At 32.0% G+C, this 286,742-nt stretch overlaps 8 protein-coding genes and 1 pseudogene across 26 annotated transcripts; 4 read left to right on the top strand and 5 right to left on the bottom strand.

Annotated features, from left to right (window-relative positions):
- Nucleotides 1-33,542: 33,542 nt before the first annotated feature.
- LOC130893627 (endoplasmic reticulum metallopeptidase 1-like) lies at nt 33,543-61,236 on the bottom strand. 2 transcript variants are annotated; one of them, XM_057799865.1, is made up of 11 exons: nt 60,982-61,236; nt 49,030-49,558; nt 48,029-48,198; nt 43,720-43,930; nt 41,934-42,242; nt 41,650-41,879; nt 39,783-39,966; nt 37,364-37,704; nt 35,657-35,975; nt 35,379-35,554; nt 33,543-34,337 (listed from the first exon to the last, which is right to left on the bottom strand). In XM_057799865.1, exons 1-11 carry the CDS (start codon nt 60,988-60,990, stop codon nt 34,173-34,175), a joined length of 2,643 nt encoding a protein of 880 aa, XP_057655848.1. In that variant the 5' UTR covers nt 60,991-61,236; the 3' UTR covers nt 33,543-34,172. The 2 variants fall into 2 exon arrangements, with proteins under 2 accessions (XP_057655848.1, XP_057655849.1); XM_057799866.1 differs by lacking the exon at nt 60,982-61,236 and adding an exon at nt 54,022-54,430.
- An 18,159-nt stretch (nt 61,237-79,395) lies between these two features.
- Nucleotides 79,396-140,424, bottom strand: LOC130893941 (uncharacterized). Its single transcript, XM_057800402.1, has 3 exons — nt 140,196-140,424; nt 86,488-86,873; nt 79,396-85,876 (listed from the first exon to the last, which is right to left on the bottom strand). The coding sequence occupies exons 1-3, from the start codon at nt 140,211-140,213 to the stop codon at nt 85,228-85,230; spliced, it is 1,053 nt and encodes a 350-aa protein (XP_057656385.1). The 5' UTR covers nt 140,214-140,424; the 3' UTR covers nt 79,396-85,227.
- A 10,718-nt stretch (nt 140,425-151,142) lies between these two features.
- Nucleotides 151,143-153,299, top strand: LOC130894536 (cullin-4A-like; annotated as a pseudogene).
- Nucleotides 153,300-184,440: 31,141 nt separating this feature from the next.
- LOC130894073 (synaptic vesicle 2-related protein) lies at nt 184,441-199,173 on the bottom strand. The gene is made up of 11 exons (XM_057800639.1): nt 198,936-199,173; nt 198,613-198,772; nt 198,410-198,506; nt 198,209-198,333; nt 196,921-196,984; nt 196,730-196,855; nt 196,418-196,632; nt 195,522-195,709; nt 193,563-193,674; nt 193,328-193,502; nt 184,441-191,265 (listed from the first exon to the last, which is right to left on the bottom strand). The coding sequence occupies exons 1-11, from the start codon at nt 199,057-199,059 to the stop codon at nt 191,107-191,109; spliced, it is 1,545 nt and encodes a 514-aa protein (XP_057656622.1). The 5' UTR covers nt 199,060-199,173; the 3' UTR covers nt 184,441-191,106.
- Nucleotides 199,174-200,057: 884 nt separating this feature from the next.
- On the top strand, nt 200,058-236,227 carry LOC130893796 (WD repeat-containing protein 7). 16 transcript variants are annotated; one of them, XM_057800172.1, is made up of 28 exons: nt 200,058-200,170; nt 200,458-200,605; nt 200,866-201,076; nt 202,558-202,701; nt 202,802-203,030; nt 204,468-204,600; nt 206,623-206,652; nt 213,509-213,599; nt 216,325-216,604; nt 216,660-216,800; nt 216,873-217,093; nt 218,926-219,245; nt 219,310-219,470; nt 219,573-219,755; nt 222,178-222,246; nt 223,885-223,971; nt 224,208-224,377; nt 224,606-224,913; nt 225,411-225,540; nt 226,495-226,619; nt 226,708-226,861; nt 226,916-227,114; nt 227,345-227,521; nt 227,598-227,724; nt 228,864-229,050; nt 229,108-229,234; nt 230,519-230,689; nt 230,755-236,227. In XM_057800172.1, exons 2-28 carry the CDS (start codon nt 200,469-200,471, stop codon nt 230,925-230,927), a joined length of 4,485 nt encoding a protein of 1,494 aa, XP_057656155.1. In that variant the 5' UTR covers nt 200,058-200,170; nt 200,458-200,468; the 3' UTR covers nt 230,928-236,227. The 16 variants fall into 16 exon arrangements, with proteins under 16 accessions (XP_057656155.1, XP_057656159.1, XP_057656158.1 ...); XM_057800173.1 differs by having other exon boundaries at nt 200,065-200,170; nt 224,211-224,377; XM_057800176.1 differs by lacking the exon at nt 206,623-206,652 and having other exon boundaries at nt 213,512-213,599.
- Nucleotides 236,228-237,332: 1,105 nt separating this feature from the next.
- LOC130893797 (probable chitinase 2) lies at nt 237,333-255,937 on the bottom strand. The gene is made up of 7 exons (XM_057800189.1): nt 254,403-255,937; nt 245,110-245,274; nt 244,807-245,002; nt 241,906-242,002; nt 241,635-241,841; nt 238,940-239,140; nt 237,333-237,763 (listed from the first exon to the last, which is right to left on the bottom strand). The coding sequence occupies exons 1-7, from the start codon at nt 254,464-254,466 to the stop codon at nt 237,374-237,376; spliced, it is 1,320 nt and encodes a 439-aa protein (XP_057656172.1). The 5' UTR covers nt 254,467-255,937; the 3' UTR covers nt 237,333-237,373.
- A 2,032-nt stretch (nt 255,938-257,969) lies between these two features.
- LOC130893798 (E3 ubiquitin-protein ligase RNF113A) lies at nt 257,970-261,755 on the bottom strand. Of its 2 annotated transcripts, XR_009059248.1 has the most exons (6): nt 261,416-261,739; nt 261,140-261,363; nt 260,841-261,006; nt 259,131-259,437; nt 258,606-258,847; nt 257,970-258,085 (listed from the first exon to the last, which is right to left on the bottom strand). XR_009059248.1 is itself a non-coding variant. In XM_057800190.1 (5 exons), exons 1-5 carry the CDS (start codon nt 261,513-261,515, stop codon nt 258,676-258,678), a joined length of 969 nt encoding a protein of 322 aa, XP_057656173.1. In that variant the 5' UTR covers nt 261,516-261,755; the 3' UTR covers nt 257,970-258,675. The 2 variants fall into 2 exon arrangements, 1 of the variants encoding a protein (XP_057656173.1); XM_057800190.1 differs by having other exon boundaries at nt 257,970-258,847; nt 261,416-261,755.
- A 489-nt stretch (nt 261,756-262,244) lies between these two features.
- Nucleotides 262,245-267,007, top strand: LOC130894245 (cyclin-Q). Of its 2 annotated transcripts, none has more exons than XM_057800914.1 (4): nt 262,245-262,464; nt 262,909-263,130; nt 266,198-266,448; nt 266,519-267,007. In XM_057800914.1, exons 2-4 carry the CDS (start codon nt 262,909-262,911, stop codon nt 266,799-266,801), a joined length of 756 nt encoding a protein of 251 aa, XP_057656897.1. In that variant the 5' UTR covers nt 262,245-262,464; the 3' UTR covers nt 266,802-267,007. The 2 variants fall into 2 exon arrangements, with proteins under 2 accessions (XP_057656897.1, XP_057656896.1); XM_057800913.1 differs by having other exon boundaries at nt 262,282-262,518.
- A 3,580-nt stretch (nt 267,008-270,587) lies between these two features.
- Nucleotides 270,588-280,990, top strand: LOC130894246 (ornithine decarboxylase antizyme 1). Its single transcript, XM_057800915.1, is given in 4 exon segments — nt 270,588-270,781; nt 276,391-276,484; nt 276,486-276,692; nt 280,149-280,990. Coding segments are annotated over 4 exon segments (537 nt in total). The 5' UTR covers nt 270,588-270,689; the 3' UTR covers nt 280,293-280,990.
- The last annotated feature ends 5,752 nt before the right edge of the window (nt 280,991-286,742 follow it).

The raw sequence follows: 286,742 nt of genomic DNA, 5'->3' as shown, positions 1-286,742 counted from the left end.
ACAAACTTAGTTCACAACATAATGTAAGGTTTTTGTTTATTATATTTAATTTACTATGTACTATGTTTTTTTATATAAATTGTCTTGATGCAACATATCAAAAACTTGGTAATTCTAACCAATTTCGATTTTTATGAAAAAATCTGTTAAAGAAAACAATTTAAAGTGAAAAAAACCCATAAACGAGACTATTTATAGTTTGTAATATTTTTTAATAAAAAATCTCTCTCCTATATAAATAAAATATACAAAAAATTGTTTGGTATTAATGTAAACTCGGTATACTAACAGTGATCTTACTGAGAAACACTTTCAGCTCCCTCGTATTTTTCTGGGTTTATTGTGTGTCACAGAAAATTATGATCCGCTATCTACTTCCTGTAATAAAACAATATTAAATTATTACAAAATTCCATTTAGGTTCTTGTATGAAGTTCTGGTTGTGCCCAATGAATAACATATTGTTATTTATACAGGTATTTATATATACTGTGTGACTCAATTAAATCAGAAAATCAAATAAAAAGTTACGTTCCGATTTACCATATCACAGTTCTTGTTTTCGATATAATATATATTTATAAATTTTTTCAATTTCTTATTTCTTAGAAAAATTATTATTAAAAGAACCAATTTTAAAATAGAAGAGACGTAAAATCAAGAACACTTAGATGCATTTATAAATTTTTATTGTTCTCATGAACAAATGTTAATTTGAATAATCGTGTCCGTGTAGTTTTTATTATTTTAATTCATAACGTATTCCCAATTTTTCATCTATTTTTGTTTACTTTTAGAGTCATTCGTTAAAAAGCTGACGGCGTTGAATTTAATATTAATTGTTCACCCCATCGAAGTACCAAGTATTTAAATACTTCAACTGAGGCGGAATACCATTACCTGAGAAAGAATATCCAGCCAGGAAAGTAAAGCTACAAAGTGTTGAGGGTGGTTTTAATGGAGTGGTCCACCAGGTGGTTCCTCGGTTGCAGCTTCAACTTCAACGTAGCTGTAGAACAACGATATAAGAAAGAATATCACCACAAATTTACTAAAATTTACGTTGATTTCGAGGTTATAGAATGTAGGTAGAGGACGTTTTAGAATCAACACGGAGATTTTATTAAATTTTTCTCATATAGTGCGAGGACGACAATAAATTAATTTCTTCAAAACTTGAGCGTTATAATCAAAACAAAAGTGAATACGGGGCTGCAATAAGTACTGAGGAAGAATCAAAACATTTGAAAAAAAACGTAACAGACCGAATGGACTTTATTTTATCCTTGCAATTGTATTAGTAAAATGTAGTGATCAAAATTTTGATGTTCTATTTATTGTTTAATTGTAAAATCAAATTGCAAAAAGATAGACTCTATTTGATCATGTCTTGTCTGGCATTTGTCACCGGTTTGAGAATGATATTCACAATCTTGATTCGATCGATTCCCACGCTGTTCATGTGTTTGAGCAGCTCTAGATTGCAACATGGCTACTCTAGCTTGTTCAAGTCGCGTCTTAGGTTTTTCTTTAGCTCTAATTCGAGACACGTATTTCGCATATTTTCGATGCGTACTTCTTTTTGCTCATTGTTTTCTTAACTAATTTCCAGTTTCCAATTGTTTTTTTCGTTGTGTAGCGGTTTCAGTTTTTGTTGATTTGTTTATTTGTTTTGTGTTTGCTTCATTTTTTGTTTCCACGAGTATGGTGGTCGATTCTCCCAGTGAAACCATAGAAAAAAACGAGGCTCTTATACAACAGGATGTGTCCGATGCTTTAGAGGTGTGCGTTAGCGACATATCACCTCTACCTACCCTAATGCTGTTCACTCCTTGGTACGTATCTCACCATATTCGACTTAGGTACCGCAATAACATTTTTTTTAATTTAAATTTAGGAGAATTTATATTGGAATCACGAACATTGACGTTTGAAAACTTAAAACGGTCGAATTAGGATTTGAACCGAAGAAATGAAGTATAAATATCCATAACGCCAACTACTCATTCATTAAGAACTTAATTTTACTAAATTTTCACTCGGCAAAATTCTTATTTAAATTATAATAATTAATCTTACCTGTTCGATAGCTAATTTCACTGGAATTGGTATTATAATTGTCAATATGAATAGCGGCATCTATTGGTGAAATCATGAATAAATTCTAAATATAAAATATTAACTTAATTAATTACCACTAATTGGTGAATTATTTCTTGATTTTTTAAATTGATTCATGTGTTGTCTTCAAATTTCAAGTTGATTTGTTAACGAGATGTTATTTGAATATTGATTACACAATTTGTACTCTATAAACAGACAAACAATGTGATTGATCCTATAGAAGTGGATTAAAGTACTTTAAAAAACAAACTATGCATCTACTTTACGAGGATGGCCCCAGAAGTGCTTGGCCTAACCTAAAGATGACGGTAGCTGCTTGTAAAATACCACTGTATTAGAAAGTACACAATCTATACAGCATATGTTTCAAGTTTGAAGACCTCACATTGTTTAGTATTTTATTCACAATGCCTTATCCCAATCAATATAAAAGCTAATCAAGATTCTACTCTGGGTGATACTGCTCCTTCGTTATCAACAGTGGAATATTGGATAGCAGAGTTTAAACGATGCCGCACGACCTGCGAAGACCAGCATCGCCGTGGTCGACCAAATGAGGTGACGACTCCAGAAATGTTGAAGAAAATCAACGAAGCGGTACTGGATGATCTTTGACTGAAAGTGCACGAGTTAGCAGACATAGTAATGTCTGATGTGGGTAATGATGGGTAACGCATTTGCTTACAATGGAACAGCGTCATGAAGATGTTTCCGTCCAGTGTTTGGTAATGTTTAACAGAAATAAAGCCGAATTTTTTCGCGCAGTTTCATAACCATGGATGACACGAAGGATCATCACTTCACTCCCGAAACAAAAGAACAATCAAAACGATGGATTGAAAAGGGAAAACCGGCTCCAAAGAAGGCAAAGACCATTTCATCTGAAGGCAAGGTCATGGGGTCGGTTTTTTGGGATGCGCAAGGGATAATTTTCATTGACTATCTTGAAAAAGAAAAAACTATCAATTGCGAGTATTATCAAGCAAAAACGGCTAATAAGAAAGTGTTGTTTCTTCAAGACAATGCACCATTATTGCAATGGCAAAAAATGAATGAATTAAAGTTTGAGCTGCAACCTCATGCACCCTATTTACGAGATTTAGCTCCCTCGGATTATTTTCTGTTCACAGACTTGCAAAAATGGCTCGGTGGTCGAAGATTTTCCAACAAAGGAGGGGTGATGTCTGCAGTTAATGAGGAGCTTGACGATACTTATTATAAAAAGGGTATCTAACTTATTTAACATCGCTGAAAAAATGTATGGAGCTAAAAGAAGATTACGTTGAAAAATAAATACATTTTTCAACAAAATTTTTAGGCTTTCTTCGTTGGTACTTCTGGGACTATCCTCGTAAGTACGGTTGATTGAAAGTAAACGTCAGTTTGTCTATTGTAATACTACTTTAAAATGGGACGCCATGAAGTATCATTATTTTTTCCTTCCGCAGAATTTCTTTCTTCTTCAAGTAAGAATGGAAATTCATTTTCATCTACTAAAACACTGGATTAAAAATTTGAAATTTAAATATGTCACACTGTATATACTAACTACTTCTCCAAACAATTGATTTCTGCTGGAACATACGGGTATCAATGTAGATTATTCATTTAATGTAGGTAAATACGGGACTCCGTTGTTTTACTGAAAAAGAAACCGTTAGAAGTTACGATTAGTGTAAACAGTGAAATTTTTGTAGTAGCTAATCAGTTGAAAAGAAAAAAAAAATGATATGGTATAATTATTTTACATATGGTAGATATTGAGAAAGTTTTTCCATCGTGAATATACATATTCATATTCATTAATTTATCGGTTGATACAAAACTGTAATGTTGACTTTATACGGTAGATAAAGTAGAAAAAACGCGTTGGAAAATATTGTATGAATGTTTTAATAGTTATTTATTGTATAATTGTTTGAAATAGAATTTTATTCGGGTCACAATCTCCAAACTAAATAAAGTATCGGAATAATCGACAATCAACAAATGCCTGAAATGATAGGGATGCTGCATCTTCCCAACAATTTTCAAAATATATATTTCAAAAGTTCTAACTTGGAAGAAGAAATACCAAAGAATACAGATACAAATCGACGAAGACACTTGATTATACACCTTCCAATTTGCAAATGATCAGTTAATATGTGCAAACGATAGAGATAACTCGAAATACATGGCACCCAAAACTAAAGAAATAATATGGAAGATGGAGGTTGTAGATGAACGTAAAAAAGACACAGTACTTGGATATAGGAGAGGACACAACCGACATACAACTAGAAAACAACAAAATTATAACGAGATGTGAAAACTATAAATATATAGGAGTTATTTTTGACAAAGAACACACAACTAAGCTGGAATTTCTGGAACCGTTGGCACAATTACACTGACTGAGGCACGTTTCGACGAGACTGAAGACTGTTTACACCATCACTATACCAACACTCACAATTACACTGTCTGACGCGCGTTTCGATAACCAAGTTATCTGAAGGTGTTTATCTTCAGTCTCTGTAACAGTATTCAGAAAGGAGATGCATTAATAAAATGTGCAATAAACATAGCAATAACACCATGGCAGACAATGCAGTACCAAATATTAGCTAACAACATCACTCAAAGCGAAAATTGGCGGTTTTCACATTTTAATGTCATTGGATGGAGCTAGTCATTGCGCGTCGAACCATTGATAACAAAATATAGGTTTCAGCCAATCAGAAGCTGTAATTAGGAGAGTAGTGACAGCGCGTAAGCCGGTTCGCTTCTCAACAACGCACAAGACGTTAGTCTGTCATATTTTGAAAACGAGAAACTGACCAAACTATTGCTCAGTCCGAAGCTTGCCAAGTATTCATACAGGATGTTGAATCAGTAAAATTTTCCTGGTATCTTCAAGCTACTACAATTTATTAGAAAGGTGAATGTTGCGTACATAATTTTACATTATACAATTTAGTAAGTAAGGTTCGATGAGTCAACTAGCACGCTTGAAGCCTCTGTTCTTGCTCCATGCTCAGTAGACCATCTAGAAAATATTTTTAGTCAAATATTATTGCCTGTTATTTTATATTCCGATAGCTGTTGTGCTCAAAATTGCAATGCAAATTTGAATAATGCTTTATTACCTTTAGCAATAATAAAAAAAAATTCTTCATTACACAAAATCACCTGGAGAAAGGTCACACTCACATGGTATGTGATTCCGTACACACTACATAGAAAGTAAACTAAAAGACAAAGAAATTTACCTTCCACAGCAATATGTGACCGTAACTTAAACTGCTAGGATTGCCTATGCTAGAAAGTCCTTTTTAACGACTTTTGGAAAAAATTTATTCATAAATATATCCGGTCTGGTAGAAAAGCAGGTGACCCAGCCGACACAGCTTTACGCATGTGTTAAATAATTTGATTCAAAACTTTGGAAAAACTATTTATTAACATAAAATATAAATAAATGAAGTGGTTTCAATAATCAAACTCTCGTTGTATGTCAAGACTATTAAGAAAGCACTACACTGGTAATTACACTTTTAAATACTAATCCTATTGTGTACAAAAGCTATAATTCATTATATTTAGGATCGTCAGAGTCACATCAATACAAAAATAAGGATAACTAACATATGGAACCGCTTAAGTAAGACATTAAGTACGGTCAATAAATCTACAATAGTAGGTAGAAGTTAAATAGCTAAATTTATCATTCTTCACAGTCACTTTAATATAAGTGAGCATACTTTTTAATTTCTAAGAACAGAAAAAGTCGCGAAAACAAATATAGAAATTACGGAGATGCGGAAACAATTGGAAGTCTAATTCTTGCAATTTTGCTATCGTGCGTTGTCTTAATAAAACAGCAACTTCTTCTTCTTCTTCAAATAGGGCCGTTTTTCGATTTCTTCACTCAAACGATCCAATAACGATAGTTAATAGTCGCTGTTTATGGTTTTTCTCTTTTTAAGATATCCTATGAATATTATATCATGTATAACCCAAAATACTAATGCCAGCCGATTTTAGCGTCTTTCCATGTCTTTTCCGAGTGCAGTCCACTAGATTGACTATGGATTGGATATGATAGAGGCATGCTCCATCCATTGTAATATATCGATGTGTAAATTCTAATTTATTCCGATTGAACAGCTCCAAAGACTGCTCAGAATCATCAATTTTGTTTTTGCTGAGATGTAAAAGTTATTTCTCCACACATATAACTGTGAAGGTTGCGATAAAACTTTGGTTCCATATTTACGATGTAACAAAAGTAAATTCGGATCGTTGGAAGTGTTCCATCACGTGACTTATAATTCGGCACCAGTATTCATCTGAGCCAAATCATAATTTCTGCGTACTCAGTAGAAATAATCGTTATGACTAATATTCCAAAGGTCGAATTGGTAATTTATTAGGTATTTAACTTTTAAATTGTTTGTATTTTATACCTGGCAAAACTCTTTTAATAAAAATATTAATATACAGGGTGAATAAATTTTAAAATCAAAAATTTCATAAACTGATTTATATTAGAAGTTTTAATAGCTTCACACTAATGTAACGTTGATAGCAGGATACTTGATTAAGACGGTGGAATTTCAGCAGAAAATCTTGCTTTAGCTCGCTTCACCAATATTTATTATTATTGGCTCAATTCAATATTTTCCAAATTTCGATCTCGAGTAAACCAGTCTTCAATTATTTTTTGTGTCTAACACAATTATCCCAAACATTTGCACTTCACTTTTCCACATACTCAAGACCCTTCCATCAATATACTTAGTATAATATATCTTTCAGTTGGCAAATCAATGGCATTAAATTCGAAATTGTAGAGTAGTAGCCGGAACAATATATCGTCAAATGAACTCGAGTGAACGTGTTCATACGTTTCATTTTTCGATTTTTCGTTCATTCGGAGTGCGAGTGATTGATGCCGAATGCCGAAATCAAACATCACTTGATTGGTTGACTAATAAATTCATTTAACACTTTTGATTCGTTTAATGCCTAAACGTTTCATTCTTAATGAAAGATGCTGAACGAAAGTTAGAAATTAATAAAAAGTGAACCGTCTGATATCACCTTAATAGTTCAGGTCTCGAACCGGGCTAACATTGTTTACTTTAAAACAAGTGATAATGCGAATTAAGGTGATTTCAGACGGTTCACTTTTCGGTTCATTCGAATGAATGATCTCTCAAGTAAATGTTCTCTTTTTTTTCATTCCACGCTCTCAAGACATACACAAAATGACAAAAAATGAACTTTATTCGCTCATTTCCTCGAATATATCGTCAAACGAACTCGAGTGAACGTTCTCTTCGTGTTCATACGTTTAATTTTTGAATTTTTCGTTCATTCGGAGTGCGAGTGATTGATGCCGAATGCCGAAATCAAACATCGCTTGATTGGTTCACTAATAAATTCATTTAACACTTTTGATTCGTTTAATGCCTAGACGTTTCATTCTTAATGAAAGATACTAAATGAAAGACAAAAATTAATGAAAAGTAAACCGTCTGATATCACCTTTTAGATGTTTTCCAGCCATTTTTTGAAAATAATTATTGATTAATATACCGTTACAAGTATAATCAGACACTTGTTTGACGCAATTTTGAAAATTCTACAGAGCTTTACGAATTGTTCACAATTATAAACACTATTTACCACTTATTAGGTATTATAAAATATCTAAAGTTAACGAGTTGATGAGGTATTATATTTGTACTTAACGATGTAAAATTAAATAAAAATTCAAATTATTACTGATTTTATCAATAAATACACATTGATTCCAATAATTCCCAAAAAACAACACAGTTAATAAAGCTTGCGTCCACTTTTAGTACGGTCAATTTAAAGAAAATATTAGGTATGTCTTGTAGTTAATCTTTTGAAAAAGGCAATCGATGTTATTCAAATAAAGAGATCAGAAATAAATACGTAACAGTAATAAAAAACTGGACGTCATTGAAACAAAATTCTTATATATCCTCAAGAGATTACACCAACTTAAATAATCATCACAAAGTTCGTATGACATAAAAAGTATTTAGTGTTATTGGTGTATTCAATACTCTTTCAAGGTTTGTAAATCTGATGTCAATGCTCCATCAGTAGAATTAATTGTGTATATATCACATACCGAACTATATTACATGTTCATTTCCCCTCGTAATAGTTCCGCGGGTGGTACCTCTAAATCTGGCCTATCCTACCGCGTATCTAACGCAAAGCACGTGCTACTGAGTAACGTCACCTGAAAGAGGAAACGTTATACGACTTCCAAGTATGATGATGGCCCACCATCATCAGGTTTCCTCCGATATCGACCGCAAAAAGAAAAAAACAGTCTGCGACGCGACACCAATAGGAACGGAGGCTTCTTCTTCAAATTTTTTTTCCCTCCAACTCGAGAAAAGTGTCGGACATGTCATAATTTAATCGACAAACATGTGATAATGCGTGTGTAACGTAGAAGAGTTGAAGGTATATTCATTTAGTAAACATTGTCTCGAGGTTGTGCATTACGAAATGAATACAGGGTATTCCAACAATCACAATATTCTCAGGTGAGTATTAATTTATTTTTTTAGTATACAAATTTTGAAAAAACTTATTAATACTAGATTTTAATCTATAAAAGATCATTTTGCTTATTTGATATATGTATACTTGCTGTAAAAACCTCCCGAAATTGGTTTTTTATAGGCAAATTTTTTCCAGAAAAATCGTCATGTGGCTTTTGAAAAAACTTTAATAATTAATAAGTCCTCTGGTGAAGAAAACGTAAGTGATAAAATAATTAAAGCTCTTTCTATGAATTAAGTAAGCAACTAACTTTTTTGATTAATATATATTACTAATATTAAGCATTGTAAAAATATTTATATTGTTACTAAAAACACGTTTGATTCAACTTTCGATTGATATAACTTCCAATTTGAATCCAGTCAAAATAGAAGCGTAGAAAATAAAATAACTTCTTTTACAGAAGGAATCTATACAAATTTAGATCATGACATTGAAAATTTCTGCCTTTCTTAACTTCGCGGTGTACCATATTCAATTGGGTTGCTTAATTAATTTAAAAAGTATAGTTGTAAACTTGAAGCTTATAATCTCAGGAAACTGTGTCCCGTTCACTATCTGACATGGGCCTAGATAGTAAATCTGACAGAATTTTCGATAATTGATGTGATAAAGATGTTCCAAAAATCGATCTGCTATTAAATTCCAGCGAAAAATAAATTACCTATAAATCTTCCCCCAATGTTTTTCACCCATTAATTTTTTGGGAGTGTTTGGTGTGTTATTTCTGAATCTAGTGGGGATTCTTTCGAGTTAAGTAGCGACAATTCTACACTCTTTGTATTTTCATTACAATGCCTCATGAAGATTTTACAAAATTCCAAACGTTTGGATCGTCTCCTGAGCGTTCATGAACAAGATAAATTTTGTATGTGTGCAGTTTTCTTTCTTCAAAAACTTCACTACTAATGACTAGCATGTTATTGTGAAGCAATTTCTATTGTAGTTGCGTCAGGGTAATCTTCTAATGATAAAAAAATATCTAGCTTTAAATCATTGCTTAATACTGGTCTTTCAGATTTAAAAGCAACCCTCACGCTTCCTATTTCATTAAATTCTGCTTCTTCGTGACTTTAGAATCTAGCGCCGTAATCTACCACCATAAGAATTTCTATGCTTTGTTTTTCGGTTACAGAATAATATTCGTTGTTGCACCAAAACAATCAAAAAATGGCATAAAAACAGTTGCTCTTACTACGTAACTTCAAGTTTTAATTTTCTTAATTATGTTATTGTTTTTTATAAATTCGAAATCATGATTCTTTGGTTGCTTAATTCTCTCAGTTTTTTGTGTTACTCAGATGGGGTGAGTTAGAGAGTGAGTCTATCTAATATTTATTTCAATATCCTCAATGAAATTTACCAATAGATCTCAAATATATTTCTATTATCTATGCTTAAAAGATGAGTGCCGTCTAAAATAAATTGTTTGTTTTGTGAATGTATTTGCTGCTTGCAAAGGAAATTTGATTAAGATCAGCTAAATGATTATCATCGCAGGTATAAGCTAATGATTGTATGAACTCAGATGGGATGGAAAATCTTAACGAAGCAAAATTTATAAATAGAAATGAAGCTGCAAGCAGAAATTAACTTCACTTATTTTGGAAAACAAGAAAAATAATAACAAAAGCAACCAAGACAAACGATAAACTATAAAGAAAACAAAAATAGAAAACGAAGAGCAGTCCACCTCAAAAAAATGTTTTAAAGCGCTATAAACGATTGCCATAATCCAATGGATTGAAAGGCTTGATGATGATAATGATAAGGAGCACTGAACAAAATTTTCCGGATAAATTTCTCAAAACAATGAAGAATGTTTCACCGAACACATTTTTGACCTTACCACTACCAATACCCACAATTTCACTGTCTGAACCACGTTTCGATAACTAAGTTATGTTCTTCAGAGCCTGTTTACATTTATTATCGCTTTGTTTATGTAGAATGCCCCATCTTTTTTTGCCCCTAACCGGATTTTCCTTTATGAGCTGATTCCATAAATGTATCATACTTCAAATCGATGAATACATAACTCAATTTATTTATAAAATAAAAGAATAAATGATTATTCCTAAAACAGACCATATTTCACATATCTCTATTTGCTTTATCCAATCCATTTTAATGATGTTTCTTGTCTCCATTTTTTTTTCAATAATATTTTCATTCCTACCTATCTTTTTGATTTTTCCATTATCGATTTTTGTTTTCGACTCTTCTTTTATATTCTAATGAACATGGTCTATGTATGTAGCCCCATCTTTTTTTAAATTACCGAATTTAACTTTATGAGCTGATTCCAAATATGTGTCGTACTTCGAATTGATTCTTAAAAGTAAGGAATACATAACTTTTAATTTATTTATTAAAAAATAAATAAATAACCTCAGCCCCTATCTTTTCGTTCTAAAGCTTTTTCTCTTTTTGCGTCTTTATTTGCTTTATCTAATTCATTTCAATGATGTTCCTTGTTTCCATTTTTCTCTCTAAAATATTCTTATTCCTACCTATCTTTTTGAGATTTTCCATTATCGATTTTTGTTTGCCACTCTCTTTTTGATTTTTTCCCTTATAGATTTTTATTTTCCACTCTATTTTTGAGTTTTTCCATTATCTATTTTTGTTTTCCACTTTCTTTTTTATTATTTCCATAATTGCTTTTTATTTTCCACTCTCTTTTTTATATTTTCCATTATTGATTTTTATTTTCCACTATCTTTTTGATTTTTTCCATAGTTGATTTTTGTTTTCCACTTTCTTTTTTATTATTTCCATAATTGCTTTTTATTTTCCACTCTCTTTTTTATATTTTCCATTATTGATTTTTATTTTCCACTATCTTTTTGATTTTTTCCATAGTTGATTTTTGTTTTCCACTCTCTTTTTAACTTTTTTCCTTATAGATTTTTGTTTTCCACTCTCTTTTTGAGTTTTTCCATTATTGATTCTTATTTTCCACTCTCTTTTTTATATTTTCCATTATTGATTTTTATTTTCCACTATCTTTTTGATTTTTTCCATAGTTGATTTTTGTTTTCCACTCTCTTTTTAACTTTTTTCCTTATAGATTTTTGTTTTCCACTCTCTTTTTGAGTTTTTCCATTATTGATTTTTGTTTTCCACTATCTTTTTGATTTTTTCCATAGTTGATTTTTGTTTTCCACTCTCTTTTTAACTTTTTTCCTTATAGATTTTTGTTTTCCACTCTCTTTTTGAGTTTTTCCATTATTGATTTTTGTTTTCCACTCTCTTTTTGATTTTTTCACTTATAGATTTTTGTTTTCCACTCTATTTTTGAGTTTTTCCATTATCTATTTTTGTTTTCCACTTTCTTTTTTATTATTTCCATAATTGCTTTTTATTTTCCACTCTCTTTTTTATATTTTCCATTATTGATTTTTATTTTCCACTATCTTTTTGATTTTTTCCATAGTTGATTTTTGTTTTCCACTCTCTTTTTAACTTTTTTCCTTATAGATTTTTGTTTTCCACTCTCTTTTTGAGTTTTTCCATTATTGATTTTTGTTTTCCACTCTCTTTTTGATTTTTTCCCTTATAGATTTTTGTTTTCCACTCTATTTTTGAGTTTTTCCATTATCTATTTTTGTTTTCCACTTTCTTTTTTATTATTTCCAAAATTGATTTTTGTTTTCCACTCTCTTTTCAATTTTTTCCCTTATAGATTTTTGTTTCCACTCTCTTTTTGATTTTTTCCATAATTGATTTTTGTTTTCCACTCTCTTTTTAACTGTTTCCCTTATAGATTTTTGTTTTCCACTCTCTTTTAGAGTTTTTCCATTGTTGATTTTTGTTTTCCACTCCCTTTTTGATTTTTTCCCTTATAGGTTTTTGTTTTCCACTCTATTATTGATATTTTCCATTATTGATTTTTGTTTTCCACTATCTTTTTGATTTTTTCCATAATTGATTTTTGTTTTCCACTCTCTTTTTAACTTTTTTCATTATTAATTTTTGTTTTCCACTATCTTTTTGATTTTTTCCCTTATAGATTGTTGTTTTCCACTCTATTTTTGAGTTTTTCCATTATTTATTTTTATTTTGCACTTTCTTTTTGATTTTTTCCAAAATTGATTTTTGTTTTCCACTCTCTTTTCAATTTTTTCCCTTATAGATTTTTGTTTCCACTCTCTTTTTGATTTTTTCCATAATTGATTTTTGTTTTCAATTCTTCATATCGCTTATTTTCTAATTTGAGGCGTATTCAACTGACATATTAAAAAAAAGAAACTTTTAAGAAATTTATTTTCATATTCTGCTGAGCAAGATGTATATATGTATGTAACGCCCCATTATTTTCTAATTACCGAATTTCTTTTGCTGAAACGATTTCAAAAAAGTATAACTTGTTGGCTGAAATTGATATTTTGTAGGTATGAATACAAAATATTAAATGTACTCATTAAATAATAAGAAACACATTAAATGAAATTATTTTTTCAATTAACAACTATTTGGAAACACCCTCGTATAATTTTTAACGGTTTCGATCAGCTTTTATTAGTTATAAAAGTTCTCAACTATACCGCTTGTTTTTATTTTTTGTAAGTATTTTTTGCTAGCTCTGTCATTCGACGTGAAAATATTTAAGTACAATAACGATTTAAAAGAAAGTTTAAGTAAAAACGATTTATACAATTTGTCACATCATATTTCGCTGTTTTTATAAAATTAAAGTGATAAGAATGTAATATTAATGATGATTATTAGTGGCAGTAGAATGCGGATTCCAAACGAGGTAAGCATAATATTCCATGAATTGCACCCAGATCGTAATTCTAAGAAAAACACTTTTTTTTGAAAAAATCGATTTTATTCATCGATGTAATCTCCTTTAAAAGTAATACAATAATTCCAACGCTTTTCTAACTTCTCGATGCCGTGCTAGTAGAAGGATTTGTCTCAAAATGGGCTTTAGTTTCAGAAATTGCTTCTTCATAGTAACTGAATTTCTTAACGGTGAGTATTTTTTTGAGATTTGCAATAAGCCAGTACTCTGGAGGTCAGATCTGGACTATACAGTGGATGAAGAAGCAATTCGAAGTGTAATTCGTTCAATTTTATTATCGTTACCATTATCCAGTCGCTGTGTAGGTTAACCGTCGAAACTTCTGTTGCAGCTTGATCTGCAATGGAACACCAGAGCTTGCAAGACGGTCAATGGAGTCATGAATATTCTGAATTATAGAGTGTGCTGGACATATTTGTCTAATGGATTAAGAAGTTAACTGAGATGCTAACGGAAGAAGATTGAAATGGTAGTAAGTTTGTAATTATTTCACTTGTTCGGGTTTAACTTGTACCCGTTTCCTTTACTGCATTTTGTCCGTTCTTATCAGTGTTACAAATATTCTGTGGTTTTCCCGAGACATTTTTTTTAGTTTTAGTTTATTTTATTCTTTTCTCAAATTACAAATATAATTCCAAACTAGGACGTATTGAGCAAGCGCTACATCCCAAGAAATTGCATCAACCCCAATCTTGCAGAGATTTTTTTTAAATTATGGCCTAATCCCACATACAAATATCCTATCTCCCTCAATCAAATTATAACAACAAGCTTCTCTCTCTCTTTCCACTTTTTGTCTTTAGCTTTAAAGGTTTTTCATGTCGCCTCTATTTGGTTCATATATTGTATTCTTGTTTTTGTGTTTTATTGATGTTTTGTGTCACACAACGCAAAGGGCATTGCTCTCGTAGTAACGTGGGGATTCAATTCTATGCTAAGACATTAACACTTTGTTCAGTACAGAAATCTAGAGCTGCCTGTATAAAGCAAAATTTTCGCATTGCATAAACGTCAATTTAGATATCGATTTCTATACACCTTCTGAGACAATAACATATTTTTAAGACACAAAAAATAGATCGCAACATTATTAATAGATTTATCATTTGTAAGAAGCTTTTTAAAAGTTTAAAGACTTGCTTAGAGTACTCGTGACAGAACATTTCGTTAAACAAAGTGTCCCTGGATGTACAAGAACCCACACAAGCTTGACATAGTTATTCATGGACAGCTTTGAAAGTATTCAAAACAGTTTTATACCACCTTATAGATGATAATAACCGCACCAAGTGATGCTAAAGCTTGTCAGCATAGCAGCAGCAGGAATTGGATGAAAAGATTATGGCTAAAGGAGATGGGACTTGAGTTTTCTCCTTTCTGGTACTGTCACGACAAAAAGCTGCTCTTGCTACTAGTTGTATTTTGAGACAATCTGTAGTTTCCTTTATAAATATGATCCTGACTGATTCAATAAAAGTATCTGCAGAATTTTTTTGTTTGTTTTTAAATTCCAAAACTTCTTTGGGAGTATTTTCGAGATTGTTTGAAAGTTCTCGATATAACAAAAGAATATGTCTTCTATAATCATTTTGGTTACTTAGCTTAGTTGCCTCTTAAATCTACCTTCCCCTTGACGTTGGCGATCAGCGTGACAAAACTCTCTCTATCTTGAGCTAGTCTAAATAACTGTCCTGCTTCTCTTATCCCTGTCCATTTTCTAATATTCTTCAACCAAGAGGCTTGTTTCCTTCCAATTCCTCTACGACCTTCAATTTTACCCGTCATAATCAACTGGAGGATACTAAACCGGCTACCACGCATTATGTGTCCCAAATAAACTATTTCCCTGCATTTAATGTTATCCACGGTATCTATATAACCACATTTCAAAAGCCTCTAAGCGAGTAATGGTAGATATTTAAGTCCATGCTTCGACACCGAGTTTTAAATTATCATTAAAGAAGAGGGATCTTATTTTAAAAAATGTTGTACGAGCTATCCAGTTGTTCAGTTAAGTAGGAACCAAGATATTTGAAGCTAGACACTATTTGAATCATTTGTCCTTTTATCTGTAGCTGGGTATCATGATACGGCAAGCGACTAAATACAAGTCGTCACACAGTACAACTGTATCGTCTGCGTATCTGATTGTATTTATGTCGTGGATCAATAGACAAGTTGGAATTTTAGCTAATATCCCAGGATAATAGGCAGTTGGCTGATGGCGCGCCACGCATGCCTATTCTCCCGGAATGTTAGATAAATGCATGACAATAGATTATTCGTCGAAAAAATGACCAAGCGTTTGTCTATTCTCCTGGGAACAATTCTTTCAGCTCCTTTTCAAAATTTTCACGATCAACAATGATCTTCTCCATTCTAAAGAGTTTTTGCAAATGACTTTTCAAGTTCACGTATCGACTAAACTGGCTAATAATATACAAAACTGGACAAGACACTGTATGTTCGACAAAAGCGACAGCACGACTGATGAATCTGGAGACAATGAGAGAGAGAAAGAGAGAGGAAAATACGGAAGGTCAAGAAAGTGCCAGTGCGAACCTCACTGTGAACTCAAAAATAAAAATAAACATCGAAATTGGCTTGGATATTGGCCAGGAAAATAGACAAACGTTTGGTCATTTTTCGACGAATAATCTATTGTCCTGCATTTATCTAACATTCCGGGAGAATAGGCATGCGTGGCGCGCCATCAGCCAACCGCCTATTGTCCTGAGATATTAGCTAAAATTCCAACTTGTCTATTGAACTAAGATATTTATAAGTTTACCGTTAATAGTTACTCCGTATGATAAGTTGTGTCTAGCTTGTTTAAAGATCTCATCTGAATACAAATTTAACAGAAGTGGTGAGAGTATGCAGCCTTTTCTGACTCCTTTTAAAATTTTGCATTCTTCTATCGATTTTCCGTTAATTCCAACGCCCGCTCTTTGGCGCCAATATAATTTTTCGATTATTCTTACGTCGGAACTATCAACTCCTTTTTCTATTTTCTACTCGATCGAATGCCTTTTAGTAATCGATAAAGACTGCAAATACAACTTTCTGTAATATATTCGGTGCAAAAAGTGCTTCTCGTGCTCCCAACCCATTTCTGAGGGCGAATTGAGTTTCGTCTTGATCTTCTTCTCACTTATTTCTGATTCTAGCGTCGATGATTCTTTAGAATATTTTTATAGTGTGACTTATAAGACTTATCAGCCTATAATAGCTACAGTGCTTTCGACGATGTTTTTTTTTTGGTTATTAATTCGGATTTTAACCAGCCTTCTGGAATTTCAGCGTTTGAATAAACACGATTGAGGAATTTGCCTAATATTCCTACGTTTTCTTTTTTTATAAGCTTTAGCAACTCTGTTGGAATGTTGTCAGATCCCACAGCTTTCTTGTTTTTTGCCAAAATTATAGCATGTATAACTTCTGATTTTAGTATTTCTGGTCCTTCGACTTCATCAAATGCCATTTGCTCTTCTGATAATTATTTGATAGACACATGTGATACTTTACTGTTATTGATTTATGAAGTTTTGCTCGAACCGCGTCAATTAAACCTGGGGATTGTTCATTCGAATACGTTATTGATCCAAACTGGGTCTTTTTGATATGTCGATAGCCTCTTCTATCTTTCTAACCTTAATCCAACAGCCGGCTGTTGGCTACTGGTTGTAGCAGTTTTTGGCCGTCCTGAATACTCCGTAAAATATTTATTGATAGCTAGATACTCAATTTTTCTCTTTTTTAGAAAAATCTTCATAATGATTCACTTGTGCAAACTAAACGTCTAAAATGGCTAAAACCAACCGATCTTTCGTAATCGCAACTCATTTTAATTAATTTTTGGATTTTAGTTGATTGTTTCAAGTTAATAATACAATTTAAAATAAGAATTCTCCTTGTAACATAAAGCGTCTTGTTATTTTACAATGCTCATATTGCTCATATACATGATAATGAATACTGTCAATAGTCCAACATTTTATTATCGCCTTACCAAGCTGAAATTGAATAAAATTATCACATATTACTTTAACACAATGAAAAATGTTTTAGTTTGAAAATTGTGAAGCATATCCGACTCTTGTTACTGGAGTGTTATTTTCACTTCATTTTATACAAGGTTTTTACGAATAAAAACAAAATATGAGTTTGCCAATGAAAATAGATCACAATTTAAGAGATTAATTAAACGTACCTGAATATATGGATAAAAATATATACATCGAAATTATAAACTTCGTCGTGCGAGTTGAGATCTCGGCGTACGAGATCTGATCGCTTCACCAATAAATTTCTCCACAATTCCAATCACCTCGTGTAATCCATGGTTATGAAACGGCCCAAAAATTTGGTTTTATTTCTGTGAAACATTGCCAAACACTCGATGGAAACATCTTCACGACTCGGCACCCATCTGGCGAACAGCTTTCTCATGTCCCAATCTTCAGTTAGTATGTGACGTACAGTCACGTTTGTGTCCGTTTTATCACCAGAAATAGCTTCATTTGAATGGGGAATATTTGTAACAGTCAAATTTGTTTCTTAACTCTCATATGATATAGAAAGTTTATTTTTAAAAAAATGCTGTTATTAATTCGTTGTAAAATTCGAGAGGACTGCTCGGATTGCAGTGGATATCCATCCTCTAAGTTTCGTTGAAGAATGTCTCCATTGTATCCATGACCTGTATATTCTTCTAGATGGGGTAAACTCAAATATTGCAGAATCCGTCTCAGACTAGCATATTTTTTATGAAAATTTCCCCTTCATAGGACTCGAACCCTTCTGTGGTATAGGCTACAGAACAATGGAAAAAGTACTGGAAAAGAAGGTAGATAAGAGCAATAAATTTTTTGGACAAACTACAGGGTTGTGCCAAAATGTGGAACACTAAGATCACTATACCTAGGTGCTTATATAGAAGAAATAGAACACGAAGATCCCTGGTAATTGAAATTGATGTAAACACTGGGTTCTCCAGTATCGCAGCAAGAAATGAGGACACAATAGATCCTTTGGGTCGCAGTGTATACGAGACCCCAAATCCAATACATACATACAGGTAAATGTATTAAATTCATATTTGAACTGGTTTATCCATCCAATAACTATAAATCGCCGATTTGTATGCGCTTTTAAATCTGGAATCGTGATGAGGAGAAACTCTCCCTTATTTTCAATGACATCAATTTCCATTTTCTTCTTTTCGACCTTTCACGTGAAACATTATAATATTTGTCATTTAGAGCATTCAATGAAAACTTGTTTGTTTTCTCTCTTGAGAATGTATTAGATTTTCAGGTTTGTACCCAAGTTAAATCTACATCACCATTTATAATTAAGGTTGCTTTTAGTTTCGAATAGCTGGAGCATAGTGTAGAGGACTTGATTTTTTAGACCTTTCTTCAAAATAAACTGTAAAGCTGTGAATATTATTCTGGTTTCGCTACTCCATAAAAGTGATTAAAGTCAGTTCATATGCTATCATGTCAAAATCAAAGATGACTTGAGTTATATATAGAAAAATCTAGAATATTCTTAAAATTAAGACCTAAAAAAATTATATTTCATAAACATGTATCAGCATTTATTTTAATATAAAATAAGATTATGGTAAACAACCTTTTAATGAATATTAGTTAGTTCGCTTGTGAGATTAATTGTATTCATTCAATTTCATAAAATTATTGTAATTTTGTGTAAAATAAATTTTAAATAAATTATAATTGGCGCAGTCATTCGTATTAGTGCGGTCGAGATTTTTCACGCATAGTGCGGTAAAAAGTTCGACTACGTATTTTAATACAGAAGCACTAAATCTACGTTCTACGAGGGACAGAACTTCAAATCATTTATAAAGGAAAATTTTTAAGAAAACAAAAAATTGAAGAAAAGAAGAAACTGAATTTGAAGAAAGAAAAGGAACCGAAGAACAAGATCTGAAAAATACCTCCGTTATTTTTCATTCCTAGGGATGGGGGAGTTATATAAAGAAAAATCTAGAATATTCTCAAAATTAAAACGTAATAAGATTATATTTTGTAAACATGTATCAGCATTTATTTTATTATAAAATAGGATTATGGTAAACAATCTTTTAATGATTATTAGTTAGTTCGCTTATGAGATTAATTGTATTTATTCAACTTCATAAAATTATTGTAATTTTGTTAAAAATAAATTTTTAAAAATAATTTTCGAGTACCGAAAATTATAATTTTTGTAATTTTTTGTAATAATTGCACTAATAAACTGTGTTAGCTCTTGGAAAGGGTGAATTAAATTTAACGTTATGGCACTTTTTCATGCGCTTTTTTACTTTTTATCGCTCTAACCATAAACAACCGCTTTAAGCACTACAAATCAGTCAAATACAAGGTACTTTAAAGATAGGGCGTACAAAAAGTATTTTAATTGGAAAATCAATTTAAAGACATGGTTTTGGAGGATTTCAGAGAAAAGCGCTTCGAGCGAAATGAAAATCTAGATGTGTAGCTCTGACAACTGAAGTAATCAGCAAGACTATGATGAAAACTCACTTATAAAAAAAAGTTCTACTAAATATTTGCCGTCCAGTTCGCGTAGTGTGACCATTTCTATTCTACTAATATTTAATGATTAAATTTTAGATAGAATAAAACGAATCGGTTCAATATCTATTTAAGAACAAGTACAATAAAGTACATTTAACTATTTTCTAAACAATCGACAACGCAATGTTTTATATCTGATAATGATATTATGAGTATATTGCGGTTAAGTAGCGTTTTAACCATCCTGTGTAACGTCAAATAAATCTTTGTTTGTATAGGTAAAGTTTATGTCTATATGAACACGACTGTAAACAGTTATTCAAGAATAGATTATTCCGTATACCATGATTTCAATTCCTTAATTTTGATATTTTACGTAATTTAAACAATAGAATCATGTTAAAACGGCAAAAAATATTGTATCCAAACGTTTATAGCGTTATATATATTTGGGATAGTGGGATTGTAGCAAAATTCATCATCTGGGACTGAAATTATGGTCAAAAATATGTATGAAAGACTGAAAATAATGAAAATTACTCACATCAACTAGTTAAAAATTGCGGTGTGATAAACTTTGTAATATATTTTTAAAAAATATTAGATTCATCAACTTCAAAATTCAATATTGAACTTGACGCTTGATAGAAATATTAAGCGTATTGATTCTAGTTAGATTATGAATGACGTTGAATTTTCATAGTTAGGTTGTTGTGAATGATGTTCAGTTTTGATTAGTTATTCTATTCAACATCATTCACAACAATCTAAACTATGAAAATTTCACTTATTCATTCATAACCTAACCAATGCAAATTAATAAAGATTTCTATAGTTACTAGAATCAATATGCTTAATATTTCTATGAAAATATTTTGATAAAGACCGTAATTATATTTTATTTGTGTCTTATTTTAGTTATTTGTATATTTCTTAGTTTTTTACAAGCTTTTGTCTACAAATTGTAAAAAAACTTTTGTTAATTAAGCATTTCTCTTTAAGAATATATATAAAATGTGTCTGTGGAAACAGATAACTTGAAGAAAACCGTTATGGAATTTTCAATAAGAAGCTCTGCGGACATTGATTGAAAATAATCCTCCGAGATAAAACTCAAATAACAAACTAACTTTGCGTTTTGTAACCAATAGATCCGGATACTGTCAAAATGTTTTTTCCGATTACTGAAAAGTATTCAGTGAGTAGGACTTCCCTTTCCATTATTCCTCACTCCATTTTCTTAATAAGCTCTAAATAACTCTCCACGGTACGATGCACGGTAGTTTTTCTCGGTGGGTCTCTTATTTAGATAACTGAAGTAGATTTTCCCAAGAAGGACGAATGTGGGCCTTGTAGAGGATTAGAAGCTCTTGCGGAGTATAAAGCTGTTTGGTCTTGAAGAGACCTCCAAGTTTTTGTCAAGCTACCTTAGCTAATTCAGCTACGTTATTATGCCAGAACATATTACTCCCAACCTCGACACCCAACAAGTAAATTTGCGGTGATGGTGATAATTTATGTACAAGTAGGACCAAATTCAAATTCTTTATAAAATACAGCAGCCTGGGTCTTTGCTGCATTGAACTCTTCCTTCCTTCCCACTATAGAATGTTTTCAAGATCGGTATTGATGGTAGTGATCAGTTGATGCCTACTTGGGAGTTATTGGGAGTTGGTTGGTAGTTGGGAGTAGATTATTGATGTATAGAAGAATAAGTGACAAGAGCATCCCTGAGGAACAACAGCGTTGACCTCAATAGCGACCTGGATGAATCGGTCTTTGAGAAAATTCCTAAGCCAGTTTATGAGTGAAAATGACAAATGTCCATACGTTGGTAACGTAGGCCAGGGGATCTCCAGTTGACCTATATTCACAAAAGCCATATTGATGGTCACTGATGATGTTAGCAGACTAAAGATATCTTAAGTTTTGCTGGTAAACGACTTTGGAAAAGACAGTTATTGGGAACTGTCTTATTTCCTTTTTTTGATATGGGTTGAAACCAAACAAGTTTCCAATCTGTGGGAAAAAGTCGTCTTCTATATGATAAAGAAAAGAGTTTTCATCGAAACAAGCAAAATCTAGGACCTAAAACAATAAAGAGTGCTATGCAGTCTGCACGAGAAGATCCACGACTGTCTATTTTCAAAAGATCGTCAGTTTTACAGTAATCGAGATGAAGTTTTTAACAGAGTTTGAACTTCATTCTTAATCTGCATCCATAAAAGCTGCGATCAACACAAGAATTCGAAGAATGTGACTTAGGTTGTGTTTGAAAACTCTTTTCCCAGTTTCTCAGAAGAAAGTTAGCGAGTAAAAATACATTTAGAACCGTTGATTTCAGTTTTAACGTCGAAGTTCTGTGATATTTTTTATAGACTTGCAAGTAAAAATAAATACACTTAATAATATGTATATGCTATGAAAATTATTGATCACACCTCGTATTTAAGAATTTGTTACAATTAATTACAACAATGTTTGTGTATCTTTTATTCATCTAGGTTTCAAGACACCCTGTAATAGCGATAGTAGATAATCATACATCATACGTCTGTTATAGGTTTCCTTTCTTTGATGAATATGTTAAGGAATTCGAAGTTGCCGCACCCATATAATCATCATTTATTTATTATTCTTCTCATATACTCACGCTACTTGTATTTATGATTCACAGTTCATAAAAATTTGTCTTTTAAACATTTAGAAGTGGACAAAAAACTGTAATAAGTGGGTTTTTATTCCAACAATTTATTTAATGAGATTTATTTAATATAAACGACATATTTCATTATTATTTTTTTTTGTTTTTATCAATTCACAATGTAATTTGACATAAATAATATGGAATAACTTACTTTTATACTAATTTATTCAAACTAATGAAATTATTATAATATATGATTGCCAAAATCTTGTTTTTCCCTTGTTATAAAAAATTACAGCAGCAACTAGATCTCTAGACGAACTGCTAGTTCTCTCACATGGCGTGGGGTGGCGTGGTGTGTTCCTTCGACCTAAGTACTTCAAAAGGTTCGGCTATACTATTTATCGTTAGCAAAAGAATATATTGTGGAGGGAACTAATAAGAAATTAAGATATTATAACAAAAATTAAATACGGTGTAATGTAATATGTCTATTATATAATATAATCATTCATTCCCTTAGCAAAATAATGACTTAATAAAAATACATTAAACTGCTGAAAAGTTTTTTAGACGGCATTTTGTTAAGCCTAAATTCAATTAAATATCTCAATACATTGAATTATCCAGTTGTGGTATCTTCGATGATGAACTAATTCCGAAGAAATTACTTATATCAGATAAACATCAAAAGTAATTTCAGTTCCTATAAACACCGCACTGAATATTTATTTTGCCCACAGCAAGTTTACGTTGTACTTTTTTGTAGTTTTATCTAAGATAATATATTTACCTACTTTAACACACAAACTCTAATTAACTTACATTTGTTTATAATTTCAGGTTGTTGCTACTATAATTCAAACAACAAAAAATTTAGAACCAACTGAATTCTTATATGTTTCGAACTTTCAAGTAGGCAAGATGTCGGCATAGCTGATTATTATTGAACTCGGCTGTGTCTCATCAAGCCAATTTGTACTTCGATCTCATCGATAACAAATATCAAATTACTGGCAAAAATTAAACGTAGACCTCAGAGCAGGGTTGCAATTATGGAATATTGCAGCTCTACAAAAAGAATAACTATGGGAATGTAGCCTAAAATGGCTTACTAGGGTAAAAAGGCATATTAGCGATTCAAAGTTCCCGCTCGAATTTCTGGAACAGTTGGCGATATTCATACTGAATACACTCTTTACACCAACATTCACAATTACACTTTCCGACGTGCGTTTCGATAACCAAGTAATCGCCTTCAGAGGCTGAAGGTCTGCAGTCTCTAAAGACGATAACTTGTAGTTGTACGTGAGGCTCCATTGTTGAACTTTGCCTTCCTGAACTATTTTATTGGTGTGTCGTTTTTCAACAGAATTGTAGGTGAGTACTTAACAATGGATCACATTCGATGTCTTTTGTTTGTTCACTTTACTTCTTTCTTTAGATACGGTTGGAAAATACGTGATGAAAACCAATCGCCAACTGTGGGATTCACAAGGCATGGCAAATGCTATTACAACTATTCAAAATGGGATAGCCGAGGGCCTCTAAAGCATTCAAAGTACCGTTTACGTAGAAAAGGCGGCAATTCAAAGAAAATGACTAATAAGATTTGTTACCACTTTCATTCCTGAACAAGAAAAATTAGTTAATCATCTAAAACAAATCGAACAGCGCTTATTTGGAATCAATTGAAAGAAATTGCGTTTACCTATTTACGACTGGCCATAAATAAACAAATTTCCCCATCAGTTTAACAAAAGAGAAAAATTTGTTGATTTAGATTGGATTAGATGATTTTGAAGTAGAAACCATGACTTTCAATAAACCGAACATTGAAAAATTTTTTAAGACAGCAAAAAATCATTGACAAATATAAGTCAGGAAGCAATCTGCATTGTCGATGAAAGTGTTGTCGAAAATTTTCCGAAAATATCCAAACCAATTGCAGGTTGATACGATTGCCCGTGCTGAAACATTTGTTTTTTACACTAATCCGCTGAAGGATTTTCAACCTGCGGCCTTTATTTTCTCGAGGAAAAGCTGGTAGTTATAAGGAGGAAAAATTTTCCAGCAATGAATGAAATATTTAAAAAAATACAAGTGTTGGATATGGCTTTATAGTTTTTCAAAATATTCTCCATTAAGATCAATACACGTTTACGTTTGAACCAATATCCATTCCGATTGAGGTACCTCTAAAACATGATTTGAACCCATCAACCGCTTCAGGTGTAGAAAAACGTTGACCTCGCAAATTTTTTGAACAGCAGGAATAATAAGAAATCATTGGTTGCCAAACAAGGACTGTGAGGCGGATAACCCATCGCCTGTCACGATCTTTTGAAGCACCGCGATTGAATTTTTTCAGTATTTTTTTGCACCAAACGACATGAACCTTTGATGAATGCGAGTGGAACTAATACCCAAGTATGCTAATCTTACAGTTTGTCACATTACGATCTCGCAGTATCAGTTTACATAATTCATCTCCACAACGCTGTTGGTTTAATCCAGGTCGAAAGTTATAGAAAATCATCGCACGAAAATGTTCTGAAAACGTTCACCATTAAAACTGTCAAACTTTATGACGGCAACGACAGATTTGACATATTCAAAACAGTGTTGTCATACCTCAAAACTTAAATAGCAACTCCCGTTCAGTAATCCATCTAGAGATTCGCCAGTACTACTAATTTTGGACGGGCATGAAAGCAATAAAAGTTGGGGTATAACTACTCAAAACAGAATTGCATCTGTTTAAAAAATTTTTGAATTTTTATGAGTTATAATCTATCAAGGATTCCCTTTTTTAAATATGTTGCACATTAACAATAGGTTACTGACAACAAGCAATAACTTTCCATTAAAGTCAACAGTCTCATTTTAATTTGCGATTAGGCTCAACTTTGAACCACTCCTCAACTAACTTACTTTTGCTGCTACTCTCACTGTAATCTTTGAAAAGTTACTTATTATACTAGTTCCAATATTTCAACTCGATCCAAAGACCAAGTGCCACCTAAATAGGATGATTCTTAGGACACACTGCCAAAAAAACTCTAAAGAGAAAGTCTAAAAAATAGCCTAAGGAGCATTGGAGCAAATCTATCGAGAGTTTGACCAAAAGAAGATATCCATATCATGGAGAAAATCACCAGAACATTTAAAGCAGCAGAGGGATCTATTTCGACATCCAACTGAGTGAGCTGACGGACTACAATTATCCAAGTTCGAGAAACCATTTTTACCACGACCAGCAGCGAAGCAAAATATAAGAAAATACAAGAAAAAAGAAGAGAACCACCTATTAGAGATTCTGCCAATCCCTGGATGAGAAATATCACTATTAGGGACTCAAGGTCAGTTTTATTTATAGTAAGTCGCCCCTTCTTGAAAGTGCGAAAACACAAACTCAACCAATCAATGCTAGAATCGAAGGAAGAAAAAAAAGGAGAAAGGGTTCATGAAACTGGATATTGAATAAAAGGTTTGAATGAAACAAAAACGTTAAATCAAATTTTATTGACTATAACAATGGTAATAGTTTTTAATAAAGCTAACAAATGGTGTGCGGACTATCACCGAACATTCAAAAATACAAAATATAAAAAATTTGGTGTTTACTTTATCACTTCATACTAAAACTACTAAGTACCTACCTACTGTAATTATAATAATGAATCATCTACATTTTTCAAGCTTTCACCAATCTAATAGTTGACAATATTAGGAACAATAAGTTTATAAGATTCTGTATCTTATAGAATTATTGTTATCGAATATTCTGGAAAATTCCAGAGTGTTCTGAACTAAGATAATATTTGAATTAACTATTAAAGCGGTTTACGAAGGAAGGGGAGAAGTTTAAAAAAACTGTCAACATTTATCGACCTAATAGTTGTCAATATTAGGTATAATAAGTTCAAAAGGTACAAAGTACTACCATTACTTGTGAGCAGATATTTCTAGAATTCATTTCAATATGAGACAAAAAAAATATGTCAATACGTAAGGAAAATACAAGAATATCATCATACTCAATTAAATAAATATAATTATGAACAGTTTGTGAAATACAGGGTTTGATATGATATTTAATCAGAAATTTTGTATTTATTTTTCAAAATAGAATTATATCTAATGTTCTGAAAATATTGTGATTATCCTTTCCTCTGTATCTTGTTCTTTGTCTATATGACCAAGCAGATATCTAATATTCTGCATCGTTCCAGTATGTTCTGTATTTGAACCAACGAAGAGATTATTCAATAGAAGGTAAGAGGTGAATATAAGTTAACAGATGATATTAAAAAAAAACTTCAAAATTTCAAGCAGAAAGATTTTTGTGTAATAAATATTTTGGTGTCGCATTTTTATGTTAATATAAAATGGCGACACCACATTTCATTTGAAAGATTTCATTACAGAAAAATGGTTTTAATCAGTTTATTGAAATGAAGATGAATTAAATGATATGTACCACAATTAGTGATAATTATATACATTTGTACCTAAAAAACTTTTATTGGTACATGTAGGTACCAATCAGCACCATATGGAAAACCTTTTATTGTCTAATTATTTCGTTTAATTCTAAATATCTTTCGCTGAAAGAACAAATTAATACGTTATCACGCAAAAGTTAATAAAGCCACCCTTATTATAAAGAGTTGTATTTGAGAATAAACTCCTCAATTTTTATAAATTGAAAAATCTTTCTTTTTATAGCTTTTTTTGACGGAAGAGGGCTATGGGGACAATCTCGTGCGCATGTCTTTAAATGGTTCAAGCGTTTTAGTGAAGGCCGAGAGAACACTGAAGATAACCACCGCCCAGGTCACCCTATAACTGTTTCAACTCCAGAAACAGTGACCAAAATCAACCAAATTATGCGTGCAGATCATAGAATGAGCATCCGGATGATTGCCGAGGCTGTAAACGCCGATAAAAAAACGGTTAGAAAAATTTTACACGAGGAATTACACATGACAAAAGTCTGTGCGAATTGGTGCCAAAAAATCTGACTCGTAACCGAAAGCTCTTGCGTCAACGAGTTTGCCCAGATTTCCTTGACAGGTTACAGAAAGATCTGCTTTGAAAGGCACTCGATTTGAGTCGATGGAAGCGGTAAAACAAAAAATGCTTCGATCAATGGAAAGATGCGTGGCGAGGGGAGGGGAATATATTGAAGGGGAGCATCCCTTTTTCGTAACCACTCTCGTTATTTAATAGCCAGACCTCGTATACACCACCAGATTTTAATCCCTCAAATAGTACCCCAATTATATAAATTTTGTTATTTTGGCTTTATCATAACCCCTTGAGGAAAAAAATGGAAATTGGCGAAATATCAAAGCTTCGTTGGGAAATAAAAAGAGTTCAATTAGTAAAGATGATGACTTTAACTTACATGATACTTTTGGAGAATTCTTAAGATCCCGTGGATAGCACACACAAGAACTGTCCAACAACCATTCTGTATGAAAAATTGAAAATTTTTATAACCACACACAAATTTATGAAATCTTTGTTTGACTAAATAAATTATTTAAAAATAAAAATTTTTTTGATAGAATAGACACCATAGAGGACTACTCTCACAATATCAATTAATTTTTTTATCAAACTTTTATGTATGGGTTTTGCATATGGGCTAAAAATTATATCTTATTCTGACGATATGTCTGTCTATTGTATATATTTCAGAATAATAAGCAATTAATCGAGAATCGTTTATTATACCGTACTATAAAAATTTAATAAAATAAAATATGAAGTTGCATTTATATTATAAAAAGTTTCTTTTTAATAGATTGTTTTTAAATACACATGTAAAAAGATATATCCAGTATGCTCTGATCGTGTATGGAATTCATAAAAACATTTTATAAATATAATATAATTTAATGTTATAATTTCAAATTATTTTACCAATTCATCACCCTGTATATAAATGCAGATACTTTTGTAAAAGTACATTTATTGCTACATCTTGGCTCTTCCTCAATTTAGTACCACTTGTCGATTTTATTAATTCGATTTTAACATTTTTTAGTCTTTTTTGTCCTCTTGGAAGAAGTAAAATTTTCATCAAGTATAACTGTAGCGAGTTACTTTCTTGATGGCCCTCGTATAATGAAACGTTAAATTTTTAAGTATATATTCAGTACAAAAATAAACAAAATCATTGTTTTAAACTGGATTTAATAATTTTTTTTTCCTGTTGGTTAAATTAAAAATAATTGGTCCGTTTTTTAAATACAGGGTGATACAAAGAGAATTTTCTAGACTAATTTTAAAACCACATGTGAAGAGCGTCCGAAATGCTTATAATTAGTTATTTTACTATTCAGACACATATTTGATGAAGATTTTTATAGTTTTGAATCATGACTTTTCAGATTTTTTTTTTTTTTTATAAAATTGTCATTCTGACTGTAAAATAGCAAAGTATTGAATCTGAAGAAAATTAATGTAAATGTAACAATTGACGTGCTTAAATGGACCTGTCGAATTAATCGAGAAGTTGAATTCGTAAATTTGCGTTATTAGAATAACAAAAAAAATAATTTTTTTAAACCCTTATATCTTTTTCAAAAATTATACCTCTGTAAATACCCAACCCTTGCTACTTCACATGTGGCTTTAGAGTAAAACAATAAAATTTCTGTCCGTCCTATATAAAATAATACAATATTGAAAGAAAATAAACTACCAATAATTTAAAATAAAATTTTTTTATCAATAAAAAGATTTGATAAATTTTTAATTAGATCGATTATTTTGTCGGTAAGTATATAAATTATTATTTTTTTTACTACAAATGAAATCCAAAATATTTCCTTAACTAATTTCTTGAGGGGGGTAACTTTGCAAAATTGAAAAATCACAGAATAAGATGTATACAAATCTAATTGTTATACTATAGATAAATACTTATTACAATATGTTTGACTCTTCATTAGTTCTAAGGCACAAATAATAAAATATATCAAAGATTAAAAATTGCGAAATAAAAAAATTAAAGGACAAAAAAAATTATTTTAAAATATCTAAGAAGCGAAAGATAAAAAAGTATAGCTTATCTTGTTGACATCTACGGTTAAAAAAAGGCATATAAATAGGGTCTAATAATAATAAATGTGTTTCAATATAGTTTCAAAATTATTTAAATGAGAGATAAATATTTATATATAAGCGTTTTCGTAGTGGGATTGTGGCAAAATTGATCACCAAAGTGTACTAATTTTAATATATTTCCGAGCTTTCGAATATTGTACTCATTAATTAATAAGTTAAGAATTACGCTGTAATGTATTTTTAAAAAAACATCACATTAATCAACATCAAAATTCAATATTCAAATTGTCGCTTGATAGAAATATTTCTATTGATATAAATAGTAATATTTCTATCATACATAAGTCTTCGAAAACTCGGATATACATTAAAATTAGTACACTTAGTAGTTTTTTGTTTTGCCAAATTTCCTCTATTTATTCCTATATGAGCTAGATGCTTCGCTTCTTTCCAATTCATTCCTTTTCATTCAATATTCCTGTTTTAACTTTTAACTAAGGGTTGAACTGTAAATTGCCTCTTTTTGTTGTTGATTAATTCATTCAAAACCATCTTTCGAAACTTTTGGTTCTTATCATTACAAATAGTTTTTAAAAACTTTATTTATGGATTTCTAACCAATTTAAGCGATCACTAAAAATGACATTAATTATTATTAGATCAAATTCCTTTAATTTTTTTTTAATGTGAAAATTAAGAGTTTCAAGTTTGACTGATTTGAACAAACACTGTTTTCCTATCAAGATTGTTCTCAATAGATAAAAATACTATAGTATCATGTTATTACCTAATCCTAATAAATACAGTGTGTCGCATTTGAGATTAAAACACTTTATTGATATTTAAATTTTCACACGGTCATTTTAAACTATACGAGACAAATGAAATTTATTTTTAATTTATTCTTATACAAAAAAAATGTATCAATAAAGAACGTATACATACGTACGAACACTACACACAAACTGTAAATTCTGTTTACATCACCACTACACCAACATTAATAATTAAACTATCTGACACGATAACTTGTATCTGAAGATGATAACTTCGTTATCGAAACTAGTATCAGACAGTGTAGCTGTGAGTGTTGGTGTAGTGGTAGTGTAAACAGTGTATTCGGTATTAATATCACCGATAAGAAATCCCAGATGACTTATACACAAAAATTGATAAACAAGAAGTGCTTCTTGAAACATGAATGGAAATAACTAACTACCGAGGTAAATGTTAGGGTGAAGGTGAAAATTTTCTTCTGGGAGTTGAAACACACCATGACCACTACTCCAACATTCATAATTAAACTATCTGACACGATAACTTGTGTATGAAAATAACTTGGTTATCGAAACGAGTATCGGACAGTGTAAGTGTGAGTGTTGGTGCAGTGGTACTGTAAACAGTGTATTCGGTATTAATATCACCGATAAGAAATCCCAGATAACTTATACACAAAAATTGATATCCCGGAAGAGCTTCTTGAAAACATGAAAGAAAATAACTAACTAACTACTGAAGTATATGTCAGTGTGAAGTCTTGGAAAGCTGAAAATTTTCTTCTGAATGTTGAAAAACACTCTACCAACAGGATATGATAAAAAAAGGATTTTTTTCCGAAAAATAACACTAGATAAATTTATAGTATCGTTGATTATTTCATAAAAAAATAAATCAGCTTCATCGTGATCATACAAAACGAGTTTAGAAGTTATGAAACAAAATTTCAGATTTTTCTAAAAATACGAAAAAATTTATTTAAGTTAAAATTATGTAGAAAATGGTATCATGATACGAGGAGTTCGAAAACGTTTTTAAAAAAGTTTACGGGGAAAGTGCAAGTGTAAATCTTGCACCTTGCAATGGACAAGCGAAAAACTGATGGGTTGAGATTAGGAGCTTGAAAACATCTTCAATGCAGATGAAACAATGATAAATGTTCTGGTGGAAAGCAAAGTAAGGCACGTTTAACAATTTTACTCGCTGGAAACACATGACAGGTACAGAAAAACTCTTTCACTTATCAAAGAAACCTCGCTGTTTCTCAAAAAGTAAATCGCTGGCATTAAAATATGAAGCGAATACTTAAGCATGAATGACTTCTGGAAACTACTAAGCTGACCCATAAGAAAGCGACTAAAGAAATATCTTATTATTCATTTATAATAGAGCATTGGGAAATATCGGACATCCTAATATATAATCCCATGTTCGACGCTGGTATTACTGAAATTCTTAAATACATAACACTTTTAAATTGTTAAAAAGAACTAATTTCCTGTATAGATCCAAATAACCCTATATGATTGCGTAAAAATCTCCATATTAAATGCGACACACTGTATAAACAAAATACTTGTTCCTTAATATTAGTACAATCAGTATTGAACTTTCAAGGGATGCGTACCACAAAATTCAATTACAAGCTTAATGATCAAAATAAACATGCCGTAAAGAAGTTAGATACATTATCCAATTGGTTAGGTTGTTATTCTTTTCCCCCTAACTTTACCAATATATTTGCGCAGGTATCGAATATCCTGAAGTATTCTATAAATGTTCTTGAATAGAATTATGGGGGTTAAACGACAAGTTCTATTATATCTTTGATTTCTGTGAGATTATTGTATGTTTTATTATTTTTTTTATACACTTGCTGTATAATTTACTAACCGTGATAAATAAAAAAAAAGGAAAAAATATCCTAGAAGATAAGAAGTTGTAAAAGCAACTTGTGAATTCCTAGATAACAGCTGCATATCATAGATCCAGCAAAAATTAATGTAAACTATTTTATTCAAGTGAAGATGTACTATCTTCGCTTGCCTTCCAATTCTGGGTATCTTTCCTGATTTTAATGAGGCTAGATTCTCACTCATATAAAGTTTTGTGTAGAAAAAATTTTTTCCGGGGTATTCTAGGTCTAGGTGAGTCAAAGTTTCATACTGCTCTCCCTAGAATCCACATCTAATCCTTAACAAATGCTTCCTGAGCAGATGTAGCAGTTTCACAGTTCCAAAACAACATTTTGAGTGATCTAGAATGGAAAGGCGCCAGTACTTCTCCATTAGTTTCTTTTACATGAAAATTTTCTTAATTCATTCCTACTGCACAATATATCGACTGAAATAAATTACAGGTAAGAAATAGAAGTTACCAGAACAAGTTCTAATCAATTACCTGGTCTGAGTTATAAAAGCTGTTTTATAATAAAGATAGAAAAATAATTAAAAGGCAATGAAAAATATATGAATAATATATACAATTTTTTTATGAAAAAATTTAAATTTATTGAACTTTTTAGAAGCAAATAACTCGATAACCGATTGAATTACACGAATCAAAGAAGAGTAACTTTTTTTTGTAGAATTTAACGCTTTTTAATATTTTTTTATTATTTTAGTTGTAAGTTTAGGCCAAAAAAAGTTTACTTTCATTTAATTAACACAAACAAGTGTAACTAGCGCCCTCTATTAGCAATGTTGAATTAGAGTGCAAATTATAATTCCTTATGCCAAAAAACGTAAAATTGCCAATTTTCAAAGAGAAATCATGGAAACTAGCAATATTTGCATAAGGCATGTTGAGCATAATCATCATATTTTGAGAATCTACAGTTCAGAGATTGGACATTTTTAATGAATCACCCTGTATAAGTTTTTATTATAGCAGGCAATTTATTTACATTTTTTATTTTGAATAATTTCTAGGAAGGTCTATTCATTCGTTTGTTTTGTTTCTTTGTTTTTAAAATTCTTTTGGGATATATAAAGAGCTGTGTAGTGCAGTTCAGTTAATTTATAATAAATAGTCGTAGTGAACAGACCGAAATAGAAAGTAATCTAAGAATTTAAATTAGTTAAGTGATAGTGATAAGTGAATTATATAAGTGTAAAGTATTTACATAAATTAAGAACGTAAGAGAGTGTTTATTAATTCACCCCAGGAATAGAAATCGTATAAATAAAAAAGAAAATAAATATAATCGTTTCTATTTGAAAAAAAATCTGTAAAAATGACAACAAACAAAAAAAATTGGCATCTGTATCGATGCTATAGATCTCCTTCGAGAGGGAGAATATTTATTGCCTTTGGATAATTATTATTCACTATACACTGGTTTGATTTATATCTGGGATGATTTTCATGGTACAATCAAAACATTCACTAAAGTGTCATGTTGTCGAACACTTTTTAACCAAAAAATACTGCAAATATGAATTAATTAATAGCGGCAGTGTTGTAATTAATTGCAATATACAGATTGATGTTGCATAATAGTCAAAACAAGATCATAGTCGAACAGAATCGATAAACTTGAGGTTCCATACTGATTGTTAATATACATAATTTATTTCTAAACTATCCACGATTCGTACGACGCCGTCCAATAATTAATTGCCGTCCACGACGGAAATTGATTAATGAGTTGTTTAAATTCCTTTGAGGCCTTACCCGGACCGAACAAGTAGTGGGAAGTTATAGCCAAATCCATTATAGGCTCTTTATGATTTTTCGGAGTCTAAAAAAGATAATCCTAGTTTAGAATAAATCTACTCTAGTAGCATCGTTAATCGTTTTATGTAAACATGTATCACACTAAAGCAGGAGATCCCAAACTTTTTTCCCTCATAAACCTCTTTCAAAATACTTATAATCAGTTTTAGTTGATACGTTTACACCACATTACTAACCCGTCAAAAAGTCAGATCTAACAAGGGGGCGCACATGAACCACTTTGGGAATTACTTCACTAAAGCTATTGTAATCAAAAGATTTTATTATGATATCAAAATTCTAGCTACTTTTATTGGTACCGATGGCATAAGAAATGATATTGTTACGAACTCGTCCACGACGTGGGCCGTGAAGTCGGTCCTGTTTGATGATGGAAGTATCATAATAGAATTCAGTGTAGACGAAATTTGTGGGGTAATTAATTTTAAAGATATTGATATATTGCGAGATTTTCATATTTCATGAATTTTAAATAACTGTTTGCAGGTCTACGTAGGATATCCAAGTAAGAAATGTATTAAAATATCAAAGTCTATTGGGGGTTCATAAGAAAAGAAAAAGTTAATTGGAAGGTTTATTATTATATAACAGTTGTCACAAATATTTATGCGCCAGGTACAAATTTCGTGCAAATGAAGGGGAAACTTTTAATATTATTTTTTATGACTTAGTTGGTGATTAAGGATTCTAATTTTCACCAATTTTTGTTATCATTTTCACAATACTATGAGGAAAAAAGACTCTAATTTTCGAAATTCGTTTTTTGTTATCATTTTCGGAATACTGTTCATAAAACAAAAGCATTATTTGTTTAGTTCCACAATATATTTAACAAGTATCCTTAAACGGATCAACCAACCACAGCTGGTAGTTAAGTATATTTAAAAAGGATGCACTGGAACAATAAAAATTGATTTTAATCCTTAATTTTGTTATATTTTTTCAAATATCTAGAAAAAAAATTATATTTAGTACTTTAGATCATCATTAAGTGTGTGTTTCTGTTATTTTACTAATTTGATATTGTTGAAACGAATTATCTTACTTTGAAATTTATTGAAAATACCAACGGAACAGGTTCCAAACCATAGGCGTAATAAATAAAATATGTTTTCCTTCCATTCCACAATGGACCGGCTAATGGTTCGTTTGTAGGTAAACTCCAACTTTCAATTTCCACCCCGGACACCGGAGATATCATAACACCAATATGTGTAGGACCTAAATTCAAAAATGACTCTAATGTATCGTACTTTCTGGCACACATGGAAATAGAAAATGTGGTAACATGCATATCCTCAACTTTCGAATGTAATAACTTACCATCTACCTTGATGGTAATTTTCTCTCCGACGGTGGTGATCGTTCTATTCAAAATTTTCATAGAAACTGGTTTCAAAATAACTGGAGGCGGACCGGGTAGCCAATGAGTTTTCCATATCATTGTTAATACTGGTACGAGGTATGGTAGCCCGCAATATAGGTAACTTTCACAATCTTTGTTAACTAATTCTGCATTTTTCATATCCGGAACGTGTCTATCAACTGAATGCGGACTATTAGGGTCCATATCAGCGAACCAATAGCCAGTTGATTCGTTCACAACTTTTCCTGATATGTCATGGAATGTTCTATGCGTGTGCTGAAAAACTATCAATTAATTTTGTGTCTAATTTCATGGAAAACTTTCGAGATATAAAAAAATATAAAATATAATATAATATAAAATAACACTGTAACACTTCATGGGTTAGAATTTGAAGGAATTTGACAATAGAAGTAGGAAATAAGTGAAAAAGAATACATTAGATACAGAAGAAGGGGAAAATATGAGATTCATTATATAAGAAGATAAAAAATTAGAGTAAATACACGAAAGAAGGACAGAAAAACAGTTGTTAAAACAAAAATAGAATTAAAGCACAAGTTTATAAAAAAGTAGATAGTAGATATGTCCAAGAAGAGCTTAGAGAAACGCGAGGAGTAGATGTGAATAGCTGGACGGTCAGAAGAAGAACCTTGATTTAAAATGGCCACCTACTGGCCCCAAATTAACCGCTGTCCACCGACCTGGAGACACAGATTCGCATAATGTTACATAAAAAAAACTTGGATGGTTTGGGTGGGTAATTCAATGGAAGCAAAAAACGTGTTGGTTTTTATTGAAACTGGCGGGATTAATGATGAACCGATTTTAGGGAATCACGTCGTTCCCTTCACCAGTTTCATTGTCGAAAACTGCATCCTAATGCAGGACACAAACTATAGGTTTCGTATGGCAGTTTTTACAGGCTATGGGGGGTTATGACCAGCACAGACTTAAACCCTATTTATGGGAAGAACTTAAGATAAAAGTTTGGGCTAGAAATCCTACACCAGTCACGAAATCGGACCTCAAAACGGAGCTCACCATAAAATGGGATAGTATCAAAAAAGAAAATTATTTGATCCATGAAAAAGCGATTGGAAGCTATTATTAGAGCTAAGGGATTAATATTTTTCACTGTTAATTACAACCCTTTTTATTTGATATTTTTTATACCAAAACAAAAATAGCTCAATAACATAATAGATCACTCATTATAAAGCTAAGACTAACGGCTTTGAGATGATTAAATGAGAGCACCAAATTTTTTGCTACAGATTTTTCACCACACAAATGTTTATTATACGCGACCAGAAAGTTGCTCTAACGTGAGGGAAATCCAATTTTCTGACTTTGAGTCATACTATGTTAATGAAAAGTAGAATTCAGTTAATTATAACCCGATTTATTACAATAAATGTCAAAAATGAAATTTTAAGATTAATAAAAATGAAGGGGTAAAACAGGAACACAATATGAATCAGCTACTAAAAGACTTGTAACTGATAAAAAGGGCGCATGAAATGAATCTATCATTAGGGTCTTTAATCATAAAATGTATAGTGGTATTTTTGAGATAATTCAGAAATACAACCAATCAAAACATGAAAAATAAAATCAAACAAAATAGAAAAACGTTAATTGTAAATTTAAAATATCATTACCGCTATCATAAATCTCTGTGGAGCCAACGCTCCAGTTTCTCCCGAATACGGAAATCCCAATGGAGTCAATATTATAATAGCCAGAGATAGAAGAAACAGTCCTGTCAACAGGCTAAAAATTCTTTCGATACCTCTAACTAATATCGCCAATGGTACGACGAAAGTAAATAAATTCGCAAATATTGAAGTGACGAAAATCGAAAGGAGAAATTCGGCGTGACTACCGGATCCTGCTCGACCCATTATCGGTATGAAGAGGTAGAGGGCTCCTATGATTAAGTAGAAGCATTGCACGAAAGGCAATCCGAATACGGATATGTGAAGGAGAAGCCACTTTGAATCTGCAAAAAATAAATGATAATATAAAATTTGAATAAAAAAATCCCAGTAAGTAGAAAAATATAACAGACAATTAAAAAAAATTAAGGAAACAAAAATACTTTGAAGAAAATATTAACGAAATAGGAAAAATTAGAAATCTTATGAATAGTGGTAGGAAGAGACATTGGAGGTTGTAAATAGGAAACAGATTTGGAAAATTTGAAAGTGGGACAGTGGAAAATCAATACTAAAAAATATAAAATTAATTTTTTCAATTTTTTTTATAATTTAGTTTCTTCATATTATGTAAAATTAAAATCAGAAACATGGAAAAAATTCAAAATACAAAGTAAAGAAAAGTAATTTCTAAGAAAAATAGAGAATAAAGCAGGAAACTACAAAAGCGAAGAAATAGTCCAGTCATCATTGGCCAAATTGAGTGAATCTCCGCCAAATAACAGTCCATCTATGGTCTAACGTTCTACAGGCTCTTCAACAGTGTCAGACTGAATGGGTATTTGCAAAGGTACTTCAAGGAGCTAAATATAACAAGATTAAGAGAGGCATAATGGTTAACTTTCAAATGTTCTGACTTCGATTACTTCAGCAGTAAGACCACAAAAGTCGAGGTAAAATGACGAAGTTTCCGTTCAATACGACTAAAAAAGCAAGAAGAGTCGACCACTGAGTAAGAAGAGGATCGATTCTTCTTCTTTTCGGAACATAATACACACAATACAATAAATAAAATATTGTTGGAAAAATCTTCACAATAAATACATTTTAGCACTTGTAATGAATATAACTAAAAGCAGTTTAACACTGGATTTAGTACCCAGAAAATAGAGAAGGGCTAAAATCACCTTCATACCAAAAGTAGGTAAGAAAAATGTAACCAAACCCTGTTCCTCCAGACTTGACAAGTTCAGCTTTGTTCTTGCTTAGAACCATAAAAACAATAGTAAGTAAGAATCGTCCAGAGCTTTATTAAAAGCAAAGAGATCGTAAGGTGTATCAACACAACAAGTAAGGCCATTTTACAAATATTTAACAAGTACATCTCATCATTGCTTCTGTCCAATAATGAAATGATCAAGAAAATAAACATGATAAAGGTTTCCCCCATGGTGTTAAGTAGAAGAAATATTGGTAAAGGGGACCTACCACCCAAAGTTTCAAAGAAAATAACATCAAATGATATACAGATGATTAACACACCATACGAGGGGCTGTAATATACAAGATTGACATCAACTGCTACCTTTTCAAATGAAAATACTTTTCACTAAAAAATGTGTGGAAATTAACCTCAAAGAATCGTACCACTATAAAAGTTAAAATGAAAGTATTGAGATAACATGTAATCCGTTCTAACCTCATCAGGAAATACAGTTGGTTACAATTCTTGGGAATCAAGGTAAACGAATCAGTAAAGCTTTTAACTGTCTCCAAACCTTTATATGATATAGGAAAATACTTAAATAATCAAGAGTATAAGGAAAAACAAGATTCTGAAAAAGGATTACTCTGGCTGATTGAAAAAAATTCATTCTTGAACTCTGATATTGCAAAATTTATTATCGAAAGTACCTGATGTGGATTAGAATTGACGAGTGCAAGTTCTATGGGGAGGAGAATGAAACTAACAGAAAATGCTTAGAATGAGAAAATTGTAGGAGTGAGATTGTAACCTTGAACCCATTGAACCTGATATTGGAATTTATTAGAACTAGGGAACTAGAAAGCGAGCTTAGATTATTCAAATGAAAGAACAGTTTTTATTGGAGGTCAAATAAACCCTATTGGTGGAACTACTTTTTTAGCTCTCACTGTTTTATAGGGAATAGAGTTTATGTAGAGATTATGTTTGTTATTTCAAATAAGTTTCACTATGTAAACTACAAGTCCGTAGAAAACAATTCGTAATCAGCTTAAAAAATTATTTTTAGTCCCTGGCACTTTCGGTTATAAAAACTTTACAGTGAATGCGCCTCTCTGAATTTGCTAGTGTATATTCTTCCCTATTTTTTTTGAAAATGTGTATTCTTTCTTAGATTCTCTTTTGTTTTGCAAATTTGATATTTATTGAGTTACTTACCTCTCCATTTACCGAATAATGTAGACTTTAATACATTTCCTAATGCGGCGGAGAAAACCCAAAGAAGTGGTATGAAACTTGAACGTAATCTTAAAACTACTCCTAATAATAATACTATAGTCCAAAGTAGTTGATATGCATCGTAATATAGTTGAAATAATGTCCAGGGTGAAGTTTCAATATCCTGAAATAAATTAATTTCTAACAGACATTTATTTTAAAGAACAAATTATTCAGAATCTATTAATCAAACATTGGCCTGAATATATTTCACTATAACCTTATAAATATGCCCAAATGCTGCACTAGAAAAAATTATAAGTCTTCCACCTCTCAATAAATTATTGGAAAATATGGAGGGATAAGCCTCTCTCAGAATGTTCAAAAAGAAGTCACCAAGGATAAATCGAAACCTCTCTCAAAAAATGATCAAATCTGGTACCGAAAAAGTTCAACTTTGAGAAAAAATTAACCTCAAAACTAAGCTGTAGTAATACCAAAACACCACACGAGAAATGAAAAGAAATGGTATACCACAACCCCCAAATAAGTTATAAAATTCTTCTCTTCTCACGATCCTGTCAAGGATTCTTATCTTAACAATCGTGCAAACTTTTGAATTTATCTATGGTTCAAACAGGGCCAAATCCTGAGCTGCCGTTGCAAATACAGCCTCCTGGGTCTTTGCTGCATTAAATTCAATCAGATTACTTCCGCCCCACTCGAGAATGTTGATTATGGTGATCTGTTGCTGACTACGAATTTGGTTAGTACCAGATTTTATTGAGGCGGTTGAGTTGAACGACGACACTAGTACAGGAGATAAAGAGTAAGAGTAACGTCGCCTCAATGGACATCTTAAGATGCTAAACTTAGCAGATAATGAGACGTGTAGACTTTGTTCCTCAGAGGACGACATACATATTTCAAATATATTTATAGTGTAATTTCTATCTAAAAATATGCTTGATAATCGTATATTGGGAAGTAGGGAAAGTAACATCGTTTCTGTACTTGTCGATACTTTATTGTCATTCTTCGACTCATTGTGTATATCTAAGTTGTGTCAAAGATGTTCCAATGTTATTACGGCTTGTTCATTTTTTAATATTTGTATTGATCAGGAAGACCAACAACATTAGATATGCCAAATTCAAAAGTCAAACAATGTCAAACCCGCAAATTGGTATAATAAGAATAACAAATGTATAGATCTCTCTCTCTCGTAGTGTGACACACTACAGATTTCCATAGCACTACACCTACATTGTGGACTATCTAAAAGTAATGGGATTAACAGGTCAGCTGTAAACACTGGATTCCCTAGAAAGGGGGATACAATAGATCCTTTGGATCACAGTGTATATGACACCCCAATATGTACATACATAAACGTCTTCTTCAGTATATCACTCGAATCTTCTTAGTAGTCATCTCCATCGTCTCGTATATGATCATAGTATGCAGTAGGGATACAAGAAGGGTGAAACATTTTTTGACAGTCATTACATAGTAGATCATCATTTTTTATAATGTTTGAACATTTTTTACATAGATCTGTTCCGTTTTATTTATTTTTCGCATGTACTTGCTGAAAAAACTGCCCCGCTTTCTCAATTATAACAGATTTTTAAAAAAAGATTTATCCAATAACTATTTAGTGTCCAAGTACCATGCAGTTTACCCCAAATTAAAAATTTTTTGTCGTAATTAAGGCTAACTGAAACAATATCGATTTTAATCAGCTGAAAACTTTCGATTTTGAAAAAAGATGATGGAAACTATATCGAAATTTGTACTATTTTTTATATATGGAGAAAAGTCAATATCGAAGCTGTCAATTATATTCAAGAGATAGCACACATACCTTGTTAAACATTTTGGCGTGCAGAAGTAAAGTTAGCATGGATATGACTAGAGTAGGTATCACATATAGAAAGAAAATCCAGAAAGGTCGGGCGTACCAGCTCATAGTACGACCTAAACAAGTCAATAGTGCTGCTATACCAAGTGTCGATATAACTGATATTATCCAAGCCATAAAAACAATTATCATACAACCCACAAGCTTTCTTGAGTACCGTTCGTTGTTTAAACCTAAAAATAATCGAAATTAATGATTGTTATCTAAATTGTTACATAGATTAGTACCGTCGGTAATTTTAGCACTCTTGAAGTTTCCGTACAAAGAATATAAAGAAAATATCACTGACGATAGATTAACAATGTCGGCTATTAACATAGGCCATCGGATAACGAAAGCCCCCAAGAAATCGAAAAATACCAAATGTCCCGGTTGATATTTTTCGATGTCGGAAATTTGATGACCCTGTGACATGCCTTTAGCTAAAGCTAGGATGTTATCTCCCGTTCTTTGAAGCGATCCGAGCGGTACTTGTTCCACTGAATCGAATTTAGTGTGGTATACATATCCATTCGCCGACCAAGCGAAATCTAATCCTGAAAAGACATTTATAAAATAACTATGATATAAAAACCGTATGACATTGCAAAAAGCAATAAATTGTTATCAAGATTGGTTCATACAAGAATTATGGTACGTATTGTGTAGACAAATTTTGAAATGAAAATGGTTGTTTTAGAAAAAAACGAGCTTTTAAAAATACCAGCTAGCTTGAAATTCTTGAAACTTGATCTATTTATGTAAGCTGACAATGTTTGTCATTGATTATTCGTCAGAATCACATAATTGATTTAAATCAAGAAGTTGTATTGAAGATCATATCTTCACGATACAAAAACTAGAAGAAAAGAGACATCTGGAAAATAAAATTAAACATCTAGATCTTGGAAAAATATTTGTTCTAGTTCATAGAAAAATAGTATGAAAAGAATTGAGAAATAAAGTAGTAAAGAATAAAATTATAAAAAATAAAGAAGAATTAATCGAATAACCTGAAATCAGAAAGACTTCAAACCACTACAATATTATGAAAAGAAGGGGGACTCAACACAATATTAATCAAGGTATATATAGACAAGAAAATAAAAAAAAAGTGAATTGGCAATAAAAAGAATGTTTGTTTGACATCAGATTGTTTCAAATTGAATTTTTGGTTTTGGACTAGATGCAATAAAATGTTATGATTATAAAGAGTCTCTCACTAGCACTGGGAATGGAACATGTCTTGTCTACTTGAAGTAAAATTTCAAAATAATGAAAAATGGCACTAATAATCCCCATAAAATAGGATGGAGATCAAAAACAGTGGTAAAAATCATATATTGTGAAAATATATGAGCAAATTTTAAATTAAAATGTCAGGGGCACACAAAGAACTGGAAGATGAAGAATGGGGGATGAAATTGAAATTATACAAAATATAGAAGAATTAATCGAATAACCAGAAATCAGCAAGACTTCAAACCACCACAATATTATAAAAAGTCTAAATACAACAGTGTTCAACATACATATGGACAACAAAATCAATAAAAGTGAATAAAAAATATAAAGATTGTTTGTTTTAGACATGAAATTGTTTCAATTTGAATTTTTTGGTTTTGGACTATATGCAATTGAATGTTATGATTATAAGAAGTCTCTTACTAGCACTGGAAATAGAATATGTGTTGTCTAGCTAAGGTAAAATTCCACAATAATTAGAAATAGCACTAATAATTCTTATAAAATAAAAAGGAGACAAAAACAGTGCGAGAATTAGAGAGGAATCTTCAATAGTGAAAATATTTTAGCAAATTATAAATTAAAATTTCAGATGCACACAATAGATTTAAATCAAAAAGTAGTACTCAAGATTAAATCTTCACGATACAATAACTAGAAGAACCATCTGGTAAATAAAATTAAACATCTAGATCTTGAAAAAACGTTTCTTAATAATCTGTAGTGATAGTTTAAATAGTGTATTCAGTACGAATTTCCAGAAATTCCAATTTAGTCGCGTGAATTTACCTGAGAGATTTCCAAAATCTCGAAAAATTCTGTAATCGGTATCACCTGGAATAATACCACTCTGAAAAATTTCTTGAGCTAAAGATGAAGCGTAAGGATAAGGTACTTCTTCGGAATAAGTTTCCAATATCCACGGATGATTTGGACCTGCTTGGAACAGTACTTCTCTACCTCCCGCTCCGCATGCTTCCAAATTAATAAATGCACGAACCTAAATGAAAATCATATATTGTACAACTAGCACGGAGAATGGAATTTATACGAGATTTGCTACTCAATACTTGAGTAGCAAATCTGACATTGCAATAATAAAGTTTGACAATTTTAATGGGGAACGTACTCAGAACGTGTTGTCATACGAGTGATATTTGAGTTGTCTACAAATAATTGAAACATTAATCTTGGTAAAAAAATGTATTCAAATCGCGAAGATTTTCGTGCGATAATTTCCTATAACTTTCGACGTGGATTAAACCAACAGCAAGGTGACGATCAACTCGCTTTGACTTTTGGTGATAAAGCACCATCTAGATCCACTTCTATCAGTGGTCACTAAGGTCCTCAAAGTGCCTTGACCTCGTCCACCACATTCCTCCAGTTGTCACGGTCCAACGCTCTGTATCTCTACTCCCTCATACCTAGCTCCCGAAGATCTTCGTCATCATCCAGCCATCGTTTGCGCAGTCCATGGCTCTCGGGCTTCTGCCGGTACGCTTTGCGCAACTTCCGCTCCTCAGACATACGCTCCAAGTGGCCTAGCCATCCAAGTCTGGCCTTCTCGACGTCTGTCACCAGGCTGGGGTCTTCATAGAGCCGGTAGAGCTCGATGTTTGTACGGCTGCGCAACACGCTCTGCTCGCACGATAGTCCATATATTTGTCATAAGATCTTTCGCTCCCACACACATGGCAACCGAACGTAGAATTGTGCGATAGATCTGCTTTTTCGTCCTCAAATTAAGTAGACGTGACTTTAGTAGTTGTTGGGGACTTAAGTATGATCTATTCATTTTCGAACTTATATCGGCCTACTTCGAAAGCCTCTAGGAGATATTATATTCCTTAACATAACCATGTATTTTTTTTGTACTCGTTAATGGTGAGCACCGTTCTACAGGATTCCTCCTGCAGCTGCTCAAAGCTCTCCTTTAGATCACGCTCCCTTCGACTGAGTAGATCAATATCATCAGCGTAGGCCAGGTACTGAACTATTCTGATGAGCAGAGTTCCTCCACTATTAACTTCGATATTTCCAGTTCCAGGTTGATGAGGGTAAAGAAGGCGTCTCCTTGCCAAAAAAAAACGATGCTGTGTGTAAACTGATATTGTAAGATCGTCATGTGATAAACCTTGAAATTGAGGCATACTTGGACATTACTTCCACTCGCATACATTCAATATTGCATGAAGATTTGGTTGTCGAAGATATGGATACCGCATAATTTGACAATCGCTCAAAAAAACACCTTGTCGGTTAGAGCAAAGAAATGTTCAAAAAATTCAATCGCAGTGCTTCAAAAGACAAAGCACTGCGAAGCAAACGGTCCCTGTTTTTTGGAATAAGTAGACATGTCGCCATCGTTCCATTAAAGCAACATAGAATGGTCAATTCTGAATGGTACACTAGCATTTGTTTGCCAGAAGTGTTCGAAAAAATTATTTCTTCTTATTCCCGCAGAAGAAAGTAATTGCGAGGTGAATGTTTTTCTATACCTGAAGGAGCAGTTGATGCGTTAGAATGACATGTTTGGGAGGTACCTCAATCGAAATGGAAAAATGGTTCAAATGCATTCAAAAATGTATTGCGTCTTAATGGAGAATATTTTGAAAAACAAAAAAGCCGTATCTATATATGGGTGATTCCGTTCTAACTGTGATTTTTTGTATTCAAAATTTCAAGATTTTAAAATTTAACTTTTCTAACTTTTTTATGCATATTATTCATCTATTTTACTGTAAAAATAAAACTCTAAGAGGAATTTACTACAACTTCAAAGTATCACGAGCAAGACACAAATGTCGGATTTTGAGTTCCACGGTACTGACTCATTTATCCACGGTACTGACATGGTAACTTAAGATATTAAACAACAAGTGCATCAATTTTCCTCAGTTTGATCATAAACATTAGAATTTATAAGGTAATTAGTTTAAATCATTTGTTACGACAAAAAAAATTAATAATTTATCGGTAAATTCTAGGAATGGACATGACACGGTACTGACATTCAAGTGATGTAGTATAAGTTTTCTTTAAGTGGCAAGTTATATTGTATAAAAATAATGTTTAAATATCTTAAGAATTATTCAATTAACACAAAATTTTTATTAATTGATTATTAATTAATGACTAGTACAAAAAAACAATACAGGACATTGAATATCACAGTTATATATGGAATCACCCATATATATATATATATATATATATATATATATATATATATATATATATATATATATATATGATTTTTTTTTAACTATCTCAAAACTTAAATAGCAAGCATCGTATTAACCCGAAGTGTAAAACTAATAAAATAATTTGTGGCAGCTCTTCAAAATGTCACAAAAAGGGAGGCAAAATTTTTTTAGAAAATTCAAAAATGTGATTGTAAAATTGAGGATTTCAATTTCTTTGTCAAGTAGCTATAATTTTAGATTATTACCTCAGTTGATGTGAAATTTTTTTCTATTTATACATTTTTCATAGTCAGACAGGAGACAAAATTTTTTAAATGAAAATTTCGAAAAACGTTTTTTGGTTTACCGTTTTTCTAACAAATGACAATTAACTAAGTGTTTAGTTTGGTACCCTTGTGTGAATATGAATCAATTCATTTTTGTATGAGAATTTTTTTGCATATTTTCATGATTTTTACGCACATTTCGACTAAATGATTTACATATTTATGCGCGTAATTTCATTTTTCGATTTATATATTTCCCAACAACAAACAATTCGGTTTAAGAAGTCTACATCGTTTTCAAATCGAGCACAGATCGAACGCGATGCTTCTACCTTTGCACACTTTTGGTCGACAATCAAACATTTGGGGATCCATTTTTCAGCAATTTTTCTCATGTCCAAATTGACGTGAACTATATGATGAACGCGTTCGTATGAAATATTAAGTGCTTCAGATATTCGTTTTAGCCCAATTCGACGGTCTGATAAAATCATGTCATGAACTGCATCGATATTTTCGGGGACTGACACAGAAACTGGCCCTCCCGATCGATCATCATCTTCAATGGAAAATTCACCTCTTTTGAAGCTTGCAGTCCAATTTTTCACGGTCGCATACGAAGGACATTGATCACCAAGGGTATTAAGCATATCTTCGTAAATCTGCTTACCTCTTAAGCCTTTTAAATACAATTTCGGTAGACATCTTTTTTCTTTTAATTTATTGCGTAACTCTGGTTTACTTTACGCAATATTTTGTTTATGCATGGAACTGGTCTAGGCTAACTAGATATCAATAGATCTTCGTAGCTATTTAACGGTATTCCCTTTCTGATGTAACTCTGGAGCGACCCGTGACCGGTCTTCGCGTTTCACCATTTCGCCAATATTCGCTTCACCAAAGTTCGTGAGATATTCAGACGAAGGGCAATGTGGTGCTTAGATAAACCTTCTTGATTCTTGCTCGACAAACTCAGAAATCATATTACCCGGTATTTTTAACAAAATTTAAATGAACTCGCTGTCAAGTTAAATCGTTAAATCTGATGGGCTCTATACATTGGCAAACTTAAGATTTTACAAGGTGGGCCAAAACTTTTGGATTTATTTGTATATTTTCACTGTATGTGATAAGAAAAATTGTCATATCACCAAAAAGCTTTGATACGCGCTCAACTCCAGTAATGAGGTTCAACGCCTTTTAGTTTTTAGTAATTTTATAGTCAGTAATATCTCATTCTGAAACCTGTTTTCTATTTATTTAATTTGTGCTCTAAGGTATCGATATTAACTCGCATGCATAGAAATCGGCCCACTGTAAAGTTATGACTTTTTTTTCAAATTATTCATTTTTATCAAAAAAAAGAAATATGCTGTTTGAAAGACAATTTAATATGCTTTAATGTGAGTAGACTGTTTAGTTTAGAAAATTAACCACGAGTAAAGAATATTAAAAAATGTTTGGAGAAAAAGAGGTAGGATATAAAAAATTGTTGAAGTTTTGTAATTAATGATTTAGTGATCATTTTAATTTTCAATTATAGAAAAAGAGGGAAACTTCTTATAAATATAACAACGTAATAACAAAGTTGGTGAAGTTACTACAAAATAATAATCAACTCACTTCTTTAGCCCATTTATGTTGCGTAATAAACCCATGTGAGGCCGGCATAAAGTTTTCTTCTCCTCCATTAAACAGAAATATTATATTATGTCTCAACATTTTAGTGGATTTTGATAAAACTCTTAAGATCTCGAGCATAACCGCACAACTGGCTCCATCGTCGCTGGCGCCTAAAACATTTAGTATTTTACCAATGACGGAGCTAGACCACACGTGGACGTCGGCGAGATCAAGTTTGTCAGACCTCTTCTGTTAAAAAAAAAATATTTTCGCGCCCTCTAGTGGCGAAAATATGCGTTATTCAGAAAAAAGTTTCGAACAAAAGTTGTCGGAAATTATGTATACTTATATATACTTTTGTATACTATTTACTATTTTCCCCGGAAAAGCATAGTTTTCCAGAAAATGCAAGAAATGAGTTTTGACATCTTCTGCGCGCCATCTAGCGACTTAACTATGCAACGTACGACAAAACGTTCGATGGCAAAGTTGGAGGAAATTTAGTTATCTACAACTCGTCGGGTTTAAGTTTTTCGCTGGGACGCATAGTTTTCTCGTTAAATAGTGAAATAAGTGCAAAAACAGCGTTTTTTGGTATATATATATATATATATATATATATATATATATATATATATATATATATATATATATATATGTATATCAATATCTTCCTCCCCCCCTCCATTGCGGTAACTCGAATTCGGTTTCAGACGGCCAAAATACATCGGGATTGACTGGTCTCGTTACTGTGGGGAAAATTTCTCCGAAACAGCGATTTTTCGTCTAATTTGAGTTGTAAATTTGTTTTTGAACCTTTGCACATCTCCTACATCAACATGTTTTTTTCCATATTGACAATTGCGACATCAAAAAGGAATTTTCTGTCTTTTATTTTAATCAAATGCTTACCATAATCAATCATTTCGTTTTTTAACGCTTTGTCTTGTCCTAATTTACGATACAGTGAATACCATGATGTGTATGGTTATCAAACTTACCTGGACTATCAACAACCGAATCGAAATGACAATTGATGAGCAGACTGTGCGGTGAATTTATTCTAGATCCTATTTTGACAATTACGTTTTGTACATCTTGATAAACGTTGGTCATACCGTCGAGAAATTCCAAATTGAAAGCGCCAGATGCTTTTTGAATGTCTAATTGTATCACATGATTTTCATTGGCATCTTTCATTATATTATCTATTTCGCTTTTGAGAACCTGAACGGCATATACTTCGTTTTCGTAACTACCGGCTATTCGAGGACCGATTTTAGTTAAATTTTTTAATACGTTGTACGCCCTTTCCGCTATAAACGTTTCGGGGTGTTTGTTTTCGTCTTCTATCTTAAGAGCAGCTGGTAATTGTTTTTCTATGAAAATTACTAATGAAAATACGATAAGGATTAAGCAGAGTAAACCTAAAAAATGGACGTGAGGCATGGGTCTATGAAATTTTGATTTTTCGTATTTGTCGTCTTTGAAAAGATCCCATCCATTTTCGGTCCTCCTTTTAAACGAATTCTGAAAATGAGAAAACTAAATTTAATGCATTATATGAGAAAATCGTATCTGAAATACAGAATTCAGACGAGAAAGTCCTAAAATCTAATTTCTAATGCAAGACAGAATAATTTAAATCAGAGGTTCCCAAACTTTTTTAACCCTCGGCTCCCTTTCAGTACGAACTTGGCTTGGCAGCGCACCTAGAGTAATTTACCTATTTTGCATTGAATTACATTATATTTTTAATTTCTTTCATACTTAATTGTCAATATATTCTTAAATAAGATTTTACTATTGTTACAACAACACACAATTCTATATTCTAAACTTTTCTCACAGATTGGACAGTTGCTGAGAAAGTTTACCAGGTTTACCTTGTTCTTGTTCAACAGTTGTATAGTTCTTCCAATATCAATTGCAGAAGACAGTTACGCGAGGAACAATCAATATTTCATAAATACGCAATAACGTTTACTCCCCGTATAAAATTCGATAAACATCGAACAAGCCGTCAATCCACATGGACTCATCATCTCCAATGTTTGCCAATGAAAACATCGAATAGTAAACATAAATGCATTTCTATTGGCCGAAGCTGTCGGAAGGCGTATATACACAAGTTCTTCGAAATATTCCTGCCAGAAAGTCTGTGATAAGCATTGGCGTGGCTTGGTGAGAGTAATTTAATTCTGACTACCATGATTATTTATAAAGATATTTTGGAACTGAAATGTTTTATTTGCAAACAATTTAATTTCCTTCGTGGTTTTTGCTTTGAAATTGGAAATATAAAGGAGTTTGTTTATTGGAGTTAGTTTAGTTTGTAATTAAAAGTCATAATGAAGGAAACGACATAGAAAAGTAACCATCAGTGAAATCAAATAAATAAATCTAGTGTAAGTATTTAAATAAATTAAATAAGTAAGAGACAGTGTTTATAAATTCACCCTACCGATAGAAATAAGTTGAACATAAATCCGGACTAAAACGCGGAATATCTAAAATCGTTCGTATCGTAATTTTTAGCTTCTGTATTGGACACTAGATGTCGACATCATACAAAACGATAACATGAAGAATATGTTTATAAAGTATTTAATATTTTTATTATTGTTATATAAATGTGGTTTTGTGCAGTATTAAACGCGATTTTATTATATTTTATGCATACCCCTCCCTCTGTTTACATTATTATGTAATGCGATATTATTTCTCGTTAGCGCGATAGAAGGCGCCACCATAAATGCATTCAAATGTTCGTATGACCTAAAATACGGAAAAACACAAAACCCAAGGCGAATCCTTATCCCAGATTTACGATTTTGTACTGTAGTATAATGGAATATGGAAAACCTGACAATTTCAAAATCGATCGTACTGTTTTTATTTGTTGTGAATAACATAAACTATAGGATGGGCAAAAACATTTGACCGGTAGTATATATAGGAAAAATGTATTAACCTTAATCTATATTATATTGTAAAATAAAAATGTTTATACGTCAGGGGAAGAACAAAGGGATTAGCCCTCGTAAGAGGGCGATCATTCATTACGTGAAGCGTTTTTAGACATTTTTTTTAAATATTGAAATATTAAATGAAGAACTTAACCTCAATGTATCAATATTCATTAATGTATGAGTTGCTAGGACGTCGCCAAGGGAGGGCCAATTGCCCCATCCTCTAGAGATCAAATGTAGTTAGCCGCAAAGCGACCAAAGTCCTAAGGCCGTGCGAACAATTGACTTCCTTACCTATTAATAAATTCCGCATCGCAATTAAAGTTTAATGTATAATGTAGAAAGTATTGAAATACTCGGAATAACATTAAGATTTTGATATCCGTTTTTAATTAATTTCACCAGTATTTACGTTAGTTTTGTATAATTTGTGTGCGGCATACATAAAGTAGATGTTATTTTTACAAATATACAATTTTAATTGGTTTCGTGGACAATGTCATCTGTAAGTGTTCATAAGAAACACCTATAGACAGTTGAATGAATGTGAATATAAATAAATGCGTTGGTTTTGGTTTTGATGGTTGTTCAACGATGTCAGGAAAAGAAGGAGTACACCAGAAAAAGTACACCAAATCCCTCTACTTTCATTGCTCGTCCCACAAACTGAATCTAGTTATCAATGATCTAAATTCACTTCCTGAAATTAGAAATGCCATGGGAACCACCAAAGATACTATAAACTTTTTTCGGGAAATAGTTTTGAGGAGCAAATTGATACCTAATATTTCCAGCCTTTGCCTTACAAACATTATCTCAGAAACGAAATAGTGCAACTCGAAAAAGTGCCTTCCAACTGCATGCGGCATACTTCAAGAATTTCTTTCATTCTCGGGATTATATTGGTAGCCAAATACTCGGCATTGATTGAACCCTTTGTCAACGTACTCCTGTAGCTTTGGACGTGGTCAAAGCCTCGGAATACGTTAAAAAGATTTTACTTTTAATGAAAATCCGGAAAAAGTGTTAGACGAAATTATAAAGAAAGTTGCTGTTGTTGCTGAGAAAGTCATAGAAGCAATCATCTAGCAGAAAGCCCTTCAAAATACTGGAAGATGTCTTTAGTAATACCATACTTGGATTCAATTATCACCTCCTTTGAAGTACATTTTGCTGAAGAAAACACGCATTATCTAAGTTACACCCGGCGCAGATGCAAAAGATGACAACTTATTTACTGAACTTAAAAAGTGAACTTTGGCAGCAATTGTAGTACGATAGTTTTAATGTAACAAATCTAAAAGTTGTTGATGTCCTGTAAGAAATAAATTCCTTCTTTCCCGAAACGGAAAAAACATTAAAAATTTTGATCGCTTTACCATTCACGACCTGTACAGTAGAGCTATTCTTTAGCAGTCTCAGAAGACTAAAAAATGGCTAAGAAGCACCATGGCAGAAGATCGCCTTAATGGTCTGGCCATGATGAGTGTACACAGAGTTATGATAAATAAAAACCTAAATAATTTTTATGATAAAGTGGTCGCAAAAATCCACGCAGGTTATTTTTACTAAACTAAATAATTATTACTGTATTTAAAACTTTGAAATCGAAATCGAAGTCTGAAATCGAAAATTCCATGTTGAAATTCAAACAGAAACTATGAAAATAAAGCTTTAAATTCACACACAAAAATTCAAAATTCAAATCTACAACAGTACGCGTACAGTATCCGTAGAAAACTGACTTTAGTACAGGGATGGGTAGTAAACGCTTGGGATTAATGATTATAATGTATTATAATATTGGTTTTTCGGGTAGTACGATTTCCGTGGCGCCGCGATTTGGCTTAATTGGGCCAAAATAAATCGAAAATGAAGAATGAAATTTTTGATATCTCGCTTCGTTTTCAAGATATCGATACTTAAAGTTATAATCAAACATTAGTTCAAAATTCGTTTTATTGAACAGATGGCGTTTAATACTTCGTTTCAAATGAATATTTTATCATTTCAAATTCAATATGAATCTTGTAATTCAATAAACAAAAGATTTTTTATTTATTTTTTATATTAATCACCCTGATACTCCAAAATTATATTGAAAAAAACAGATTTTTATAGCAAAATAAGCCATTTCTGATTACTTTCATCACTCTGTGATGAATATAACTTAACATATGATAAATACATGAATAATTTGATGTTTTTCATAAAAAATTGTCGGTTTTTTTCCATTATTTATAAAATAAAAAACAATATTTAATGATAGTTTGAAGGTTTAATTAGTAATTTAATGTAAAAAAAATCCTCTTTCGAGCAAGTACGTTCTGAATGCTTTCAAAAATTATTTATTTTCATTTGTTTTCTAATTGAATAGTCAGACTACTGTATTATTTCACAATTATCCTGAAAAAGTTCTCTAGCAATTATTTTTGCATCATTTATCCTATTTTTTAACGACAAAATCAACCAAATAATAAAAATGACTGTAAAAAATCGTTCCAAATCTACCCGCTCCGAATTTATCTGCCCTCAATCTCCCCTCACGAAACTCACCCGTTCCTCGCGGCCTGGCCTTTTGGGCACACCAGGGTCCGAGGTGCAGAGGCGGAGCCCCTGGTGGGAGCGAAGCCCCCCATAAGAAAAAATAATAATAATAAAATAAAACTAAAATATTCTTCACGCGAAGAAAACTTTGTTTAGACAAATTTGACTTTTTACACTCAAAGTGCACCACGAGAAGGTTAAGTTAGGTTGATATATACAAATATTAAATAAAAATAAATTTTTCCAACTTCAAGTATCGATATCTCGAAAACGAAGCGAGATATCAAAAAATTTTATTCTTCATTTTCGACTTATTTTGGTTAGGATAGGCTTTCTTTGCTAGTTTTTTGTCGATTTATTGCCAGGTATAAGACCTTTCTGCCACAGTGAGCGACGCCCTTGATGAGTCGAAAATTTAGAGTTTAATTATTCAAAAAAAAACTATTGAGTTTAAGAGAAAAAACAACACTTAACCATAAGTTCGTCGTCTTTCGATGGTTATAAAGTTTCAGGATGTACAGTTTCAAAGTCAATAAGATGGTAATAACCTCAATCCGCCGTTATAAAATCTTTCAACTAACTGATATTTGGTAAAGTTCAATTTAAACTTTTATTTGAGAACAATTTAAAATCGTGACACTTCACTTAAATGTTTCTTATTAGTAATTTCACGTTGTACGGTGACGAGATTTGCCAGCGCTAACTGGAGCGTTACGCGGCGAACAGCCAGTATAACGTGTTACCGAATAGCTTAGTTCATTTGATAAATCAACTCATTTAACACTATGAGGTATTAAGGTGATTTATCCGCAATTGAGATGCCAAGAAAATGCACGCATTATCTCTGAATCTTAAACACGTGCCATATAAATGAGAATAAACACGAAATACGTGTTCAAAAATTTGAGTTTGTTTATAATGAAAAAAAATTATTCATAATACAATCTACAAAGCGTTCCATACGTATGGAATGAATTCAATTTTACCGTTATTATGTACTATAAAAAAAACTGAAACAAGTCGATTTTTATTTAAAATTGACAATTTACAGTATTAATATCCTCCGATGAATTATAAGTCGTGTGGCACCTTATTGGAAAGGGATTTTAGAAGATTTTGGAATAATCGTACACCATTTTGTATGACCTCGGGGGTTATTTTGTTAATTTCTTCCGTTATCCTAACTTTTAAATCAGCAATCAAGTATTTCCGTATCAGGAAAAAACCTTTGAAGATACTAGTCAAATAAACAATTGATATGAATCTAGTAGGCTGCTAAAGTTACTAAAAGATGACAGTATATTTGTGCGCGTATTAAATTTAATTATGGCTCATCCCATGTAGGAGCCCCCAGTCTTGAACGACGGGGCTTAGCTTCGGCCAACGCTGGGAAACCCGGCCTTGGCAAATCAATAATGGTCCAAGCCTGATTGAAGTCTGGGTAATTTAGCCCCGGCCAATCTATAGTCTGCCAAGCCTTGCTGAACACTACGTAACCTTACCTCGGCCGTTCCATATTCACCCAAGCCTGGCTGAACTCTGGGTAACCCAACTTCAGCCATCCTATAGTCAGCCAGGTTTGGCAGAATTCTGACTAACCCGACCTCGGCCATCCTATAGTCACCCAAGCCTGGCTGAACTCTGGGTAAACTGACCTCGACCATCCCCTAGTCCATATATCCTATAAACTTGGCGGAACTCTGAATAACTATATAAAGTTATGTCCATAATAAATATCTTAACATTAAAAATAATAATTGTTTATAAATATCATTCTTTTATACATAAAAGACAATAAAAAATAAAATAATAAAAAATATTATCATTTCTTTATATGTTTAATGATTTAACTAATATTTTAATGTTCATTAATTATAGTGTATTAATAGAAATTTGGCATAAAACTAATTTTATCAAAAATATATTAAAAATCTATTTTTATAAGCAACAAGTTTGGCCCAGAGTCGCAGACTGGATTTATCTAGGCAACCAGGCCTGGTCCAGGCTTGCAAACCAAGTCTGGGCTAATACGGATTCAAGCTAGGGCCAGAGTTGTACATACTTGGCCCAAGTCTGGGCCTATACTGGACCCATCGTAAAATCCTAAATGGGATTTGATATTGGATAAGTTTCGCGAAACTGGACATGTAAAAAATATTGAAGAACCAGGTAGAAATATTCAATTTACTGATGAAAAAATTTGGATGTACTTCTAGATATTGAGGAAAATCCACGTAAGACAACACGAGAACTTTACAATTATGTAAATGAACAATCTATTTTGAGAGTTTTGCGTAAAGAAAAATACCATCCTTACAAAGTTCAGTTGGTTCAAGAGTTTAATAAAGATGATCCTGATAGAAGTCAAGAATTCTGTGAATCGATGGTGGACAGAATGAACGCAGATTTGCAATTCATAAAAAAAATATTTTTTCTTATGAAGCGACTTTTCATTTAAACAGGACGGTTAACAAACAGAACTGTAGATCTTGGAGCAGAGGAAATCCTCACTCGATGTGTGAGGCCCATATTCGATATACTAAAAAAATGAACGTTTGGGCTGGTATCATTAACAATAAAATTATTGGCCCTTATTTTTTTGTGGGCACAGTTAAATATCTAGATTTTTTGATTAACTTCTTAGTGCCTACATTACAGAGACTTTTTCCTGATATTAATCATATAGATCGATCTGTTTACTACCAACAATACGGAACTCCACCGCATTTTGCACGTACAGTTAGAAATTATTTAAACGAGGTTTTTCCCAATAGGTGGATTGGAAGACGTGGAACGATCGAATGGCCGACTAGATCCTTCGATTTGACTCCTCTCGATTATTTCTTATGGGGTTATTTAAAATCTAAGGAATATTTTGATAGACCAGACAATATTTCTGATTTGAAACTTAGGATAACGGGAGAAATTAACAAAATAGAAATACGAAATGTTCTAAGAAAATTCCAAAATCACCTCGGTTATCGTTAAGAAGTGAATGGTGGTTATTTTGAACATTTAATTGTAAAGTAAAATTTTGTGATAGAGATATCATCAAAGTTTTACAACTTAAAAATTAATTTTCTCAGTTATGATTGCACCAAATTATATTGCTGAATGAAAAACCCCTTTTTTAAGAAAAAATTTCGCATAATTAAGAGGGGGTGCTGTAGGGGGATAATATTTTCACACTGTAAATTGTCAATTTAAGGATAAAAATCGACCTTTTCAGGTTTTTAATAACGCTAAAATTGATTTTATTCCGTACAATTGACCGCATTGTATGTTTTTTTATTTTCGTATAATATTATTGTTTAATTAAAAATTACTGATATATCGTAATGTTTTTCCTCGCAATAGGGATGTTGACACAATTTACAAATTCATCTAAAGTTATGTTCATATAATATAAAATTTTATTTTTTATTAGAATTTCTAAAATTTTTTTTTGATGAAATTTTTGAACTAATTGACAATATCAGTAAATGAGTCATCGAGTCTAATAATATCTAGTAATATTATGCGTCAAGATAGCATTCAACGGGCGTATAGTCCAGGAGCTATCGATCTAAAAAGTGCCCTCATACCGATTTTTTTTATGAAAATTGATAGTTCAAAACTATAGGAATTGAAAACGCGTGGATTTGCGTGGATTTGAAAAACCTGAAAAATGTTTTAAAAAAAATCGATATATATTTCTCTCTCATGGTATGAAATGGTTTGCCTGAAGTGTATTCGATAGAAAATTTCATTCTCTTTCAGAAAAAATTTACGCAAACCAATTTCGCTGGGAGAGTCGGGCAAGCCTTTTTTTAAAGTGTGGGATGAGGGAGGAAATTTTTCTCTCATTACGTAACATAATTTTTTTATTTTGTTCGTTTTATCATTATGTGATACAATACTTTTATTTGAAAGGTATTAGCTCAACCAATATAAAAGCTGGACTAGATTCTACTTTGGGCGAGACTTCTCCTTCATTATCAACAGTAAAATATTGGCTATCAAAGTTTCGACGAGACCGTACGATCTGCGAAGACCAGAATCGCAGTGGTCGATCAAATGAGGTGACGACTCAAGAAATGTTGAAGAAAATCCACAAAACGCTGCTGGATGATCGTCGACTGAAAGTGCGCCAAATAGCAGACATAGTAAGCATTTCAAAAAGTGCGATACATCGCATATTAACTTCACTTCACACCCAAAACAAAGAACAATAAAAACAATGGACTGAAAAGGGAGAACCGACTCCAAAGAAGGCAAAGACTGTTCCATCTGCGGGCAAGGTCAAGGCGTCAGTTTTTTGGGATGCGCGTTCGATAATTTTCATTGATAATCTTGAAAAAGGAAAAACTATCAACGGCGAGTAATATGCAAACTTATTGCAACGTTTGAGCTAAGAGATAAAGCAAAAAAATGTGTTTTTTCATCAAGATAATGATGCGCCCTATTTGCCAGATTTAGCTTTCTCGAATTATTTGTAGACTCTGGTCAAAGATCAAAGATTTTCCAACAATGAAGAAATCAGTTAATGGCTATTTTGAGGAGCATGATGATTATTATTATAAAAAGTGTATCGCACTTATTGAACATCGCTGGAAAAGTGTATGGAGCTAAGAAGAGATATATTTTGTGTTTTCTTTATTGGGACAGGTACATCTGGAATCATCCTCGTATTAGTACAAGGTTTGTGTGTTAGCTTAGGAAGTCGTTAAACTTTGAGTGATCATAACTTTGTTAATAATAAAAATTTTTTATATGAATCTTTGGTGATAGTTATTTGGAAGCATTCTGAATCCAGTTTATAAACAATTTGCTGATAATAATTCGATATTTTCGATGACAAAAAAGTACTTGTGATACTTTTATTCTTCTTCTCATCACATCTTGTGAAAAGAACGTTTTTAACGTAATTTTTTAGAATGATAATTCTCAAAAACTGTATAAAAACATAATTATAAGATAAATACAAGATTGTTTACAGTTACCGTTTGTTTACAAACAATTTACATTTTTTGTAAACATCCAACACTAAACTATGATGTAAATAAGCAAATATTTATGCAACTTACAACTAATACAATTTTGTTTATGGTAGATTTACACTATAATATAAATATTAGTATTGAAACATCATTCTATTTTTTACTACAGGAACACCTAGGTGAATCCTTATTTTTCTCGTGTACTTGACTATAAATTTTTACCTTATTGCAATTTACATGCTGTTGTCTAATGACAAAACATATCGATATGGGTACAGCAGCCAACACCAATATTTAGTGGTGTAATTTAGACAAAATGAAAAGAATGATACAAATTTTATTTTTCCGAAAATTTCTAATCCATTTCAGAGCCATACTTTTTGCTACACCTCCATTGGAGATGTTTGAATAACATTGCTAATATAATGATTTGTCAATCTTAATAGGCCGTGCAAAAATTCCAGGACAAATGCCCAAAATACAAAAAAACCCAGAAATTTATGTATTTTAGAGAAAATATTGATTTATTATCAAACAAGCACTCATTAATGATACTTATTGACAAATCTGGTTTAATGACCACCATTGATCAAATTTTCTGTAAAATCTTTGCATATTTGGTCTAATGAACTAATTTTTTTATGTGTCTATTTTAATCTTGTGTGATGTCTGAAAGTTTATTGAGGTAGATGTAGATATTTGACAGTTAAAACTTTCAATAAAACACCAATAATGCAAAAAAACAAATTATCAATTGTTTTGGATTGATTAAAAAAAATATGCAATGCTTTTTCAAAATATTTTCGTTTTGTTATAGATAACATATATTAGGCCAGATCCCAGGCCATCTGGATGGAGTGTAAGTAGTAAATTTGTTACAAAGCTTCATTTACTTTCATCGTTATTCTCTCAGAGGAGTCAAGTGGCTCAGATTCAGATTCATCCGATTCTGATTCCTCAAAAATGTGTTTAATGTTCTCTCAGTTGCAGCAGATGTTACTGGTGCCCCAAAAATTTTTATTGCAACTTCCTCTAATTCACAAATTCCTGTTAATCCTCGCCACCACAGGAAAGGATTTATATGATATGTCTTTCCAGTATTTCCCACACAAACTGTCTGAACCAAATTCCTTGTTTGTCTCTGAAATCAGCCAAGATTTCTTTCACTTGAAGTACATCTAAACTTGGGTACTAAGCTGTTTCACACATGAAGCTGCTTATTGCCTCAAGCATCTCAACAGAATTTAATTCACAACCTTGTACTTCTGGATCAAGATTAGCTGCTAAGCTTCACAAAGAAAATTGCTTCCAGGTCATTGAACTTTGTGGTTTTTGTATGAATTTGGGGCTCATTAAACCACCCAGAAAACATCATCATTGAGAATCCTATTATTTATTACCTGCTTAAGGTGTTGTTGAGCTTACTTAAGATAGAAAAACATTTTTTTATAATTGAATGCCTAAATATTGGGTGCTTAAAACTGCTTGGGGCATAGTCTTGGTCATTTGATCATTTTATAAGTGTCAAGCCCATTGGGCATTTGCCCAGCCCACATCACTACTCTATTGCTATTAAGTCACTAGATAATGGTTTTAAATATATAGCTAATTTTTTTTTCATGTTTATTTTATTCATAAAAGTGAAATTTGATATCATTTCATAATAATTTTTTAATTCGCGTACCTTAAACCTATCAATTGAATAAAATATCAATCTCAATCTTGTTTATTTATTGCTAAAAATGTTTTTTTCTAACATTCACCTTACTTTCTATGCCATAGAACCAAAAACTGTTAAATTTAATAAATTTCTTTTTCAATTTTTAAAAATTTTTCTTAAAAATACAGAATACCTTCACATTTTAAAAAGTTTCATGAATTCAAGTTTATTTTCAGCAGAAATAATCCACAGTTAAGATATGTCATTCTTCGGCATATCTCAATTTAAATAATTAAAATCTAACATTGATAAAACTATAATAACAGTTAAAAAATGATCATGCATTTATATATTTGAAATATTCATCATTTTTATAAAATTTCAAATATATAGCTATTTTTTGCATATTTCTATTTTATTCATATAATAAAATTTTCTATAAATTGTATACTTGTAATGATTCATAATTGTATTATCTAAATGGGGAAACAAAGAAACTAACTATCTAATAATACTGTGTCTATTTCGTTGATAAGCCAAAAAACAACCATATTATATTTAAAAAATAAAACCATTTCATTGTTTGGATAAAAATAACAATGACAATAGATTTTATAAAAAATATAAGTATAATGGTGTTGCTTTGTTAGATTGAAATTAATTTTATACATGAAGCTAAACAACAATAAATAGCAAACATAAAATCAAGGACTTTATAGAAAAACATATACGAAATTGTTGTAATACAACATTCCTATATATCACTCAATATTAACAAAAAAATTACAGACTTACTCTGGACATTTTGCAACTCTAAACTGTACACTAAAAATTTTATAATTTCTGAATGAACTTTATCACTTATCTTGATAACATTATAATTTAACTTCCTTTTATAGTTAAATGATTGGTTGCAAACAACACATTTATCTATCAAATCTCAATATACACTTATAAACATTTTTACTATCAGATTTTGACTGCATTAAACTTGCTACTTGAACAATGACATTTACCCTCGAAAATATATCGGCGCAAAACATATGATTCGCTCACTTAGTAGCGGAACCGAGTTTGGTTCTGTGTCAGTCACGAAACAATTTATAAGAATGGTAAAGTTAGTTTTATAGCTAGTAGATTTGAAAACAATTGGAGTAACATTGTTATCAATCAAATTTCGATATATTCATAAATATTCTCACAATAGTATTTGGATTGCATTAAATTGCGTCCTGAATATGTCAATTGACAACAAAAATATCACAACAGCACAAAACAGATAATTCGCTCAATCAGTAGCGGAACAAGTTTTGTTCTGCGTCAGTCACAAAACAAATTGTAACAAGGTTAAAGCTGGTTTTATAACTAGTAAATTTGAAAATGTGGGATCACATTTATCCATAAAATTTCGATATATTCATAAATATTTCCACAATAATATTTGGATTGCATTAAATTGCGTCTTATATAATGCCAATTGGCAACAAAAATATCACATCGATATATGATTCGCTCACTAAGACGCAATACTCCTACTTAGGGTAAAACCGGAGATTAAACTGAAGCTTAAGCCATAGATGAAACTCGAGATAAGACCGCTAATTAGCAACGGTGTTTTATTTTACAGTGCACAGTTGAACTCATATTTTTTTGTCAGTTGTCATCCTCACGAAAATATAACCCAACCTTTCCGAGAAAAAAAAATCCGCTTGGTTGGTTCCAAATTTTAATTTAGTATGAATTAAAAACAAAACAACTTCTGTGACGATGAGATACTGCTATTGGTCAACATCTCGACGAATCATCAAACTCGAGGTTATATCGAAAATACGTGAAAAATTTAAAAATGCTAGGCTGGAATTATCAATTTCATGTTTAACTAGAGCTTAAGCTACCCCCCGGCAACGTTTAAGTTGAAGTTTGCCGGTAAATACTATTTATAAAACGTGGAAAGTCGTTAACTGTGGTATAAACTGACGTTTGAGGTTTAAACATTACTTGTAAAATTGTGCGTTAATAAAGGAAACAGGTTTTGTTCTGTGTCAGTCACAAAACAAATTATACGAATGATAAAGTTGGTTTTATAACTAGTAGATTTAAAAAGAATGTGGTAATATATTTATTTACCAAATCTCAATATAAATTAGTTACAAAAATATTGAGTGAATTCATATGATTTGCGCATTTAATAACAGAAACTTTTATTCGTCAATTCGGATGAATGGTAAAGTTGGTTGTATAACTAATAGACATAAGTGTGATACTTTGGGAATTTTTATTTTAATATTACACTCTTTGGCTTAACTTTCTGACATTTAATGTGAATAAAGTCTAAATAAATATCTTGTACCGACAGTTGTCACAATGTAAAATCATACAATGTTATTTAAATAACCTCCAATGAATTCCCTAAACAGATATGCCCTATAGGCGGCATTCCCAAAAGGCCACCATATCAAGTATGGGAACTTCGTTAGTTGTAGGAGCAATTTTAGTAATAGCAGGAACAGTCGATTGGAAAACGATAATTTTAGAAGAAGTTTTGGCAGTTACTAAACAGTGGTTTCAAATTTTAGGAATATTCATGTTAATCGCAAATATAGTTGGTCTAGTTTCGGTCAAATTCATTAACAAAGCTTTACTTTGGACTTTTTTAGCTAGTACGTTAATAATTGCAATTGTCTTAATTTCACATGCATATTATGACCTAGTAAATCTTGACAACACTGTAGAAAGAACGGACAAGATATTGAGAGAAAGTTACATACATTATAATACAAATTCGTACAAAACTAAAATTGATAATTTTCAAAATCTACGAAGATGTTGTGGTTATAACGGAACGAGTGACGTCCATGTACAAACACCAGATGGACTAATTAAGAGTTGTTGCCATAAAAAAGTTAAAAAGTGTACAGTTAAATCCGCTTATAAAGAAAGTTGTTCGGCTAAAAAGATTTACATATACAAATTAACAATAATGTGCGCGGTTTTAGGACTCGTAGCAGCCACAACGGAACTTTTAAGTATATGTTTTATTGCATACGGATGGATCAAGCATTTGATGGAAGTAGCTAAAGAACAAACCAGGAGGATGTCACATCCAATAAGATCTAGAGCTTCGTCACACACGTCCCATATAACAACATCGACGCGTATATCCTACGATCTGAGTACAGTAACGTTACACTGATAAAGGACTAGGTAAAATACTAAATTTTCATTCAAATAATGGAGACTAGATTTAGTAAATGGAACTATGATTTAATTTCGTAATAAAAATATGTATTTATTTAACTGTTATTATTTCCAAGAAGTTGTTATTATAATACGAGGCGATAGTCAAAAGTAACCGGAATAGCATTGCCCTGGGTGGAGCTTTTGTAGTACTGATTTCTGCCACGCGGGCCGTTGACCTGCCACGTTCTATTCGTGACTAGTGACCACTTTTGATAGTGCTGTTTCACTGCTGCTTCGTTTTTTTATGATGGCAAATTTAAGTGAACAACGTGCCGATGTGAAATTTTGTTTTCTACTCGGTAAAAATGCTGCTGAAACTGTTTTAATGTTGAAAACTGCTTACAAAGATGATGCTATGGGGAAACCTTAAGTGTATGTAATAAGAATTCGAGAACTTGTGCGCACAGACCGTCGACAGACATTGGCACAAACACCTATCTTCAAATCATACATTTCAAGGTTATACAAGGATGGTTTCAGAAGATATGATGAGAATCGTCAAGCTCCTCCAAATAGCCATTAACTACCGAAATCACCTCTTCATTGTTAGAAAACCTTTGACCACCGAGCCATTTCTCTCAAATCTGAGAAAATAATCCCAAGGGGCTAAATCTGTCGAATTTGTTTCATGATGTAGCAATTCGAATTTTGATTCATTAACACTTGACACATATATGTGAGGCATAGTTTTTCTCGGAAAGTACAGTCACATATGTGTGCCATAGACTTATTGCGTTTGGATGCACATTATTTCCTGACGGTCCAGAGGCGAGGGACGTGATTTGTGTCACACGGTTTCGGAATCGGACGGACCATAACCTTTAAAATAAACGTGGCGGTTATTGTTGATATTGACTAACAGAAAAGGAAATCAATCCTCCAACAGTTGTATCTACAAAACTAAAGAAGGGTAATCTTATCTGGAAAAGAAAGGGACAGATAAAAGTTTTAAAATGGCACGATAAGCAAGATGTTCTTATGATTTCAAGTAAATATAAGTCAGAGATGATAGAAGTAACTTTACAAAATGGAGTAAAGAAATTTAAACGTAGAAATGGTAGCTGAGTATAACAGGTATATGTCCGGTGTTGACACAGCACACCAAATGACTTTGTACTACTGCACACTAAGAAAAAGTATTATATGGTACATGAAAGTGTTCTTTTGCACATAAAGAAGGAAAAAGAAAAAGGTGTAGATTATGCAACTAACAAAGAAAAAGAAGCATGACCTGGTATTCCTATTTGGCATGTAAGGACTATAAAAATAGTCCTATAGGATTATGTTCGTCTCCATGCTTTGGAATATGGAACAAAGATGTAAAATAGGACCTATTGAAAAAATCAATGTTTTATTCGTTCTCATATGTTTCTAGTTTTTTATTTGAGTACTTTTCTAAAAAATTATGAGTATTTTTAATAATATATACAATCAAAAAACATATGTTGTCTTTAATTTTAAGCCTAAAATCCTAAAATGTGTAGTATTTTCTTCAAAATATTAAGTCACATTATTGTGACATGTGATTTATTTAAATAATATTTTACCTTAAACCAACGACACAAAGTCGTGACCTTGCATAATAACACAAAAAAAATTAAAAATAACACCAAAAACTAAAAAAACCAAAAATATTTTTGTCTAAAGTTATTTTACACGAGAAAAAAGTAGTTAGTTTATAGCATCGCCAAATTTTGAAACAGCGGTCTTGAACGTGTTAATTTTGGCCATTGCAATAACGGATTTGTAAGCTGGTACATTATCTTGATGAAACAACACTTTCTTCTTAGCTAAATGCAGTCGTTTTGGCTCGATTTCATCGCTCAAACATTGAAATAAGTTCGCCGTTGAATGTTTCTCCTTTTTCCTGATAATCAATGAACATTATCCCACGCGCATACAAAAAAACCGACAACATGATCTTACCTGCAGATAGAACGGTATTTGCCTTATTTGGAGCCGATTTTCCTATGTGAGTCCATTGTTTTGATTGTTTTTTTGAGGCGGGCGTGAAGGGATGGACCTACGTTTCATCTATGGTTATTAAACGGTGCAAAAAATCGTCTTTATTTCTGTAAAACATTGTCAAATACTAGATGGAAACATCATCATGATGCTGTTTTAGTTCCATTGTGAGCGGCACCCATCTTGCGCACAGCTTTCTCATGTCCAAAATTTCAGTTAATATGCGATGTACCGCACTTTTTCAAATGCCTAGTATGTCTGCTATTTGACGCACTTTCAGTTGACGATTATCCAGTACCGCTTTATGGATTTTTTTCAATATTTCTGGAGTCGTCACCTCATTTGATCGACCACTGACTCTTTTAAACTCTACTACCCAATATTTCAGTGTTAATAACGAAGGAACAGTTTCACCCAGAGTAGAATCTAGTTCACCTTTCATATTGGTTGGATCTTTTAAATAAAAGTATTATACATAACGATGATCAATCTTTTCTATGTTTACAAATTCACTTTTCGTTATTTTATTCGATTTTTTGCTGCATAAACCCAGAATAAGCCTCCCTAATAATCATTTTTGACGATACATATATCCAATACAAACTTAGAAGTCATTAGGAAACTCGAAACTATCCTCAATTTGCTCCAATATGTTGATAATTGTTTTGTTTTAAGGTCTGAACCTTATAGCAAAGATAAATTTCCCATATTTGTAAAATGGTCTATTATAAACTTTCGGTAAATCCTATACCTACAATCTTTATAAAATCAAGATTATCTTCATATATTTGTTAAATTCTTCTAAAACCAAAAGAATGTCTTGTTACTTATGATAGCAGAGACAATAGTGTAATACCTATAACGATCATTATTGTTTCTGCTGTGCTTTTCAACACAAAATTATAGGTTAGAAATTGTTTAATTAAAGATTAAATCAGCTCAATTCCCCGACTTTGAGTGTTTTGTTTAATTATAGTTTAACAATTATATATTCAATATAATATAATATATTCAATATAAACTCCATGCATAAGGCAACATTCAAAAGGGAGTGAAGAGAAATAGAGAATAGTAAACCGATGCTCTTCGGCTCTCTTCCAATAGTACAATTCCACTCACATGGCGCTCTATCTATCTTTAATATTAACTCTATGATTAGGGCTAATCTTAACTAGTGAGGATTTTCTGTTCCTGTTCTGTTCCTGAAATCGGCAATTTAGGAAATAATAGATCTGATTCTTCTGAAATAAATAAATTTTTGTCAATTTTTGTAAAAGAATCGAAAACCATTTTCAAACCATAAATCGCTTTTTTATACGACGCCGTCTGAAAGTTGTTCGTTCTGTATTCATTTACATATCGAAAGTTGTGTTTTGAGTGTTCCATGTAGTGAAGGTGGCAGTTCCGTACTGCAAAACACTTTCAGGACGCTCTGGAGTAGACAACTTTAACTTCCTTAAATGTGACTCTAGCCACTTCAATGTTGACATTTGACAGTTTCACTTCGATCTACAAATTGTATCGAAATTACAAACAAATCTACAGAGATTCCATCAACATCTAGTAGAGATATACATATTCCATCTGCATCCAATCCAATAAATATTAATAATTGTCCTGGAAGTATAATCAACATTCTTTTTTGCAAATAATTAATAAATTGATATTGACATTGCAAGTATCATTAAGTACATTATATTGTTCTATAAATAAAATGTTTATAATTCTCTATTATTTATTTTTTTTTCCTCAGTGTAGTTGAAAAAGTTTTGGATCTTATGTGTCGTCTAAAAAATGTTGTATACGCCGCGGTTGAAATACTACTTTGTTGGACTAGTCTGTAGCTCGCCACGCATCGCTGGTCTCGCAATTTTCAGACTTGTCCAACAAAGTAGCACTTTCAATACTTGGCATAGAAATAACTATTAGATTTTTTTGGTGTCATTGAAAGCAGCTAAAATTGCAATTCCATGTCAAAACCAAACAATTTTCAGCTTTTTTAATCGGATATTATAGCAAGAAACCTTAACCTGTATTATCAGCTGTTTAATAGTGTGCAAAAGAAGTGCAAACAACAAAGAGGTAAAAATTTCATAGAATGTAACGCGTTCATTAATATTTAATAACCGACAATTTATGTTTAACGCACATTTTATGTTTATACGTTAACAGACTATTGACAGAAATGGTGAATTTGTGTTTTGTCCAGCTTCACGTTCTTATTGACATTGAATTATACCACGTGACTTCATTTGATGCTCCAAGCCAACGTCGGAGGTCAACCTGAAATTGTACCTTAAGAGTACAGTAGAAATTAAGCCGTAAGCAACACGCTACGCCACCCCACGCTATCCGACATCGGTTCACGTGGTACATTGTTGTGTACATATTTGTAAGACGTCACGTGATGACATGCTCATTTCATTCTATAATTTTAAACAGAAATATTTTCTGTAGCTTTGAGTACGTTATGGAAAGCACTAGTAGTTCGTCTAGTGACCTAGAGTTTTATAAGAATGTGCTGCTGAGGTTGTGGATTTGCACAGCAAGAAAAAAAAAAGATTTTGGGTCCATAAAAGCAGCAAAAATCGTGAGACATTCACACGAACACGCGTCGGTTACATCTGAGAATTTTGAATCGTCCCACGTGGGATGGCGTGACGTGTGGTGGGCTGATTGTGTACGCAGACAATTGAATTAAATGAAAAAACATATGCACACATATTCGACACGTGGCGTGGGGTGGCGCGGCGTGTATTCCTTACTAAAATTGATTTGTATTGAAACCTCGCTTTCTACGTCAGACTCATTCATAGAGTCAATATCAAGTTTAAAAAGGGCAGCAAATGGAATTGTACAATTAGAAGGTATAAAAAGAGCATCAACGTACCACTATCTCTCTCTACTTGCTATTCATTTTTGTTATTGAGATTCTATCACAACAAAGTAGAGAGAGATCGTGGTACACCGATATTCTTTCTCTCTCTAACAACAGTTCGGACCCTCTTCTTTGATTTTAACTCTATTAACTCAGCCTAACACTGTGGAACGTAATGAATTTCATTTTTGCAAATATTTCTTAAAAATTCACGGTGAAGTTACAGTTTTAAAAGTATATTTTCGGCAAAAATAATCCACAACATTAATCAATTTAGCTAGTTAAAATTTAATATTAGTAATACTTGTTTAAACGTGTTAATTGATATATAAATAAATTAAACTATAAATTATACTACCGATTAGATATATTTAAAAATATCTCGACCCGTGTTGATAAAACAGTAAAGATTATTTTTAGGCCGTTCGTTTTGGGCTCACACCGTGTTTTTGGAAACTTATTTCAGTATAACGTTAAAAATAAATTTCTTCAAAGCTACCGAACGATTTTGTTCCAATATACGAGATTTAAGACAGACATCATCTAACTTTAACATATATATAATGGGTATGATAAAGGAAGTCGTTTTTATTTTTAATTCTAAGTTAGAAACCAAAAAAAAACTATTCAGGAACGTTAACTTTCTCAGAAAAACATTGTGTGAATGAGTTCAGAAATATTAACGTAATGTACACAATTCATTGAGAAAAATAAATATTTTCTTATTTAAATTATATGATTATATATTGTTTAGACGAAATCAAAATGTCGTATCCCTTTGGTTAGTAGCTCTCTCGTAATTTATTCCACTCAGAAATATAATTAGATTTATAAAATATCATGTTAAATAACTAGAAACTATAATATTATCTATCTACGACCACAATTAAAATTAACCATTTAAAAACTATAAATACGTAAAATTACTCATTGTACAAACGTTTATTTAAATACTATACTTCTTCTTCCGTTACTTTTCTTTCATTACGTTCACTATGATTATTTATTATAAACTTAACTAAATTGCGCTAAACTAACTCGTTTATATATCCAAACGAAGTTTTCAAAAATTCTAGAAAATATAAAAAACAAATAAATAAACCTTCCTAGCAATTAGTTCAAAAGAAACAATATAAATAGCAAGTCACCTACTATGATAAAAAACAAATATCAAACGAATTCTGGGTATATCAAACGCCTTCGCCGGATTTCAGAATACCGGACAGGACCGGCTCCAAGACCCACATCGCGGACCTGTTCGTAAAAATACTTTTTAAATGGGATAATTGTTGTAACATTTTTTTTTCATATGCATATTTATCAAGTTACCTTACATAATTTTATGTTGTGTATTCTGTCGAAGGTTCTGTAATTATAATAACTTTGTACTGTTATTAACAAGTGTTAAATGTCGTTATCATTTTGTAAATATTTTTCAAATTTTCATTGATAGAACACTGATTGTTAATTATATGGCGTTCTTTTCACTACAACTATTGATTTAAAACTAACTTACTGCGCTAAATAAACTTGTTTATATACCACAAATAAAATTCTACAAAGTTCTAGAACAAAAAGGAATAAATAAATAGACATTCCTAGAAATTATTTTGAAGAAATACTATAAATAAACCGCTTTATATAATAAAAAACGTCCATCAAATGCACGTCCGCCATTTATAAAAAACAAATCAAAGGTGCCGAGCTAATTCGACGAATTTTAAAATTCCATTCTAGCTGGACTTGGCCGGCTTAAGGACCCATTCCGCGAGCTAATTCGTAACAATGACTTGGCAACTAAGTTAATGTTCCCTAAAATGTTCTTTTAGTGTTAGATTATTATTTGGTTCTTAGTATCCTATATCTTTTCAGTAAATATCTTTGGAACTATATCACGTTTTCAATCCAAAATTAGTTTTCTTGTGCTAGTTTTAATAACAGCTCGATGTCACAACTAACTTTAAATCAAATATATTAGAGGTAAGTTCTAGTTTTAACAAATGCCTTAAGTAAAAACTATTTTTTACTAGAGAAATCGAGTTCTAACCAAAAATGTGTTTTAACTGTAACATATATATATATATATATATATATATATATATATATATATATATATATATATATATATATATATATATATATATATATATATATATATATATATATATATATATATATATATATATATATATATATATATATATATATATATATATATATATATATATATATATATATATATATATATATATATATATATATATATATATATATATATATATATATATAGTAATGTTTAGGTATGTTTTTAATTAGAAAAACGGTGGGATGAATTTATACACGGTGTACATTAATTATGTAATTTAATTATATTTATGGACACACTAATTTACAGTAAACTTGTCACTATCTCAATGTATGCACTAAATCAAATTATTAACTGACTCCCGGCTGCTAGACTATCGCATTATATATACAAAAACATATTCTAGAGAGACTTCTGGAAACCTCAGGTTTGCCGTAAATAAACAAAAAAGGTCTTATTAGAAATTGTCTTTATATAAATACTCATCATGCTTATTAGGAACACAATACTAATATCAATCAAAGATTAGACCTATTGTAAGAAAATTACAGTTTTTTTTCATTATTTATTAGCACAAATTTGACGGATATAACTTATATCCTCCAAGAAGTTGCTCATCAGCTGATCTAACCATAAACAAAAGAAAAACAACAAATAACATTTTATAAATATATTTTAAAAAGTAAATATCTAAAATAATTATAAGTCTTTTAGTTTATTTAATATTCCTCATCCTTAATTCGTGCAAAAGAAAAGCTTTCATATTAGGATCGTTTACTCTTTTATCAATTTCTTCTAAAGCTTTTACACCACCATCGTCAAAGTATTTCTTTAAATTCTCTGCAAATTCAATCCAAACACAATTTGCACAGCCTGACATACAACAAGTTGTGGGTTCTTCGGGATACTGCTTTACTTTACACTTTTCATTTATAGATACAGCTTTGGAAGTATTACTTTCAATTTTACTTATGTTTGAATAAAAAAATATGTTTTTTATTATACTATTGTGTCTCAAAAATTTAGTTGTATTTATTACCATTTTCTGCAAAATATATAATTGTATGTAATAAGTTGTACAAAGAAATTTTGGATAATAATTCCACAAAAAAACCAATTCGACTTTAATAGTTATTAAAAGAAAATGTTGAATATTTGTGTGATGTGGAAATAGTCTTAAAAATATTATAATAAAATAATGTTTGTATGTTTTAATAAATAAGTCACTACCGTTTCCCCACAATATTAAAATGTAAGTTATTTCATTAAGTAATCAAGTAATTTATAAAGATTGAATTGAAATGTTGTTTTTCATATTTATTCTTTCAAAAAACAATTTACAATAACATGCAATTTACTCGCACAAATTCTATTTTACTTACGCATTCATTTCAAAAATTTTTAGCATAAACAATATACTCCTACAAAAAATTTATTAATTACATAATACCTATATTAATTCGTCCTAAAAATATATGCTACAAAAACCATTTCATATTTGTTAAAAACGTACAATAGGAATATAAACTCATTATTGTTACAAATATATATATATCAAATAAAAATATATTTTTGCCTGAATTTCAGTTTTCATAAATAAAGTGTAGATTAAGGTTATGTTTTGGTTTAGTTCTGCGCTATGTCCACAGCTGTAACATAGTTTTAGATTTGAAGCATTTATACTGCGTGTCGAAATTTTTATGAAGATACATTATGAAGATTCGACCATTGTTATTCTAGATATAAAAAGTAGGAGAATGGAGGATAAGAAATTACAGAAAATATAAAAAAGAACAAATAAAATATTACTTGAAAGTTGTGTTTGGTTTTAATGTAATTTTAGTTGCCTATACTTCTGAATACATACACAATATGGGTGCATTCCACTAAGCGCTTACTACGCCTAAGATACTCTTGTTCGTTCTACATAGCTACTACGATCGTTGTGGCCGCAGAACGTCACTCACGACGTCATGACTAACATTCTCGGAAGACATGTAAATATGTCGTCGGAAAACTCGGACTCTGCTACAGAGAAAACGTCTGCCATAGCTTTTACGCTACTGTTGATGACCTAAGAAAGAAATAGAAAAAAGAATCGCGTGTACTTTATGTAATTTTTCAGGTGAGTTTTCCGATCACCTTTTTTCACGTCTGTCGGAGACTTAAGGACAGAAAAAACGTCTGCCAATGGTGTGCCGCTGATACTTTCGACTGAAATAACGTTAAGAAGAAAGAATCTTGCGTATACTTTTTTTTTATTTCTTTCTTTATTTAAAAAAAAAGGCCGTGAACACTTAAATGGCCGATGAATTTTTCGGAGCAAGTTTGACCTTTCTAATCCACTGTTTTAACTGTTATTTCGTTTCAAGAGTGTATTGGTGGAGATAGGTTTTACCTAGAGTTATGAATCGATGCAAAAAATTTGTCGTTTTTTGCTTAAACCGAGTCAATAAGGCCTGGGAAATGTTTATTCGAATGCACTTTTAATCCAAAGCGAGCAAACCAACACGCGGACAGTTTAGGCTTTCATTATTCTTCAATCATTAAATGGAAAATTTCGTTTTTTTGATACGCCAACAGCCTCTTCTATCTCTCTAACCTCAATCCGACAGGTGTTCAGTAACATTTGATGAACTTTTTCGATGATATCGCTGTTTTTCGCAGTTTTTGGTCGTCCAGAACGCTTGTTGTTAATCAAACTGATAATTGAATTCAGCTACCCAAAATTTTACGGTCATAAATAATGGTACAGAGTCTCCATTCAATGTTTAACTACTCTTTCCTTTACGCAGACTTATTAACTTTCAAAAACAAATATTTAGTGACAGCTCGATACACAAACTCTTCCATTATCAGAAAAGGCTTCTCAACTACTTATCCGATTATCGAATAGGAGCTAAGCGTTTAAAATGGCTGAAATTTTCATGAAGTCTCTCAACGCATGCGCAAATATACTAACATCTTTAGAATGAAATTGGAAACTTTTCAGACATCTCTCGTATATTGGAATGTTAAGCAATAGCTTGTAAACATTTTTGATGTTTTCCTTGTATTTAATTTTAGGAAGTGGGAGAAGAGGTAATTATAAATTAAATACCAGTATCTTTACTCATTTCATTATATTAAAACATAAAAATATAAAACAATAAATGAGGTAATATGTATATATACCGATTTATTTTTAACACTAACATATTACATGATATCACATGTTACTTGCACACATTTAAGTGTTGTACGTAAAATTTATTGACATTACGTCGATGTGGGACGACATGAATTCTACTATAAGACCCTTGAAATGTGGTAACTACATCAGTTATAATTTTTGTTACCTAACTCGTTCTTAACGTAAAGAAATTTCTTTAACGTTCTGCTACGTATCCTGCATGTTAGATTTAATATATTTTGAAATAAATCGTCAAAATCATCGAAATAGAATCGAAAATACAAATTATATTTTAATGTAAAGAACTAAAAATGAAATTAATCAGCTACTTTATCTTTCAATAGAAAAAGTACACCAGTTTCCATGGACTGAATAAAATATTTTAAAGAGTTTTGTTTTTAGTTTGAAATATTTTTTGGGTCAATCTCAGGTTAGAGGAGGGGGGATCCAGACAAATCTCACTAAATTTCACCCAAAGGGGGGAGTCTAAACTGATCGAAAAATTGCTCACGTAACGGATAATCTTTTAGAAAATAAACTATTTCCATCAACTATTTCCATCAACTTGTAGTACCTCATATAAAGCATAGTTTACACGAGGCCATCGCTGGTTACGAATCTCACCGGCAGCTTTGTGCTTGCTTGGTTTTTCCTTGTGTAAACACTTCTTCAAGCCAAGCCAGCGCTGGCTGACCTCCGCCTGCACTCTTCTCTATCCGCCACACCTCGTTGCAGACGCGTTTAGATGCATCACGCCAGTCACTGACGAATGTCCGTACGGTATGCGTGTCTTTGTTCGTGTTTGGAATTTTTGCGACAAAATGCCGAGAAAATTCGACGAAGAGAATACTTGGAAATTCGTACAACTTTATAGAGAGTACGAAAGCTTGTAGGATAAGCATTGTGATGTATACAGATATAAAGACATGCGCGCTTCGACACTAGAAACTCTATTGCCTAACTATTTTCTGATCCTAATTGTTTCTTTTAAATATATTAATGAAGTCTTCTCTTAATAGTGCCGAGATGTTCTTTACACATTTCCTTTTCAACAGAATTGCAGCGAAGGCATTATTTTTTAACTTCTAAACAACAAGGGCTTGTTTGCACGACTGGTGCCGGCACTATTGCCTTCATATAAACTCTGCTTAAGATACCTGCTGAGGTGCAAATAATCAAAAAGCCGAAACGCAACAATGGCTACGTGGGCTACAATGTGATATTTGAAAAAAGTAGACTTGGAGCGTTTGCTACGTACTGCAATATATGAAATTGCCTAATTATCATGAAATAATGCTATAAACCAAATTCTAAAAGAGAAAAGTTGCATGAGGGACTTAAATTTTGCAGTGAATACGATGATTAAATCAAATATTGTTAGTGAATCTAAGAAAATAGGTCTTTAAATGCGATTTCTGGAGTTTCTAAATTTCTGATATAGTTGTTCGAAATAAATCTGTGAAGAATTTTTGGATTATCCCCCGGGTAGGAATGGAAAAATTAAGTTTTTTTTGTAATTTTGGAAAAACGATAATGGGAAAGAGAACTAAGTCGTTTAATTTAAACTTGAGGGATGAGAAACAATCGTATATATTACAAAAATTTTAATTGGTGACTTTTTGTCATCAATTTTTGTCTGAAATACGCTATAAACTGCTTTAAAACAATAAAAATTTTCTTTTACCTGTTATTTCTAAAATTTTTTTTGTATAATTTAGAAAACAGTAGAAAAACATTTGTCTATTCATCACAGTGATTAAAAATAATATTTTATATAGTTATAAACAATAAAAAAAATTATCTTTAACTGAAATTAGTAATATGCATGAGTTTTTTTGAAAAATCTCAATTTTTTTTACGAATTATAATTTTTTTAAAGTAATAATTCTCACCCCCTAAGCTCTAGTCACCCTATCTCTATCAATATCAGTGATAGGGTGAAACTTAGAATTACCTTTTTTTTGTAAAATGAGAAATCTAGAATTTTGATCTAAACTTTTCTTATTTTACTATCGCCGTTTTTCCAAAATGTAAAAGAACCATTTGTATTTAATTTTTTTACTCCTACTTAGAGGATAATTTCAAAAAATTCACAAGAAATCTATTTCGGACACTTTGAAAATGACATTAAAAGTTCATGACCTAACCACAGAAGCTAAATCTTATAGTCTGAATTACTGTACCAGATAAATTTTATATTTTTCAAATATCAAACTTAGTAGTGCTCTATATACAAAAAAAAATATTATAAATAATTTAATTCCATTGCCAACAGGAGTTTGAGTGTTTTTTTGCCGATGGTGTAGATGACTAATTTCATTTTTAGTTTGTTAGACTATAGATTTAAAAAATACCAATTTCAAGAGTCTTTGTTTATTTATTCCGTTTATATTATTGCAACTTTTACCAAAATATTTAAAATTTCTGTGCACATATTTTTTTTATTTAGAATTAGACACAGCTATTTTATGTATTATATAAAAACAGTAAAATATTGATTGCCTTATGATTCTCATAAAATTCAACTATTTGGTGGAATAAACTTAATATCTGTACCACAACAATCTTATTTAGTAAATTTTCTATAACATTTTTTTATTTGTGCCCTTTACATTGCATTTACCATAAACATAACTTTTAAATACAAGTAAAACTTATGTTTATAGTACATCATAACGTCTTTGCCTTAAAATCTTATTCATACGAAATTAAAAAATCCATTCTTTGAACGCAACTTAAACTACAAAAGTGCAAAGACGTGATAATACAACTTTAATTATTAAAAATACGCACAGAATGTATTGAAATGTTTAAAACATATATGTAATACTCCTATATGAACAGTTTCTATAACGAAGACAATATGACAACGATTTTTCTATCCTCCGAGGTTCCAACTCGCTTCTGCGCATTATCAAACATGCGCAATATAGAGAAAATACTATATCGTCGGCACCCGTTTAAACTGTTCATATAGGAGTATTACATGTATGGTTTAAAATAATTATGTCATGGCAAGAAACTGACAGATGAAATGATTTTAATAAAATAAAAAATCATAGTTTTTAACAGAAAAAACTTATTGGACAAAATTTTATATGAACGACTATAAAATGGTGTAATTTAAAAAATCAATTCATTTTATCGTTTCTGTTTTGATTAATAAAATAACTTCACGATAATTTAATCAATTAAATAGACCAAAAACGGAAGAAGAGATTAGCTAAAAAACATAGTAAACGCAATAGAAGGTAATAAAATGAAACTCATATATGTAATACTCCTATAAGGACAGTTCCTATAAGAGGAAGGTGTTCCGACTAAGTGAAACAAATATTGTATCGTTCTTTCTCTCCTCTGAGCGTTCAGTTAGTTCTGCGCGTCTTATACACGCATGAAGCATGCGCAGTATAGATAAAGTGTCTCAAACGAGAGAGAAAATGAATATTGTCGGCACCGTAACGTTTTTTCCCATACCAACTGTCCTTATAGGAGTATTACATATATGATGAAACTACATAAACAGGTTATGAAAAGTTGAAAAATAAATATCGATCAAGACTGAATAACGTTTATTAAATTATACAAAGTAGCTGAATGATTAGGATAGAATATAACTCAAACAAAGTGACAACAAAATTTTATCCATTATTTTCTGAAGATCTACATGAAATAATTATTGTTTTAACCTATGAATTAGGTTATTTAGAAAATATAGTGTACAACACGTTTGTATCAAACTCATATAGCTGCACAATATATTATACTTGATAACAGATAGATCTTAAGGTCCGATGTAGACCATCAAAATGTTGTTTGGATCATATTACTATATGTTAAATCTTGGATATTGAAAGCTGGTGTCTTGAAAATAATCGAATCGTGTAAAATGATGTTATATAAAAGGATATTTAAAAAATGTCCATAAAAATAGAAATTTCTTTCTACGGTAAATAAAACAAAAAGATGCTTAGAGAAAAAAAGCTGTGTTGGTTAAAAAACCTAAGAATAGAGAAGCATTAGAGATGGTTGAGTTAAAATTTTAAAAACTTTGATGATATTCGCCATTACACCAACAATTACAGTTAATGTGACAAGCGTTTCGATCATCTTAAAGTACCGAAGCTTGTCAAATTCTGTAATAAGGGCTTTTATTACATGATCAACAGTTAGCGCTATTGGTGAAAGAGTCTCAACGAATTTTTGGGACCGTTGGTGATATTCATACTGAACACACTACGCCAACAATCACAATTACACTGTCTGAGGAGCGTTTCGATAACCAAGTTATTGTTTCCATTGTCAGTGACTGGAAACAATAACTTGGTTATCGAAACGCTCTTCAGACAGTGTAATTGTGATTGTTGGGATAGTGGTAGTATAAACAGTGTGTTCAGTATGATATATACTTGGCAAAATTAGCTTGAATAATAAATATAAAGCTTCATTTTGTTTGAAAAAAAGACAAAATTCTCTGAAAGCTCTGGATAGTAGTATTGGAGGTTTAGGTCGAAGTAAAATACTAGAGTGCGTTTACAAAAGTCTTTAGTTGGTTCAAATTGAGCGTTCTAAGACATAATATATCTCACACATACACTACAGCGTTCCTGGAAATCACAGAGAACGACCAAGGTTCCCGTTAGTTATAGGGGAAAACGTTTAGAGGTAAAGTGACTACTTGAACCATACGGTCTCGTGGAATGCTACTTTGATTGAAAAAGTAGCAAAATATCTAAAAGGACTAAAGTCCAAACGGTATTGCGCAATTATACATCTTCTTATGATGTTTTTAATGGTTCCAAAAAGAATCTAAAGTCGTTTTTATACTTTTCGATTATTTTACAAGAGCTGACAACACTTTTACTGATTTTCACTGGTTGCCATTAGTCCTAATAGATATTTTACCTTTCCTTCTATCGGAGAGAATAGGAGCAATAACTGTTTGGTTAAAGAGTCACCGGTAACCTGTAGGTTAAGGTTATCAACAATTTTTTTTGTTTGATATTATTATTGATGTGAAATAAACAGAATTTCAATGTCTACATCAAATAGAGGCCTAATAATTAGTAGGGAGCGCCCTAATAGTTCAATTCAGTATTTTCTTATAAGTCTACAAGAATAAGAAGAAAGTTCTATTAAGGACTTACTTAAAAGGGAAAGTTAAAACAGTTTAAGAAGGTTGAGATTAAAACAAATACTATAATTTCAACATACAGTGATTTAAAAGGGGACCTATACCCCTATCAGGGTGATTCATGTTTTTTCGGTGCTAAAGCAAAATATTAATCTAAATATAGGAAAAAAATTCTCACCAAGTTTGAGTTTTTAATATCAATTTTAAGTACTTTTAATTTAAATAAGAAGATTTATAATTTTTTTACAATAATGCTAATAGTTTGATGGACCTTGTGGGGAAATTTATGCTCTTCGAAAGTCCTAAAGCGATTTTGAAGAGCATAACATTCCCCACAAGGTCCATCAAACTGATTTGCATTATTGTAAAAATAGTGATAAAACTTTTTATTTAAATTGTAAGTACTTAAAATTAATATTGGGAGCTCAAACTTGGCAATAATTTTTTTTCTTTATGCAGAATCATACTTTGCTTGTGCAAAAAAAACGAATCACCCTAACCCTTATACAACATCTTTTCAACCCTGGTACTAAAGCCACTAAACCAGCTGACATTTGACATCCTATTCGGGCGACCTTACTTCACACCAGTGAGGTAGCCGTTATTGGGATTGTTGGTGTAATGGTGGTAAACAGTGTGATCAATTTGGTAAAGGGATGGCATGAAAATAAATAAGCATTTCACTTACTTTTTTACCGGTAAATATAGGAAAATATTTAAAAAAATAAAATAAATTTATGTATAAATACGGTTTAATTTGTTAATTTACAAATAATAACAAAAAATTTGATACTTTAAAGAATATATGGGTATAGCAAAAAATTTTTTTGTTAAAAAGAATTGTTTCAATTGCAAACCGCATAAACCGGACGCTATTTCATTTAAGAAAACAAATACACCACTTAATCCATATTTTGTGGCAATTTAAGTACACTTTTAAAAAATTATTCTATTTCGGACTATGCCAATAGCGTAATTCTTCTTCTGTTAAAATCTATAGATTCTGATAGTAGGCCAACAAACATTAGAAGTTTGAATCAGGCTTCAATTAACTATATAAATAACATGGTATACATCTAAGGATAATTTTTTTTTTTCATATTTGCCATTGTTCAAGAAGTTTGTGAGGACGGTTTTTCGAAAGATGTTTTAAATAAATTTCAACTAATTTCAAAATTATTTCCAAGTCTGCTAATACTGGCTTTTACTTTCTTGAATAATGGCCGAGTAAACGACTAGAATTCCACTTCCGAGCTTCAGTGATTCGTGATAATTGGAAAAAAAATGCAGAAAAATAAAATTTAGTTTCGAATTATCAAGTAGTTTCTAATATTTTATAAACAGTAGCGTAGTTGGGGGGTGGGAACTTGCATTTAAAGAATGATTAATAAAATTATAAATGTATTTTGGAAAATAAAGAAGAGGGCCTCGTTGATACAGGCTCGTCCACTTTATACCTTTATTAATAAATCGAAAGAAAAGAGGAAAAAATGGATGCAAGCCCTTTTGCGATACCTGAGATAAAATAAAAAGAGAAGAAAAAGAATAAAAAAATCTACTTATATATATTATTAAATACAAATAGATATTTAAGAAATTTCAGAAGAAATTAAATTTTCAAAATTATAACAATGATTTTTATCACAAAGAAACTTTATTTTGTGACAGAAAAATTTCGGAATAAACTTTATATTCCGAACAAGAAATTTCAGAAAAATTTTCATTTTCTATGAAGGAATTTTAGAAAAAACTAATTCCTAACGAAGAAATACAAAATAATTTTCATTTCCTTCAGAGAAAAATTATTTTTCAATGAAGCAATTTCTGAAGAAACTTCATTCATGCCTGAGGATGAAATTAAAGAAAAAATTTATTATCTGAAAAAACTTCATAGTCTAAATAATTTGAAAAGAAACTTTTTGTTCTAATGAAGAGATATCAGAAGAAACAGTTTGTAATGAAGAGATATAGGATAATTCTCATTTTCTTTTGAGGAAAGCTTCCTTTTTGAACAAACAAAGAAATTTCTCAAAAAACTTCATTGTCAAAAGAAGACATTTCAGAAGAAATTTCATGTTCTAAAGAAGAAAATTCAGAAAAAAATTTATTTTGTTACAGAAACATCCTACAAAGCAACTTTATTTTGGAATGTAAAAAATTCTGAAGAAACTTCATTTCTTTGTATGAGGATGAAATTAAAAAAAAAATTGTCTAAAGTCAAAGTTTGAGATTTTTCAAAACATTTCGTAGTCTAAAGAAGATATTTAAGAAGAAACTTTATGTTCTAACGAATAGATGTCAGAAGAAACTCCATTCCTATCAAGAAAAATGAGAAAATTTAATTGTTAATGAATAAATTTCAGAGAAAACTTTTATTCCATTGCCTGAAGATGAAATTAAATAAAAACTTTATTATCTGATAAGCTGCATTTTTCAACAAACAAAGACATTTCTGAAAAAACGTCATTGCCTAAAGAAAACGTTTAAGAAGAAACTTAATTTTCTCAAAAAGTATGAAAAAAAATTCCTAGTGAAGAAATAATGGATTAAAATTCATTTCCTAAAAAAGTTTGAGAAGAAAATTCATTTCCAAACGAAAAATTTTTGAGGAATCTACATTTTATAAAAAAAATTCCTGTACAGAAAAAGAAGAAAATTTATTTGCTAGTGAAAAAATTTCGGAAGAAATTAATTCCTAACGAAAAAATTATAATACTAAAAGAAGAATATATTAGTTGTCTAATTAAATTACAAGTAATATTTTGAATTGATGAAATAAGAACTTTGACGATAAGAACTTTTCGATTTATTTGTATAGTTTTTTAACATAAATGAGAAGTTCTGTTGGTAGGATTTTATACCTTAAGACACATTTCGGAGAAAACTCGAGTCCCAGACAAAGTTATTTGTGAATGAAGGAAAATTTTCTATAAAGAAACTCTATTTTCCAATGCAGACATTTCAGAAAAAATTCCATAATCTAAGAAGAAATTTGATAAGAGCATAAAGCTCTGAAGAAGAAATTTCAGAAGAAACTTACGTCCAGCCTTAGGAAGAAAACCAGAAGAGGCTACCTGGAAACCTTCCGTAACATGAAAAAACAGTTGATTATCCACCTTTGAAAAAATGATACACACATCAACAGTACACAAGATAATAATGAATAAGAAGAGTATATTAGTTGCCTCATAAACTTCAAATAACGTTTTGAATAGAAGAAATAAGATTCAATAAGAACTTTTCGATTTGTTTCTATAATGTTTTAAACATAAATGAAAGGTTCCTTGGTAGGATTTTAGATCTTAAGAAGGAGGACCATATAGTAAGAGTACTGAAAGCATACTTTCGAATAAGATCAAATTTAATTTCTGCACTTTTTATTGAAAAAAAAATCTCACAGCATTGAAAATATTCTAAAAAACATGCTCGGAAGTTAATTTGAATAATGTAGAACCATATTGCCAATTTTTTTTCTGGATAAAATTATTTTTACACAATCTTTAAAGTATGTAATAACATATATATTAAGTATTTACAAATATAGACCTAATTAGAATATAATTCCTCTTATGTACAATATGCACAGTTTTGTTCTTTTTTTCACAATTCCAATATTTACAAAGGAATGCCCTTCTACGGGACCGTTTCGTTATAAATAAAAAATAAATCTAAATTTTTTGAGCCCCACAGCATAGTACTTCATCGATTTTAGTCTAATCTAACACATTTTGTTCACTTGATTATTAATTTTTTTAAAAAATATTTTCAATAAAGTTTCTAAATTATGTAACTAATTAAAAAAAAAAAGTAGAAGAAAAATTGAAAAATTTGGAGGACGATTCAAATATTGGAAACAAGAAGAAATTGATTTAAGAGAAACCGATATCCTCATCCGATTCCTGAAAAATTAAAATATTTTTTTTTATTGACATAAAACGAAAATTTCTATGACCAAATACGAATTTTAAAATAATTTTTTACTTTATAAAGTCATTTCGTTTCAATATATTTTCTGCCACAAACAAAACCATTTTTCCATATATTTCCATTTTTTTTTTCTTTGGAAAATATTAAATTAGATAATTAATATTCAATACGAATGAGCAAACTAAATAGTAATAAATCATAATACCCCTAGCAAATTATACCGTCTTTAAAAGCGTCCCACCCAGTCCGGGCCTGCTGTTTCGACTATAAGTAGCTGGTTCACAACAGTATCTTTTTGAAGGACAAGTACGGACCTGCTGTTTAGAACTGTTACAAGTAGCTAGCTCACAACGGTATCATTCCTCCGAGCCAGTCCGGGCCTGCTGTTTCGAACTGTTATATGTAGCAGATTCACAACGTCGTATTTTCTCCGAGTCAGTCCATTGAGAATTAAAACACTTATAATTCCATACAATTTCAGCTTTCAACTCTTTTAAAACCTTAAGGTATTTATTTCATTCGTTTTCAACCTGTGTTCACCTCAATAGAAATAATATCACAAGAAACTTCATTTTTGGAAGAAGAAAGTTGAAAACAAACTTCATTTTCTAATTGTATATCGAAATATCTAGAGTATTTCACTTGACGGGTGCACTGGACAATGTCACAAAAACGACAGGACCGGAATGGTTAGAATGTTTCTCAGAATAAAGGATAGGATTTTCAATACACTAAGAAAAATGTTTCTATTCGTATACATGTAAGAATATCATTTCTTCATTTTTAATGGCAAATTTATAAACATCAGGGCCGGATTATAATAAGAACTTTATTTTCTAAAGATATTTTCTAATATTTAATGGCATCTTGAAACTATCAGTGTACGTTACTTGGCAATAATCAGGAAGAGACTTACACGGACAATATTTTCACTAGAAAGATGTAAACAAAAGAAAAATGACAATCTACTGATGAAAAAATTTTTTGGTACCGATGACCCAAAAGAGTAGACTAAGAACTGTTTTCTATACAGACATATGAGAGATAATACGAGAAATTTTATTTTCCAAAGTAGAAAGAAACTTCATATCGGAATTTCTAATGCACGTTATAGCAGGGCCGGACTTGCGCGGATAACTTTTTCATATGGAAGTTGTTTTTAGGGCAATAAAATTTTAAGGAGACAATTAGTACATGGATACAAATTTTTTATATTTGAAATTTTTAGACTTAAAAAACATCGGACTATCTTATGAAACTTTATTTTCATAAGATTGAGAAATTTTCATTTTTTAATAGCAGTTCGAAATTTGATACTTGACGAACAGCAGAGCCGGACTGGCGAGGATACCATTTTCATACGAAGTTGTTTCCAGGGCAATAAAATTTTATGGAGAGAATGAGTACACTGAGACAAATTTTCAATATATGAAATTTTTAGATTATGGTACTTGAGAAACATCAGGGCCGGACTATCTTATGTAACTTTATTTTCTAAAAAAAGAAAATTTAATTTTTTGATTGCATTTTGAAACTTGTTACATAACATGACATGATAGAGATGGAAGAAGCTGAAGAAAACCATGAGGAAAGCACCTAGTGAATGGACTTTGGAAACTGTTGGCAAACCTACAAAATTACAGAGATTTGGACTATTACATAAAATACAAAATGTTAAAGACAGTTCCGATTAAAAATTTAAAAAAAGAAGTCGAAGCCAAATATACAAAATTAGAGAGATTGTAACTATCACTGAAATACAAAATGTTAAGACAGTTCCCAAAAAAAAATTAGAAACAAGATGTTGAAGAAGCCACAGAAAATCACAAGAAAAGCACCTGGTGAATGGACATTGGAATTTATTGGCAAATTCACAAAATTACAGAAACTTTGACTCTATCAACTGTTATTAGTTAAAGAACAAGTTTTTAAGTTTTTTGAAAATAAAATGTAGGAAAAAATGTGTATTAGATGAAATACGAGACTTCAAGAAAGATCCCAATTGAAAACTTAGGAAAAAAGAAGTCGAAGAAGCTACAGAAAACCATAAGGAAAGTACCTGGTGATTGGACTTGAAAGAAAATGATCGTAATGAAAATCGCATGCAATCCTGAAATTATAATTTCATTGTTGTTCAAATAATTATCATAATTTAGTTCAAAATTTAATTGAAATAATCAATACACATTCTTCGATAGTTTTCCTATGCTGTGTTTAATAAATTGAGCGTTTTTTTGCATAAATATCAACCAAAAGAAAATAATTTTTATAGCATATCATATTTGTGAGTTTAAGAGAGAAAATAAACTTATATTGTATTCAAAGTGGTCAAAAATAAACTATTATTGGTACTCGTATTTTCTTTTGGTTAATATACTGTTGAAAAGAGATCCGATAAACCAAAAGAAATAAAGATTGTTAAGTATCCTGTTTAATAGGCTTCCGTACTCCTTGTTCGTCCTTTCTATACAATGTAAAATATCATTTTAGCTGCACATTCTCACACGCACCATTCTTCATTTGCTTTCTAACTATTAAAATCACAACCTGAGTAAGGTAGGCCAGTACATGAAAAATATCATTCTGGATTTTTTTTTGGAAAAATCATCTGACCTTTAATACTAAGTAGCTACTTAATGCTACGTACTTCCAACTAAAACATGCATAAATCCGTCCCATTCGGTCTCAGTCCGTACACTTTCTTTCCATTCACTATTTTCACTATTGGTAAGTCCGAGTTCTGCATAAAGTTCATTGTTGTTGAGCGATTCCAAGTCGGTTTGACTTGTTAGACTCAAAACGGATCCCCAATTGATCGGTCTCGTTGTTTCGTCATCTCCTAAACCAGAATCTGTATCTGGCGGGTTGGATGGGAATGGAGTCGCTCTTCCCGAACAGTTCATGTCTCTAAGACTTTGTTCGTAATTTGTTTCCGGTATATTGATCGGAGATAGAGCTGGTAACGATGGATAACTAGGTTCCGGCGGTTCAGACTCCATTTCTCTTTCCAATCTCCTCAAGGTGTTACATATCAGTACCGATCTACGCAGAGACGGATCCGAACATTGTCTATACCTGGCTAATTTGCACATTGAAAGATTTAAAACTGCTAAACGTCTTTGTCGATAACATGGTACGTGACACCACCTCGTCCTACCGTCACAACAACGCGTCCTAGCCGGAGGAGAAGCACCTAACTCGAGATAACTTTTGCCGTTTTCTTCGCACCTTATTGTTTGTTGTTGTGGAGGTTGGTAGTACTGCCAGTAGTCTGTTTGGGTTTGAAACCTGAAAGTAGAATAAATAATTAAAACATATTAGATATCACTAGCTCTAGTGAAAAACGGCATAACTCGAAAACGATACTTTAAAATAAAATAGTCTATTATTTGTTACGAGGGTTGCTACTTAAGATTCGAGATATGGCAACACTGATGTGGATATGTCAAATCACATGTCTTGGAGGTACCTCAATCGAAGTGGAAAAAGTGTTTTGAAAATTAGTTCAAACGCATGCAAAAGTGAATTGATATTAATGGAGAATATTTTGAAAAGCTATCTCAAAACTTAAGTAGTAATTCTCATTCTACAGGTGTTTACTAAAATCAAAACGAAATACCTTAGAACCAACGTTACTTCAACTTGAAGATTGACTTTCGAAACATCCTAATCGTTAGTTTAAACAGTTTGGAGTAAAAGTTTGTTCGTTGTTTAGTTAATTTCGGCGAATTAAGTAAAGTGGGAAACTAATTAAAATGCATTGAACTGGAGAAAGATCGTCTTGAACTTTCATATCTTTTATAAAACTTTTGATTGAGTTCATCAAGTTGTCACATAAAATTTATATAAAATAACACTTTTTTGTTAATATTTAGTAAAATTTTATTATGGATACTTACCTACTATACTGGTACGGGCTAAATCTGGCTGGTTCAGGCACGGCATTGCTACTTCCACATTTTTCATCGTCCGATAATTCATCGTCGAATTCCTCGTCGTCGAAGTCGTCGTCTAGCGTCGTAGTGACGGCCTCCACGCCAGTCGATGAAGTAGTGAGTAGGGAGGCGGCTAACGAAGGCGTCGGTGTCCTCCAAGCGTCCGCTGTAGGGACCGCCACAGCTTGGAGACGTGCTATACAATCGTCCGCTTCCCAACGTCCTGTCTTTGCCGGAGGCGTCGACGAGTCCGCCGGAGCGGTTGCTGCCTCTAATTTTCTCTTACATCCCGATCCACCACCGCCTGCTGCTACTCCTGTCGTTGTCTGCAAACCCATCATGGCACAGTTCTAAAAACAAAATTTCGTATTATTTCAATAATTCAACATCAATTTATTTCGAAATTTATTATTATTTCAATTTATATTATCTACACAAATATCAAAAGTAAAATGTCTTAACTTATTCTTAAATTATAATAAAAAACTTTGGTATATATAAGGTCCAAATGAATAAGAAGCGAAAAATGGAATATTTCGAATTTTTAGCTTATGTTTTCTGACGTCACTTCGAGTTCCTAATTATTTTGTTTCCTTCAGTTTCAGTTCGCGCTTTTTATTTTGATATTCATTGCTTCTTGTCATATTTTTTCGTATTTACTATCTATATTAGATATTAATCATTTTTTAAGTAATTGAATTCGTTTCTTCTAAACTGTCTTCTCTGTTGATGAACTTTTTGTCCCCAAACTTGAGAAAAAATAGCTTGTAGGACAACGTCTCAGACAAATATTTTGAGAAAACTTTTTAGATGGATTGAAATTGTTGGAAAATCCCTGGGATTATGTTGAAAAATCAAAAAAATATTTTTTACTGTGAAGTTATTCAAACCACCCTCGTATATTTAACTCGTCGAGTCCAATTGATATTATTTTCAACTTGACCCTTTATATTATTGAATTATACAGATAAACGTTTCAGATTCTAATACTATGCAATTTATTCGCAAAAATTTCAACTCAAAGCGAAATTGGTTGAAAAAAATCTAATTATTTTACAATTTTCAAATGGAAATCAGTAAAAGTAATCGTGTAAAAGTGTTTTTTAATTTTTTTCTATCGAAAATTATTCAACAAAGGATTCGCAGAAATTTCAAAAACATAACCTAAAAATATGAAATTGTTTAACGGTGATTGCGCTTTGTTCATTTTTATTAATCCAAGCTAAAAAATTGAATGTTATTAAACAAAATAGAGTAGCAGACTTGCGTATGCTACTCATCGTTCTTCGGTGAGAAGCTGGTTGCATATATAGTTAAAATCAAATAACTAAAATTATATAAATTCTGCATCTAATAAAAAAACATTTTCACAAAAACTAAATTTAGCAATTCTAATCAATAACATTTAGAAGTAACAACATTTTGACGTAATATCAAAGTCGTTCTGGCAAATGAAAAATAATGAGATAAATATAAACATAATATTTTTTATAGAGAAAGTAACAGCCAAATGAAGATTTTGTTTCCACAAAGTGTCTACGTAAGCAGCATTAAAGGTTTTTTGTATTACTGACATTACGTAAAATAAAAAGTTCTGTAATGTTTGAAACCTGAAACGTCAATAGTATACGACGTAGGCTACTCATCATTCAACGTTGCAATACTGGTGGCATACATAGTTGAAATCAACTAGAATTATATTTTGTGTCTTAGGAAAACAATTTTTAAAAAAGGAAATTCTGGTGACAACTAGAAGATGAGGAAAGTTTCGAAATATCAACAATTTGACATCAAACCTGTTACATTTCAAAAATGTTCTAGAAAAGGGAAAAAACTAAGATGATCATCAACTGAATAAACAAAAAGTGAATATTGAAAAACATGTACCGGGTGAGCAACAAAAAGCGATCATCGGTAATTTCTCGGGACCAATTGTTATAATTTTTTCCCCTGAAGATGTATTAAAATCCGTCTTTGAGATATGGCCGATGACCGTTCTTAGTTGCCTACCCGGTACCTTTTATGAGAGGTCTAAATGGACATAAATATTGATTTTTACACGAAAAAAAAGTTATTCTTTACATAATGTTCTGTATTGTGTGTAACCTAAAACTCAGGTGTCAGTAGTATACGAGCCATTTTGAAACTTATGAATTGTACTCAAAAATCTTTATTTCTTTTAATACCGAAGATTGTTATCAAGAAAACTTATTTAATATTGTAAAATAGCACCTAATAATCAATTGATTTAAATTTTCCAACTTACATGTTGATGTTTTAAAATGAATAATTGACACGAAGAAAATGTTAAGTAATGATTATGCAATGTTAACGATAATTACAAAAAAAAATAGTACGTAATAGCTTTCTTATAAAATCACTAGTGGCCCAAAGTACTCACCTAGTCTCTAAAAACAAGTTTTTGGTTCTACAATGAAAATTTTTTCAAACAAATTTTTAAATAATGTTACATTTTGAGTAATCCTCGTTTGTATATATATTTTATTTTATATAAGTCCAAAATACATAATTTAACCTAGTTGAATTTGGTCAGAAAAGTTTAATTATTTATATATTAATTTAAATACTTCTTTATTTTCAATGTACTGTGATATTTTGCACATACTACTGGTACTATACAGGTTGTCGCTGTCATGTAATGGTGGGTCCTTAAGAAAAAAATTGACTTAACAAATTAGATTGAAAAATTTTTATTTTTTTTTGAGAAATAACTTTTTTTCGTAATATTATTAAATAAGAAGACATATTGTATAAACGGAAGTAGTAGCTATTTGCTACTCATCATACATAGTTGTAATACTGGTTGCCTATACATATTGAATCTAGTTTTCTAAAATTATATCTGGTGAAAAAGTATAAAAAAAATTAAGGAATAAGAATAATACTCTTATTATTTTATTACCGTTTTTTTTAATTTTCTTAAAGTAATGAGTATAATTTCTCGACTAGGATCGTAACGAGAATTGGAGAAACTCGCGTTCTTTTATACAAGAAACGGTTACGTCAGCAAAGTGAACGGCACATGGTAGATGCATTACCGGGAAGATAAAATAATGTTAATTTACTCTTTATAATAACTGTTTATATACAGGATGGTTTATACAAATCGTTACAGCTAAAGATTACGGTACACCAGGAAGAATATTATGGTTTATAGTTAGAGAAAATGTAAATTGAGGTTGATAAGTTTTATTCAATAATTCGCGGGTTAAACGACCTAAACTTCTAAGTTGTTTTCCACAGAATTTCGAGTCGGCGTTCCAGGAAATAATTGATTGTTTGATATGTCCTAACACGCTTTCATTATTCCACTCACTTAATAATAATTTTTAGTTTTTGTTTGTTATTCAATTATAATTTTTTTTTCACCAATTATTATAAAATTTAAAATATTCCGGAAAGTAAATTCGGTATAGAAATTTTTTAGCCCATCGTATATACAGATGTTGATCGATGGTTTTGAAACTTAGACAATATTCGTGAACTTACCACGCAAAATAAATCATCTATGTATTAGTTTTTCATATGTAGAGTGTTCATTTCGTAACGATTTCGATATAAAAAAAGTGTCATATGTTTTTAAATACCTTGTATAATTTGACAAAATTATACATTGTGAGAATAAGAATTGCATAAGAAATGTAAATACCAGGGAAATATACAGGATGCCGTATTTAAAATAAGATATAGGTTTCGTTCTGAAAAGATGAACCGATTTTGCCAAGGGTTGTCTTTGATTAAAGAAGATATTCCTTAAAAGTATTTTCACCGGCAAAAATTCGTTTTCCCTTCAACTCCCTCCAAAGTTATAATAATTTTACTAAATATCTCCGCAAATATTAATTTTAGGGAGAAAATTTTGAAACGAAATCAAACTGTCATTAGTCTTTAACGATTTACGAAAATAAGCCATTAATTGTATTTAGAGACGGTCTTTTACAAAAATGAAACCGTCTATTGTCTTCAAAGGCTGTCTTGTAAAAAAGCCAAGCCGTTAATTGTGGCTACAGACTATCGGTTACAAAAATAAACTGTCATTTGTCTTTACCGACTGTCTTTTACAAAAACCAAACCATTAATTGTCTTTAGACACAGTCTTTTACAGAAACGAAGACGTCTATTGTCTTTACAGACTGTCTTTTATAAAACCCAAGCCATTAATTGTCTTAAGAAACTGTGTTTCACAAAAATAAACCGTCTGTTGTCTTCAGAGACAGTCATTTGAAAAATCCAAACCGTTAATTTTCACTACAGACTATCTGTCACATAAACAAACTGTCATTTGTTTTTAACGACTGTCTTTTACAAAAACCATATCATTAATTGTCTTTAGAGACAATCTTTCAAAGAAATAAACCGGCTATTATCTCTTTAGAGACTTTTTTAACAAAAAACAGTAATTGTCTTTAAAGATGGTTTCTTACAAAATAAAAGCGTCAATGACGTTAGAGAGTATCGGTTACAAGAACAAATTGTTATTTGTCTTGAAAAAATGGTGTTAATTGTCTTTAGAGACAGTCTTTTAGAAAAAAGAACCGTCTATTGTCTTTAGAGACAATCTTTTACAGAAACGAAGACGTCTAATGTCTTTAAAGACTGTCTTTTACAAAAATAAACCGTCTATTATCTCTTTGAGACTTTTTTGACAAAAACAAAACAATAATTGTCTTTTAAATATTGTCTTTTACAAAATAAAAGCGTCAATGTCGTTAGAGACTGTCAGTTACAAAAATAAACTGACATTAGTCTTTAACGACAGTCTTTTACTAAAACCAAACCATTAATTGTCTTTAGACACAGTCTTTTACAGAAACGAAGACGTCTATTGTCTTTAAAGACTGTCTTTTACAAAAATAAACCGTCTATTATCTCTTTGAGACTTTTTTGACAAAAACAAAACGTTAATTGTCTTTAAAGATGATCTTTTACAAAGTAAAAGCGTCAATTGTCGTTGGAGACTATAGGTTACAAAAACAAACAACAAACTGTCGTTTATCTTGAACAACTAACTGCCTTTTACAAAAACCAAATCATCAATTGTCTTTAGAGATAGTCTTTTACAAAAAAAAAACCGCTAATTATCTTTAGAAACTGTCTTAAAGATAAAAGTTGGTATGTGTTTGTAAAAGACAGCTTTGTAAGCCATATAATAGTTTATGGTTTTACACCTTCTTATTTTAGTAACATTCGCACTGGATCTAATGTTAATTGAAAATTAAATTAAAAAAATTACATCGTTCATCTGTTTAATTCTTTTCTTTGCTTCTTTATCTGTTTGTTTGAGAGTTAATCCGCAATCTCACGAGACAATTTCGATTTGAAACGTTTTCAAACTCAAAATACTCAAACTAGATGTATTTATTGTTCCTGACATTCAATAGCCACAATAACTAATTAAAATAATCATTAATTAAAGTTTTTTCATGCTGTCAGTTTCTGCTTTAAATGTAAATATTATCGAATTATTATTAAATTCAGTTTTTCTATTTTGTAGCCATAACATAGTACGATACGTGAATGGGTGTCGTACTGAGCTCCAGTACGATACGCAAAATTTGAAGTTTTAATGTTGGCAATGACTATTATTTATTTATTTAAACACAAACGGACATGAAACTTATATATCTCAATTCTAACCATAAAGCTAATCTACACGCGGAAGCCCCCGCCACTTGTCACATTGTCTTCTTCATTTTTATTAATCTGTTATTTTAGCGACTTTCACAACAATGACGACTTGTCACTGTTAAATGCCAAAAGATCGAGGTTTGAAAGAAATAATCGATAGAGGAAACTTCCATTGTGACGCTATAAAGGAAAATCTTGGAATTATTTTCCAAGTTCAAAGAAATATCCTCCGTAAACTCTTTTAAAGTGTGTAAAAGTGCAAGATGCGAACTTCGAACATCTATTATAGTTTTTATTTGATAAGTTGTAGGGTAAATAATTACAATTTATGATAATTTTTACCAGAATGTCTCTTTATGGCGAATGGCTCCCTTGGCATGTACAACGATCTAAAAATCTACATATCTGCCAAACCATAAATTTGATCGAGGTAAACTCGAGTACTTTTTGTTAAAAAATCGATAGGAAAATTCATTTTCGCTATGTTTAAATTATATAGGTTGTCTCTGTAAAAGTTACGGATTGTTTACTATTGCGCATAAGCCGCCCCTGGCCTTCAGATAGTGGTGTCACAATATATGGACATACGTAATCATCCATTAAAAATTCATAATGTTCGAATGTAAAATTTAGAAAATATACTTAAATATAAGTTCTAATTTCGCAACTTTGAAGGCCTATAATTCAGAAACGAGGGGTCGTATGAGAAAAATTCATGTACTCATTCCTAAATTTTTTGCAACAAGTCCCTGTATATTGAACAAAAATGTATAAATATTTAGAATTGCATAATTTCAATGCGTCTAACTGAAATATTTATTTTTTCACGGAAGATTAAATATTTTTAAATAAAAGTTTTAATCAATTTTCGTTTTAGTTTACCGTTTTTTTTTACTCGCGAGGGGATGAAAATCTTTCTTCCGTCTTACACGGTGCAGGTATAGTTAAAATCATACAAAAAAGACCCTTATCATTAGATACCCCTCGTACACGTAAAGATACAGTCAAAAAAACCGATATAAAGGGATCCCGTCTACCTGAAAACATCCCAGACACTTCAACAACTGGTGCTTTGGGTTTCCTGTAAAAATACCTGCGGAGAAGGTAGTTTGGTTAACGATGGTCGCATTTTTCGTCCCTTATATACAGCGTTGGATTTAGAAGTAGTGGGGCTAAAATCGATCCGATGCCCACAGAAGAAAATAAAAAAAAGCTCGAACTTGTACGTAATATATTAGTTTTAAACAAAAATAAATTATAATACATACAAATATTTTATAAAGTATATAAAGTTTCTATTCAAAAAACTTTTTTCTCGATTTAGTTGTGGCAAAATTTTCATTATCTTATAAAAATTCATATTTTGTAATATTTCGTTTACAATTCACAGTCGTGATAATAGATTCAATATTGGTTTATCATAAATGATCAAGTTAATCAATTTGCGGGGCCCCTACCTGCTTGGGGCCGGTGGCTTCTGCCCCCATAGACCCGTCCTAAATCCAACGCTGCTTATACAGTGACTGTATTTTTTTAATATATTACAACATTTACGATGCGAGATTGGTGGGATTTTATTTAGTAAATTATTTATTTATTTTTAAAAGATAATTTTAAAGAAATATTTAATGAAACTTGAAATTTATTTGCCATAATTGAGGGGCGTAATTTACTGCGAAAATCTCTCAAAAATTTATCGCCCTAAAGCCCCGATCAAAACCCCCTAAAATCTCCACAATTACTACGGATTCCCCCTAAAAATTTTTAATATTCATAAAACAAACAATTAATTTCAAACAATCAATAAATAATTTCATTCAGCAACATCTTTTTTTTTTAAATTCTTTATTCATAAATTATCGAAAACTCAAGTAACAAATCTTTTTCTTCAGATTCTGATTTTTTTTTAAAATGATACATATAGACATTGAATAATTCACTACTCCGTTGCAGTATGGATCGAACCATAATCATATTTTGTAATATTTCAATCGATATTTTGTACCGCAAGTTACTTATAATAATCACTAAAAATATCCCTAAACATATAACGCCCCTAAAAACATCCAATCCCACATTTTTCTGCCTAAGGTTGGAGGGGAAATCCCTGAGTTGGGAACTGAGGCTTATTTGGAAACCTAGCGCTGCTTATAGTTTCGGGGACTCCACGAGTTGAAATAAAATAACGCTAAACTGAAACAGCTTTAAGCGAGGTCTTACTATATACAAACCAGCTGACCCTGCAAACGTTGTTTTCAGGATGACTGTATAATATCCAGCATCAGGCTCATACTTGAATGTTAGTCGAAGAAATAAATATAATTCGCGTATTTTTCTAAAAATTCTACGCCCTTATTTTTTCTCATTTACGCCTTGCCACCGTCTACCATACAGGGTGTCCCACGACGAGTCAAAACTATCTGTATATGGCAAAATACTTATAGTAAAATCATGAAAATTTCTACGTTTGGGACACGATCTTTTTTACTAAAATATTTTTAAAGATGGACTGTAACTTTGTTATTTTAAATGGAACACTCTGTATATTAAAACATTTTTTGAATTTATTTAAAATTTTAGTACACTATTGTCTAAAAACTTTTTTCGAAAAATGCATACTTTTTGAGTTATTAATTTGTTTGTAAAAAATTTGACTGTTGTAAACCCCTATAAATTATTTTTTTACTAGAATACTCTTAAAGATATGAAAATTGTTACTGTTCGGTTGATTTTAGCAAGGTTAGACGTATTTGAATCTATGTTGAAAAATGTTTCATTTTATACGGGGTGTGTATGAAAAATGTTAAAAATTTAACGTCATGAATATCAAATTTCCCTATTTTTTTAAAAGAACCACCCGGTTTTTTCTATTTTAATGCATTCAGTGGTAAAAAAAAGAGTTAAATTCATGTATACTTTCCTATACCTAAAATTTACCGTTATCCAGATATTAAATGTTTTCTGTACATTTTTAAAGATGCAGGTGTGGTCTAAATTTTATTTTGACCCGTTGATTCAAGCACTTAGAAATAAAAAAGTATTTTTCTTTATCTTGTTAAGGTCTGTAAAATAAATCAAGTCAAATAAAACAAAGACAGTGTTATGAAGACAATGGACCAGCTCACAAATCCGTTATTGCAATGGCAATTAATGAAATTAAGTTTGAATTGCTAACTCATCCACCCTATTCGCCAGATTTAACCCCTGGCTATTTTGATGAGCTTGACGATTCTCGACTCTTATTATAAAAAGGGTATCGAACTTATTGAACATCGCTGGAGCTAAAAGGAGATTACGTTGAAGAATAAATATATTTTTTTCCAAAATTTTTTATTGGTACTTCTGGAACCATTCTCGTACTCTACCAATCTATCCAATTTGAAGAAAAATAATGAAATTTATTCCAGGTGCTCTATTTTGTGGTTATGTGAACTTACTACGTGTCAACGAAATATAGTTTTGATGAGGACTAACAATTTTAACTTTCATTTTTTTTAAATTTCATTTTACGCTTTAAAATTTTTTCGTATTGACTAAAATTGTTAAAAATAAACTTCTGTGTAAATAAATCTCGTCCGGTTTGTGTAAGCTGCTAAGGTATAAGCAATACAATCAAATCGAGAAAACATGAAGGCCGATTACTACTAGTTTATGTCATGAGAAACTACACGACTCAAGGCTGTTTGGTTTTCGTCGCTCGTACAGACATCACTTATTACAAATATTATAACATTCAAATTAAATAAAACAACGTTGGGGTTCCAATTCATGTAGACAAATAACGAAAGAAAACAATATTTGAAATATTCCAAAAATAGGTTACGGAATGATGAAAAAAATCAGATATAGAAGAATCATAACAAAGTATAAAGGAATTTAACATATTTTTCGAAAACATCAAGTCATTTATTTTTATGACATGTAGATCCTAGTAGGAAAGAATTGAGACGTGAATAATATCTATAAGTATCTGAAAATACGTGTTCAATTCTATAGATGTTCCAATATAAATTACTCCCCGTATAAAATTCGGTAAACATCTAACAAACCGTCAGTCCACGTGGACTCATCATCTCCAATGAAAACATCGAATCGTAAGCATAAATTTATTTCTATTGGTCGAAGCTGTCGGAAGACGTATGTACACAAGTTCTTCGAAATATTCCTGCCAGAAAGTCTGCGATAAGCATTGGCGTGGCTTGGTGAGATTAATTTAATTCATAAATTTCTTTAAATAAATAGAAATATGACGTTATTTAGAGCATGGGCGAATGAAAACAATGAAATAAGGACTGAATGGGTATGAATTTAATAATAAAGATTTGGATATACAAACACAGGAAGTTATTTTAAATATATTCGAAAGTTTAAAAAAAGGAAATATTCAGTAATTTGATAATGAAATCATAATAAGAATTGCTGAATTAACCAGAATAAATAAATTTTCCATTTATCGATTAATCACGGGAGGGGTTGCTGTGGATCAATCACCGAAGCGAAAAAACATGTGAAGAAAAACTGAAATCAGTTGACAAAGCTACTTAAGATTTTATACTAGTGGCTATTACACATCGATTGTATCGGTATCGAGAATCGACTTTTTACGTATCGGTATCGAAAATCGAATAATTTTGGTATCGACACATCTGTACAAAAAAGTGAATAAACGGATAGCAATAACCGAACCGTCAAGGATTATTATAAATTATTTGCGTCAAATAAAAGACTACCGTAGTTCTAATAGACGAATGGGGATAAAAAGGGATCAGATCACGTCTGATATCCTGTTTAAACCAAACTCCCTTTCAGGCAGGTACATTTTACTCGTCTATTTACATTTTATAATTTAATATTTACTAAGTTCCAAGCTTCCATGTAGGACTTTATCATTTGGCAACAAGATTTCGCGTAAGATCTTTGATTATTTTCACGGCAAAGAATTCTATGAATGGATAACTTTCAACACTATTGAAGACCTAAATAATATGATTGAAAAGAGATAAAGCGTTTAGCTTTTCTCAACTTAAAGTCGATCTTTTCAAACAAGAAAACTTCTCTCATAAGACCAATTAGTTGCTGATGTATACACAGCAAAATGAAATGCTTTATCAAAACTTGGAATTTTTTTTTAAATTCTGTTTCCGTAGAAATGAAGACAGGCCATTAGTTTTTGTAAAAATTTCAACACTCGTCTTCTCCCTGTGTAAAACACATCAATTTCAAAAATAGGACTACCAAAATTGAGGTGTCTGGGGGGACTGTCCCTTAAGCATAATCCCTATAGTCGACCATTGGTAATCATCTTTTACACCACCCTGTATTAACCTGAGTAGTGTGTTAATTTGTATAATTGCACAGTTGGAAAGCGTTCGAATGAATGAAAAGGAAAATCATCATCTGAACAGATTGTCGGTAGTAGATGATGCAAATAAACGACTACAGTAGTTACACAATTTATTCATCAAACGGTTATCTGATCTTCGTTGCAGCGTTTGAAGTGTGCGATATCGACTTCGAGGCATCACCAATTGAATAATTCGTATTTCCAACACCTAATCGAATGAATCGGTATCGAGATGAATGAAAAGGTAACTCAAGTTAATCGTTCAAATACATTCCACTCCATTTACCAATTAATCAATTGTAATCGTTGTTAAATACAATCTATAATTATTAAAATGTGTTAAATAATCATCTAAGGATAATGTTTTATTATTATGTAAGTTTTATTGGAGAATACGTAATTAAAAAAAATTATTATAGAGGTTATTGAACTTTTAGTGGTATCCTCGCCTTCCGGAATTTGTTTATGTAGATTTTATTATGAAGAAGTGTACAAGATTGAGGAAACGTAATATCAACATCAAACTAATGAATTTATTTTTTATATTGGAAGGTTTATTATTAAAAAAAATTTCAACACGCTTTATCCAAATTTTTGTCGTAAATTTGAGATGCTGATGATGACATATCTAGGAAAATATATTGCGAACATATAAGTAGAGAAATATAAATGAACTACGAGGGTGGTTCAAATATAAACCAGAATTTTGCTATAAAAATTTCATCAAGTTACAGAGCTGAAATTATACAAACTTTTGGCACCCCTCCAAAAGCTTTCGCATACTTTATTCGTAAAAGTAACTATTCGCACAAGAAAAATTCTGCTTTCGAATCACAGACCACCAAGTGCCTCTTTCAATGGACTAAATAAATACTAGTCGCTTGGCAACAAATCGGGACTATAAGGGGGGTGTTTCAGTGTTTCCCAACCCATTTCGATCAACGTTCCCATCTTGAGCCAAGTTGTATGCGTTGTCTAGATACGGATTGGAATATCGCGTCGTTTTGATCTGTAGATAGGTTTCACCATGATTTTTAGGTTCCTAAGGACATTTCTTAATTTAATTAAATTATTTTTCAACACACTATACTTAAAGAGCTTTATTATTTAAAATTTATTCAAATTCACCACTTATTTTCTATTTCACCATAATTTTTCATTAAAAACTAACTCTAACTGATAAGCAGACTAGTTTATACACCCAAAACGAATTTCTCAAAAATTCTAGAAAATAAACAAACAACCAGACCTTCCTAGAAGTTGTATCTAGAAAAACAATGTAAACAACTCATCGCTGTAATAAAAATTTGTAAACATGGCAATATCAATGACGCCGCTGCTACGAACCAGCATTTTTCGCCAAATTTAATATTTTCATCATGACCGAACAGGACCTGCTTCGCGGTCCATGTCGTGGACGAGTTCGTAACAATTTTATACTGCGCCTTCAAAGTTCGTTATTCGGTGAGAGAATCAACTGCAATTACTCCTCTCGAGTTCCAAAACACGCTGACAGTGTAACCTTCGATTTAACTAGCTTTCGTCTAGTCTGTGGTGAAATAGTCGGTGGAATTGCCGATAATGGACTATTTTTCAGCCATAACGCGCAGGTCTTTCGAAATGTGTTTTTCTACAGAGTTGACGTCGCGGAGAGACACCCTTTCTTTCTTTCAATTAATTTCCACGGATTTCACATTATCTTGTATCAAAAAACGAATAATGATGCTTGGCGTAATAGACATTGGTACATCCTTTTGCTCATGGCTATAAGTACACTAAAAAGGGAGGTTAACTGTTCTCTGCGCTTCGTTACAGACCAGTCTAACATCCAATCCAATAACTTTAACGATACCAAAGTTTTTTACGCGTTTATTCAAAAACTCAGGTTTGAACCACCATCGTATTACTTGGTTAAAAAATCCTCTATCGAGCTAAGTTGAAATTTATTGTCGTTTAGAGTGAAGATGATTGAATGAGGTGAGGATGAATTTGGAAAGAATGGGGGTGAGAAATGGCTATGGATAAGCAAAAAAAGAAAAGGCTAGTAAACAAGCTGAAGAAGTAGGAAGATAAAATCTAAGACTTCGTTGGTAAAGGACTCAATAAAGAGGGCAACTCTTATTTGCGTGAAGTTACAGCATCGCTGGAGCAAATTAAAAGAATAAGAGAAATGTTTTGTTTCTTTTTTAGATAGGATACTTCAGCCGACCCTTGTATACTAACTTTGAGAACGTCTTTCATCCTCAAAAACAGTTAAATTGTTTATTAAACTATATGATTGGAATAATGGCATGTTTAAGAAACAACGTGCAAAGGAAGAGTTGGAAAAATCTCAACTGAAACTTATAACATATTGAAATAAGTATGAATGTGAATTGCGTACGCATGTTTTTGAATTGTCTTAAATATTTTTAAATTAACGAAGATGTTCTAAATAATTTTCACTGGGATAGCGCTTCCACGTCAAAATTGAATGACAATTTGGTTCGATCGGACCATCAATATCAATTTAACTTGATTCAATTTTCTTTACATTTAATCACAGATCTGAGTTCATAAGCAGCAGGATTTTCAATTGAGGCTGATATCCGGAAGAAGCAGTACAAAGATCACCTCGGCTTCAGCGGTTTGAAAAAGGCGTACATTTCTTTTGTACATGCGAGGAGAGGTCTCGACCAGTGTTTCTGAAACTCGACGCTATAGACTTTTAATTAGTTTGCTTCAAACTATCGTTCAAAGCTTCAGACAACTGGTTAAAACCAATTTTCTTTCTCCCAGGGTTCCTTCAAATACTTCAGGAGTAGTTTTGACGGGGTTTGGGGGTTTCGTGTCCATTGAGACTTTTAATCATCTTGCTTCAAACGATAATTGCACCAAGTTTCAGCAAAATTGGCCTGAACCGAATTAACGTAAGGATCGAGTGGCATTTTTTGTTCTAAATTCATTTTTTGCCAAAACAAATATAGGCTTCTAATGATTCACATTTTTGTTGTAATAAATATTTTTCAGATTAAAGGTGACTTTGAAAGTGTATGCATTCCTGAACTAAGTGTGCTTATAAATCGTTAGGGTACATTTTTTCCAGGAAACTAAATTTTCCGTTAGAACTGATTCATTCAATTTTGTGAATTTCTCGCTAAAACTGTTGAGTCTCTTTATGACAACGAGAAACGTGTTAGTTAGCCATTCCAATATCTTCATCAGGTGTCAAATCTTCTTTATTTATTTTTTTACGCTATTTCCATTCTTTGAAATTCTCTTTTAAGAAAACTTACTTACATAATTCATAAAGATTGGCAATGGTGATAAAATCTCATCAAAACAGCCTCCGCATTCTGCTGCTAAATCCACCACTGCTGATACCAATAGAAACAAAACTTACATTTTGTGTGTACCTCGTATATCGAAGGTGATGGATGTCTAACTTAAAAATTTTGTTATTCTTTTTGATGTGTGTATTCCTTTTTGTTTTGGTGATGTTTTTGTGTTTTTGTTCGTAATCTAGTATTAATGAACAATATTATGGGAAATAACGAAGAGTTTTTTCCATTGAGATGTGATTTATTCTTTTCTCCTGCTAAGTTGTTACGAACGGCCAACGAGAAAAGACCAGGGAGACGTCAAACGCAACTTTGAATGGTCTTATCCATATTCTTAATTTTGTAACAAACGTCAACTACAAACCGAAAGTCAACATTATGAAACGGCTATTAGTTGAAACACAATTACTCATAGCATCAATTTTGTAGAAGAATTTTACATCAACACCATTTATTGTGTAGAGTGTATATTTTTTTTCCAAAAATTGAAAAACAGCTTCGAAAAATTTGTTAAACTTATAAAATCCTCTTGCCTCTCTTAATATACACTTTGGGTATTTATCTTCTATTTTCTCAAAATGTCGAACGTCTAATTTACATCTATATCGTTGTAATCCTATTATTCCTTATCTTTTCCCCAAAGTGACAAGAATCCTTCCTCTCCCACGCACCTAGAGGCACGGGATCGACAAAAAAACCTCCGCTCCTCTCCCACATTAATCCCTCGGGAGAGAAATGATTCAAACGCAATGACGTCACTTGTAAAAGGAGATTACGTCAGTGAAAATTTTTCAATAGAAACATATGATTTTATTAATTTGTCACTAAAAGAAAAACCAAAATTTTCAAATTTATAAAACTATAAAAGATTTTTTGAAAAATGTGTTCAATTTTTGTCAGTACTTCCCTGTAGATTATATCCAAAGAACTATAAGGAATAAAGTGAGAGAAAGCAAAGTTATACAGGGTAATTCATAAATAAAAAGCCCAATTGGTGACTAAAAATTTAAATGGAAAAAATAACAAATGGTTCAAGAGTGTTTCTTAGTGAGTTATAACACACACCCAGCAAATATTAAATTATTATATGGGATGCATGTTTCTTTAGTTTTATCAATTCTTTTATATGTTTTTGTTGCTAAGTTGTCTTGATATCAGGTTTTTTCTGACTGAAAATTAATTATTAAAACAGGAAAAAATATTGACGCTTCGACCTATTTTGGTATTTACCAAACTAGATCAAAAATTAATTTTCAATCAAAAGAGACCTAATATGGAGACAATTTAGTAACAAAAATATATAAAACGGTCTAAGAAATAAGAAACTAAAAAAATTTGTATCAAAATATTACCACTATAAATGTATTATATACAAGGGGACTTAACCGACGCTCGATTTGTAATACGAGCGTTTGTACGGTACGTGGAACCCCTCTGACGATGATTTCGCACAGGGAACGCGGACCCTCTCTAACATTACGCTGCTATGTGGGAAGGAATAGGGGCACAACTATAGAAGCTCTACAACCATTGGCGTAGTTAAAATTTTAACGAACTTTTATTTTGTTTTGAGATTCAGCAACTGCTTTAACTGTTTTCATCCATCCATCCATCAGCAGAAACATGGATCAGTATCCATATGGCTCCACTATTCTATTCTTATGGAATTTGATTGTTTTTCCAAAGTAGCTCTATTAACTGGTTTATTCTATTTAGTAGTTCATTCCTCCCGTATTTTACCATCTCATTGACGATCTCATCATCTTTCTTCCAATATGTTTTTGAAGTTTTCCCCACGCTCTGTAGCTTTTTTCCTAATGTGATATTTAATGTATTGGTAGATTTTTGATTTTTTTTCTCTTGGTTTCTTCTAATTCTTCCATTATTTTATTGATCCACACTTCTCTCTTACCTTTCTTTAACGTTGGCTTCTGTTCCTCATTCTTTTATATCTTCCATTTTTTTGTCGTTAGCCATGTTATTCTTGCCATTTTATTTTCACTTATAGCTATTTCGCAATCTTCATCAAACCCTTGGTTTTTCTTTCTTTAGCTGTTTTTAACTTGTAGTGTGCAATTTGCGCTATATCCAAATTATATTGCAAGTTCCTCCGGAGTTTTTCTCTAAAAGTCTATTATCCACCTTATTGGTGGATTACTGTGGACTATCTTTCGGTTTTTCTATGTTCCATATTTTGGTCTATTTGGTCTGATTTTTTTTGTTGTTGTTACGATTTTATTTTAGTTATATCCAGAAAGTAGACTGAATCGTTATTTGCTCCTCGAAATGAACGTATTAGTTTCTCTTTTTGATATTAAAACGTGGTCTGTTTGATTTCCTCTAGTTTGTCGTGGGATCATCCTTATACGACGCTTTGTGTTTGAACTATCTGCATATTCAATTCTATATCCATTTTTGTTATATTGGCATTCAATTTTGCACATATTTCTACGTTGAGTAGAGCATTCTGGTTTCAAATATAAGGATCGACAGGCACTTTTCTGAAACTTGGAGAAGTGTTTACCTTTTACCTTTTACGATTAAAATTCATTCAAATGCTACGTCTGATCGGTGCTTCTCTACGGCATGGAAGGTTGGACATTGAAGACTGATGGAATTAATGATTTAGAGGCTTTCGAAATGTAGATATATCACAGAACCTTTGAAGTACCCTGGATAGGTAAACTAACAAATACTAAGACGTGTTAACAAACAGGAGAACTCATGGAAATTGTTAAGAAGAGGAAAAAGGGCATACTTAGAGCATATAATTCGAAATACCAATTCCTGTAACTGTTAATTGAGGGCAAGATCGAAGGTGGTAGAGGAAAGGGAAGAATGAAAAAATGTCTTGGATGCGAAATATCAGACAATGGACAGGCCTACATGATATGGAGTCGTTAAAACACGTCGCAAAGAACAGAAATAATGGACAATGTTATCTATCCATCCATCAATGGATTGCATCAGAAGAAGCAGTAGTTTCAATTTTGGATTATCACTTGGATCTGGAGAAAGCTTAGTAATTATGGAAGAAGGCGTCACGAGACTCTGGAAATCTGATCGGGCTAAATCCGAGCGAAAGAAGGACCATGTCAGGATAAACGAGTTTAATATGGAGAGTTTTAGAACTTTGCACCTCTATAAAATGAATATGAAGATAGTTAGATACGATTGGATGTCAAAATATGGTTTTTGCGTTATAATCCTCACTAACTAAACTTATTCAATCGGTTCAATGAGTAGGTTTTTGGCAAGAGAACCAATTTGGTAAAGAAAAAATTTCTTACGTATCAGAATAATCTAAATGTAGACGAAAAATCCATGAATTAAGCTCCCAATCCATAGAAAAAGATGGAACATAGAAAAACCGAAAGATAGTTCACAGCAATTCACCAAAAAGGTGGATATTAGACATTTAAAGATAAACTCCGGAGGAACTTGCAATATAATTTGCATATAACAAAACTACAAGTTAACTACAAGTTAAAATCACCTAAAGAAAGAGAAACCAAGGGTATTATGAAGATTGCGAAATAGCTATAAGTGAAAAGAAAATGGCAAGAATAACATGGCTAACGACAAAAAAATGGAAGATTTAAAAGAATGAGGAACAGAAGCCAAAGTTAAAGAAAGGTAAGAGAGAAGTGTGGATCAATAGAATAATGGAAGAATTAGAAGAAACCAAGAGAAAAAAAATCAAAAATGTACCAATACATTAAATATCACGTTAGGAAAAAAGCTACAGAGCGTGGGGAAAACTTTAAAAACATATTGGAAGAAAGATGATGAGATCGTCAATGAGATGGTTAAATACGGGAGGAATGAACTACTAAATAGAATAAACCAGTTAATAGAGCTTCTTTGGAAAAACAATCAAATTCCATAAGAATGGAATAGCGGAGCCATTTGTCCCATATTCAAAAAAGGGAACCCAAAAATGTGCTCAATTTATAGATTTGTCTCCTGAAACTACTCTTGAATAATGTCGATATGGATTTAGACCTGGGAGATATGGAGAATATCGATAGAGCTTTCCAGAGCGATTATGAGAAAATGTAAGTCACATGTAATGATCGTGGAGTCGGACAGGATGAAGGACTACCAGGTCAAGGACAATTATTACTAATTTACTGGCGATAATAACGAAAAGAGTGAGAGCCTAAAGGAAACATTGAAGATCGAGCGGGAAATTAGTAAAAAGGGACTAGAGTTTAACAATTTCAAACACTTGGGAGAACAGTTGGCAACCATAATGAACGAGAAAAGGAAATTACTAAAACGATCCAAAAAAGCTACCAAGCATAACATAAAGTTGAATTTCAATAATATGCTAAAAAATTCAGTAGACTTACTAAAATGAAAATCTACAGAACAGTAATAAGTCCAACAGTAACCTATAGAGGAGAAACTATGAATCTAACAAAAGCTGATGAAGAAAAACTCAACACTTTCGATAGAAATGTGGGCCAAAAAGTTAGTTGACGGACAATAAAGAGTCTGGAAGCCTTTGAAATGTGGATATTAAGAAGAATACTACTAATAACATTGACGGAAGAAGTTTTACGCAAAATGACAACACATAGAGAATAATTGACTACCATAGTTCATAGGCGTAAGCGGCCGTTGAAGCCTTTGAGCACACAGGCCTTCAGATAAGCCCGTCGTGCTCCACTTGAGGTTACTAAAGTCCGATATCCTTTGAGAAGCCGATTAGACGCTTTGGCTTGAACCCTTTCGATGTCGTTAGACAGGTTGTGGGGTTTGCCCAAGTGTTTAAACCGTGCAGTGCACTCACAAATGCACTCCGGATCATCCGTAATGCTAATGGTGTGAAGGTGCCGTCTTAGATGGCAGTATCCGGTTAGAACTGCGGACTGATTTCGCGAAGTTTGGTGAGAGACGAGAGGGGCCTTCGGTTGTCTCATGCCAGGCGTCTCCATCCATCTCTGCCGAGCCCGCCTTGCGAGAAGGCTGTTGAGAGACGTGTTGACAGCGCTTTTGGCCACACCAAGAATGGGTTCTGTACCCATTGGTGAGTCTGCTTCGTCGATGCAGTCATCACTCACCAGATTTTGAAAGACTTACCTATTGACTACCATAAAAGGATACGAATTCCAGAGATTGATTATGCAGGGAAAGATAGAGAGGAAATAGAGGTATAGGATGACGAAAAATATTACGGCTGCGAAACTTAAGGGAGTGGTTGAACTGCACATCAATCCAATTGTTTAGAGCAACTGTGAATAAAATACAAATAATCATGGTCGCCAACTTTCGTTCGAAGAAGATGAAGGCTGAAATTAGAGAAATCTTGAATGAAGAGACAATCACCAGACTTATAAACCTAAACCTTAGGAAACTGACCCAGAGGAAGAATAAACAGCCAACGAAAAATTCAAGTAACAAGTAATTTGAACCAAATGGAAACCCGCGGATGGATCGAAAGCGAAAACATACAACGAACTTTGGATTAAAAAAAAAATGGTTACAAAATTTATTGACTTAACGCAAAGATATAAGTCAAAGAGCTTTTGATTGAGGGTTTGGAATGTAAAACCGATTATATATAACTCCAAAGAAAGTAACTTTCTTATAGGTGGTCAAGTCTTTCAATGAAATTAGTCATTTTCTAATAGAAATAAAAAGTAATTTATTTACTATTTCATAAAATTAAATATCTATAATATATAATGCTTCCACGTCTTTTGATGTGACAGTTTAAAAATATGAGAGTTTTAAATTTTCCCTCCAACAAAGTCTGCGTCGTTTCTGTTCCGCCATTAATAACTTTACCCATTTAGTTTGCCAGGAAAGAAACTCGAAATGACCCAAAAATATATATATATATATATATATATATATATATATATATATATATATATATATATATAACTCTCTACGTTTTCTCTCTTTCTATCCTCCCCGTTAGACAAAAACCGATGTAAAAACTCACCCCTGAGCTAAAATGAGAACGAAGGCAAACAGGCGCGACTTGCGAAGGTTTTAAAATAAAATCCAGCCGGATCTCTAGTTTCTCCGAGCTCTCTCGCTGCTCGCATTTCGTTTTTGCCGGTTTTCTGGGGGAGAGTGGGAACGTTGGCCCGTTGCCATGGTAACGAACCAATAGGAACTCGAGCTACCGTCCCCACCAACAGCGACCTCTCTTGTTCCGTCGCTTTCGAATATAGCATAGCGCTCATGTTAAATGTTTATTGTATATCTAATATACAGGGTGTGTCACGAAGTTTTATATCAATGAATCATTATAAATCCATTTTTGTTTATATAATTATTGCTGTATATAGTTTGGTAGCACAAAAAATTTTTATTATTACAGCTTTCAAAGTTGTTTAAATCAATTATATATGCAAAATAATGTTAATGAAATATTCTTTCCTTTACCCGAATAACAAATGCGATTAATTCTCTACCATTAAAGATTTAAAGACGAAACACCTTCATAAAAATTTTCTACATGTGGCTTTAAATAATCGTGTAACGATAAAACATTCATTCACGTGGTCGAGTAAATACCTCAACCAGCAAATCTTCAGATACTTTGCAAGACATTTCATCAACAGTATGAGTGACACTAATTTCAGATAGAACCGGCAACGTGTAGGTACCACATATAAAAATATTGACATTGCCACACTTTTAAAATAGTATGGAGAATCAGGAAATGTAAAACAACGAGTTAATCACATATAGACGTTATTTAATTATCAGGTTTATTAAAACTCGCTATGTAAGATCACATAGATGTGATGTGAAAGTTATATTTTTTATAAAATATTTTTGCTAGAGCAAGATATTTTTGTAAATAAATATTCCTTTATGTGTACACCTTGTAGCGAACAATTCTCATTAGTTAGTTTTACCCTACCCTAAAGAATAAACTTTTCTGAAAAAAAAATTCTGCCTATGTGGTGGCGAAGGGTAAAAGACGGAGCTTTTGCGCAGGATAGGCGGGGTCTAAAAATATCTGATATCAATACTAAATCTACCCCCACTTTTCGGCGCCAACTTAAAAAAACACGTGGGTTTACCACGAGGAACTACCCTACTTCCAAAATTGTTATCCAAATAAATCGAAATAAAAAATTATGAGATTTTTATTTTTTCTGATATAAAATCTTTTACCCTGTATTTTTTACCATGACTATTGCTTAATAATTTCTGCCTACCATATGAAATTTAATTCTAAGATACCAACTGTCAGATGTCATCATTTAAATACACACAATTTTTTTTTTAGTTATTCTGTGGTCAACGACGCTATGTTGCCAAGTTCATAAGTTGAAGGTTAATATGTATAATTTGTTATATTTTGTCAATAGGAATGATTTGATAAAAATTTTTCCTTTTATTAGAAAGTAGAAAACTGTTCGGTTATTTCAATATAAATTTATACACATACTTTCTACTGCATTTTTATTAACACACTGTATATTTCTACATCAATTAATAAGCAAAATTAATTGTAATAGTATCAATATTCATCTCTTTAACGAAATTACATATCATTGATAACAATTGGTGTGAAAATATATTTTTATTTAATAGAATTATTCTTAACTATTTCAATATACAGACGCCACTGTTTGAAAAATTCTAAAACATTACGTCTTGTCAGATAAGAGTCTTGGCCTTGTGTCGTTTTCTACTGTACGTGGCAACACTGCGAGAGCTTGCTTCACGCTAACGTTGGGGAAAAGTTCACAAGCACATCAAGTTGGCCTCTTTTTCAGGGTACCAACGAACCGCGTATATTGCGTTCGAATATGTTCGTCGCCGATCGTGCGGATCCGGCTTCGTTCCGAATGCCAGAGTCATCACTACGGTCGGCGTGTTTTATCGCTAGAAGGGGCCCAGGCAGGGGAGAAATTTTAGGTCGAGTATCGCCTGTATGAACGTTTACCGGACCGTTGAATGTCGACCTTATCGACTTATAAAATAAACAACCAGACTTTCTTGGTCGTAACTGTTGAAATACAACGCTGGCTTGGCTCTGTTTTTACGTAGAAATGTTTTTCGACCACTTGTTTATCTGTGTTTTTGAATATGCCGCGTTTATTTGCGTTTTTAAACATTCAAATATATATTTTTGATGCACGCGTTTTAACGGTATCGATTCGAACACGTCTTGCGAGATATTGTTGAGCAAATTTGTCTTCATAATCTATTAAATTAATCGATTTGAACTATTCACTATATAGATATCGATAATATACTATTTATTACTGTTTGAAATATATTTTAATACTTTATCAAAATTATTATAATAATATAATAAATAATTTGAATGCGCGAATTTTACAATAAATAAAATATAAATGTTTACTATAAAAGTTTATATTTAATATAAAAGACATTCTACGAGGCGAATAAGATATTTATTTATCGGTTCTTAGGATATATATGCAAAGGTTAATCATTTTTTATATTTGAAGTTATTTAAATAATTTTAACCTCAAATTCTACGAGGAGCATATATTTTAATCTTACCAGTAACGTACATTACATTTTTAGATATTTTAGGGCTATAAAGACGTTAAAACTAATAAAATAAATTAAACAGTTTAAAAAGAATCTGAAAAATTTAGAAAGAGAAATTGGAGTTGAATTGCTGAAAATATTGGAGACGAAAAAATAAAAAATTTCGATATTCATAAAAAACTAGAGATGAAAGTCGGTATTGATGTAAAAATTGGAGACGAAAATTTTGATATTTATAAAAAATAAGACACGATGTTTCACTGTTAACCGTACATATATTGCGAAATAGTATGATAAATTCTCAAGCCCAGACAGATCCGTAATTTGCCGGACAAGGATAAATTCTTTGCTCTGAACAATTTATTTTCAAATCTTTGAAGGACTGCCTTTTAGGAACTGCTGACTTGTATGGCAGATGAGTGAATTTCAGACCAATAAACCTTAATTGAATACAAAGTTGTGCACACTTGGTGGGTTTTCTCTTTTCTCACATTAAGCGTTTTTCTATATGGATTCTAAGGTTAATTATTGTTTACCGTTCAGTATGAATGACTAGTTTAGATCATAAGACACCCTTCACCCTATTGTTGTTGTCTGATACTGGAAAATTGAGTAGAGATCGGCATATTGTTGAAAGATTTGGTAATAATGATTAGGTACAGTTTTATAAATTATCCAAACTGAATTTATAATAACAAGACATCGGTATCTATGGAAAAACAGTTAATATCTTAATTAAAATTGTGGATGACTTTTTTGTTTGAAGTATTTTTCAATTAATTCTACTTTATTGTCTTATATAAGTGAATATTTAAAATAAAATGAAGCAAGCAAATCGGGATATGACTGAAAAGTATATTTCTAGATAATATCATTACGAAAAAGATTTTTACAAACTACAAGGCATGTTGGCGGTTTTTAAATTAAAAAAACATACATAAAATCAATTATATATAGAAATAACTACAGGGAGGTTACAAAACTATATATTGCACTTTGAAAAGTTTGAAATAATATGCTCATATAATACTGTTTGTATACATACGCCATTTTGTGTACATTTTGACAGGTTGTTATTTGAAGTTGACGTATATCATCGTTGCAGTCGACCGAAGAAAAAAAAAGTACTAAAACAATACTGTAAAATTTCGGATTGGTGGTTTATTACCTACATCAACGTTTTTATTGGTTGAAAATATTTATGGACACAAAAATTCACCGTTTAAGTAATTAATTATTAATAAATTATTCATTACTCCTTTTTAGTATACTGAAATACATGAAAAATAGAAATAGGTGTAAAAATTAAAAAATATATATAAAATAATTCAAGAAAATTAAAAGTCACATTTATATTTTGATATTATCTACCACTAAAGATAGTTTGGTAATCGATATCAATTAAAAAAATATAAATAAATACATAATAAAGTATTGAAATATGGTGATTGTAATGGAACGCCACTGGCTTGAGTTTTTAGAAGTCTGACTGGCGTTCCTACGTAGCATTTATATATTCAAGTTGGTTCGTTTCGTTGGAACTAGCTTTCGTATGGTTAGAAATTAGAAGGTCGACCTTATTATATTGAAACTGGCAAGAGGCAGCACGAACACGCGGTGTGTGTATATTGCTGGTTTGAAAATATCGAGAAGCTATTCTAGGTTATGATTTAACTTTTTGTATTATTCGTTGCGCTGCTGTCATTTCTACAGGGTGTGTCGATGTTCGATTACAATAATCAACAAATATTACGTTGTTGGGAAATTGATGTTTCTTTTTAAATATTTATTTCGTGTTGAATGAAATTTATTAAATGTGAAGTCTATACTATGAATACTGAAATAAACACGGATGTATTAAATATGCTGTTATTAAAGCAAATTATAAAATGGTAAAAATGACAGAAACAAGATATTTTAGAATGACAGTTATCAGAAGAGATGAAAATGATTTCTTTTCAATAGAAAGTGATTATTATAGTTTGCCTTTATCTCTCTTTAACTTCCAGGAATCCAATAAGTGATATCTTCTGAATTTTCACTAGATTTGAATATGATATGACCAATTCGAAAAATACATCATAAAATTTAATTGAGGTAACTCTAAGATATAAAACATTAATTCTTTGCGTAAGTGACTATTATATATGGTTTGTAAGATATTAATAGAAAAATCTTTGTGTAATTACTTCTTTTGAACCAGTAATTAATATAAATATAAAGTTATTTCCGATGAGAATCCTCATATTTATCAATTTCTTCCAATAGAAATAATAACTGGTTCTAACGTTTCCTCTATTAACATATCAGATTTTCGCTTCCTCTGTTTTGATATATCTAATAACGTTTCGCTAATTATTGTCCGGTTCAATTTTGTATATAGTCACACAAAAGTTTAAATGTATCGGCTTTCGCTATAAATCACCTCATTTAAGCTTAGATTCGTTCAACGAAGTCAAGTCCATGATAATAATGTTGTTCATATAATATCAACGCCACGTGCACTCTTCTCAATGCATTGAAAGATTAATTCAATCCTCTCCAATATACACGTTTAAGGAAAAACCAACATAACTTCTTTCCCTACTGTTTCATGTCACCCCCTCCTATTTTACAGAACAGCATCGAATATCAATCGCAGAAGACTGTTTGGAACAGGCAGATTGAAAAATTGGGAAAAATGAATATTGAATATTTATTATTGAAAGCAAATTAACGAGGAGTTAAACACTATGAATGGCATCATCGTTTAGGACCGTAAAATTTTGCTGAATTATAACGCCAGGGAGCGTTCGGGACAGTCAAAACCCGCGACAAGGAGTTATATCATAGATAAAATTCGCTCAATACCTAGGACTGGATTTAAGTTTGAGATATGGAAGAAGCTACTGTCTGAAGAATGCATTTGTTCACTTTGAACCGAAAGCATATTCATCAAATTTTTCCAGTGTTCTAACCTCAAATTTCAACTAGCTGTTCAATTCATGTAATTTACTATGAATAATTTATTTTTCACTTAAAAAAATACAAATTCAATTAGGTATTCATCAGTTAATTATATATTCTCGTTATATTGTTATAGTAATTTGTAAATAAAAGTAATTGCTACTTTTAAAATAAGTTATATCCATAAATTAGCAACAATGCATTCAGGTATCGGCAGTTAACAAAAACTAGAAATTAAATATGTATTGAATAATTATCCAGATAAGCATATTATGTTAATAATTTGTTATTATATATGTTTTCGAGACATTGACCCCGTTTAAAGATCTGATTATAAAATTGATGTAATTTTCACTAATGTACCTTTAAATATGATCAAATTTCATTTTCGAACATAGTTCTATCTCGTTTAGTATATTATCAAGTTTGCTTTAAGATAAGATAACGTTCAATTTTATTCGTAAATCGATAATTTCAGACGTTGAATTTAAAATTTATTATTTTAAATTCGCTACTCGTTCGCTAGATGGCGAGCAATACGATAATTAAAAATTGTAATGCACTGGATTGTTATCAACTGACCTTAATTATCAACCAATATTTTATATGTATTTAATTTATCCAATATTGTTCTAAAATGATTACATATAATTGGAAATTTTGAAAATTATTAACAATAACTTATAATTATAGCATATACGGAATCATATTTGTATCTAGGAGTTAAGCCCCAATATAAAATTATTAATCAGTGTCGATTTTTATGTACGAGATAGTAATAGATGTCAAATTTCTAACGCAAAACTTAATATGGTCATTTTAAATATTATTAGAGAATAATCTAAATACTTCCTTAAAATTTCCTGAGCTAATTCGAGTTTTTTTCGATCTTTTATGACCATAAACTGTACAGAACAATAGAAAATGTTTAAACAGCCCAAAAGCCCTATGAATTAAAGATTACATAGCCGTATCGTAAGATTTATTTAATTAAGTACCTATTTGCCAATAAAAGTTACAAATTTTATTTTATTTCAATTCCGAAAATCTCTTCTCGACAAGTTTCACCGGAAATACATCAAAAATCAGTTAATGACACAATGGAATTAGTTAGTAGTACGCTTCCTGGTTCATAGTAGCGTTCTGGGCGGCCAAGGGTCGTTAAGCCCATAGGCGTTATGGCTTGAAACTTTTGATGTCATTAGACATTGTTACATCCTCCTCCATGCACCAACGGCACTCCGGATCATCCATGATGCCAATGTCCTTTGAGACGCCGATCAGGCGTTTTGGCTTCATCCTTTCGATCTTATTAGACGTTGCTTGCAGTTTCATCCTCCTCCATGCACCAACGACACTCCGGATCGTCCATGATGCCGATGTCCTTTAAGAAGCCGATACCATGTCGTAGATGGCTGTATCCAGTTAAAAAATCCGGGTACTAGTCGGATTTTTCGTCTATCTAATTTAATCAGTTGTTTGGTAAGAAAGACAGAAATCCTTCTTCGTGTGCCTTTGCTCGTCTCATGCCAGGTGTCTCTATCCATTTCCGTCGAGCTCACCTCGTAAGTAGACCGTTGAGAGACACTATAGCGATAGGGTTCTGTGCTTATTGGTGAGCTCGCCGATCCCTTATAGTGAGAGAGTCCGCTTCATTGTTAGACTTGTTGCCCAGGTTACCGGGCATCTAAACGAGCTGGATCTTTCTGCCAACTCTCACCAGTAGGACTTTCTTTGACAAACCTAGATCATACCCTTCAGTAGTACGCTTGGTGTAAGGAAATCTACCATTAGTTGGATTATAAAAGAAGAGACGTTCGGCAAGAACGACACCAAGAAAACCAAAATGCACGCGATCTTTTTTAAAAGAATTTTCGATCAGTTTCAGATGATAAGGATTACTTTGAAATGAGTTGCTGGTAGAAGCATTTCAGAAAAACTATTTCAATAGAAAGAAGAGATAGAGTCGAATGTTTAGTTTTTAAGTGATACCTTCTATCTTTTTGAAATCTAGTTTCCACACGAAACCAAAACTACAAGTTCTATATAGCTGAAATTTCGACAGTATTCTCCCCTCTTATAATTCTGACATCTTTCGGCGATGAGGCAAAGTTCTTATTGTACTGCCTCCGTTTCTCAATAACGGAGGGTAAAAATCTAGTACCACAATTTATCTTGGTGATACTTGCATTGATATTGACACGAATCCATTGTAAAATCATCGATAAAAAAATCGTGTTAATGATTAAAAATGAAAAATCACAGCTTTCTCTCTGAAGCGAGTATTTTTTTAAGATTATCGAATAGCCAGTAGTCATGGGGGGTTAGATCTAGACTATACGGTGGATGAGGTAGCAATTCGAAATGTAATTCGTTCAATTTAACCATTGTTGCCATCGACTTGTGAATCGGTGCATTTTCCTGGTGAAACAGTGGTTTTTTCTTTGGATTTTCTCAAGATGGTTCGAAAGACGTATCGTCTATCTATGCATATGAACCCGAAACTAGGGTCTTTCAAGAATGGCCAGATTCAACAAAAGTTGTTTGCGCACTTAGGACTTCCTAGCAGTCGTCTGTTTTTCCGGAATAACTGGACATTCAGGGAAACCAGTCGCAGAAGACGAATCATTTTCCACCACGACAACGCGAGCCCTCACACATCAATTCAAAACGTTTTTGAACAGTCGAATCATAAATTGATGGGTCATTCGGCGTACAGTCCTTATTTGACAACCAATGATTTCTTATTTTCGCAAGTTAACGTTTTTCTACACTTAAAAGAAGCGATTGATGCGTTCAAATCACATGTTTTGGAGGTACCTTTTGAAAAACATCAGAGCTATATCCAATTATAAATATTTGTTTCTATTTGTCGATCTCAAAACTTTTATAGCAGCCCTCGTATAAATAAAAGATAATTTTGACACTGAACAAATCTGTTCTAAAAAGTATATGGAAAACGAAACAATGTCCATTGCTGAAGGTATAAAATGTAATGAAAATGAAAGAGGCGTCAGGTTTCCTTTTAAAGAGAAAACACTTGCACAATCAGTATTAACCTGCTTCGATATTTCATGACTGACAGTCAGTGAGGGAAGAGAAGTAAAGGAATTTAGTGGTTAACACGGAACGCACGTTAAAGACGACCGATAATGCAATAAAAACGTCATATGGGCGGAACTATGGGCTTACACCCAATCGGGTTTTCCGAACCATTATCGGAAGTTGAATGTGATGTACCTGTTCATTCACTACTTGATACGGTAGGTCAGTGTCAGGGAAGAGGGCCCCCTCGATGATTGATGACTGATTTGTTTGCGTTTTTGTTTCGGTTCTCGGTTTATTTCAATAATGAGTAGACGCGCTGTTGCCGATTACATCAAATTTTATCCGAACGTGAATATTTTCTCGTTAAGATTATTCTTATTTCAACATATTGATCCCGAGAATACAAAACCTAATTTAGGTGATATTAGATACGCTAAAAAATGTAATAATTCTATTTTATTTTTGTCAGAAGACTAAAATTTTTTTTCATTAAGAATTTAAAACAGTCCTTCGGCTTATAACATAAATACTTAATATTCTGCTATGAACAGTGCATTAGAGACTGGTCTGAAGTGGCACAAATTAGAGCGAGTGAGACTCCAAAAAATTAATAAAAGCCTTGGAACGAAAAAATCTGTATATAAGGGATATACAAATAATAACGAAACTACCCGAATCTAACTGCGTTTGTTCGAATTCAATTCAAACTGACGATTGCAGTAGAAATATGGCGAGGAGTCAGACAGGGGTGTGTTCTTGCTCCACCATTTTTCACTGTCTACTCAGAAGAAATCTTCACCAAAACTCTAACTAATATCAACGGAATAAGAGTTAACGGCAAATTTCCAAAATATGTTGAATATCGTTCCGATTACCAAAACTGAAGCCCCCAATACCAACCGTCGAGAGAAATGACTAGCTGGATCCAAGTGTTGATTGCTCTATTCATTACTGTTTAAAAATAGGGATTCAAACAGAGAAAGCCTGTGCATCGTTTACGAAGATCAAGAAATTTCTCTGTAGTCGCGATCAGATCTTGTAGCTGAGAGCAAGGATGCCATGGAAACTTTATATGTTGTCCTTCGTCAGTTAACACGTTGACTGCCAACTACGAAATAACTCATATTTTATCCCACTGAAGATATTTTTTTTTAAATAATACAACTAAAAAATAAAACTTTTTTCAAAAACCTATATTTTCTATACCTTTCAGTAGTAAATTTGTATTTTTAATGATATAATGCGATTAAATAAATATGTGATAATTACCTTGGCAGTGAACGTGTTAATAAAGACAGATGACAGTCTATCTCAATCCCAAAGCCTTTCAATCACTTGCATCAGGATTATAGCTGATTGTGACAAGTGACAAATAATCTCAGATGACAATTATTCTCATTTCAAGTTTTTCTTTTGAATATATTGGGTGTTCGATGAGGCTTTGTTATTAATATTGTTTATTCGTCACTGTTTTGTTTAATTAAATAGGCCGTTAGTTAGTTTAGATTTAGTTATTGGTTTAGTTTATGAAAAAGCTAAAAAAAAAATAATTTTTCAACAGATGCGAGCTCCAAAAATGGACCCAATGAAGGTCAAACACAGTTAACGAAGTTTCGAAAAACAAATACATAAAAATTAATCCTATAATTTAAGAATTCGAGTCACAATCCTTATACGACATCCCCTCAAACAAAAAAAGAATTTGGTGGTCCTTTGCTGATTAAAGTTGTATGCCAATTGATGATATTTCTTTGGAAAGTGCTTACTTTCTACTTAGAATCGTGGTAAGATTCTCTCTATACGTATTTTGATCGTACACCGTGGAAAGAAAACAATAAAACCAGATGCTTCCCGGTTAAAGCCATTTCAACAATTACCTCCCTCTACTGATACCACCAAGTATTCTGAGATTTATCCACTCATCCAATTCAAACACTTTCCATTAACTAGTGAGCAGACAAAAGCACATGAACAGCTCAAAAGTGATAGCATCAGTGCCATTTATCGTCTATTTTTGACGAAGATACTTTTAGAGTACAAACTGATGCATTTGAGTAAGCAATTGCTGCTCAACTATCTCAATGTGGAAGACCTGTCGCTTTTTTTCGAAAACTCACAAAATCTGTAGAAAAGGAGGCATATGCCATAGCAGAGGCTCTTCGAAAATAGAGACATTTTCTGATTCATCGTGCACGATGCACCGGCCACAAAGAAGAATGTCTTTGTGTTTCTGCGACAGACCCAAAATACCTTAAAAACTTGTCCGCTAGCCAACATTGCCTCAGCTCGCGTTTGGTACATTGCGTAACTAACTATGTCGCCTGAATCAACTCACACTGCTCGCTCTAGTAGTGCCTTTCTCCATCACTTTGTTTTTATTATTCGCAAAATTTCGTTTTTGCGAGCTGCAACCTAATTTTACTTAGGGCTAACCTATCTGCAGATCTCTTCTTCGTTCTGCGACAACGTCGCACTATCGTTCGTTGTTCTGCTTTGGGGTGCACCAGCAAAGCCACATCAACAGCAAGAGCAAGAATTTCTGCGTTCAAAACTCAATCTTGATTACGACCTCATATTTTGCTGTCTGTCGTGATCTCGATGTTAATATAATAATTTTCAAATCAGCTTTCAATGTTTTAAAAAACGCAATCTTGTGTTTTTATAAAAGACGAAATATAAAGGGCGAAACGTTTCCAAATAGGAAGCTTGTATAGGTATAAAAATATCAAAATACGGGATTTAAAAAACGATCCGACAACAACGCTCAATATCATCAATATAATTATTAAAAGTCTGCCGTGATTTTATAATTTCACGACCCGATCTAGTTAGTTATGGATGGAGGTCACGGTTGTGAGATTATCTCTATTTAGTCGTCCCCCATGCAGACGATTTATCTATTGTTTTACTGTCTCGTTTCTCTCTCACTCTCTCCATCGCACAATGCAATGCTAATTGCACTCAGTAAACTACAAACAGGTGTCAGAGGAATCTTTTTACCTTTCTCTCTCTCTTTCGCTAAGGTCGTCGAAATAACAATCAAGTGAGGCACGTGCGTAATTTAATCTCAAATTACCTTCTACCGTGATGTTTTGGCAAACCGCGAGAATGTCCTAAGACATTATTATCGCTCTGGGACGGCTTTCGGACTTTCTACAATGTTTGTCTTCGAGTAAAGGCGGGTAAATACATGCATTGAAATTAATGCGTGTATTTAAACGATTATTTTATCTCCATTGTTAATAGTTTAAACTAAATTTTACTGATAATATCATCAATAGTTGTACACTCGTATGTCTCTCTGATGAAGAATCTTTAAAACCAAATTATAGGACGAATCAGTAAATATTTACGTCATTAGTAATAATTTTAAATTATTTGTAATTGTCGACTGTGTGCTAGAACATCGTCTCATTTGTCCTTAATACGAGGGTGGTTTGAAAAATTTTCGATTTTAAGGTTTCGAAATTTTTTGATAGACATCTGTAGCTACGCCGTTTGGATTAATGCTTGAGTCAACACCCTTAAGCTTCTTATTTTCAAACAAACATCAGTAAAATTTCGATTTAAGGTGGGGAGATTTCAATTTTTGTTTCAAAAATTTAAACTGAAATATTATTCTTAACGCTTCATTCTTATATACTCAAACTCAAGGTATGTTAGCTTGTTGTGGAAGGATGGTTTTATTTTCACCATCTTCTCATTTGTCATTAATACGAGGGTGGTTTGAAAAATTTTCGATTTTAAGGTTTCGAAATTTTTTTGTAGATAGCAGTAGCTACGCCGTTTGGATTAATGCTTGAGTCAACACCACTTAAGCTTTTCAAACAAAAATCAGTAAAATTTCGATATAAGGGTGTGAGTTTTCAATTTCACAATTTCACCGTGGTCAGCGTCGGATTTAGGGAGGGTCTAGGGGGGTCCGAAGCCCCGGGTTCCGAGCAGATAGAGGTTCCACAAAATTACTAATTTGATCATTTATTTTTAAAGAAATATTGGTGTAAAGTTTGCATTGTTTTTCAAAATTTGTTTAGAAATTCAAATAAAATGTACGGTCTAAAATTAAAGCGAGATTAGATTCTGATTAATTTTTACTTCGAACGGATTTTGATATCTTCAGTGGGCCCCGGGTCGATTTTTGCCTTGTGCCTCATTTCTTCTTAATCCAACACTGACTGTAGCAGTGTCGAAAGTAGAGAGACGTTTATTTTAAACGTGCTACAGGTATATCGGACAGGATTAGGTTAATTGAAGAGATTATAAAAGAAGTTGTTCTGTGAAAAGGCCGAAAATATCGTGAATACGCACTTATAAAGCGAACGTTTACCAGCACCTGTTCAAAATGAGGAACAGCAGCCTGTCGATACCCAACCACAGCCGGTGAACTGCAGAGAACGATGCACCAGCACAGCCTCAACAACAGCAAGAATTTCTGCGTTCGGAGCGACGAGTTCGATTCGTACAAAGTCGGGTTTTTGTGAACAAACTCACTCTTTCACACACACTCACATACATACGCACGCACGCTCACATAAACAAACGCAATTACGTAATTTCAGCACTCGAATGTGGGGTTATGTGATCTTATTTTTTAGCAACTAATTCAGAAGAACTTGCTTATGTGGTATGACAATTCGGTAAAAATCTAACATACCGAAGTATTGACGCAGTTGCTTAACTGCTTGCAGCTGTGGGTGATCGATTTTGGCCTCAACATTTTCGGGTTTCTTCGTTGCCGATGGCGTAACCGAGAAACCGTTGACGCCATTGGTGATGGTTTCTGCATTGGCTTTTTGCCACTATATGTAGCGTTGCGACCCAACTGTTGGATAATCTTGCTGTGCTCAGATCATCGCATCGAATTCTCTGTACGCGGTTTACGAGTTTTTCCGAGGCCAGCCGACGAGATTTGCTTATTGTCGGTTGTTCCAATGTAATTTTGATTCAGTTATAAATCGATGCAAAAAATCAGACTCATTTCACTTAAACCGGGTCAATTGATCTGAAAAATGTTCATTCGAAGTCCTTAAGGTCCTAAGTGAGCAAATGCGAAACTTCAGTCAATTATTTCTTCCATTTGCCTAGACTTATTTCCTTCCAGAAACAAATAGTTAATTGTCAAACGAAACCAAGTGCCCAAATTGGCTGGAAATTTTGTCTTTCATCGCATGCGCAAATATATATGCTGACATCTTTAGGTTGAAATCGGAAACTTTTCAAACAATCTTCGTATGTTTACTATACACGTCAATTTTAATTGTATCTAATCAACACAGTCGACAACTTTTTTAATCTAGTCATAAATATCTAAAAATATAAACCAGTAACGCCGGGCGCCTCCTATTCAATATACTTTCATAATTATGTCAGCACCACGTGTCAAAGCTTTCCAAATAATATTAAATCACGACCAAAAAGTCGACAGGTGTCGTGAGCCCTTTCAAACAAGGTCGAATGAGAATACAAAGTTTTTTTTTCGAACAAAAGATGCACTTGTCATCTCACACTTCGAATATACGACACAAAACGTATATACATCTACCTACTGACCTAGTCAAACAAGTGTCGAGCGACGACTTCCTCTTTATTATTTGGCTTTTTGGCGCTAATTGCGATTATTGCTCCACCCTCTTTTATGTCCAATTAAATAATAGGAGGTCTGGCAATTTAGCACTTGATTGCCGTCGACCGAAGCGGTGTCTATGTAATTTCGACTCTTTTTTTTTTTATTAGATTATTTACTGTCGACTCGTGCCAATCTCAACCAACAGGTTGGCATTTTCGACACGGGATAATAATTCGATCAGATGTTATTAGAAGTGGAGCTGATAAAAGCGGCGCCTAAGTTATTCATGCAAATACTGACTTTCAAAGCATTTTCCTTCTTTATTTTGTGGAGTATTTCGCTTTGTTAAACAAGTTCCGGAAATATTTGGTTTTGTTTGTTTCTGTTTAGAAACGTATTTAATAGAGAAACCGCGTAGTCTTTCTAAAGTCAACGTGAAAAGATATTTTTAATGCCATTGACGACAAACGTCGTTTAATACGTTTTCCATGGAATTTTAAATGCATTTGGTTCAAAAAAATGACAATGAGGCATAAATATAAAATTTGTTGATTTTGGTTGCCATTCAATTGTTTTTTGAAATCGAAATATGTCGTTACGAATGTCGTTTTCACAAAATTTGTTTTCTCAAAATCTAGAAGAAATGCATAGATCAGACTAGATCAGTATATTTATTAATACAATGATCATTTTCATCAATATACGTTGTTTCTTAAAACAGGCGTTTTAGTAGTTATTTTAATTTGTTTGGCAGATTTCTAGTCCATAGAATGACCTGCATATAAAACATGTTCAGCAAGCGAGCATATGTCAGGGTACCATTGTTACAGGTTATTCGGTTGGTGTGTGCCTTCGTAGACTGATCAATCAATATATTTTTTATCACAATACAAACAAGGAAATCCATACTAACTATGTTAGGGATTATACGCATTTTAGCAAATAGTCAACTCACTAAACCGTACAGGCATACAGCCCGACAACACACTCATGAATTCAGGAATTGGACAGGTTGACATTCTAAGTCAACTGCTTTTCAACTTTGCTTAAGACCACAAAATGAATTGACGTTTATCAGATTCAACCAAATGGCAGAACTGTTCAATATAAGATAGACGATAAAATTATAGAACAAGTTCTGAACTTTAGCTTTATAAGAACTGTAACTTAGAGCAATAAAAACATCTATGTGGAGCAAATTCATGACCACCTCAAGCAAGGTGCGGGTATATAAAACAGTTGAACGTCCCATATTAACCTACGCAGCGGATGCAAGCAAGACAAAACTTCTCCGAACAACAGAGATGAAAACAATTAGATCAATAGCAATCCTCTGGAACAGAAAATGCAGTTCCGACATTTAGACAGATAACAGATGTATGTGAATAAAATATGGGAGGGTCTGCCGAAGCAAGCGTTTAAGAAGAAACCAACTACCAGGAGATTAGCAGACATTGACATGCCAAGATCGAGTTCGAAGAAATTGGAGTATACAGAACAAGCCCTAAAATAAGTACAAGAAGATATTTCAGTTTTTTTTTTGTGTATTCTTTTAATTTTTCCTCTACTACTTCTCCTTTCATTTTATATATGATTAATTTGTATTTTTATATATCGTGCTAACTGCCATTTTCAACATTCAATAGTCGCAGTACATCTTTTTGTTTCGCATGATTCTTATATCTTCCATATCTTTACGAACATATTTGTTGCCACTAATCGAACTCAATATAATAAAAAATATGAGTCTGTCTATCCTACTTTGAGCTTAAAATTTCGAAATCAGCAAATTTGTAATAATCTCTGAATGTATGAATTGTAAATATTAAAGTAGTACAGAAAAATTAGGCCATTTTGTGCTAAAACCTTAAATTAACTTGGGCGGTTTTGATTCTTTAGATAGAATAGCTCGAAAACTATGACGTATTCGAAAAAAACTGCTGTTACAAATAATATAGAGTACAAATTTCTCTACAAAAAAGTGTGCCAGGTATTTGTTCCTAACCTCAAAATTTTCACCTTAAAATGGGTTTATACACTCAAAAAGATTTGGAATCGCGAATAACTCGAAAACTACGAGAAATTCGAAACAAAGTACCGGAGCAAAAAATGTACAGCGCAAAATTTTCTACAGATTGGTCTGTACGCATTTTTTCTTTACCTCAAAATTTTTACCCTAAAATAGGTTCAAGTACATAAAAACATTTTGAATTGCGGATAACTCGAAAACTATGAGGAATTCGAAACAAAGTACTAGAGCAAAAAATGTACAGCAGAAAATTCTCTACAGATTGGTCTGTACGCATTTGTTCCTAACCTCAAAAATTTCACCTTAAAATGGGTTTATACACTCAAAAAGATTTGGAATCGCGGATAACTCGAAAACTATTAGGATTTCGACACAAACTGCCGGGATAAAAAATGTAGAATACAAATTTCTCTACAAAAAAGTGTGCCAGGTATTTGTTACTAACCTCAAAAATTTCACCTTAAAATGGGTTTATACACTCAAAAAGATTTGGAATCGCGGATAACTCGAAATCTACGAGAAATTCGAAACAAAGTACTGGAGCAAAACATGTACAGCAGAAAATTCTCTACAGATTGGTCTGTACGCATTTGTTCCTAACCTCAAAATTTTCACCTTAAAATAGGTTTATACACTCAAAAAGATTTGGAATCGCGGATAACTCGAAAACTATTAGGATTTCGACACAAACTGCCGGGATAAAAAATGTAGAATACAAATTTCTCTACAAAAAAGTGTGCCAGGTATTTGTTACTAACCTCAAAAATTTCACCTTAAAATGGGTTTATACACTCAAAAAGATTTGGAATCGCGGATAACTCGAAATCTACGAGAAATTCGAAACAAAGTACTGGAGCAAAACATGTACAGCAGAAAATTCTCTACAGATTGGTCTGTACGCATTTGTTCCTAACCTCAAAATTTTCACCTTAAAATAGGTTTATACACTCAAAAAGATTTGGAATCGCGGATAACTCGAAAACTATTAGGATTTCGACACAAACTGCCGGGATAAAAAATGTGGAGCACAACATTCTGTACAAAAAAGGTTTAAATTTTTTCATAACCTCAAAATTTCCATTATGAAATGGATTTGAACGCTCAAAAAACTCAAAGAGTTCATTTGTTATATACATGAAAATATTGATAATCGCAGTTTTCATGTGCGACTAGAACGTGAATTGGTTTGAATTCGCGCTGGCGGGAATTCGCAAACGGATTCACCGGCTTTCGGCGTTGAGGGAGATTCACTCAGAAATAGTGGCTCCAACGAAAAAATAACGACAGACCATTTTATAGCAAATTTTATGCTCTACATTTTTTGTTCGGGTAGTTTTTTTCGAATTCCTCTTAGTTATCGAGTTATTCGCGTTTCAACATTTTTTTGAGTTACAAGTTCCAAAATTTCGAAAACCCGTACCCTTAATTTTTTAAGAGTTGTTAGGCTTATTCAATATACCTCTGAGAATCTAGAAAATCAGAAGCGCCCAATTTAATTTCGGGTTTAATCCTATTTTACCTGTACTAAAGTAAAAAGTGTCGTACTAAAACAAATACATTTCTGCCTATAGAAATTCAATCAAATTCATTTGAATTATAATTAAAAATTGTTCAACATTCTCTTTTATACCGAACACAATACTAAACGTGTCCAAACTAGTCACAACTTGTCTCAAAAGACGTATAACATGAAATTATTGAACGCGCTTCGTGTATCATCTAGGATTTATTATAATCGTTTCGGTCACCCAGATTTTCTCTATCTTTCTCACTCTCTCTTCCACCAAATTTATCCGAAACTCGGATTCCTTTGATAACGTAATGGAAAGTGAAGTTCATTCATGACAGTCTACTCAGTGTATTCCTCTTCCAACAACCCGATTCATATTAAGTTCCATGTTGCTTGTCGACATGTGACATGACTGTGCTACGATTCATGTCTATTTGGGTCATGGACCTTTCTGATAAAACTTATGACATGGCACACTTTGTCTCCGGCATACGTAAATGAAGTCACTCTCGACGACTCGGCTACCCTTGAGAATCGTGTGTGGAATTCCTGCAATGAAAATGAACAATAGCCGTAACGTACGACGTGAACATTTTAAGGCCGTTTCGAATATCTTATAAAATTCTGTAGGTCGCTGCGTGGCTTTTCTATTGCATCCGCCATCGATTATTCTCAATCGCAAGTTTTAGTTCACCCGTGAAAAACGATGCGCGCGTGTATTTAAAAATGTAATTTTCAACTAACATCACATCATTCGAATTATCGTTTTTAAAAACTAAAAAACAAATTAGTCAGCACTGTAATGATTCCAAACTATTTAGCTCGCTTCTTTTCAAAAGAAAATGGAATTTTCCTCTTTTAGAACGCAATTTACAAGATTCAATTGACAACAAAGAAACCAAACGTTTTTTTTAATCTATTTAAACCTGAAAATAGGCGTTTACGTAAGTGCCAACTTTCTCGTTTGTTGAAAATCTTTCTCCTGGATGTGAAACTTTGATGTTTAGGGATAGAAAACAGCAAAAAGTCGCGGGCGGTCAGATCTGGTGCATACTGTGGTAAAGATTTTGGTCCAAAGTGGGCCAACGCGGCACTCAACGCGCTGATTGCTTTAGCATGCATAAATTTTCAGCCTACATGACAAATTCGTTCTTTACATATGACGATAGCCTCTTCTATCTACGACCACGTTTGAATTCAGCCGCTGGTCGTGAATGATGGTGCAGAATCTTCGTATACATCGTCTAATTCATCTTTTATTTGCCAAAGCGTCTGTCTTCCAAAAATGAATATTTAATGACAGCACTGAGCTCAATTTTGCTTATTTTGAGAAAAAATTTCAATTATACGATTATCAAACAGAAATGTATTGGACAGGGTGATATTCTAAGTCCAATACCTTTCAATCAAATGGCAGAATTGTTTAATATGAAGATATCTATCAAGTCAAAGTCTATGACAATGAGAAAAGATTTTTTTCTGTATTATTTTTAGTAAATCAAATTTAACTTTTTATATGATATGCTACAAGGTGTAAGTATCCATACTTTTAAAAAAGGCGTTGTGAGTAGTAGAAACATTTGGTACTATCTAATCGTACTGTGTGATATCATTCATTTCTAACCTTTTAGGATAGTCATCGTTTTAGAACTCGAAAAATTGTCATTAGTGGACTGTCTTATGATGCAAATGTTTTGTCTAGTGACAGACATATCCACATTTCTGGAGTGAAATATGAATTACTGGAGTGTTTGGTTCATAAAAGGAATCTAGATAGTGACAGTTTGGTGTTCAAATCTCAAGCTTCATCAATTTTAATGAAATATGTTTCTGTCGATCTTTTTGGTTCTTCAGTTGAAACCCCAATAAGCTTCAAAATTAAGTTTTGAACGTCTAAAATGTCGGTACTCTAAATATTAACAGAAGACTGCAAAATGAAAGCCAAAACAACTTTGAAACCTAAACTTGTGTGCGAATTCACTATAAAATGTTAGAAAATTACTGCGAGCGGTCGAGCTTATCAGAAATGTACAAGAAAAAATCAAATTTTTCAGAAATTTTCTCAAAAAAATGTAGTTTCTATGAGAAATTGTTTGAATTTACCTCAATTTTCCAAAAATTTACAAGAATGTAGAGAAATTATTGAAAATTTTCGAAAAAATCTATATCATTTTACGCTATATCGAGGAGGGTCCCAAAATTACTTGGCGCAACAAAGAAAATACAAACATTTTGGAAAAAAATCATTTTTTCTTTTCAACATGATATCCTTTTAGCTCTATATACTTTTCCCAGCGATGTTCAATAAGTTCGATACCCTTTTTATAATAAGAATCAACAAGCTCCTCAAAACAGCCATTAACTGCCGTCACCTCTTCATTTGGATGATCATTGACCATCGAGCCATTTCTTCAAGTCTGAGAACAGAAAATAATCCAATGGGGCTAAATATGACGAATAGGGTGCATGAGGTAGCAATTCAAATTTTAATTCATTGATTTTGGCCTTTGCAATAACGGATGTGTAACCTGGTGCATTGTACTGATGAAACATCTTCTTAGCCAAATGCGGCCGTTTTTGCTTGATTTCTTCGCTCAAACGTAACGATAAGTTCGCACAATATTCGCCGTTAATAGTTTTTCCCTTTTAAAGATAGTTAATATAAATTATCCCACACGCATCCCAAAAAACCGACGCCACGTCCTTGCTTGCAGATGAAACGATCTTTACCTTCTTTGGAGCCGGTTCTCCCTTTTCAATCAATTGTTTTGATGGTTCTCTTGCTTCGGGTGTGAAATGATATCATCCATGGTTATGAAGGCGAAGAAATTCGGCTGTATTACCAAACACTCGATGGAAAACATCTTCACGAAGTTATTTTTGTTCCATTGTGAGAAAACGCTACACTCATCTTACGCATAGCCTTCTCATTTCCAAATTTTCAGTTTATATGCGAAGTATCGCAGTTTTTGAAATGCCTACTATGTCTGCTAGATCGCGCACTTCCAGTCGAAGATCATCCAGTACCGCTTTGTGGATTTTCTTCAACATTTCTGGTCTTCGCAGATCGTACAGCCTCGTTTCTAGGTCAGACCAGGTACTTCTGGGACCATCCTCGTAGTAAAATATAGTAAAGACCTCGTTAAAGACTTAATGTAATACATAGTCATTCAAATTTTTCTTGTGTGGTAACATTCAATGATACATAATGTCACTACGAGTGTCGATAAACCCAGAAATTTAACTTAAAGATCTTCTATAGAAACACCTAAATGTTTTAACCACCATCCACTACTGGCTTCGTAAATATGTCAAAAAAAAATATTTCCTTATGTTACTTTAACATCATTCTACACGTGAAACAACAAAAATAAAAAGTTACGTAAATATTATAATAAAATTTCCTCATCCCATGGAGTGATTTAAGTGTCAATTTCACTAACTTCGTCAACCACCCTCGTAGATCGCGGAAAATCTAAATAATTCACATGTATTATTGGATATAAAATACACCAACTGCTGTACTCTCTATTTATGAATAAAAATTTGATTTCTCCGTCTCATGAATGAAAGCGAAACAAGAAAAAAAAATAAAAACAAAACTTCTTCGCATTTGAAATTCCGTTCCTGAAAGTTTCAAAGTCGATGTATGTGTACCATATACGAGCATGAGATACTTCTAAGCGAGATTATTCATGAATGAAACGAGAACTTACTCACTTTCGATTGCTATACACCTCGGTAACTCAAAAGGGATTTGATGTAGCATAAGAGAAACGAGTAATAATGCAAGGATGTGACTACAGAGAAAACAACTTACTTGCCCATTCATACACCGTCTTCGCTCTTGTCTGGCCCTTTACACCGCCAGACTGGAACTGACCTTCTTTAGAAGGGTCCTGACGGATGGATTTCCTTTTAAAGTTTTCGAATAATGATGACGCGCGCTCTGCTAGACGTTCGAAATGTCTTCTTATTGGAATTTTTATTCCGATTTCTTTTAGTATTTATTCGTTCCAATTTTTATGCATGTCTTTTTTTTTCTTTTTATTCAACAAGTGTTTGCTCTAAATTCTCCTTTCAATTAAATTTCAACATACGATAAGAAATATTTAAACTTAAAATTATAGTAGGAGAAATGTTTATATTTCAAATTAGTGCCCGGAAAATTATATAAAATTATATAATTATAGTAACGTATTGTTTGGATTTTTATGTGCCTGGAAAATCATGGAAGAGAAAACATATAAATTTCAAAATGGTGCCTGGAAAATCATGGAAGAGAAAACATATAAATTTCAAAATGGTGCCCGGATAATCATGGAAGAGAAAACATATAAATTTCAAAATGGTGCCTGGAAAATGAAGGAAAACTTGGAATTATCGTATTTTTTGGAACTTTTGCAGTGGTATATAATAACGGAAAGAAAAACTGTCAAAATTTTCAAACTAGTGCTTGGAAAATTATAGTAAGGATGGAATTTGTCGTATTTTGGATGATTACTTTACAATGGAAACTGTATTTTGCAGAAAAAAAGGAAAGATGTTGAAGTTTGCCTGGAAGATAAAGAAAAACTTAAAATTTGCCGATTTTTTAGGACCTTCCTAGTAACGTATTAAAAAATCTCAATTTTCGAAGTAGTTTTTGAAAAATTATGGAATGGAAGCAATTTGCTGTATTTTGGGGAAAATTTTGGAAACGACAAAATGTATCGTATTTTGGACCATTCCTTCACAATGGAAATTGTATTTTGCATAAGGGGGAATTGTAACTATATTTTGTAACTTATATATATATTGTTTTTTGTGCCTTCATGCATAGGAAATGTTTTTATATATATTTTCAAAATAGTGTCTGGAAATTTATGAAATAGATAAAATTTTTCGTATTTTAGGGAATCATATAATGCAAAAGAGAAAAATGTCAGAATTTCAAAAAAGGTGCCCGAAATATGAAAAAAAAATTGAACTTTTATGCAAGGAAACTGTGGTTACAAATAAGGGAAGAAAGGAAGGTCTTAATTGTGGAAATGGTATCTGAATATCAAGTATTCTAAATAAAGTAGTTGAGGTATGGGAGAAGTTGAACACGGGCAAAATTACGATCAGACAGTAAATTAGGCAAGTAGTAGATAGTAAAAGGGGGATCAATGAGTCACATGAAAAATCATCTTCTTTTTCAATAAAAGTCTTTTTCAGGCTTCATACATTTCTCCAAGGTAGTTACAACTCCCAATAATATTTGTCGTGTTCATCCAACATTGTATTTGTTTGTAATTAAGTATCCGAAATCTTTTTTCCATCACCGTATCTTAAATTTAGCAATTTACCATGGAAATAGCAAAACTTACCGAGCACACTAAATCCACTTTTTTTTTCGTTTTCTCCTCAATTCGCGATGTAGTAGACACGAATGAAATGACAGAAATGTTGACAGGAGCGTTGTTCTCTTTCAACTGAAAGACGAAAAATGGAAGTACCCTCGTAAAATCGTTTAATTTGAACCGACTCCCTCAACATGTAAAAGTTTCTTATTGTATAATAAAATAATTATGGCAAATAGATTTGAAAAAGTGAAAAGAGAAAGTAATAAAAAACAAAATATGATATTTTTTACGTTAAACTCCGATTAAAGGGATGCGAGAAAGCCGTTAATCCGACGACAAGACTAACAGTTTGTCATTATCCTATTAAAGTCTCGGGATTCTTTTTTCTGTCAAAATCTGTTGGGAGTCTTTTGACAGTGTGCTGTTAAAAGGTCAGGGAGATTAACTAAATTGACTCATATTGAGTGTATACTGTTTATTTTGCTCAGAAATCTATTTGAACGTCTGTCAGTTTTAATAACCAACAAACGATTATTCGAAATTAATACCGTGGGACACGAAAAAGTTTGTATTGAAAATAATTGCTCGAGACCAAGGTAAATCTGATCAGGCCCTCATCAGTTTTTGAAAACTGAACTTTTTGTTGAAAGTAGAAGCGATTTGGACTTTTCCAAAAGTTTGAAGACTACCCTTTCGGGTATGTCAATTATCCGTACTGGCAAAAAATTTTCTACTGTTAGAGCCTTCATTGTTAATCATAAATATTGAAATCAATGTAAGAAACTTTACATATAGTCTATTCAGTTATAAAAATAGAGTTCACTTTACGGTCTTTCAAAGTTTATCCCAAAAATTTTCTCGAAATTGCTCCCCGTACCGTAAAAAGTCATAGATTAAGGGCAACCCAAAATAAAATATGAGCATCCTTAATATTATTCAGGGATAAAGAAGCAATTATTCGAAAATTTGATATCAAATCCATAATCAGCGACCCCAAATACCTTAGAAGTGATATGTAACTTCATTGCTTTATTGAGTATGAATTGGAATAGGAAAAGGGTTGGCTATAAGGGGTGAGTTTTTGAGAATTTGACATCAAATTCGTAATCAGGGCCCCGAATACCTGTGTGTGAACATTAATACTCTGTCAGCTACGTGCGATCAATATTTCTCTGTCAGCTGCGTGCGATCAATATTTCTGTATCAGCTGCGTGCGATCAATATTTCTGTATCAGCTGCGTGCGATCAATATTTCTGTATCAGCTGCGTGCGATCAATATTTCTCTCTCAGCTGCGTGCGATCAATATTTTTCTCTCAGCTGCGTGCGATCAATATTTCTCTCTCAGCTGCGTGCGATCAATATTTCTCTCTCAGCTGCGTGCGATCATATTTCTCATTCAGCTGCGTGCGATCAATATTTCTCCCTTCAAATTAATAATGGTCACAGTTGTACTGTTAATATTACTATTACAAAATAAAAATTGATGAAAGTTTTGTCGAATGTTTTCAAGTCTACGGACCTAGAAAAAATTTTGTATGAAACTCGTGAGTAAATATACTTTTTGCACTCGTAGGAATTGTCTCGTGAAAAAAGTATTACTTAACTCACTTGTTGCATAAATAACTATTAGTGAACAAAACGTGTTTTAATTCAACGTAATAAAATTATCCACTAGTTATTTTTATCGACTATCGATTTGGCATCATCGTAAAGTAGATAATTACATTTTTATCGATGGTACATTTCATTCATAAAATCAAGTTTTTATTACATTACAATTAATTATTAAAAGTAAAACCTGTCAATAAATCAGTATGTGTCGCTCTTTCAACTGGCACGCGTCTGTTCGCTTTGTTTACATTTGTTTTATGCAGGTTTGTAGACACAAACACACACACACACACATACATACACACAGATGATTCAAAGTTTCGGAATATTTTGCTGTGGGGATTCCTTCATTCGATGTTTTTATTTATGAGCATTCGGAAGTAGTTTTATTTACTTCTAGATCAAGAGGTTCGTGAAACAGGTGTCGATAGTTTTTGTACGTATTTCGATTACGTAAACTGATAAATTAGTTTATTATAACATTGGGAATCGTGAATAATTACAGATTTTATAATCAATCAGAAGTGGAGAGAAGTTGTAGAAAATTTAATGTTAATGCTTCTAAATTTTGATTTTAAGTCTCTTCTGTTTTAAAATTAGTTTTTTTTAAATTATTTTTATAAAAATTATTAAAAAAACCCTACGCCAATGTGTGCTAGGGGTTAGTTCCACCCCAACTAGGGGGTGAAAAATTTTATGTTGGAAACAACCGCGGAATTTGATAGAGGACCAAATTTAAAGTAAAAAATGTATTTTTTACAATATAAAATAGTTTTTTAGATATGCGCGATCGAAAATTTAAATTTTTCTTAAAGAAAACCACGTTTTTAATTGTTGAATTTTTTATCGATCGAAAATTTTTTAAAATTCGACGTCGAATAACCTAAAAACGGTCAACTTTTCGAAATAATTGCATATAAGCTTTTTCAAAGTACTTTTAAAAAGCTTTAAAACTAGAGTTAATTAAACTCTCTAGTATAGAAACTAAGAAAGTTATAGTCGAAATTAAATCGATTTATATTTTTATTACAGAAAAAAACCTCAAACTCAAAAAACCTCAATTTCACCGTTAGTAATAGTATCCAAATTGCAATATATTATGATTATCTACGTATTAATAATAATTTCTGGATGTTTAAACGATTTAAAATGCATAATCATTTACGAAATAATTTTTTTTTAAAATTTCTAAAAACTATAAGATATAAATAAAAATTGATAGGGAACAAAAAGTTAGTATTTTTTTTAAAAAATATTTTTCTTTTTTTAAATTTTCTATTATTGATGAAATAATTGAGATATGAAGTTACAAATCGTACCCTAACTTCCGACTTATACCATTTTCGAACCCTTGCCCTTTGAAAAATAAAAGCCTAAATAATTTATATATAATTTAAAACTTATGGTAATAAAATTCCTTATAAATCTACGTTTTGAACTAATTTGCTTGAAAATTAACGGAGATATGGTCAAAAAACTAAATACAATCTAATTTTCCTTTTCAATTTAACAAATTTCCAGTGTAATTAAAATTTTTTCTACACAACACTTAAATTTTAAGGGACGTACAAGTATGAAATTGTACAAATTTTGTAAATAATATTTTTACCATAAGAGATAATTTATAGGTGTATTTTAAATACATAATATTCAGGTTAAAAGATATATAAAATGTTAATTTGAAATAAATATATCAAATAATTGTATAAGTACGTCCGTAAATATTTTTTTCCGAAATGGGGGATGATTTATGAGGGTTGAAAATTATAAGTACAAAATATTTAAGTCGAAACATATAAAAAGATGTCCATTAAAAAGAAATAAATCATCAAAAAGAATAAATACTTATATAAATTTTTTTTCCAATTTTTTTCGAAATAAGGGATGATTTGTAAGGGTTGAAAATTTCGGATGCAAAATATTTGAGTTGAACATTAACAAAAATAATCAATTTATAAGTATATATAAGCTACCACAGAGCAATTAAATACTTTTTTTTAAACTTAATTAACTGGGGGGTTCTTTATAAGGGATGAAATATATCAAGCAGCATTTCATTAGCTTAAAGTTAAAAACTCCCAAAACTCATACAATTTGGAAGGTGTTGTAATAATTGTAATGTTCATATAGGTCAAACATCGCTAAATTTGAAAAATAGATTGAAAAAGTACAATAAAACAATAGGGTAAAAAAATTGTTCAATAAAATCACTCCCAACACATAAAGGAAAGTACCACAAAGTAATAAAACAGGTGTTTCATTAGTATTGAGGAATTTCTTCAATACCAGATGACAATTCTCATATTTTTATGTAAATAAACACAACAATCAATTAAAGCTCGCTGCCAATTCGAAAAGACCTTCTAACGACTCGTTAATACAAACATAAACATTGTTATAGAGCAGCAATAAACATAAGAAAAATAAAGAAGCGTGCCAACCGAAACGAGATGATTTATAACAGGCCAACATAAAAAATTCGTCTCCGAAATATGACAACTGATTTTAAATATATTTTCAATTTAGTGTACTGAAAAATTTCGCTAAATTTCTCTTACCAACAGTACAAAATAGGAATTTCCTATTCGAAATATATACCTGGATTTATACCTGAATCGGACCAGGTTAACCGGTTCTGCTCAATCCTATGCTTTAAATTAGTTATTATATTCTTGGTATTAATCGTATCTTTTTTCTTGTGTACCTGCTTTATTCCTATTGATTTTGAAGTCAGGTATTCTCACAACAACCTCTAAATGTATATTTAGGACTTCTCCAAGCTACTCGAGTTGCTGTCTCTTTTTTTCCGTGTCCACAGGCAAAAGAACCTTCCAATTTTCGACCATGCATCAGATCTCTCTTTAGACGAATATAATTGACAGATTTACTTGGTTTGATCTAAACCAGTGGTCCAGGTGCACCTCCAGGAGTCCACGGGGAGTGTACTGAATTTCGATAGTCGGAATTGATTTTTTTACGAATTGATTAAATAGTGTAAATTTTAATAATATGGTGTAAAGTAGTGTAGTAAAGTGTAAAGTAAAAAGTAAGTAAACCCGAGCAGTAGCTAATACTTGCACTAGAGAGGAAGAAATAGATTTTGATAAACTACTTTTAGATAATTAATAAAAAGGTACGTAGATGTAGATCTGATGGATAAGGAGGCTACCAGTAATGAATAAAGTGTAAAAAGCTGGGTTCCCATAAACACCTTTACTCGATAATAAAACAAAATCTGAAAGGGAAGACTCTATAATCGTCAAGATTAATTATTGTCCTTATAGAGGGTAGAATATGATATTAAAGTTGATTGTTCAACCCGTTTTTCACCCCTAAGAAGTTTTGGTCGTTCCAGAACATATTGAGAATAAAACTTTTAGAGAAAACCAAAAAAGAAACGATTTCTTAGGTACGCACTCTTAAGATTTCGTATAATTTAACACCACAATAAAAATGTTTCTAATAACAACTAGGAAGAAAAAGCTTTTTTCAATTCCCTATGCTAGAACAACCGTTAAAATCTAGAAAACAGCTAGAACAATTCGGAGCAAACCATTTAAAAGCGATGTTTCGAAATTGTGCAGGCAGCGGATTATTGAATAAATAATATAATAATTTTTTTTTAATTTCTTCAATAAGTTTCGGTCTCAGCTCTATGCGGTTTTAGAACAAACGTAGCAAATACGCTAAGATCTAGAAAATAGCTAGAACGACTCGGAACAATCTATACAAAAGCGATTTCTCGAAATTGTAGCAGAGGTGGAATTTAATCGCTATATTAAATAAAAAATACAATCAACTTTTTTAATTTCCTCTAGAAATGTCATTGTTAGTTCTATAACGTTTTGGAACAAAGTAGAACAAACGTAGATCAACCGCTAAAATCTATAAAAAATTGGAACAAACCATTAATATAATAATGATTTCTTTAAATTGCGATTGCATTGATGTATTAAATGAAAAATATAATGAACATTTTTGAAACTTATCGCTATATCGGATTCAAAAAAGAAGAATTAAGCTAGAACAACCATAACAATCTAGAAAACAGCTAGAACAATTCGGAGCAAACCATTTAAAAGCGATGTTTCGAAATTGTGCAGGCGGTGGATTATTGAATAAATAATATAATTATTCTTTTTTTCAATTTCTTGAAAAAGTTTCAGTCTCAGCTTTATGCCGCTTTGGAACAAACGTAGCACAAACGCTAAAATTTAGAAGAAAATCTAGAACAATTCGGAATAAACCATATAATAACGGTTTCTAGGGAATTGAAGTGGCAGTGAGTAATTAAACCTTTTTTGAAATACAAAGTAGAACAAACCTAGAACAACCGGTAAAATCTGGACAAAAAAACTATAACAACTCGGAACAAACCATTTAATAGTGGTTTATCGAAATTTGGGCGGCGATTGGATATTGCATAAAATATAATCACCTGTTTTGAATTTCCTCTTAGAGTTTCATTCTCAGCTCTTCGCCGTTTTGGAACAAAGTACAAGAAACCTAAATCAACCTGGAACAACCTTCAAAATTCTTGAGGGTGTTTTGGTAACCATGTTATCAGTTTTTAGAAATTGTAGTTAAGCTTTTAAGGTAGGGAAGTACATAGCTGTCAATGATAAAATATAGAAAACACGCATACAAAAGTTACTCCTTATTAATTATCCAAATTTGGACTTTTACCGTTTTTTCTTGAGAAAGCAAGTGGTTGACTGAATTTTAGGGTAGTACTTACTTTTGAAACTAAAGTCACACTCCAAAAAAAGTACAAAAATAAGTAAATTTAAACATCTTAATTGGAATTTAACCAAAGGCTCAAAAAATAATCCTACTTAAGTTTTGAAATAAACAAATAAAAACAAATATTTATTATTTTTCAAAATATTCTTATTGATTATATATTAATCAAGAAAGACAGTGGTTCCCAAAGTGTTCGCGATTAGTAATCAGGGGAGCCCAGCAACTCCCTGTATATTATCTATTTTTTGGATTCTTCGAAAATTCTAGATAAGATCTATGTACAATACCTTATAATTATTATCAACCGCTTCGGAAACATTGAAGTGTTTTCTTAAAGAAATTAACGCTAAAAAACGAAAATACGAGGGTTGCTACTAAAGTTTTGAGATAGACAAATAAAAACTAATATTTATAAGTGGATTTGGCTTTATTATTTTTTAAAATAATCACGCATTGTAGATGTGAAGAATGATTCGTCTTTCCCGATTCTTCTAGCAAAGAAATGTTGGTGTACCATTCAGAATTGACCGTTATACGTTGCTCTTAGAAAATGGTGGCGACATCTCCGGTTATTCCGATAAAACCACCATTGAATTTGAAAAACCAGCAAAACACGGTGGCTAGAGAAGATGCTTCATCACCAAAAGTAGAAGCGAGTTGATTTTCACACTGCTGTTGGTTTAATAAAAGTCGAAAGTCATGGAAAATCCACGCACGAAAATTCAATTTGAATCCATTTTTTGACCAATATGAATGTTTCAAGTATCTGTAAACAACTCGAATAGCACTCGTATAACAACACGTTCTGAATACAATCACCGATAAAAACGTCAAGCTTTATAACCACAATGACAAATTTGACATATATAACATCAGTGTTGCCATCAGCCTTCGTTCATTGAGGTTAAAACGTTGTAAACGTCATTTCCGATTATTTTTAGTTTTTAAATTCATCATTTTTCTTCATATAAATATAATTTTGAAATAAATCGTTAAGGTGGCATATTTTAAAAAGTAAATCTGAGGATTATTTCGCATTGTTGATACAAAAATTAATCAGAAACAGTCAAGTAATCGTTGGCACCGAAACGTCTGTTGATCTGTATAATTTACTAGATCGCAATAAATTATCAATTCCTGTCAGACAGTTTGTGACGTGACGTAATATTACATATTCAATTTACATGAATGAAACGTTTAAAATCAAAATGTAATCGCTCTCTATTAAGATGTCATATTATCAACAATTATTACGTTACGATAGGTCAACTACACCAATTAATTATAACATAGTTTTTATGTAAATAGTAGGAGATAAACATTTTCATTGTTATGTTTATATTTTTAACGAGCGTATTGAATAATAAATTTCACCATTCAATAGAGTAAACGCGTTTGTGATATTTAATGGATTCGAGTCAATTAAATTTATTCAGTTTCTGTTTATTATTTGACGAGATATTATCCAAAGTTTCACTTTCTTCAGTTAACTAGTTAAAACGATCGATTTACAATTAATGGACCATAATTATTCGTTTAAACTTTTTTTTTCAAATAAATAAACACCAAACTAATAAACAGATCATTAATAAATAAGTATAGATATTGAAATGTGACATACGACCCCTCGTTTCTGAGTTATAAGCGTTCAAAGTTGCGAAATCAGAACTTATATTAAGTATTTGCTAAAATACGAGGTCTGGCTATTAAATAACGAGACTGCGCGCATAGAGGGCGCTCTAGACGTGCGGGGTAAAAAAAGCAAATTGAAAAAATATACGACTGAGTGCTATAAATTGTTGCAAGAGACCTATGGGGACAAGTCTCTATCTCGTGTACGTGTTTTTGAGTGGTGTAAGCGCTTTAGTTAGGGCCGAGACAGCACTGAAAATGACCAGCGCCCAGGTCGCCCTGTGACTGTTTCAACTCAACTCAACAGTTACCAAAATCGACCAAATTGTGTATGCACTTTGTCGAATGAGCATCCGAATGATTGCCGAAGCTGTAAACGCCGATATAGAAACAGTTTAAAAAATTCTATACGAAGAATTACAAGGAAGTTTGTGCCAAAAAATCTAACTCATGACCAAAAGCTCTTGCGTCAATGGATCTGCTTCGAAAGGGACCCGATTTGGGTCGATGGAAGCGATAAAACAAAAAACGGCAGAGCTCTTTTTCTTTCCAATGTCTCATCGATACACTAATTTCATATTTATCGCACTCCATACTATTTACTAAATGTACTGCGTCGTCAAAAAGCAAAGATAGAAAGATTAAAAGAAAGTAAAAATATCTTTAAATTGAAGAGTAGGAACTTTCTCATATGGAAACAGTCATTAATTATGAGACATCCCTGTATTTACGCTAGAAACTGTCAGATGTTGAAGCGTGCCTCCGTATTCGAAACAGTCACGTTTTAATATCAAAGTTTATAATCTGAACAAAAATCAGAAAAAGAGAAATTATTGCAAAACGGAACCAAAATAAAGTACTATGGCAGAACGTGCATATGAATAGAAAGAATTAAGTAGACCATAGAGAGGGTTTTGAGTACAAAACTACCATAAATTTAATGATATGTCAAATGAAATGGCTATTTCCTACTAAAGGCTATGAGACTCAAAATTCTGCCAAACGGAAAAGATTTTCCAACACAGACATGTATTTAAGAAGAAAAGCTTGGAAAAAACATTGTTATAAAAATATTCATACTACAAAAGAAAAAGAGAAAGTTTACTCATACCTACATGCAGAGATTGGAATGAAAACATTTTAATGTGCGTAAAAGATTTTTTTTAATTTAATTTAAATTGATTTAAATGTGGTTACTTTTCAATTTCTTTTATGTATTACGTGGCCACCGCTTTTAGTACATGACTTAGAAGGGGATGAATCATGGATGTTATAAAAGAGACATGGCAGTTAACGTGTTGAAACTTAAATTACAAAAAATGAAGAGAATCTTCATACAAATCGTATTGTACGACCTGGGTAGAATTTTAAAAGTGCACCGTTTTGTTAATTATATTAAAGTTTCATAAATTCAGATGGAACATCTCAGCAAAATAGTTTATTACGTATCCATATATGATAAGATTAATGCTTTTAAATCAAATAATAAAAAATTAGTCTAGCACTCCGTTTAAAAGATGATACAGATTCTAATTTTTGATATCCTCAAGGATTTTTGAGTCAATAATATCATTATTGCTCTTCACTTTAATATTTAATAATATTGGATTGAACTACTAAATGGCATAGTATAATAACTAATGAAAGGTTATGTCTAGTCCTAAAATGAATTTCAAAATTCTAAGACCAATCACAAATTTCTATAACGCTTTAAGTTAAAATCGAATCTTTCTCGTAAACTTAAAAATAGACCCACGAGTTTCTTAAAAAATCGTCCATTTTCAATTCTAAAATACGATGTACTCAAACTGTCAGTTCGAAAACAAAATTAAACGTAATATTTTTTTTATTGACAGTATAAAACAAAACCTTAAAAAATATCACTTTCATATACTAAACTATTTGTAATACCTTAATAAGTAATGTTTTTAAAATTCCCTATATGAAGAAAACTAGAAAGAAGCGTCATAAACATCTTGTCAATCACCAAAAACGTTGGCGCCGGCCACTCTGCGATCCGTCTTTAGATGTAAAGAGTATGAAATAGTCGACCAGTTTAGTGGTCGCTTATACAAACATAGTAAGTTCATCCACGACTTTTCTGGACGATTGCGCATAAAATCATTTCAATGCATACTGCGATCCCGCTCGTTTCAAAACAAAACACATGCGGAGATAGCATAGGTAACTAGATCGTATTTGACAGTTGTCACGTGGAATTTGAAAAAAGCGATTTTTCACTGAAAATGTACAGTGATCAACGTGATTCTTAATGGAAATCGTTAAACACATATATATCGATCAGAAACAGTATTAATAATATGTTTCGATACAAGCTATCTGTTGAAAAACTACCTTTTTGTAAAGTCAATATTTTCGTGAAAATCGCTATTTTATAAAATTTATATAATTTTCGGTATAATAAACGATATATAGTACTTACTTGAGTTTCAAACCACATTTTTAATGAGGACTAAAAGTTGACATTGCTGCCTGCTGCAACATTTTTACGAAAAATTCAAACGAGCACAAAAATACACACGATTCTCGTAGATCGACGACACACACAGAACAAAGTAACAAAGTCCTACGTAGCACCTTCTGTTACTGGATCGCGCACGAAAATACAGTACATTCTCAAGACCGGTCTAAATCTATCGGTCGAACTCGGTAGTGAACGGCAGTGTTCGGCCCACCTGCATAACAGGCCCGCTGCGAAAGGTTATGTTTAACCAGCGTTGTCAGTTCGTTGTAGTTGATACCTAGATCTGAAGATTATTGATGATTGTACATATAGTATATTACATTCCAACAAAGCAAGACTTTTAATAATATCACAGCTTGGCATCGCTGTAATTGAATGAAAAATATATCTCTCTGGTATCGAGCTTGGAGTTGTTTGTTATAAAGCGTACTTTCCCAAAAGTTGCTTAATGAATAATATTCTGTTGACTATTTCGAAAATTAGTTTTCATATTATAATGTAAAATAAAGAACACACTTTTTTTAAATACATATATTTACTAAGTAAAATTTATTTTAACGAAGAATGAGTAAATTTTAAAAAATACTGAATACTTCTAACACTTCTCATTATTTACTATATGTTCGATGTGGTTTTACCACATGTGTTGGACTTTTTGTGATTGCGAAGATAGGATGCAATGCAATAATTATATCCGGAGTGATTTTTGAAATAAACTGCTTTACGGATTTGATTCTACAGAGATGGAATTAGCCCGAAAGTAATTTTTTACTAGTTATGAATGAAATTTTTTAAAAACGCTTCAGGCATGATAATGGAATGTCGTTTATTGGTTTGATAATTTCTGGATTTTCTAAAAAGTACGATTTGCATATGCATAAAGGTCGTAAAGATAATTCTAAGTATGTTTCTGTTAAACGTAGAAATTTAAAGTTATGCATAAATTAGTTTAAAATATGGTATAAATACTTTTTTGTTGATAAATTTTGTTTTTTGGTTTAATAGAATATTTGTTGTTACTTAAAATATAAGAAAGAATTTTTATGAATGGATTTTATACGAAAAAAAAAACTCTTCACTGTTATATCTCGAGTATATTTTTATAAATATGATTATATGGGTGTACACTTATTTTAAAAGAATTATTTTTTCTTGAAACTTTTTATTTGTATTCAAATATGTATTCGTAGACATAGAATTCATTAGCTTTTTTGGAACGTCTACGATAGCCAAGGTAATAATTTTCTGGTAGATTAAGTCTATTTTTTCACGAATAAAAACTCATGGAAACGTATCATTTATAATTTAGTTTGTTCTAAGAAGAAATCTATGGCTATTAGATGTTATGAAGCTTGCATCAGATGTTTCCAGCTCACAGAGGATAAAATGCTAATGCTAATTGTTTTCTTAGATCTATTGGAAAACATAGAGCTCTTTAGCTTTTTTATATTACAAAATAAGGACAAGATTCTTTAAGATCTATCTTTATATACACCAAAACAGCTGTAAAAATACTCGGTTCTATAATTATTAAGTATAGGATTGTGTTAAATATTCCAGATGACCGTATTGACGTCATGGTGAAGTAGGTATAGGGGCACTAGGGGCATAAGGCCAAAGAAACGACAGAAAAAACCAATGCCAGTGTTGAGAAATCGAAACTTAAAGAAGTTGGAATAGAATTCTACGTTATGGCGAAGAACTTCACCAGATTAAGGATAGATTAAATAGTTTATATTAGAAAAATCGCTATAATAATTATTATCACTCATTATCTGTGCTTATACCAGTTCAATCGGGTTTAATTCGCAATGGCATGGTGGAGATCTATCTCCTTTCTCAATCTTCTTTCAACCCCTTGGCTGTGAGCAATTTCGACTCGTAATTTTAATACCCGCCATCAAATTCTAGCTTTTGTTATGATGTGGCGACTCGTGATCGTGGTTGTCATGAAGATTAGACCACTCGTGACGGAAGATTACGCAGCTCGGGATTTTAATTATGAAACGAAAAGTAAAAATTAAATTATATTTACTGTGTATTTCAATAAAAGATATTTAACATGCTAAACACATGAAGAAATGAAATGAGTCACACGGATTGGTCGCAAGTGACATATCACTGGAATTGGATGCCAATAAGTGTGGAGGGAACACTACTATGTAATTTTTTACCAAATAATCGGCCATTTGTGAAAAAGTTAAAGTATTGGGCATATCTACATTGAAATTATCCACAAAACATTGACTTACTTTGTCAGAATAGAGATGAGGTAACCCAAAGCAGGGACAGGCAAGTCCTTCATGGGACCAGAACCCTTCTGTGGTATCAGCTACAGAGCAATCAAAAAGGAGGTAGATAGGAGGAAAACCAATTATTAGAGCAACCAACTGAGATTGATAAAGGCAAATACTCTTCTGGAAAACTACAACCAGATAATATCTCCTGAATTTATCAAACTACGAATACTAACAGGAGTTCTATTGGGGCACTGTCAAATCCCTGAAGACGATTTTGTTGCACAGAGGACGAAACTGCTAACCACATTTTCTCGAGTTGTACTCTAGATCATTACACCTGGGAGTGCTTGGAATAGAAGACGAAGATCTCTGGCAATCCCACATTCTAGACTTTTCAAAAGTATTGGGATTAATGTATCAGCTGTAAAAATTGGGCTCTCCAGTATCGCAGCAAAATAGGAGGACACGTTAGATCCTTTGGGTCGCAGTGTATACAAGACCCCAAATCTTTATATACATACAAGGTAACCCAAATATATATTGAAGCCATTTGCCTTGAGAATCAGTTTTTGTGCTTTTTTTGGGATGTTTCCGGTAATATTAAAGCGATTTCTATTAATGGTGTGCCTTTTATAGTAAAATGCTCCTTATAAGTATGATTCAACAATTTCCGAATGTGCAAACTTTGTATGGGCTTTCGCATATGTCTGTAGTTGCTTTGCGTTTACATGCATTACTAAAAGCTTCTCTACCTAGCTTTTGCACATTTTCCAAATTATTATGATCTAGATCTTCCAAAAAATCAGCAAATAAAAGCAAACTAATAAATACATAGAACATGGAAATTTATAAACGAATTTAACTCCATCGGTATGGCACTTTGTGTCACTTCACTAAGCAGCACCAAAGAAATCTACCACTTTTTGTAATCACTGTTTTTCTAATTTAAAATCATAAATTACAAGCAATTTATGCTGACCTACCGTAAAATCTATTACGAATGCCATTTCTAACTTGTCAAAAACACGTTATCTGTTGCAGGTGTATATTCAGAAATTCTAGGTTTTAATTTCTGGATTCTATTTACAAGTGGATTAGGTAATATTCTTAATGAATCCGTCACGAGTTGTGTATACTCGGACTACCTTTTCGTTTACCTGAATTATCTCCGTTCCGAGTTGTTAGTTGAGTCATCTCAATGGATTAAAAATCGTCACAAGTTGCAGCGCACCCCTTCAAAGACATTCATGTCTTCATGGTAATCAGACAAGTAGATTCAAAAATTAATAAACTACCTTTAACAAAATAGTTTGCATTGTCGATGTGTACTATTATCAGTCTGCACTGCTTTCCTGATGGTAGATTTCAACCAGTGAATAAATGATTTGAAAAATTTTTTCTTCAATTTGTAACAGTGTCATCTTGCCCAAATTTATTAGTGTCTATCCATGTTTCATGTAAATAAAATGTATTTTTTCTTTGATTTCTCATTTCTTTCTATTAATTAGTTTCACCAGCAAAAATCTATTTCTTTCAGAAGTTTCTATTGTGTGCTTCGACTCTTCTCAGGGTAAATCTTATCATCTCGAACCGTGGCAAAAGCTTTGTCTACTGTCGGATATTCTTTTCAAAAGAAGAACGCATGTACTTTCCTTCCAGGTCTTTCTTTCATATGATTTTATATTTGAAATTTTGGTTTTCCTGGAGCTCTACTCGAAACTCGCCACATTTCTTTTCCTCAGCACCAAGCGTCCTACACAATAACAGTTTTACATAAATTATTATTTGTAAATGATTTGAAACGATTAAATATAAATGTGTTAAATGACCGATTTTGCGACTTGTACGTGGCCCTTCTGGGTTTTCCATAATCACACTAGAATTCACAATAGATTGCAAGTTGCTTCAATTCACACCATTCACGTGGACCTGGGAGTGCCCACAGTACAAGAAATTATCCAAGAGAGGATCATCAAACACCATAAAACTATAGAAATCTACCAAAATCCACTACTAGTGTGGTTAGCACCAAGAAACGTGAAAAGACTGAAAAAAAGTTAGCCAATAGACCTAATATGAGGTATAAGAGGTTGCATCACTGGATGTAAGTCTCACCAAGACATTATAAATGTTAGATTATCTAATACTCTTCAGCAAATTAACCCATAGGATGTAAAAAATATCCTGATTGTTAATAAAAACTTGTAACTCTCTCTGCATTTTTTTCTTCTCCCTTTTGTTCTGACCAGGAGTTTCTATTGAGATCATAGCCTCCAACAGATTCCCTGGAGTTATTCCTCCTCCAAGTCTGCGAGAAGCATGCCGAAACGCGGACATATAAGAATATTCATTGGTTCCTGTTTTGTTAGCCACTCCAGGAAAGTCTCCGTGGTATTCTCTAACGCATTCATATCCATATCCAGATCCTTATCTGGATCAAGAAGTAATTTACCTCTGTTGGTAGTGGATAAACCATTCGAGGAATAAGTTGGTGTTTATCCACTCAAATATCCTCAACTCTACTTTGATCAGTGTGTTCTATCTTTTTGACGGTAGAAGAATCTTCTGCGCTGGAAACGAGATAAGATGTTCCTCCCTTTGGAGGCATTTACACTCTGGACGTTTAATTGAACCTACAGATTTTCTTGAGAACCGCATCGAACGTGAAGTAGTGAATTTTTATATCCAAATTGACCGGACTTTTTATCGATATTCAGTTAGTTTTGTGAAGTACCAACTAGTTCTGGTTTACGCAAACTGAACATTTATTGCAATATTGTAATAAATATTCAATATATGTTTGAAATATTTTCTTATAGTTAATATTTTGAGAGCCCGTGGAACTGGCCAGTCCGGACCTGTTTGTTACCTTTTCTTTCGGGATATTTATTATTAGACTAAAAGTATTATTTTCTAAAACAATTAATTTAGTTTTAAACAAAATCATTGTTTGATTTGCTAACCTCTTTAATATAATTAAAACAGTCAAGAACTTTATTGGTACAACTGGCAATATAAATTTTAGTTTCTTGTCAATACTTATAATTAGGCTACCAATACCAATTTTTAGCAACAAGTGTATTTTTGTATCTTTTATATCCAATTATAAAATACTATTTATCGATATTCAGTTAGTTTTGTAAAGTACCAACTATTTCTGGTTTACGGAAATCGGACATTTATTGCAATATTGTAATAAATATTCAATACATGTTTGAAATATTTTCTTATAGTTGATATTTTGATAAAACTGTTTTAAATAACATTTTTTCATTAAGTTGACAATCCAACTGTTTTTTAAATATTCCTGGATTGTGTTGACGGGAAATCGTACTCTCGTTCAACAACTACCAGCGGAAGTGGTTATCATAACAGTGGATATAATCGCAGTGATTGGGAGTCGGTATATATTGCAATTTGTGCCGTTTGGTATATTAAACATAAACTCATGTGGTTCTTGATAAAAAAAATGAGGAACGTTAATGTGAAAGAATATTTGGCGATGTGTACTTTACGTTGTATATTTATGTTGTTAATTTATATTTATAATAAACTAGTTGATCCGGCAAACATCGTACTGTCTCAATCGATAAACTTTAAACAAAAAAATCTTTTTTTTATGAAAACAAATAAAAAAATGCTCGGTATTAATGAAGTTTTATTATTATTTTCGATTAATTACTCATGATGTTGCTTTCTTACAAAACAGAGTTTTTCTCTGTTTATGAGGTTCCAATTTGATATATATATTTAAGTCTTTATCAAAATATAAAATATAAAAGACTTAAAGGAAAGTCGGAACGTAAAATTTTTGTCTATCTTTTAAAAATTATTAAAAAAACTAATTTTGAAACAGAAGAGACCTAAAATCAAGAACATTTAGAAACATCAACATATCAAAAGGTCTAAGAAATAAGGAATTAAAGAAATTCTTCTTTTATGGAAAAGTCTTATATTTGCTCCATCACTTAATACAACTTGTCTCGAACTGAAACATTACTCCAAAATTACACAAAATACCTACTAATAACACAAAAACTTTTTTTGTACGGAGCTTTCCACGATCGTGGACCTGCGTAACTGGCCAGTCCGGACCTGTTTGTCTCCTTCTTCTTTCGGGATATTTAATATTAGATTAAAAGTATTATTTTCTCAAACAATTAATTTACTTTTAAACAAAATCATTGTTTGATTTGGGTAACATCTTTAATATAAGTAAAACAGTCAAGAACTTTATTGGTGCAACTGGCAATATAAATTTTAGTTTCTTGTCAATACATATAATTAGGCTACCGCTTAAGATTTCAAATTCTGGTGGTTGCGCATATTCTGATAAAAATTCGCATTCGATGTATCTCTACAGTTTGTTTTTCAATCTCGAAAGGCGTAGGTCAGGGTAAATGTCAGCTGCAAAACAATGCATTCGAGTAATCGTTCTAGATTAGCGATCTTATTGGAAGCTACAGCGAAACACCTGTAAATAATTGGATGTAATCGAGATTTCAAAATTGATTTAAAATAATATATTTAATAATTAAATATAAAACGTGTGATTGGGGAAAATATGAATAAATTAGATGAAAATTATAAAACTACACATAAAAAAAATATTCTTGACAAATAAAACCAGGACCGACTTTAGAAATATTTCAGAAATAAATGAAAATGTCTATATATAGGCGAGGAAATAAAGCACAAAAATTTTTGAGCATTAAGACGAATCAAGATGCAAACAAAACAAAGCAAAAATTATGGATAAGAAATGAAAATTATTTACATTTTTGAAGGGGAAAGATGCATCTTGAAAATTTAAATTTATAACTGAAAAAACATCACCGGAAGTCAGTTCAATTTTACTAGTCAGTGGTTTTCGAGGTCGCTGATCACTAATATCACGACAGATAAAGTCTTCGAAGTACCTGGTGCCCAGGATGGCCGAGATTGGTCTTTGCCAGCTACATTATTAGATTATAAGCGTTTTCGTAGTGGGATTGTGGCAAATTGTACTAACTCTACCAGGTACCTTAAGCCCAAGATGGCCGACATCTTCGTCGCCTATATATATATATATATATATATATATATATATATATATATATATATATATATATATATATATATAAATATCATGACCTACGAGGTGCCTGGTGTCCGTGGTGGATGGTTTATACGTCCTCTCTTGGAGACCACTAATAGGGGAGAGGATCTAAAAGAACATGAATAGTCCCCATCAAAATGACACAATTGCCTGGCCCACCGAGCATCATGAATATAATATTTTGCGGATGCAAAAACAATTGTGTTTTGAAAATATTGTCATGCAGATTCTTAATCATTTTGCGAGTACAGGGGAACTCAAAAGTATTAACATTAAATAAAAACTTCATCATTCAAAGACAGGCTAGCTGAGTCTCTTCTATTAAAGGCAGCAACGGATCCATGAGGCAACCGGGTTCAAATTTACTCTTTCTACTTCAATAAAAATATTCATTAAGTATTAAGTCATACCGAGACTCAAAGAGAAATATAGTGGAGTTAAATATACAAGGTATATCCACAAGTAAGTTTGGTTATTGTACAAAAATCTACAATTGTTCACTAATTTTTTACATAGCTTCCAAAATTTGGTAATTATCTAGATTAGGTTACACCCCTCCAATTTCGTTAAACTTTTGGTAAACTTTTTTATTATTTATTTTACGAAAAGTTATTTTTTATAAAAAGTTCTGCATGGCCCAAAACCTATAAATCAATCATCAGATGATAAATTTTTTCAGTCGTATACGAGGTTTGTCAAAAAATGTGATTTTTGCTCTAGAGTAAATCCATATCGAAAATTTTTATAAAGAAAAGATGTTTAGAATTAAAAATCGTGAAATTATGAACATTTTATACTTGTCACCCACTATTAGCACAATCTCAATTTTCTCTTCCAGACTTAATGTTGGTGGCATGTCAAACTTTTCATAAACAAATACGTCTGTCAAACATAAAACTGTATAATACGGATCTCAAAAACTATCAAAAACACTGTTAGACTGCCTAAAAAAAAGTGTTTAAATACCGTGGCATTTTTTGAAATACGATTGTTGACGTTTTTTCGAATGTTCGCAAAGCCTACTTTAATTATTAGTTTTAAAAAATGGCAGTGCATCCTAGGTTAGGTAATTATGCATTAATGTGCAAACTTAAATTTCCAACGTAATCGCAGAAAAAATGTTGAAAAAAATATTTTTTTAATGTAAATAAACAATGTTGAATATTATGTTAGGTTAGGTTAGGTTAGCTTAGGTTAGGTTAGCTTAGGTTAGGTTAGACATGCGAAACTAAACTATGATGTATAAATTATTTTTCTTTTTCTGGAACTTCAAAGTTGAAGAACTATGTGAAAGGATGATTTCCGCGCCCTACATAAATATATATCAAATTTTTCAGCATAATTTTCTCTATAACATACTAAAATTTTAACGAAATTGGAGGGTTGTAACCTAATCTAGATAATTACCCAAAATTTTATAGGCACGAGATTTTTGAGACAAATAAAAACAAATATTTATAATTGAATATGGGTTTATTGTTTTTCAAAATACTCTTCATTTAGATTAATACACTTTTGAGAGGGTTTGAATCAATTGTCGAAGCATTTTTCCCATTCCGATTGAGGTACCTCCAAAACAAGTAATTGGAACTCCTCAACTGCTTCTTCAGGTATAGAAAAACGTTGACCCATCAATTTGTTGTTTAAACTGTTTAAAAAAAAGGTTTTGTTTGAACTGATGTGTATCGTGGTGGTGAATGATTTGTCTTCCGCGATTGGTTTCCCTGATTTTTTCGAAACCTTCGGGTTAACAAATGCTTGTGTACCATTCAGAATTGACCAATCTACGTTGCTCCAATAGAACGATGGCGATATGTCCAGTTATTTCGGAATAACCATTTGCTTCGTACGCGAATAACTTTTCTTGGATTTGGCTCGACTTGGAAGACACATACAGACACGATTGTTGCTTAGTTTCGGATTCATATGCATATATCCATGATTCATCACCTTTCATTAACTCATATACGTCTTTTGAAGCAGCGCCGATTGAATTTTTTCATCATTTATTTGCACCAATTGACAAGATCTTTTTTTTTGAGCGATTGTCGAATTATCCAAACCGAACAAATTTTTTTTACAGCCAAATATTTACATCTTTGTGGCCATATCCAAGCGCGGATCCAGGAAGGTGTCATGTGGGTCATGAGCCCCCTAATCCCTAATTAATTAACTTTGTTTTTTGATTCAGTAAAGTAAAGTAAAGTTTAAAGTAAAAATTGCGTAAAATTCGACATTATGCTGTCAAAAACAACGTAATTAACTTATATTTTGTAGGTAAAAGGCTTAAAATGTCTTTGGGGGAGGACTCGTCCTAATACTTATGATCCCCCTTTGTCTAGAGCCTGGATCTGCCCTTGGCCATATCTCACAGCTTAAGTATCAACCCTCATAGTGTGACACAAGTTTATGTATGCCTAACAGCTCGTTATCATGTTTGAAGTGTTAACCCCAAAGGATTTTAGGTGTATGAAGAGAACAAAGTCGCTAGGAGCTAGCTCCGGGCTGTTCGTCCTAGACAAATTCCTGTAGAAATTGTTTTATCACGTTCCAATTGTAACGTTAGATAGTATCGTGGAAAAACAACGCCTTTTGATAGTAATCCCCGGCGCTTGATCTGTATTGCGCGGCGCCATTTCACAATTGTTTGACCTCGTGGTAAAAAATCAATCAGTAAAAAGCCTTTTTGTCCCAAAAAACGGTGCACATGGCTGATCTCTAGGTTTAACTTGTAGCCTGCCAAAAACTGTGCATTCTCGATCGGTTGTATGTTGTGGTTTTCAGTAAGAATTTCTGGTACCCTGCGTGAGCAAAATTTTCGAAATTTCAGTTTTTCATTATCAATTTCATGAAATAGTGATCGTGGGGTTTGAAATTTCATAATAAGAACACTAATTGTGAACTTACGGTTTTGCTTCTCGTCAATCGCGTGAAACAATTCATCAGTACGAAAAGACGGGCGTCCAAATCATTTTTCATTGTTCACTGGATCATATCCTTCTAATAATTGAATTACTCATAACATTTTATCCATAAACCTCGCAGATTTACCGATAAATTTCAATTGGCTTAACTTTTGCATTTTAAATTAAGGCTGACATCATAAAATAGCACTATAAACATCAAGTAGGTAGCAGCGACTGAAATGGGGTATATTTCGTTGAATCAGGACTGCCAATCATACTCGGAACTTCAATCTCAGCGCTACCGCTGATGGAAATAGAAACGGACTAACATTGTCGACATACCTCGTATTTTATCGTGTTCTTTAACCGTTTAACCCTCGTATATGTGCTATTTTAGTATAGTGAATTGATAGTTATATCCTTATAAAATCTTTTTGGGATTCTTCTTCTCCGAACTATAATTGTAACTATAAACTAAGAGTTGAGAAACTTCTTAAAACTGTTTGTTTCTCACTCTTAAACTGTTTCCTCCAGTTTTGAAAAGAAAACTCATATTAGATCATAGTCTAGGTACATTATATAAAAGATATTTAGCAAATAAAAACCAAATAAATCAAATTTATTGACAATCTATATTAGTCCAGTAAACAACGGTAAAAATATGGGTAATTTTGTACTTTCGCGGTACCCTCGTTTTATGGCTCTAGAAAATTGAAAAAATCATCCGATTTCGACGAATGTTTTTTAAGTCTACGTTTTTACGGCGGATTTATGAAAAAAAATTTGGGTTTAAAAAAAATTAAAACATATTGGTTAGGTTAGATTAGGTTAATAATATACCATTTTTTTAATGAAAATCTTCAATTTTTCAAAGTTAACTTTTAATATCGTGTACTTGATTACAATAAGTGATTTTTAGAATGTGTCTGTTCATATAATTTTAATGATTACTTAATTAAAAAGGTACAAACGATTATATGTGAGGAAAGCCAATTTTAAGAGAAATTGTATTATTTTTAAACATAAAAATATGATAAACCAACATTTTTGTATAATTTTTCTCAATTTTTTCGTCTTTTTAATGTAAATTATGAAAAAAACTTTATTTGTATTATTTGGAACAAAGTTATCAACAATTATACGTGAATGAGTGCATTTTCATGAACATTTAAAGCCCTGAAACCAATATAAGTTTCCATTTTTTATTCCCATAATTTTTTTTCGTAAATCCGCAGTACAAACGAAGATTTTGAAAAAAAATTAATCGAAATTGGATGATTTTTCGATTTTCTAGAGCCAAAAAACGAGGGGACCGCGAAAATATAAAATTACCAAAATATGGTATTTCTTAGAATTCCAACACGACGCATAAATTTGCGTGAAATTTTGGAATTAAGTTCTATTTATCCTACCCTATGTCAATTGTGCAAATTATTGTAAGAGGTGAAAACTACCCGTTATTTTCAAAATTCAATAAAATAAAATCCAAAGCATTTATAGAAAGTTAAAAATACATTTGTAGGATTAAAATAAAGATCACATGAAGCTTAACGATACTATTTATGTTTTCAATACTCAATCAATGTGTTTCAACCCTTAAAAATGAACCCCTCTTATGATAAAATTAAAACAAAAAACAATTATAGTACTATATCTTACTTTATTTATTTTCAAAATATTATTTTTATTGTTTTCAACTCAAATGCTCCTTTGTCTCAAATTTCGCACCCTTAAAAATCATCCCTTGTTGCATAAAATTTGAAAAAAAACATTTATGATCCTATTTATAGATTTAAAAATATGACTTATGTTAAATTGATATTTTATGCAGTGCTTGATTTGTAAATGATCATTTTGCATATTTTCATCCCTTAAAAACAACCCATCATGTAAAAAACATTGTAACGATTGTAGTTTGGAAATAATTATACATATAATTATAAAAAAATTAACAAATTAATGTACAAAATAAATAAAAGTTAACAATCATCATTAGCACTGTCTGTATTCTCGTCTTCGTCCTCTTCTTCACCATTTTTAAGACATTTTTCACCAGAACATCCATTGCAAATTGAGATATAAAAATGTCCAGTTTTCGGGCAGCCAATTGATGCACGCCATCGTTTTGTGTAATTTCAAAATACCATTTGCAAGAGTTCTTCAGTTGGATTAATATTTTTTATTAAGATCAATTAATAGCCAGTAGTCACTGGGGGCCAGATCTGGACTATACGATGGATGAGGAAGCATCGTTGCCATCGAATTCATTTTTTTTTAGCGAAATTAGTAGATTATTAGGTGCGTGATGGAAATAAAGAAGCAGCTGAAGAATAATTAGAAAGACTAGATAAAATCATGACGCTTTTCGTTTTATTCATGGCATAGATGTATTTCAAGTCTTTTATAAGTGAAAAGACTCGTTGTAGGAAAATCCGCGAGTGTAGATGTCCAAAAAAGTATGCTTAGTAAACTGAAACAAGAATGTGGTGGAGGATTCACTCCAAATTGGAAGGAATGTTTAAAGATATGGAAATTAGTAAAGATATAAACATTTAAATGTTAATACTCGAAATCTAGCCTATGATATGACTGTCAGCATTCCCAGAATGGGCTATTGGCCGACTTATCAGGCTTTGGTTGTCATCCTTTCTGATCAGATGGTGAGATTTCAGGACATTTTTAAGGATGTCTATCTTAGTGTAAAAAAATCCAGTGGCAACCCACATTTTGATTGAGAGCTACATTCAAAACAGGACCAAAGGAATTAGTTGTTCCTTATTTCAAACTTAAAAATTTCATCATAAACAATATGACTTGAGGAGTCACCTCAGTTAAAAAAATTTAGTGTAATCAGGATTTAAATTAGAAAAATGAGACTAAAAATTTTTTGAAATTATTTTTATTAATCAAAAATGTAACTGCAGAGTTATTCATCTATAATATTTCACCTAATTTTTCTCTAAACGTCAACAATTTATATTTTATGGTTGATGGTACTAAAACAAACATTCCGAATGGAAACAAACATTGCATTTCTTACATGAGTAAATTGTTCGATTTTTGCATCTAACCAATCCGAATGAAGCTTATATTTTTCTGTACGCGCTGGGCGTGGTCCATAACCAGATGATTTTGTACCATAATGCTGCAGAATGTCATCCTTGGATCATCCAAACAATTATGGCCAAAAACACATTAAGCCACCACCATCTTTGTTACAATCCTATATGTGGATATGAATTGGCATTATTTATACTTTTTGGAAAACCGATTCGCGGATTTTGGGTCACTTCGAACACCATTTGTCAAAACTGTAATTATTGTCATTCCATCGGACCAAATTCATTTCCCCCATTGGATATTATTTGACACTTATCCCCTGCTTCTCGAAAAAACACCTGCAGGATTTCATAATTTACTTTATTTTCACATGATATCCCTGTTCCCAAAGAACCTTTTCGGTAAGTTTCCTCACAAGTTTTTTAGAAGTGAGAAAATTGTCAAAAAAAATTTTGCTTCCTCTCCCGAATTCAGATTTTTCAGCCCCTTGTCCGAGACCGTGTGGTGTCTAATTCAGTATGGGCACCAACGTTAAAGAATTAAAAAAATAGATTCACTCAAATGCCAAATTTTGTAGTTCAATTCCATTGTTTCACCATAAAATACAAGATGGAAATAATAGCACTGTTAAAAAGAAAATAACTTACCTCTTTTCTCAATTAAATCAACCAGGTAACTGGCAGTAAATGGAGTTACCCAAAACGACCTGTTTTCACGGATCTTATATTCCTAAAAAATATTGATTTGTCAAGCAACTTTAGTTGGGGATGTTCCCCAATGGGTTAAAGCAGCTACTAATATAGAAGATTCAGTCCTTAGCCTATGGTAAAGCTAGAGTTCTCTATAAACTACCCAAAGGAATATATATTGATGAAAATTAATCTAATTCAAATGAATTCTCAATTCAAACAATAGTATCAAGCTTTATAATTTAATGATTTTAATTTTATAAATAACAAATCATCAATCACACTAAATCGTTTGTCTGTTAGTGATTCAAATGTTTCCTAGCACTCCTATTTGAACATATGAACCTCACTACCTCATAAATTAACTATTTATTCAGATCCTCGGTGAAATTTTTGAATGGGAAAATATTTGAATCCAAAATATGGTTTTACTAAGATCTCAAAGAGCTTAAAATCATAGAATACGATGGGATATCCTTCTAATATTAAAGTTTTCTTTTTGTATAATTATTTAGTAAACATTGGCAACCGATATTATCATGATACACCCTATATACTTTAGTTCTATTAAAATCGACGTAGTTCTACTCTGCGTTTTCGTAAAAATAAAGTCGTACATGGAAAAATTCTGTTAGCACGGGATCCATTCGATATTTAATTTCGTGACGTAATTTTCGACAAACATCATGAACAATAAACATGTTTTGCAGCAGCAAAATGCGAACATAACAAGCGAACGCTCGAAAAACAGATAGCAAACGTGATACGTAGGTAGGTTATACGGTGTATAATATAAGCGAATAATAAAACGCTGATGACAACGAAAACTCATATTTATTTTCCTCTATCGCTAATTTTTAATCGCGTAAGGCAACTTGAGCTCACCGACAAAACAGAAAACTGTAATGTGGACTCCATCATCGAATGAGAGAGAACCCGAACGTAGCAGCAAAGAGCAATGTCTAAGTTATTATCAATTACTGTGACTCAGCCGTTTGCCGGCCCGTCCGGCGATCACACCCATGCATAAAACATAGTCTGTCTTTGTCTATTCCGGCATTCGGATCGATCGGCGGACGGGCTGGAGTATGGTTAGGTTGGGTCGCCCGTGCTCCCTACTCTAATAAGTTTCTTGTGACGCTATCTCTCTCTGGTACACGGTTTATACTCGTGTGCTTCTTTTTCCTTGACGTCAGTGTTTCACTGCTATCCATAGACGGAGAAAACGGATAGTGATTCACATGGAAAATCATCGTTTGATTTTAAATTTACAAATAATGGAATGCCGGATTAGTAACCATCTAGAACGATGATTCAAGAAAAATTCTTATGGAAGCTACTTTAATTGTAGCGATAAAATTTTTTAAAAAACTATATATTTTTTTACAACTGTCATAAAAGTGACATTAATGACAGCCAACAGAGTTAGAAACATTGTTTACGTGGAAGGGTATTAAAAATATTGGTAATTATCTAAAATTCATCCCCCACACCCTATCGATTTGGGGTTGTGAGGGGTAATAAAGAAAAGTATACTGAACACAAAAAAATTATTCCAGTCGTCGGTCATGCCTTGTTAAAAAAATAGAGAAGGTTAAAGAATAAAAATTTGACATTTTCGGAATTACGTGTGTTAACAAATTATAAATTTTATTTGAAAAAATCTAAACAAAAAATATAGCTAAATAGTGTTAATAGTGTTATAGTATTGACGTAACCATAAGTAATCATTATTTTATCACAGAAAAATACATATGGAAAAATTGAAAATTCAATAACTATTTTTTTATGATAAAAAAAGATCAAGGGGTGTAGCGGGGGGAGGGGGTGTTAAAAGAGCACGCAAGATATTTTATATGAATAGTGTTCTTGAGTAGCAGCTAACCTAACCTAATTTAACCTAACCTAACTTAAAAACAATGACATAGGGGGTGGAGGTTGATCAATATTTAACAATGATTACTTATGAACATTAATATCGTGGTAAAACTAGAATAATTGCTAATAATAATGTCTTGCAACGTTAGGGAGCTTCCCAACACATTACCAGAATCCCCAGTAAGATCATAACTAGTAGAAGTCGTGTTGTTAGAGGTTGGGAAAATGTTTTCCGCAATAGCATTTCTATTAGCAATGGAATTAACAACTTAGCACTCGGCTAGTTTTGAAGACTTCTATCCACCATGTTGTTTTATCTCCATTATATTTGCTTCTGAATCTGCCAGCAAAGAACGGGGGATATACGAAAATAGTGGTCTGTCTATTGCTTGGTTTGTGTCAGTTTGAGAAATTCGGCGACAATAGAGGTTATTTACCCCAAATGTATTCATACCAACCGGATTGGCAGTGCATTTTCTATTCATATATTGCAGATAAAAAACTACGACTGACTTTCGGTTTTGTGTTTGGAAGTTGATGATTTACTTGTTATTTCGATACCTTCCACTGGTCAATTACACATTTTTTCACACCGATAGGCTCGACATAAACAGAAAATAGTTGTTACCTTAATTATCAGGTATTTTTCATCTGGTACCATGTTTATAAACTTCTTAACTTGTTTATGTGTGAGAATTTTTGATTTTTTTGAACGGTATACTTCACTTTTCTGTTTTAAATATAATTTTAACAGGGTCGCTTGACTTGATCATTGAAAATTTGTTTCACAAAGTTGATGAGCTCCATATTCTTTATTTTTCTTGTAAGTATGCTAAGAAAACAGACTCATTGAATTTTCTTTCTACTTTGTTCAATTTACAGCATACCAGGAGATTGGTATATTCAATATCGTACTGCCGAGTTGATTTTTTAGGTAGGAGTTCCAAAGTTGCTCTTTAATATCCACAGGAACAATCAAATCCACACTTTTATTAACCATTAAACTTATTAATTTTGTGATTATTTGTGTAATAAAATGCATTTTAAGTCATTCCACATTATTATCAAAATAGGGCAGTTTTCCAGAAAACATTGGATGACAAATTGGTGTCAAAAGTGACTTAATTTTGCTCAATTCGCTGGGATCATTTCACAAATTTCTTCAGTCACAAAAAAACATCACTTTTAACAATAACAAACTCTTAACTAGGGAGATAATTTTTATAAGCATAGTATATTTAAAGCTGGTGTCGATTTTTTTGTTGTTTTATTATTTATTATTCATTTATTAAATGAATTCATTCAAATAAAACAGTTTGCTTACTCAATAGATTTAACTCATATACAAAATTCCAAAATCTGTAAATAACTTTTCGCTTTTTGATATTTTTCGGTAAAACCACTAAAAAGTAATAGAATATTAGAAAACAACGAAATATGTCATGTCAATTAAAAAAAAAGAATCCAAAGAATAAGCATATTTCAATGAAATACAGAAGTCGACAAAAGTCAGGCAAGGGTCTCGAAAAATCGACTGGTATCCATAAGGGAGGTCTCGTACTTTTGAGGGTCACGTGACAGGTCAAAGTTATCTAAAAATGCTGGAAGATGTACGACAACGATCCAAAACTCGCGAATATCCGTCATTTCATGCAGGATGGAGCTCCGAGTACCTTAATGTTAATTTTTGAAAATGTATAGGCAGCCGAGGATTTGCTAAGTGGCCCGCACGGTTATGTGACCTGACACCCTGTGATTTCTTCCTCTGGGCCTTCTTAAAGACACTGATTAGATGTCTTCATATTGTTTCTAACGTATGTCCCAATACGTTTGGTACAACCAATTTTGTAAAATATATTTTTTATAATTTTTTCTTATTTGTCATAATTAACGGCTTAGTAACTTACAAAGTTGATAATATCTAAATGGAGGGATCAGAACATTAAGCTTATTTGAGGATATAAGCGCTTTTTTCGATAATTTTTTGGCACCTCAATAAGTCATAGTAATTAAGCACGTTCACGGTTGTAATTGACACTTTAAAGTCAATCAAAAGTCCTAAAATATTGTAGCCATCACTTTTTTGGTACTTCATTACTTTTCCGAAGCCTCTCTTTTGGATGTCGGATTATATCTTTTGGAATTCACGGCAACGCTTTAAAAATCGCTTCCAGCATTCTAGTGCTTTTGTACTGTACTCAATTTCTTTTTAAACGCACTTGGAAGAATTTTTTCCAGTAATTTAATATTTTCTGGAGTAGTCACAGGACCTTCCACAGCACATGGGTGATCTTTTAATGATACTCGTCCACAAACTTTGACCAATTTTTGATTTTTTTGAAAATCATGGACACAAGTCACCCTCAACTGCCTTTATTCTGTTTTTGATTTGTTCCGGTGTTAATTTGATTGAACTTGACTGAATGATTATTCGAGCTCTACTATAATAAATGATTCAATCAGCACATTTGAAGTTTGTGAGAAGCTTGTTTGGGAAGTGAAGACATGGCATTTGAAGTTTCAAGTAACATGAAAACGATTTGTCTAATTGATGTCAAGAAAACCACTTCCCTAGGGATATTCTGAAGGAGATTTGTCACATCAAACGAATAAAATTAAAACGACAAATGTTGTGCACCTTTTTGAAACATAAGTAGATCACAAAGCTGCTCTGAACATTTTCTTGTTCTTTGATTAGATGAGTAATTTGAACATTGTTGGACCCCAACTTTGTTGTAATGCATGATATCTGGTTTAAAATAATGATGAGTTCACGAGATGAGGATAATAGAACTAAAGTCGTGTCTCTTGTGAAACCAAATACTCTAAATCCCAGTCCTTTGGCGATAAGCTCGTTTTAGAAGCCTTCTAGGCTTCCAAACTAGAGTCATTTGGCCCCACATCACCAGTTAAGGGCTTAGAAGACAATAATGATATTTTCAGTAATACGATTACCCATAGACAAAGTAATATTATCCTACGTTTTCAATGAATGTCTAGTTCTAGTATCAGAATGAGATACAACGAAAATTTCAAGTGTCAAGTGTTCCATCTCCCTCATCTATGCGATTAACGCTTAATAAACAGGAAAATGAAGTATAGAAAGTTGGCTACACTTCAGGATGTTGTCAAATCAACACTATCAAAACACTTGTCGTTGTTTGTTAACATGTTAACTGTCAGCAGTGTGAACATTAAAATCGGTATACAAACACGACTGTCATCGCCCGATGACACCCGAAAATGGCCGGTCAACCGTCGAATCCAACATTAATTAATTAGTTGTGTCCATAATAGACAAACCCTGTAAGAAAACATTCGAAAAACTGTTAAAGGATGAGGTTGCAACGGAAATAGATACAGCGGTTCAAACATAAAGAAAAGGAGCAGTTTAAGGAGCCAAGTATGTAAAGAATATAACAAAAGCAATGTAACTAGTAGATCCTGCGCTGCAGCGGATCACGAATTACCAAACACGCCTGAACCATAGAGTTAATATTTAAGATAGATAAAGCAGTATGTCAATTTACCACATTCTTTACCAGCATTTAAAATCAAAACTTGTATCCTCATTTGTCATTCCCACTACTCTAAACTTCGATCAAACTAGAGAGAGATGGATAGAAGTATACCATTGTTCTTTCCCTGTATATCTGCAGTTCGGGTCCACCTGAAGACGCTCCCAAACATCGCTCTTTCGATCTATAATATTAACTTTATGAACTGGACTCACCAGCGAAGAAACTGAAGATGGGATGAATCTATTTTTCTGCGTATTCGTCTGAATCACAGCCACATATAGTACCCTCAACTTTATGTTGATGCAAGTCTTGTCGTCGCTGATATACATTACCAATTGTTTGTATTTTGATTTGTTATTAGTGCATTTAAACGATATTTAAACCTCCTCAAACCCATTATAAAATATTGGAAGACCTTAATGCAAAAACAAATTACTTTAGTGCAAATGCAGCGATCTACGAAACATAGTCAAGTTGGGTCGAATGTTGTACCCAGAATTGGAGTTGGAGCCGGCCTTACAACGATCAAACAGTTCAACACATTGGAAAGATTCGTGGACAAGGGAAATGGGATTTGATAGAGATGTGCCTCCAATAATATATTCAAAGTATAGTCCATCGTATTTTATGATCTTAATCCAACATTCAGCAAGTTAATGGAGACCTTGGTAAACGTTTTCTTTGCGCTTATCGTCGTGCTTCATTTTCAACATCTCTTTAGATTCAAATTTTTTCACGGTGCAAGGTCCGCGTAATTTTCACACTATGTGATTTAGCATTGTCCGCTTCCGGGTTCCTAAGCCTGTCATCTCATCAATGATTTCGAAGTAAACTAACCCTTCATAACTCCCCCAGCCATATAACAAGATTTTCCAATAGGGTTCTGATAGGTGTCTTTTGTCTAACAACTGATTTTACTTGTTCAGGTTGTTTAGATGACATCAAGCGAGTAACAACGCGTCTAATAAAACGTTCACCTTTCAGTAGGGCAAGAAGCTGTTGTACTTAGAGACTAGTCTTAATTCATCCCCCAAGCAACCGTTGCTCCAAAAGGAGTAAACAAATTACTCTGTCCAACCCTCTACAACAGGATTTCAAGGTCTCACTCTGTATAATATTGTTATTATAAACTAAGATATTTGAAGGATTCATTAGCCCAAAGCATTATTGGTTAATGTACATCTTCTATTTTGTCTTCAGCACCATTTTTTGCATCGGCATATATTTTATTATAATTAATAATCGAATCAATCTGGACTCACTAGGAGGTGGTCGTTAAGAACAGTTAGACCTCCAAATGAAGTATAATCACACGATAAAACTGCGCAAGCGAACTGCACAGCTCATTTGCGCAGTTTATCGGACGTTTATGCTGTAAAAGAATGAAACGCTTACGCTAGCCTGGCTTGTTTTGTGCAAAAAAAAAGAAAATCACGTAGATATTTCCTCATCATATAAAAAATTCATCAAGTCGAAGTACCACAAACGAGAAACATAGACTTCATCGGTTCCGGCTCCAAATTTTAAAGGCTTTCTTATAAGAAATCCGCAGGTTATTTATTTTCTCTACTACCGTCTCCCAAACTTGAACAAAAATTCTTATTCATATCACTCTAATTATCTAGAATAAATTCGAACCTAACCTCCTCCATATTTAGGGCCATGCCCGTATCCAATTGTCTTTGTAGACTCATCTTTTAGAAAAGTAAAAATAAATAGAATAAACTATTTCATATAATACTTTTTTAAAAATTTATTTGTGAATAATATTTTAGAAATAAACATAAAAAATGTTTTTTTTTATTTAAAAATTAGAACTTGACGTATTTTAATAACGTCCTCTAATTAATTAATCATTAAATATTTTTATTTCAGACATTTAAATACGAATAAATTGAAATATTTTACAACGTACTGGTTTATTTAATTAATTATCGTAAAAAATGATTTATAAAACCCCGTTTGGGTACGCCTATGTCCGCTATACAGTTCTGCTTTCACGGAAAGCTACAACACAGCCGACCCTCCAGTCTATTTCTCTCTACAATCGCCCAGACAAATATCGGTCGGAACTGTCCGACAAACAAAGCCGAAATCAGCGATTGTTTCCACGGCCGACGCCACTAGTTACATATAACCGTGGAATGGATAATTTCGAAACTTCTACTCTGTATTTCAAGCATAATAATGGAAATAAGATAATCAAAATTTGCGCGTACTGTATGAAGAGCCTGTGCAAAAATCTGTTGTCCATCCTTACTTTTTCAAGTGGTTTTTGTAGGTACGCTCAAAGGGTAAAAAAATTGGATAATTGATCAAAGGGCACCTATTTGTGTATGAGGAACTTTTATTATTCCCGTGCTGGATGCAATTAAGGAACTAAGTGATAGATTTTAACTGAAAGAAAATCAGAATAATTGACAAACGACAAACATGGTGGATAAAATGTCTTCCATTGTTTATAGAATATCTTGGAAATTATATAGTAGTTTCAAAAAGTATGGATCAAGCTGGCTAATCGAATCCTACCTTTTACATGAAGTATGAAATACGTAAAACGATACAGGGTGATACGTTAATATTTCCATATAGAGAAACGCGACGTAATTAAATTCTAAAAATTGAATATACGAGGTTTTTTAATATGCTTGATCTATATTAAATAGAAACTGCTAATTTTTCGGTTATGACTGTAACTTACTTTATTACTATACAGGGTGTTCCGGGACTTGATACGTAGATGGCGTGAAAATAATGCAGTTATGGGCAATTAAAGTTGCGAAATCAGAAGTTATATTTAAGTATATTTTCTAAATTATTTATTGAAAATACCTACAGAAGATATTAAAACACAATCAAACTCTCGTATAGTGTCGAACATCGTGTTACTAATTTGAGGAAAAAATAGAAATGTAGGAAAATTTAGTTGGTTAGCCTACAATTTATCAAAATGAAAACAAATAAAAAAACTTTAATAAATATTCGAATTGGGCACTTTGCACCTCTACACATTTCCAGAGTCTACGGAGAATAGTTCTTTGAACTTGGAAGTGCATTAAAAGTTTCGTCCTTATTACAATGAAAGTTTATCCCAAAAAAAAATGAATCCATTGTATTTAAGTCAGGACAACGTGGTGGCCAATCCACCTATTAGGAAGAATGATTTTTTACATTATGGGTGGTAAATAATTTTGAATAAGTATCGCTGACCATTCATGTTTTTATCAAAAAAATTATGGATCCCATGAAAGTAGAGGATTATCCAGCAAGACTGGTCAAGTAACTAAATCAATATCAAATAAAAGGTTATGCCCAATGTTTCAGATAGCTTCGTAGGAACTTGTAATCGGTAACAGGTAAGGTGTTTCCTTGATTTAAAAGAAATTATTTCATCAACAAGAAGCTCTCCAAGTTTGGTAAACAAAAGGTTATGTAAGAGAAAAATGATGTTTCGTCATATAATGTAAAATAGACTGCGACCAGAAGATAAAAGATAATTACCAGAATAACAGACAACAATAATTTATTGTCAAGACCGTCTTTCTTGTTTATAAAATTCGTGGAAATGCGCGAATGAAATGAATCAAACAGAATGAAAATATCTATAAAATGAGTGGTTAAACGTCTCATTCGGTTAATTAGATCTTGAGAAAAAAAAATCCGGGAAATTGAGCGTTTTACAAAAATTTCATAGCTCCGTTATTTGTAGGGCTAGATCGCTAATAATTTGTTGAAATGTGGAAAATATAATAGTTTTCTGAAAAAAGCAATTCAAAGTTTGCAATACCTGTATACTATACAGTATGTCTGATTATGATTTGAAAAGAAGTTTTGAAAAATTGACATCGATCACTACAAAACGAGGGTTTCAATTTTTTGATGAAATACCTAGAAGTCTTCGAAAATTCACGAAAATACATATTCCCAAGGGAGTAATCGTCAATATATCCCTAAAATTCTAAGCACCATTCGTCGTAAAAGACAGTTATACAGGATATAATATGCTCGATCTAAAAACCCAGCAGCCAAAACTTAATGGAATTTTCCAACGCTCATGTCAGTCCTGAAATAAATGCTGAAAAGCATAGAAAGTGAAAGGCCACAACGCTTCTCAAACTTCTCGATGCCGTGCTTGTAGAAGGATTTATCTTTTTCCTCAAGATAAGCTTCAGTTTCAGCAATTGCTTCTTCATTTGAGCTGAATTTCTTAACGGCGAGCATTTTTTTGAGATCAGCGAATAGCCAGTAGTCTCTGAAGACCAGATCTCGACTATACGGTAGATGAGGAAGCATTTCGAAGTGTGATTCGTTCAATTTAACCATCGTTGCAATCGGTTTGAGAATCGGTGCATTGTCTCTGTGAAACCTTGTTTTTTTTTCGTTTTTCCTTGAATTTTGCATTCAAATTATTCAACGACTCTATGTAGTATGTCGTCAATGAACAATATTCCATGCGCATCCCAAAATACTGAAGCCATAACCATCCCAGTAGAATGTTGTGCCTTAGGATGCTTCCGACGTGGTTGCAATCCACTCAGATGATGATCGTTTGAGGAGTGAAGTGATGGATCCATGTTTCATCCATTGTCATACATCGATGCAAAAAATCTGATTTATTACGTGTAAACGTGGCCCAACGTTGCTCTGAATCATCAACACTTTGTTGTTTTTGATCGACTGTGAGTAAACGCGGCACCCACTTTGAAAAAAGCTTTCTCATGGTCAAATGTTAGTTAGATGTGAACTTTCCTGATGTTTTCTGAAGTAAGACCAGAACGTTCACTATAATCGATGTCAGTACGACCACGTTTAAATTCAGGAAACCAATAAAAAATGGTTCCTTTCGATGAAGCAGAGTCCTGATAACACTTTTGAAGCCATTGCTGAGTTTGTACAGCGTGTAGTAAGGATTTCATATTTGATATATGGAGTAATGCTCTTGACATCCTATAGAGGAAAGTTCCAAGGGCCCAAGCTTAGCCCAGGCTTGGCCCAACTATGTAGAACACTGGGCCAAGCCTGGCTTACAATCTTGGTAAAACTCTGGAGTGATAACGATGGGCCAAGCTTGGTCGCCAAGACTGGGCCATGCTTAAAAGCCAGGGCTGGGCTAACCTTAACTGCCAGGACCGGGTCAAGGTTAAATACCAAGACTTATTCATTACATAACTTTTTCTTCTTTATCTTTATTTCATTTTTTGATTTTAAAAATAAACAAACATAAATTTTTAATCTTACTCTTACTGTAATTAACAACATAATAATAATATTATTATCATATCAGGGCTGATGTTCACACTAAAATTATTTAAACTTTGCTCGTTCACAATTGAGTTTTTTTCTCTATTCAATGCACGCCATCTTTGAACTCGAAGATACGTATCAGACACGGTTACCTTCAGTAGTAATAATTGATAAAAAATGTGATAAGAAATACACACACTGAATTAACTAGAGATTGGATTGATCAGACCCATAATAAAAAAAGTTTGGCTGCCAATGGGGTCTTGGGCGAAAATATTCGAACCACGCCGTATGTCACCGATCAGCCGAAGCTTTCCCCAATGAATGGCCAAGGCTGGGTCAAACAACCTTGGCCTAAGCCTAGGTGGCCAATGAATGGCCAAGTCTGGGATATCAGCCTTGGGCCGAGCTTGGGTAATCATTGGTATGGTCGAAGCTGAGTAGTAGTAGTAGCCTGGCCCACGCATGGGCCAATAAAGGTACGCAGAAGCCAGGCCTGGCCCAGGCTTGGCTCCTTTGTCAACTCTGGGGTTTCCTGTATGGGATACCTCATGGAAAAATAAAACATTTTCGAAAAAAAAATGTATGTTTATGTTCATGTTCAGCTGTTAGGAAGTTATAAACAGGTTAATTAGGTGAAGATATGAGTGTACACCCGATATATTCATTATATTTATACAAATGTTATTTCACACGAAAATACTCGAGGTAGAACTTGAGAAAATATTTCAACTGTCTACTGAAAGATGTCATGGATAATCTTCGGAAAAACGCCAAGAGGAATTGGAAGGTAAAAATGATAGGTAATGATCACAATCGAATAAGGACTAAGAAAAAAAAGGAAGAAAAATAGAAATACGATAATAAACGCACCGGACCTAACCTAACCTAACCTAACCTGACCGAATCGATAGCATCGGCGTATTTCCCGATCCCAAAAGAGCAAAAAAAAATAGAAATAAATGAAAAGCAATTGTATTCCACAAAAATTTAGTCACAGATGTAGGTCCAAGTTACTTTTTATTCTTCTCGTGTGTCTCCAGCTGGATTCAATATTTTCGGTGTAAGCCCCTATTTCAGGGTCAATAAAGTGCTCTTGATGGTTGACTGACTGTAAAGTGCTGGTAGCCTTCACTTTCTAGCGCCAAATATCCTTTCCAGCAGTCAGTATAAATGATAGTTCCGACTTTGACATGCTTCTTTATCAGCTCCATCAATGTTTCGGTACTTCTAGAGTTATCAGGACATATTTTCAATCCGTAACCGTCACCGCCACACTCGATCATTCCTAATATCCAATGACCCTCGACCATGCGCCCTTTATTGTATTTTCTTCGTCCGATTTTACATTCGTCTATTTCAACGACGCAACCATCTCCACCAATTTATCCTTCATCTTCATATGCTCGGACTAAGCTGGCCATACAAACTTCACGGGCATAGTTGAAGACGTTGCTCACTGATTCTGACGAAACTGTTGTTTCCAAGATTGAGGCCTCTTTTAACGTCTGTTCAAATGAAAATCCTTCTAATAAAACAATAGGTGATGATTATTCTTTCACGGACGTTGGTGCGCAATCGTTCGAACCATGTGTCTTCTGCCGCTGAACCTTCATGGTCGAACGATCTGCCCTTGACTTTTCCGAAACATCTGAAGTGGCCGAAAACGGTACCATCATCATACAATTTAGCAACCTGGTTGTGCTTGCTGCACCATCTATTGACTCGCACAAGATTATTATTAATGGCCCAAATTTTTGCTTGAGCCTCTGTTGGCATTTGTTGCTGTTTCAAAAAGGTTCCATCTTTTTGGGAGAGTCTGTGTTTAGGATGATGTTATTTGTGAATAATATGAGAGCCTAAAAATAAAAAATTAATCATCCATTGACGGAACATTGGATTATTTAATAATTACTTACATTTTTGAAAGTATTCCTTTTAGTTTTAACTCAAAAAACCAAACCACAAAAAATGTTTTAAACTTGCAATGTTTTATTTACCACTAATTCAATAAACGAGCAAAATGGCGGATATTTCTGCTCCTACTTACCTGCACGCGATTTTCGACCTTGCGAGGTGGCGGGAATTTCAAAAATATCGTCATCTGTGAAATTTCATTGGCGTTTTTCGGAAGTTCAGCATAAACATATGGATCACGATTGCATAATAAGTTTATTACTCTTCCATTTATAAAACTACATTAATTTATTTGGTGTCGTAAAAAACATATTTAAAAAAAGCTTCTTTTAATTGTGTTTAAACTTTGTCTTACTTCGGATCCTCTAGTTCAGGCCAAAAACTGACAATGATTGGAAATTGACTGAAGCGAGGCAAAATAGCACGAAGAGTCTCTACACTATCTTATTCCGTTAAGTTAAAGTGGATGGTAGAGGATGCTCAAAACGTCAAAAAAACATATATTTTAGGTTTACGAAGAATCATTCAAAATTGGTATGTGCAAGTGCCTACTCTTACACCTACATTTTCGATAGCACAAGATAAAAACTATCTGCAAGCCACTGATGGAACGACATAACAAGAAAATTCGGGACAATGTTCTTAAGATACCGTAAGGAAGGTAGTCTTGACACACTCATCAAAAAACTTATCCTGGTAATAGCAACGAAGGGCTACCAAAACTAGTATCGTAAACTAAAATTAATACAATTGCTTCGCTTATTTTTAAGTAAAAAAAAACACGTTATTTTCATGACGATATCAATTTAATCAGTATTTGTTGAGATCAAAATCAAATCAAATTACCACCACGCTTTTTATACGTCCAAGATAATATCTGACATCATAGAAATTTTAAAAAATCTAATCCTATTCGTATTATAGTTTTTATATACCCGGTATATTAAACATAACAAAATTTTTAATTAAAACAAAATGATTATTAAAAATTGATTAAGTAATGTTTCCTATAATCACGTTAAAATGACGGAAAGCAAACACTGACCTTATAGAAATTTGCCAAAATCTAATCCTATTTGTAAAATCGCGTAAATACGTGTTGATAGTTTCTCCTTCCTCTATAATTCTTTGTATATACCCTGTACATCAAACATTTTATTTTAAAATAATAATGATAATTAAAAACTATTTTATCAATATATCATATAATCACATATATTTATGTTTTTAATTAATTATAAAGTTACAATTATTATCAACTTTAAACCTTTCAACAACGTAGGTATATTGATCAGAGCTAATTCTGAATTTCTGTTTTTATATCACTTAAAACATCAATAAAACACTTCTATTTAGACAGAGATGGCGCCACGTTCAAAAATGGCGTCACTTTATGATTCTATTTATAGATTCAATGCATTAACTTTTATAGAATACGTCCTTGAACTATTTATTATTTATTGAATTATTTTGTAAAAGAAATTCTAATAATCATAATTTTCTCTTAAATTCTTATTTTACACGGTGTTTAATTTCTTCTTAGGAATCAAACACTAGTTGTTTCTCACTTTTCTAAATTCATACAAATTAATAGTAGTACGGTTAAGTAGACAATCAATCAAAACAAAAACTATAGTAAATGAATTTCTTTATTAGTAATATTCGATGGAAAAACACATTTTTGATTTTATTCATCAATGTAATCTCTTTTGAGAGCAATACATTCCATACATCATTCCAGCGCTTCTCTAACTTGTCTTCTAATTTTTGATATCAGTGAATAACCAGTAGTCACTGGGAACCAGATCTGGATTATACCGTGGATGAGGAAGCAATTCGAAGTGTGATTCGTTCAATTCAACCATCGTTGTCACGCAATATCAATTTACAATTAGATATAACCAATTCGTGGACATTTTTGATGTTGTTTAGAGTAACCACCTCATTTAGACGACGACCAGAACGTTTACCATTATCGGTGTCTGTATGACCACGTTTAAAATAAGCAATCCAATAACAAATGGTTCTTTCCAAGTCCTGCTGCCACTTTTGAAGCCATTACTGAGCTTGTACTGTATTTTTTTAATCCATTGTTTTGAAAATAACGAAAATAGCTCCACCAAAATGACTGTCACTTTTTTCTGATTAATCGAAATGTCATGAAATTTTACAAATCGTATTTTGAATATTAGTACTCCATAAACGTCATATGGGTTTGACAATGGCAGCGACATCTATGTGTCGGTCATACCACTTATTGAGTGATGTAATATTTTGTATTATTTTTGATACTTATTTCCAATCGAAATTCACACTGAGATTATTCAAGTGTGTCTACTGTTTTTAATTATTTTTCTTCTTCTTTTATATTTTTTCCATTATTTTAATCGCTGTACTAATTAATGTTATTCATTGGTAGTTATTGCAGCCTTTTGCATCACTTTTTTTGAAAATTGATACTATTAATACCTTTTGCCAGTATGTTTTTTTTTCGATTTTCTATTTACATTTTCTGTGAAAACTTACCATAGGAATGTATATTCTTTACATCATCAGAAAGTAGAGATTTCATTGTACAAAAAGTTCACGACGTGAAAATTTTCGATTTAAAGTTTTTCGATATTGTAATGTTTTTCTTATTTATTTATACGATTTCTATTCGTAGGGTGAATTTATAGACACTGTCTTTTACGTTCTTAATTTATTTAAACACTATACACTACACTTAACTTAAATTAATTCACTTATCACTATCACTTAAATTCGTCGATTACTTAAACTTCGGTCTGTTCACTACGACTTTTTATTATAAACTAAGCTACTTCTAAAGAAACGAAACAAAAATATAAATAGATTTTACTAGAAATTATTCAAAAGAAACAATAGAAATAATATAAAGTTATATTAAAAAGCGCATCCGCCAAATTTCAGAATTCCTAGTATTTCAATCGTAGATTAATAGTTGCCGCCTTCTACGAATTTTAGAATTCTATAATAGCCTGACAGGGCCGGCTTAATGTCGGAGACGCATTCTTAACAATATTAACTGAAAAAAAATGAAAAAATAAATAAATTACATTGTTTGAGTTTAAACAGATTTTGTACAAGAAAATAATTGTTTTTAAAAGATAAAAATATAAAAAAAAAACAAAAAACCTTGTAATTGTATTTAATTGTAATAAATTTTGAGGTTATGTGAAAAAATTGTGAACACAAAAGTTGTAGATCTTTCTAATACCAAAAACTTGTTAGTTTCACTGTAATTCGAGATAAATCGTTTCTTAGAACTATCAAAAAATTGCGCTAACGATTTGATCAAATGGTAAATGATGATTATCGAATTAAATTAATAAGAGATTGCAGCGTTTGTTATATTATGATCTCACATACAGGTCTTGAAATCGAGACCAATGGCTAGAGACTGGCGTGGATCTCATGATGTCCGCATTTTAAATATTTGGAATAGCCATGGCACGGCGCTTCTATCTAGGGATAGATACTTACATGATAAACTACTTTTTCATATTAGATTAACAAAACTTATCACCGTTAAGATGCATTGTATCAACCCAGCTGCCTTCGTTTTCAGACCTGTATATAAGACTGAAGGTTATAGTCCATTCATATTATCATTGGAAAAACAAACTTGTTTTGATTATTTCAATTAGGAAGGTAGAAGAAAAGTTTGAAGCAAATAATGTAGCTGTTGAAATTATCTATAAAATAACTTTTGATATTTTTACAATTATAAATAACATCAACTTAACCACCATCCTTAAGCACCCTGATGCATACGCGTATCTACAGATCACAACTCAAGATTAGTTAAAATGAAACTAGTCAAGAGAAATCAAGTCAAGGTTACAAAACTTAATAAAGAAAAACTGAACTGAAGAAATAAGGCAGGATGCTACCAAACTCGTAGATAAAAGCATCGTACCTCTTTGAAAATGTAAAACTTGAAGTGAGTAACAGACAAAAAAAGCAAAGTTGGATGACGCATGAAATTCTCTCTAAAAAGTAAAAGGTAATAAGATAGAAAAACCAAAGAATAATGTTACCAACTCGTCCAGTGACCTAGAGCGTAAAGCCGGTTCTGTTTTATTATACTGATAAAATCTAAAATTTTAAGTATGCGCAGGGTACAATTCCCATTTACATTATTTTTTTATTTACGACGGTAATTTCTTTTTAGTGTCTCTATAACTTATTTACAGTTGTTGTGGCCGTTTTTTATAGAATCAATTAATAAGAAAGCTTTTTTATTTGATTACGGTAAATTAGTGATTTCGAACATTCTGGACATGATTATAGAGTATATAAACAAGTCTCTAGTAGTCACTAAATAAGTAAGTTAGTGCATAGTTGAGTCTCGGTGGATAATTTAGTGAATAGTGAATAGTTAAGTATACTTAGTACATAAATAAATTGAGTAAGTAAGAAACCTCGAGTGTATGATTTCATCCCAACGTTTAAAAACTGTTTATGGGTTCCATAATCCGTTCGTCGTCCGTCGTCCATTATTTTGGTTTCCTTTGCTTTCGTTTTTGTTTTTCCTCAAATGATTTAATTATAAAAAATCGTGGAAACCACAGAAAATATATATCAAAACAAAACACGCAACTCGGGCTAGTCTCAGTCCATTTGGTTGGTATCGAGTTTGTTTTCGAAACAAAAATAAGTTTTTGTTCCTGTTTTTCAAAACGAAACTAGTTGCAAGTGATTTCGATTGATGGAAATTCGCCTTAAGGCATTACTGAAACTCTCCCATCATTTTGGTGTGTAGGTACGTATGTTATGTGTAGTTTTATTGCATCTCAAAATATATTGCATCACCCTCGTAATTTGTTATTGTTATTAATAGTTTGATCGGTTCTGTCTGATAAGTTTATCCCCCGTTATAAATTACACTCGTTCACTGGATTTAAATTTCATTTAAATATGCGATAAGGATTCTTTATACATAAACTTTACTATAGGTAATCCCATTCTGTCATGGAATTTCCCAAGTACGCGCGAATAAAATTTCTGTTTCTCCCCTTCACCGTAGTAATTTTTTTCATTCGGAAAGTTGATTACGAGGAGGAATTAAGGAACCGCCCGCGCTTCGTTCTTTGTTTCTCGTAGCTCCAATTCTTCATTTTCTCAAAATTTCCCCGCGTTCGATTTCCTCCCTCTTCAGTCCCTTTTATTTTCCATAACAATTTGGCGCCGTGCGCGAAATATACGTCGGTTATTATCGTGGATTTTCGTTTTATTTTCTATATCAGCGACGCCGTTTTTGAAAGGGTGTGCGATAACTGCACCGTGCTAAATATTATTTAATCTTTGATATTCCTACATACAAAAACACATTGTAATAGATTTCAGCTTAAGGATTCAAAAACCTTCCGATGGGATTTGAATTGTAAATTTTTTAAGTAGACCGGAAACAAATAATAAAACAAGAAATGAAACCTAGAACTGAGAATAAAACAACACCAATTTCTTATATCCTTTTATGTTTTTGTTTCTAAATTGTCTTGATTTTAGGTCTTTTCTAATTGATAATTAGTTTTTAAAGCAGGTAAATAATTGACGTTTCGATTTAAGGCTGTATAATATACACTTCCGATCCAACTCGGTGCCCTCTGAAAGCGGATTTCAAGTATTTTCTGCTTTGAAAACAAGATCTACAGAATGTGATCCATTTGTTGGACGACAAGGTAACATTTTTTTAATAATTTTAGGATGCCGCATCGATCATAAAAATGCACAATCCGAGCATGATCGGAAACAAGATCCGAGACGGTTCAGAGTCGTACTGGACATGTGAACTACACCGCTTGTACAATTCACTCCATGGACACTTTGAAATCCATGGAAACCAATTGTCAAATGTACATTCTCAAATATGACAACCATATATCTGCAGGTAGCGTTGCCAGGCGTCCGGATATAACCGGATATAGATAGTCACTTTGACTGCGTGTCCGGCCAAAATAAATGGTGTCCGGCTTGTCCGGTTTTTGTTAGAATTTTCACACAACTCAAAATTATTAGCTCAGAATTAGACATTTATTTTAAACGAATACTTTATCATTCAAAGACGCGCTGGCTGAGTCTTTTTCCAGCGATAGAAAGGAGTCTGCAAATGTTTGAACCTCTTAAATCATAGTTCCTAAAAGGAAAAAAATAATACATCCAGAACTTCGAGAGAAAGGCTATTTGTGGGCCGTTCATTCTTTCTTGATCAAACTACATCAAAGATGCAAAGAGCATGAATGCAAGAATTGAACAAGACTTTTGCCCGTTGAAAATGACTTCCATTTTGCGTTTAAAGACGATATTAAAAACATACGCATTATTGCAGTAGAATATTCACGATCTTGGAGTGAAAACTTATACAAAGACACAAAACATTTCACATGAATGACAAGCTTTCGATACTGTAAGTATTCTATAACAATACAACGTCAAAATTGAGGATGGAAAATATTTTGACCAACTGCAAAATCTCAAAAGTTTTCTGAACACTAAAAAAGAAAACGTTTATTTCAAGAAGTTGTTAGCACATAAGAAATTGGTAGCTTATTTAAAAACAGGAGCCCTCTCAAATTTCTCGTTAAATTGAAAAAAACTCCGACTGAGGCTTATGGGGACAATTCTCTATCTCGTGCGCGTGTTTTTGAGTGGAGTAAGCGGTTTAGTGAGGGCCGAGAGAGCACTGAAGATGACTAGCGCCCAGGTCGCCCTGTAACTGTTTTAACTCCGGAAACAGTGACCAAAATCAACCAAATTGTGCATACAGATCGTCGAATGTGCATCCGAATGATTACTGAGGCTGTAAACGCCCATAAAGAAACGGTTAGAAAAAAAGTCTGTGCGAAGTTGGTGCCAAAAAAATCTGACTCCTGACTAAAAGATTTTGCGTTAACGGATCTGCTCAGATTTCCTTGAAAGGTTACAAAAAGATTTGCTTTGAAAGGGAGCCGATTTCAGTCGATGGAAGCGGTAAAACAAAAAACGGAGGAGCTTCTAAAGGCTATAACCAAAGAAGACTCCCAGAACTGCTTCGATCAATGGAAAAAACATGTGGAAAGGTAAGTGGCGAGGGGAGGGCAGTATATTGAAGGGGAGCAATCGAATGTAGAATAATTTTTATAATAAAACCCCTTTTCGTAACCAGTCTCGTTATTTAATAACCAGACCTCGTATGTCAGTATGACTTTGAGCTTTTTCCTTGATAGGATAGCAATGGACGGAAGAACAAATTATATGTTGAGACTGTTGTCAAAATGTTGGTTGTAGAATTTAATTTAAAACATTAAAGTTTTCCAAATAAATTTTGAGAGAAACTGAGTTCTTAGAGCAGGTTTCAGCCAACCAATTATTTTTATTGTGTAACTCAAAGAGAAGAAGTTTTTTTGTTTTCTTTTTCGTTTTATTGCTCAACTTAGAGGGAAGAAGTTTTTGATGCAGGAACTTCCAAATTTTTAGAATCGTTCATGGTTCAACAGACATTATTATCTATTATTCCTGAACACGACTTAGCTTGTTTTGTTTTCTAGATATTTTCTTGTTACTTCTTTCTACTTGGATCTTTCTTTTAGAGGGGGTGTTTTATGATTAATGTCGGTTTTCATATGTAAAAATTCCTATGACCAAAAAGTCTTGTTGTATGTCTAGTGAAAATATGAAGGTTTAGTGTATTTAAATCATTTCGGAATTTAGACGAGGAGGCTGGGACGTGCTAACCACCAACTTCACAACTTTGTTGTGAAGATTATAAACCTAGAAAAATAACTTAACGGTTTCAAAACATTCAAGTGAAAAGTAGAGTGATCAAACGTTATTTTGACGTTCGTATCAAATTTTTCACCCTATTCATAAATTTGACGTTACTGCCGTTAACCTAAAAATTTTGTTATTCTTTGTGACGTGTGTACTGACTATATTTTCGTAATATTTTTGTGTTTTTGTTTGTAGAATAACGAAGAGTTTTTGACTCTTTTCTATTGCTACGAAAGATGCTACGAACTGTTGACGGAAAAAGATAAAATCAATGGTTTTAATTTTGTAACAACAAACGGCAAACCGAAAGTCGAGTTTATGAATTGGCCATTACTTGCAAATCCATTCAACTTTCAAGTGGAAAACGATTGTGGCGATCCTGCCACCAGATTATAACTGTAAATTTTTTAATTAATGTGAATGTAAATTTTAGTAACTATTTTACATTAACAGTTTTTGCGTAGTATCACCAAACGTCAAAATGTATTTGAGTCTCTATTTTGAGGTTATAATGTATGCACTTGAAAGTGGCAAACCATAGTGGTCGCATCTTATTGGGCCACTGACATTTCCCACTTTCCAGTGGATTATCATCTGACTGGTTATCTGTTTATTTTTCGACAATGTGTAACTCTGAATCAACGAGTCTGAGACCACGTATATTTTCTACTTTCACCTTCTGCAAAGTCTCAGCCACGTGGGGGGTACGTGGCCGTATAGTTCCTAAAACGTGATTGGAACATGGTGGTCACCCAAAATGTGTTCCCCATTTCCGTGATTGTTTCAACTGAGCCCTTTTTGTACCACATTCGTTTTTTTATGAGAATTGTCACTGCCTATGACGCTTGCATAAAGATTTTTGTAACGCACCCTATTCACTATAATTCTATATTTACTAATTATAAGAACTTAAAATAAAATAGCTTTTAATTAATAATGTTTTATTATTTTTTAATACGAGAATGAACTTCTTTTATGAAGAAATAAGCTTTGTAAGTTTGACACGTTATGAAAATCTCTTTCGCTATAACACTATATTCAAAAAAATATTTCAATGTAGTAGATATTATTTTCAGTGCGTACATTTATCACCAAAACGTCAATCTCGAGTGCAGTTATCCGCCAACTACTTTTTTGTTTAAGTTTCTTTTAGAATTCGATATACCTCCGAAAAAACACTGTCAGTAAAACAATACTGATTCAAATTTAGCAACTAAAGCATCGGAATTAAGGACGATTTTCGTTTGTGGCGTTTCTTATTCTCTGTCACGTAGATGGATAGGATTTCCAACACGCCAATGGAACATTTGCGAGACAAGAACAGCAGCGCGTTCGTATATTAAGAGACAACATTATACGTTCTATGATATCACAGAGAGAGATAACGGATCTCGTTTGCGGGTTAACGTAGAATACTGGATGAAAATCGTGTATGATGTAGAGTTTAGGTCGAGGCAGTGGACTGTGATCTGGTGGGAAGACATTGGCGTACTCAATGAAATTAATTACCATATAAAATTATATTCAGAATATACATCAGAATATTAATAAGCTTTAAAAAACGTGTCTTCTCCTGGAAGACATTTTATTTAAATAAAATTTTACCCACTTAATGTTTAATACTAATATATAAATATCAATTTAACCTATAAAAATTAATAGTACGCTGTTCTTCCTAAGGAGGATAGGAGTAAGGAGTGTCTCATATCTCATAAAATTAAAAAATATATCAGCTGTATACGATAAATAGCAGTTTAATAACTTTCCAGAATAGCGCTGCTGTTGGTAAAGGGTATGGTATGAATATAGCAATTGTAAATGAATTTAAGTATGCAAAAAATTGAATATAATTATTTATTATTAAGCATTTCAACAATTTGCATTGTAAAGAGTTGTCTAGGGCTTAAATATTTGGCGCTTTCTTTAAAATTTACTCCGATGCTAATGTGTCGCCACCCTTATTTAACTCATTTCAAAGGACAATTTTATATACAGACAAATTATTCTCCTTCTATCTACCCTCAATAGCTTTTCCATTCAGGTGGATTTATTTTAGTACGCATCTCAACATGCTGTGTGGGATCTACATGCTCCTTTGGCAAAACATCTGACAAGCAGTCTAAGGAAATATATTGATTTATGAAACAAGAATTAAGATCAAACCACATTAAACAATTAAACTTTCTTCAACATTTGTTTTAGCTATTTTCAATAATTTAAATATAATCACCTACTCCACTGGTTTAGTATAGGGGACAGAAAGATAAAACTTTGCGTGAAAGCACACAAAAAGGATAGAGAAGGAAAATGGGAGAGTTATGTGATCAGAAGAGAGATGGAAATAAGGTTTCGTAGGCTGAATAACAGTCGAAAAAGGTCGACGAGGTAGCGTGGGAGAGGAGAAACGCCGTTCTCTGTTCTGTTACTTCTTTTGAATACAATACTTGAGAGAGATTTTGTTAAATTTGAACGTTACTTTGTTTACGTAATCATTTATGTCGACGAGATTGTTGCAATAATAATAACGAAATCATAATTTTGGAAAATAATTAATTAAACTCATTTGATCTTATATATACGTTTCTTTATGAGAAACGCATTAGTCTTCTTTACGATAGTGAATTGTGAATATCTATTATTTTCAAACATGCTGTTTGAACTGAAGAAACTAATACAAAAAGAAAATGTAATGGACACTTTATATGAATTTAGACTTGAAGGTATAAAAATCATGAATAGGTTTCAGTGGAGTATTTATAGATTGACAGCCTGTAGGCTTTTCATCTTTTGTCGCCTTTACCAACATCTCAGCGACCTTATGTGGAATTTCGATTGACTAGTTATACCATCTGAAAGGTTAGAAATTGCTCATAAAAGTTCAGTTGATCTTATTAATTGGACAGCGCTAGAAATTTTTTTAAGAAAAAGTATTTTATGGTCAGTGAGATATTTTAGCACCTCTTTCACGAAAAAAATAAAATAATTCCACCTATACGGGATCGAGAAGCATTAGCTGATAATTGGACAGCTTATATTAATATTAAGTCAGTTTAATATTAAAAAAAACTTGAAAAAGTTGTCATTGTCGTAACGCGCATACTTTGGGCTAGTACATTGTATGATTAACTGCCTTTTCCCTGTTTTTAGGCTTCACGTTGTCTATAGCCTCTAAAAACAATTGCTTAACATCACTCATTTCAAAAAAATGATTTTTTGAAAACTTTTTCATTTATCTGTGTCCATACCAGTTCAATCGGGTTCAGTCCTCAATGATATGGTAACTAACCACCGTCATTCCAAGGTTTTTTGCAATTTCACCAATTTCATATTCTTTTAACTTCTCTTTATGAAAGAAAGGAAATTAATATTTTTTGAATGTAGCCAATTCTGTGAATTATTTTTCAACCAATTGCTTATCGGCTATAGAAGGCTCGAGAATTCTGAGAAAGCAGATCTATCATTTGTCTTCCACTCGTAACAGTTTCATCTTGTCGAAATTTATTTGGTGTGTGGTTTCTCATTTCTTTTATGGTCCTTAGGTAATACCCAAAAATATATCCAATAAGGTCAACTTGCAATCAAATTTCGGCAACACAAATTTAGTTCTTCCACTTACCAATCGCGGCGCTAGTGTAATAAACATGTGTCATTACCGTCAATGTCAATTGTCAAGATAAATGAACATTTTTTTACTTTCCTAAACGCTTTCCTGATGTGTGTTCTAAATGGGAATAATTCAATGCTCAACATGAAATTATCGATTGGGTGAAATTTATAGTAAAGATTTCATTGTTACATAGGAAATTAGTAGTTTTGACAAACGAAAATCGGGTTTTTTGACTGTAGCTGGAACCTAGGGAAATGGTAATCAAGTTCATCGGAATACATTAGCCAAAATATCAAAATTGAAAAACAGTTTGAAAAATAACAATCAGCAGTTGAAGACATTGAACAAAATGTGTGAAATTGGAACGTTTGAGTGTATAGACAAGGTAGACCAAAACGATGAGCTATACAGGATAAAATTTTTGCTCTTTCTATGTGCAAAAGTCTCTAGAATCTACTATTTCAACTGTGATAAATTGACATGTGTAAAGCCAAGTTAAAAACTAAAACTTTTAGTTTACCTTCAGTCTGTGAAGACGATAACTTGGTTATCGAAACGCGCGTCAGACAGTGTAGTTGTGAGTGTTGGTGTAGTGGTGATGTAAACAGTGTATTCAGTATATGTAAAGGTATGTAAATATTATTTTGTAAGTACATGTATCCAAATTCTGAGATGCTTTTTATCGTGAATTCAGAAAACTGCAAAATCAGAAATGGATGAAAATGAATAACAGAATACAGTAGAGATTCTGTGTTAAAAATTTGAATGAACCGCGAGAATATATTAGTTCTGCCACGTACCATCGAGGGCACTGGCATCTAAAATCCGCCATGTTGTTTCCACTGAATAACAACTAAGTTTGCATTTCTTCTTAGTGTACGTTCTTTGGGTAATACTATATATAGACTTTCTGGATTGCTTTTTCTTAGCGGACTTCTTTTAAAAGTGTCCTTGGACTCACTTCTGGGTAATTCTCATCATATCTATACGTGGCAAGTCTACTGTCGAAAATTTGTTTCTAGAGAAGAATACATATGTACTTTCCTTTTTCTATTAAAAATTTTGGTTTCTCGGTAGCTAAATTTCTGTTATTTTGGCATTCCTTACAAAAGTTGAAAGAATACAAATTGAAATAGCCCCCCTCTTCAAAATAATCGTTACAAAAAGCTATAATAGAATAATTATACAATTGATAGCGCATTGAATCCCTTTTCCAATGATATTGCGTTAATAATGATAGAATTCAAAAATCGGCATAATTTATACAGGGTGTTTCGTATAAGATCCGACACAGAGCTGAAGCGAATAGGGGAGCCCAAAATATGACGATTCAATTTACCACTACACCAAGTTGTATTCTTGATGAGTTATGGTGCTTCAAAGATGAGCGAATAATTTCGAAAAATTAATTTCCTTGCAACCGATTCACTTAAAAATACCAAATTAGGTACACTGTATGGGACTGTTAAGGGTTTAAAGTAATGGTAAGTAGAAGGGGATCGAACTATTATGGGGGTTTTATTAATGCCGATCTAACCTTAAAATTTCACTTTTACTTATCGGTTAATATAAAAAAAAAAATATTTTCATACCATGGATAATCATATTTTAAAATTTTATACTCTTGTAATATTTCATAAAAAATCAAAAGTTGGCTATGAATTTTCACATTAAAATTATCAAGTTTCAATTCATTGTTTGATTGGACCAGATATTTCACCAAACCCTCTAACTGGCGTAACTTATTTAGTGTTTCACGGATGTATTTGACGTCTATTGAGATTGGAACATGCATAATGGGGCACCTTCATTTTAATGTATATATTAGAGGCTTTTCCAACCGCCAATATCCAAATAAGTTAATTGGACTAGGAAATAATTGTCTTCAACGTTGGCCACCTTGCTCACCGAACCTCATTAAATGTGATTAATTTCTTTGGGAGGCGTTAAAAGGAGGTGTTCATTCTTCTCCAGTTGATTATTGAAAAAATTGTGAAATAGTATTACAGAAAAATACAATGTGATAAAAAATTATATGGCCAACGTAAACTTTAATGTTCAGCGAGAATAATTTATTGTCCAAGGAAAAAAATCATGATAATTCAATTAGTACTAAGAAATCAATTGCAAATCGTCAAATTTGATGTATAAATCTTGACTTTTCTCTTACTTTTTAAATAATATTGCTGAAAACATGTTTCTAGTTATTCAACTTTCTCTTAAAAATAATGGAAGTTTTATGAAAAATTATAGGAGTAGAAAAAGTTTTAGAATTGAATTATTCATAGATAAGAATCAATTTTTTTTTTATTAAACTGAGGGATAAAAAACTTTTGCGGAATTTTAAGGATGGGATACCCCTATTTAACCCCCGATAACGGTTTGATCGCCTTCTACTAATCAATATTTAAAACCATTAATAGTCACACATAATGTACCATATTTGATATTTCCAAATTGAACTTGCCGCTTGCCACTAATCGTAATCGTTTGGTCTGTGTCGGTTCTTATGGGAAACCCCCTGTATAGTTTTCCCACTCACTCCTACTATAGAACAAAGTTCTGGAGTAAACTTAAGTGAAATTTTCCAACTTTGTGGTATAGTTTTTCCAATATCATTTGTAGAAGACAGTTATGTGAAGAACAATCAATATTTCATAAATACGCACGACACTCATACCAAATTGAGAAATGAAAAATAATATTTACTACCCGTATAAAATTCGATAAACATCTAACAAACAGTCAGTCCACATGGACTCATCATCTCCAATGTTTACCAATGAAAACATCGAATCGTAAACATAAATACATTTCTATTGGCCGAAGCTGTCGGAAGGCGTATGTATACAAGTTCTTCGAAATATTCCTGCCAGGCAGTCTGCTATAAGCAATGGGGCTCTTTGGTGAGATTCCTTTAGTTCATAAATTTCTTTAAATAAATAGAAATATCTTCTTTAGACCAAGGCGGATGAATTTAATAATAAAGATTTAGATATATAAACGCAGCAAATTATTTTAAATATTATATTTGGAATTGAAATTTTTTTTCCTTTTGTTTAATTTGCAAAAAATTTATTTTCCTTTATGGTTTTTGCTTTGAAATTTCGTTTTCCAGAAAAAAAAACGAGTGGGGTACAAAAGGGCTCAGTTCACGTCTGGTACCTTGTTTAAACCAAACTCCCTCACAGGCAGGTACATTTTACTCGTCTATTTACCTTTCATAATTTGATAAAAATAATAAATTTATGAAATGAGGTATCCACGCCTATGGTAGATCAAACAAAATTGTCTGCAACTGTTTTTATAATCTGTAATTGGTACTGTAAGAATTATACTGTTAAATGATATTTTTGTTATTATGACGCCCTCTAGCAATTGATTAGTGACCTATGAATTAAACAGTTTCTCCTATAAGAATTTGTTGTCATATTTTTCCCCTGCTATCGGATCGATAGTTTTTAAGATATAGAGAGTTACATCACTTAATCGATAATTACACTTTGCGTTAAAAGGGTAAATTTCTCCCGTTTATGATAGAAAGTACGCAAAAAATATTTTAATATACCTTATATTTCAATATTACGTAAAAACCGAACCTATTAGTTATGCAACCAACCATATTTACGTTACGTTATCTTCTTACACCTCACATGCGCATGTTGCTTCGTAGGTGTTAAAAGTTTTCCATAGTTTCTCTGTAATCTGGTAAACACGTTCATGAGGAACCGTAGAAAAAGAACCCATCATTAAGTATTGTATAGAGTTGTACTTAATATAACAAGCGAAGTTAATGTTAGAAAAATTAAATACAAAGATCATTTTTTTGCTTCAAAGTTTTATTTGTAACTTAAAAAGTTACAAACACACAATCTGACAGAAAAAGTAGTTATGATCATTTCTTATTTTTTCTATTCTTTATTGCCATAGTTCACATACAAAACAGTGAATATTTGATAATAGTAAAATCAAACTAGGAAATCACTTACCATCTTTAGAATCACTGCCGTTAAATCAATTACAAGCCTATCTAAAACTGGTGAATGTTACATATTTTGGTTTTCGATTCCTTTTACGTGATTTATGGTATTTCTCCAATTATTGGTGCTAATGTTTGAACATTCTTTCTTTATCAGTTCCACAACGGAGAAGGAATTTTTGGGTGAAGTGTTATTGTCTATCTTTTTAGTTGGGACCATATTAATTCGATTGGATTTGAGACATAGTAGTACAAAGGTAATCTTAAAACAGCGTGACCATTCTTCTTAGACATTTCGTCTACACTTTTTGGCAAATAATTTTGCTTTTAAAACCTCTATGAGTTGCTTCTTTGTATGATGCTCCTCGAAGTTCAAGATAACACTTTTGTATATCTGCTTTGGAGAAATATTTAGTTGGAATTTTACGAATTTGTCGTAAATAATACAAGACGTTATTTAACACAATTACATTGTTTGCATGTAGTGCTGGTACCAATTTTTCATTGAACTAAAACTCGAAAAGGGTCTCTTCAATAGTCCCTACTTAAAGAGGTATCCTTAAAATGCTTCGAACTTGATAATAATGCATAATTTATTCAACTTTGCTTCCCATCCTAATTTAATATGTACTTATATGCGTTTACATGGGCCGTGAAACCAGCTCTGTCCGGTAATAATGGAAGTCTAAAATTTGCAATCTAACGACTATTAGCATAATTTGTATATTCAAAATTACAGTACGACTATTAGCACTTGTTTGAGTATTAGAAAATGGTTACTTTCCATTGAAAAGGAATTTACAATGATGGATAATAGTCTAGCAATATCATATTTATTTTGGTAGATAATTTTTTATTCAACTTCAACATTAAACAATGTTCGCCATAATTATTAAAAAATAATTGTATATTTTCAAAAATGTCTGATTGAATAAACAAATGTTCTACTTTTTCTTCTCCTTTCTTTTCCTTTTACCTTTTTAGGTGTTTTAGGTCAATCATTTGCTTTATCCATTTCTTTTTTGGTCCTCTTCAACTGCTTTTCTCTCCAATTTATCACTTTTCATTCGAATGATGTTTCCATACCAATGTAGCTGTTTCTTGTTTATTTCTTTTGTATTATTGACTTTTCTTTTGTTACTACAACTTGTCCCACTTGGGTTTTTCACTATCAGTCTTCGGTGGTTCAGCTCCATTATGTTTTTATTTTATTTTTAGAGTGTTCCGGTTCCTCTTGTAACCATTTCTTCCAATGTCTTTTGCTATTCCCCAATTCTTTCGAAGTTCTATCTCCAGGTCATTCATTTTGTTTATCCATTTCTTTCTTGGTCTTCTTCAAATGTTTTCCTCTCCAATTTATCAATCTTTTATGATGTGTCCATACCAATGTAGCTGTTTCTTGTTTATTTTTTTGTATTATTGACTTTTTTTGTTACTTTATCTAAACCCTATTAGTTTTTCTCACTATTAGTCTCGTGTGTTTAATCCCCATTATGTTTTATTTCATTTTTAGAATGTTCTGGTTTCTCTTGTACACATTTTTTTCAAGTTTGATCATCAAGTCATTTTCTCTTCAATCTATCTCCTTTCTCATGACGTGTCCATACCAATGTAGCTGTTTCTTGTTTATCACTTCTATTAATCTTTATCTTTTCTCTCAAGTATTTTGATTATGTTTTTGTTTCATTTTTCCTTTTAATTATCTAAGTTTATACTGCACAAGTATTTTATTCGGGGTGTAACAAATGATGAGGCAGCATCTTTATATATTACGTTTTCTTATTGGGATTGTGGCAAAATTAAACACCAAAGTGTACTAATTCTAATATATTTCCAAGCTTCCAAAAACCTATGTATTTATATCATCAGGGACTGAAATTATGGTCAAAATACAATTTACAAAAATATATAGTTTTGGATTTTTCCGCTATTTTTCTCTATTTTCTCTTGTCTTGGGTATTACTCCACCATCCACGGATTCCCATTTTCTTAAGAGCTTCCATTTTGTTATCTTTTGACGGAAAATATAGATTTACAATAATAACCCAAGCAATAGGGAAATATTGAGATTTCTGTAACCGTTGGTGATATTCATACTGAACACACTACTTACTGCACCAACTACACCACACCAACACTCACAATTAAATTTAACGTTAGTTTCGCTAACTAAGTTGTCGTCTTCAGAGACGTAGTGTCCATCAGGAAAATGTCGACGCGAGGAAGATTCAGGGGATTAACATGGGAAATTAATCACGAGGTGGGGCTAATCCAAAGAAAAAAGGTGGAGCTAACAACAATTTCGTTTTAATTGAAAGCATAATATAAGAAAGTATGTATAAGTTTGTAAAAATATAAAATATTAGATTTGTTAATACAATCAATTCATGAAAAATACCAGCACCACAGTTTATTACTAAATCACAAGTGAACGAAATATATAGGGTGTAACAAAAGGTAATTTTATAATTATTTCAAAAGTTGTTTGATATAATATAATCAAAAAAACTTTTTAGAATTAGATCATTGTATCTGTAAAAATTCTACCGCCTCAAACGATTATTTTTGAAACTTTTTTACCCCCTATTGCTTTAAATCAATCAAGTTCAACCGAGACTTCTATTTATTAAATATCCATTTAGTTCTACATCAAAAGTTGTCCACCTCACAAAGTTGAGTATCACAAGTTGTTGTTATCAACACCTCTTCTTACGGGCACACAATTATTAAATTTTTGTGCGCCACATTGTGTATTGTTGTTTGTGATCTTGTCAAAGGGTTACATACTTAGTAGATTTTTGTTGGGCCACACTGTGTATTGAATCACAAAATTTGTGATTACAAGTTGTTCTTGTCAAAGAGTTACACAGTTAGTAGTTTTTTGTTGGGCCACATTGTGTATTGACTTACAAAGTTTGTAATCACAACTTGCTCTTGTCAAAGGGTTACACTGTCAATAGGTTTTTGTTGAGCTACATTGCAAACAAAGTTATCTTTTTTAAAGTTTCTTGTACTGTGATTGACATTCTTGCCAAAAGTTTTTTGAGGTGGTGTCTGAAAATATACGAGAGGACCTTAAATATTATAATTGATGTGAACAAAAAGGACTTACGGCCAATGCTCAGTCAATTTCACTAGATAACTAATACTGCCAAGTCTAAAACTACTAGTTCTAGATTTGACGGAGGTATGGAATGTCCTGAAATATTGGGCAGATGCAGAAGAAAGTGGTAAAAACTTGGGATTCAATACTATTTGACCCTTTAATTGTACACAAGTGTAGTTAATAACCTATGGATCTGTAGTGTTGTGGACAAAGACACAGCTGTTGAGGTCTATCAGGTACACAAAGATTAGCCGACCTGTAAAGCATAGAACTCATAAGAACTACTCCCACAGATGCAAAAGAACTACTGGTCAATCTACCGCCTCTATATATTTTTGTAAAAGGCAAGATCAAATCTTTAAGGCACAGATTAATGCACACTGGAGAAGAATTTGATGCTTCAGACACAATATGTAACTTTAAAAATTAATTCAGGTGGAAAATACTGAAGAAATGCATTTGTACTGGCGGAAGCTACCTGATATAAAGACGGCTTCATGAAGTTGGCAGTTAAAAAGATATTCAACTGTTGGTTATAGTGGAGGTACTTATCAGATCAAAGAGAATCAAAACGGTTGTGAGTATTGTAAAAAAGAAACAGATGGAGTTCACAAAGGAGTCGAAAAATCAACTTTTTCAAACATTACAACTTTTTTTGTATTGTAAAGATCGCTTGATACAGATCAAGAAAACATGCAATTTCTTGCTTCAAAATATTGCTTACGATGAAGATCGCTTGTTATTTGACATTATGTGAGGCGCCTGCTATTGCATAACGGCTACTACTGACCAAAACCGTCTGTTTTCTCTTCGACGTTACTGTCAACTTTCCAAAATTAAAAGTTATGTTAATGAAAACCTCTAAAAAGAATAATTAAACAGCAAGAAAGTTGAAGAAAATGTTTTCATCAAAATGTAGTGCGTTTTCCATTACACGTTGTCTTGATCCATTTCAAGTGAGCTAAATGTAAATTAAGTACTACCGAGTTTATTTTTGAGACGGAAATGGTACAATTCACAACTTCTGTTACTCCCTGTATATTAAGTGAATATACGTAGTGTAAACAATAACATGTAAATATATTTGTTAATATCTTTATTACTTAGTCTTATTAAGTACACTGATTATGCTAAACATTTCTAACGTTTATAGACCAAAAAATACAAGTTTTTTTTCAAAATACTGTTTAGATAATTGTTTTGAAAATAGAAATCGCCAAGATTTTTCGATTAAATCACACCCTTATTTATCACGAACCGGTTGATCAAAAAATTGAAGGAAATGTTTGCAAACATTGTCACCAAAGATTAAGGCGACTGTCTTTTGGGATAAAGACATCATATAATAAAAAACTTTTTAGAATTAGATCATTGTAGAAATTTTACTACCTCAAACGATTATTTTTGAAACTTTTTTACCCCGTACTGCTTTAAATTATTAATTTTTAATCGAGATTTGTATTTATTAAATATCCATTTAGTATAATCGGTTATTATTGAAAATTGTCAAAAAAAGCTTAAAATTTATTGTTTGGCACTTAAATTTATACTTTTTACATCAAAAGTTGTCCACCTCACAAACTTTGAGTGTCACAAGTTGTTCTATTCAAAGGATTACACAGTTACCATATTTTTGTTGGGACACATTGTTGTGTATTGAATCACAAAGTTTGTGTATCACAAATCGTTTTTGTCAAAATCTCTTCTCAAGGGCTATACAGCTAGAAGATTTTTATTGAGCCACAATGTGTATTGAATCACAAAGTTTGTGTAACACAAATTGTTATCGTCAAAGGGTTACGTAATGAGTAGATTCTTTTTGGGCCACATTATGTATTGAATCACAAAGTTTGTGTATCACAAGTTGTTTTTGTCAAAGACTCTTCTTAAGCCTAACTCTTCTCATGGGAGTAACCTTACTTGAAGGTCCATAACGCCGAATCGTACATAAACAAATTGGCTTAAAATTGAAAGAACTATTACTCGCTACTGGACAGGAAATGCTAATTGCAATGTGCTATAGCTAAATACTATAAAAATCATCTATAAATGTTAATTAGAGTTGGACTATTTTGACTCAATTTTGTTGTATTATTTCATTATTTTAAGCATTCAAATTGAAGTTACTGAAACTATTGGAGACATTCCTACTGATTACACTATTTTCTGTCACTACACCTATACTACAAATTACATTGTCTGGTACTTCGAGCCGGATATGAACACTACACCCATATTAAAAATTACATTGTCTGTTTTTTCAAGCTTGCAATAGGTTGTTCGTTTATACCCGACTGGAAGGACCAAACAGTATTAATGTAGTGGTAGTAAATAGTGCGATCGGTACCAATACAACTATTTAAATTTTTTTCGCCATAAACGGAAATGTTTGAACATAATTTAAGTCTTTTCAGTTGCGTGAAAATTAAAATCACATTAAATAATTATTTCAATTATAAAATAAATAAGAACATAAATATAATAAGTACCTTTGGTTTAAGCATTATTATTGATCAAGAAAGCAGCTCGACTCATTTAAATAATAGAATCAGTCGACCGATTTCTTGAAAATTATACAAGTCTACAAAAAAAGTTGAGAGCTGTTTTGGTTTTTTTGCGTCATACTTATGTTTTTGGGTGAGCTGAATCCAAAAATGACCTTCGTTTACTCGTAGAACGTCACGTTTTCTGACAATATAGGTATTTGTGTTGAACAAGTTATCATTTTAATATAAAAGATGAAATACATTCATTAATAAGCACTAAACACATTTTTTCTCCTAGTGAGACTCCTTTTGGCACATTTTCGCTAGTAGGAAGCACCTGAAGAGTCCAACGGTAGTCTGTCATCATTGAGATGCTCCATCTTCCCTGGTATCATTTTTCTATCTCCTTAATATTTTAATGAAATCGTTCACCTTGCTCTTCATTCACATCTTCTAAATTTTTTGGAAAGTATTCGAGGTGGGAATGAAGAAAATAAACTTTTAAACTCATCAGGCAACCTAAAGCTTGAAATGCTTTTAACATTCTTTTGACGATTTGTTTGGTAGTTGTTATTGCCGAAAAGTTTCTCAATGACCTCTTTGAAGGCAACCCACCCTTTTCTTTGAGGATCCGTCATGGTTATGATGAATTGTAGATCAGCCATAACCCTGTTTAATATCTGGTCCAATGGAAAAATCTTCTTTCAACTTTTCCGCCGAAAGGCCTGGTGACTTTTTTATTAAGTATTTGAAACAATTTTCATCTCTTGAAAGTGACTTTACAAATTGCTTCATCAATTCTAGCTGTGGTGATAGAACTTTATGAGGAGGCATCAAAGTTTCATGTAGGAAGTTCTTTCCGCCAGCGTTAAGCTTCCTCGGAGGCCAACAACTTGTCAACCGCGATCTTTATATTTTAATTTGCAAAGAACCAATTCCAAGTTCTTTTAGGTTTCCTTGAGGTATACGGGAAGCATAGAAACCTTGTGTGAAGCAGAACTATTTAAAGGCTTCTTTTTGTGCTGGGTCGTATAAGATATTGAATGTATTCATCAAACCTTTAATATTGGTATAATAAACCAACTCGTCCTCTTGGACAAAGTAGGAAGTGAACTGCTTCTCACAATATCGAAACCATGAGGAAGACACTCTCCGCAAAAGTAAGTTCTTGCTTTTGAGCCTTCATCCAAGCAACTCAGCAGCGTTTTTTTGAGAAGATGTAAGTTTCTTATCAAATCATTTAGCTCGCCCTGGGAAAACAATTTCGTACTGCTGTCATCTGCAAATTCAAAACTTGACTTGTCATCGGGTTCAGGGATCAGGGAGGGCAAGGGCCTTAGGCGCTGGCATTTCGGTCCCATGAGGGATGGGACGAATAGCTGATTGTAGATTGGGGTATGAAATTGACTGCTTCGGTTTTGAATTATGCCCTTTCAAGTTAGCCCAAAAATCCTTTTTTTTTAAATAAAATTTTGCGTTTTGCAAATTAACCTGATGTTCTGAAACTTTTTGAGTATTTTTTTAATTTTCAGAACACCCAAATACATTGAAAGCAGTTAAAAACATCTAGACAGAATTTTGTTGCAGACCTGTGTTATTTGCACTGGATTTTAATAAAATAACTAATTGATAACGTACATTTTAAATATATAGCATTATTTTTACAGAAACATTGTAGAGAAAATGCTACTTTTTTTGAAGTTGGAAGCATAATTAATAAAGTAAGCGAGGATACAAAAAATAGGCAATAACAATCTAGAAAAAGAATAGATAAAATTCAGAAGTATTCTCAAAATAGACAAGGTTTGCTTTTCTCAATTTTTATTATTAAAAAAGTATTGAACAATACGAGGGAGCACTGGGAATTAAAGTTATGAAAATAAATGTTTACATCAGAGTTGATGTCAAATAAAGAAAATATGAAAGAAACACAAAAACAATATGAAATAAAAGCTATAATAAAAGAGGATGTATTGAAAAATTTTGATAAAAAAATATAAACTATGATAAAATGATTCTATAGTCCAAAAGACATCTTATTAATTGAAAATAAATAAGTAGAAGAACCAAAATGACGATATCTTTATAAAAATCAAGGAAAATATGAAACAATCCCAGTTAAAAATGAGCCAAAATGCCTGCTACTGGTCCCAAATTAACCTCAGCCCACCGAGCAGCTCGCTTACGATTTTCCAAAGAACAAGTCAAGTGAACTAACCAATAATGGGGCTTCGTTCTCTTTTCAGATGAAAGCAGAGTGTGCCTGCATGGTAGCGATAGAAGTGGACGAGCTTATAGAAGACCCGGAGAAAGTTTTGCATAAAAGAAAACGTGTCTTTTGGATGACGTTCCTAGATGGTTTTAATGGTCATTTCAAAAGAAATAAAAACCGAGTTGGATTTTATTGAAATTGGTGGTGTAGCGAGGGGATTATCGAACCAATACAAAGAGAAAATTTTAGGGAATCACGTCGCCAGTTTCATCGGCGAAAACTTCATCCTAATACAGGACAATGGCTCGTTCACATACTGCGGGTTCGTAGGGTATATCGACATTGCCGCTATGAATTGGCTGGCGCGAAGCCCGGATTTAAATCATATCGAGTATTTTTGGGATGAACTTAATTTCGGGCTTGAAATCCTATACTAGCCACGAAATCAGACCTCAAGCAGAAGAATCGAAACTATAAAACAAGGAAAATGTATTGAAAACATCTTTGGATATATTGAAACGTAAATATTCTGTAGAAAAATTAGTAAAAAAACATGAAAGTATCTACAAATCCTTTGGAAATTCGAAAAAATTATGAGGAGTCATCAAAACTATTGGTGAAGACAAATATTTAGACAAAAAGGAGATAACTTTGAAAGAAACAGAATGATTAAGTAGCCAATCATTAAAAGAGGGCAACAATAAAAAAAGCGTGAATTTGACTGGAAAATTTTTGTATCGCAGTAAAAACTAGAAGATGAGGAATATATATTATAGAACTGCTTTATATTGCAAACTGAATGTGGTAGAAACTGTTTAACCATGTTCGTCTTGATACTACTTGAAAAGGTTCTTTTAGAGACAACTAATCACAGTAAACGAAAGTTAATAATCACGAATATTTCCAGAGAAGAAGAAATAAGTCAATTATGTACATTTATTAAAATCCATTACATTTATTTGGAAAAACCCGCTTTTTTGTTATATTAATGGACGGAAATTGAAATTTTTTTAATAATACTAATAAATATTTTGATCAAAGTTACTGCGCTTTAATTCATTGATTAAATTCAATTGAATTAATGCACTGTGTCATTTTTCGAAATTAATTTCCTGGAAAACGATTGATATCATCAGTTCTGTCATCTGACTAGTTATTGAGTATTTGAAACAGAGTTTGCTTGTTGCTGCACATTTTCTGTAAGTTCTTTGCCTCTGGTTTCGATTGGTAACAGAAGACATGCTACCGCTGCCATTATAGCTGCTGTTGCGTATATCGTTGTTGAAAATGAAATTGATGTTTTGAGTAGAACCTAAACAAAAGAGAATAAGAGTCAATCAAGTGTTTAATTTCAAACATAAAAATTGCTTATATATGTATCTTTCATTTTTGGAAATGGATAATCTGAAATGTATAGAGCTGCACTAAAAAATTAACATGGAAAACCCATTTTAATCAAAAAATTAAATTGAAATAAAAAGGCTGTAGAAAATTTATTGGAATTTTTTGGAATATGCTGTAACGTATGCTGTAGGGTTCTAATTTGGTTCGTGTTGTCTAGGGTATTATTTAGAATGAAACAGTCGGTAGGTTAGATGAAAAGTTAAAAACAAAAGGGAGAACAATGGACTTATAAACATAACAAAAAAATTGTTTATCTGTACAACTAAGTCTCAGATTTAAGTGAAAAATAGTTTGTCTTTTCTGGATAAAAGAATCGAAACTAGAAATTTGAAAAATTTTGAAAAACATAATTATCTACAAATATTGCATAGGGACATGTTTACATCAGAGTTGATGTCAAATAAAGAAAATATGAAAGAAACACAAAAACAATATGAAATAAAAGCTATAATAAAAGAGGATGTATTGAAAAATTTTGATAAAAAAATATAAACTATGATAAAATGATTCTATAGTCCAAAAGACATCTTATTAATTGAAAATAAATAAGTAGAAGAACCAAAATGACGATATCTTTATAAAAATCAAGGAAAATATGAAACAATCCCAGTTAAAAATGAGCCAAAATGCCTGCTACTGGTCCCAAATAGTTTGTCTTTTCTGGATAAAAGAATCGAAACTAGAAATTTGAAAAATTTTGAAAAACATAATTATCTACAAATATTGCATAGGGACACGCGAATTTCAATTCAAAATGGGGATGTACGAGTAATGTTTGCTTTTGTATTTTGAGAATTTGAGTTGAGATTTTGTAATTTTCAAAAATATACAATTTAGCTTCATAGAAATAGTTCTTTAAGGGTCTCAAATAATAAATTCTTTCATTTGTGCTCGTTTTCAAAAAATTATAGCAAAAAGTACTAACAGTTATTAAAAAATTCACATTTCTATCAACTACTTATACCTCTTCACTATTGTTTTGATACAGACCGATTTTTATACTAATAAATAGGATACTTGATGAATGGAATAGGAATCTATTGAAATAGTTGTATTTTATACATTATTGTGACGATTTATTAAAGTATACACTGTGTGATAGGAATTAAAGTTAAATTGTTCGGTACAATATTTTTCACTACCATACAGCTACTATCCAAAGAATTCTCAGTACCATAATATAATCAAATTCATTTTGAACATTCCTTTATGTTACCAAGGAAATGTAAACCCATAAAAATTCGTTTGTGAAAGTTCTACTTTAACCAATACACAACTGGTAACTAAAAAGATGCAGACGAGTACTAGAAATATTGTTATCAATTTCTCAAAGAAACTGTGCCAGAATTGATTATGGTGAACTATACAAATTTATAACTGATCAAAAAAAATATCATTTGGCATTAGATCGACTTATTACAAGATTAAAAAAGGCATCCAACTGAAAATCACGAGATTAACTGAAGAATAAGACACACAAAACTATTATTTGATTTTTTTATTTCGAAATAATCTTGGAAATAACCTCAACTTGCTTTCAATTTACCTCAAGTATACAACATTTTAATTTAATCTACAGCTCGTTCAAGCATAAATTCATTCAATAATATTAAAAATTGTCGACAAAAGTTAATTTTTCATTTTAATTTATTTTTTTTTTTTCAAATTATAATCTAATATACTGGAAGAAAATGAGGAGTACCAATAAAAAAATAGAACTAATAATTATTATTTAACTGCTTGATTTTTTCTCTTCCAAATTTTTGTGAGTAAATGGTACAACTACCAAATAATTTTCGTCAAAAATTATTATAAAACTGTTTAAATATCCACAAAATAAAAATAATTTTCTCCAACTTTTTACTTCTTAGACTTATTTATATGTTTTTTACGGTTATTTTAAACTGATTTTCTATCAAAAGAGACCTAAAATTAAGGTAAATTATCACGAAGTGATAAAAAATATTCACTTGAGCTACGTATGGAGTCACCATTGCTCCTAATCTAGCCATCGCGCTACACGAACCAACTCCTACTGCCCTTAGAGATGTCGGATATACTTCAGGTGTGTAAACGTAGGCCGCTTGAAATACACCAGCAATTATTCCACGTGCAAAAAACAGCATAGTCGTAAGGACACCTCGTCTAGAAAGAATAACGAAAATTTCTATATTACTTTGCATTGAGAATTTTTAAGCTACTTACGTTTCAGTACATAATATGAGGAAGCAACAGCATACAGCGTACGCTACAAATTGTACAGCCATAGTTTTCTTTCTACCAAATTTTTCTATTATTGCTATCGTTATAAATATCCCTGAAATTTCAAAATACTTTTTTTATATCATGAAAATTTTTATGTAAAAAATAAAATTGTTTAAAATATCAAAATGTCGTTAATTAAATTTAATTTTCCAAGTCTAATGTTTTTAACCAGAATATGTACAGAAAAGATGAAATAATGGATAAATAAAATAATACAGGATAATAAAAAAGACAAAACTAAATTAAACGAAAAAATTGGGAGAAACAGTTTTGAAGTCTTGGTAGAAGTCCCAAAGCTACAAACACTTTATAATGATTGTAACATGAAAAAGAGGATTAGAAATAAAGAAAATCCAAATATGTAACCAGAAAAAGAGGAATAAATAGAACCATCATAGAAATAGGAAAGCATATATCTGGAAATAGAGCATATAATCTGGAAATAGAGCATACAATCTGGAAATAGGGAATACAATCTGGAAATAAAGCATACAATCTGTAAATGCAGCATACAATCTGTGAATAGAGCATACAATCTGGAAATAGATCATATAATCTGGAAATAAAGTATACAATCTATAATTAGAGCATACAATCTGGAAATAAAGTATACAATCTATAATTAGAGCATACAATCTGGAAATAAAGTATACAATCTATAATTAGAGCATAAAATCTGGAAATAAAGCATACAAGAGACAAGAATTTAAGTGCCAAAACCTTGATAAACATTTACATAGCAGGCAATAGACCTGTTGTAGCCTAGGTTGCAGAAACCATTTGTCATAAAACCCTAAAGGATTATATAATAAAAAAATTCAAGACAAATGGTACATAAAGAAGTATTTAATTATGAAACCTTCTTATTTCACTGTGATATTATATAGTAGATCAAATGTCCCACCAGCCACAAAGGAATGCCGCTAATTATTTTAATTCAGAATTTGTATATCACCCACTTAATAACTGTATAGGGTGAAAAATAAATTTATTTGAGAAAAAAATATCAAGTTCCAATCTATATCTCAAGACAATGGATTGGTTATCTAGTATAATTAAAAAAGGACATTCTTTGATAACTCGTTGAAGTTCAGCCTTTACGGTTTCTACTAAACATAAAATTACATATGAATATAGTTATAGATATTCTGAAATTACACATACATTTTTCCTACTAGGAATAAGGTTAAAAGTACTTAGATTTAATTAGAGATTACCTCACCCTGTAACCTTTATAGTTTATTGTATATCCATAGTTACATAGTTTGAATGAAATCCTACATCTGTGCTAGGCTCTACAGGTATTTATGCAATGATGAGGCATTCCAGAGCTAGGTGCAGTGTAATTTCATCTTCCTCACCACAGAATCTTTAGCCATCCATTTCTGCTTGTCCAAATCTTATTACGTGCTTTTAATGCATTGCAAAGAAGCCAGTGAGAAGGTGTAGCTTGTTTTTGCTTAGATTCAATTACTTTTTCAATCTAGCTGTATCAAAGTTCTGAAGGATTTAGCCCATGAAGGCATCATCAGAGTTCTTCTTATTCAGTTTTCCCCCAAAAAGCTCTGGGTTGTTATAACTCACTTTTCTGACTGTTGTTTATTCAGCACTCCCAGGTCAGTTTTAAGTCAATGACATGGAAGCTCAGTATTTTGATAGCTGCTTCACTATAAGAATGAATCAGTGCATCACATTTCTGATGATATCTTTCCAGATTCATTTTCACCCATTTTTTTAATTAAAAATATTTCTCTCTGCAACACTTCGAACAGGATAATAGTGATATTGAGGATTTGGTACCAGTCCCAGCTAGTGAGGTGGTTTTTAAACCATGTATGTAGCATTTCATAATATTGCTATTGAAAGTTTAAATTATCATAATAAAAGCATTGTATATACCTGGAAATTCTGCTAGAGTGGTCCACAATAAATCCATGTAATCTGTTGATTGTAATTCTTTGCATTCTGCTGCACATGTATCAATCATTTGTATTGGTTCCGTTTGAGCTGTACACAATATAGCAGATGTTTCAAATAATTCAGTCGTCATCAAAACTAGACCATAATAACAAAACGAACAAGCCATCCTAAAAGATTATTTTTTTAAAAAATGGTAAAATACTCCTAAAAAAATAACTTAAGCCTACTAGCGGATTTTTTTAATTATTACTTCTTCATGATTTGCTCAAACCAATTTGGAAAAAAAATAGAGCTTTTAACAATTCCATCTATCAAGGAAATTTGGAACTCTGGAACTCTATGTATAATGATGGTTAATGATTTAAATTAAAACTTCAGATTACCTCCAGGCTTTTTTCAAACAGAGACTGACATGGAGACAACACCTTCAAGCAGCAAGCCATAAGAAACGATTTGCTTTATACAACTGCTGCAAAAAGGTTGAAGGAGGAACATGGGGTTTGAAGCCCAAAATGATGAACTGGATGTACAAATCTATTGTGCTATCCAGCTTATGTATGGTGGAATTTCCATCTGATGATGTAAATTTCCATCACATTGTTTTTTGCTAAATTTATACTATAAATATATACTAAGATTTTTTAAACCATTTTTCCAACATGGAAAGAAGAGTTAACTATGAGGATATTTTGAAAATGTGCGAATTTTAAGAATAAAGGAACATGGATTGCAGTGTTGTCAAAAGCTCCATACAAAATGATTTATAAAATATCGTGAAAACTGTATAAAATAAATAAAAACTTTAAAGTTATCAATCAAACAAAACTAGGATGGAGAAATACCAGGTTGTTTCAAAATATTCAAGTTTTACTTACCATATAAACCATAAGAGGAGTGATGTTTTCCTTAATGACGGTATGAGCAGATCCCTAAATCTTCCCCTATGTAAAGATGACGTGAAAGAATCATCAACAACTAACCTACCCAGTAACATAGGTTTACCGTTATCTTTGGCAATTTTTTCCAGTGTCTGTAAAGCTTTTTCTGTTTGACCACTTGCGACGTGGTACCTTGCAGATTCAGGTAACCACTAAAACGTGAAAAATACTTGAATTAAAAAATAAGTTGTAAGATTGATAGTAATAGAAACACAGAAAATTATAATATAAAATAGCAAATATACTCACTGGACATATTAATGCAAACACTAGTAGAGGTCCAGTAGAGAGAGCTAGCAGCCAATGCCATCCTAAAGTTGGCATAACAACTAATGCTAGAGCTACCTCAAAACACGCACCCAATGCCCAAAAACACTAAAAAGTACGTGAAAAAAATAAAATAAAATAACGAGACATAACAAATCTATAATGTAACTTACATCAAGCAACACAACACACTTTGCTCTCTGCTTTGTGGGCAAAAATTCAGCATATAAAGTGACACTACAAAAACATTCAGTGAAAAATAATTCTATAAAATTTTATTGTAGCTTCTTAAAAAAACTATGCAAAAATAAAAAGCGAAACTTAAACGAAGATAGTCCCAGAAGTACCTGGACAAACAAATAAAACACAAAAATTTTGGACAAAAATATATATATTTTTCAACGTAATCTCCTTTAAGCTCCATACACTTATCCCAGGCCAGGGACTTTTGGGGTACTTCTCTTATACACAGATTATATCAAATTTGTAATATTTACTAAATTATTTAAATTGAAATAAAATATATTTATATAAACAATTAGCGAAAAATTAAATTAAAAGTACGCAGGTTTCTTTGTTTTGCTGCATAAGTGATTGAAAATGAACATTCCAGACACAATTTTTTTTAAACAGTTACATTCATTTTATGATACTTGATAAAATATATTTATAGGCGTTTTCCAAAAATTTAGATGTAAAGTATAATTTTCTCCAACAAAATTTTAAAATACTAACTATTATCAATTATTATATTATATTTTTATGTTTCAAAAATATTTGGAATAATTTTTTTGTTATCTTGGTCATTAAAAATTGAAAGCACAGAGAAGGTTTGAAACTTGCTTTTGAACAGCTTTTTCTTTTTTTTACAAATAAATGTTAGTCAAATATTCATGAGTGGTGTTTGTTTCCCTCAATAAAGAGATAAAACCCCAACAGCTGTAATTTTTAAATCGCTTAAGATATTTGAAAAAATAGATATCTTTCTTAATCTCTATGAGGACAAACTTCATATCAAATTTTGTTAAGTTCTAGGGGGATCAGGTTTATATCCCGTGTTGATCTGATATGGAATGATCCTAGAATAAAATAGTATTCATTCTAATTCCAATTCATTTCAACAAAAATATTTAGTAGTCATGGTTAAAATGAAGTATACTTCTGGTGGCAGTAAAATTAGTTGTTATTCCATTAAAATGACCAGTTTTTATAGGGGTGAAAAACAAAATAATACTGCAAACAAATACGACTTGTCAAAAGTTCTACATAAACATAGAATTGCTGTACTTAGTTGAAAGTTAACTGTTCAAAAAATAAGAATTGAGAGTATTATCAACAAAATTCAATTCGTAAATAATAACGTTCATAATACTCTCTTGAATATTTATAATTAGGTATGAAATGAAACCCATTTATGAATTAGCTCATTAAAAAAAATGAAAACCCCAAATTACTACTCACGATTGTGGTGTACATCCTATAGCAAATCCAACAAGACCTCTAAGTAAAAGTATCCACATGAAACTCGGAGCTATAGAGCTTAAAAGTCCATAGTAAAAAAGTAATATTGCACATAATGTCAATGCCTACAAAAAATTGTACAAAAGAATTTAATCGAATTGAAATCATTAATTTTTTATTTATTTATGCTGAAATACTAACATGTTTTCTACCATATCGATCACTTAAGTTACCCCAAAAAGTTGATGAAAGCATCATCCCTAAAAATACCACTGTCGTTGTTAAAGCTTGTTGGTATCTGTAATAATTAAAATCAACTTATGGTAAATGTTGTTCCACTCTTTATGGCTATTTATTTATAAGGGACTAGTTAATTTAAAATCTGTTCGTAAATTAGTAAGTACCTCGATATTTGCCAATCACAATGTAAAGCAGGTGACAAAATGGACAAAATAGTCATTTCCATACTATCTGCCATCCAGCAGAGTCCTGTCCATAAAGACAATTTTACTTGAAACCAACCAAACCCTAAAGCATTCACAGCTTGTGTCACAGTAAAAGTATCTGAAAATCATTTACCATTAACAATACTTACCCTAAGTAGAACATTTTCTAAAGGAACAAATATTTTATTCATGTTATAAATAATATAATATTGTCAAACTAAAGTTAACTAAGAATAGGGTAATATATGCAATACAGTAAAATGTAAAATTTGAATATTTACCATCAGGTACAACAGAAACAGACCCCATCTCAATTCCTTGTGGTAAATTATCAACGTTTGCAGTTGATGGAGATTCATTATTTTCATCTATGTCTTGGTAACCCTTTGTCCGTTTTAATACCATCTTAAATTAATAATACAAGATATTGGATTGTAAAATATAAATAAATATATTTATAATTTAAAATTGTTTACGTAGATGACATAGCTGTCATAAAGACTTTTCAAAAAGTATGACATTGAATCAGATAGTTCTCCTATCAGCTGATTGCGAATCATAGCCTAGAACGAGATTTTTATCATCAGAACGTTGAGTCTCGTTTTTGGCGGAAACTTTCAAATTTAAAACTCAACCTGCAAAAACCTTTTATTATTATTACTTTTGTTTCAAACAGTAATTTATAACTTTATAGTTTTTCTGTATCTATGGGACCTATTTCGATTCAGAGTTTGGCTTTTTAATAATTATTATTGAGCAATTATCAGAATGTGTTAATTATATGAATTTTATACCAAATTTGCAGACCGTTTTTATATCGAAAAACTAAAGGAGTTTGAAAAAACATTTTAGAGCTTGATATAAATAAAATTTTACATGTAAGACATATTCAGATGTACCAAATTAAAATATTATTTCGATAGAAAATTCAAATTCTAAAAATAGGAAAAAATTTTTACTTTTAATAAAATATTTTGATAAAAACCGAAATAGGTCAAAACGTAAATTTTTAGGTATTTTTTTAAACTAATTCTATATCAAAAGAGATATAAAATCAAGTCGATTTATCAAGAAAAGCATCCGAGTAAAATGTTGAAGAAATTAAAATAGTTGGGTCTGGTTGAATCAAAAAAGTTTGAAATAAATTTTACTGAAAGATCTTTCTCTCCTCAAAGAACCGGGCCGATTCCTTTATTAAGATACATTACCCGTTTGTATCTGATTAAAAAATTAATTAGTAATAAAGAATAATATTGTTCAAAATTTATATTGTTGATCTGTGATATATGTCAAACGTCTTATCGTAAAATGGCACCATAGGAGAAAATTTAAAGATTAATGGTAATAGATAAAAAATTGCGCTTATCTATGGTCCTAATTGATTATTTGACAAATCTGTCAATGTCAAATAATAAACAGCTGATTACTAGTAAAATGGCGAATTATATTTTATTCATTAAATTGGATAAGTTAATATTTTGAGCGTAATCCGTCCTTTTAAAAGTATTTTGATCAGGTAATAAGTAAAAGAAACGTTTAGGATAATAACAAGTTAGTTTAATGATTGTAGGCGCATGTCTTATTATCGATGATAATGCACCAATCTAAAATACTTTATTACTTCAGTATTTATTACTCTCCATGTTAAATCAGACGCAGATTATTATAAAACTAAGAAAATTGAGTCATGTGACCAAAATTTGTGTACTTTGATTGAACTTGATGTATTGAATTGTTTGAAAATTAACGCTAATCTCTACGTTCAAATATAATTTGTTATTAATTACATTTATGTTGTTTTAGTTTTTTTTAAAATGCCTGGAACAAGTTTAGTGGTACCCGTTGTATTGTGGGGCAAACATGCCCCAACACATTGTATATCATGCATTTACCTGTCAAAGGATTTGAAGACATTGGCCACTGGTTGTTATGATGGACAGATATGTCTCTGGTAAGATAATGATTTTTTTTTCTTATTTGAAGAAATTAACTGTCACACGTTATATTATATATATTTTAAATAACAATGTTTATATTGTTTATAACTCAATATAATGCAATATAAACTGCTTCATATTTTTTTGTATTTATATAAGATAATATGCTATATTTGATTTGATATTGATAAAGCACAGGGTGCAATTCTGGGACCACTCCTGTAGTAAAAAATGTTTAAGTTGAATATTTTCAAATGGATTTAAATTATTTAAGGCAAGTGGATCCAGATACACTGCAGATGATTCCCAGATGTCTTTTAGTAGGCCACACAGCTCCAATTTTATGTATCACAAGAGCATCGATGATTCAAGATAATAATTACATTGTCTCTAGTTCTGAAGCGGGAGAAATGTGCACTTGGGATTTGATAGATGGTAAATGCAGAGAAACTGTTAAAATACAACAAGTACACACTAACATGCAGGTAAGGCTTTATTGAATGTGAAAATTAAAGTTAGATAAAAAATTGTGGAAAAATGTGTTATGATATATTTATGTCTAGCTTCATATTTTCTCATCTTAATTTAAATCAGTATTTTAGTATGTATTTTATTCAGTTATTGAGGAATCATAGTTGTTCTCCACAGATAAATTTGCATAATTAAACATCCCTTTGTGATTCTGTAAAACTTGAAGCTTTTCTTACCCTTTTTAGCCCTGTCAAATCACTAGGTGCTCTATTTCTAACATATTTCTCTCAATTTACCCCTGCGTAGTGCTTTTTCTATTTATCTGCAATTATAAGGTCTTTCTTCCCATTTAAGCAGCCGTTGAATGAGGGCAAGCAGGAATTATGATAAATCCTCTTCTCCCCCCAAGGACTCTGAGAAAACAGAGACAATGAAACTCTCTACCCCAAATGAATTGATTTCTACCAATGTCAAAGCCCTGACAGCTTTTGGTAATGCCCTGCTCAACTGCTGCAACATCAGTAAACTGGAGAAAAAAAGGGTGCCGAAATGGCTCAGGACTTGATGGCCTGAGGTCCTAAGGTTGCCTCGACCTCCGACCCTTCTCTACTCAGGAGTTCCCACCCAGAGGCTCAGGTAAGACCTGTTAAGAGGCTAAGAATCCCTAAAAAAGCTTTAAAACTTCACCTGATGTAGGAGTGAGGCAAGGAGGTCTTAATTCCTGTATATTCTCCTGTATTGTCGCAATCCTTTCATATCTTAAAAATTATATATATTACAGCATTTCATGCTTAAAGGCTCATGATTAATTTTTTCACTATTGAAAAAAATAATATATTTCAAATTCTTTAAGATCTGTTTTTTTCTTATACTCTTTGTATAAGATGTTACGTTTCCTATCCATTTTTTCAGCATCCATCTTTTTCTAATTTCCTCTTCCTTCATTTGTGCTCTCTTGACAATTCTGTTTGCAACAATTCTGCACATTTATCCCAACTACCTGATTCTTTGGGCACTTACGTATTGCTTAATATTAGGCTCTTTATATATTTCTTTCAGCTCAGCATTTGTTCTTCTCTGTAACTCTTTCTTATAAATATTCTATTTTCTATTCATTTTATGATTTCTTTTTGGTTGATATTCATTTTCATTAAATGAGTATTTTTATTATCTTCGTATTCCCTATTCTTGGTTACTCAAGGTTGTATTCCTCTTTTTTTTTCAAAAATTTATCTAGAATATAATTATGTTGATATTTCAAAATGTATTTCTCCTACTGGAAGTATTGGTGTATTGGTGTTAAACATATTTTTATAACTTTCAGTTTGTATCTTCTTATAACAATTAATTGTTTCTAATGAGTAAGAAGATGGCAAGGAAAATGAGGGGCTTATTAGTGGATTAAAGTTGGGACGAAATTTCACTAATAATATCAAATAACATGTATAACTCATATGGGATTAATCTGAAAATAATTTCCTTTAATTTTTTACAGGCATATCACATGTGTAATTGTGAAGATCTACGTCTTTTCTGCAATGGATATTATCCCGAAATCATAGTAATGGATCCTTTCAGTTTGGAAATACTATTTATGCTTTCATCCAAGCAGAACCCAGATTGGATTAGCGCCTTACATGTATGTGTTATCCCTTTATTTCACTTATCTTCATACACATGTGGAAAAATGATGATATGAACTTATTTCTGTGATTCAATAATGAATAATTACGTTATAGGTACTGAGACCAGCGAAACGTAAAGATGATGTAGTACTAGCGTTAACAACGACTGGTATGGTCAAAGTTTGGACTTTGACAGGTGCTGAAAATAGACATCAAGAACCAATTTATGAAAACGAGAGTAAACAGATTAGAACTTTGAACGCTGTATGTTTGCAGTGCTGCTGTTATAACCAAAGAACTGTACTGGTAGTTTGTACCAAATATTGGCAAATTTATGATGCAGGTAAGGTCACTGCTTAACAAATTGTTTCTTCTCTACAGAGTGTAACAAAAAATCAATATAAATATTTTTTATGTGTAAATATTAGTTTTTTTAATGTTTGACAGACAGATAAAGATTTTACGTTTTGACTACTTTAGGTCTTTATCAAAATATTTTTTATTCATTTAAATTAGTATAGGATATAATTGAAGATTGTAATATTAATTTTTCCATTGTGCAACCTTTACCTTAATAATTTTTTTGAGGTAAATCATTCCTGTTTGATTTCTAGCTGGCTGACTTGTCAGATTGTATTGCACAATGGTATAAATTTCTTATCGTCTAATTTATCCTGTGTATCCCATGGTCAAAAAGTGATTGATAAACTTAAAATTTTGTATGGGTCCCTAAAAAACATCATTTGTAAATGAAATGGGTGAGTGCCAAATTAGCACAGAGACTTTTGACTGATGAATGATAAGAACATAGTGTATGCATGGAATTGAAAGATTGTCTTCATGTAGATCCAAATTTATCCAAATTGTTACTGTAGATGAAAGTTTCATCAAAGGCTATGACTCTGAGACACAGCTCCTAATGGAAAACCATTAACTTACCTCACCCTAATAGATCCGCCAATCAAAGTTTGTTTCAAGAGGAATAACTATGAACTATTTTACTACAGGATACTGGAACATATGTATTTGGATGACATGCTACAAAACGCTTTTGACCACTATAAGTTTTCCTGTCTATCTTCATACGCCTTAGTCACCCAGTTGAGCACCAAGCAACTTCTGTGTCTTGCTGAAAATAGAAAAATGTATTAAAAGGAAAACTTTTGGATAGAACTCTTGACCTTGAGAAGGCCACAACAGAGCAGATGAAAGCCATTCTAAAATAAAAATAAAAAAGGGATCAGTGCATTGCTAACCAAAAGATTATTTGAAATCCTTTTTTAAATCTAGAATTGCTGTCTTCACACTGTGATGAAAACTTAACAAAATTAACAATGTTTTCTAAAATCATAATCTCATCTTAATGAGAGTGTACAGCAATTATTGATTTGGTTGAAAAAGGCTTCTCACAAGTACAGATGTATAAAGCCTCCCTGTAGCAAAATGTCGATTTTTAGATAATTGAGAAGGCTTCCAGGGAAGGAGACGTATCAAAGACCAGACATGACAATTCTTGACCACCTTTCACCAATTGTCCAAAATTACTTTGAACAGATTAATATCCAATGATATGGCCAGCTAATTATCACGACCTCAATCTAATAGATACTTTTTACTATTTCTAAACCAATATTTACAATTGCAGTGTCTGGTACTTGTTTAATTGTAAGTGTTGGTGTAGAGGTAGTAAACAGTGTATCTGTTCATCACAAAGGGTCCCAAAAAAATTTTTTTATTCTCGTTTTTTATTTCAAAATACTCAATCACATTATTATTTTAGGTGATTTTAGTGTTTTGTGTTCCTACTTGGCTTCAAGAGGAGAGCGTTGGATGTCTGGAGATTTTCTTGCAATCGATAGAATAATAATGTGGTCAGATGCAGGAAAAGGTTATCTTTACAAATTACCAGCTAAGTAAGACCTTTTTAAATGGTATAAATATAGATGTGGTGTAAGAATGATCAATAACAAATCAGTTTCGTTTGATTAACATATTGACATTAACTAAATATAATTAAAAAGGTTAACGAATCAGGGTGTGTATTTATTGTTTTTATCATAGTAGAAATTCACTGGATATTTTATTAAAACGGTTTGTTACTAATGAGAAAATGAAGATCTTTTATAATCCATTTCCTAAGAAAAACACATATTACACAGTAGACTTTGAATGTTTTGTAAAGTTCAATCAATGCTTATCCTAAAAAATATTTTTTATGAACACACTATATATTTCTTGACAATGCAGTTCAGTTATATAATAAGATATGAACACACTATATATAAAATCTGTACATTAACAGGTTATCTATTCCTGTGATTTGGTTAGAAATATTGGAAAAAATGTTGGGCGTGTCATTGCAGTATTCAGGGAAGTTTTTAATTTTTTTTCAGATATGTTCAAATTTTAGTTCTACGAGCATTTCCGATGCTGCTGCGATCAAATTCCAATTTAGTTTCTTGATAGAAATGCAATTCATTTATATAATAAGATATGAACACACTATATATCAAATCTGTACATCAATGGGTTATCTATTTTTGTGATTTGGTTAGAAATATTGGAAAAAATGTTGGACGTGTCATTGTAGTGTGAAGGCAAGTTTTCAAGACGAAGTTTTCATTTTTTTTGGGAGGTTTTTCAAATTTTTAGTTGCATTAAAATTTTCGCTGCTGCTGTTGTCAAATTCCAATTTAGTTTCTAGACAGAAATGCAGTTCAGTTATATAATAAGATATGAACACACTATGTATAAAATCTGTACATTAACAGGTTATATATTCCTGTGATTTGGTTGGAAATATTGGACGTGTCATTGAAGTGTTCAGAAAAGTTTCACAAAGTTTCGAGTAGAAAAATCCCAATTAAATCTTATCTCCAAGTAACATTTTTTTGTAAAATTATGTAAAAATGTTTTTTTTTGCTATTTTCCTTCCCTTTGACATATAATAACCAGAAAAATCGTTAAAAAACTTCATCATCAGGAAATACTTAGCTGTGTTATTTTTTCTTCAGTTTAGCATATAATGAGTAGAAAAATCGGTTAACGAACCTTATCAACAGGAAACTTACTTATAAAGCTTCATAATGTTTTTTTATCAATAAATGTTAGTGAAAAAATAGAAATTGTTAGCAGAAATTATGTACTTATAAATTATCTCTAGTTTCTATCAACTATTTAAAAATGAACCAATTGAATTTCTACTTTCTTTATAATCAAATTTGTTTTAATATGTGGGTAACTGCAATACAAATAGATATTGTAATGTAAAAATGAAGTTTTTTATCGTAAACAAGTATACATTTAGTTATTTTCAAAATTTCTATTTCTGTTGGATGTATTTGGTTATATACATAGTTTATACTTGAATCGAAATAAATTCTAATATTATTATTCCTACTCCTGATAAATTGTTTACCACATTTTGTAAAAAATTGTCACGTTCCTCCATTAGTACATCACAAAACTTCTTTAGGATTCACAAAATGATTAGAGCATATTAAATACATTACTTCCTACCTCTACACTGTCTGACGCACTTTCGATATCCAAGTTATCAGAGACCTAAATATTTGGATACTGATATTGTAATTGTAAGATCTTATTGACTTACCTTTTTTATTTATTTAAGCAATCAGAGAAATATGTTGAAAAAATCGAATGGAAATTTCAAAAAATAACTTAATTTTATACTTATTAGTCTATCAAATTATCTATTTTAAAATTTAGTTGCTGCAATGAATATACATCCTGATCTCGGTAGTTCGTTTACTATATAACTAAACACGACATAAACAGGTCATCTTTTTGTTTTTTATAGTTGGCAATATGGCAATTTCAGTTACGATTTAGTTTTTTTTCTTAAAGCGCACTTCCATTAGCCAGTGATAATAATGATTTATTTTTTTTTTATTTTTCACATGGACTACGAACAGCAAGCTACGTGGCAAGAAAATTAATAATAGGTTAGATTCTCACTACATTTTATGTGTTTTTCTCTTTCTTTCGCTTCATTTAAGCCAGCCTTTTTATTGCTGTAAAATAAGTGCTTTTTTCATTGTGAGCTAATGGGCCAGTTCAAGATTCAAATTTTAAATATAAAGTATACATATTGAGTTGTTAGTGTTACACTTGGTGTCGGTTATTGCTTAGTTATCTTATTAAGAAAGATACAAAATTTGGTTTGATAATATGCAACACAAGCGAATCAAATGTGAAATAGATGTGTTTGTTCCAGAAATCCCATTGGATTCATAATATAATGCTTCCGTAGAGATCAATCTCAAGGTTTTCAATGTTGAGTTTTGAGTTATGTCGAAGTCCTCAAAAAATCGTCCATCACTTATTTCTCCATTTTGTGAGGCAGGGATGTACTTAGCTACCTGCTAAAAGGAGTTATTTTCAACTAAACAAGATGAAAACACACCAAAAATTTGAAAGGTTTTTCTATCTACCTCCTTCTCTAGTATTTTTTCTATCGTCATCTAGCCAATTTCCCAGAAGATCTTAGAAAAGATTGATCCGCCGCTACTTTAGCAAATCTGTCTTCTATTTGTTTTTTCCTCCACTCCTGAGTGACCATTAAAGGTTTAGTTATGTCTTTAGTCTAATTTCAATCCAGGTATTTTTTCAATTCACATTATTGCGTACAAATACGAAATTAATTGCAAAATAACTGGAAATGGAGGTTTATTCTATTATATCAGTCAGTTTTTAGTTTGAAGGATTGAGATAGTCAAAAATTATATTTTTATATGTTTATTTTGAAGTTCAGTAAGACCCTGCTTAACGCTGGGAATACGTTCCATCAAAGTAAAGCATAATGTGAAATTATTAAATTTAATAATTTTTTTTATAAAAATAAAACCGAACATTTATTTCTCACAAAAATAAAAATATAAACGAATATATACATATGAAAACAAAGTCAGTCAGATCATTTAGTCTATCCTATATTTCCAATTTTCTGCCTTTTTGTCGAAAAGGCATCTAATGTAGTTTGTGGTTTTCTTTTGCATTCTTTTAGAAGTTATAGTGGTCAAACTTTTTTTTCACAAATACAATCTAAAGTTCTTTTTGCTCTTCTTTGAAATCACTACTATCAATGTTTTTGTTTTCTTCTTACTTAGTTAATTCTTTGAGCTCATCATTAGAAAGACTAGCTGCTGTTTCTTTAACTATTTCATTTAAAATTATTTAAATTTATTCTAAATTTAAAAAAATTGCACAAATTTAATCCAGACAGAGATATAATCTCTGTGTGTGTAAACCTGTTAGTCATTTAGGTGAAGGATATAAAAACTTTCTTCATTTTTATCCTACATTAACGTATCCTCTCGGATTACCAAATTTTTGTTTTATATTAATGTGACTGAGTAGAATCATAAATTTAGCTACTTAAATTCAACGTTTATTATAGTCATTAAGATTTATATCTACACTATTATAATGGGGACCCACATCACAGATGATTGATTCCAGGTGTCCCTTGGATACTTGAGTTCCAATAAAGGTATCAAATTACGTACTTTATTTTGTATCGATGTGACTCTATCGATCATACTTATAGATAATTATAACTTTTTGATACAATAGGATTTTTCAGTATTTAAGAGCGGTCCATTGGTTGGATTAAGGCAGTTGTGTTAGGCTGCAAGAAAACCTCTTTGACTGGGATGCATGTTGTTAAGTCTGATAAATTTGTTGGGTGCCTAGAGCATTATCAATTAATAGTATGCTCTTTTTTCATTTTTTTTTTAATTTCGCAGTAACGCTTAACAGACGGGCAGAAATGTTCGGTGAATCAATCCTGGAAAATTTTCATAGTAATCTATTATTTTTTATTAGACTCCCAAATTACAAATTAAGAGATACCTCTCGATTTGAAAGAAATTTATTTAACACAAAGAATTAACGTTTGCGATATGCACCTTAAACGAAATGAAATCGACCCTTTCTTGAAAAGAATTATCACTGGTGATGAAAAATGGGTCCTGTACAGTAACATGAAACATAAGTACGATGAACCAACATAATCCATATCCAAAAAAGCTCATGCTGTCAGTTTGGTGGGAATACAAAGGTGTTGTGTTCTTTGAGCTGCTTTCAAGGAACTAAACAATCAATTCTGATGTTTACTATCAATAATTAATGATACTGGATGACGCATTCAAAGAAAAACGGCCATAATTATCAAATCGGAAAGGTGAAAAGTATTCCACCTTGATAATGCAAGGCCTCACACATCTTGGCAACTCGTGGGAAACTATTGGAGCTTGGCTGGGAAGTGATGCCACATCCCCCATACAGCCCTGATCTGGCACCATCTGATTACCATTTGTGACTACATGTTAACAGGTATTGAGCTACATTTCTTGTCAGATGCGGAACCATCTTTGAAAACCGTGGAATTTGAGTATCATATACTAAAAATGCAGTTTTGTTCAAAAAAATTGCTACCAATTGATTAGATGTTCTCTCCATGCTGCAGTAAATAATTTCTGCACATTTTCGTCCTCATTTGCAAACTAGACAGATAAGATTAGACAGGTGTCCATGATTAGACTTGGTGGCCAAAGTTTATAATATCTTTACATTGATTTGGTACGATGAAAGTGCTCCAAATTTAGCAGAAGCTATTGCACATGATGGAAATAAAGATATTATTGGAAAACGATAACAAATATAAGCTGAATATTTGTAACTGCTAGTCATGAGACGGAACAAATTTGATGGTGTTATTTCGGCTGTAACTAATCGAAGGATATTTGTTGTGATGGAAATATGGTATTTATTTTCGATATTCCCCAAGAACATAAACTAAAACTAGGTTTTATTTGTTTGACCAATAACATCAGTGTTTCTTGGAAACAACCCATCAATTTAATTCAATTGTCCAACTTTTTTTTCTGTTTTTAAAAAAGAGAATATTAATAATTTTTTTTCTTTTGCGCGAGGATATTACCAAATGAAAATATAAGAGGCTTTAATCTAATAAATATATATAAAACGCCCTATTGTGAACTGGTTCATTGCTTAACGAAAGTACAACAACTACTTGTATAGTTAATGAAAGAAATCGCTTATTTTCAATGCCTTACATCTACTATTTTAATTATCAACTATAAAAATAATAATCTATGAATAGATAAAGTTTTAGTTATACAATGTGGTCCATTTATATTGGTAAACCTATTATCTACCGAATAACCTATATCTGGTCTTAGACATTGGAGACTGTTTCTCACAACAAAAGGTATTAGAAGACTTAAGCAGACCTACGTTTTCCCAAGGGATAGTCACTTAAATGAACACATTGTGAGAACAAAAATGAAAAACACCGGGATCTGCAGCTTCTGTGGAGAAAAGAACACAAATTACATGACTTAATAAGTCGTGTGACTGACACATAGATGGCGGTGCCATTGTCAAATCCATATGACGTTTATGAAGTACCAACTTTCAAAAGACTATGTGTAAAATTTTATGTCGTTTCGAGTAGTCAGAAAAAAGTGACAGCCATTTAAGTGAAGCTACTTTTGTTATTTTCCAAAAAATGGATTCAAAACAATTTTGTGTGTTAATTTATCATTACTTCTTGAAAAAGATTTTTTCTAAGTGGGTGTCGCGTTTACACAGTCGATCAAAAACAACAAAGTGTTGATGATTCAAAGCAAGTGTTTGGCCATGCTTACACATAATAAATCAAATTTTCTGCGTCAATATGTGACAATGGATCCATCACTTCACTCCGGAATCAAAACGATCATAATCTAAGTGAACTGCAACCACGTCGGAAGCATCTAAAAGCACAACATTCTGGTGGGATGGTTATGGCTTCAGTATTTTGGGATGCGCATGGAATATTGTTCATTGACTATCTCCAATAATGAATACTGCATAGAGTTGTTGGATCTTTTGAATGCAAAAATGTCCCCATATATCGAAGAAAAAAACACTGTTTCACCAAGAGAATGCACTGATTCTCAAATCGATAGTAACGATAGTTAAATTGAACGAATTACACTTTGAATTGCTTCCTCATCCACCATATAGTCCAGATCTGGTCTCCAGAGACTACTAGCTATTTGCTGATTTCAAAAAAATTCTCACCGGTAAGAAATTCAGTTCCAATGAAGAAGCAATTGCTGAAACTGAAACCTATTTTGAGGCAAAAGACAAATCCATCTACAAGCACGGCATCGAGAAGTTAGAGAAGCATTGGAACGATTGTATAAGGTGATGAATAAAATCAATTTTTGGCAAAAAATTTTGTTTCTCTTAGTTAGTCAAACGACTTATTGAGTGATGTGTTCGTATGCACCAAGCCTGCAGGAACCTGTGCTCAGGTGTGGAGAATGAAACTCCTTCAAAATTGTTTTGGGACTGTAAAAAGAACTGTACTATGCATTTCCAGCTTAGTTAGCTAAGGGGGGACACAGACACAAATCTTTTAGGTCACAATCTTGTATAAACTTCTTAGATTTTCTTCTATCTAATTAGTTTATTCACCATTTTACCAGAAGGGTAGTATTTGAAGTAGGTGCCTAAAGTGTATCAAAAACCATTCACTGTATGGGTTGGATTGCTCCATGTAACACATATATTAAAATATTGATTAAATTGATTGAATTACTTTACCACGTTTGAGTTCGGATGTATTTGTTTGCATATAGTAAATGAAGGTTTCTAAGAAACATTTTGACTTGAACAAGGAGGCTCAAGGTTACGTTAGTACAGGCAACATCGATCTAAATTGGTCATGGTGCCCTCGTAGGCCTAATGCCCATTGTGTTGATCATTATTTGGAAACAATTAACTATGTAACTACTCTCCCATCTTATTCCAATTTGTAGTTTATTTTTCAACATTTCCAACGTAGCTTTTTTCTACTTCTAATTCTGCTATTTCCTAATGTGTCGTCCCCCAGCAATTGACGACAGAGCAGATGCTTGATCTACTTCTCCGTTACACTCACAGTCCCCTTTTGTAGAGTCTTGTGGAGGATCAAACTAAAGATAAATTTTGAGGAGCCCCAAATTGAATTAAAGACTAATATTTCGATCGTTTCCCCCCCCCCTTTTTAATTTTCTGCATAATTCAATTTAATTAGATAGTGGATGTCAGGCTTTTTTTCTTTCTGATGCACCAGTTACTTTTTAATTTTAAAATGCTTTTTGCATGTGATATTTTTTTAATTTTCTGTGAAAAGTCGCAATGTAAATATTCTTGTTTTGTAGCAATTTTTCTCACGTCAATTTTGTAAATGATTAATGTAATGTTTTTCAAAATATATTACAAAATTTATCACACCGGAATTCTTAAATAACTGATTCCCAGACGATGAATACATAAGGATTCGAAAACTCGGAAATATATTAGAGTTAGTACACTTTGGTGTTCAATTTTTGCCATAATCTTACTACGAAAACATTCATAATCTAGTTGGCAAAGACTTCGTTCCAATATAAACACACACCAACACTCTTTTACTATACAATAACAATTAGATTTAATGATTCTATAAAATACGAGGGATGGTTGTAAAGTAAGTTCCATTTGGAAATGTAAAAAGAAACATTATAGATACAGCAAAGAAATTTATTGTCCAAACCACTCTTACATAATATTGATTTGGTTTCAAAACTTCATAATATTTATTGAAACAGTTTCAAGTGCTCAATACGATCATCCTTCGTCACATGTTGAAACTATAATATTTAAGTTTTATTTAAGAAAACAAGCCTTAGATTCACATAATGTGAACTTACGTATGACACTATTTATGATCTGTTAGAGATAGAAATCACACAGTCACAATTGGGTTATAGCGTAGGCCATGGAAAACAAGTCTTCTCAATAAACTGGAACCTTGGAGCCGCGAATGTCCATTAAGGACAACTCATCTCTGAAGATGATAAGATCTACACCATCTCCATCGTGTTGGAGCAATATTTCTCCAACAAAGTTGACACGTAAACCATTGTTTGTAAGGTATAAAAGCCTATAATAACTTCAAATAATTAGAAAGCTTTCCAAACTGATATACTCATGTTATTTTGAGAAACACAAGTGAACTTAAGACTCCATATTTAATGTTAGAAATATTATGAAGTGTTAAAATTCATCCAAGCAGTTGTTCACGAGCCATGTCTGCCTGTCGGGTACGTCTTGCAGATACTAGTCTAGGTGGGATCACGGTGGACACCTCGTAAGAGCATCTGCCGTGTCTAGCATCCTCAGGGTATGCTTGGGAGCCGACCTCCAAATCTGCGAACAGTGTTCCAAAAATGAACGAATCTGTATCTAGTAGAGGATTAGAAGATGTTGCGGATTATATAGTTTCTTCTTCTTAAAGAGTGCTCCATTTTTTTGTGAAACTGTTTTAGCTAATTCGGCCACGTGATTGTGTCAGGATATATTGCTGTAAACTTTAACACTCAAGGACTTGAACACAAAAATATTTGGTGTAGTTCACGTTCTATCTCTGTGTCAGATATTTGTTACATTTGGTGTAATGGCAGCATAAAATGTGTTCAATATACTTTTTAAACTAAAAGTACTATGATTCATTATAAATTCTAATACTAATAACATCTCAATGACAATAGATTTATTTGACTCTAACTGCGATTTGAAATTATTTTATATACATGAGAAAAGAAAGTAGTGTTATCTTTTTCCAGCAAAGCTTTAATTCAAAACGCAAATTCCGATAATTATACAGATTTTAGTGATAATTACTGCATTTTCAAAAGTGCTATGCAGTTCATTTGAACTTCATTTTTAAAATAAGTTTTAAATTTTTTTTTGTTTTTATAGCAGTATACCAGACCATGCAGATTTCCATACACCAAGTACGGAAAGCGATAGTCCATTTCTATATTGTCTTCTGAATCAACCAGACAGCAAGGTAATTTTTGAATATGTCGACACACTTTTAGTAATTTAATACTGAAACTACTTTCTGTTGCTGCTTTTATATCCAATCCAAAGTTTCAGAACATTCTTATTAGTTTTTAAAAATAATTACAGAATATTTGATGGCTGCGTAGAGTTATATAGGCAAAGGCCAGGTACCATGGAAAAGAAGAATATCCCACTTACATCTCTCTTTTTAATTTTTTTGGTTTCCTTATTATTATTTTTTTACCTTTTCACATAAATATTTACTAAATAAAACATTAGTGGACATATGTTTGAATGAATAATTGCTCATTCTATATTTCGTTGCTTTATTTCGTTAAAATCAAGCCCTGTTGAAAACTTAGGGGAGTTAAACTCCAAAATAATGCTGACTATGCCTTTGATCAATAATTCCTTGGTATGATAGACATAGGTCACCATAAATTACATTTTTATGTATGTCCCTTGAAGTATTACCACCTTTAAAACTAAAGATGTCATATTTCAGCTCATTCTTTTCAATAGTTCATTTGAATTTTTTGAAGTGAACAACCTTCCAAGCTTTTTGAAACAATGGAAAAAATAATACCAAATGTTTATTATTACAAACCTAAATCAAAACGGCAGTGATCTTAGTAGTTTGGACCCATTAGAAACGCAATAATTATTTGGAAAGATTATGGCCTCTGTATTTTGTGATACACACGGTATACTGTTCATCGATTATTTAGAAAAAATTAACGATTATTACTGTACATAGGTATAGATAGATATTGAGAAGTCTTAAACACTGCGGCCCAAAGGATCTAATGAGTTGACCTAATCCAACTCCTTTTAGAAAGTCCAGAATATAGGATGGCTGTAACTGCTAGAGATCTTCGTCTTTTATTTCATACATTCCCAGGTGTAGTGTTCTGGAGTTCCATAGAGTCTCACACTTCGAGAGAATGTGGATAGAGGTTTCCTCCTCTGTACAACAAAATCTGCACGCCGCATTATCTGCTAAGTCTAGCGTCTTTAGGTGTCTATTAAAGCGACAGTGCCCCAACAGGACTCCTGTTAGTATACCTAGATTGTTCGTACGTAGGTTGATACATTCAGCAGATCTTCTCTGGTTATAGTTTTCCAAAAGAGTCTTTGTCTTAAACGGTGTGTGAAGTTTAGAGGGAGAGAGTAGTTTTGTTTATCAAGTGGCTGTAACAAATTGTTTGTTTCATGAATGTGATTGCTGCATCGGAAAAAAATATGATTTAGATCAGCACGAGAAATATCATCACAAGTACAGACTGGTGGGGGTATCTCTCATGACCAGTCTTCAGCTATTTCATTTTCCTTCATTCCTTTGTGTCCCGGAATCTGTTATAGGGTAATTTTATTTTTCTTACCTAGCTTGTTTAATACTGTACATAATTAGACTGATTGAAGAAGGAAATAACAAAGAAACGATCTCATAAGAAGAAATAAATAACATTGTGTAGTGTAATATATTCGATTTGTTGACTTGTGCGCGCCTTGCTTAAGAAATTAGAACATTTTCTTTTTTGTTTACTAGAGTATAGATTGATGATTGATTGACGTGTTTTTAGTGGTGATAATCAACAATAAAATAAATTTTTATAACTTTTTAGAATTGTTTGTACAAAAGCATAAAGATTATTATCATACAATAATAAAATTTTAACAAAGACCTTGTTTTGAAGAAACATTTTCACTAATTTAGCTGAAGGATATTCTATTTTAAGCAATGTCTGTTTTGTGTGTAAATTGATTCACCTCCTGGTGGGAACCATTAGGATCTGTTAATCATCTGGTTGGGTGATACAGCGTTGGCTATCTAATTTGAGGACTATTGTATTCATTAAGATTTATGGTACACTATCCTAATGTGGACCCACTCCAAGTATTCCTTAGACACTTGAAGTTCCGTTAACGTATCAAATTAATTTATTTTGTATCGATGTGACTCTCTTATACCATACATATAATTCTTTGCATTTGTACAATAGGATTTTAGGATTCTAAAGTGATCAAATTTGTAAAATTTCCTGATATATTGTTGTTGAAAATGATTGGGAGTAATCATGTTAGAAACGATATACATGTTTCCGCAGACTCGTATATGATTGGAAACTTTTAAAACCTGTTGGCGGGATTTCAGTTTTTAAACCGCGCAGAACTTTTTACAAAGAATGTTTTTTCCGTAATATTAACAATAAGAAAGTTCCCCATTTGGTGCGAACTTAAGTGGACACAGTGTATAACAAAAGTTTGAAACTTGTTTAAAGGAAGCAGATGTAAAAAAAATCTCATGATCTTCTAATTAATTTAGGCATTATATTAATTAATTTATGGAAGATTATCATCATAATGGTCATTTGATTGGAATGAACATTGCACGAGTTTTTTGACAATTGGTCTCAGTAAAAAATTCTTGCACAATTTAAAAATTTTTTTTAAATACTTTCAAATGCAATGGGAATTTGTCAAATTTCCGGATATATTGTTGTTAAAAATGATTGCGACTAATCATGATACATGCTTAGAAACGATATACATGTCTCTGCACATTCGTATATGACCGTAAACATTTAAAATCTGTTGACTGAACTTTTTACAAAAAATATTTTTTTCCGTAATATTAACAATAAGAAAGTTTTCCATATGGTGTGATTTTAAGTGTATAAGAAAAATAGTTAAAAATCTATTTGGATCTTATTAAATTATCATTTCAGCCTTTGTCTTGTCCACCATCTATGCATTTTATAACAACAACAAGAGCAAATAAAACCAACAAATCTAGATATTTGATAAGAGGTGATTCTGAAGGCATTGTGATGGTATGGAGCATACCTGAAATATCTGCAGCGCAATTAGAGGAAATCCAAAGACAGAAACTACCTCAACCAGTAACAATGAAAGCCACCCTTACCACAAGTTTGACAGAAGCGTGGGCGGGAATGAATCCGAGTCCAGTTGGTATATTGGATCAACTTGAAAAACAGGAATGTCAGTGTTAGTATCAAACATCTACTCCTCGAAATTTTATTAAAAGTTTTTCATATTTCAGCTGTTAAATTGACTGCAAGTATTTACCTACCCTTGCAAAGTAGATTAGTTGTTGGACGGGAAGATGGATCGATAATTATTGTACCAGCAAATCAAACAGTTATGTTGCAATTACTCCATGGAAATCATCAACAATTTAACGGTAATATTTATAACAAAAAATTGTTTGTTTAGGAAAAAAATTTACTTTGAATTAAAATTATGTCTTTTTCAGGTTGGCCTCAACATCAAATTTTATCCGGGCATGGGGGCAGGGTGAACTGTTTATTATATCCTCACAGAGAACATTCTAGATATGATAAAAATCATTTAGTATCTGGTGGAGTAGATTTCGCTGTTTGTTTATGGGATTTATATGGTGGTACATTGCTACATAGATTTTGTGTCCATGCTGGGGAGATTACACAATTATTAGTACCTCCGAATAACTGCAGCGTGAGTAAAAACTAATATAACTTAAATGTGTGTATAATAGGGTGGGTCAAAAAAATTCAATAATTTTTTTTTCCATCAAAATAGAAAAATGGACACCTTATAAAAAATTCTCACGATATATGAGAGAAAGATCCTCTGCATCGCAGTTTTTTTGTTTTTTACTCAGTCCATTAGAAAAAAATTCATACCTTATCATTAATTGATTGTCAAACGTAAGGTGACGACTAGGGTTACCAGACGACCGTTTTTAAATAACTGTATTGATTTTTATAAATAAGTTAAAACCAATAAAAATATATCAAAACTGATTTGCTCATCGAAGAAATATAAAAAATAAAGAATGCCACTATATAATTTTGTTTTTTATTTGTCTCAAGTACATAACTAATTTTTTCCAAACCTGTAAGAGTTGTCAAAAAAACTTTAGTAACAAAAGTTTTCTGTATTTAAAGGTATTTATAGATTATTGACTTTTGGATTCTTCAGGGTGTCCCAAATCTTCAGTATCGACATCAACTTTGGAATTTTAAATGGAACACCCTAAATTTCATTTCGTTTTTTGATTTTGTGGTAAAAACAAAGGCAACTTACATAAGATCGACCTATTTGATTTCTGCAGGGCTTAGGAAATATTTAAGGTTATTTGAATGTTTATTGAAAAATCATTATATTTGGAAAATTCCGCAAAATGAAAAGGAGCTTAACTGGCATCATTTGCAAAATGAATTTACAAACACAAAACTTTGGTTTAATGAATTTTTGTGATTTTCGGGTCTAGAATCTTTTTTTACTGTATGAATTTCAAATTTTGTAGATAACAAAATCTCTTTTTTGAAATAGCACACACTGTATATTATACCTTTAATAAAAAGGTATAATATAATAAGAATAAGAATACATAAAAATAAGAATACATACACGTCTTATACCTATATATAATTATTGTGGAATTATTTGATTTTTTCTCATTTTTTTTCTTGCATTTCTTCCACTCTGAGTATTGTATTTTTGAAAAAAAAACTAAATAGAAAATGTTAATCAAAAACAAAAAGCTATAAAAATATCTTACTGTCAAACGAATATTTTTATTAAAAATAATTTTAAAAAATCATTTACTTGCATCTCGAGAGATTTAAAGTATGAATATGCAGAAAATTAATAAAATATACTCAATTAAAATACCTTAATCATATTTAAAACAGTTTGTTTTCTAGTTATCCCCAATTTTCTGCAATGCAGGTAGTATACCTCGCCTCCATGCTTCGCATTGTACCAGTTTAATGGAAATAATTAATTTCCTCTCGAATTTTTTCTTTCTGTTCTGCCACTGTATAATTATTTCAATTTTTGTATACCCCATATTTTTAATTGATATCGATACTGAAGAATTGGGACACCCTGTATAATCCAAAAGTCAATAATCTAAAAATTCCTTTAAATGCAAAGAACTTTTGTGATTAAAGTTTTTTGATAAATCTTACAGGTTTGGAGAAAAATATATGGGTCTTCACCTATGTTTGTCACCCTGTACAATCAATTAATGATTGGGTATGAATTTTTTTCTAATGGACTGTGAAAAAAATAAAAAGGGATCCTATTAAAATGAAGAGCTTATATATGGAGAAAATTTTTTTGATGTGTCTAACAACTCATTTGTCCATATTACTTGTTAGCAAAAAAAATAGTTGATTTTTTGACCCACCCTAATGTATAATTGTTATTTGACCCTGTATATGAATTTGTTATTGTTAAAAATCCATTTCAATATTTGGATCCGAGTTTAGTAACGATATTTCTAGAACTTCAAATACGGTTTGAATTTTTTTTTGTAGGCTCGGATTCAAAAGTGCATTTGTTCTGTAGCGTCCGATCATTCTGTCACTTTACTTAGTTTAGCGGAAAGGAAATGCGTATGCCTAGCTTCGAGACATCTTTTTCCAGTAACGACAATTAAATGGAGACCTAACGATGATTTCATGATAATAGGATGTTCCGATGGTACCGTTTACGTTTGGCAAATGGAAACGGGTCATTTGGATAGGGTGTTACAAGGTATAGCGGCCGAGGAGGTGTTGTATGCTTGTGAAGAGAATGAAGCGAATAACACATCGTCGGAAGTTGGATTGGCGAATCCAGCTGTACACTTTTTTAGGTGATTATAAACTATGTGAATCGAATTTTTGTAATCTACGTTATTTTTTTTATTATTCTTATAGAGGATTAAGACACAGAAATTTGTCAGCTATAAGGCATGCCACACAACGAGGTTTGCATCAGCTACAAATGCTCGGAGCCCATACGAACAATGATGATCCTCATATGCAAAGGAATCACAATTCTCCACTGTCAATACAAGGCCTAAGAACAAATCCCAAAGGTGAATTGTTTTAATGTTTAATTTTGATGAAATCTAAGAAGTTATAAATTCAGGAAGAATTAAATTTATAGTTTAATTACTAAATTTGAATAAATATTTTAGATCCTGAAAGTCATATCCTTTTCTTCGATATAGAAGCTTTAATAATCGAATTATTAAGCGAAGAATATGAAACAATGTCTCCGGGTAGTCTTGAAGCAGCTGGATTAATAAACGCATCAGAATATTTGAAAGTAGCAGCTTTGACTCAAAGCGCAAGTCCTGATGCACATAAAAAGATTGCCGGTAAGTGGGTACTACTAATATCTTGTTTATATTCACACACTGTATTATCACAGTTTTTAATTATCAACAAAAATATTTCTAGAACCACTTTATAACTTACATTTTAATATATACCAAATTCTAATAGTATTAGGCTAGAATCTTCTTCGTCTTCTTGTTTCGTTTCACCTTTTTAGGTATTCAGTTTATATCTCTGGACCCTCCTGCATCATTCTCTTCTTTTATGCCCATTTCCCTAATTTGATTAATCTATTTCTTCTTCCTTCGTTTTTAATTGGTACATCTAACCTCCATTATACTTCTCTTTAATCTGACTTGATATATTCATAACAATTAATTTTTCCTATTTTCCGTTTTTGTTTTGTCGTATTTCCTGTTTATCCTGGGCCGCTTAGTTTTCAGATAGATTTTGTACCATTGCCATCTTATTTCTGCTATCTGTTGTCCCTCAAATTCATTTCTTTTTTTTTTCTTTCTTTTTTTCTTCCATAACGATTCAGTTTTTCTTGACATTTTTTCCTTTATTGATTGTTGTTTTGTTACATTTTTCATGTTTCTTTTCTCCATCCAGTCCTATTAAGATTTCTAGCTATTTGATGTTTTTCCTTTTTTGTTCCAATTTCCTTTATATAATTTATTAATTTTTTGATCTCCTTTGTTTTTTATTCATCCAATTCAAATGTTTCCTGCTATTGTTTTTCCTATTATCGATTTTTGTTTGTTATATTTCTAGGGTCTTCATTCTTTATCCTGTCCTACTTAGTTTTCCAGTTATTCTTGTTAGGTGTTCTGAGTCTATTATATTTACATGTCTCTTATTTTCTTGTCATTTTCTACTACCTTTTTAGGTATTGTATGATGCTTCTAATAGCTTTTATACCATATTACTTGTACCATTTTCTTTTCTCCTGTTTTTATTTCTTAATCCTCTATTTCTTTGTTTTATTGTTCCTTTACTCTACTACTTATCACGTTATAATTTTTCCATAGCAATTCAGATGGTTTTTGCTATTGTTTCTATTATTAATTTTTATTTTGTTACTTCTCTATCGCCATAGCTCTTTTTCTTGTCCCACACAGTTATGCAGATATTCATAAGCATTTCATTTCTTCGTGTTTTTTATCTCATTTCCATAAAAATATCAGGGGGTGTAGATTAGGGTTTAGGTTGTTCTTGTGTCATTGACTTTTCCTTTATTACTTTCTTTGTCTCGATTTCTGTTTTTTATATATCGAGTCAGTTGTTTCTTGCTATTATTTTTCTATTATCAATTCAATGTTTTGTTACTTTCCTTTCTTCATCCTGTCCTATTTAGATTCCTAGCTATTTGTTGTTCTTGCCTCTTTTTGCTCCAAGTTCCTTTATTTGATCTATTCATTTCTGGACCTCCGTCTTTGTTTTTTATTATTGTTTCTTATTTCCAGTCTTTTTCTTGTTAATCCAACTCAAATCCATAATAATTCAACAGTTTCTTGCTATTTTTCTCCATTATTGATTGTTGTTTTGTTACAATTCTTATGTTTCCTTTCTTTATCCTGTCCTATTTAATTTTCTAGCTATTTGTTGTTTTTCCTTTTTTCGCTCCAATTTCTTCTATTTGATTTATTCATTTCTTGATATCCCTCTTTGTTTTTTATTTTTTCCTACCTCATTGATTTTTCTCGTTTTTCTGTTTTTAGCTTAAATCCATAGTAATCAGATGTTTCTTGCTTACTTTTTCTATTATCAATTCTTGTTTTGTCACTTTCCTTTCTTTATCCTGTCCTATTTAGATTCCTAGCTATTTGTTGTTTTTTTCCTTTTTATGCTCAAAGTTCCTTTATTTGATCTATTTATTACTTTTGGTTTTTTATTATTGTTTCTTACTTCCAGTCTTTTTCTTGTCAATCCAACTCAAATCCATAGTAATTCAGCTGTTTCTTGCTAATTAGTTCCTTTTTTATTGTTGTTCTCATGTTCTCTTTCTTTATTCCCTTTTCCAGCTATTCTTAGATATTTAATTCCTATTATGTTCATTTTTTAAATCTTCTTTCTTCCTTATTGTTCAATTATCTGCTGTTATGTTAGAAATTGTATTGTTACTATTCATATTTCACATCCATCTTTATATTTTGATGTCGTAACATCTTTTAGTACGTTGTAAATTTTTGTTTGTTAGAATTAATCTAGGAGTTGGAAAATTTATCTCTCGCAATATGGCTGTGTTATTAGTGAAAGCATATTACTTGAAATGTAAGTAATATTTTGTTCAAAAATCTTTTGACTAAGTTGTCCCGCACACTTTTCCATTCACAATAATATATATATATATATATATATATATATATATATATATATATATATATATATATTTATATATATATATATATATATATATATAAATAAATAAAATAAACTAACATTCATTGTTTTCTGTGCAAGATTTTTTTGGGAAGATGAAAAATAAAGCTGAAAATATGGAAATGATTATTAAGGAAAAAGACAAACATGGTAAATAGTTTGTATATTTATTGTAGAACCCCCATTTTTTCAATTAATTTCTATCATATGTTCTACATTGTTTTTGTTCAAATCCTGTCCATTTTTGTTAAATATATAAAACAAAATACGTTGAATTTTATTTTCAATTGGAACAAATTTCCTTTAGCATTCACACTTTTCATTATTTCATATTCCCGAAGCTAGTTTTTGTTTTTAAATCAAAGATTAGTTGTTATATTTCACTAATTGTTTGTAAAACATTATGTTGGACATACCTCATTAGTGTTTAAAATTCACATAATATCATGTTTTTTATTTATTTATGATATAAATAAATGAAATCAAACCTTATAATTTATCTTACTTATGATCACCTTGTAAAGAAATAGATATTAAAATAACAAAGAAATCAAATATTATGGAACTGAAAACATAGATCTTAAAAGGACCTTAATATATTTAAAAATAGCAGAAGCTTCTCACATATCTAGAGCTTAGAGCACTTAATCAGATTTCACTTTATTATTTTTCTCATAATTATTATATATATTAGTAAATGTCAAAAACAATTTTATATGAATGTGGAAAGACATCTACGAACTATAGATTTGAATCAAGGGTAGTAAATAGTGTCCTTAATGTACTTACGAAGGATGGTGCCTAAAATAATGTAATACGAGACAGAAAAACTAATATTAAAAATAGAACATCAGCAATTAATACGGATAAGAATATGGATAGAATTAGTGATAACAGTGAAAGTAAGGAAAATGAAACAAAAATTGAAATGTGAAAATTACCAATGCTCACTAAAGGAAGTTGAAAGCCATTCCTATTGATTTAAGGGCTATGGTATTATTGACCGCTAACGTACTAAAAGAAATTTCAACAAAAAAATTCACATTCGGCAATTTCTATGTGCTGAATACCAAGTTATACAAATGGTTCAAATCTAGTGCAAGGAGCTGGGTTGCGCATTTTTAGCAGAGTTACTAAACATATATGCTCAGGAGTGTTTAAAGAGAAAAAGAGTCCTTGAAATCCTTGAAATTGCACGTTCAAGCTAGCAAGGGAGTGAAAATAAACTCTAAAAGCACTAGGTAACAGAAACAAAGTCTACCAGACAACCGAGGTATACCATCCAATAAGGAAGCTGACAGCTTTGCCAAAAAAGAGGGATTATTTTGGATTAGAGTCCAACTGTGGTCTCATGAGATGTCACATCAACAATGTCCTCAACAGATGGAGTCTCATTGAGCAACAGATAGCAGAACATTTACTCTGTGAATATCATTTCATTTGGTACCACAAAGGAGTAGTGCTAAAACTTTGGAAACAAAGGCAAGAAAACCCAGAATTATAAGTTCTTTTGGGAAAAGTCTACGTATTTTGGTGACACAACAATGAGATGCATAAAATATCTTTTCAGGTATAGGTGTAGACCGTAGAAAGCCAAAATGACATCGCATAATCATAAATTATGAAATTGAATGATATTTCATCGTTTTCACTTTTTTGTTATTTATCTTTATCTTTATCTTTATTCAAAGTAGTGAACTTCGAAAATTTTTTCTTTTTTTATTGTCTTTCTACCAATTTTCCCATGGGTTGTAGTTGAAATGGCGTTTTTCACACATATTTTTGTAGGAATTTTAGCAAAAATGAAAGAAGGTGCAGAATCCGCTATAGCAAAAGCCGAAAGTGTTTTAAAACATTCCGGAGAACACTTCAAAGGTAGTCTATGAATTGCTAATGGTGTTTTTTTTGTTTGTCGGAATTTTATTTTCTATTTGTTTTGCTTTTATGGTTTTTCGCATTTTTTAGGTTTTTTAAAATAGTTTCCTTGGTTTTAAGATTTGAATGTTGGTGCAATTATGTTTGAATTATAGTAGTAACAAAGGCTTAATTTCATTGTTGGAATTTTTTAACATAAATATCTACCAAAAACCATAATATATCAAATTTTCCAGAAGGACATGAATCGACTTCCAAAAATAGCAAACCAAATACATTAGGACCCCTCGAAGCTAGTCATGGTATGGAAATAGCACAACTGCTTCTATCTTTATTACATTCATGGGGTTTGGATAGTGATTTAGATCGAGTGTGCCAAGTCAAACTTGGTTTGCTACGGCCCATGGTAATTATTTATTTTTTTCAATATTTTGTTCATTATAATGGATCAAAAATTCTCTATCTTTAAGAAATATTCCTATTTCTTGTGTATCTTCAATTCTTGTTGTTTCAAAAAAAACTTAAGCGGTAATAGTGAGTAATGAATGATAATTGTGTGCTTTTTAGAAACATTTGGGTAATAAAAAGATATTTAAACATTTTAACTAATTCCACATTCTTGTATTATTTGTAGGTACCAATATCCTATGGGGTTCTTTCCAAGGCGAATCACATGTCACTCTTCCTACCGACATGGCACAATACAATACCAGTAGACGAAGAGCCTCTTCCAAACGATTTATCTCTCACGAACAGCATACCACCCGAGTTGATAAGACAAGAACAAGTCACTAGAATATTTACATCTCGAACTCATTGGGAACTTAGTACAACATTAACTACTAACCATCTTTTGGCAATAATCGCTCTTAGTCATACTTTAATGTCGATGAGCAATGCTACTTTTGTTCCCGAACAAGAACGAAATAGAAAATTACATAGGTAAGCATGTCTCATCTACTGGTTCATTGCACTATTATTGCAATTGGTGCTTTGGAGAATAATTACCACAAACGCTCGATTTTTTACCGCCAAGTTTGAAGATACCGACACCCAACAAGTAAAGCATGTTGCGATATTCTCTAAAGGTACTAAGGGTTACTGAATGATGTTCACTGTTTGTCTAAGAACGTCGAAAAATGACACAAAGCAATGTCACATGGTACAATCCATTTGTAACATATTTGTGCATCTTAACATTGCTGCGGATTTTAAATTACCTTTGATCAAAAAACCAAATGGTGATCCGTTGCACAACAGACACTGATACACCCTCATAGCTATAAGTATACCCAAAAGCAAGTTTACTCGGTTCCGGATGTTTTTTATGATTGGTAACATACAATGCAGCCACTTCCAATTCCGGTCTATATTCAAACCACCTTCGTTTAACTTAATCACTCTTGGAGCCTCAGTTTATATAATAAATCAATTTTTAGGCAATCCACTCGCGTAAATTGGTCTAAGACTGATGAAGAACACGAAGAAATGTTTACACAGCAACAAGCTCAAATCAAACAAGGATGGTCTCTATTGGCAACTTTACACTGTGTCCTTTTACCTGATAAGGTATAAATAAAATGTTTTATTTTCTTAAATCATCATAAACTTGAGGTAAAATTTCTTTTATTAATAATTTTTATGGCATTTACTATGTCATTCCAAGATATTTCGTCTCCACTTAAGTAACTATTGATTAGTCACCTGTACTAACTTCAGAGAAGGTTGTTGGTAATTTCAAATTAGTACTTATATCGCTCTAAAATACTTAGACAATTATAACACTCTGCCACGCCGATAAACTTTTATTGGTATTCAGGTGAAATCATGAAGAAATAATCTGTGCAAAGATATAAACGGCCATAAACACACTAAAAATTACTATTATGGAGAGTAACTCTCAACCAAACCAGGTAAAACAATACAGTCCCGTCCCACTGCATCTCCTTGATGCAACACAACTGATATATTCCAAGGAAGTTAGGTATCTAAGAACTATACTGGAATAAACACTTGCTTGAAACTATCGTCTAGGCGAGATAATCCCCAAAGCCACTGAGTCTGTATGGAATTGTGGAAAGTTCGTAGGCAAGACATGGGAACTTGAGCCTAAGCAAGTCGAAGTCGCATTTTAGTCGATGGTTTAAGTAGGAAGGAATAGTGCTAACACCTTTGTACAAAAATAGTCTCTTTTGGGAGGATTTTACATATTTTGGAGGCAGAACAATGAGGTGCAGAGCATTAAAAACTTTTTATGTATAGGTGCAGAGTGTCTGGAAAGTAAAATGTAGGATACTGAAAATCTGTAGCATTATTTTTGAAAAAAAAAAAGATAGTAATAGTAAAGTTATTTGTCCTTGGGATATTAACATACTGTAGATAATAGAAAATGAATTTTTAATCTTTTACTGTTGGTAATTCCCAATTTTTGATTGATAACCAAATCAGTGGAAGCAATAGTGTAACTAAAATGAAGTACTGCTGCAGGCATTACTAGTTACTATGTTTATAATTATCTTCCAGGTTGTCGAACATGGTGCAAAGAACTTCAAGAGACCCCAAGTCGAAATGATGGTAAAGAGATGGCAACATCATTGTGTAGAAGTTCGAGAGGCTGCGCAAACTTTATTATTGGCGGAGTTGTCCAGGTAAATTTGGTATTAATTATATGTTGGTTTTATAAAATAGTATCTCCATTTTGATATCATTAAATCAATGTATTCATTATATTTGCAGAATGGGTCCAAAAGGTAGAAAGCAACTAGTGGAATCATGGGCGCAATACCTTCCACAATTTACCCACATTGAAACTATCAACCAACAAGTAAATTCTCCGGTACAACAAACTAATGGAAATGCCAATCAACAACCGCACACTCCTGATCCAGTGGTAAGTTTTCCATTTCGTTTTTCTTTAAAAAGATGTGTCAATAATTGGTTGTAGGACGAGGAATTCGAGGAGGAAGAAGAAGAACAAATTCGAAAACCGTCCAGTCTATCAGAGCTAAAGAAGAAGCAATCGACTGCTGTAATAATTTTAGGTGTAATAGGAGCCGAATTCGGACAGGACATCACGTGTAGTGATAATAATAAAAGACGTATGAGCGAAGATAGAAGAAAAAGTTCTGTGGTTGAAGGATTCGGTAAGAATGGTTTTTATTTATTTTGGAAAGCTTCATTTCCATATAGTCAATCAAGAACGAGCCTAGGACTATTGCTAAACAGATAACAAGTACGATTATTATTGAAGTCGGCATCATCAATTTTTCCTTTTCTATTTGTAACATCAGAAATTTATCTCCAGCTACATATCTGGATGATCTTGCTGGAATTAGTTTAAACGCAATTTAACTAAACTTGTCGAATATTTCAGGCCCAGGTAACAATAATCTAGCAAGACTGACTTCAATGGCGCTATCTCATTTGCTGCTAGCCCCTCCTTCCCCCAAATTGCCAGCACACATTCCGTTAAGAAGAGCCGCCATCGACCTCATAGGCAGAGGCTTCACTGTATGGGCCCCATTTTTAGATATTAGTAAAGTATTGATAGGTGAGATGTTCAATATGTAATAAACAATTATAATTCTAATCAATAATGAATAATATTTTGAAATAAATGTTTTTAGGTCTGTTAGAACTATGTTCGGAGGCAGACAGGCTAGTACCTAGTATGACCTACGGACTACCTCTTACACCTCAAGCTGATTCGTGCAGGACAGCTAGGCATGCACTAACACTTATAGCTACTGCTAGGTAATTTTTTTCAAAATAAATAAATAATGATCAAGGTTTCACACACAAAAGAAAAACTTTTTCTAGCCCTTACTTAGCTTTAAGTTTGCAGAATGGTGTTTTATAATAGTGCTCAGGTTCTTTGTATCCACTAGAAAAATTACTAAACCTTTGTCCGATGAACTGACAATATGGGAGTTGTAAAAATAACAGAACAAGCTTTTTACAATCTGATTGAGTTAACGTTGAATTATTTTTTCCAGAAGAGTAACTGGCAGTATGATAAATCTCACAGTGATTTGGCTTGTGGCCGGCCTATTTCTCTTCGATCATTTCTGAACTATTGTCTCTCAATCTTGATTATGTTCCATAGCTTTATTCTTCTTATATTAACTTGGAGATTGATTCTTCAAAGTATTCATTTGCCATGGTTTATAACCAAGAATTATACTTTTATTAACCTGTCACAGTGACATAGAGCTTGCTTCTTCCGATCGACAAAATCTACATAAGAACACCTCTTTAACCATATCAATTTTAGAAGCTGTTTGATATTATAGTACCCTGCTGGCACCGTCGCAACAGTCTTGAATGTTTTAGTTTGTTACTTGGTCTGCAATGAATTTTGGCGATTGTTATAAACTTCTGTACTTGTCTTCCTGCACCATGACCTAAAGTTATATTCCACCAATTCTATAACAAAAGAGTTGTGGTGCAAGAAATTGCATTTTTGCAGCTTATTTTGACATTTTGATGTCCTCATACTGCAGTACCCAGGGTGTTATAAACACATACACACTCTCACTCTAGCCTAGAGGTGACATCTACAGAATTGAGTGCTTTTAACACTGTATGATGTGGTATGCTATTTTTTCTATCTGAAAAATTGTGGTACCTTCAGTTTGGTTTATGAATAAGATATCTTATGACTTCTTTAAACCATCCATATATCAGCTTGGTTTTTCCTGGATGGGTACAGTCTTCCCTACCTGGTATAGATATTTTGAATTTATTTTTGAAGCTGTATCGTGTGATTGTTGCATCAATGTGGTTGGTTTATGTGATTTAAATGATTGTAAGTATTTTCGGGGGATTTCTTGGAATGTAAAGAAAAAAAATATCCTAAAAAGAAGAAAAAAAAATTTGCATCCGTATTTTAGGCCAGCTGCATTTATAACCACAATGGCCAAAGAAGTTGCTAGATATAACGCCATACAACAAAATGCGCAAACTCTGAACATTAACATGAATAACAACGTGTTGCATAAAGCTAAACCTGAAATTCTTAGGGGAGTCGAATTGTTGATAGAGAAAATGCAAAACGAAATGTCAGACCTTCTTGTCGAAGTAAGTTGAAATAAATGTTCTTATACACATGATTTATAAATCGGCTTTTAATTTCAGTTAATGGATATAATACTGCATTGTTTGGATCCAAGTCAATTGAAAAATAAAGGATTACAGGACGTGTTTCCAGCTGTTTGTAGATTCAGTCAAGTATCACATTGTCCAGCCACAAGGAGGATAGCGGGTGAGAAATATTTTACATAATCTAACACAATGTGATATGTTTATTGGTTATATTTTTATGAAAGTTTGATTAGGAGGATTAGAGATTGGATCCCAAGTTTGTTTTTTGATTATGCATTCTTTGAATATACCAAAAGTTTCCAAAATTTTTTCCTTGTAAACCACTTGTTACTAATTTTAATTGATACATTTACACCATATTACCAACTCTTAAAAATCAGATCTAACTATGGAAATTCAAATACACTCCTGGGGAAGAATATATGGACGAATTAAAATGAAATTGGAAATATGAAATAATAGAGAAATTGATGAAATACTAGGTAATGAAAACATCGTCAGATGTATTAAAACCCAAAAGTAAAGATGGTTTGACCACATTCAAAGAATAGCAGTAGCAGCAGTAAAAAAGTAAACCTTATATCAGATGGACCCTTCAAGTTCGCAGACTTAAAAATAATTAATGTGAGAGGATGTTTGGACGCGAATTGTCGAGCAGGCGAAGACTTACACCAAGCTGTACTAACAATTGGTAAGGTAAGGTCGGAATAACAGTTACACTGTTGTGGCTACTAGGCCATACTGAAGTAGAAATAAATTAGACAGAAGATGCTACAGGGTAACTATGATAATATGATGAACCCTTAGTAGGATGTGAACTCTTCTGAGGAATTGGCTACATGACAATACAGAAAACACTGTAAAAGGAGAAATATAGGAACAAAATTAGTTACTTGAACAATTTGCAGGGGTTCAGATAGGCTAAGATACTTCTGAGAAACTATAACCAAAGAAGATCTATTGAATGCATCAAAAATAATTCCTGATGTTAACAGGATAGGGGTTAATAGATTAGATGTAAACGAGCTTGCCCAATAACACAGCAAGAAAAGAGGATTCAATAGATTCTTTAGGTCGCAGTACTGGAAAGAGACCAGATTGTGTGAGTCAGAAAACTACCATCCTGATACTTTTGAATGCAATGTAACACACAATATCGGGACACAACAACTTGGAAGAATATTGAATAGAGCAGGAGGACTTACTTAGAAGATTCGTTGAAGGATTAGGAATAGAAGGAATACTAGTAGCAAGCCTTTAGAAACTGTACCTAGAAGGGCTCAATAGATTTTTTAGGTCTCAATGAATTGTCACTCTATTAAGTATATATGATATGCTAAAATTTTTAGTAAAGTAAATTATTTATTTATACATTAAAACGACATTTGTTACAAAAAAAGTTCATTTGAATTGTGAAATTCATTTTTAATTTTATTATTTGTAGTTGGATCTCATACTGGTTCACTTACTCTCTATGAACTTCGACAAGGAAAATGTGTGAATATACGAGCGCATTCTTCTGCAGTTACTGCGTTGGCATTTAGTCCAGATGGAAAATTTTTAGTTAGTTATGCATCTGGCGACAATAGATTGAGTTTCTGGCAAACCAGCACTGGTAAGTTGTGTATATCATATAGTATATAGGTAGAAGTTCATATACCGATCTGTATTCTACTTTAGGTATGTTCGGTTTGGGCCAATCACAAACGAAGAATGTCAAATCTTACAGCACAGCGCCTATAGCTGACGTGGCTCGATTAAACCCGATGCGTCTCGCTAGATTAATCTGGATGAACAACAGAACTGTATCCCTGATGCTGGCAGACGGATCTGAAACAAGGTTCAACGTGTAACTGAAAGAAAACTTAGGTAATGTGGCCTTTATTATATCGTACAGTTACCTTTCGAATCGCCGTATAATGTTCCAAATTGCGCATGTCTATGGTGTTAGTTTTACCATTATTATACGATTTTTTTTTATCTGTGTAGTGGTATTTTGATCGAGAGTCTACTTCTACTGACAATCTGTATTTATTATATTTTTATATACACAGTATTAGTTTACATTTGATAGGAGTCAGTTAGTTGATTGTAGTACAGAACAATAAATGAACATAGTAAGAAGATAATAAAACGTTGCCAGGTTGCAATAAAAATTTGTAGCATTTTTGGATTTTACTGCAATTGAATTTTGTGATCAAAACGTTTGAGCCGTTTATAACTTTACATTAATAGTGTTACTAATGATATGAAGATAAAAAAAGCGAGAAGAAACCAAAAAAGTTGTATTATCTAGCAATAAGCTCAATTTAGTGTTGTAATGTTGTCATTTCATATGGATCATCACTGTATACATTAGTATTGTAAAACAATGTACACTTTATCTCTTCTTAGTTTCTTCCAATCATGAATCCCTATGGGTATGTCCCTTATCAGAGCTTTTTTTGACATCTAATTCTGAACTCCAGTACCTGTGCTGGTTGCAGTAGAGTTGGATATTTGTTCTTTCAGTTTTAGTATCTAAAAGTATATTTTAGTGTATGCTTGTAATGGTGAGGTGAGGGAAACTAGACTTTTTTCCTCATCTCCACAGAACATACACTTGTCAGTTTCAGCTAGATCTAACCCATAGGATAAGCTAGTGAGGAGCATTTTTCTACACCACAGAAATCAAAAAGTGTTTGTGGTATTTTTTACAAGCAAGCAGCTACAGCGTCCCTGTCAGAAGCTATGTCAACAGTTTTGCCCTTCTTATATAAGTTTTTTCGTGTTAAATGAGATTCTTTCTCCATAGTGTACATTTTAATATGTCCACTCATAGACGAAGTACTTGGATCTAGTGGCGTTAGGTTGAGTTGGCTGTGTCTATTTTGCTACCAGACTACCACATACCTATTTCCTTGAGCTGGTTGAAGTAAATCTTCTTTTGGACACCAATTTTGAAATCTTAGTGCAAAATTATTCAGCAATTGAAAGCATCATATGAAGTCAGTAGTTGTTAATTTTTCTTTCACTTAGTGAGTGCATTGATTCTTGTATAACTAGAGTCCAAATTATTTAAACACGTTTTTTTCAGTACTCACATGCCAACTTCGAGGTAATTAATGAATTGGGAGCTCATTACTTAAATTACTGCTTAACTATTAAAATTCTGGGAAAACTCGGTGTTTACAGCTGATCAATCAATCCCACTCTTTTCAAAAAGTCTAGAATGTGGGATGGCATCAATTGCCAGAGATCTTCGTCTTCTATTTCATACATTCCCAGGTGTAGTGTTCAAAACTTCTGTATACTCTCATACTTCAAGAGAATGTGGGTAGAGGTTTCGTTCACTACTCAACAGAATCTGCACAATGATGATCTGCTATAGCGTTTTCAGGAGTCTATTAAGGCAACAGTGTACTCGCGGAACTCCTGTTGGTATTCTTACTTAGGCTGATACATTCAGGAGATATTCTTTGATTATAGTTTCTCAGGAATGTATTTGCCTGTCTCAGCCCCTGTAGGTTGTCCCAATAATTGATTTTACCCCTATCTACCTTCTTTTCCAATGCTTTTTCTATTATAATGTCGCTGATACTGATACTTTAGCGAATCTTATCAGCTATTTCGTTTCTCTCCATTCTTGTGTGCTCCTAAATCCATTGCAGGATAACTTTTTTAAATTTTTCTTGCTTAATCCGTTCAACTTGTCCAAGCATTCCCAAACTACTTTGATTTCATGATATTGGAGCTTAGAGCTTTAATGGTTGTTTGGCTGTAGGACAGGATGACGATTTCCTATCTAGATTGAACTGGACACATTTTTAAATTGCATAAATATCTGCTGGGTGTGTACTCCAGGCTTTCGGAGTGTTTGGTTCTATGCCTGTACACTCTTATTCCATTTCTGTTGTTTTAAAGCCATCCGTGTAACATTTGATGGTGTTTCTGTTCATTTCTCATATGGTGTTTTGATCCCACTTGCTTCCTTAGTATTGAGGTGATTTTTTTCTCAAAGCTAAACTTTATTGGTATTTAATCTTGAGACGCTTATTGGAGGTACTCATATTTTCGCCATAAAAACAAATTGGGATATGATACTATCATTGTCTCAAATCGGCCTTTTATGTTATAACCCATACGTCTTTTATTATAAAATGTCTGTGGCTTGCCTTAACCCCAAAACTCTTATAAGGTGGTGATAGTGTTTCAATGCTAGATAGTCTTGTAGATTTTCTCACAAATGTACTTTGTACGATTCCCTTTTATGTCTTCAAGGTCCTTATCATCTTGTTGTTTGTTGTTCATTTACAGATTATAAACGCAAATCTTTTTTCCTACTTAGTTTAAGATATTTAAGTGAAATTGATTAGTCAATAACATATTTATTCGGTGGAATTAGATACTCGATGGAAATAAAAAATGAAAATAAAAAACGACGAGCGACAATAATTTGAAAATGACGATCGTTATTCAAAAAAAAAAGATAAAGATATATTATAATTACTTTAAAAAATTGAGCTGAATAGGGAAATATTTATCATACAATGCTTCAGACTAATGTGCCTACAAAGTACATATTATTTTGTATATATTTTTTTAATTTTAATTTATTCCAATTTTACAATAATACATTAATATATGAAAAAGTTTTATTGGATTTTATGTTTTTGCTTAAGATCTCACGGAGTCGATACAAAAGGCGCTTTTGAACGTTTTATTTCTGGTTCTAAGTAAATAATTCTTGAGAATTTATGTGTAGAACTTCAATTGACTCTAGAAATACTGCATTAACTATTCTTAATTCACTTTTCCAGTTGATTATAATTTTATTGTAGTTTTTGTAAAAAAGCAAAGATATTGTACATCTAGTAGGCATTTTCAAAAATTGTTGGTTTCTCGTTTACAATTTTTTTCAAAAAGTTGTGAAATAGTGTATACGATAACATTTATTTTCGCATGAATATTATATCTTTCATAAATTATAAAAAAACCTGTACATTGATGAAATTTTAATGAAGCTATATGGTATATAATGTATCTAGTGAAAGCATGTTAATGTACTTTTCATTTTTAGTTAAAATATTCATTGTGGTAAGTGTAAAAAATTTTCTCTACAAAATATGACTTTGTTGGATATTTTTATATAAAATATGTTGAATATAGCAAAAGTTTCAAATTCTTGTCATATAGTTTGTTGTATTTTGGACAAACTACAATGACTTTCTCATTAAACTTCTTCTATTTTCTTTATTCAATATATTTCACTAGGAATTGGTTGTACCTCCAGCTCCTGTACCAACTGCTACTACTCCTATTCCTTTTCTAGAGGACAAACTATTATCTAAAAGGTCTTTTCTATCATTGAGAGACTAAGACTATAGTATTAGGTTTCATAATATATTTGGACAAACTAAAATGACTTTCACCGTTTACAACCAAATCATTTGGAGTCTCATTACACTTCTATTTTCTTTCGATATATTTCAGCTACTTTCAGAGAACTTACCAACTACTACTTTTTTAATGAAAATTCCAACAAAGTCATGTTTAAATTGTAATTTTAACAAATTTTGAATGTGAAATTAGTATTTACTAGTCACCTTTCGAGGTTTACTTTAGCTTTTCACACACAAAAAACCGTTTCCTGTGAAAATTTTAGATGATAGTTTAAATTTTTAAAACGCGTGTTTGAAAATAATAATAACGTTAAAAATCTGTTGTCAAATTTATTTAAATCTAGTCACTTATCCTTCTATCTAATGTCATTTTCTCCTCTTTGTATTATAATAATAATAATAAAATATTCTGTATAAACATTATATGTAAAGTATTAATCTAAAAATTGTTGGCAACAGCAAATGAAAAATATTTTGATTGAAAATTTATTTTTTTTTGTTATGAATAGTGCCTCTTCACGTTATATTAATATATCGAGTAAAATTTTATTATTTATTGTTATGCAGGGCTTAACAAAGATATATTTTCAATAACTAACCATTGTCATATGTCGGTTTTGATAATGTTCTTGAAAAAAACTTCTTTTTAAAACTATTTCTCTATTTTACCTCGATATGAAATTAGACTCGGTAGTAGTTTTACATATAAAGTTGAATCGACTGCTGTGACCTGAAAATTTGAAATAAAAACGCAAAATTTCCAATCTTATCAAAATTTATTGAATCGTTTTCAAAATAGACTTCATTTGGAGCGATACACACCTACCAATGCTAGTTGCTGTTTCCACTTTCCAAGATGGGCTTCAGCTTTGGAAATTTTCTTTGATTTCATCGTTGGAGATAAAAAATAAGAGTAGAGTCTCTATAAGCCTAAAAGGAATCATTTGCTACGACAGTAGAATACTGTGGAGGACTTATTCGAAGAGCTGCTGTATAAAGGCGTTCAGTTCGGTATTGTAATTATAAAAAAATAAAATTACTCACAAGACGTTATGGGGACAATTTAAATGAAAAATTTCAGGTACAGTCATTTAAATATTTGTTTTACTTGTTTTCTCAAACGTTTCTATGCATTTTTGAATGGTTTCCTGATCATGGACAGATGGTCCTTCGAGCCAGATTATGAATCAGAGAAGGCTCGAAGGACCAGATTGTTTTTGCAAAGGTAGTAAATAGTGAGAATATGTTAGTAAAAAGACTGTTTTAATTGTATTAACCTAGGCACTAAATAACAACGAAAATATTCACAATAAATTTTCAATTAAAAGTGAAAAGTAGTATAGTCAATGTTGAAATGATATATATTTATATAAAGTACAAAACTCGTGTATTTGTACGAATATTGCTACGATCTTGTTTTCGTTTTTAAAATTAATTGTGTAAAAGAATTATATGATACTAATTAAATATTTAGATGATTATATCATTTATCGGTATAATGTTTATAAAATATGTATATAAATGTTATTTATTTTTAAAGTTATTAGTTTAGAAAATAAGTATATGAAAAAAATTTATTTTATTCCTATTTAGTGAATGCTGTAAAGTGTTGTTGATCAATTTTTATTAAACAAATTTCAATGATAGAATTTTTTTTTCAATTTGTATTTATTATAAAATACATTTTAAAAATCAGTCGCAAGCTTTAAATAAACTATCCGATGCTGATATTTAATCCTACCATCCAAATAAATTTTATTTCATAATTATAAGTTTTTTTATTTCACAAATGTCATTCATAAATAAGGAAACCCAATTATGCAAATTATATAATCGAAATATGTACAAAAATTCTAAACTAAACCTACATATGCATTTATTAGACAAAGCAAATTGTTGTTAGTTATAAAAACAGTAAAGCACAAAATGTTTTTCGAGTGTTCAATTAGAAAATTTTGTCTCCTATCTGGATATAAAAACTTATAAATTGAAAAACTATCTTGCCACATCAACTGATGTGATAGGGACGTTTTTATAATCTCAAAAAGCGTCAATTGTCTTTGAAGACTGTCTACAAAAATAAACCCTCAATTATCATTACAAAAACAAACGGTCAATTGTCTTTTGGTAAGGTATTTTACAAAAAACAAATGTCTTTGGCGACTGTTTTTTTACACATATAAACCTTCAAATGTCTTCAGAGTCTTACCTAACCTAACCAAACTGTCAATTGTCTTTAGCGACTGTTTTTTACAAAAATAAACCTGACATTGTCTTTAGAGATAGTTTTTTACAAAATAAACCTTCAATTGTCTTAAGAGCCTATCTTTTACACAAATAAACTGTCACTGTCGTTAGAGATTGTCTTTTACAATAACAAACCTTCAATTGTCTTGAGAGACAGTGTTTTACAAAAGCCAAACTGTTAATTATCTTAAGTTAAGTTAAAAGTACTTAATCGAGAAGGTTAAATTGAATTTAATTATTTATTTTTAATTAATAAAACTGCATTGAATCACAACATATGATTCTCCTAAGACTTATAATAGTCAAAGAGTTCAGGAACTGGAAAATTGATAAGAAAGAGCAATAGTCAAGACGTTCTTCGATTTCAGAAACAGATGGGGGTGTGCTTAATGTGAACACATTTGTACAGTCAGAAAATGGACTATTCGATAGATCCTAAAAATGATTTTCTTCTCAACGGTCTAATCGGATTCAGTTCTTTTTAAAAATAAAAAATAGAATACCATACTTGACAGTGAGAAGATCACATTAGAGCATAGGGAAAAAACCATATTTGTTAATGACACCTCCGAGCTGTTAAATTTACTTGTTTCCTAGGAACTATAATTTTGATAGTAGTTAAAAGAAAGATTCTACATTATACTCTTTTTTTTTATTTATATATGACTAGATCAAATGAAATATTTAAATAAAAAAATAAATATTCCTAGTAATCCGGACCTTATTCTATCTTCACCGCTCTTTGTTTTAGTATCTTTAACAGTATTTTCCAAATCTTTTAGACTTTGTACGATAGATTTGTTGATGCAACGCATGAGAGGAAAATTAACAAAACGTTCATTTTCTCCTTCCGAACAATCTCCATGGAAATCGTCTGTATCAATAGACCAAACCATAGCTCCAGCTAAACCCTTCTCCATCGCAAAATGAATCTTTTCTGCTATCGATTGTTCGTTGTCGTATACGATCACTTTATCTTCAGATATAGCGAATGGGGTACGAGATTCATCGTCCCAATAAATTTTCCAATGTGCAGCTAGGTTTCGAAGTTCCAAACATATCTACAAAAATTAATAAACCCTGTTTCAATTATGTATTAATAAAATTGAAAATTGCTTCCTTCTTTCGCAGACGATTTATCGAATATTCTGGTATGTTCTTCCAACACAGAAAATTTCCAGATTATTCAATAATTGCCTACGGGACAATTTTTTTTATGTAAAAAGCAAACACAAGAGGGTAAACCCTTTTACACTGGAGTAATTCGAGTGGTGTCTGCCGTGTGGATATTTCCTTCGGGAAAGACGTGTCTTGGTACCTTTTTTCTATGCTCTAAACTGTCCAAGTTCCTGGTAAACTCTGCATTGCTTATAAGTCGAACTGTTTTCTTTTGTACTGAGTCGAGCATCTGCAGGGTATGCTGGGGAGTCCACATACCAAGATGGGCGAATCTGGGCCTTGTAGAAGATAAAGAAGACACTCAAACAAGCGAATTTGCGGTGATGGTGATATTGGTGTCTAGATTGGACCAAAGCTAAGCTTCAGTTCCAGTCTTCTTTGTAAATAGAGCAGCCTGTGTCTTTGCTGCATTGAACTCAATAAGATTGCTTCCACCCCGTTCCAGAATATTTTCAAGATCGGTATTGATTATGGTGATCTGTTGTTGCCTACAGATTTGGGTGTTAGCAGAGTTTATCGGGGCGGCTGATTTGGGGTTTGGAGTTTTGTCGAGTAGATCGCTGATGTACAGGATATGACAATATGCATCCCTGGGGAACACCAGCGTTGACCTCAAACCTTTCCGAGATGTGTTCATCGATAGCGATCTGGATAGATCGGTCTTTGAAAAAGCTACTAAGGCATTCGATAAGTGAAAACGAAGATTGTCATGCCAAATATGTTCAGTGAGATTGCTCTGGATATTTTTCTATAGCTTCAGTCCATACGTTGGTGACATAGACCAGGAGATCCCCGATTAATCTATGTTTACTGAAGCCCTATTGATGGTTGCTGATGATGTTAGCGGACTCAAGATATCTCATTATTGCTGGTTAACGACTTTCTCTATGACCTTGGCAATGGCTGGGACTAAAGCAATCTGGCGGTTGGTAGTAATTGACAGGAAAAAGAAGAATGACCTTACCAATCAAACAACATACCCAAATTGGATATAATATTAATATTATTCTAAATTAAATTTTTTTTACCTATAATAATTAAATTGTCATATTACTCACTTCGTTGTAGCCCATAAAACCGCCTTCAGCAGTGAAAGGACCTGCAAATCCAAGATTCGTCGCTGGAGATCCTAATCTCGGTTTCCTCTTTGAGGATGAATTAAAAGCTTCTAAGAAGAAAGTTCTACCATAAAATGGTATTCCCATGACTAGTTTTCTTGGAGGGGCTCCTAAACTCAACATGTAGTTTATGGAATATTCCTGAAAAGTTGAAATAAGCTTGAAACCCAAAAAACCAACTAATCAGATAATAAAACAAATAAAGAAAACTAAAGAATTGAAATTGACAACAAACTTTTATCAAGTTACTACTGCAATCAGTGTGATGTGGAAAGTTGGTGCAGGTCCAGTATCCAGGTTCCAAACATAAAATTTAGTAAAAAGTATTCAACGCTAAAGTCAATATTTTATTTAATTCATGAAGTTTAAGGTAACTAAACAAATAATTTAGTTTATAACCTGAAAAACCTTGAAAATAATCTGAAAATATTTATATTTCGATTTACTTTTAATAAGCCTTCAGACTAATGAATCAAACTATAGTAAGAAGAGCACAAGGTAAAAACCAAAGAGCACTAGGACACTGTAGAGGTAAAGAGAGAGCAATTATAGAAGACCAACACTTGAGGTTAAAAAGTCGAGCCTAAAATTTTGATAATCTACTGAATAACAAAAAGAAAACTCCTCAACACCAGACAGCAGACCAGATGATGGAAGGGATGTAGAAGAACCTTAAATTCGTAAAATATGAAAAATGCGAAAAGTGAAGGAGAAAATGATACGACAGTGGAGATATTAAAAATAGGTGGCTGAAAAGTACATAAAAGGATGTGCAATAAAAAAAAAATTGGACGAAGAGCGGTTACCAGATGATTGTAACAACGCTGTAATATATGAAAGCTGACAGGATCTTTTGCGAGAACTACAGGGTCATTTCATTACTGGATGTGACTTATAAAGTTTTGGCCAGAATAATAAGAAACAAACTGGGACTAATTCATAACCAAAAGGTCTGCGAGGAGGTTTTATGGAGGAGCCAGATTTTTACCTCAAAATAATACAGAGCAACAATCAACACCAAAATCTAGTACCATGTCTACTGTTCATAGATTATAAGCAAGCTTATGATACATTAAAAAGCTCAAAGTTGAGTAAGGCTTTAAAATGTCTAGGTGTCCCAAGAAAACTAATGAGATTGATGAAACTGATTTTGGATAGAACTGAGATCAAATTATCGCCTAAAAAAAAGAGAGCTGAGGCAGGGGAACCCATTATCCACTACATTTTTTAACCTCACATCGAAAGTAATCACGAGGAAAGCGCAAATACAGACACAAGGTCTAATCTATCACCGGAAGCATCAAAAGATTCAGTATTAATCATCAAACGATGATTAGTCCGATTGTACTGTATGGGTGGGAGTCCTGGGTATAACATTGCGCAAGTAGTTAGTGCCCAAAGAGTCAGGTGGTTGGGGCATGTGTGGAAAATGAATGCAAACAGAATTTCCAAGAGAGTACGAATCAGAAGAAGCAAGGCCGATAAAAAAATGGATGAGATGTAATATTATATTTGAGAAAGAACAGAGGATAGAAACGGATGGAAAGGTTATAGTAAAAAAAGAAGAAGAAGAACCAAACCAGTTTGAAGAATTTGAAATATATATTTTGTAATTTTTTTAATGGTAAAGAATTGAGCCATATATATATATATATATATATATATATATATATATATATATATATATATATATATATATATATATATATATATATATATATATATATATATATATATATAATCATGAGCCTTCTAAATGTTATACATAGGACAACTAATGACTCAAAAAAGTCAGAGACTTCAATAGTTCAATAATAGAATACTGCGTAGCCAAGGACCGTCAATCCTATAGGCCTACTTGATATTACCAAAGGCCTTTTGAAGCCCATAGGATGGAGATGGCGTCTTAGATGACCGTGACAGTCACCAGTCGAATATCCTCCTACTTAATTGGGGCAATTGATTAATAATACACACAGAAGGCTCATCTGTGTGCCTTAGTTTGTCTCATACCAGGTGTCTTTATTTCCGCACAGTCTGTGGAAAGATGCAATAGCTACAACAAGAAAGCGTTGATATCTGGATCTCTCACAAGTTCTTGTAGGACTTTCTCACACATCAGAATAAACATGGAGTACACTGTTTCGCCCTTGATGACTTGTACGGCAGCTCTGCTGTCTGAGCAGATTGAAAATACTGTGTTACTGCGTCGATTAAGTATCGCGCATCCGCACTACATCACATAGAATTCGTTTATTTTGGGGCGTTCAAAATTCTGCTACGACCAAGCCATTCATCTTTGAGTCATCTTTGTACCATTATTTAGTATACCGGACTTAGAGGCATCAGTCGACAGCTCTCTAAGCCCTTAATATTAATGGTTAAAAGCGCAATTTAGTCACTGCCTATGAAAATAATTGAATATAGTGAGTAATTAGACTATAAAAATATTACCAACAATATATGTCATCAGTTGAGACCTCTTTTGACATGGTAGATAACTAATTTCATATTTTTATTGCTCTCCGAAGAAAACAGTAACTACAAGAATCAAATTGACCTCTAGTACAACAAATGTAACCAAGGTTTGTTCGTATTTGTTCCAAAAGAACTTTTCTCTGGTATGTACACTTACCACATTGAGTGTATCAGGTCCTTTCAAAGGTGCATTCGCCCCAGTTTTTCTATCCCATGGACCATGGTAGTCGTAACACATCATATGTATAAAATCTAAATACACAGATAATCCTTCTACATCGTAAGCTACATCGATTGTATCTTTTCCAGCACTGAAAGCTGCCGTTAATAAAAGATTGTGTTTTCGAAAAGCTGCCCTTAATTCCTTTAAAAAAAAATTAATAATTTGAAATATATCATTGAAATGTTAGATCTCGTACGGTACAAACCTTGACTAATAATAAAAAGTTAGTTTTGTCATCTTTAGTTCCTCCTCTTTTACCAGGAAATTCCCAATCTAGATCGAGTCCATCAAAGTTGTACTTTCTGAAATACAAGAAAAATCTTGCTTACTTCGAGAATGTAACTAATTCAATACCAGGGTTTCGTAAACTTTTTTGTAAATCATCTTTTCTTCTTAAGTTCTTCATCTTATTCATACTGTATGTATGTAAAACAAGGATTATAGCGAGAGATTCACTAGATATGGTTAATTCCAGAAATGGCACTAATAAAGGAAAACTTTTCCGATGCAGGAGTGGGTAGGATTATAGAACAACAGGACGATATATCGTACAGAAAAATGGTTATTAGATGAGAAAAAAAAAAAACGAATGGAGAAAACGTGAAATTAATAAGAAAAATCCAATGCAAAAAAACAAATGGTCACAAAAGCCAAATCCAAATGGTAAGAAAAGAAAACGAGAATCAAGGAAAAATGGCTTCAAGAAGTGCAGAACGATTTAAATATTAAATATTCGTGCTATAATTAACAAATAATGAAAGTTGCGGCTTTTCTTACTTTAAAAACTTTACAACAAACAACTAAAATTTTGTTATAAGGCAACGTCTGCTGTGGTTGATTGAGGGTTGTCTTTTAATGACAACAAAATATCTAACATTGCACCGTCGCTTATTCCAGATTTTGGAACATTCCTCATAGTACCCATTTTATTAAATTATTAGACTTTTCTGCTTACTGTGCTTCTGGCAATTGGAGGTCTTTCAAAATGTGTTTTATTAAATAAAGCACGTGCCTCTTCATGACTTTGAAGTCTATCGCTATAACCTACCAACATAAGAAGTTCTATCCTTTCTTTTTAGGTTGAAGGGGCCATGATAATAAAATTAGAATGAGACTAATAGTAAGAATATAAGTCGTATGACTAACAGACAGATGGCGCTGCTATTGTCAAATCCATTTGACGTTTATGAAGTACCATTTTTCAAAAGACTATGTGGAAAATTTCATGACGTTTCGATTAGTCAGAAAAAAGTGACAGCCATTTAAGTGAAGCTACTTTTAGTATTTTCAAAACAATTTTGTGTGTTAATTTATCATTGCTTCGTGATGAAAAAAATACTGTACAAGCTCAGCAATGGCTTCAAAAGTATTATCTCCATCGAAAAAAAGCATTTGTTATTGGTTTGTTGAATTTAAACGTGTTCGTATAGACATTGATGATCGTCCAATTGAAGTGGTTACTCCAGAAAACATCAAAACAGCCCACAAATTGATCTAATGGTAAATTGAAATTGTGTGAGAGAGCTGAGGTCGTAAAGATTTCAAAAGGCATGTTAGTAAATCTTAGTAAATCAGATTTTTCGCATCGATATGTGACAATGGATGAAACATGGATCCATCACTTCACTCTAGAATCAAAACGATCATCTTCTAAGTGGACTGCAGCCGGTGAACCAAGTCCGGAGCGTCTAAGGCACAACAGTCAGCTGGGAAGGTTATGCTTCAGTTTTTTGGGATGCGCATCAAATAATGTTCATCAACTATTTCCAAAAGAGTTGCTGAAGCGTTTGAATGCACAAATCAAGGAAAAACGGCCTCATATGCAGAAGAAAAACCCATTGTTTCACCAAGACAATGCATCGATTCATATGTCGATGGTAAAGATGGTTAAATCATCCACCGTATAGTCCAGATCTGGTCACCGAGTGACTACTGGCTATTTGCTGATCTCAAAAAGATGCTCGCCGGTAAGAGATTTAGCTCAAATGAAGAAGCTATTGCCTTTTGTGTGAAAATAGGGTCCTATTTTCAGACAAAAGACAAATCCTTCTATAAGCACGAGAAGTTAGAGAAGCGTTGGAATGATTGTATTGCTCTTGAAGGAGATGATCGATTTTTGACAAAAAAATATTTTTTTTTCTTAATTAGTCACACGACTTGAGAAATATGTTATCATAAATAATTGATCTATAAATTCTTCGTTTTTTTATTTGACGAGTTTTAGCATTTTTTCCAAAATGTAAAAATTGCAAAAAATAATTATTTTGAAATGATGAATTTATCATAAATATAGTAAAATGAAAGTGTTAAAACCTCTTGTACCCCATCTTTGTTATATTAGAATTAAAAAAAAATAAATGTTATCAAGTTATTTACATCTTAATCATTATGTAAACTAAAAACCATAACCATGAGAACGCTGTTAGGCGGGATTTGACGAGATTGACGAAATTCCTGGATCCCTTTCTCCCAGTTCCCTCCCCAGCAAGCTGACTTCAACGTTCATTCTTGGTTGTCGTGAAAGATGAAGTTTCCACTTTATTCTCACGATTCCTTTTTGTGCGCGAAAGACGTTCGTCCGGCAGACATTCCTAACTGTGTGAGATGAATGAGTTTGCAATATTTGCGCCAATGGTGCACAGAATTTAAAGACAATCATGACAAACAACGTTCTGGTCGGCCATCGTTTACGGATGTGATTGCGAAAGTGTATAAAGCAATGCTGAAAGATCAAAGGTTGATGGTTCGAGATGATTTCTGATGTCAGCAAGTCCTGCATTTACAACATTCTGAGAGACCCCTTATTATATGTCAAGGTTTGTGCAAGATGTGGAAGGACGCATTCCACAACCGATGAAGAGCTGAAAGAAGAGGTTATAAGCTATCTTCTTGGCACAATGACAGACTTTTATGACTTAGACATAAAGAATATGGTATACCGCATGCAAAAATGCGTTAGTCTGAACGGTGACTTTGTCAAAAAATAGAGGGACTCTAAGCTTCTCAAATATGTATTTTTCAATGCCAATTCATTTTCAATTTTCACAATTTCATTATGAAAATCCTTATTTTATGGAAAAGCCTGTATCAAAAAATATTTTCTTACCTTATGAAATCCAAGGAGCTCGCCACAAATCTATTTCGCCTCGAAGGGTCTGCTACAAGTCTAGAATAATTTGTAGATCCTTCATTCCATCCTCCTACAGCCAAACTTACTTTCAAATGCGGATAATTATTTTTTAGGGCAGTTATTCTTTTATATCCCCCTTTTCCATAATCTTCTGTCAAATCTTGCCAAGGATCTTAAAAAAAATAGAACACGATATTAAAAAATTGTGTACAAATTATACTTAAAATGGTTCAAATCCCAATCCAGTTCAGTATTAGATTTTTAGGTTATAATATTTACCTAATGACCTTAGACTATCTTGGCTAACATTTAAACCTGCAAATGTGTAAATCAGGTGAGTGCATAAACGCGGATCTAGATTCTCTATAGCAAAAGATCCTCGGTTTGGTCTGTAAACTGCCCAGCTGCCTAAATAACATACTACTACTTTACCGTGAGAAGGAGCTGAAACAATAAGAAAAGTAATTGCAAGTTTTTATTTGCTTCTATTTGGTTTTTGAATAGTTTTCTAGTAAATACAAAAAAATCGACAAGAAGCATGAGAAAAGAAATCGACAGATCGAGATAATATTATATTAGGTTTTCTTGACCTCTTTAAAGTACGATTGAGGGATGTATATAAAACATGAATATCAAAATAGTTATTTATGTAACAATGGTGTAAAGTAGCCCTTTTTTGAATTGAAAAAAGTCCTTTACATACGAATTACATACAATATTTTTTCTACTAGCGAAAATTTTAACAAAATACATAAGTTTAATGGTAATAAGTATGTTTTTTACGTTCTAGTATCTAAAGTAACTTTGATTTTTCGTTAGAAGAAACTATAATGCTTTTATTGATTCCTTATAAACTATGTTACATACTAGCTGACCCTGCAGACTTCGTACCGCATAAATCGATAAAAAAAGACCTGAACTTTTGTATAAAATAAACTTAAAGCAAACAAAAGGAATCCATTTTTTATTAAAACCAGGATGACGCGCGAACACGCGACGTATAATTGTCCATGCGCGGAACAGGGAAATTCCAAGTTGATTCCGCAAACTTCAAATGACTGGCCTTGCTATTTATTTATAGTTATCGTAACGGCCACGGAAATTGTAAACGCTCAAAATCGAATGGTAAATTCGTTGGAATCGAATCGGTATACGCCGGATCAAGACATTATTCATCACCTTTTTCACAGCCAGTCTTGTTCTATTGCACAGTCGAGGTTGATTAATGCATGATGACAACTGATCCTACTTTTAACTGCAAATTGTAAGGTGGTGATCCAGGCAATTCCAGTGAATTTAAAAACTCCGTGGGATAGTTGACTACGTCATCCTGGTTCATAACGATGTCGAATGATTTGAAGGAAACCAACTGTCCGGAAGAAAATTCTGAATGGTCGCATTGAGATCCTCAACATCTTTATTTTTTGCCGCTGCTCGTTTGTCCAACCATTTGATTGATTATTGAACTGTTGAGCTATATCTAGTAAAACACGCCAAATAAGCTTCTCTTTTGAGTCTGTGATGTGTCAGAAATCTGTGGGTAATTTGATGAATTCGGTTGAGGTGTCCACTGCGACTTGAAACCTTTAAACTTCTGAAAATTCTGTAGACAAAGCAGTAATTATGAATCTGCGGTTTTCTTTAACCATTCTGTGAACTCGTTGTACCAGGTCATCTGAAATGACAGATTTGCGTCTTTGGTCCCCCTCATTATACACATCATTACAGCCATCTTTAATGTTTCGACACCATTCACGCACAACACCATCACTCATGAAGTTTTCCGCATACACACGACTTATTCTCCGATAAATTTCTGCATTATGGCCTTCAGCCTGTAGAAAACGAGAGCGGAGATGTTTACGTGGTTGTAGCACAACGCCGACTGACGCCTGAATGTAAAAAATGGCGAAGTGTGTAGTGCGAGAGCTTAGTAGTCGCCTATAGCCCATGTCCGCTTTTTTCTGTCCGCGTTACGTCTGCACGAAGCAATCTTAGGTTGAAAAAAAAACGGCCTTCGTAGCAAAAAACGTTAACCTATATTATCAGCTGCTTTCTAGTCTTCTGAAGTGCAATGGTCGAGGTGAATATTTTAAATAATTAAGCTAAAAACTGATTCAATTAATTATCTATTGATAGAGGTGGTAAATTTTAGTGTTTTTTGTCATCATTTTGAAGCTTGGCGCTCCTACATTTGACGCTGCATTAATTTGAGATGGCTGTATAGTCGAAACTGTACCACGTTACGCTCTAAACCAGCGTCTATTCTCAACAATAAATTCCACTTTACAATGAGAATAGTTTGAAATAACTCTATTGTCCAAAAAAAAATTATCATCAATCAGTTTGATCTTGTTTATTAACATTAAAATTTTTCCAAAATTCTACGGAATTATTTCAGAGAAGCGATAATTTCAAATAAAACACTGCTTTATCAAAAATTCTATTTAATTTGTTATAGATTATATAATGTATTTCGATACTATAATATTAAAAAGTTTTGAAAATAGACGGTTAATCGATTTTAAACGATCGTAAATTCCAATCTGAGAGTATTAAATCATGAACATGAAAGTATGGAAGATAATTCGAAATGTATTAGTAAATTATCATCACTTTTACTTTGATTTAGATTTATATTCTCTAAAATTATGGAGGCGTAACACTAAATATCTAAAAATCATTAAATTTTGTCTTTCTTCAAATAACTTCCTAATACTAGTGTTTGCTACTCAAGTTTTGATAAAGAAAAATAAAAATAAATGTTTATAATTGGATATGAATTTACTCTTTCCATTCCAATTGAGGCGATTTGAACGCATCAACCGCTTCTTTAGTTGTAGAAATGTTGCCCTCGTAATTTATTTTTGATCCGCGGGAATAAGAAATAATTGGGTGCCTAACAAGGACTGTACGTTGAATGACCCATCAATTCATTATTTTGACTGTTCAAAAACGTTTTTGATGATGAAAACTGATGTGTGAGAGCTCGATATTTTTTTCATCAAGAAGCAATGATAAATTAACACACAAAATTGTTTTGAAAATACTAAAAGTAACTTCACTTAAATGGCTGTCATTTTTGTGACTAATCGAAATGTCATGAAACTTTACACATAGTCTTTTGAAAGTTGGTACTTTATAAACGTCATATGGATTTGACAATTGCAGCGCCATCTGTGTCTAAGTCATACGACATATTGAGTGATGTAAGATGTGTCGTCATCAGCCATATTTGTTTTCAAGTGACAGGCAATTGCCTATAAAGTTCGTAACAAGTAGTATTGAATATAACATTTTTGAGGTTAGATACTCATATTTTACACAGTTTAAATTGAAGATATTCGAATCCAAATAACTTATGTTTCAAGAAAAAAAAATTTAAAAACATTGTATTTGCTAATGTCTTTTTAATTATTGGAATGTTTCTATAATACTTAGATCACCCTGTATAACAAGATGTTAATTAAAAATATATTAAAAGTCATTAAATTCAAACTTCATATCTTTTATATCTGAGTCTTATTCGCTGTTTTTTTAAATTTAGTTTATAGCATTCTAAATTTTCCTCGAAAACAAAAAAAAATAATTAGAGGTAGACGTTACTGTGATGTAGTGGGGGATTTTATTGTATCCTATTAAACTTATCAGATTAGTATATATTCGTTTTATTGGAAAGAAGAATCACTTATGTACACCATCCGTCAAAACTTTTAGCCCACCCCATAATTCATTAATTAAATTTAAAAATAATACACTTAAACAAAGTTTCTTTTCATATTGTCAAGATCTAAATGGTGTCTTACAAACCAAAAATAATAATTATTTGATACTTTATACGAGGGCATGTTTATATTTTGTCGGTAAGTGCGACAAGTTAAAACTTGCAATTACTGGCTGATTTGTTCATTATTTTTCAAGTGTAAATTATTCCTTCAGTGTTTATAATTGTAATTTAGTCTCAGTTAGACCCAAGAAGGTACTGTGATTTATATTCATTAGACCAAGACATCTTTTTGTGAAGTTCGCATAACGAAACTATCGGTTGAAACTCGTGCATTAAACGCAAGTCTTTATAGTCTACCGTACCATTGCCGTCGAATTAAAACTACCTCGACGTACCGTGGACTACAACGTAAAAAAAGATGCAGCCACCAGAAGCTTTGGTGGTAGAAAAACGTTCAGGGTTTCCAAAAAATCACAACCGCTAAAGACAAACATTATTGACGACTCACGGATAACAGCTCAGATCAATGAATCTAGGAATCTGCCTATAAGTGAAAAAGGGATTGATAGAAGATGGTCTTTTTGGAAGAGTTGCAGTAAAATTAAGAGTTTGCAGTGGGCTAAAAAACCTAAATTGGCTCGATGATGGTTTGTGGATGTTTTGGAAGAAGGGTATCTGAAGACCTGGTGAAAATTAGAGGGATTTTGAAAAAAGGCTGTGACAAAATATTGAAGAAAAATGTCGTACGTTCTGGCCAACGCCTGATGGGCAGAAAATTTCTCTCCCAGCATGACAATCTCAAGCATTCCTTGAAGCTGTGTGCTTTGTACTCAAAACTGATCTATTAATACCACTTATTATAGAAAGTTCAAGCTGTGCGATGGCTCTAAATACCAGAAATCTTCGTCTTCTATTTCATGCGTTCCCGGGTGTAATGCCTTGAAGATCCGTAGTCCCTCATTCTTCGAGAAAATCTACGTAACAGAATTTGCACTTTTTTGCATTGCACTTTCTGCTAAACCTAACATCAAGTCTCCTCATTGCTATTACATCTTTTGAAGAGTTCTCCCTCTATTTTGCTATGAGTATGTTGTCTTTTCGGTTTTTTTATTCTCCTCCTGATGAAGTCCTTGTAATTTTAAGCATATTTTTTTTTTGAGAGAACAGAAAGAAGACTGATGATTGATACTTTCAACAGGAATGTCTTCACCTATCACTTTCAGTATATCCTTTATTGTTGCGTAGCTGATTGCACAAAAGGCTTCAAGTGCTATTTCAGAGTTTATACTTTAGCAAGTTAGTCAGTTATTTCTTTTTCTTCCACTACATCGTATTCCTAGCTCATTTAACTTGACAAAGCATTCCCAAATCAGCTTGAATCATACGGTATTGAAGCTTAGAGCTTTAATGTCTGCTAGATTATCGGAGATGATGATAATATCCGGTTTACGATAAAACCAAGTATCGCCTAACCAAGCTAGCGAATTATTCACTTTGTAGACATAACGTAGCGCCATCTAGTTATTATTATATAGTATAATGCAGCGGAAAACTATTTCCAAGAATTTTCAATTGAAGACTTCAAGATTTCAAATATTTGAAGAATCCTGTCGATGATTTTTAAATGTATTTCTTCTTAAACTTAGAAATATTTTGAATGTTCATAATGTTTTTCACCAAGAAATATTCAGTGTCATCATTTGTGGTTTATATACAAAAAAATATCAAGAAATAACTCCCGCAATAAAACAAATGTCGTAATTGGTTCAATGATATAAGTGATGAAGTCATTATTTTTTTACTCTCGATGCGTGAAATTGGATCTGATAACCTTTTGCTAATCATTTAGAACAAGTCAATTACTATAAACGAAATTTCAATAAAAAATCTATCAAAAAATTATAAACATGAGACATAAATAACTTTTGGACCATCAAATGAGAATAATCGGATTATATAACCTAAAAACGATTTAGCACTTTGTTTCATGTATTTGTTGCAGAACTAATTACTACAAAAAAGAGACGATAGATGCCTCATTCACACCGGTATAATTTATTTCTTTATTTCATTAGTTCATTGTTTTTGTAGTATTTCTAAAGTCAATTTAAGGTAGCAAGAATCAAAATGGCTAAAAAAAAATACATGTGACAAATCATCATAAGAATTTTCTTGATAGGAATCTGCCCTGTTTGATTCCGAATATGTAATCTTCTCATGAGCTCTTCCTGAGACGCTAAGCTGTAGATCTCATACTATATTTGTAGAGGTATTTTCTATCTTCATGACCTCTCCAACTCATCTCACCACATCATGAATTCCTAGTTCCTTTCTAATATTCTGACTTCTGGTTCTATCTCTGAGGTTAACCACTTTTAATTTCATTTCTGTCCTGATCCTAGCCTTTTATCATTTAAACGTGTTTCCTCTATCAAATCCCTTTCAGTTTTTATTGCTTCAGGTAATTGACTTTAATTGTTGGTTATATTTTGTTGTTGTTTTCATCCAATTCGATCTTTGGTTACGATCATTGAGTCTTCTTTGTTAAAATGATCATATCATATTTATTTGAAGTAACTTATCTACCCGTTTAGGAAACATCAACTAATAGGTTATAATATTGAAAAAATAGTATGATTAAAAAAAATATAACTTTTATGTTCATTCAGAGAAAATACAGTCTAATAACAATTTAAACATAAATCTCGTGTACCGAAAAATATAATAGTCCTACAAAGACTACCTATATCTAAAAATTAAGTATTAAATAACTTTTCTGACTTTCTGGGTCGTCTACTTATGTCGATTGTCAATTAATTCTCATTGAAATCGATTATTAATTGATGTTGATTGAGACCTTTCGACGTCGATTGATATTCGAGTCGTTTAATATCGATAATCAATCGATTTTGACTGAAGGTTTTTATTTATTTATTATTGTGTATTGTTGACGATGATTGATGCCGATTGTCAATTGATGTTTATTGACGTCGACTGTAGTGATTACACGTCAATTGGTATTCGTTAAAATCGATTGTCAATTGATATTGATTGAAATATTTTGTTTATTGATATCTATTCTTGACAATTGATGACTGGAGTCGTTGGACGTCAATTGATATTCATTGAAGATGATTAATGCTGACTGACGTCAATTGATGTCTATTGTTGACGATTGTCAATTGATATTTATTGACATCGACTGAAGTCTTTTGACATCAATTGGTATTCATTGAAGTCGATTGATAGCGATTATCAATTGATGCCTTCGACGTCGATTGATATTCGAGTTGATAAATGTCGATTGTCAATTGATGCCTTCGACGTCGATTGATATTAGAGTTGATAAATGTCGATTGTCAATTGATGTTGATTGAAGTCTTTGCCGATTGACGTCGGTTGATTTCTATTGTCAATTGATATTCATTGAAGTCGATCAATATCGATTGTAAATTGATGTCTTTTGAAGTCGATTGTTGTGTATTATTGACGTGGGGTGCTTTACGAGATTTAAAGTATAATGCTTTAGGATTATTATCAAGAATTCGTTTCTGAAGTCCTTGATCTTTTCCTTTTAGGTTCGATCTAAACGATTCAAAATTCAGAGGTTGTCTTATAAGCGATGTCGGTTGTCCTTTGTGAAAATTCTTCCGCCTCAATTTAAACATGTCGTAACTTGTTAAGACTAGTCTCTAACTCTATGAGTAGTAGTACAATTGTTTTACTCATAATAATTATCCCTTTGTTTATTGATGACGCAATACCTACAGTGGATTATGGTTTGTTGCACTAATTTATTTATTTTAACTACAACAATGAAATGTTTTTCTTATTTATTTAAACAGTTGTCAAACGGAGGGCTCAATTTACACACACTTACTTAATCACGCTAAATTATCTACTTAAAACTTAATTATTCATTTAACTATGCACTAACTTACTACCAAACACTTCTTTAATTTAAATTCACCGTTTGCTTTACTTGTCTATCCCAATATGTTCGGGATGACTTCAGATTATTTAATGATTGCTTACGATTGTTAGAGACTCGCTTATATACACTTTTAATCATATTCAGAATGTTTGAAATCACTAAGAAATTGTTTTAATAAAAACGGCCACAACATACTGGAAATAGGTTATAAAAACAGTATATAAACAAATTACCGCCGCGCCATATATAAAAAAACCATAATTTAAACAGGAATTCTATTAATTAATCGAACAGGGCCGACTTCAAGGACTATGTCAGTGGACGAGTTCGTGAAAATATTATCCTGGATTGATTTGCAAATGTGGTCTTCTTTTATAGATTTTATAAAAGCAGTTAATTCAGTGAACTTTATTATTATTATATTGAATAAGGATTGTTCATTATGCAGAATTTAACAGAAAGTAATTGTCATATTTTATGGTTCAATAAAAATACGGTTTTGGATCTCATATAATTACCGTAATCTTATTATCTAGAAGAATGACTAAATAAAATAATTAAACAAGAAAGTGTGACGGAAATTTATTAAATATTCAATGCCATCATTCTTGATCACTCATTGTTCTCTCAGACGAGACAATTAAAAACCAAAGTTTGGAGTATCACAACATCCATATGGGAGAATTCCCTTCAAATTCAACGCAGCTGTTCATTGGGGACACTTTCATACATCGGGGTTCATAAGAATACGAAGCTAGCAAAAGTTTTCAAAAAAAGCGAAACGAACAAGTTCGAAACATTGCTTTTCGAAAGATTCGCCCATAAGGTCTATATATTTATTCATAATAGTCGCTTTTTTTGGTTTTCTTTCTCCAACACGGTTTTCTTTGCTTCACATGTATGTTTGTAAGTGACCTTTCAATGATTAGAAGAATACAACAGGAAATACGAAGTATTTCAAGTAGTTAGTTATGTCGTAATCTTTCAAACATATTATTTCTTGTCGTGAATGTATTAGTGTAAACGAGATCTTTTATTTAGCTCCACAAATAAAAATCTAAGCAAGTTAGGTTTGGAGATATTGTTGGCCAACGAACCCCCGTTGAATACAGTAGATCCAGACGTTTGAATAAAAATTCTTGTCGTAATTTTTATTCAAACGTCTGGATCTCCTGTATTCAACGAGGGTTTGTTGGCCAACCATATCTCCAGATCTAACTTGCTCAGATTTTTATTTATAGAGCGGAATAAAAGATCTTGTTAACACTAATAGATCCACGACAAGAGATGGTTTGATTGAAATAATACGACAGGCAATACGAAGTATTTCAATGGAAGAAATTGCAGCTGTCCTATAAACCCTTCAGCGACTGATTCGATATATAGAAAATGATGGAGGACATAGGGCGCCACTAATTACTTAGTTATTCACCCAAGTTATTGATTGTTAGATTTGTTACATGGATTATTTAATAAATTGTTGTCATTGTTAGTAATATTAGCTTTACATTTAAGGCTTAAAGAACATACTGAGTAGTTTTATAGAAATAATTGTATTGTGTGACAAAAATCGTGTAGGACAGTATAATTTATCAAATATGTATTAATATAAAGATAATGAATGGGATAAACAGAAAAAATAAATGTTTAAATTCATCAAAAACGTTATCAGACTTTAAATTATTTTGAAAGTATCAAAAATTAATTCACCACTCCCTTTGTTACTTAGTAATAGTAAATATTGTACCAAAAATTGCCTGCAACAATCAAATCGAGTTATAAATAAATTTTATATAATAAATGTTATAGGTCAGTTCTCTCAAATGTTATATAAAGTTTCATATTTGATTTTAATATGAAAATATACACACCAACATGTTTGAAAATTAAAAAAAAAAAAGTATTTATTACCAAGAGATGCATCTATCCAAGTATTAAACAAAAACAGTATCACAGAAACGCACGCTAAAAACATTTTTTTTTAAATGGATGAGAGTTTGTTGTCACTATAAACGGTAAAACCGTTCTGCGCCTTTCTCTTCTGATAAACTCGATTTGACTGTAATGTTTCTTACTTACCTGAGTGCCGTCATTGGACTCCACAGTGCGGTTGTTGAAGGTCACTATTTTAAATAATGAATGATACAATGACTCTTTAAATCGTGCAGAAAATATTTTCTTAAATTAATTTTTTGGTTAATTAAATGTATTTTTTCTAGAGTTCATTCTCATTTTACTAAGACAACAATACAGTCTCATTGTTGTCATGAGACAATATTTAAATAGTAAAACATAATTTTTTTTTTCGAAATGTCTCCCTGTATCTTTACCCGTACCAGTTCAATCGGGTTTAGTTCGCAATAATATTGTGGAAATCTAACCACCCCACAGGTTTTTGCAATATCATCTTTTTTTAATTTCTCTTTAAATGCTTCCAAAATACGTACAACCCCTTCAAAAAGATATGGGAGACTTCTCCCAAAGGAGGTTATCCCTATCCACAACAAACTATTGCGTCTAAATTGACGACGCTATATTACGACTGGCGTCATAATACCAGTAGTTCATTTGTACCAGAATCTAGAAAGCAACTATTAAACCACTGTTGGCACCTACGCATGAAAAACTATGTGTCTCACGAACAAAGAAGGAGAGAACCATCAGAATATTCCAAAATAAAATGCTAAGAACAGAATTAGAGCTAAAGTAGATGAAAATGATTGAAGGCTAGTGAATAAGGAATTAAAATGAATGATGAAAGGTCAAGACATAGTTAAATGAGTAAAATACCAAAAATTGAAATGGTATAGACACCTTGACAAAACTCTGCAACTCATTGATCTTCCTCCAAAATACGTAGACTACTCCTAAAGAAGGTTATCCCTATCCTACATGGCAAAAACTACGTATACCACAAAGAAAGAACAAGTAAACCTTGAAATACTCCAAATAAAAGTATATCTTATTCTTCTACTCCCAAAAGGTTATTATCACCTTTATAACCGAAACTATGTGTTTCATAAAGAAAGAAGAAGGAGAAGAAAACCTTGGAATACTTAAATGGAAAATTTACCTCATTGTTATACTTCCAAAATATATAAACTTTTCCCAAAAGAGGCTATTCCTGTCAACAACTATTGCGTCTAAATTGACGACGCTATATTAAGACTAAAGTCATAATACCATTAGTTCATTTGTGAATAAGGATATAAGGAATTAAAATAAATGATGGAAGGACAAGACATAGTCAAATAGGTAAAATCCTAAAGGTTGAAATAGTAAAGACACGTAAAGAGACAGCAGCCGAGTTCGTTTTGGCTTTCCGGATCTCATCTCATTGTTCTACTTCCAAAATATATAGATTCCTCTCAAAGGATACAATTTTTGTCCTACTTTTATTTCTCAATGTATTAGCACTACTCCTTCGAAGTACCTAAGCCTTGTGCTCAAATGAATACAGTTAATTTCTCACAGTACCGGGATGTAGCTTTATTATTCTTTGAACTTAGCCAATTCTGTAAATCTTGTTTTAACCAGTTGGTTGAGGACAATTTTTGTAAAAGTCTCGAGTGATAACTTGTATTATCCATTACTATTATACAACTTGGACATGCTTACTAATGGAAAAGTCTAAAATCTTAATTCCGGTGAAATTTGTTGGGAAGAAATTCTTGCAATATAGAATAAAATAAAAGTTCTAACATTTATTGATAAATAGGAACTTATTGAAAACAATCTTATGATATGGCTATGTAAGGTTTTGGCCTGTCCAAACTTTTATCTATTATTCTATAGAAACCAATAAAAGACCAGAAAATTGTATTAGCTCATCTATATTAAAGAAAATTATGAGAAATATTTAGATAATTCCGTAATAATATTTAAACTGACCATACTAAGTTTTGGATTAGTAATTAGGTTCTATTACTCTCTCATTCACATGCATACAAAACTTTTATTATTTTAAATAAATCATTTGATTTCATATTTTTCATATTATCAAATTGTTTTTTTTCCATTTTGACATTATCACTTTCATTTTTGATAATGGGGCATTTCAAACCATTTAGGAAAGAAAAAGCAGGACCGAAATGGAATCCCATAATAAAATGTGAAATGGAATTATTTATGATTAAAGTGACGTAATTAAATTTTTAATTTATTATAAAAACCTAAATAGTTGAATTCTAAGTACAAATCTAGCAAATCAGGTCAGTAATATTGAACATACTGTCTATTGGTACCACTACACAGCAATTACATTATACGACGCGCTTATTTGTCTCCGAAGTCGATAGCTTGGTTAACGAAACAGTGAGTGTTGTTGGAGCATAAACAGTGTATTCAGTATAAAATCACTAACGATGCAAGAATACCAACTTATTGCATTAATATTAATCTAGAATGGTGCACTATATGTATGAAAGGACTTTAACTTTCACTTGTTCTTTGGTCACATGTTCTTTACAGTAAAATAAATCATTGAAAGTTAAATATTATTATTTTATTTGGTATAAAAACCAAATAAAATAAATTGTCCTTTTTTTTCCTTTTCTTGGTAGTCATCTTGATCTAACTTCCATTGGTCTCCAATTTTTTATTCTAATACTTATACTTCCCTAAAAACTTGATTTCTCTTAGTATTTTGTGCCTTCCTTGGAGATCTTGGATTGTTTGATTGCAGTAAATCATTTGCTCTTGGCTTCTTATGGTCTTTTTACTTCACCTCTCTAGAAACTTCCATAACTTTTAGCTTCTATTGTTATTCTAGTCCATTCTTTCCAATTGTTCATCTTGTATCCAACTCAATTTTTTTATATCTTCACTCATTTGCTCTTCTCATGTAATTCTTGGTAGCTATTTTGATCTTCCTTCCATTGGTCTCCAGTTTTTTATTCTAATACTTATACTTCCTTAAAAACTTGTTTACTTAGTATTTTTTGCTTTCCTTGGAGCTCTTCGATTGTTTAATTGCAGAGAATAATTCCTCGTGGCTTTTTATGGTCTTTTTACCTTTCCGTAAACTTCCATAACTTTTAGCTTCTATTGTTATTCTAGTCCATTCTTTCCATTTGTTGATCTTGTATCCATCTCAACTGCCATCCCACTACTAGTCCATATCATTTCAACCTCTAGGAATTTAACTATGTTTTGTTTTTCCATCAACTCTCTACCCTTTTATATTATTTCTCATCTAATTGTTTATTTCAAATAATATTATTAGAAGTTTCCAATATTCTCAAATTTTCTGCTTTTTTCATGAGACACATAGTTTCTATCGCATAGGTGGCAACAGATCCAACAACTGCTTTGTACATTTTCAACTTAAGTGCTGGTTTTTGTATCTTATAAATCTCTTCTTATTTGTCATTTCCTACCAACTACTTGAGGCTATTCACTTTTACAAAACGGTATTTTCCAATTTTTTTCTTGCACTTTCCATGTATTTAGTATTTTCTTTATTTCTTTCTAATCCTCTTTTCTAATAGTTTATATTTGCTACTCCTATCCTGAATATCACTTCTTCTAGTGACTTTATTTTTGTTTATTGACATATTCTGCGACCTTTTTACTTTATTTTTATGTGAACAGCCCTACAATGTATAATGTTTAAGTATAAGATACCAAAAACAAGTTTGATTCATTAAAGCCCAGAGGTTTAGCCACATTGAAAGAATGAAAGACCTGAGGGAATCATTAATGCGAAAATATACAGCAGTAGAAAAAGAGGCAGACCTCGAATCAAATGGACTGATCAAGTCTATGAAGACTATCAAACAAATAATGTGAGAGGATGGGAAATGTTAATAAAGAACAGAACAGTTTGGAGCCGAATTGTCGAGGAGGCCAAAGCAAACACCAGGCTCTAGTGCCAATTGGTAAGTAATACCAAAATCAAATCATATACCTACTGAAAGCATCAATGTTACGCCTCTGAATGTTAGAAATAATAAATTGCCCTCAGATAGAACTTTACTATCAACGAGAGATGAAGACACCAACAACATCAATAAGTTTCAAAGTTTTAATCAATTGTATTACAAGTAAAATAAGATTTAGGCCAACTTCAGTACATCCAAAGTTTCCTGTTAACTAAAATTAATTTTTCCTTACCTTTTAATAGCTTCTTTGGAATAAGATTGTAAGATAAAAATAAACAATTTATTCATAGATACATTATTTATTAATCTGAGCTATCTGATTGTCGATTATCTTCCTCTGATTTAATATTCTTCAATTTGGCTATCAAGTTATTCGCTGGATTGAAACTGGTGATTAACTTGTTACAAACAATACATTTTTTGTTTTTCTTAAATCTTTCCAAGGCGCATTTTTCACAAAAGTAATGTTTACACCTATAAATAAAAAATTTATATGAATTAATGTTTAAAAAATCATTAGGTGTAACATAGTAGAATCTCGGAACAATGATCAGTTACATTCCCTTTAAACATCAAAATCTCTATCACTCAAAATTCAATCCTCTATTAGTCAAAATAATTAGTGAGTCTCTTAAGGCCGTTTGGTGTTTGACTTATAGAGCTTATCCTGATAAGAACAGATAAATAACTCCTTCAAGTCCAAAAATAAAGACATAGAGACCTATAAATCAATATCAATGAATATCTATCTACTTACTTAGATACAACAGGATCCACAAAACTCCCTCTACATATAAGACATTTAAATGGTAAATCTTCTTCATCGGAATGAATTTCATATCTGGTGTCATCATCACTATCTTTCGAGTAATTTCCTTCATTCCATTCTCTTTCCAATTGCCAACCGTGTTTATAATCGCTTCTATCGTGAAGAAATTTACAGCTATCCCCAAAACCACAAAATCCTGTTTCTTTATAATCTTTGCATATATCTGGTTGATAATCCCATCGTACCGTAGCTCGTAAGTTAGCTGGTGCTCTAATAGGACCTTTTCTAACCATACCTAATAAAAAACAATATCCTCAAAATATACAATGAAGATGATTCTAAAATAGTTATGTAAGATTTTTACTGAAAAATATATGAAAAAATAAATAAATACCTAAAATGGTTCAGTAAGAAATGCCAAAAATATGTAAAAATAAAGGAATGGTTGAAAAGAAACAAAAAAGAAGAGGCCAGAAAAAAAGTAATTTTATTAAGAAATCAAAAAGAGATTGATGACAAAATAAGATACACTGAGAAAGAAAATAATAACACAAAAGCATTTTATAGGAAAAAAATGAGGAAAACAAGATATATAAAGGTAAAATGAGAGGAATTAAAAATAAAAACAGAGAAATGTTTAAAGGAAAACCAGTTAAAAGATATCTGGAAGGAGCATTTTCAACAACTTTCAATGGGAAATATAGATTCTATAGACGAAGAAAATAGAGCAGAATTCACAGAGGAAACAAGAAAAAATGAGATAATATGAAGAAAGAGTACAAGAATAATATGAAGAAGAATGTCGGCAAGATGGCAAAATGGATATGATTTAAAACAAATAACAGAGAAGATAAAAAAATACGAAAGGGCAATAAAGAAAAATACTAAAAAAAGGAAAGACCAAAATGTATATTTACAAAACAAAGATAAGATCAATACTAATGTAAGGTGCAAAAACAATAACAAAAAGAAGAATAGATGAACTGAGAATAGCAAAAAGAAAGATAATGAGAACAATGTTAGAACCAATAAAAATTGATGAAACTGAATACAGACAATGATGAATTATGAAATAAGAGAGAAACATATTGTTTAAAGAAAGCAAGGAATAGATGGCTACTGGATCTGTAGAGAGCTAGTGAAGGTAATGAAAAGGTCCCAATCAAAGTTGTTGAAACAAATAGAATATGATCTGGACCAATGTTTGTATTACAACTTTAGGAAGTTTTTGGTGTAATTATTTCACTGAAAATCATTTGAAAAAAATTTGTGTTCTCAATGATACAGTAGAAGCCAGTTAGGAGTTGCAGAATGAGTTTTATGTCAGATGACAGTCGATTTTAGATTCTTTAAGCACTAAAAAGACAACCTAGACTTCAGACTATACTCAGCTGCATGTTTACCACCTAAATTCTATTGAATATTTGTTTAACCAACTCAAAACGAGACTCATGTTTCTCATCTATTACAACTTTAGGAAGTTATTGGTATAATTATTTCACTGAAAATCAGACTTCAGACTATACTAAGCTGCATGTTTATCACACCTAAATGGCAATCAAGTAATGGACCAAAGACTAAAGCACATAGAGATTACTTACTGATAGAGTGAAATAAATACACAACCTGCCAAAAAGGATTTAGAAACCTCTAAGTAATTCAACCCCACAAGGGGTGTATAACCTTATATATATTCACCTGAACTAGCATTTCCTGCTGCAGTATCTTTGGGTTTATAATATTGAGTATAATTATTTAATCCTCTGTATATTTTATCATCTTCTTTTCCTTCTAGATCTTTGTTAATTTCCAATCGCTTTTCAAATATAGCTTGAGCATCCCTATCTCGTTCTGTGTCAATTTCCTAGTAATATAAGTAATTAGTTTCAGCTGATAAATATATCACTTCAAATAATTAATAAATAGTTGTAATTTTTATGTGACAAAAATGTTGAAAGTTGATTAAATTGAGTTTGATGTAGAAATTCAATTCTAACCACAGTAGCAGTAGCTCCTTGATCTGATGGTCCCGCGGACATCGCTGATCTGTTAGATTTGTAATTTACTCTGAAATCTTCATCGCTGCTATTTGATTTTTCAGTATCTACGTTTGTTTGTCGCTTTTGTAAATTATTAGTGGTATGGATGTTTGGATTTGACTTTAATTTACGTTTATTTTGTTTAACTGTACATTGTTGTTGATCTTCGTTTTCGCTTTGGTCTGCAAAGTATGATAAAATATTATTCACATCAGACAATATTACTATGCAAACCTTCTTCAGAACTCGACGCTTGTCGTTTTCTTGTACCTCTATTTTTAATTGTACGTTTTTTGAATATAAATTTACAATTAACATCAGAACTAGATTCCATTTTTAAAATTTGATACAAAAAAATGTTTACAAACGCTTAGCACCTAAACAGTATTGTTTTGGAATATAATTAATCGAACACTTAAAATATTTTTATGTGCAGTATCTAACTATTAGAAATTATATCGTATTGACATTGGTTCGTTCTTAACAATGTTGCAAATTAAAAATCATATAACTAATATTAAATAAAGTAACTTCTCTACACTAATTCCATGTGAGAGGCTTTCGGATTAAATCTAATCATGATAGTTATCGTTCACTATTGTTCGGAAACTGATCGAAATAATCGGATCATAGACAAGTAATAGGATCCTTTCTACTCTAATATGTCTTAGGTAAATGCGATCAACTGAGAGATTATTTCGATGTTTTTGATTTTTTGGAACCTTAAAATTTATAATTCCTCTTATGTGGTTAGATGCTGGTTATATTACCCAAGTATTTAACAGGTTATTAGTCATGCTAGAATCCACAATCAGCTGATGGGTAACCTATCAGATTGAGGATCATAGATGCCGAAAAGCCGTTGTAATCGATTATTACTCAAATGAAAAATAAAAAAATTTTATTTTGCGAAAAGATATGCAAAGTTGATGTATTGATTTCATAGGTATTATAAAATAAGGTTTTCTCACTTATTTGTCACAAATCGATAATTACTACTAATCGATCTTTCGATTTCTCATTTATATGTTATCTCTTTTTATTAAATATTAATTATATACAGTGCTATTCTTGTCTAGTATTTTATATCTGTTGTGGTTGGTCTATGGGTACAAAACAGTGTTATTGGTTTTAGGTCAAATAACTTTTGTTTGCATACTAATTTCTATCGTGGGATAAATTTAATAGCCCCACTTTAAAAAAAATAACTGTATATTACATGAGTTTCTTGTCCCACCTCCTTCAATAAGTGAATGTGTTGCGGGACCGGCTAAGTTTTTAAGGTTATAATTTCAATTTCATGATATTATTTTAGTATTTTCTGATATTTTTAAATGGTAAATAGTTAATTTGTGTAGGTATTTATGTAGAAATGACATGTATGACTTGTAAATAGAAACTAAGTACATGTATTTAGAATTTAAAATTTAATTTCAACGTGTAATTTGCAAAAATAATTTACTTATATTAAATGTAATTGAGATGATCATATGTAATAATTATTGTATCAAAATTAAGGATTAATTGAGAAGTTAGAACTTTATTTTGCATCTGTCATTTATACTGTAAATAAATATTTATTTTGATATGTTATATTTAAAGTATTTCTAATCTTTTTGTAATTTCCATTTATTGTATTGTTTGTTGAAATATATCCTGAACTTTGAGATATAAATAGGGAACATCTTTATCATTTTTATGTTAAATAAGTATTATTTTCTCTTCAGATGAAAGACGTTATTGATGTAATGGAACTCCAGAGGGAGAAGACCCGTAAAAATGTGGCAGTTGATTACAAATCTATGGAATTTAACAGAGGTTACACCCCTGCTAGATTTATCTTTGAATGTGGTATTAAATTAAATGCACAACCCCTCACTATTGCCACTGCTGCTGTAATTATGCACAGATTTTTCAGAGAAGTGGAGGCTGCTAACTATGATTACTTTGTAAGTACATATTTCCTAAAAATTATTAGAATACATCATTTATTACAATTATTTTGCCTGAAGGGTTTTTCCTTGAATAATATTCTATTTATATATCCTGCTGATTTATTCAAATTTGCTTCTATGTGAATTAATTACTTGTTTATCTGTGAAAGTAGGACAAATAAACTTGTTGATGAAAATAGATGTGTTTGTCGCATTTTATCAATAGTTTGTTGACTCACTGTGAATTAATTTTTGTTCTAGACAATATTTTGATATCTGTTTTCAATAAAATAAAAATTGTGATTGAATAAATGCTAATTTCAATATTTGTTTATCTCAAAATATGATAATAAAATGTTTGTTTTACCTTTTTGCAACAAAATCTTCTGAGCATTAGAAATTATTGTTATTGAACAATCAATAACAGTTAAATCATCGTAATTATATTTTTTTTTAATCCTAAGCCATCCTACCATGTGTTGTGTGGCTGTTTGATTGGGGTCATGATCTTCTATCTTTTGTTTGTTTTTCTATTTCTTCTCATTTTATTCCCATTATCTCGGCAGCTTCTTCTACATTTTCAATCCATATTTTTCTTAGTTGTCTTCTATAATTTTTACCTGCTATTCTAGATTTGAACGTTTTTTTTGGTATTCTCCAAAGGTATCTCATTTCCATTGCATTTATATGGTCTACTTGATTTTGATTTAGTGTCCATGTTTCACAGCTGTAAAGCACGTTTTATTTATTTTCTATTCTAATGTTTTTTTTGTACTTTTTTTCCAAACAATGATGCTTTCATTGTATTAAATAATTTATCCACTTTTCACATCTTTTCTTTTATTTCCTGATCTAGTATGCAATTACTTTCTATTATTGCACTTAGATATTTATATCTTCCTACTATTTAGTTAATTCTGTATTTGAATATTATGTACTTTATCTTTTATTGCTATTAACTTGCTCTTAGTTTTGTTCATATTCATTTCCATATTTAATATTTTGACATTACATCGTAGATTTTCTTCTGATCCGATACTGAACCATCTGAGAATATCAATTCTGTTAACACTCGTGAAAAAAATTTACATAAGTCGCAGGCTCGTGGTTACATCTCTCTAGCAAAAAATCTGTAGCTTTCATTCTTTTTCTGATTTTAGCATCTCAAAGCTATTAGTCTTAGTTTCACCATGAGTGTTCTATGTTGTTATTGAGTTATTTTTTTTATGAAGAAAAAATATCAAAATATTAAAAATAAAAAGAATAAAAGCTTACAGGTTGGTGCATGATCTCTAGCCCTCTTAAGTTCATCCCATTGAAATATCTCTCCATTAGTTGATCTTTCACTCGGACAACAAAGGTAACGACGAGGCAGACTCAGTCGCCAGACTGGGATCGGTAAACTCACTGATGAACCTAAAACCCATCCTTAGTGTGGTTAAAAGTATTGCTATCGCGTCTATCAACGATCTACTCACAAGATGGATTCGTCAGAGATGGATAGAGACATCTGACATAGACAAACGAAGGCACATATAGCTGGACTTCATGCGTCTCACTCTTAAACAACTGCTCCAACTAAACAGTCGTGAAATCCGACTAGTGACCAGACTTCTAACTGGATACTGCCATCTAAGATGCTATGTCCACACCATTACAGACGAGCCGGAGTACCATTGGTGTATGGAGGAAGACAAAACTTCAGACCATGTCATCTGTGAGTGCCCTGCACTTGGGCAAGCCTCACAGCTTGTCTAATGACATCAAAAGGTTCAAACCAAAGCCGCTAATCAGTTTCTCAAAGGATATCGTCCTTTGGGTAACGTCAAGTAGGGCACGACAGGCCTATCTGCCGCCCACAATATAACTATCAATTGATCTTTCTTTTATTTCCTTCTTTGTCTTTTATATCAATCCTATTTATTATATTCCTTTTTGGTGGGTTTATGGATTAGGTAATGGTGAATTTGAAGATTATTTTATTTCTATTAGAGTTTCCAAGGTATGTCCTTAAAATGTTAAGTTAAGAGAATTAACTACCTAAACTTGATGTTTTTTGGGCTTGTATTTATACCTGGTTTTATGACCTGTAGCTCAAAAACTTTTTTTTATATTAAGAAATACCAAAATATATTATTTAACAAGGTATAAAAATGTATTTAACAGATTTAAAAGTTTTAAAATAGAAAACTCCACCTCCAAAATTATATTAAAATTAATATTATAAAAGTATAATATTTTAAAAGAGAAGAGGTTTGTTCTTGGTAGCTGCACTGGCAGAACTAGTTCAGGAAGTGTACACTAAAGCGTTCTTTGTAGCAGAACCAGCGCTACTGTCGATGTTCTTAGTAGCAGTGCAAGTGAACTAGTTCATCCAGTTCAGAGTACTGCTTGCACTGGGTCTAGAGTCAGTTCAGCCAGTGTAGTGCAAGACAGTGCAATAAGTGTAATCAATATAGTGCAAAAAGGTAAGGTTTTAATATATATGTCGTATTTTATCAACTATTCTACATTTATATATTTTTTCTTACCATTATTATCCTCAAATAAAATTTCTGGAAACGGTGGCACTACATCTTGGTCATCGGACGAATGAAAAATATCAAAAAGTACCAAATCGTTTTCCATTATTGTTAATACACTCATGAACTGGCCTGCATAGGTCCAGTTCAGTACAGTCCCAGTGCAGCCACCAAGAACAAATCTAGGGATTTTTGCATTCAATATTCTCACACTTTTTATTTTTTAACTGCTTTAGTGTTCCATAGAATAATTTTTTATTATCCCTATAGCTTTCTGTCATTTTGTATCCTAAGTTTATTCATTCTCAAGTTCTTTGTCTTTTATTACTTCAATTGATACTTATTTTCTAATTGCTTTATATTTTTCATATTTTGCCTTTGTTTATCTTTCGTTAACTTTCTTATCTCACTTTGTACTCTTTATGTTTTTATTAGTTATTTCTGATACTCTACATGTCTCTTTGGCAGCTTCAAAATTTGATATAATCGACATTAAAAACATTTTTTTGTTATAGCAGGTTTTTTAATGTATTTAGCTGAAACTTATTTTCTACTTTCAGTTGATAGCTTCTTCTTCTTTATACTTGGCCGGTAAAGTTAAAGATGATCCTTTGAAAATTAGAGACATAATAAATGTAGCACACAATACTCTTCATAGAGGTAGCAGCCCCCTTGAAATCGGAGATGAATACTGGAATATGAGGGATGCAATCATTCAAGCAGAATTGTTAATTATGAGGATATTAAAATTTGAAGTTAACACTACGCATCCCCATAAATTCATGTTGCACTATCTCAGATCTATGGAAGGGTAAGTAAAGAAAACAAACATTCTTAATCTAATTTTTAATTATTAAAAATATTCTTTTTGTTGTGTCTAGATGGTTGGGAAAGGACCAATGGGAAACTATTCCGGTAGCTAGAGCATCTGCGGCTTTCCTACAAGATTACCATCACGATCCAAGTATTCTTGATTACAACCCTCGCCACGTAGCCATCGCGTGTATATCACTCGCTCTCCAATGTTATGGAGTTCAACTTCCTCTTATAGAAGACTCCGACGATGAAGCTTGGTACAATGTTTTTATTAAGGACCTTCCCAAGGAGAAACATTGGGAAATAATGGAAAAAATTATGGATGTTTATAATCAGGAAACTGATTGAATGTATTGAATGTTTGTTTGGTATTAACTTGGGTTCAATATTCATGACCTACACCTTTTATATCAAAAATTATTTGGTTAGCGACATTTTTGCAGAAAAAGTTTTTTTACTGTACGGTTTGACTTTTTTTCATTTGCATTTACTACCAATTAATTTAATTGTCAATTAATATCACAGTAACTAATATATAATTTAATTAGTTGAAATTTCTTTTGTTCATTAACCCAAGTATAATAAAAAAATAAATATTTTCTTTTTTATTTAACATATTATAGGTGGTGTGATTAAATAATAGTTTATTGAATTCAGAGGCCCCTTTCAGAGGCTCTGTCAAGAAATATTTTCCTTTTAGCACATTTTCTATTTCCGAAAAAAAACTAGAAGTGCTAAATCTGGTTAGTGAAGCGGATTTTTTCAATGTTTATTTAATAACAATCAGAATTTACAATTCTGTAGGTTATTTTGTTAACTTGGTGAAAGAAAAACCTCGCATATGTCCTAGATGAGACTCCTCCACATTTCATTTTGATTCTGTTGACCATCTTTAGTCTTCGTTCGTCTTGCATCAATTATTTGAGTAGGATATTAATATGTGATTCCAGAATATGGTGATGCATTTGGCTTCTCTGTTGTATTGTTTCTTTTACCGTTGCAATTAGAAGGCCTTCGTGTATCATCTGGTTTGAAACATCGATAATAGCTCATAGATTCTTAGATTGAGGTAATACTAAATTATTAGCTGATGTGTCTTTTGCTGACTGTATCATAGCGCGGTCACTGAAAGTTGATAGTGTTTTTGGTCTACCTATCACAGCACTAAATTTTGATTCTGAATCTCAGATGGTTATACTCGATTTGCTGGTACAACTGCACAGTTCTAGTCCATCTCTTTAGATTGGAATGATGACAGTTTTGTACAAAAAGATTCCATTTTACTTTTTACCCAGCAACCAATAAAATTCTCACATCACAAGATGTAAGTGTTTGCGTTTCTTTTTAATGTCTTCTCCCAAGTGCATTCCTAGATATATAATGCAAGTTTATTGTGAAACTTTCTTTTCTTAGTGTAAAAGTTATATATTTGTTAATGTTAAAGTTTAGTTTCCACCATTTCAGCCATTCTTCTACTTCGATTATAGTGTTCTTGAAATTTTGTGGATATTATTATAGGGGTCATTCTAAAATCTGTTGCAGAAAATCATAACAATAGATCTTAATATAGAAAAAATAATTAGGTTTAATTTAGAAGTAAAGGTATTGTAGATAACATTATCATAACATTTTCCGTATTTTCAGATTTTTAGAGGATTTAATAGATCTGGGTACAAAAAAATAACATCTGTTACCATAATACATTCACTAGCGGTTAAACAACAAAAACTTTTTCTTTTTCTTTGGAATCAAAATTAAATTTATTATCCGACAAAAGACCACGACCATCTGTGTACCACTCTCTATCTCCCTCTTCTCGCCAATGAATTCAAAACTTGTTATTTGCCATTCTTATCACTTGAAACTTCAACGTCATTTCGATCCAATCAGAATAATTAGAGAGAAATAAAGATTGATATATCCATGTTCTTTCTGTGACTGTGACCAGTCCATTCTCAGGTACTGCCAATACAAGTGTAGATTCAGCCATAGCAACACCGTTTTCAATACAACATAACCCCCATCCCTGATCATCTATGCCTGCTATGTAATTCGTACCACCGAATCAAACAACTCCCTTCTTACCCTCTGGCTCAACAACAGCCCCTCGGAACAAAAGCTCAAGAGGAAAGTCCCACATCCGTCCCTCCGGCTGCTGGAATCTACCTCAACTTCCCATATTCATAAGATGAAATCCTTTCTTCTCATCACTTCATCGCTCGTCGGAGCTGCAGGTTTACTGAGGTTTCCCTGTAACCTGGTAAACAGGTTCAAACAAAAAAAACTCACAAAACTTACAGGAAAAAATCACCAAACCGAGAAGAACCGTTTTTACTCCCTAGAACTCTCTTTTCTGGCCAATTGTCGTTCGCTTTTCCTCCTTTCCAGCCAGGACAGCAAACACAACCCCACGCAACCTTCACAACTCCAGCCCTGCAGAGGAGCAACTCCTAAATCAGGGCCAACTCGATCAAACCTCCCTCCTATAGCAAATTTCCCTATCTTACCCTTTTCCAACGAATCTCTCTCTCTCTCTCTCTCTCTCTCTCTCTCTCTCTCTCTCTGTCACTGTTAGCCGTTCTGGTCCACTAGTCATTGAGACGTTATCAACGATTAACCCACTCACACGTATTTTGCACTAAAATTTAACACCAATAAGCTAACCCATAAATTACGCTCCTCATGTGACTTAATAGTGGACAATCATTTTATTATATGATTAAATAATTTACACCCCCCAAAATTGTTGTAATTTCAATATTCTAACCTGAAAAAACTCAAATCGACGCGATTTATGGTTTCATAAAGTTTTAATTACCTGACAAAATAAAGTCATTTTACAAGCGAACTTAAATACATGAAGTTAAATCATAAAGATATTACAGATAGAGTAGGCATGCTATAGGCGCCCATACAAGTGGGAGCGTCTGGCCGATAGAAAGAGAGAGAGAATAATTCATGTATTGCTGTCTCTGTCTAATGGCGCATGCGCGTTGATTACATTTCGTGTCACACTTTACCGTTGCTCGTTGAATCAGAGACACGCATGTGCAGTACGCAACAAAAGAAAGAGATAGAAATACATAAATGACTCTTTCTCTTTTCAATTGCAAGACGCTCTCACTTGTAGGCATGCCTACTCTTTTGGTAATATGTCTATGAGTTAAATAAAAGTAAACATGACAGCACTTAAAAATGTCATTAACAGGATCGCCAACATTTCACAATGAAAAGCCGCAAGCTTTAGATTAAATCGAGGGCGAATCAACTGCTGCAATGGTCGTATCTCCTGCGAAGTTTTCAAATTGTTTTAATTTTCTGCTGGAGTCAGGATTTTCTGCTGCACATGCGCAGAAATAAGCTATTTACTTCTTGATTTAATCAAAATCTCCAATTTGTCTGCCAGAAGAATATATATATTTTCCGAAAGCACGTTATTTGGAAGGACAAACATTACTTATTTACATTAAAATTATGATTAATAGGCGTGTTTTATTATTATGTTTCCCCAAAGATATTCGTTTCAATGAGAAAAGTGAACGACACAATCATTTTTCTATACAAAAAAGATGAAAAAGTTATAACAATCCATTTGGCTGTTTCACACCGTATAGACAGAATATAGTTACGCTAGGTGTCGTACTATGTAATGCTTGTTGCATATACCAAAATAGAAAAGTGAATTTAAAATTAATCATTAACACATCTCTTGTAGTTACATTTTAAAATTCTAGTTTCTTTTCTCAATAATGTGAAAATTATGAATATATGCTTGAAGTTACCACAGAACTTAAAATTTTAATCTGTCTATTTCGTGCTTTACGTAAAAATTGTAACTGTAAAAAATGATCTGTTGTCACGTCAGCACGTTGCTCGAAATAACATTCCATTTGGTTGTTCCACATCCTATTGACAGAATATGGTTATGCTAGGTGTAATACTATGTAATACTTGTTGCATATCATACCAAAATAGAAAATTGAATTTTAAATAAATAATTTACACATCCCTGGTAGTTACTTTTCAAATTTATAAATTATTAAAATATATAAAATTCTAATCAAGTTACCACAGAACTAAAAATTTGAATCTGTCTGTTCCGTGCTTTACGTAAAAATTACAACTGTCAAAAATTATCTGTTGTATTTGGTGGTGGTAATGAAAGAATACACGAACATCAAGATATTTCGACATTTATAAGCAAGTCTTTGCCTAAGAAGTTTTGTGTTTTTAATTATGTTAATTAGTGCCCTTCAGGCTTTTAGTTTTGATCAAAGTACTGAAATATATAGTGAAGAAGATATGCCAGCTATAATGAGCAATACAACGTAAGTCAACATACTTTTTGCTCGATAAATTTCTAAAATTAGTTTTAGGTTTTTATAAACGTAATATTGGTCACGTTTTTAACCACTACATACTTTTATTTTTAAAGCGTTCTAACACATCGTGCGAAATTTTAAAAATACAATTAACTAAAGGTATAGGTATTTACTATACGTAAAAGAACTTGATCATTTTTATTATTATACATTGTTTTTATATTGATAGTTATTGGTCGATTGGTTTTGACGGATGTAACCATTATTATTTGGGAACTTTCCACTGCTTATATGTTGAATGCATTATCTCCCAAGTTTAATTTATGTTATATTTATCTTTGTTTAAACGATAGTGTTATTTATATCTTAATGACTGTTTTAAAGGCACGATGAATATTATTTAAACATTGTTATTGATGCATTGTAATTTTTTATATTTATAATCTAAACTATGGTTTCGAATTAATCACTAATACTTATAGAATTTTAATGTGTGTATGGTTATATTTCCATTTAAATCAAAGGTCATTGCGTTCTGAACTCATCATTGAAAAGAATAAATATGTTGAGTGTTTACATGAAGACAATAATTATGATGTTTACTAGAGAATTGAGATTATTTATGACCAATACATGATATTATTTACGATCATAACAGGAATACCAGTATTCTTTCACACAAAAGATCTAGTATAATAAACTCATTTAAAAACTGTCACCATTGGTTTTATTCAACAGCTTTTTCAGGATTTTTTTTATATTTGTGATAAACAAAATGTTTGGATAGTTAATTGCTTAGTAAGAATATTTTAGGATCATTTTATCATCATTTGCTAATATTACAGATAAAAGTTTATAAGGCAATTATTATCTAATTGAAAATATTTATATTTCGAATGATATCTCAATAAAAATGGGAAAAACAGTGATTTGCAGAAATATGTATATATAAACATATACCAGTATTTATTTCTTAAGAATATACACTGATAATAAATTTACTTAATCATTTAATTAAATTTTATTTTAAAGAATAAAATAGAAATTAACCACTTGTTATGCAATTAATAGGAGGATACCAGAATAAAATTTTTTTTAAGGGGTTATTATTATAGATAGATGGCGTTTTCAACCCTTCATGGAAAGCAGAAGAATTTTCATTTCTGTAGCTCTAGTTTCGCAGAGTAGTAAAGCATATTATGTCTACATGTTTTGTTTGTCAAAAAAAGTTCATAAAGTTTACGTTTGAGCGCTGACGCGCATCGTTCGTTTTAATATCGAACCCCCAAAATTGTTTCTATGTGAAACAAAAGGCACAAAATTATTTTTTAATAACTAGGGATCGTCAAGTTTTAAATATCTGGCAGATCTTTTTTTTTAATTTTTCAAAAATTATAAATGCACCTAATATTTGATTTACGCACCTAAAAAGCCCCTCACATACGATAACTTTTTAGTTCATTTTTTTTACTCGGGCGAGCTAATTTTATAGATGTCGAATATCATTGATAGTATAAGGCCACGGGGAAAACGATCAAAGTCCAATTTTTTGCCAAATTCAGGTTACACGGGATCATATTCACTGAGTTATAACAGTCAAAAGATTGGTACCACTGGGAAAGAACGATCATAGTCCATGCTCTGACGATCAAAGGCGATTAAAGTCCATTTCTCTCCCCTCCACAAATATATCAGCTGAGTCTTCTCTCGTTACTGTGTTCTGGGACAGACAAAAAAAGAACTTTACGTTTATACGTTTTCTTCACTACCCAGTACAATGAAACGATTTCAAACTGTTGAAGTGGTCTTTTCCATAAGAGATCACTCTTATATGGAGGAAGATAAGGACATGAACCTTGTGAACCAGAAATCGTACACTGAGACACCCGATGACTGGAGGGATGTACTCAGAAACCAACAGAATCAAACCTTCATCGTTCACAGTAATTAACTGCGGCAATGTGGTAAAATTTGAAACTTGGATTGATTTTTTGTCTTGTGTCTACATTCATAGTTCGTAGGTGTGGGCAACCGTGAAGCCGTTGAGCACTTAGACCTTCAGATAGACCTGTAATGCTCCACTTGACGATACCAAAATCCGATGTCCTTTGAGAAGCTGATCAGGCGCTTTGGCTTGAACCCTCTGATGTCGTTAGGCAGGTTATGGGGTTTAAAAGGCGCCCGTGTGAGTGCAGGGCACTTACAGATAACGTGATCTGCAGTTTCGTCCTCCTCCATGCACCAGCGGCACTCCGGATAATCCGTGATGCCCATGGTGTGAACGTTATGTCTTAGATGGCAGTGTTCGGTTAGAAGTCCGATCATTAGTATGATGTCGTCTATTTAGCTGGAGCAGTTGTTTGGTGAGAGACGAGCGGGGTCCGTCTATATGGGTGATTCCGTTCTAACTGTGATATTCAATGTCCTGTATTGTTTTTTTGTACTAGTCATTAATTAATAATCAATTAATAAAAATTTTGTGTTAATTGAATAATTCTTAAGATATTTAAACATTATTTTTATACAATATAACTTGCCACTTAAAGAAAACTTATACTACATCACTTGAATGTCAGTACCGTGTCATGTCCATTCCTAGAATTTACCGATAAATTATTAATTTTTTTTGTCGTAACAAATGATTTAAACTAATTACCTTATAAATTCTAATGTTTATGATCAAACTGAGGAAAATTGATGCACTTGTTGTTTAATATCTTAAGTTACCATGTCAGTACCGTGGATAAATGAGTCAGTACCGTGGAACTCAAAATCCGACATTTGTGTCTTGCTCGTGATACTTTGAAGTTGTAGTAAATTCCTCTTAGAGTTTTATTTTTACAGTAAAATAGATGAATAATATGCATAAAAAAGTTAGAAAAGTTAAATTTTAAAATCTTGAAATTTTGAATACAAAAAATCACAGTTAGAACGGAATCACCCATATAAGCATTTGTCCACAATTCGAGTGCTGAAAGTCGACCAGAAAGAACCAAATTTTTTGTCACACAAATCAAATTACTTTGGGAACAACGTTGAAGCGAATTCGGTAGTAAATCAGGGTACAAGGAAAAAGTTAAGAAAGTTTTGTACGAGACGTAGGCCAACTTGAAAATCTGTACAATGGAAAACTGGTCATTAAAAAGGCTAAATTAAAGGACCCCCTTCATTTAAAGTAGTTCTTGACCAATTCAGATGCACAAAGATTCGACGACTCACTGGTCACTGCCCTTGTTGAAGAGTTGAAGAAGAAGATGACATCGAGTTTGTAGATGACCTACCAATTGATGAACCTCCTCAGTGGCTATGTGGCAAAAACGATCAGGGTTCATATTTATTTTTAGTTTTTAAATAATTTGTTTAGGTTCAATGTACTTTTAAATTTGTTACAATGTAATAAATGATGTATTACAGCATCAAGACTTTTAAAAATTTAATTACCTCCATTTTTAAGCTTTTTATTCGATTTCAAACTTGAAAAACGTAATGTTGAAAATTTTTGTTTTTGGAACTGTGACCGTTCTTCCCCGTGATCCTTCATATCCACAGTATTTTTACGTAAAAAATTTCGAATTGTTTATTATTCTTATAATAAAATAATTCACCGTATTTTTTGATCACACCTTGTATTTAATACGTTACTAATTATGTCGCTTAAGCAAAGGTATAGTTTACGTTGTCACAATAATTTACCGTTGATATTTAAACTCGTATTCTACACACTATCACGACTAGATTCTCTCCAAGTACTGTTAGTTTCCAGTTGTTTTTTTTTATACTAAATAATCAATTATAAGGAATGTGGCGCTGTTAATTTTCCTTTTATCAACAAGCGTCCTTCAACCAGTTCCTAGTTTGATTTCAAAGACGTTCGCGTCCGGTTCTAATTTGATTTCTCACTAAAACTTCAAATAATTTTTTTTTGTGTATTGTGGTGTGAAAATAATCGTTTTAATGGCCGAAGGAGAAAGGTATTAATTACATGTTATGACTTACCTTACCCACTGCACTGCGTCCCGCGGTCAACCGAACGTGTAAAGGTCTATACTTAGCCAATGTAGTATAATTAGTTTACAGAAGTATTTGGTGCAAGTCTTCGGGGCGCAATCCACCTACGACCCTTATATCTTTTTTCCGAGCTAAAGTTCAATTAATGTAACTCAACCTTTATTAAAGTAAACCTAACCTAACCAGAAAATGGAAATGTTCCTTAGTCTCTTTTACAACATCAAGAGTCAGTTCTCAATTCGAATGCAAGTGAAAGTTGAACAACAATTATATTCTATTTTTTTCTTAGTGTACGTCTTTTAGCTTTCTAGCCAAGTCTCTATCTGCTGAAAATAAAAACTTTCGTTCAATTCATAAATTCGGCCTATAAGTCAACTAATCCATTTATTAGCAAAACTGTAGGTGATAATTCTCTAGATAAATGGATTCTACAACGAAAACGCTAAACGCTGTCCTTTAATTTGACAATCTATCAATAAAAGCTCGTGTTGATTGCTGCAAAGACGTCTGACTATAAGATCGTAACAGGTTAGAACAGGTAAAATAGGATTAAACCCGAAATTAAATTGGGCGCTTCTGATTTTCTAGATTTTCAGAGGTTTTCGGTTACTGAATTAAGCCTGGCAACTCTTAACAAAATTACGGGCACGGGTTTTCGAATTTTTGGAACTTATAGTTGAAAAAAAAATTGAAACGCAAATAACTCGAAAACTAAGAGCGATTCGAAAAAATTACCCAAACAAAAAATGTGGAGCATAAAGTTTTCTACAAAAAAGGACTTCAGTCATTTTTTCTGCGTAAATCTCCCTCAACGCCGAAAGCCGGAGTACCAGCATATGGAAACTGCTTTTGGAAAATTACCTCGTTTTCAAAATATCAATATTTTCATGTATTTATGTTTCTAAATGTTCTTGATTTTAAGTCTCTTTTGTTTCAAAATTAGTTTTTTGGTAATTTTATACTTTCGCGGTCCCCTCGTTTCTTGACTCTAGAAAATCGAAAAATCATCCGATTTCGAGGAATTTTTAAAAAAATTTTTGTTTTATGGATTTATGAAAAAAAATATTGTTTTATGACTTTAAATGTGATCATAAACGCACTTCTTTGCATATAATCGTTCATAACTTTTTTACAAGGCATCAAACGCAATTCATATATATTTTTTGTTAATCTAAACAACGAATATTTTGGAAAAAAAATTGAAAAATGTCTGTTTATCCATTTTTTATCTCTAACAGTTAAAGTTAGTAAGATACCATTTTTTTAATGGTGAAAATTTTCAATTTTTCAAAGTTATCTTTTAATATTGTACACTTGATTACAATAAGTGATTTTAAAAATGTTTCTGATCATAAAATTTTACTGATAACTCAACACATTGACTGCCAACTACAAAATAACTCATAATTCACCTCCCCTGAAGAGTTTTTTTTACATAATTCAACTAAGTAATAAAAGTTTTTTTTAAAATCCTACATTTTCGATACCTTTCAGTGATAACTTATATCCAATTATAAATATTTGTTTTTGTCTATCTCAAAACTTATGTAGCGACCCTCGTATCATATTTATAACTTATGTAAAGGCGATTGATTTTATTTTTTCAGGAATTCATTATTAAGTAGTAAACGTTCCGCCAGTAGCGTGTCCGAGGCCGATTGCTATAACATGTCTCTGGGCGCCGGGCCTCTGTGGTGGTCCTGATGCCCCTGGGGAAGCCAGGGGTTCGTCGCCGCCTCCTTTGCGGCTAACTTTCCGCACCGCCCGCCAACCCTGGGAGGCAGTACTTAAAGGACGCACGCTCTACGTAGCGTTACCTCCGCAAGTACTACCCGAGGGTTCTCGCGAGGCGTTCGTCGGGCTTCTCGAGGCTGCCGAAGAGCAACTCAAATGCGAGCATGTAGTCGTGGTATGTAGTAATAATTTCAAATATTGATTCTTTTTCTCCTATACATTAATTTTTTTTTTAAATGAAAATTCTTCATGGAAAATATGCTATGTTATAAAATATACGTAATTTTTCGACAAAAATTGGATGAGAAACGCGATTTTCTGTCCGAAGAAGCCATTTTTTGTCCAAATTGAAGAAGGAGAGTCATTTTTGTGCAAATTATCTTTTAAAGATGAATTTTTCGAAAAAATTTGGATGAGATACGCGATTATTAGTCCTAAGAAGTCATTTTTTGTCCAAATTAATAAAGGCGAGCCATGTTTGTACAAATTATCTTTGAAAAAATAATTTTTCGACAAAATTTGGATGAGAAGCGCGATTATTAGTCCTAAGAAGTCATTTTTCGTCCAAATTAATAAAGGAGAGCCATGTTTGTACAAATTATCTTTGAAAAAATAATTTTTCGACAAAATTTGGATGAAAAACGCGATTTTTAGACCCAAGAACCCATTTTTCGTCCAAAATGGATAAGAAAGAGTCATTTTTGTACAAATTATCTTTGAAAACAATTTTTCAACAAAATTTGGATGAGAAGCGCGATTTTTAGTCCCAAGATGCCATTTTTCGCCCAAATTGTAAAAGGAGAGCCATATTTATACAAACTATGTTTGAAACATCATTTTTCTACAAAATTAGAATTAAAACGCGATTTTAAGTCCGAAGAAGCCATTTTCCGCCCAAATAAAAAGAATAAGCCATTCTTGTTCAAATTATCTTTGGAAAATAAATTTTTCGACAGAATTTGGACGAGAAAAGCCATTTTTAGTCCAAATTCGGGAAAGCTACTTTTTTACAAAATTGACTTTGGAAAATTAATTTTGTGTTGAAATGAAATTTGTATGTTATTTTTAGTTCAAATCAAATTTGGACAACATATTTTCTGACAAAAAATCTAGAATATACATTTTATGTTCAAATAAAATCTGGAAAAGCTATTTTTGATAAAATTATAGGGCTTGGTTGGAAATCATCCAAAAGGACCTTTCAGATACCTTATAAACGCTTATGTAACACAAAAACATGTTATAATGCGATAAAAATTCACCTATTCCAATAAATTATGGTTTTACGTGAAATATCACAATAATTCGTTGATCTGTTGTTAAGCTAGAAATTTTCTATAATACGAAGGCTACGGCTGTACTGATTCGTAGCTACGGCTGTACTACTTTGTGGCTACGGCTGTACTGATTTATTTTCATTAGTGAAAGGCACTGCATTTGTATTAGAATTAATACTTCTTCTGTTTTACCGTATAGATCGCTACTTAAAGACCATACTTATCGTTTCTCTGTTTCTCTATACGAATACCTCAAAATTTAATTAAAACAATTTAATCACACATTCTAATCATACCATAGACCACGATGTTAATTGTCTACCTGCATATTTTCAATAATGATGTTCTTGTCAAATAGAAGTAAACGTTTTCTTTCAAATATTCCCAAAAAAATAAGTCAAAGGTATCAAATCACGTGATCATGGTGGTCAATTGACAGTAGCACGATATAATATGATACACAAGGCCATCGAATTTTTCGTGGTAACTACTCGGTAGAACTCATTTTCGAAGAAGTACTTTCCGATGATGCCAAATAGCTCTTTTTCTTCACTTCTTCACTTATGTATGTTATCCAATTATTCAGCGTCTTGATAACGCTTGAAATGGTCAGTAGACTTCAACTTTTCATTCGACTAAACTTTGCAACCGTGTAAATTCGAGTCTTTTGTTGTTGTTTTGATGTTGAACTAATGATCACGATGGCAAGTCGATGTTGACAGGTTTCTGGCCACATTATCGCGATCTGCAGCAAAGTTGTTTGTCCAAATCTCCTACAGACCGAGTTTGCCGAAGTTCGCGTATAGTTCTTCCGATTTTGGGCGCATTTGGTCGATTATTCTGAACAAAAACGTAACCAAACGATCGATTCTGATGTTTACTATCAACAATTATTAAAACTGGATGAAGCAATAAAAAAAAACGACCAAAATTGTCAAATCGGAAGGCTACACAGTGAAGTGATGCCATATCCTCCATACAGCCCTGATCTGGCACCATCTGATTACAATTTATTTCGAAGATTATAGAATTTTGAAACTTTCACAAATGACTATGACCTTTAATCGCACCTGGTGCTGATAAGGACCAGAAATTTTTTGAGCGAGGAATCATGAAGCTGAAAGAAAGATGCCAAAAGGTTATTGAGCAAAATGGAAAATATATAATTGATGAAAAACTATTTTTTGTTTTATTTTATATTACAAATCCGAAATTACATGGTTGCCAACCTAATAATAATTATAGTTGGATCATCTTTCACTATAATCAACTTGAATTTGAAGTTGTATTTTGTTTGTCTATTTGAATTTTATTGGACTACATCTAGAGTGCTGATGATGCAATACACATTTTTATGTTAATCGCGAGATAACAAATTATAATATATTTTTACGAATCCATTACTACATTCTGAATTATTATTGCAGGTATTATAAACTGCGCAATAAAATATCAGTTGTTGTTATATATCAGTAAATGATTAAGCATTTTAAAATTGTTGGTGTTTGGCCAGAATCGTACATTCGTGGTACGAGAAAGTTTCATAATATTTTTATTGTCTGTAATTTAAGCGATTCTCATTTATGTAAATAAACCTTTCTATTCTCCCACTCCATTCTAACTCGACGGTTTTAATATTTAATAATAACCACACGCTTGGTGTGTTTCAGATATTAACATAAAATGAGTTTAGAAGATAAAACAACTATACCGTAATGTTTTTCTTATTCCTAAATTATTTAAACTGTTTTCAAACACTTACACTAGACTTAACTAACTTATATAATAATTATTATCAACTATTCATTATGACTTTTAATTATAAACTGAATCTCGCTGCTAAACAAGCTCGAATATATATCAAAATGGAATTTCTAGAATTCTAGGAAGTTAACAAACAAAACAAATAAATAAACAGACGGTAATTAGAGTAATTTAGGTTGCATACGCCCGATTTTCTTGACATTCTAGTATGTTATACAGTTTTTTATGCTGAAAATCAGGTTTTGAATATGTAATGTATGTTTTGAAAATAAAAATATCAAAATGGATCGTATATTTTATAATTATTGTGTATTATAGAATGGGCAAAAACTTTTAATGGGTAGTGTATTTCCGGTTTCGAAACAGGCGGTATTTACATAAAAATACGGGATATTTGTGTTTAGCCACCGGAGCTTACCTTTGAGGACAAAACATCCCGGAATGTTCGAAAAAACTAGGGTGAGAGGAAGAAGACTACGCGCGAAACCGCGACGCGATAAAGGGGTGGTGGATGTCTAATAGGACGTGTTTTCTTATCCGCGCGCATGTGTATCTTTTAATAAAATTAATGTTTTTTTCATTATTGACAGGTTTTTGCCGCCGACAGACCAGACAGGGCCGTATTAGTCCGGACTTTTATGTTCTTGGGCTTCGCGGTGTTGGCTCCAACGTCTCCGTTAGTACCGCCATCTATGGCTAATGGCAACGTGTGCATGCTCTACAATATCGAATGAAACAGTTGCTATAAATAAGCCTCGGACGTCACCGAGTTTTGTTCACGTTTTCATTATTTAAATTAGATATTGTAATTAGATTCGATGATGTTTTGCAATTTTAACTAATTCCTCAGTCAAGGGGAAAATATTTATCATAATTTTTTCAATAAATATTTAAAATTTTCTTTGCACTTCATCATCGGATAAATTTTTTCTTAAATTAGTTGTGAGGTAAATTAGCAGGTTTACGGTAAGCACAGCTCCTAGAATGAAATTTCTCTTTATCGTAATGAATTTACAGTTTTTAATCGAAAATTTTCAATTGAATTTTTATTTTCTATGTTCGTATGTTATGTTAACTTTCAGGTGCTGTGTTTCTACGTCAATTTACATTTAGGTTAAGATTTGATTGAAATTTTTAAATGCTATATCTATATGCTTACGTAGTTTTAACTGGAATGTGAACAAAACTAGACGAAAAATAATCATTTAGTGTGGAAAGTTTATTACGCCCCTATATATTATGAAAAAATTGAAAAAAAATTTGAAAATGATTAAAAAATTTGAAAAAAAAACACGAGTTTGTATTGTTTTAGGTTAGGTTTCATTTTATTCTTGAATAATACACTATCATCTTTTAGGGTTAGGTAATAATTTTAGTTTTTATTTTCTGTGTATTTCAATTTCTTACGTAATAAAATAGTTGATATTCAGTATATTTTGCGTTTAATTTACCGATAACTAATACGTTTGTGTTCGTTTCCTGTATAAATTTCATTTGCATAAACATAAACCGTTATCTCGATTCGAATTTTATATAAACAATTAATAATAAAAAAATAATCGACGTAGTAAAAATTAATTTACTGCAGATTTAATTTCCTGTACGAGGACAAAAAAGTTATGGAAGAAATGAAAACTTATTGAAAACATAACCAAACAAAACAAAATAAAAATGTACAAATCACGTATGCGATGGAAACAACAATAATCAACAAAAGGGAAGAAGAAGAACTTAAAAGTACCGAGAGAAAGGAGGAAAAAAGAAGAGTAAAGAAATAGAGAAAGAGCTGGAGAAGGAATTGATACATAAAAGACTAAAATACTGAATTGGGCATATTATGAGAAGAAAACCAACTGATATTATCAAAAGAATAACGCAATGGACCTCAATGTGGCCAAGAAGAAGAGGCATGTCGAGAAAGACTTGAGAAACGAAATAGAGGAGGACATAAAAGCACTGGAGGGCGAAATACCGGAACCGAAAGAAATGGAAAATAACAACAAAAGCAGCTAAAACAAACGACAAACTCTAAAGAAAATGAAAATTAGAAAACGAGGAGGATTTTAAAGTCTTAACCCAAAGGCTTGATGATGGTGAGGCTAGAATGAAAATTTTTCAATAAGGCAATACGCGAATTCGTACACGTATAGCACGTGTGAGGTAGCGTGACACGACTTTTACATGCTACACGTGGTGCGTGGTGATCCGTGTATTGAGACACGCGTTTTCAAATAGGAAACTGTGGGGCTTGAATTTGATTGGCAGTTCACGACATTTTATTTTTGACAATCGAATAAAACAATTGTTGTTATTGAACTTAAGTTTTGAAATCTAAATCGGATGATGCACCTAGAATCAGATCTTTCAGTTTCGTCTTCATATAATTACCATTTTTTGGGTGGTAAAGTTCTCTGTGTTCCCTTACCGCCTTAATTAAAAATTAAGATTTGATAATCACCCACACGTGGGGCACAGCAAACTGAGTGAGTTACAGCAGAACACGTATGTGAACCAAAAATAACGGGTTACCCATCGCCTTGGGTATCTAAGCGGTATGCTGTAGTGCCATAATAAACGTTACCATTATGAGTACCAAAAATACATTAATTTGAGTTGAGTGATGTTGAAAAGGATGTGGTTCCAACTACAGATCAGCCACATCCTTGTAGGAAACCCAAATCAAGTTTGAACATTTGGAACCTAGCTGGAACTCGATTGGTTCATTAGCACAACTAATACGTTTAAAGATTTGACGGTATTTTTTTCTAATAATGGATATGCTGTTCAATATTCATCGACATTACTTTTTGGAATTTGACCCATTAGCATTAATAATTCCGAAAATTTCTTTTACTCGCCATTAGTAAGATCGTTTTCTCCTTTTTAAACGTTTTGATGGTGATATCAGTTGATTTCTGTTACCATCATTATGAATGAATATTGAATAACGTCCGAAAATATGTTCAACTTCGACTTCAAAATATAGTCCATGACCGGTTTTTTATTTTATATAAAAATGGAAAATGTTTTTCTCAATCAATTGGTATCAATACTTTTGGGCGCATTCCAAAAAAAGTAGTAACGTTTATGGAAATACCAAATCCATCACAATATATAGCTCACGGTTTTAGAAGATCATCAGCATCCCTACTTGCTGATGCTGGTGTTGATATGCACATTTTGAAGAGACATGGTGGATGGAAATCCAGTAATGTCGCTAAAGGATATGTAGAAACATCCTTAGAAAACAAAAAAAATATAGCTATCAAAATAATGGGAGGAGAAATTGTTTCTACAAAAAATTCATTTGAAATTGAAAACTACAATTCTTCAATTGCCTCTACGTCAGCTAGAATAAACATCACTAATTGTACAGGTGGTTAATTATTATAATAAATGAGGTTTAATTTTTTTTTCATGAGTTCATTCCACTAGTGCGGTAAAGTATCTCATTACGAAACTCATATTAGTATCGTAATTTTTGATATTACATATCGGTAGTAGGTAAAATACCTTTAATGTAAAATGCCTATAAACAAACTATAAATGATTTGTAAGACACTTTGTATACGTTTCATAGTGTGTGAAAAATCTATAGTTTGTGTAAGTACGACATTTAACATTGAAGAAGCTTAGCGTGTTAAAAGTATTACAAGAATAACACACTTGGATTCGCAGTGTTTAACCTGAGAAAAAAAGAAATTGCTTTTTTGAATTTTATCATTTCTGTAAAAAAGTCTATAGACAGTTTTTTTCCCTGGAAACACAAGATTATGTAACATCGGGAATAACATTTCAGTAATTTTTGTTTACACACGTTAGGGGCCCCGTATCATTGATACGGCTGATACGGCGGTAGCTACGCCTTTGCATAAGATAAACATATTTTTAAAAGTATTTATAAAATGAGTATGGTAGATCTAACAAAATTGTCGGCAAGGGTTTTTATAATCTACAATTAATATTGGAAGAACTATAGCTCTTGTTTGTGACCTCTGTTAAAAACAAGTATAATTTGAGAAATATTTGAGGTTATACATTTCACCCTGTATATTTGAAAATAATGATCTCTTTTAATTTGAAAAGCAAGGGCGTATATAGAAATTTCCTCCAAGGGGGCCAAACTACTGTAAAAAACATCTTTATTTCACAAAACACAATTTTTAACATGCATAAAGCATAAAATAATAAGAATAACCAGCATTTGAAACAATGTTCGTGTTTCAAAACATGAAATAACTAATTACTTTTCAATGAAAAGTTTTAAGTACGTCTCTGTAGCAGAGCTCGAATACGATTACTGTTCTTCAAGGGTTTACCAACATCCTGTCATGTTAGTAAGTTCCTGAATAATAACTTGTTTTTTTTTAAACATTAATTTCTACCTGATAAAATAAATCAGATAACAGGTAAAAGGAGCAACAAGTATTCCAACTACCAAAGAAAACGGAAAGTGAGGATGGAAAGGAAGACCGACCGGATGTTGAAGCCGTCTGGTCGTGTGACATATGTCTGCAATAAGTATATTATGTACAGTGTTGTCAAGTATGTCGAAATTTCCATCTACTTCATTAATTTTTACATTTATTCAGATTCTAACAAAACAGAACGTAGATTGTTTCACTAAGAAAAAATCAGTTTATTCAATTTAGTTGATTAGTCAGTAGTTGATAATTGTTTGATTTTCTACAGGGAGTACACAATTCATACAAAGAACATTTTTAATAGAAAAAAATTTGTGTTTCTATTTCTTGCTGTTTGCTTCGAAGAGTATCTACTAAATGTTACTTTTGTTGCTGTCAGCTGTTTCTTTCTTGTCGCCCGACTTCAATTATCACCAGTAGCTGCATTAGGGTAGGAGCAAGGCATGAAGGGGCGTTGTTGGCGAAGCTTATTTGCTCGAAAATTCCGAAAAAAGCAAAAAATTAGTTATGCTGGAACGCAGTGCCCGATCGCTGCATGTAGTTGATTTTGACGGGCATTTCTACAGAGAAATACATTATCTATCTCTTTTTAACATTAACTTTCGAAAAGAGTACTGGACAGGGACCGGAAGCCGCGAATATAGATAAATATAAGACTGCTTAAAGAAAATCGATGAATTTTTGTTTTCCTTATTATACACAAAATGTAATTGGAAATGACGAAAAAAACTGCGCAAACTAGAAATTCCTTAAACTTACTCTGTGTAGCAAAAACAAATTCAACCAATGAATGTTCATCAATTACAACTTTTTTTGTTTTTCGTAGATTTTAACTTGAGATTTCAAAAGCTTGGTAAAGGCTTATTTTTTTGCAGTTTTCACATCTAAGCATTAAATAATTTTTTTCTCGTTCAGAAAATTTCAATTGAATGTATTTTTCCAAAATTTGGAAAACTTGCTCTCTATTTCCTTGAGGCATAACGTTATTTTTGAAGCCTTCGAACAATTCTAGGGATGGCACGGTATAAATTGTTTCTGAAAATAAAAACCCCGATTACTTCAAGATATGGCAATTTATGATTAGGTAATCAATTGTAATCCATTTGAGGACAGATTTAGAAAATGTGTTTTAAAGGATCATGGCGCTCTAGCCCGTTCCCTGAGAAATATTTAGATTAGATGACTTATTACGTAAGGTCGTGAATTTTACTCGCTCACACTTTAACCTATTTATCTATTGTATATGGGGTCTTATTCCATGTTTCTGATTTCTTCTCGTTTTTCCACTTCTTCATTACCATAACTTGATGGTTTTTTAGGAAACCTCTGCAAGTTTGTGGTCCTTATTTCGCTAGATAATCGCCTTGTTCATTGCGGTGTACTTCAGTGTATTATTTGCTACCAGTAACTTTAAAGATTCGATGCAGTTCCATACTAGCTTTGAGTCAATTCTATAAGAGTGAAGTGCTTGCACTGCTATCTAATAGGATCAATATCTTTGCATTGCAGTGGTTACATTATGCGAAGCAAGCTGCGCATGTAAGGATAACGTATGTTTCCTCTAGAAAATGGAAGGTCCCGAGCCCTACATGTCCCTTATTAGTTTTTGAGCCATTAGTGTAGAATAATTATGAACCTCGTGGGAACACAATCTTTGCATTTATCCATTGCTGTCGGTTTGTTTATTATAATTTTATAGTTCCTGGTAAAGCATAGTTTGGAAGACTTGGTGGTCGTGACCATATCTATGGGTACCTCAAATTCCTTTAGAATGCTAATATGCCCAGTCAGGGCGCCGGGCTTCATGTTCTGCTTCTTGAATGCTTTAATTGTCCACTTCATTGCTGCACTTTCTATGAAGGTCTTCAAAAGGGGCAAATCTAAAATGACTTGTAATGCTGCCGTGGGACATGATGGTGTCGCGCTTGTTATCGCTCTTCGCACCTTATCTATTGTTATTTTACCAATTTTGGTCTTTGTTCTTGGGTACCATACGAAAGCTGTAAAGCTTCTGATAGGCTGCACAATGGATTTGTACATCCGGTTGATCATTTTGGGCCTCATGTTCTTCCGACCATTCTGCAGCAGTAGTATAAAGCACTACGTGCCTTATGGCTTAATTCTTGAGGATGTTGTCTCATCGTTAGTTAGTTTTTGGAAAGTATCTGGTTCTTCTAGTGAATGGAACTAGGATGGTCTTTGAGTGGTTTATACTCAGACCTTCATTGACACACCATCTCTGAGTGATTGTTAAGGCAGATTGCATTTGTTCCCATACGATACCATGATGCCTACCCCGTACAATTACCGCTAGACCATCGGAGGATCCACATCCTGCGTTGCTATGCGTTGGATGATCATAGTAGTAGCAATGGGCAGTCGCTTTGAGGACATCCGTCTCGTGGTTTGGCAGTTATTGATTATCTCCTATATTGAGATCCAAGGTTGCCATAATTCAAGACACCATGCTTTGTTCGACTCCTCGTGCTTGATGGATGGAATGTCATGCTGGAGATGGCACCTTCAATATATATAAACGCACATTGTGCTATCTCTTTATACTATAAAGCTTTTACTAATTTCTTGGTTAGATTATAAAGGGCAGACACAGTCGACTTACCATTTTGTTGTGAAAAGTGATTTCCATGTAGAGAGACCTTTGTAAGCAGTTCAGCTCTGATGCAGGAATCCATAATTTTCACAAAGATAGACTAATAGAAGAATAGGATGAAGCTGACTCTCCAGGATTCAGAGATAAGA

Source organism: Diorhabda carinulata, chromosome 5 (genome assembly GCF_026250575.1).
Source record: "Diorhabda carinulata isolate Delta chromosome 5, icDioCari1.1, whole genome shotgun sequence".
Classification (NCBI taxonomy): domain Eukaryota; kingdom Metazoa; phylum Arthropoda; class Insecta; order Coleoptera; family Chrysomelidae; genus Diorhabda; species Diorhabda carinulata.
The sequence above is the reverse complement of the archived record's forward strand: the minus strand, read 5'-3'. Positions and strand labels throughout refer to the sequence as shown.

Coding starts and splice junctions, on each gene's coding strand:
- LOC130893627 (XM_057799865.1), bottom strand. Junction 42,243..43,719: donor AGATTTTGGAAATCTCTCAG/GTAAATTCACGC, acceptor ATGTCTTTTCAG/GATTAGATTTCGCTTGGTCG. Junction 34,338..35,378: donor TATTTTCAATAAATTTCAAA/GTAAGATAATTC, acceptor TATCTTTTTTAG/ACTCCGAAAAATCATAAAGA.
- LOC130893941 (XM_057800402.1), bottom strand. Junction 85,877..86,487: donor AGCCCGTACCAGTATAGTAG/GTAAGTATCCAT, acceptor TTCTACTTTCAG/GTTTCAAACCCAAACAGACT.
- LOC130894073 (XM_057800639.1), bottom strand. CDS start 199,059: ATGGTATTAAAACGGACAAAGGGTTACCAAGACATAGATGAAAATAAT. Junction 198,334..198,409: donor ATCGATATGGTAGAAAACAT/GTTAGTATTTCA, acceptor AATTTTTTGTAG/GCATTGACATTATGTGCAAT. Junction 196,633..196,729: donor TGTTTGCATTAATATGTCCA/GTGAGTATATTT, acceptor TTCACGTTTTAG/TGGTTACCTGAATCTGCAAG.
- LOC130893796 (XM_057800172.1), top strand. CDS start 200,469: ATGCCTGGAACAAGTTTAGTGGTACCCGTTGTATTGTGGGGCAAACAT. Junction 219,246..219,309: donor CCAGCTGTACACTTTTTTAG/GTGATTATAAAC, acceptor TTATTCTTATAG/AGGATTAAGACACAGAAATT. Junction 223,972..224,207: donor TTCCGGAGAACACTTCAAAG/GTAGTCTATGAA, acceptor CAAATTTTCCAG/AAGGACATGAATCGACTTCC.
- LOC130893797 (XM_057800189.1), bottom strand. CDS start 254,466: ATGTTTTTAGCGTGCGTTTCTGTGATACTGTTTTTGTTTAATACTTGG. Junction 245,003..245,109: donor AGATAGTCTAAGGTCATTAG/GTAAATATTATA, acceptor ATTTTTTTTAAG/ATCCTTGGCAAGATTTGACA. Junction 239,141..241,634: donor GACCTGATACACTCAATGTG/GTAAGTGTACAT, acceptor TCAACTTTTCAG/GAATATTCCATAAACTACAT.
- LOC130893798 (XM_057800190.1), bottom strand. CDS start 261,515: ATGGAATCTAGTTCTGATGTTAATTGTAAATTTATATTCAAAAAACGT. Junction 259,438..260,840: donor AGCAGGAAATGCTAGTTCAG/GTGAATATATAT, acceptor GTTTTTTATTAG/GTATGGTTAGAAAAGGTCCT. Junction 258,848..259,130: donor GTGGATCCTGTTGTATCTAA/GTAAGTAGATAG, acceptor TTTTATTTATAG/GTGTAAACATTACTTTTGTG.
- LOC130894245 (XM_057800913.1), top strand. Junction 263,131..266,197: donor CTGCTAACTATGATTACTTT/GTAAGTACATAT, acceptor TTCTACTTTCAG/TTGATAGCTTCTTCTTCTTT. Junction 266,449..266,518: donor TATCTCAGATCTATGGAAGG/GTAAGTAAAGAA, acceptor TGTTGTGTCTAG/ATGGTTGGGAAAGGACCAAT.